The sequence below is a fragment of the Scleropages formosus genome, chromosome 1, assembly GCF_900964775.1.
Source record: "Scleropages formosus chromosome 1, fSclFor1.1, whole genome shotgun sequence".
NCBI lineage: Eukaryota > Metazoa > Chordata > Actinopteri > Osteoglossiformes > Osteoglossidae > Scleropages > Scleropages formosus.
The window spans coordinates 40,485,948-40,770,287 of record NC_041806.1 but is presented as its reverse complement, the minus strand read 5'-3'; the positions used below and the strand labels follow the sequence as shown (position 1 = coordinate 40,770,287).

Sequence of the window (284,340 nt, the reverse complement as noted above, 5' to 3'; positions counted from 1 at the left end):
CTGAAAGAATGACCTTTGGCAGAACCTACCTAGATAGGTTTTGGATGATCACAAACACCTGGAATAAATATATATAGTTAAGCCTCTTTCATGGATCCCTTTGTTAACCAGTGGGGTTGTTAAGGGTTGTTTTAATACATTCTTTTTTTTTTTTTTACCTCAATGAAGATTAAAACTGACTGGCAGTTGTGCCAGAGTCCTCCAAATTCAGCACAACTCCCTGTTTTATCTTCACATCTGTTTTCTTTTGACGGCATCCTATTGACGCGTCAGTAGCTTCATACAAAACACCAGGTGCAATCCCTTTAGGGCAGTGAGGCAAAGAGACCAGTACATGATTTTTTCATTTAGCAGTTGTGTTACATGTTATCATAGTAATACATTACTGCATCTGGAAACTTCTGTCCAGTAAACATAACAACACCTTTCAAACTTTTTTTTTGCATAGATATTTTTGCATTTGAAGTACTTTAATTAATCAACTCATTGTCAGTAACAGTGGTTCGGGGGCTGGGCATGAAGGGCAAGACTTGCCTTGGACAGGACACCAGTCTATAGCAGAGCAATTACACACTCATCCGCTCACACATAATAAGGGCAATTTAGAGTCACCAGTTTGCCCAAAAAGACATCTTTGAACTGTGGGAAGAAACTGGAGCGCACAGAGGAAACCCACTTGTACATAAGGAGAACATACCAACTGAACACGGACTGAGCCAGATTCCAACTAACATCTGACCACACAGCCCAGGAGGCATGAAACCTCAGTGTCACTGTGTCAGATCTGTAATATCTGGAAATCAAACTGATCTCTGCATAAACTAGTTCATAGTTTGTAAGAAATGCGTTTGAGATGCAGGAATTTGACATTGAAGGGAAGGATTTCTGCCGATTCTTATATTTCATTGTAGAAATGTGTTTTTAAGACAAAGAATAATTTGACAGTAAGTGTCATATTCCCACTAATAGTAAGTTTGTTATTTTGTAACAAAGCAGCAGACTTTTAAATCTGTAGATAAAACTTCCGAAATGGCTGCAGTAAAACTGTAAGACAGGTATAATGATTTTGTGTATATAAAACCCTTGTGAGTGTGAGTGGGACTTTTGTGGGGGTGTGGTTGCACTTATTTAATGTATGGGTGTAGACCAACCAAATAAAGCTTTCCAAGGCAACAGCCACCAGTTTGTTTTGGCTCCTCTGCAAGCTGCCCCGGCTTGCACTGGGATGCTGCTCTTCTGGGCCTTGGCTCAGTGTGTTTGTGCAGAAACTCACTGGCCCCTTTATTGCTCGAGGCCCCTTACTCATGGGGAAGGTGTTCTCAGACTGCTCCTTGTCCAGATATGTCAGATTCAGACTGGTAGGTGTGACTCAGACAAAAGTTTTTTCTAACACATTGAGTCACCTTCCGGTTTCGGCTATGTGACACCTCCAGCGTAAAAAAAAAAACAAGATTTGTTTGTTTCTTTCCCAGTTTTTATTGTGTCATCCTTAAGGTGTGACTGTTCCCTGGTGGGTAATTTTTAAAATATATGTATCACTGGCAATTAATAGACTGGTTTTTGATTGTTATGTATATGCTGTCCATTAAATATTATCATATACTATAAAGCCCGAACAGGTATTTCCAGGATAGGTTCTGGACTGCCGCAACCCTGGATAAATGAATGCATGAATGATTACAGCATACATGATTATGGCAATGTTAGTGAAACAATGAAAGCAACCTCCTTCGTGTAGTGAGAAGAATAATGATTTCCTGATTTCCTGTTCAATGAAGCCATAATCATGATCCCACCGCAGTGGAGGAGTTCCTCTCCATGCAGCTGTTGTTTGCTTTAATGGGAGGAGTTGAGCATCATGTTGTCCTTTTGGTCCTCCTTTCAGTGCTTCACCCCACCTTCTTCCATTCTCCTTTCTTTGGAAGCCTTCCATGTCCTGGAGATCGCCCATGGTTTTATTAGGGCTGGACCTCTTTCATCTGAATGGATGGATCCATCAGGGCTGAAAATAGATCCGTAGTCATAAGAACACCCATTTTAACATCAAATACTGCAGTTTTTTTTGTTATTACCGAGTGAATTCGTTTATTGAGAGACAACAAAAGTGCACATTCAGAGACTTGTCTCGGCTATTTAAAAAAGAGGGGCGTCGCTACACAGAACCATTGTGGAATCTCTGAATTCCTTCAATAGAGCGCTGAGAGGAGTGAACATTCCACATTTCCCACAGGTTGGTGAGTATAAAGGCCAGAGAGGTACAGTGCCACCGCTTTTGTACGCGGCGCCTTTCCCACTGTCCATCAGCCGGGTGGGGGGTGGGCGGATCCAGGGGTCAGGCTCAGAATAGCAGGCCTCCGCTGGGAGTAGGAAGGGAAGCTTTCTGCTGAAAGGAAATGAGGAACAAGATTCTCTCATTTGTAACGATACCCTGAGACCTAAGCCCTCGTGATACTTTACATTATGCTTGTTAGCAGCTCTGGACTTTAGAGGAAATGGTAGGGTACAGAATGGAGCGGGGGTGGGGAGGGCTTTCCATATGGAATTAGCTTTTAAAGGTTGTTTCCAGCTATGCTTTCATGTATCAAGAAGTGGCGTTGAGCAGATGTGCAGCTGAGACCGCTTATGCAACGCCACAAATGCGGTTCAGGTTTCCATTGATTACATTAAGGGCCACTTAGGGAGACTGACACAAGATGCGTTCCACCTTGCTGTGCATTTACCCCATATCTGTCAGTCACAGCTTTTGACCCAGAAGCTAAAGGTCACAGTTTGTATTTTAAAAGAAAAGAAGTGATACTTGTTCAATTTGTAATGATTGTCAGACAGTTTCTGGATGTCTTTGATGACTTTAGCCAGCGTCACAGAATCTCTTTATGTACATATAACATTTAAAGCATTTTTAGCATTAGCCAGTAGGTAGTACAGTTCTATGTTATCTTCCACTTAAAGCACCCATGTTTGAATACCAAATCCCACTGTGGAACCCCCTGAGTGAGGTACTCGCAATGAATTTCTCCAGTAAAAATTACCCAACTGTATAAATACGTAAATTATTAAGTAGCTTAAAATTGTTGGTTTGGAAAAACCTCCGCTAAATGAATTAATAATTATAATAGGTATAAAAGGTATAATTGTTCTTTACAAGGTTAGAAAACATTTACTTGATACTAATCAACCTCACTGATATTTTCTCCTGTGCAAAGAGGGATTTTTTTCCCTTACGTGGACTATGTTGACGTGTCTATATGCCATGTGGAAATGAACAAATTCCATAGTATTGATGAAAAACAACTCTAAACTGTGTAACGTCCTTGGGGGCTTGAGATAAGACACGGGGGTGTCCCTGCAGAGTTGCCTTGGGGGTGACAAGGTGTGTTTCAAGTTTCTGGGAATGTGTGTGCTCAGCAGGTGCTTCCACCGGTTTCACTGTCCACGTGGAGTCACACCCCGACAGACTGCACGTGTGGCTCTGCAGCTGTCTGCTCAGAACATTTCCATGAGTTCCCCATCTCTTCTTGAGTTTGCTTACTGGATAAGGCCCTGGCGCTGTTCCCATGTCTGATCCAGATCTGTCAGAGTACGGCCGCTGGTACCTCAAACGGGGGGTCAGTAGACGCCCTTACTATGTTAGCCTGTGACATCCCTGTGATTCGTGGTTTGGGGAGACTAGGAACTGATCATTCGCAAAAAATCCCCTGAGCCCAGGAATGTTACAGTCTCCTAGAATTGCTGCAGAATTGCAGCTTAGACACCACGCACGTAGCCCAACCCTATGTGTAACCTTTTAGCCTTGTTTTCAACGTGCTTGTGCACAATGACCTCTGTAAGGCAAATGTGACTTGATTAGGAAGGCTGACCCAAACCGTAGAAGCAAGGGCAAATAGCGCTCTCTTTCGTATCAAATGCCTTTATTTGGTTTTTTTGGGGTAATGTGTTTGTAGTATGTTAGTGATCTCTAAAAGACACTTGTAGTTGTTAAGATGAGCTTTGCATGTGAATACAAAGGCAACAGCAACAGTTCATGAAGCTGCTTCTTGATCGAGGTCAATAGGAGCTCTTTAGACATCATAGGTCACCTCCTTAGTGGACAGTGTGACAGATTAGGATGTAATTCCGGCACCATTTTCACAGGTGCAATAAAAATGCTCTATGATATGTGAATTGGTGTCACTTTTTGAGGACTTCAAAAGAACCCAACGCTCCCTCAAGATTTGAAGCAGTGGCCTTCTCTTTTATTTAATTTGCTGTGGCATTTTACAGTCTGTCAGCTGTACATTTATGATAGCACTGTTTTAAAATTGACTTTTTTCTTTGGATTGAAATTGAATTGGATGTTCTACTATGGGCATCTATAGAGCTGGAAATTGTAGAAGAGTCAGCGAAGTGGTGTCTCTGAATCAGTATCAAAAGTAAAGGGGAGTTATTTCTCTTGAGGAAAGATGAATCAGTAGCAGTTTTGTACATTTTCTGGATTATTTTTCCTTACTGATGCAGCAGCTGTTTCAAGTTATTGTCTCTCAGATTAAAAAGGAACATTGGTAGCTAGATTGTATGGTTGTGATTTTATGTTTATGTGTGTGTAAATGTGGGCACGCGCCTGCACGATGGGAACATGTGTTAGCTCAATGTCTGTCTGTTTTTGTGGGAGGGTTTTTCGGGGAGGGGAGGTTGGCAGCCCTTTTCCCCCCATTGCTGAGGGATTAACGCTCTTCTCAAGCGTCTGAAAGGTGATCCTTGGCCCTTTGCAACCTTGAGCACTTGCAGCTCAGATGGGTTGCAAAGTGACACATTTCCCCAAGCATAACTTGGTGGATCTCATAGCACTTCCAGGATGAGTCTTGCTGTGGGCCAAGCCCTTCAGTGCTTATAGGTGTCTGTGTCAGCCTATTCCAGCCCTGTTGAGATGACTTTTAAAGTGAAAAGACCAGTTTCAATTCAATTCAGTTTATTTTTAAAGAGTGTTGTTCTCACACAGTGACACATAACATCATTTTCTTGAGATCCTGAGGTCATGTCAAGCTTTGTCAATAAACTTTAACGCTGAAGGAAAGAAAATAATTGTCACACATCTTGCTGTTGTTCTAATACAGTTTGTGCATTTTGCCCTGCAAAACAGGCACAGCGGTGTGTAAACTGGGGGTAATTACCCCCTGCGGGGTGCTTCAGGGACATACTGCTGTGTCTTGGCTGACTGAAGGAACAGCGCCGAAAGGGTTAAACACCAGATCTGTGGAGCAGTGCAATATGAAAGGACACCTTCCCACAGCTTACCCTGACACTTCTAAAAGTGCTGTCTTGCTGAATGTAAATTCCTGTCCCAAATACATCCCCTCTCTCAAGTTTGGTTCTTTCATGCAGTCTATTAACACCAGAACAAAAAGCTTACTGTTAGGCGTTCTAAGCATTTCACACATACGGATAGTGAGCTGGGCACCTCGTTCAGCAGAGCTTCTGCTCCACACAGCACAGGTTCTGGTCTGTTTCCAGAAAAGCACCAACTGGGGGCAGTACATTATGGTATTTTTAAAACCGTTTACGCAGTGTGGTGTTGCGTCCAGCTGCAGACTTTTCTTCAGTGAGGTGAACTTTTAGTCTTTGGGCGATACCTGGATTGATACGAGCTCTGGGACATGGACTTGTGGCCAGAGAAGTTGAAGCAGTTGTTCTGGCAGGGACTCTGCAGCCCAGGGAGTTACTTGCATGTCTGGAGAGCACTGGGCAGTTGGCGTTGAGTAAATAGCCTGTATTGACATGTTGACTCCGTCTCTTCTGTTTGGTCTGATGATGGGGCCAAGTCTGTTTCTCTGAAAAGAGCTTTTGTCTGACCCCTCTCTCTCTCTCTCTCTCTCTCTCAGGACTGGATGACAGCCTCCAGCAATACGTCCAAAACTTTGAGCGTGAGAAGATAAACGGCGAGCAACTGCTGAAGATCTCTCACCAGGACTTGGAGGAGCTGGGTGTGACACGGATCGGGCACCAGGAGCTCATCCTGGAAGCTGTGGACCTGCTGTGCGCTCTGGTCAGTATCCCCACCCTTACTCCCAACAGCTCGACCCCCAGTCAGATGGTCCTACTCTGTACATGAAACCATTCCATAGCATTTGTTGGGTAGGGTTGCTTACAAGTCATTCCAGAGCACTGTGGGATGGCAAAACAATGGGTGGAACACATTCCAATCTTATTGCACTTATGCAATGTGATTGAGCATTAAAAGCTTGCTTTTTTAGTCTCTGCTAAGAAAGGTTTGCCAGACCAAAGAAGCAGTCATGTTGAATGCCATTTCCAGAAAACAAGAACATTTGTGGTGCGGGGACATTTTTGGAGGTTATCGAAAGGCGAGACCAAAGTACAGGGCATTTTGAAAAGAATTTAACATGGGAAGACAGGAGACAGGAATGTGTTTTAAGATTGTCTCTACATTCCTTTTGTTGCATGATGGGTATTCACAGTTTTGCTGTCCCCCACCTTCACCCCCTTCTCAGATGCTGGCCAAATAGTACCGTAATAAAATCTTTCACTGTGGTTTCGGGGCTGGTGGGTACAGAAATCAGTCACATGTTTCTGAGTGGTATGCGAAGCACGGAAATTATGAAACCTCCCCCAAAACAGCATGGCGCTCAGGAGTGGGGTAATGCCTACTGCCACATCGATCATACAATTCACCCAATTTGGAGCACAGCTTCCATCAGTCAAAATTGCTGAGACGGGGGTGTTGTTAGCAAATACTAATGTGGTTATGTGTGTGGAAGATCAGATCAGGTTTTCCCTGCGGGTTGGGCATGTTCATCTGAGAGACCCCCGAGGACAGAGGCCCAGGGGTGTTAAGTGCAACCGTTCTGATGGTGGAATATGTGCTGTATGTGGGGAATGATTAGATTTTATCTCTCCGTCTCTCTTTGTTTGTCTCTGTCTGAGCAAAGAGTGCCATCATGTCAGCTGTCACACAGCTCATACCCCTCTGGCTCTCCTCTCCTCCCCGGAAAACCTCTCTGGTTAATGACAAGCAACAACCCAGAGGGATGACTGAACCAACAATCTGCTGTTGGGATCTGTACAAACAAAAGAACAAGGCAACGTGCCACACCAACTTGGAAAAAGCTATTTAATTTGGACTTTGTCTTTTTTCCTTTGGTGAACCAATGTTAAGAAGCTAAAACATGCTTAAGAATGCATAAGCACAAGGCCATTTTTAAAATTAAATATCCGTGATAAAAAAACACAAACAAGGATATTTACAAAAGATTGTTCTTGAAAATGTTTTTTTTTCAGTTTGATATATGCATATTAATTTCTAGAGTGAGTGATTTTAAGTCAAGTTTTTGTATACCAAGAACAATCAGACATGGAAATATGCACTGAAAATGTTTCTCCAAGGACGGTAAAAACAGTGTCACACCTAGCACCCCTAGGTTGCGGATAGGTGAAATGGCAAAAGGGCAAAGCACTGCACACACCAGAAGAACAGAGTGTATCCAGGTTCAGCCCTCTCCATTTCCAGCCTGATGACCGTCTTAGATCTTGTGAGCTACAGGCAAAGTGCCAGACTGGACCGCTCTTGGAGTGTTAGAAATAACTGCATTCAACCCTTTGCCCAGACATGCTCCTACTGTAATCTGTTGCACGTGTGTGTTTGTGTAGGTTCATACACACCTTAACATGCAAAAAAAGAGGGCAGCTGGAGAGGAATGATTGTAAAAGATGGATGGTTGAGTTTCTGTGTGCAGTAATTCTTGTTTCTTTGAAACTGACTGGGCCTCATGTCAAGCACATGAAAACAGCTCCACAAAGACTACATGCATGGACATATGTGTAAGCAGTATATGGGAAAAGTAAAAAACCAGGCTGCATCCCCTTTACCTCCTGAACTAGAAAAGACACCCTAGGGGTTCCAGCATGACTCACCATATGGATGTTCAAAACAAAGTGCAGATTATGTACAATCATGATTTTGATCCAGTCCATAAATTTGGTCCATATCCATCCCATGTGTGGGTTGGCAGGCATCAGTATATGAACACATAAAATCTGAATTATCATATGTTTCCAGACAAGACCAGAATACAGGGTTATTTATGTAGTCTAGATCATCTAAAGGAACCATGCCTGGAAAATACCTGTCAGGAGCCTGATTTCAACTCATTGACTCTTCCTTGACAAACTATCTGTAAGGTACTTCATCACTGACATTTAACATCAGTATACCCTAAGAACAACATAAGTCTTACAGCTAATCTAGAAACAATGAAAAATCGGGGGGTTTACCTTCGGAAAATGCTGGTATTTTGCAATTAAAAAGCTGAGTTTCAGAAATTTCAGAAAAGTATCTGAAGCTAAGTAGATTGACCAGGTGTAAAACACTCTTTTTTGCGACGCCACCTGGATGCAGAAGCCAAGAGGATGGGCTACACCTGGGGAAAACTGGAAAAACTGTCCCAGGACAGAGATGCCTGGAGAGCCCTTGTTGACGGCCTATGCCCCAAGAGGGGTAGTAGGCATTAGTAGTAGCAGTAAAACACTCTTTTAATCTTTTGAAATCAGTGCAGATGCAGAAGAAGTTTGAGGTTTATTGAATTTTTTAGATTCCACCACCCTAGCTGAAGAGAGCACCATGCCATCTGGCCAACATGTGGTGCAGTGATAGCAGCAATGAACAGGCTCACATTGGACAGGCTATGGGTGCAGTCAGGCTGAGCCTGAATTCTGATGCCACTCAAAGAAAGTGCAAAGGACAGCTGAAGTTTACATTTAGTTCGGAAAGGCGACAGGTTCTTTCCTTGAGCACCTTGAGAAGAAACGGATCAATTCACTGATAGACAAAATGAGCTATGCAACGAGTTAATTGATCCCAATGGGCAGAGCACACCAGAACTGTGTTTCATATACAAGGATGCTTCTCCCACCTGCATCTTGGTCTGGCTGAGGAATCACATCACAACTTTTTGTGGCCTGTGCGTTTTCCATTCCCAATTATTTTTGCTGCTCTGCCCTGTGGAGTTGGTGCCTATTGGAAATTCTTTCCACACCAAAACTCTGGGGAGTATTTACAGTATTGCAGCTGATTTTCAAATGTCCTGTAAAAACTGTTTTGAAGGGGAAATCTGGCTGCTAGATAGGGAATCTCCCTCCTTTATTCCGTGATATCCCAGTGTGTTCTCTTTGTGTTGCATGATACCCAGCAGTAGATGGGATTCTTGGCTGAATCACAGGGTTTCCTGACAGGAGGTAGGCCAGAGATCTTACTTTTGGGCTGTTCTGCCAAGCACTTGGCATAGGCATAAATAAAAGCTCTCTTTCCATGACATTGCAGCTGACACAGCAAGGCATTTGGGACATGGCTCATGTTGAATTCAGCTCACGGAATTACACTTAAGACTAGGTTTGCATCTGCTGAAAACCACGTACTGATACATAGCTGCAGCTTTGGCACTGGCTTACCAAAGGATTCTCATCTACTGCACTGATCCCTGTTTTGTGCAAACTGAAAACCCCTTTTTTTATCACCCCTTGATACCAGTTAGCAGCCTATTTATTTATTTAAAAACAGACTGAAGTCTGTCTGAACATCAGTTGAAGCACAAATGTGAATTCCCATCCTCTGCTGGTGTTCAGTGGCCCTTGCAGCACTCAGTGAAAGTACTTTCCAGTAAAAAAAAACAGTGGAATGTGCGCTCACTGTCAAGATGGGGCACGTTATTAGTGGGGGCTTACTTAGCAGATAGTCACTTTGATCTACTGGAGAACATGGATATCTTCAGCTGGGCAGATGGAGAAGCTGTCATCAGTGTTACAGTGTTATTTGCACTTGCTGTGTGAGTATGAGATGGATGCACCAACATTGTTGCAGCATGTGTGATATCTCAACAGAAGTGAAGGATCGTTTTGGAAGTAATTTAATAATTAATGACGGTTAGACTGTCCGTTGGTGTGTTTCAGAACTATGGCGTGGAGACAGACACCCTGAGGAACCTTGTGGCTCAGATGAGAGCGGCATCCAACAACTTGCACAACCACGCATCAGAGCACAGGAAAAGCCCCGCCTATGATGGAGGCACCACACGCAAACCTCCCAACGAATTCCTGACCTCCATGGTGGAGCTTATCGGAGCAGCTAAGAGCCTGCTAGCCTGGCTGGACAGGTATGGCGCACCTGGGGAACAGCTGGAGGCACATTACGAGGGGACTTATTATTCCTTATTTGTGTTGATATACTGGTTGGTGCCAAATGTTTTGTTATGAATGACTCATTCCTCAATGTTCTTTTCTAAGATTGCACTGCAGTGCTTTAGTCAGAAAATCAGTCTTTGCAGACAATTTAATGTGCCTCATAAGAATTCTGGAGGAGACCGAAATTGCTTAGCTGGCTGTGCCACGCAACTGTACCAGATGTGGATGTTTCTCTCTAGTATTTGGTTGGGTTAGTCTTTTTGTTGTTGTTGTTGTTTTAACAAAGCACACTCATCCCATGACTTGCCATGAGCACCAGTCAGCATTTCCTTACAAAGCAGACCCCAGAACGTTGTGCCTGGGGCCTTTCGGGCCTCTGTGGTCACAGACCGGCCCGACCGTGTACTGCTCTCCCTCAGCTTTTCAGCAAAAGTAGTTTTTCAGGGGCAGCTAAATGAAACCATAGACTGTCTGGTTTATTTCCTGAATGTCCTGAATTTCCTGAAGTTTTGCTGTCTGGGCATACATTTTCCAAAAAACTGTAGCTGTCTTCCAGTTGTAAAGGACTGACTGTATTTCACAACGTACACGATGGCCTTGATTTAACACTTGTTACAGGTTATGAAAAATCTCTCCCTCATAGGATTTCATTAACTGGTAACATTGCATTAAGTCCAGGATGGTTTTTTTCCTATTTTGAATGGTATCTAAAGTATGAGTGAAGTTAAGGAATGCCTAAATGAATAATTCTGATAACAAAGCATCTTGTCATTCATAGAGATAGATATTCTGAGGAAATGTAGGTTAGGTAACTTTCTCAAGAATATAATAGCAGGGCCACTCCTGGAATTTAATCCACCAACACTCAGGTTGCAGGGCCGTGCCCATCCGCACCTGCGTGTAGCAGTGGCTCAGTGTGGGAGGTCTGAAGAGTGCCATTGGCGATCGCAGCCTGCCTCTTCGATCCTTCTCCCAGGTCCAGCACTCCACCAGCCCCTTTTGTATTTAATGGTTTCCAGAGCACGTGCTCCTGGACATGTCTTCTTGCCAGCTCACCCACAATGCACCTCTTTCTTCGCACATGGCTCACTCTGCATCCTCTTGTAGGCGATGCGCTCAAAGGTCCCCTTTCTCACCATCTGTGTTGTTGCAGGACGCCACTGGCAGGGATCAGTGACTTCAGTGCCACCAAGAACAAGATTATACAGCTGTGCCTGGATCTGACCACCACAGTGCAGCAGGTCTGTGTCTCTGTGTGTAAAAAAATCTGTTCCTCTTTTGTGGCCCTGCATGTTCTGGTTAAACCTGACTCCTCTCTTCTGCTCTGCTCTGCATTAGTGTTTACAGTAATGACGAGCTGGTGTGATGTCATGCGATCACCTGGCTAAGTATTTGTGCTATACAGCTTTTTATAGGCCCAGCCTTTTTTATACAGTCTATACTTTGCCATCTACGTTTATACCTTGAGTGTTGCTCTTTTTTGCCCGTTCTGAGACTTAAATCCACATCAGCTCCATTCTGTGTTTACTAGTGCACATACCTGGGGCGCACCCCTGTATGCATTTGTGTAAGTACAGCTACTTCACTGGAAGAGGAAACGATCAGAAAACACATTTTATATATAATTATGGAACAAAGTTGAGTAAGATGCACTGCGCTGTTCAGAAATTGTCACACTGTGGTCTTTGTTTTGACTATGGCTTTCCTCCTTGAACCTGGGGTGAAAGCTGCTCCTTGGTCTCCTGTACTGTTAAGCATTTAATCCAGAATAACCAAAACAATGGATTTCTTGGAGAAACAGCTGTGTGCTGTAATTTACGGATTTATGTGATGGGAGATTTGAGTGAAGGCAGTGAAATGTGGCCAGATTAACCCAGTTTGATCGGAGGAATTGTTACGGTGTAAAACAGAGAGTGCAGCAATTCTGTCAATTGTACTCCTCTTAATGTATCACATGTATCACGCATGGCAGAACATATAATCTGAATTTCTTTGGTTTCCTCTTTGATGCCTGCTGATCCACATTTTGTTAGACATCATAGGTGATTGTCTCCAGACCTGAAGTTGCTTCACCATTGTTTTTCCACTGTTACAAGTTCCAGTTGTCGTTACATGTTACATTGATCACTCAGGTACTTAGGAAATCCAACTCAGGTGTTGTGTTGGAGGCTCCGGTTCCCCGTGACCCCGTAAGGGACAAGCGGTTCTGAAAATGTGTGTGTGTGTGTGTGTGTTGTGTTGGATTATTATACACCCATTTGTTCTTAGCCTGTTAAAACGATGGGGGCTTATTTAAGACACCAAATAGTTTTTTTCCCACCATCCTTGATGTAGGAGCCTGGTGCATTTTGTTGTCATTTTGAGATTAAATAAAATCCCATTTAAATCCTTAGCCATACAGAAACACCCCTCATTATGAAGAATTGCGTTTTTCTGTGTGTTTATGGAAAGCACAGACTGGTTACCAGTGTATAAATCATGTTTTTTTCCTATATTTTTTGTTTGCAGTACATATAATCCCAACAGAGTAACCAGTTTAAGGTGACTTTTGTGGCAGGCGCATAGCAATGAGTGAGAACTTCAGCAGTGCTAGGGTCCCGACACATTTGTTGCATCTTTTAAGAAGGTGCTGGATTTCATAACCCAGAGGGGGTGAAAATGAATGATCCTTTTTAAAACTGTGGACTGTTTGTAATTCATGTGAAGTGAAAACTAGTTACACTTCAGATCTGCAGCCCTAAACAGCACTCTGGATTGTGTTGCACTGACAGCTTTTGCTTCCAACTGTCTGACACCAATAAATTGCCATTTGTGTCGTGTTCATTTTCAACAATTCCTGTTTGGGACTCTTAAGCCTTACATTAACCTGATGGGATGCCGCTGATATTAAAGAGTCCCTACTGGACTTTGAATGGATCCTTTTAATGGCTGCAGGCTCCCAGGTTGGCATGGCAGTGAGGCTGTGCCATGGAAAGACACAGTGCTTCCTCGAGTGGGAGGTGGCAAACAAGGCGCCTTTGCAGGCCTGATGGATGGCACAGCTGTGGGCACTGTTAGTGCTGGCAGTCCCGCTCGAAGGATGGCAGGACGGAAAGAGAAAACGAGGGGGGAATAGGGAAAAGGAGACTGGGCGAGAGACACAAAGTTTCAGTTATAGAATGAAAGGGGAGAGTAAAAGAACCTGGTAAACAGTGGAAAAAAGATGATGAGGGTCTAGCAGTGTTTCCCTGTCCCGAGGTCTGCGATTCCAGGCCACTGAGATATGACCACATCTACTTACCACCTTCACAAGTCGCGCAGGTATCAACATGTTGAAGACAAGATCACGTGGATTCCAGTAACTGCCAAGTAATCCAAATTGTTGCTTTGTTTTTTATAAATGTCAATCAGTTTCTCAAATTGGACTAAGAATCCTGAGGTCTTCATAAAGAGTAGTAAAAAAATGGAAAACCATATTAATTATTTTTTAGACTTTAAGTGGAGATCAACTCCGTTTATACAGTGTCAGTCAGTGACTTAACCCGTAAAACCTGTTGACCACACAAGCTATTTGTGACTTCAAAGGGTAACGACTGCATTTTGACATACAGCAGGATCCCTGTAAAGCGGGTTAAAGTAAGATAAAGTAAATTGCAGAGAAATGATTTCACAAAGGTCCAACAGAATTCTTCATGTGTAGTAATGCAATTTTGCTGGAGCAGTGAAGGTCGAGAACTGGGCACCCAATTACTAAATCGTGGAAGTGATTGACTGACTATAACTCACACAAATTATGCGTGAGGTTCCACTATGCCTTTCTGGGCACATGGATCCAACGCTGGAGGCAACATGTTGTAGGGCAAGTAAACACATGCTGGAGTGTTTCCTTCAACTCCTTCACTGTAACTCCAGATCCAGGAATTTAATTTTACCCCGTATGGGACAAGCGGTTCAGATGATGTGTGTGTGTGTTCTCCATTAGGGGGGTGCAGCGGGTTTGGCCTGGGCCTGCTCTTTGGTGGGTCTGGGGTTCAAGTCCTGCTCGGGGTGCCTTGCGATGGACTGGTATCCCATCCTGCGTGTTTCCCCTCCCCCTCCAGCCTTGCATCCTCTGTTTCTGGGTTAGGCTGTGGTTCGCCGCAACCCCGCTTGGGATAAGCGCTTTCAGACAGTGTGTGTGTGTGTTCTCCATTAGAAAAATCAGTAATGAGGATGTCCATGTGAGTTTCTGTACAATTTGTTTGGGAGCCCTTGTCTTTCCACATATCCCATTTCCAGACACTGACTCTCACTGTTGATAGGACAATGGAATTTGTCATTTGTTTGCAGTGTGGTGAAATGGAGTCATTTCAAGGTATTCTTAAGGGTTTTGTCTTTCCTTTATTATAGGATTGCACTGTTTATGAGATGGAAGAAAAGATTTTGAAAGTGGTAAGAATCTCCCTCAATTGTGAGTCTGCAGAACCAGAGCGCTTAGTTAATTTTGGGTGATCCCAAACACGTAGACAATAGCATGTTGTTGGAAAGTGTAGGGAATTAGTCATCCTGTAAACCTTACGGGATGGCTTGATGGTAAACTCCATTTCTGGGATAAAAGCACTCTGAGTCCAATTGGCCTTTATAGGAAATGCCTTCCCCACATTGTTAGAAACAACCATATTTAAGAAACGGATTATAATGCCAAATGTGATGAGATATACAGAATGATACAAAAAGCTGAAAAAGGAACTTCGTTCATAGCTGTAACACTTACCTGCTATCAGTGCTGTGTAATACAGCCTTTGTAGAAACTCTTCTGCCTAGCAACAAATGTAAATAATAAATCTCTATGCATTTTTGGGCACTCCATGGAAACCTGACTGTCTTCTTGCCATTGGATTCCAGTCCAAGGTTTTGAATGCCATCTGCGACCAAACTGTGAGAACAACCTCAGACCCTCTCATGAGTCAGGCAATCAGCTTGGAAGAGGTCCAGCTCTCCAACATTCGACCTGGTGAAGGACTGGTAAGATGTGTGGCTTTACACTGGCAATAAGCAATGAAACTTGGTAGAGTGCAGAGACATTTAATCAGAAGGTTACTCAAAGGTATTCCAGATGGCCTTGAGCTGGCAGCCTTTAAGTTAGAACTCCAGATCATCACCTACTGGGTTACCTGCTGTCCTAATATCCAGCTGTTAGTATTGTGAAATGGTAAGCAAAATAAATAATATAATCATGTAACACCAACATTGTGCCTGTTGTTCTCTAGGGTATGTACATCAAATCTACATATGATGGGTTACACATCATTACTGGGACCACAGAAAATGTGAGTATGACTCTTCATCCTGACCACCGGGTCAAACGAACTGTAGTACCCTTAAAAGAAATAACTGCTATGAGTGTGGTGGGTAGTGGTCACTTTACACTGAACACACTGTTAGGTCCCTAATTAGCACAGACATGTATTTCCATAGAAATCTTGAGGATGAGAAAAAAGCATTTCAGTTCCTCGTTCTTCCACCCTCTTCTCCACACCCCTACCATGATGACAAGAGTCTAACATAAACTCAGACAATATTGAAACAAAAAAACATTCACATCAAAACCACATAATTGCTCCTTTCTACATCTCTTGTGCACAGAACCATAAATCAGCCTGGACCTCTTCAACCAATGACTCTAAACAGTAAACAACAGCTTGCTTGATAGTAATGGACTCTTGAAAAAGAAACTCTTCCCAGAAGTACTTATTCACTGGTTTTCATCTTCAGGGTGATTCATCTTTATTCATTTAGCTGATGCTTTTCTCCAAAGCAACTTACAATGTTAAGCTACTTATAGCCATTTACCCATTTATACAGCTGGGTAATTTTACTGAAGCAATTCAGCTTAGGTTCCTTGCTCAAGGGCGCTACAACCACAGGTGAAATTTGAACCTTCAAATCGAAAGGCAGCAGCTCTAACCACTATGGTATCAGCTTCCACGCTTTTTCCAACATTTTATTATCCTTATATAACACATAGAGGAACTAGTATTACACATGTTATAACAAGCAGCCTCTACAAGGACTTTTATTTACCAAAATGGTTAGTACTAGAATGCTGTGGGTTCCTCAAGAAAAATATGTTCTGCACAAAGACGTTTTGTTCCCTGACTGAGCGACACCTTGGTCAAGAGAAGAATTAAGTCCACAGTATAAAATGTATAGAAATGTATAACTCAGTGTCACATGACCAAGAATAAAACAGAAGACTCATGTGATTGTGTTTCAGATGGTCATAAGTCGAAATTTCTGATGGGATACTGCTGTTCTCCTGGTAATCATGTTTTATCTGTTCTTCTGCTTTCCAGTCTCCCGCAGACCGAACGGGAAAGATCCATGCTGGAGATGAAGTCATCCAGGTCAACCAGCAGACGGTGGTGAGCGCAGACCCTTCAGATACACCCTTCCATCTCTCAGTGTTCCTCTTGTCTTCTCCCTTTCCTTGCTTATTAAAGCTTGGTGCAGCCACTGTGAAGATGATGAGGGACCAAGGAATTGACACAGATGTGTCAGTTCAGCACAGTTGCGGAACTTCTATCCCATGCAAGTCAGGTATAGCAGGAAGCACCATTGTTCCAGAGCAGTACTTGTGAAAGGTCAGTGGGGAAATCTCTGTAGAAGGGGTCATCGCAGTCACAGTGCCAGTGATGCGAATCAGCCGTGATTCTAACTGAAGTTACACTGCTCTGCGGTAGATGGGACCTGAAGGGAGTGTTTAGTACACACACACACACACACACACACACATTTTCAGAACCGCTTGTCCCTTACGGGGTCACGGGGAACCGGAGCCTACCCGGCAACACAGGGCGTAAGGCCAGAGGGGGAAGGGGACACACCCAGGACGGGACGCCAGTCCGTCGCAAGGTACCCCAAGCGGGACTTGAACCCCAGACCCACTGGACAGCAGGACTGCGGTCCAACCCACTGCGCCACCGCACCCCCGTGTTTAGTACACCAAGTTCATAATTCTCATTGAGAGACGGAGAGGATAGTCATGAACATGAAGTGCTCAGGTATAACGCACTGTCAGAGGTAAAGAAGGAGTGAGATTTCATTTCTGTCCTGAGCCCAGGCTATGTGAAGTGACAGATTGAAAGGGCTACAATGACAAGTTTTTTCCACTGAGATTATGAATGCATTTTGATAGATGAGTAGCTGTGTCATAAATATTTTGGGCTAATTCACTGTGACAAGCAGGTGGGTGGAGGATTATGTTTTTGTGTTTGATTACTGATAGAAGTATAGGCTGAGCACAAGCATCCTTTGCTGTCAGACTATTAATGCACTGACATGATTGGGTAGGAGAATAATCTGTGTATTTTTCTATTGGACCAGGTTGGCTGGCAGCTGAAGAACCTGGTGGCTAAACTGAGGGAAGATCCAGCAGGTGTGGTGTTGGTGGTGAAGAAGAGACCTACCAGCTCCTCGGGTTTTGCCCCTGCTCCCTTGAAAAACATGCGATGGAAGCCCCCCCTTGTGCAGGTGAAATATTGGCATAAAGTGTCCCATGCTTTTGCCAGGATGGAACAGGTCCACCATACAGATATCTATTGTCCAACATGTTGTATAATGCACTGCTTTCTGTGCTGGTGGTCCAACAAGCTGGAACAGGTACTCGAGTCTCCCAGACGGCACGATAAGGGTGGAGTACAAGGAGCAGAACAATGGCATTCTGTTCTGTGCCCCAAAAGAACGTTTAAATTCACCGCAAAAGGCAGCTTTTACATGATAGAAGCCGGACTCCTTTTCAAGAAAGTAATAAACGAGTTCCACAGTTCCCTACAATCCTGGCTAATGCATTTGTCTTCGTCCACTTTATGAAGGTAATTCATTCTTGGAAAAACCCTTTGTGAGGTAAATTCTCATGAATGGAAGATGTTATTACCATTTGTTTCAATGGTAAAAATTCTGAAAAATTAAAAAAAATTTTTTTTTCTTTTCTGAACCCTGAAATTGACTCCCATATATGCTAAAATATCACCAAATGCCATTAAAGTGGAAACAATTACGTCAGTAATTGAACTAACATTAATTATAACACAATAAAAAAGCAGTTTCCCTTCATTAATTACACCATAGCACTGTATGGATGTTTGCCTGCGTTTGTTCAGCTCTTTTGTAGCCATTACATTCTGTTCCCTTAATGTTCAGAAATTAAAATATACACACACACACACACACACACACACACACACACACACACACACACATTTTCAGAACCGCTTGTCCCATACGGGGTCACGGGGAACCGGAGCCTACCCAGCAACACAGGGCGTAAGGCCGGAGGGGGAGGAGACACCCCCAGGACGGGACGCCAGTCCGCCGCAAGGCACCCCAAGCGGGACTCGAACCCCAGACCCACGGAAGAGCAGGACTGTGGTCCAACCCACTGCGCCACCGCACCCCAATTAAAATACATATGATCCCCAATCCAATTTATTAATTCAATGGCATTAATTCTCTAATGCAAAAAAACAGACTGGTGAAGTGAACAGTTGTAGCCTACATTATAATTTCATATACATTTATCTGATGTTTTTCTCCAAAACAACTTACAATGTTAAGATACTTACAATTATTAGACTAAGAAGCGTTGACGGCAGCAGTCCTCATCTCACTTTCCTCATCTCCAGCCAATGAAGTGCTCCACAGAGCACCAAACATGACAAATTACACCTGTCTGCAAACCTGCACCTCTCAAGTACCTGACACACCCATATGGTGGATTGATTGGGGTGTTAGCTAAGGTAGCTTCATGAGTAACAATTCCAAGAATCAAGGCCAGTTAAATCCCACCGCTGCTTAACTTCCTTCATACTCAGCTACTGACATGTCCCGGTGAAGTCTGGGCTTCAGGACCTAACCGTCCTGTTTAGAATAAGTACTTGTACTGTCTGAGTCACTCCAAAGCACCTGATGTTCCCAGACAGGGCCAAGTCTGGTTGAGCAAGTTGATGAACCTGAGGGGCTTTCTACATTCCTGTCTGTTGTGTTGTTTACTGCAGAGCATCTCCAGTCCACCCAAGACACAGTGCCCCAGCATAGCTGACTCTGTGAAGAAGGAGAAACCAGCCATTCTGGACCTGTACATCCCTCCTCCTCCAGCTGTTCCGTACACCCCTAGGTACACCTTGGGTCCACAGAAACATCTCAGACATTTCTCACAACTGTGGCTAAAACAGTATACAGAACAGTGTTGTGGTTTTCTCTTTTTTAATCCAATTTTAAGATATAGAACTAGGACCACTTTTCAGGTTTGAGGAAATTAAGGTTTTGCTGTTGTGTAAGATGTAGAAGAATGAATTTCTTGCTGTAGGTTATTCAATCACTCCTAGATGTTTTTTATTCAGTTTTAAGATGTACAATTAAACTCTCCTGAATCCCCCCGGCCCTTCTTTGTCGTTAAAGAGAGGGGAGGACAAGCGTATACACGGGTGAGAGCGACAAGCCCAAGGGCTCAGAGTCGCCCAATTCCTGTCTGGACAAGGAGGGGAGGAGGCGTTTCCCTGAGGCGGACTACGAGAGTAGGCTGCCATCATACCCCGTAGAGGTCAATGTGCTGCAGGAACGGAGGAGAGAGCGGACTTCCTCGCATGGTCTGGATCACATGCAGCCTGAGTGGTGTAAAATACACAAATGTACAGTATGTGGTGATGAGTAACTCTGGTACATTCACTAATTGTAGTAGCAACTTGAGACCTTGGCCCTTTGTCCATGCAGTAGCAGCACTTTTTGTTCAGATTTTTAGTTCTGTCAAACTTATTTAGGTCTAACTGGACTAACCATGTACAAAACCACTCACAAAAAGATTAAATCTATAATTACAATGCATTTCTCTCATACCTGTTTCATCTGTCCAGGTAAGCCACGCCCCCTATCCATGCCTGTGGACACCTGTGTGGGTACAAGTGACCCTTACCCCAGGCCATGGGTGCAAGGAGGAAAAGGTACGAAGTATGCTGTCCCGAGGTCAAGGCAACATATCCGCTTTACCAAGAAAATGTAATCTGTCCCAATCGCATTAGTTGCACAAGCTCAGTTTCAGATGTGAGGGAATGAACAAATGCTGTCTTTGATCTCTTTTCTTCTTTGTTTCACCCTTATTTTTTGTGCTACAGTCTCAATTTACTGAAGCAAATTATTAACACAGTTAATTTTCCGAGGCTCTTTATTTAATGACATTCTGCATTCCACCTACAGGGGGTGCGATCATGCACAGGTACCTGAGCAATGAAAAAATCCCCACCATTTCCGGAGAAAGCCCGCCATTCCATCTCCCCAACAGGCCGGCTGGCGACAGGCCACTGTTCCGCAGGGTGGACCACATCCGGAGCAGCCACTACCTTGTTAACGCTGATCTGCACAACAGCTCCACCATGCCCTACCAGGAGGACCTGCCTAAAAAGCCTGCTGTCAGCGCAGCTCCCAAATCACCCCCCCCAGAGACCTCGCTGCTAGGCAGCTGGATTGCCCGGCTCAAGTTACTGACCCACTGATGGTCGTGCGTTCCACTAACCTTCGGGGCTCTCTGACTGTCCACAGTGCCTTTAGTCTGCTGCCATGCAGTATTAGCTGAAAGAAGCACCGCCATGTTCCAGTAGGACTCTATACAGTGTCTCAGTGATCCAATAACACCCACTGTGTAGAGGATGCAGCAGAAAGCGACAGTGAACAAAAAGCAGGTAGTACAGTGGTTAACCACAGGCCTTGCAACCTCGAGGTGAAAAGTTCGAGAAAGGGCCCGGTTGTTATTCCCTTCAGCAGGGTGTAAAATCTAAAACGGTACAGTAAAAGAGCCAGATGTATATAAATAGGTAAAGACTATGAGATGATTTGCTTTGATTGAAGGGGGTGTGGTGGATTCAGCTGGTGTCTGCTGTGTGGTAGGTCTGGGGTTCAAGCCCTGCGTCCTGGCCTGGGTGTGTCCTGTCCCCTCGTGGCCTTGCGCCCTGTGTTACCGGGCAAGGCTCCGGCTCGCCACGACCCTGCTCGGGACAAGCAGTTGTTGACAATGGATAGATGATTTCATTAAAAGTATGAGCTAGTAGTAACAAATGTGTTCTGGTCCTTCCAGCTCAGAAAGTGGCAGCCTTATCCGTCACTGTTTTCTCCTTCTAATTCAAGAAGAATTTTAATTCATGTTTACAAAATGCTTATTTTTCTTCAATCAATGAACTCTCTATCGGTTTTGATTAAGTTATTTGACTGTTTACGGGAGTCCTTCCTGTTTTATGGCCTGTCCCGGTGTCCAGCGTTTGTTTCTTCGTTTCCTTTCTCACGCCTTCCTCTGCACACTTTGGCAGATAACTTGAAAAAGGAAGATTCTGCTCCAGCATGTTGTGCCTGTTGCCTCCGAAGGCTACTTCAGATGGAAAACATATACACTGCCAACAGTGGCTTTATTTAAGCTATGCAGCCCGGGGTCTTTAGTGCAGCAGTGTTAAAGCTGCTGCAGTCACTACAAGAGGCCAAGACTTTCCCACGGGACCCCCAGCCGTTCCACAGTTGGGTTATGTGTCACTAGCAGCATACCCAACTGTTGAAGAACTCAATGAGCAGTTGGTTTGTTGAATCAAACTGATGGTGGACCAGAACGAATGTGATCACTGGGGGTCCCTCAAGAACTGTCTTGGGGGCCACTTTTGTGAACAGAACCCTTTCACGGGGTTGGTCACCCTGTCACCGGCCCTATGGCACTGTGCCTTTTTTGATGACCACGTTCTTCCAGCATAGACTTTGACTATTCGATGGGCCTGGTCCTATTTGACCTGTTCCTTAATAGAAAGACCGCTGTCTGCTGTTGGTGGTCCTTTCTCCATCCGTGGTCCTTGATAGCGCCACGTGCTTCTGCTGTTTCCCATAACATTCGCAGAAGGTTGCAGAAATGTTGTGAGAATGTTGTCCATTAACTCAAGATGCCTTGTCACTAAGTAGCCTTGTAAACCTCAGGACTTACTTTGCCGCCCTAGGAACCTCCCTAGGAAACTTTTCTTCTGTTGCTCGTTGGGATTGAGTGTGCACGTAGAGGATTTAATTTATGTCAGTATTAAGTCAAGAAATGAAATAAAACATTTTAAAGTCTGTTACAACATTGTTGAAGTGGCCTACCACTGAAAGTGGAGTTTAGTCAGTATCGGGGATTTACATGTCAAAATATGTCAAAACTGTCATGTTGCTCTCATGTTTCAGTAGTCTGATAAGCTCAATGATCCAGTCATTGCCTTCTTTTATTCGACCATATATGGTACTGTCAAATTTGATTAGTCTTTGGAAATGGCATCTCCTAACAGTATTTCACAGAATTAAAACAAGACACTTTCCTTTTGCTGTTACGTGTGGATGTATTGCTTTACTGCTGTCAGATTTGATTTTGCAAAAGAAAATGAATAATGGGCCTAAACATGTAAAGAGAAGATTGTCATTTTCATTGAAGTGAATTTGAGTGGCCGAGTAAAGTAAATGCAGACACATCACAGGCATAATTTCTTGAGTGCTTTACTCTGTTTATAGTACAGATACTGTGTTTTTTGGTCTTACATTTTTCATCCTGAAAACTGTCATTACTAGAAATATCTGGAGTTGACAGAACAGCATTGTGAAACATACTTATTTTCTAAAACGTTAATTTAGCCTTAGAATCAGATGGCCTGGAGGTCTAACTTAATAAACTAATGGATTGTTTGATTTTGCTATGTCAATCTCTGAAATAAAAAGCACACGAAGAAAGCTACCTATAACTAAGTTATTACTACAGCGTCCTCCCATCCAGGGTGTACCCCCTCAACCCTGCGCCCAGTGCTTCCAGGGTAGGCTCTGGATCACCGTGACCCTGCTCAGGACAAAGCGGTTACTGAAATTGGATGAATGGATGGATGGATGGATTACTAAAGCTTACATTACCAACATTTGTAAGGATGTCATTGGAGGATTTGAAGCTATTGTAAGTGCTGAGTACTGATTTGTTTGAGGTTTCTCAACGCTTTTGTGGGCAGGTGACATAATTTGTTGTACTCTATTACTTTTGGGTTATGGCCCCTGTATATACACCAATCAGAGGGCATTTGACACTTCTGCCCTTCACGGCCCAGTACAGAAAATCATTTTCAGCAAACGGTTACCATAAAGCTATGTTTAAAGTAATCTTAAACAGAGAGGTGTGTCTTCGGAGTTCTATTAATATCCCTCTCTTGGCACGGAGGATTTCGCCCTGCGCTGCTCGCTTGCCCCCATCCGCCCCAACTCTTACTTATCCGCCCCAGCCTCTGATGTCAATCACACCCATCTATGCGTCAGCTATGGTGCCATGGTGAGAAAGGAAACCTGAGGTCTGGAGCTTTCTCTGTAGGAGTTGATACCCTTACTTATGATTTTTATCATTGGTAAGTGTGATTTGTATATGTGCAAAATATAGAAAATGCACGCATTTAGAGGTTTCTAAAATGTGATCCAACTTGATTTCTCAAACATGCATTTGAATGTTCTGCTGCTGCTCTACTTCCGGTATCGGATAAAACTAATTCTTGCTGTCAGAGTTTTAAAAGGAGAGCAGTTCCACTGGCGCTGAGAGCTCTGCCGATAACTGGAGGTGTTTACAGCTCTTAGAGGAAATTACTCTTGCTCCGTCAGCGGCCTGCCACTTGGTGAAGGGGAATAAATGGCTCCTCTGACCAGCTCTTTTCCCACAGAGTTTAAACGTAGTTAACGTTCAACTCAAGCAGATTAAAAGCACATTCCTGCGCGTAATTAAGAAGGATCAGCATCAGCGCTGGAGAGCGCTGTGGGTTTTTTGCTCAGAGCAGCACTAATTATGAGCTCTAGCAATGAATCTCACTTCTGTGTCACAGGGGGGCAAGTGACCCTGAGGCTGAGTAAAATGTCCAACCTCCTAGCTAAATGTGGCAATCAAATTACGTTCAAATGATATTCGAGCTCTCAGTTTCCAGATATGGCGTGCTAATGTCGGCAGTGATATCAATCTTTATATATAGACCTTTACATAGTTCAAGTATTTGTGAAAACTCTTCATGTGAAGATTATGCTGTTGTTATTTTAAGATATGATTAATGCCTTAGCCAAATTTTTCTAGCCACCCTTCATAAAGTTGTGTAAAGAAACTGTCTGCATCATGAGTTGTAAATGTTATTGAAACTCTTCGCACAAGGAGGAAAAATAAGTTTCTCACTTATTTAAAAACTGAAATTCTAACAAAACTGAGTTACTAAGCCACAATAATTAAGCTATGTAACTGCTACAAAAAGTCAGAAGTCACCTTTAGCGAAATTGTCTATTTTTTTCTTTTTCTTAAAATTCGCTGAGAATCCTTTTATCAGGCATGGTAATATAGTTATTATTATGACTTTATTAGCTGATACTTTTTCCAAACTTAGAATAATAGATACACACACACACTTTCTGAACCGCTTGTCCCATACGGGGTTGCAGGGAGCCAGAGCCTAACCCCGCAACTCAGGGCGTAAGGCTGGAGGGGGAGGGGACACACCCAGGATGGGACGCCAGTCCTTCGCAAGGCACCCCAAGGAGGACTCGAACCCCAGACCCACCGGAGAGCAGGACCTGGTCCAACCCCGAATAATAGATACACTTCACTAAACTCCCACCCATCCACACAACACTAGTTTTTCCCACACACTCAAACACCAAGAGCAATTTAGTCACTAATTCACCTTAAACAGTTCTTCAAACTGTGGGAGGAAACCAGAGCACTGAGAAAACAAATATGGGGAGAACATGTAAATTCTACACAGACTGAACCAGAGTCTGACCCATGTTAAAGCCCACAGCCAAGCACTTCCTAGAGTAGCACTATGCTGCGCAGCATTAAATAAAAGAAGGGGAAGAGAGCTGTGCCTCTTACCAATAATGCCTGGGGTCTTTCAGCAGTCAGCTTTATAATATCTCACTCTTTTGTTTCCATTCTGCTGTGGAACCACCCCTTCTGCAGCCACCTGTCTATGAGCTCTTTCCTCTTTGTTTTGCTCCTTTTAGAACGATAAAGGAGAGAAGACAGGTGAATCTACACAGGTATGTGCTGAAAGAAGGATCTTGGGTCATTGCTGTACGCCGCCAGTGCGCAATAAGTCTCCTGTACACACAGTGTAAAAAAACAACGGTTTGTCAACCGTCTTCACAGCTGCAAGGGCTTTTGACGAAGCCTCACAACCAGTAATCAAAGTCATTAAATGTCAGTAATCACAGTCATTAACGGAACCGGTCCCTTCTGTTTTTACTCCACAACTACACCCCCCCGCCCACCGAACCCTGCCTTACCCATACTCCTTTCCCCCACTGCTGTTTAACATTAAAGTTGAACATTATGCCACTTTGTTTCCTGCCTGTATAAATAAGACGACGAGACCACACGTAGATCTTCCGGCACCGGATATGTACTCTCTTGAAATGATACAGTACAAATCCAAAATACACTACGGATATTATCCAGTATGTCAATATAGACTCACCCACTTTGACAGATGTGGGAAGGAGGTGGTTATTATTAGCCTGCTGTTTTTGCAAATGAAGACAAAAGACCTCTTCCTACTTGGCTGACTTCTATCAAATACGGGTTTGTGGAAGAATGTCCTGCGATGTCTGACAGGCCTCTCTTACTTTGCTGCGTGGTCGCTGGCGAGAAGTGAGCGAAGCATTCGGTATGGCAGCACTCAGACGTGCGATTCCACAACGGATCGTCAGCCCGTAGCTCAACATCTGCAATACAGCTATGTGAAGTTGTACTGAACCGAAAAGAGACCGAGGACCATTAAAAATGACCAGGAAGTTAAAATCCTGGTTGCAAGGTTTTCTTCATCTCCTGTGCGGCTAGCTGAGATATGTCAAGATTCAAGAGTCAAGATTCGAGAGTTTATTGTCATGTGTACAGTAAACAGTTTGTTACCCCGTACAATGAAATTCTTACTCTGTGAATCCTCAACAGCCTATGACATAAACTGTAAGGGCATAAAAGAAAAAAACACAAGGAAAGAAAAACACGAGGCTTAAATCACAAATTGACAAAAATTACTGTTAGTGCAAAATCACAAATTTACAAAAACTACTATTAGTGCAAAATCACGTTTGCAAAAACTACTATTAGTGCAAAAATCCAACAAATGAAGTTATATACGTATATAAAGTGTGCAGTGCGCAATGTAAACATGGAAGTCGTACATGTGCAAAGTCCTGCAGAGGTAGGTCAATAAGGTCGATAACCTTCCCCGGCAGTGACAGACTGTTCGCCGTCCATCTCCGAAGTGTGAAAGCTCATAAAATGTAATGAATATCTCTAAAGCCAGTTTCAGAGCCCCCAAGAATCAAGGACCACATGGGTACTGCTGAATGGCAGCCCTGAGCTCTGGGGTTGAAGGCCACCCCATCTGTACAGGTGAGATTCTACACAGACAGGCAGAATTCCACCTACAACTCTATGACCAAGAAGCAGGACTATCAGCCTTTATGCCAACGTGCAGCCGCATTGTGATGTTCTGCTTTCATGAGACATATACTGTAGGTTTATGGATATCAAAGGCTCCTTAAATGAGCATTCTGGCTTTTCAGTGAGTGCAATTTGTCAAAGAAAAATCACATCAGCTTTCACAAGTAACACAAGAGCAGGTATTTCAATTTAAAAAACATGCTTTGGTGATTTTGCACCAGACAGGGTGAGCAGAGTTTATTCCCCCATGATGTGTGGCTTCTGTGCATGTCACATTGCAAAGAAAACCTCACTTTTGTTAGAATGGGTAGCGATAAAATAAATAGAATTCTCTTGAAAGGCGACGTCATTACAAATGACTTTCTGTGCTTTGATTTATTTATTTAGCAGACACTTTTCTTCGAAACGGGCACAGTGGGTTGAACCGGGTCCTGCTCTCCAGCGGGTCTGGGGTTCAAGTCCCGCTTGGGGTGCCTTGTGACGGACTGGCATCCCGTCCGGGGTGTGTCCCCTCCCCCTACAGCCTTTCGCCCTGTGTTGCCGGGTAGGCTCCGGCTCCCCGCAACCCCGTATGGGACAAGCGATTCAGACAGTGTGTGTTTTCTGTAAAACTTTGTATAACTGACTGTTGACTTGTCTTGAACTAGCAGCACTGTTCACTGTGACTTGGAATTCCAGATAGACAACGATAAACTAACCGCATATGACCATTGACCCATACAGCGAAGTAACACACATTCACTACACTACATTACATTCCTCAGTTTACCTGAAACACGTGTCTCTTGACGTGGGAGGAAACTGAAGCAGACGGATGCGAACACAGAAAGAATATGCAAACTCCACACGGACTTAGTTGGATTCAAGTCCAGATTTAATTCCCAGCCTAAGACCGGTAAGGTACCTGCTGCACCACCGTGCTTCCAAAGAACAACGGCATAAAAAAATTTGAAAAAAAACACGAACAAATGTATTTGTCTTACGATTTGCTACAATCTACCTCAAATTTCTGGAAATGTATAATGCTAAGCTCTTTTAAATCGTAATCTTATGAGCAATGACTTAAGTAGTTTGATATTTTTACTTGTTCGTTTACGCAAACGTTTTGGATAATACCTTTCATATTATTTTCCCAGAAATACAGCTGCACTTCCTTTCCTTATATTTCAATCTGGTGCCTTTTGCTATAAACAATGTGGACAAAAATGTTTCCAGAGCCCTATACTGCACTAAATGTTGTCTTGTTAGGATTTTAAATGTTTTGTGCTGCATAGAATTTACTGCCCAAAATAGGGAAATATAGACATAGAATATTTTTCATCATCTGTGACATCATTTCCTTCCGTTATTGACCAAATCTTGATGCACAACTTGATTTTTTTAGTGTTTATATTCTTGAATAGAAAAACACCTATTTTGTTTGTCAACTTTGCATTAAACACTTGGAAAGATTGATGAGGTCACTGAACTGATGTTTGTCAGAACTCTGTGAAGTGGTTCCTTAGAGCTTCTCAGGCCCTTTTCCTCTCGCAACTGCTGCTCCCCCTGGTGGCAGGTGGCGTAACACTTCAAGAACTATAATTCTGCAGCAGAATGTGAGAACCTATTCCAAAATAAAAGAATTCCACCTGTGTCACAACACATGTGGAGCTGTGTCATCCACAGACAGTGACCAGCTGTTGAGAGGCAATAACAGACGTTTCTCTTCGGCGAATAGCAGGCGAAAGGTAAAGCACCGAGGTTCTCAGTTCTGGCTCCGTTGTGGAGGAACGACCTCCCCCTTTCACTCAGAACTGCTGAATCTTTGTCCGCATTTAAAAAGGGTCTTAAAACTCATCTCTTCCGAACTCACTTCGCCCATGATCTCTTAATTTCATATAAGGTATAAATGTTCATGATCATGCTCGGATCAATCCTTTACAGAGCCACTCCTGCAATGCAACGAAAATGTTTACATGTATCTCAAAAAAAAAAAAAAAAAACTACTAGGAAGTTGATTAGGAATCGGCGATATTCTGGTAAAGTTTTATGCAGCTACTTGTGTGATGAACGTCAGTGCATTAAGATATCATGTGAAGGAAACTAACTGTACTGAAGATTCACACATCTGCAGCTATGTCTCTTTCTCCTAATGCACTAATTGTATTTTCTATGAGATGTACGTTGCTTTGGAGAAAAGCGTCTGCTAAATTAATAAATATAAATGTAAATGTAAATGCGTTCAGAAGCCCGCACTCGGTCCAGGTGTCGCTGAACCAAAGTGACTTGTTCATTACCTGCACAGAGCAATGCAGTGGCAGCACGATTGCTCTTCTTATGCTATATGTGGAACATCATCGCAGGCTGATAGGCTCATGCGAGTCTCTGCTTTCTTTCACTGACTCATAATTATTGACATTTCTTTAGATTTGTTCAAGGCTCCTTACCTCTTTACACAGCAGAGAACTCTTATGGCAGCAATTCAGATTAAGTACCTTGTGCAAAGGTACAGAAACTAGGAGAGGGATTTGTACCTGTGGCCTTCAGATTACAAAGGTGACACCCATAGCCCCTACACTGCCTGCTGGATTTAGAGGCTGAAATGCAAGAGACTAATGTTGTCCTAAAAATGAATGCGATACTGCATGGTACCAGAATCACGCTGCATGCTGCAGAAAGAACATTAAAATGTTTATTACTCTGTATCTGAAAACCATGTAGTAGTTGATTTATTGCCGTATTTTATATAGTGGGCAATTTTTTGTATTGTAAGGCACTGCCCTCTGGGTTTGGATGGGGCGAAGAAGGACATAAAGACAGCATTCATCACGAACATTTACTGAAACGCTGACATAGCGAGAAATATAAGTGCACTTTTTTTTTTTTCCTTTTTTCTAAGAACCAGAATGGATTACCAGCCTACCAGTTACAGGAGCACATACTGCTTTCAATCCAAGGACCCCTTTTCCTCAAGACCATGCACTTCCAGCCTGCCTCATATTCCCCATGAGTCCCCACAGCGGTGGCACACAATTCACATTCTACCCACAATGCAGCTCTTTACAAAAAACCCATTTTCTCACTCAAACATAACACTCGCCAGTAATGCGGTTCGTTACAGTATTTTATACAGCTACTTTCGTTATTTTTATTGCTACAGCTGATACCACCTGAAGCCAGATGCATGTTGCTTGCATAAATCTGCTGAAAGACAGTATAATTTTTTCCCTCATTTTCAACCAACTGCTCGTCAAGTGCATGGGGCTGTCATGGGTTCCAGACCTTATTTCAGAACCAGAGAGTGTGAAACCAGTTCAAAACGACCTCAGGTGATTTCAGATATATATTAATCATACATATGATTACTGTGCTTTGACATTCTATCTCAAATCTAACTTGTCTTTTGTTATTTTGTAGTTTAAATGAAAGTGGGAATCAAAACTGAACTCACAGGAGGGAAAAGGGAACTACGCACTTTCCTCCTTACTGCGCATGACAACACACTCAAATAACTCATTGTGTGCAGGGTGCAGTTCGTTGCTTAACCACATTTTTTTCCATTTCAGCGCCACTAATCGTCTGTCCAGTGCTGGGTCTCAATGCTCCAGATCCTATCCCAGAAGCACAGGGCCTGAAGCGTGTAAACCCTGGACAGGAGGATCGCATCCAGTCACAAGTGTAGAGTCTCCAATTGACCTGGAGCTGTAAGGTAACAGCACTACCCATCACGCCACCGTGCATTGCACGGTGTGAAATTTTATGGAAATACTTTTTTTTGAGTAAAACAGAAGTGCAAATAAAGTGAGTCTAATGCATAAGGCATGTTTAATGTTTCCAAAAATGTACTATTATTTATTGTAGTAAAAGTATTTACTTACACACAAACCGCTTGTCCCAAGGGGGGTAGGGGGGGTCATGGCAAATCTGAGCCTAACCCAGCAACAAGGGCGCAAGGCTGGAGGGGGAGGGGACACACCCTGGACGGGACGCCAGTCCATCACAAGAGACCCCAAGCAGGACTCGAACCCCAGACCCCCCAGACAGCACGACCCAGCCAAGCCCACTGCGCCACCGTGTCCCCCTGTAAAAGTATTATCTGTCATCTTTCCCTAACTGACTTTCAATGTTACGTTTGTGCAATATATAAATGCTTAAGATCCGAACATGTATGTTTTTTTTAAGTAACTATGGCCCACAGTGGAAGTACACGTTTTACACAAATGAGCACACTTTCAAAGTTTATCAGGCTCAAAGCAGAAGTACTGGCCTTGTCTAAGTGACTCTGCCTTCGAAGGCAGAGAGAGAGAGAGAGAGTCAGCGCAGGGGTGCTGGGAGGGGCCAGTGCGGAACAAATACAACAAGAAACAGAAAGCACCGGTCATCAGTGCTAGATGGTGTGTTCTGCTAAAGGGGAGGGGAGATGCCTTCGATCTAGAGCGGAAGGGTTGATGGCGGTACAGCAGTGTTGTGTTTCCACCGCCATCCCCTCTATCACTCCCATCAAAGGTGCCCTTTTCAACAAACTCGGCGAAGAAGGGTGAAGGTAAGATACATGCTCAGGCTAGACGGCCTTCCTCGCTCTCATTCTCTTGCGCACACGTCTTTGGCTGGACTGCGACATCCACGAAACTTTCCAAGCGTAGAAATAAGCAACGTGCAGAGGCAAATAAGGAGCACAAGTTCGTTGAGGATGTTTTGAGGAATCATCTCCGCTTGCTTTTCTTTCTCTATGCAACATCAATTCAAAACAGGTCGTACCCCGTGATTTCATATTTATTGTACTCATGTAAGGGGGTGCGGTGGCGCAGTGGGTTGGACCACGGTCCTGCTGTCCGGTGGGTCTGGGGTTCGAGTCCCGCTTGGGGTGCCTTGTGACGGACTGGCGTCCCGTCCTGGGTGTGTCCCCTCCCCCTCCGGCCCTACGCCCTGTGTTACCGGGTAGGCTCCGGTTCCCCGTGACCCCGTCTGGGACAAGCGGTTCTGAAAATGTGTGTGTGTGTGTGTACTCATGTATATGATTACCGCATGCAGTTGTGTACTCTAATTTTTCAGATCACCCTTCTAATGCAGACATGTGAAGCTATGTACACTGATAACAGGGGGGTCCTCTGATCTATGCATGGCAGGATCTGCAGTGCTGTTCAGGGGCTTTGGCAGGTTGAATGACAGCTCTCTGTCATCCTCCAGTTCTGCCTCTCAACTTATGCCCTCTAGAGAAATATGTATTTTTTTCAATGCTGATAAACACACACACATAGAGGGAGGGTCTGAAACCGCTTCTCCCAGGGGGGGGTTAGCGTGGCAAACCGGACCCTAACCCGGCAACACAGGGCACAAGGCTGGATGGGGAGGGGACACACCCAGGACGGGATGCCAGTCCATTGCAAGGCACCCCAAGCAGGACTCGAACCCCAGACCCACCGGAGAGCAGGACCCAGTCGAACCCGCTGCGCCACCGCTGATAAACATCTACCAATTTTTACCGTCTTTAAATCATCCATTATCATCAGCATCTTCGGACATTAAACATCGTTCTTGGTCTCTGGCTAACATTAGCTCATTTCCGAAACGGATATCCCAACGGCCTTACGGGTTCAGAATAGAACCAGCTACCTGTCAGTCACTATTTCCAGCTTCGTTATGACTACATTCCTCGGCTGCCAGAAAAGGAAGCCCTTCCATCCGCAGGTGATGCTTCCATGAGCCGAAGGAGGATCTCCGTCAAAGAGCTGGGAAATGTGGACTGCCAAGGATGGCTGTATAGGAAGAAGGAGGCCCGGGGCTTCCTGGGGTCCAAGTGGAAGAAGTACTGGTTCGTGCTGAAGAAAGCCTCCCTCTACTGGTATACGGAGCCGACGGTGAGTCCACGGGGGCCGAGTCGGAACGACGGGTCACAGCGGGAGGGATGTTGTTCCCAAAGATGCTTTCGTAGAGCCACGGAGGTGCTCAGATTATGTAAGGAATGTATGGATTACAGAGATTTATTGTTGCTCGACAGGGAGAACAGAATAAGAAGCGATCTGTCGGTAGCTCCTGAACTTACATGGTTCACCTTTGACCCTGGAGTGCAACATTCTTGCACACAGAGTAGGCTTCAAATATATAAGGAATATGTGCTATGTTTTGTTCAGATAAGTGGCAAAGAGGTCCTTAAATGCTGGGATGACACCGAATCCACAGATGTGTCACTTCGGTGTCTGGCGGTCCTAATGAAAAAATGCCCTGACCTGCATTCAAAGAATTTAGACATAAATGCACGCACAAAGCCTTCGGGATTTGCCTCACGGAGAAATTTTGTCTCATTTTTGCAGGCTGGAAAGGCTGAGGGTTATATAAATCTTGCAGACTTCACAACTGAACAAGCCACAGAGTGCAAGAGAAAGCAGTAAGTGATGCGCGCCTCGCCTTCTGTTCTGCGGTTTAAAGAAACGCTTCTCTGTGGGGGTGGGGAACGCAGGATGGGTGGGAGGGCAATATTAACTGCTTAATACGATCTGTTTTGGCTCTTGCTCGCCGTTCGTCGCGACGGTCGTTTTCGCGCGAGCGCCGGCCGACAGTCGCGAAACGTAGGCTTTGTTCGGCAGCGACGGCGGTGCCTGGGGTCCATTTCCAAATTTAAGTCTGCGTTGCTCTCATCGCTCGCAGTAGCTCCGTCCTTAACGTCACCAAAAACAGAAACCAGTTCAGAAAACCTTCGGCGCATTCGGACAGGCGGCTACTTTCTCTATTTAAAAGAATCTCAACTGCAGCCCTCGTTCACAGGAAATGGCTGGGTTTAAAAGAAACTAGGGCACCGCCAATGACAGTTTTTTTTTAAAAAAAAATACAAAACACTAATGTACTAATGTATTTAAACAGTCATCCTGTTAGTTACATCATTATTGTCTGTTGTTGTGTATGTGATACTTATTAGTCTGGAGCTGTATTTCCTGCAATTTTTCTGCAGCCTCTCTTAGCTCTGTTCCGTTTTTGTCTCACGGGAGCTGTGTCTCGTTGCAGCGCGATGAAGGCCAGCAACCCACATGTCGTGACCTTCTACTTCGCGGCGGACGGCATGAAGGAGATGAACAAGTGAGAGGGGGACATAACGCGTATTTCCAGGAAATCACTGTATTCGCTACGAGGCCCAGAAAAAAAAAAACACACCATCGTTGAAAGTGGACCGTCCGCTATAACATCATTTTGATTTGGGCAGCGTCGAACTGCCGTCATAACAGGAAAATTAGAGAAAAAAAAATTCAGTTAATCACACGACTGAAATTTCGAGAGTTAAGGCTCGCTTTTGTTTCTTAAAGCTGTCTTCCCGAGGACAGCATTCGGTGCCCTTCACGAACAGTACTGTGCGAAAGCCTTAGACACGTAGATGTTTCACGAAAATATTTGTTTTAGACGGTTATTTAATGTCTTCTGCATTAGTGTCAATGGGAAAGAGCATATTTTGCGTTTCCAAGCATTCCTTTTGCAAAAAGTCACAGTATGGGTTTACACACACAGTCTGAGACCGCTTGTCCTAAGCAGGGTCGCGGTGAACCGAAGCCTAACCCGGCAACACAGGGCGCAAGGCTGGAGGGGGAGGGGACACACCCAGGACGGGACGCCAGTCCATCGCAAGGCACCCCAAGCGGGACTCGAACCCTAGACCCGCCAGAGGGTAGGACCCGACCAAACCCGCTCTGCCGCCACTCGGCACGAGCAGTTGTTGACGATGGATGGTTACTAAGCTTCCTAGGAAGTTTATTTATTAATTAAGAGCATTATTTCTGGAATCATTCTCACTTTATAGCTTTTTTCCCCCCAACCAAGTTCTTAAAACTTTTACGCAGCACTGTAGACTACTTAATGCCGTTTATTTTAACTGTATGAGTCAGTGTTTCGATGCAGTGCGACAAGTGTTGCTTTGCTCTCCTGCAGGTGGTTAAACAAGCTTAACCTGGTGGCCAAACTGAAAAACCGCTCAGAGGCCGACACCGGAGAAATATCCGGAGATGGTTTGTCTGACATCATTCGGCGATTTTTTTTTGTAGAAAAAAAATGTAATATCTGCCAGCTGGTTTCCAGTTTCTAACAGCGTTGCGACTGGTGTGTCTTCCCGGTGATTCTGTGTGGTTTGTGTGTCTGTTTCCCTCTCCAGGATGTTACAGTGAGGAGAGTGATAGTGAGGAGACGGCAGACTCACCAGATGCGGAGCAGATGGCGCTGGATGATGACAGTCCGACCGCCCGTTCGCCTTCCGGACCCCAGTGTGATTCCACGGTGGAGACGCGTCGCAGCCTGCGCGTTAAAAAATACTTTTCGTCATTTAAACACAAAATTCCGCTTTATTTATACCATTACGTCATTAATTTATCCTTAAGTCATACCTTCCAAAGTGATTTCCAAGGCAACCTGTCTTTAGGTGTCCGATTTGCTTCAATATCTGCTGATATCATAATTATGTTATTATACACACAGCAGTAATGGCCACAGGAGCTCAAAATTAGGAACGGCGAAGATGAAGACGGCCCGTCACTCTCCAGCAAACGACAGAGAATCGCTGCTTATAATGACACGTTAATACAACTTGCTCTGTACCTCTACAGACCTGCATCTCTTGGGTAATTTTACATACAGGAGGACTGTGTCTCACCGGCCGACTCCACGGTAACATCCGGTGAGCCTGCCCGTTCCGTCCCTTCTCCCACTGTGCCAGCGACACCGCAGAGCTCCACCCCCCCTCCCATCGAGCTCCCCCAGTCCTGGCTGCACAAGGTCTCTCAAGCCAACCAGAAGCTCGCAGAAGGTACCGAATGCCCTCCGCTGCTGCTGCTGCAGGGTGATCTGCGGAGCGGTCTTCGTGGTGACCCTGACAAAGGTCCCGAGCGCTGCTCTCTCTCTCGGGTGCCTGCAATAGTCGTGCGGAGTGCAGACCACAGCCAGGCCGTATCTTCCACTTTGCTACTGCCAGGGACATGCGCAGAGGGTGAGTATGCAAGTGGGGCAACTACGCCAGCCCACAAGCACCATCTGGTTCGTTGAGGCTCCGTCGATGTCAGAATGCTTTCTTGTGCCGGCAGACTCGACGCAAACGCAAATCAGTTGCACTACAACCTGATTTCTGTTTCGCACCATCATTTTAGAAGTTGACCCCATTGAAAAGCCTGCAAACCGCTGCAATCTAATTGTTGTTCCAAGTCTTGATGAGTACAATTACGATATGTTTGGCACTTAGTCAAAATGCATCTATGCTCCACTTCAAGATGATCCAGATTACCCACGTCACAAATGGCATCTGACTGTTTACCTTAAATGTGTCCGTGGGTCTCTGCGTTCGTCTTCCGTGCGCCACCGTGGTGACGCTGCTTTTGTGTCTTCCAGACCCTCAGAATGTGTTGTGTGATGAGATGGAAAGGCTGTACAATAACCTGAAACGGTCAAACTTGTATCCGACTGGAGCGTACAAACCGTCCACCGAACGAGATTTCAAAACATCGTTCATCAAGCGCTGCAAAAATGAAGCCATGAATGAGAAGCTGCACTTGATAAGGACGCTGAGAAGCACTCTGAAGGTAAGTTAACGAGAAACGTACCAGAAACGTACTGCAAATACGGGAGATCTGAACCCGGACGGCAGTGGCTCGGCACGGTTGAAGGACATAGCAAACACGTTATGTTCCTATGCTGTGCGGTTGCTGTCCTGTAGATGTGAGATTTTTAGTAACAGATGTGCATGGCCCAAATGTTGGGTAGCAATTGTATGCTCTACAATGCAAAAAACGTTACATAAGGTCTCCTGTCTGAGAGATGCTTCACGTCAGAAGGCGAGGCAGATGCAATATTGTCTCTTTACTTACAAAACAGGCAAAAGAGGCGGACCTCATGATCATCGAGCAGGTTTTAGGTGACGCCTGTCTGAGCTCAAAGCACTACAGGGAGTGGAAAGAAGCCAACATGTTGCTTCTGCAAGAGATCTCCCTCCAGCGCAGACGAGTGGGGGGCAGCGACGAGCAGATAGCCTCGGCTACAAGTAGCGCGACATCCTGTTCAGAGAACAACGTCTGAGCAACACTGCATTAATTTGCATGTGTTTCTGTGTGTATGTGTGCGTGTATGCAGATGGGCTGGTGTGGTTGTTAATGAAGAACGGGGGTCTCCATATATCTCTTAACCCAGAAAAAGCACAGCCGAGGTTGTGGAAAGCACGTGTGGGACTGCTAATTCTTCGATCCAGCATCAGTGCCTCTTGCCCCCAGAGACCTCTTGTATTTAAAGGCCCCCAAGGACCACACAATACGAAGCCTTCGGCCTCCTGAGTGCCTGGACATTCAGTCAAAGTAAACTCATTAAAGCACCGTGTTTTCCCAGACAGTCACACGTCATCGGTATATTTATTACTTTACATGCTGCTTAACTTCCTCTGTGCAGTTCATCTTGCATGTTCATCTTTACTTGTTTAAAAATGTGCTTTCTGTAATCTATATAGCTTGAGAACAATAGAAATATTGTTCATTCAAATGTACAATATTAAACATGGTGTCAATGTTACCCTGCATTGGACTATTGGATGGATGGATGGATGGATGGATGGATGGATTAATGCGGTCTGCACCCCTATATTATTGCAAAGAACAGGAAGGACATAAAACTTTGTAATTTTGTTTAACGATCGCACGAATTGAAGTCTATAAGCCCAACTTGAAATATTACCTAATTGAACCATGGTACACTACTGCTTGGATCTTTGAAAACATGTCAGCTGGTACAGTGGGAATGAGCTGTCATGGTAAACTGCTGGCACACACTAGTATTGGTAATCCCCCAGTTACACTTACTAGACTCATTTCAGAGGTGAAAAGGACCGCACCCTACCTTTCTAAACTGACAAAAAAGGTCAAAAATGCAACATTTACTGTGCTTTTAAGGAGTAAATAAGATTGTCATATTTTTAGCAACAGTCTAGTGTCAGGGAATGAAAAAAAAAACCCAACTGCACAGCCACGAATCCCGACACGAGCGGCTGACCTGCACAACCATGTCTGGGCGCAGAGGGGGCGTTGTCTGTTTCCTACTCTCCGCGCTGACTGCAGGCCTGCTGGACCGGTTCCTCCACAGCTGGGATCAGGAATCATTCGATTAGTTCATAACTCCTTGGTGACTTTTACTACGAAGCCTCTGATCCATCAGTCAGTTCATTGTCATCAAGCTCAGGGCGTGAGGCTGGGCTCAGCCTGGAGGGGACGCCAGCCCATCCCAGGGGACTAACGTGTACAATGTATGTCAGTCATCTGCAAATTCATACACACATTATGGGCAATTTGGAGTCACCAGTTCACCTACAAAACATGTCTTTGTAGGAAAACATGCAGACTCTCCACAAACTCAGCCAAATTTGAACCCATGTCACATTACACAGCCCAGGAGATGAGGATCACCATCACTCCTTGTCACACCACAGCGCCACTCGATGAAAGTTTAATGATGTACTTTGATTTATTTATGGTTTAGGATAAAATAAAAGCAAAACAACAATTAATTAAAAATTTCTGAAAAGAAAAATGTCTTCTTCTCAAACTCATATTTAATCCACTACAGAAAGAAACTCGGCACACAAACATGTGCACCATTTGTCACCCTGCTGTTGATCATTCACACTCACAGTCATCAGATGGGAGTTGTGGACAACCTGAACTGAGCTGAATTTTTTGGAGTATTTTATTAACCTATTGGCTCAACAGCTAAGCACATTTATATTTATTTAGCACACACTTTTTGTCCAAAGTGACTTCCACACCTTATTCACCGCGGTGACTTACACTGCTAGATACACTACTTACACTGGGTCACTCATCCGTACATCAGTGGAACACACTCTTTCTCTGTCACTCACACACTATGGGGGAACCTGAAAAGCATGTTTTTAGACTGTGGGAGGAAACCAGAGCACCTGGAGGAAACCCACACAGACACGGGGAAAACATGAAAACTCCACACAGACTGAGTGGGGACCAAACCCATGTCCTGTCACCCGGCCGCTGTGAGACAGCAGCGCTACTCGCTGTGCTACCATGTCGCCCACACATGAGTGGAATCAGAGCAACAGCCTGTGGAAACAATAAAACCATCTAAACAAGAAAAATGGTCAAAAACGTGCTTGTGTCCACAGGATGCATTACACAAATTTTGGACCAAGCCAACAGAAATCTGTTGACAGTGCAGGTGGAGAGTGGACACACAACAGTCCCTCCCTCCAAAGCTATACCTCTAAAAACTGACAGTTTATCTATACCATCTATATCATATGTTCAAATGCAGCTTGGAATACTTGTGTCTATTTTTTTATTCTTTTTCCCTTTCTGCTCTACATTTTTCCAAAGAGAGAAACTTATTTAGAAGGAGACATTTCAGTGTTTCTTTTAGCTCACCACATCTTCACTTCTTTTGCTTTTTTCAGTCTCTCAGCTGTACGTCATTGTGCAGCAGTCCCAGCACCAGGGCAGCAGCATTAAAGACGTGTTAATAACATGTTTCAATAGTAACTTCACCAGCACCATGTTTAATTATACAAAACACAGCCCATAATTTGGTAAAATTACTAAAAATGTCACCTTTACAAGAAAAAAACGTTCTGGTTAACAATCAGGAGAATAGGAGCGTTCTGAGCAATGGATGGACTGAAGTTCAGTAGATGTCCCCTAGAGGACAGTGTACAGCTGCACTGAGATGTCCATGTTTGACCTTGTAGGAATAAGTTCATCACTGCCAGAGATCTGCAGACCTCACTTACTAATGGCCACAGTTGTAAGTCATTTTAAAAGAGACCGAAACAAAGTGCTAGAAAAACAACAGCCAAGTTCTTCTCTCGATGTTGTACAGTCTGACGTACTGACATTAAAAAAACAGCTGAACCGACGTCAGATAGGATTTCGGGGAAAGTGAAAACTAACAGTATTATGGGAAGACCGCTGCAGTGAGATGTTAGATACTGTAGGTCTAACCTTATTGGGGCAGATTGCATGTTGGTATTAATGGCCAATGATTTTGATCTGACAGTCCTGGAAGTGATAAGGAATTTACAGGTGGTCCCCGACTTACGATGGTTTGACTTAAGTTTTTTTTTGACTTTACGATGGTGAGCTGGCGATAGACATTCAGTAGAAACTGTATTTCAGATTTTTTCCCGGGCAAGCAATATGCGGTGCCATACTCTCTTGCGATGCTGGGCAGCTACAGCGATCAGCATCTCCCAGTCTGTCACACAGAGGTGTGTATTAGGTGTATTAAATGCATTTTCGACTTACGATATTTTCGATTTACGATGGATTTCGCGGAACGTAATCCCATCGTAAATTGGGGACCACCTGTACTAAAAGCATAATCAACCTCTCGTCGAGTAATAATAAGTACCTTCTGTACAAGACATACTTCTCAAGTAGGACCTAATTAAGCAAAGACAAAAAATGACACATACTGTTCTTACAGATGTGTTTGTATAGTTGATAGTTTCAGGATATAGTTTCAGGATATTAACAGAGGTATTCCGTTCCCCGGATGTTGTCTGAATCCAAAATTACAGGGGATCTGTCTGGGATGTAATGAAAACAGACCAGAGTCAAGTGGTAGTTGATTATCTGGAGAGGGATTTCTGAAATCATGATCACCCTTTGAGGCTTGTGTAGAGCTTCATTTAAACGAATTTCAACAATTTTTATATACACATTGTCTAAAGCAGAATTTTCCTTTCGTGGAAAAAAACAAAGGTTCTGGACTTATCAAACTGTGTTGCATTTCTTTTGTTGCTTTGCAGAATTGTCAGCGTTAATGCGAACCAGGAATCAAGATGCTTTCCTTCTTGTTGTTTTAAAGATATACACAGACATCACCCTCTGTTCTGTTCCCACCCATTCCCCAAAACCGACCAATTTAGGGTTGGCTTGTTCAGATGATCATGGTGACACATTCCAGGGCAAGCTTGTGGTTCAGAAAAGCACAGGACAACAAGGACAACAAGGTCCATTAAAACCAGAGCCTGAACAAAAATTAGATTTTAGTTTACAAAAACAATTTGGATTTGAAGTTGTTTATGAATAAACCCAGTTGAGGATCAAAGACACTAAATGTTTATTTTAACCCTGCGCCATGTACTGTAGTGTTTTCCCCATGTTTACCTTTAGACATGTACATGATATCTATGTACATCAGCACTGTACATCATCACACATAAAACTCATTGTGATTCTGATTCTGTAGGATGCACTGGAAGATGACCTCGGTCACCAAAGAGTGTGGAATCTTGAACATTATGCTGCCTGTGGCACTGCCATCACTTTATTGTAAAAAGGTAGTCAGGATCAGTGTCCGATCAGTGGAAGTGGGTGCCAGGTGACCACATACCTATAAAACAATCAACGATTTTTTTTTTTTTAGGAACTCTCTATTTCACCTGCTGAGACAATACATTAAATAAAACAACCTGATAAACTGTTTTGATTTCCCAGCGTTACTAGATTTACAGATGACAAATCCTGGCATTTAAGTTTGTCAGGTTGGTCTTTTAAATTACAGCTAAACTTGTTGCCATGGTTGCCCATCATCAGCATCCATCCAGTGACACAAGGTGTATACCAGGTTGGACATTAGAATACATTAAGCTGAACCAGGATTGGGCTGTTCCCACTGTATTGTTTTAACAAGGGATGCTAGTAAAGATATAATTCAGAAACAAAAATGCAGTATTATGCATTTATTTGCCCTCAATATGAATGCTTCTGTGTCTCAAGGAAGAGCAGAGCTAGTAGGTTCATGCTTAAAATGACAACTGTGGGAATCTGTGGCGATAGCACAGTGTATGACGTATGTGATGAAAACAGTGTAGAGAAAAAGTTGTGAAACTAGGGCAGCAAGTTTTGTTTTGACAGGTAATGCAATTGTACCCTTGAATACCATATAGAAGGCTGTATACAGGACTGCTGAACATATAATGCACAAAACTAAAGTTATCTTGGTTTGACTTCATTTGCACAGTCTATATAGACAAGCAAAATCTGCCTTCTTTTGTTCTGTTATGCTGCATTCAGATATCAACAGTTGGCATAAAAAATAATTCAGATCAGTTGTCTTTGTTTACAGCATAACAAAAGTGTTGTTTGGGTGCCCTCTGTGGGATTAACCTGTAGAAGGAATGAAGTCACAATATTATTTTCTTTACATGTTCTGGGCCTGGAACTGTTACAAATTCTCATTTAAGAATCTATGAAGCTTGAGGTTGATTTACTTAAAACACTGCACAGTCTCAAAACATTAAGCCTCAGATGTTTAAATTCATGCAACAAAGCTATTTCAGAGCTCCTCCTACTGGTACCTAACTTAACACTTTTAAAGTTAAAATAATCAAGTAAACATAAAATAAAAAAATACTTGGCTAAATCTTGTCCTGTAAATTAAGTTTATATTCAATGAAACATGACCTTAGAGCTTTAATGACTCTCCGTATTTAAATCTTGTTGTTTTAATAGGAGCAGCAAACCTCCAAAATTATTCATTTTAGAGACTCTGCCCATTTCCTGGACAGACTAATAGACCTATGCCATGTATTTTGTACTTTTCCCCAAGTGTTCAGCCTTGGTGCCTCTGGAGGTCTTACTGCTACTATGTTTGGTGAGCCGGTACAGGTGTGGACAGTCTTGAGGCCTAGCTGTTTTCCTTTCCAGTCAAGATCTGCATTCAACCTTCACTGGAGGTTTGAGCTCATTCACTAGCTGTTGATAACCGCTTGCCAGAGTCAGGGTCACAGTGGTCCAGAGCCTATCCCAGAAGGACATGAACAATGCTTGTGAAAACACCGATGGGACACTGAGCCAGTGATCGCACATCAAGCCTCTCCCAGGAGATTCCGGCTTCCCCTGACTGCTCATAACTTTTTTTACTGTTGCAAGCATAAACACATTTTTTGTAATATGTACTATTTGTGTACCATACCACATCCTGTAATGTTTGTATGATGAAGCAGTTACATGGGAGTTTTTGCCTGTCAATCCTTCAGTTACCACTCCAGAGAACTATAATGTAGTAAATGCAGGTTTGGGCTCTAATGGTGCAAGTCTGTTGTGGAATATTTATTGGGACATCAATACACAGCAAGAGGATCGAATAAGTACAGCAAAAAAGACTGGTCTCAGTCTAAGGACCCCACCGCTCCTGCTTCCAGTTAACTTTTCATATGCTCCAACAACTGCTTACCCCTTCCAGGCCTTGACTGTCCCCTCCATGGTTGCACAACTATGTACACTTCCCAGCAACCTTTGCTCATATCAACTATTTACACTACGATCAATGTTTTCCCGCTCGAAGAGAGCGCCCTTCGCCACCGCGGGTCGTTACAATATTTATGGAAGAGTAGGTCGAAATGAGGAAGTTAAATCAATAGACTGCATAACTGGGCCTGCTGGTTAGTCATTAATTTTACCATTTAGAAAAAAAAGTAGCAGGATATTACCAGGAATACGGTCTATGTTTGTTACACGTAAACAGACCGCCTCAGGTGAGAATGTCCCCTTCTTTGTTAAACGTGCACACGCTTCCCTCGTGTCCATGAGGTTGGCGCTGTCCTTGTCCTGCAGCCTGGTCGTCGTACCCTGCTGCTGTACCCTGCTGTACCCTGTCCTACCCGGGTGGGGCGGCGGACGGGAAGAGAGGGGCGGCCCGCGTAAGCAAGAGGTGTGGTTTGCAGCGAGGAGCTCGTGGGCTTCCATCATCGGGAGCAACAGCGCGTGGAAGTGGGAGCGCGAGCGCAGCGCCGAGGGATGCCGAGTTACGGCAGCGTTTCTCCGTAAACTAAGAGTTCAGGCAGAGATGTGAGGCAGTTCAATTTAGCTCGAAACTGCATGGAACCGTACAAAAGAAGAGGATACTTCCGCGGACACCTGATAGCCGGGCTGGCGCCGGTAAAAGTAAGTGCGATTGCGAGGAAAACAAGTCATGAATTCGAAAAGAACTAAGTAAAACTTCTCTGAGGTAAAAGTGTAGGAGTTCTGATAATGCTGGGCTATTTTCTCAAAGTGCATGGATGGAAAGGGTAAATTTTGTTTAAAAAAAAGAATTATCAAGCGCTCCCTTACTGAATTTATCACCTAAGTTCAGGTCTTACTTTATTAGTGGTCGTGTTGATTGTTGTGGCGCTTTGTGAGCGCGCACAGTTCGCGCTCCCAGCTGTTGCGTCTCTACCAAACAATGATATTATCATATCAATAGATGAAATAATGGTGCCTTCTGTCTGTGGAACAAAGTTCTACGTTTTCGCGATCGGGGAGACATCCTGGCGTCTGTCTAGTGGTATTTTTTACAACCACGCCTGCGTGCAAATTATGCATAAATGATGCATGATAAGGAGTTGAAATGTTTTTTTTTTTTTTTTTTGGTTTCACTTCACACTTGTTCACTTGAAGTCAGACAAAGAAACCTGCGTGCGTGCGTGCCGTAAAGTTTGTTTACAGAGAGTGGCGAAAGAATGAATGAAAGAAAGAAACACCAGTCACTGAGCCCACTGTTTAACGAGTCCCGCACATTCGAAAGCGATTACATCGTAATTTGGAGGATAAAATCATGACCTCACTGCCAGGCTTCAGACGTCCATCCAGATTACCAGCCTTTCTTCTTATTTGTGTTTTTTCCTTCAGCGCTGACTCGCATCCAAATACCAGGGACGAGTGTTTTCCATTGATCTCTTAGTTTACATTCGTCTCGTTCCCGTAATAGACACACAATCATGCTCTTCGACTTGGGTCGTCATCGCACTGATTCTGAATAGTACTTTTTTTGCCAGCTCTCCCGAGGATATTTGTCTTTACCACAATTACTGGAATTGAACTTTTCCAGAGTGACTCGCCTATGTATTAATAATTAGCTACACTTGAAAATAGCGTTTTTAGTAGCGACCAGTGACCATTCCGATTGTGTTCGCGTCGAACGCGTAGTGTGTGTGTGTGTGTGTGTTCGTGTGTTCACTGCGATGGATTGGTGTCCCATCCTGTGTGTACTCTGTCTCACCCCTGTGCTTTGGGGGATAGGGTCCAGACCATTGCGACCCTGCGTTAAGGCAAGGGATTGCAAATTGCAGTTATTTGCCTGTCACTTTTCCCCCTTCAAACCGACTTAAAATGTTAAACCATTATTTATATGTATACAACACTAATTTTCACTCTAATTTAGAGTATGGTGTTCAAGCGCAGTTCAGCAGGAGATGGGTTTGAACCCAGTGTCCCTCCACAGTGCAAGGTGGCAGCTCAACCCACTGTGATAGTTGATGTGCTGTTCATGTTTCGTGTGTGGATGAATACGGGCAAGGGCTATCTTAAACTCTTCTGAATATAAAGTAAAATGCTAGCTTGGGCTTCTGGAGAAGGGTTATGTAGTGTAAACATTGTATAGTGGCTAGTGCCACTTAGTGACTAGAGTTTTCTGTGGTCCAGGCAACACAGAGTGTTTGGCTCTCGGTGTCTTAATTTGCAAAATACAAATTTCATCTATTTTGTTATGCAAATTTTAAGATGCTGTACCAACTGACACCAAAAAGGCAGATAATTGGATCCTTAGGAACGTAAGTGTGTCACGGCAGCTTAGTGACTAACCTGTGGTCCATAAATCCTTTGGAATTGTATTGTTTCTGTTTCAGTTGAAGAATGCACTGTTTGGTCTTATACCGTACCATTTTAAACCACTGCCTCTCCAGTGCTTATGGTCATAAACGTCTTTGTGTTTTATTGTAACTCTTGCACAATATGTTTTTCTCAGTTGTGAGTTGAGTCCAAACCTTGTACATTCAGCTAAGTAGGAGTCAAAAATAAGAATTCAGGCAGCCAACAGTGAAAATATTTGGATGAGCTAAAGGAGTTTGGGGAGAATATATGGAACTAGAACTAACAGCTGTTATGTATACATTGAGCACGGACAGCCCAGAATTATCAGGGGAATGGTTTTTCTTATTTTCCGCACACATCCTAACGTATCTTTTTTAAACAACAATGAACCTTTATATAATGCTTAATTGCAGTCTATTATAATTTATTTGTAATATTAAGTGTTTCTGTATCTTGGGTTTGAGCATATTTCTGGTGCTGTCTTATCAGCTGACTACACACACACACACACACACACACACATTTTCTGAACCGCTTGCCCCACACGGGGTCGCAGGGAACCGGAGCCTACCCGGCAACACAGGGCGGAAGGCCAAAGGGGGAGGGAACACACCCAGGACGGGACTCCAGTCCGTCGCAAGGCACCCCAAGCGGGACTCGAACCCCAGACCCACTGGAGAGCTGGAGCCAGTCCAACCCACTGCGCCACCGCGCCCTCCTTTATCAGCTGACTAATTATAACAATTTAAGAAGAAGCAAACGATACATTTCCATTTATTTTGATGAGTTTTGCATCTGCGGAAACGTTGCCATTTTGGTGTGAACACCATGGTTGTTTATTTCAGTCAATAATCTGCCTTCTGGTTTACAAGGTGGCAAATCCATCATGTACTTTCAGTGAGTGTTTGCTGTTTTTGTCTGTCTGTGTTAAGTGATTTAACAGCCCCACTCCCAGAGAGGAGGCAGTATGCAGGTCATGGATGAGTGCATGACAGTGGCAGTAATGACAGGCATACAAAGGACCTCTGGAGCCCTGAAGTGTGGAAGTAGCCAGAGCGAGTCGCTGTGAAGGAGGAAGGCCTGTGATGTTCTAAGTGTGCCATGTAGCATGGTGACCAGGCCCCATGGAATTGCCCCCAAGTTGTCTTCAGTCCTCAGAAATACCTCGATTGTTCACCCCATACTTATAATTGTTCTGCAGACAAAGATACTGGTACAGCAAGCCTTTTGAGATCAGGGACTTATCACTTAGGTGCCATCATGTGTAAATTAAATATTGTTTGCTTGACAAACCTTTACCTGGTGAATCAGTTTGCTGCGTCTTGTCCACAAGATGTGCACTTCAGCTGATGCTCGGTACAGCACATGCAGTTGTAGGTTTTTCGAGTCTGAATTTCATTCATCCAGATATGCAAAACATTGCCACTGATGTGAAGTAGAAATGTAAGCATATGTTGCTCAAAAGTAGCTTGCTAAATGATATTCATAGACTGGTCCCTAAGCGTAAAACATTATTTGAGGCTATTTTAGATTTTTTTGTTTTGTTTTGACATTTCACACAGATTTGTACTTCTTCTCTACGAGCTTAACATGTCACTTCCTCTTGGTAGATATGCAAAAGAAAGTGGAAATAATAAAACTAAAAAATTAAGTAAGATTAAGAGTAAGATTTTTCTTACTCTGCATGGCAAAAGTTGGTGCCTGCTGGAGGGAGTACAGTAATCCTTTCCTGACTGGGAGGTGCTAGAATTAAAATCAGCACTTAGTAAAGGGCCTGTTTGTCTTCGTATCATACTGGGCAATCTTTTGTCACTTTCATGTAGTCTCTGGAGTAGGGTTTTTCTTTGTTTTGCTTAGCAACAAATGAACTGACAAGAACTTTTTTTAAAATTGGACTGTTGAAAGGTTTTTCCTGGGCCGTTAATTTCTGAGTTAACTGGACTACACTTTCTATTACGACATTTTACTGTTTCAAACTCTGCCTTCTAAAGGAAATTTAATCATTTAAATTAGGGCTCAAAGCAGATGAAACTTGCTAATATTGGAAGGAAAGTATGCCTTGTTCATTAGTGAAATTACTCTTTTTTTTGGGGGGGGGGGGGGGGGGGGGGGGCTTAACAGATGTGGGCTCAATTCAAATGGGCCAAATAAATGAAAACAAATTGACTTCTCACAAAAAGATTGATACGATGGTTTGGAATTCAAATTCAATTTTGGTATGCGCTAGCACCAGTGTGGGGGGGGGGAATTAAAATTGCAAACCAGGTTTGTCAGTGGACCAGTTATTAGATTAGATTTGGGGTTCTCTTGATGATTGTCCAGGACGTGTGTGAGGTTGGATAAAGGAGAAGAGGTGACGGGTTTCCTCCTGGCCCCATACCGTTGTGTAAATAAGGGATGGAGATACTGAATCTCCTCCCTGCTGAGTGGGATTGTCACCATGGATACATCTGTCTGGCAGTGAAAGGCTGTCTGCCACTGTTTGTCTTGTGTGTATGAAAAATCCTGTGGAACGGGATACCAGATTGACAGACAGTAGGACCTGCTTTGCCAGCAAGAAATATACAGAATCTGTGTGAAACTGTCAAGAACCATGTGAAAAGTGTCCAGGACCTTGTTGCTGAATTCATGCTGTTCTGGAGGCAAAAGTGGGTGCCACTTATTACTAGCAAGGTGTTTCTAATAAAGTGAGTCAAGGTAACTGGCTTATACGTGTGTGTGTTCTGTAAGTTATGTTAATTATTATAGTTGTTTTGATTCTGGTGTAATGTTTTTAGTCGTGTGGTGTGTTTTCATGCATTGTGTGTTCTGTACTTCAGGCTCACAGTGGTAGAAAATGTTGACATTTTTGCCATATCGCTGATTGTTCAACCAACCTCTCTTACCAAGTATGTATTTTGTCCATGTGTTAAAACTTGCATATGAAACTGATAAAACAGACTGTACATCCCTGTGTGGGCGGGTGTGGAAAAGTGCACATCACTGTCACGTGTCACTGCGATACTGAGGACTATTTAGTAGGTGACACCTGTTTCATGCTATAATGCAGGTATATTAAGTTGAATTTATCTGCTAAGAAGGTCTGAAGTTGCACTCTTCATACACAAGCGGTCAGTGAGTGCTAAATTGTGGGAAAAGCCAGAGAAAGTATATGGTCTAAAGGTTAAGTTTCTGTTTTGGTGATTTATAGGGCAGAAATGAATGCAAGCAGCTCTATTTTAAAGTCTCCTGAAGTTGTTCTTTGGGCCACTGCAGAAGAATTGGTCCTCTGTTATCCAGAGTCTGAGCCGCAGCCCGGTGGAATGTTGGGTTGATTTTCTACCTAATTAAGCTTAATTTTTTTTGCTGCTCATGTGCAAGCAGGCACTTTCTTCGTGTTCTTTGATACAGGAATGTCATAGGCCCAGCATTCCTGCCTTTTGTTAGATTTGGATTAACAAAGCTGGCCTGCTCCTGGCATTAGCAGTTACATTGTTTGAGGTCAGAGTGAACCTGTAATCCAGCAATTTAAACACGCTTGATTAGGTCCATTGAAGAGAAAAGAGCTCCCAAAAGGACGACATAATCTCGCTGATAAGGTCTTCATGGCCCACTTCTGTTGGAAAATCCTCAGCTGTGCCTTGAGATTTCACTACAGTTAGAGAGAACTTCTACCCCCTTTTGATTCAATGTTTTTTTTTCATTAAAAAAAAATGAATATTTCAATAGTTGTGCAGTAAATTTTCTACAGTTTAGACATATCTCTCTTACAGGGGAAAGCTTTAAATTCAGGTGAAATTCTGACCCAGGGAATGAAATTAAAATTGAGGAAAGGTGCAATTCATAGACAGAGTGAAACAGCAGAACAGCAACGCTTCTGTCAAGATAAGAGAATTTTACAGTACAAAGGGTGAGGTGTCATTCCATATGTTGTCAGACAGGATGCAAGAATAAGTTTCAGGTTGTCACATTCCTGACATGTTGCACTTTGCAGCCTTATCCTAATTTAGTTTATAAATTTCCTTACTTCAGCCTCAAAAGTCTGAGACCTTTACATTCTTTTAAATGACCTAAAACTATACTGACTATGCAGACAGTTGTCTGCATGCAATGTGGATCACTTTAAATCTTTCTTAGGCTTTGAGCCTTTCAAACTAAGCTTTAGCCTAACTAAGTGATGTGATTAAATGGCAAATGATCAAGTGACCAAAGGAAACAGATTGTTTTACTGTACTCTCAGCATGCTCCCACTCAAAAAAGCCATCCAAAACTCCCCATGCAAGAGGAAGGGTAGGGCCATGCTAAGGATCATACCTCAAATCAAATTAAACTGGGCAAATATTGCCTTTGGCAGTTCTCATCAGAACTCGTTTTTCACTTTTTGCCATGTGGTCTCAGTTGACGCCAGAGGGTTTTAGACCATAACTGAACTTTCATGGTCTGTGCATTACCCATGTTTTTATTAACAACCTTTATTTGGCTGACACGTTTGCCGAAAGCAACCAATAGTATTAAATAATCAACTTTACAATAATTTATACAGCAGGGTATTCTTAATATAGCAATTCTTCATTGATGAGAGGTAAGAGCAGGAATGGGTTTGAACTGGGAAGCCTCAGTTTATCAGATGAGTTATAACCCCTATCATACCTGCTGCTCCTTGCTTTAATCTGATGGCCAGAAAAGCAAACTAGAACAGCAAAGGCACAAGTGCCAGTTGTGATGTGTTGGATTATTCCTGCTTGTTTTGCATTACTGTGTTGAAACAGCCATGCTACCATACAAATATGAACTATAGTACCACATACTATACAAATAATGATTCCAAGGCACAGATGTATTTCAAATGCTATCAATGCTGCAAGTCACTCCTGATGGTTCTGTGATCACATTCTCAGGAACTTTGGACTTGGGAAAAGGTGAGAATGGGTCATTGCCACCAAAGATTTACAATGCAGCATGAATGAAATTGGAAAGCTTAGGTTTTAATGGTGCTTAAAAGCCTTATTTTGCTTTCCAAAACAAAGCAGCCATTCTAGCTTCAGGAGTGCATATTAGTGAGGATCTGTAAGGAATGTTCACTATGCTTGCAGGTTTAACTGATGCTCTTCACTCAATATATCTGTGATTTATTCATTATGAAAGAGATGACTGTTGGAGCCTATGCTATATGCCTTACTCTAAAGTATGTATGTCTGTACAAGATTTGGTATATCTAATTTTGGTTGTAAATGTTGAAGAACAGGTATTCTGGCTGACCCTGCATCTTCTGGTCCACACTCATCCGTTTGTTAAGCTGGGTGTGACCCTTGCCGTCACAGAGGCGCAGAAGTGCTCGCCCCATAACACTGCAACATCTATTCCCACAGTGCTAGTTCTGAGTATCTAAGCTAACAGGATGACATACAACCAGTTGTCTTTTGTTCTTAGGACTGACAAATGCATTTGGTCAAATTATATTTGTGTTTAATAGCTTTTCTGAAAAATGTCTCCATTTCTCCGGTTTAGAACACTTTCATATGTACGTTACTCAAAGTCAGAAAATATTTACCACACAGTTGATAATAATATAACTTTTCTGACCCATGGCTATAATTTATGAAGTCCTCTCTGAGTGGATAGAGTGGCTTTGCTTGTGGATGTGGGGGACTTATAGTGTGAAGAGTGACTGGGGGGGGACTGGCAACTCTGCTTATCGCACTAATAAGGAGGTTTCTTGAGCTGCATATTCCATTCCGGGATAATGATGGCTTGCTGTAAAACCCACGCACCAGTGTGTTCCTCCCTTTGATTGCAGTTATTTAGAGGATATGATCTCTTCCAGTCAGGGCAGATGCTCGCTGGAGACCAGACACTAGTCCTGTATTTCTATATTCAGTTTCAGATAATTATATTTGTTAGCTTCCAAAGCACAAAAAGAAATTTCATTTTCTCTGTTGTATTCCCTGAATCAGTCTGGGTAAACTTGCCGATAAGAGCACAATTCAAAGTTGATCGTTCACATTGTGGGGAATGAGCCTGCTTTTGTAATATAGTTGTGCGTAGTCTTCAACCACCACTCCCCACTACGATCACTGTACTAATTCCAACAGGCATTCAGACTTCTCATGGACCTCTTGACTTGGCTGGAGAGGTCGATCAAAGAGGCTTTGAGTCATCCTCAAAGTGGCAAAGTCTGGATTGCCTGCCTGTCATGTGGCGCGCTGCGTGGGCCTTGGTTTTTAATCACAGAAGATCCTCTTATACACTCTACAAACACTACACAAACGCTTTCGGCATGCTTCCCGCACTGGACTGCTCACAGAGCTCAGTGTGACTTTAGGTGAGGAATGTCCACAGGGGGTGAATAACGAGCTACAGCCCTGTAAATCCTCACAAAGGTGCTGAGAAAGGTCCTCTCACGGAGGATCAGGGCACCCTCTCCTGACATCTCAGTCATCTCAACTCTGTTCATGAGATGAAAAAGATTAAGAAAAGGAGTGGTATAAATTTTTACAGACCCTGCATGTTTGAACAATAAGAGGAAAGTTTGTGTGTGTGTGTGTGTGTGCGTGTGTGCGCGCAAAATAAGTATATTAGAATCAAGGCTCATCTGGAGGTAGAAAACACTTCTATCCTTAGATTCTCCTTCTTACTCCCGTCTTTTTCCATTTCCTCTCTGCTCCTTTCCCCCATTCTCCCCTTCCCCCCACCTACACAATTACCAACAATAGTAAATCTTGGCTCTATTTATACATCTGGAATTGGACTAATTCACATTGCTTTTTCAGTTGTTTTAATCATGCTTCCCTTCACATAAATGGCTAGACTGAACATTATCCTGGGTCTGTGTTTGTTTATGATGCACTTGTGCACAGTGGGTAACATTTCTGTCTGGATTTCATGTAAATACTGTAAGACTTTGTACTGGATTTTCTTTTTAAGCCAAATAGTTCCTTTTTAAGAGTGGGCGTGTGACACAGACATCAGGGCTTTGACCTGTGGGTTTTGGCCTTCTCTGCAAAAGTGGGGGCCCAGGTCCTGGGCTGCTTCTTCTGTATCCTCTCTATCCTTGTCTGCTGTAGATCATGTGGAGCAGCTGTTTTGTTTTATGATTCACTGTAAGGGCTCGAGTAACGCTGGAAACATTGTGTATGACAAACAGGCAGTTTCAGTCTCCTTTTTCATATACTGTGTGTGTGTGTGTGTGTGTGTGTGTGTCTGTGTGTATGTATTTCCTTTCCTTGGCAGTTGTGACTATTCTAGGGCTCAATGAGCGACTGACTCACCCATCTTTTAGCTGGAAAATGTAACATTTATTCAGTTTTTCAGCTTCTATTAACTTCAACTTAAATGGGCAACCACAAACTAGATTGTTTTAGGTATTTTTGTTAAAACACTATACTAGGCTATTGAGAGAAGGTACTGCCAGTAAACTGTTAGCTAATCAGCGCACTTTTCAAGGAAAAAGTTCTGTTGTATGTTGCAGGATGAGGGTGATATTTGGGAGTGTGTGTGTGCTTGCACATGTGCTCGCAAGAGCCGTGTATGGAGTATAAGGAACATTTTAGGGCAAACATGCAGCACAAAATGGAATCTGGCCATAAAAATGGATATGTGCTAACAAAATCATGGCTCATGGAAAGAAGTCTTCCTTTTCTCTCACTGAACATCAGTTTGGTTCTGTTTCTATGTTTAGGAATGGCAAGAATACTGTTTGTACTGTTTATGGCAATAAATCAACAGTGAAACAATTAGTGGATGTATTCTTCGTGACAGCTTTCATTCTGTGCATAATGTAAACATACATTCTTTACAACCAAACCCATCATTTCCAGTGAAACACTAGGTTACGTCTTAACGCTGTTCCGATCTTATCTAGATTCCATTGAACAGCTACAAAAGAGTGTATTCAATCTCTGTCTCATGTTCTAAGCAGCATGTAAGGTTGCTTCTTTACATCACTTGATCTCTGGCATTGTCCAGAACTCATTTTGACCTATCATGGCATTCAGAATGGTCATAAAACGGCAGCATGATTCTGTCACATGATACAACAAATTTGCCAAGAGTCTGTCTTGCCTTGTGTTGACGGGGTAGTGATTTGAATACACCAGACCAGTGTTACACCTAAGCATCCTTTCCCAGGGGTATCAGTTCTGTGCTAATTACATCTTGTTCTGAAGGTACAGGAAATTTGGGGTGGAAATTAAAACTCAAATGATGTGGTCTTAGTCTTTGTACAGTTGTAATTTAAATTATTTTAAAGTACAGATATTTCCATTCAGTCTTGTTGTTGAATTCCTTGTCTGTTGTTATGCCGTGTTTATAAAAAGCACAGCTACATAGTTTGATGCCAGTTGATGGCAAAATGCATTGTCCACATACGGTTCTCTTTCTGCAAAGTACAAGTTGCAACATCATTAATGTTGAATGTGCAAAAAAATGAGACACACATAAAATGGCACAACTGTAGAGCTCTGTCTTTCCTGCCCCCTCTCACTCACACCCCTCAGACACTAGTCTCAGGCTGTGCTAGCAGGTCCGTGCCTTGCAATCTGCTCCAATCACATCCCTAGGAATGTTGTAGGCTGTAAATTTTGTTGAGGGCTTGGGGAGGGGGGGTCAGTGATGGATAGCACTAAGGCTGAGGGTACAGCAGTGCAGCATCTGGCCTAGTATGCATCGCCTAGCCTTGCTTTGTGCCCTCATGCGCCAGGTGCGGCCCGTTTTCCACTGGGACAATGCCTCCTAATGCACTGCTTTGAGTGACCCATTCTGCTGGAAAACTGTGTGTGTGGTGGGGGGGTCACCTCTTCCAAGAAGACTTGACAAGAGGTCCCCCAGTGAGGCAGTAAATGAAAGAGGTTGGGTGTGATTGAAAGGAGCACAGCTTAGCTCATTTGCAGAGTCCAGCTTCAAATAGCCTCACTATGGGCCAGCAGTGCCCAGCTCCCCAGGCGTCTGCAAGATGTACCCCTTTACACTTCAGTAAATCCAGCTGAATTTCATTTGAATTTTATTCAAACCTTTTTTCCTGTCCTGTTCCTTTGTGCCAGTCAAGTCCCCCCCCACTTGTTTGACCACCAGTTAGCATCACTGATGGATTGCAAAGTGACTCCATAATTTGCCTCTTGAAAATTATGTCCATATGGTAACAACTGGGCCAAAAGCGTAATTTTATTAACCATTACACTCATGGGACTGGACATGACAGATTGCTGGAGGGCAGGGGGGAGGTGGGGAGGGGGTGCAGGGGGTGCAAGTTAACCTTATTGAATTTAAAAGTACAATAACACATTTTTGGACCTTTTACTACCTTTCAACCTGTCCTTTAGGGCTAACCTGAAACATGACAACACCCAATGGGAGATCTATTTTGAGTCCCCTAGACTAGTTAGCAGGCCAGCTCAGATGTGTTTAAAGAGCTTAACTGCGAGGGGAAGTAGCATCAGCTGGGCTTCTCTGGAGCTCCAGTAACAATGTCCTGAGGAATGGCTGTGAATCCTACTGGAAGCAGAATCCAATCCTGTCTTTTCCACCTTGCCTTCCCCTGCTTGCTGCTCTCCATCCCAGGAGGGAAAGACTGTCTGCAGGTCAGGCAGCTGACTGAGGACTCAGAAGAGCTCAGGGCTGAAGGCCAGGGAGCAGTTAGCCAAAAAACCTTCCTCTAACCTCTCTGTTCTTTCTTCTCTTTCTTATTAGGGACTTTTTATTTATCCTGTTCCATAGTCAGCATGTGAAGCCTTGGCTGTTGGAAGGTAAAGCTCCCCTGATGACCACTAGGACTTCTTGGAGAAAAACCTAAATGCAGTTCAACAGAGTGGTCTCAGATTATTGAATATAATATTACAGTAGTTTGTAACAGAGCAAGGATTTTGGAAGCTAATCCACACTGAATCAGAGACGTGAACCTGGGATGAGCTTGAACCACAGACTCTGGCAGCACCAGCCCTCAGCATTTCCCCCGGAATCATAGAGAGAGGATATCGCTGAAATAAATGTATGTGTGCCTTTCATCCACTCTGTATGGAAATGCATACAAAGAGCCTTCCATAAGTTGGCTTCAAAGTAGTAGCATATGGACTCAGACTCTTAGGACAGACTGTTGAGCTACTATGAAGTCAGATTTTGACCACTGCTGGGAGGTGACTTGGCTGACAGATGGAACAGTGGGGAGGTTCTGGCCTTTTTGGGTTCTGACTGCGATGCTGAGAGAGATCAGTCCCTGTGGGCTTCACTTGTCTTCCTTGTTCCGCTGTAGGGCTTTGACCCTGATGGCTCCAGATTCTGTTGATCAGCCATGTAATTTAAGATGAAAACAGGGTTCTCAGAACTGTGTCTAGCAGGGATAAGATGTATTTGAAGAGCAACTGTAGGTGTATAGATATGCAGATGTGCTATGGTAAAATCTGCTGAAACTGATTGTGCTTGTGTTAAAAATTAGTGCTTTTGGAGATGTTTTAAAAAGTGGAAGTTCTTGGGTTTTATCTGTTTAGCAGCACTGCCTTCAGCTGCAGGGTTGTGTGCAGGGTAACAGACTCCTAGTGAATCTGACAGGGACCATCTTTCAATCCCATTCCCCCCCTTACGCTTTCTCTTTTTTAGCTATAACACAAAAGTAAAATCCTTTCAGTTAGCTACAAATTCCCCATATTAGCCATATAATCCATGCCAAAAAGCAAACTGTGGAGCTACAATAGCATATCCAGGGATCAGTGCTGTGAGGAGAGGGACTGCCTTATAAGAAAGTGTGGCTTGATGGCTAATGGTTGTCTGCCACCCCACTCCACCCCCCATCCCCACTCCACCCAGTTCCCCCTCCCTTCACTTTGGCTGCTAGGCTTGCAGGATTTCTGGAGTCAGAGCCCAGCTTTCTGAAAGCTATGTAGTCATTATGGGTGGACGGCTGCGATTTGGGGGAGCTGTATGCCATGTGAAGAGGCTGCCTGTGCTGGCCAAATGGTACCACAGCTCCCCCACCAAATGTTTTGTGTTTCCATTGGCTGTTGTGTATCTGTGCTAGATCAAAGCTGATGCATTGTTGCTCTCTCTCCTTCTGTATTTCAGCATGAAGGGAGTTTGGGGAACAAGGGCTCCAGTTATTTCTTGCTTTTTATTTGTGTAATGGTTTTAAAAGGTTTGCCCCCAGTTGTTGCTCTGTTATTATATCAGTCTAATGGGGCCACTGAGTGGCTGGAGCTAATTGCTGCGGTGAAACTAGTACGTTAGCCGCAGTGCAAGACTGCTTTTGGGTGCCCTGCCTAGCAAACTGAGTTTTCCAAGCCTGGTGGTGTACTGCCATTAGTTCCTCTGTTGTGTAGCTGAGAAGTGTTTTAAGTCAGACTCAGACAGATGAAAACTGGAGGTTTGGATGGTGAATTGATTTAATTCTGTCCCTGGAGTACCTGTTGAGGCTGCTAATTGGGTCTCTTGCTGGCTAAAAGGGGGTTTGAGCGCATTATTCTCTATGGGGTTCCAGGACCCTTGGTCCTCATTAATATGAATGACCTCAGCCTGTGTCAGTAACTAAAGCTCATCTGTATTAATTAGCCCTTTCTCAGTAAACACCCTTTACTAAGGAACTATTGTTAGGATTTGAATTTAATGAATTGGGGTTGATTGGAATTGAAGGATGTAACTGGAATTGAAATTGGGTGTCAGGTATTATAAGATGTTTTGATGTCATTCCTTCATTTTTAGCCTTTTTTGAATTCCCGTTTTTGGACAAATGTGTCTTAGAAATACTGACTTGAGGGGTGGCTCCAGAATAACCTCAAATATGTGCTTTGGAGGAGCATATGTGTTTTTGAAAAGGCACATGCCAAGTTGGCTAGCCTGGAAAGCATAATATTTGGATTGTGTGCATACGTGTGTGTGTGTGTGTGTGTGTGTGTGTGTGTGGGTGGGGTGGGGTGGGGTGGGGTGGGGTGTCTGAGTGAGAAACACTAGTTCCATAGAACGAAGCCTTCCTGTTTCCTTCCTCACCATCGTTACTTCTTTAACAGGTAAACACTCTGGTAGCCGTGTGGCCAGAGACTGCAATTCTCTCCTTTCTCTCCCTCTTTTTTACACTGCTTCACTGAGGTTCTTTTTCTTACCCACACCATTATCACTCATTATAATCCCCCTTCACGCTCACTTTTTCCCTTCCTCAATCTGAGACTCACCTACTTGCAGTCCCCCCCTAATCTTTTCCCGTTCAGTCCCGTCCCTTCCCTTCCCTTCCCCATTGGGTTCAAGGAACGACAGTGCTCCTTAGAGGCTCTGCTGTGGTAAATGTGGTGCTTCGATCAGACAGAAGGGCCCCAGTTATGGCTCAGCCCCCGGCAGACCACACGGAGTCAGGTCTGGTTTAATCACTCGGTGATTTAAACCTGCAGAAAAACAAGTTCAATAATGCCTAGATCCCATTGTCGCACTGAGGAAGGACCCCGGCATCACCTTGCATGTTACATACTGCAGCATGCAGCTCACAGATGGAAGCACTCCAGGCAGACTTCTTTTGTTTCGTTCTTTCTGTGCAGCACTGGTTCTAGGGCTAAGCAACTGGCACAAGACATTTCCCTCTGTAATTGTGTGTGCCTGTGTGTGTTTTCTGGTTAAGTGAGTAGAGGCAGCTTTGTGGTAAGAGCATGAGGCACTGGCTGTGTGTATGCATTTGGTTTTTGTAGTAAGACAGCTTTTGGGGTTGCAAGAAACACAGGCTGGGCTGCTGAGCAGCTCCTCTTGCTGCCATTTGGTGCTGTGAGTGTCTGCTTCATTCTGAAACACAGGTGGAGGAACCATGCGTACCTTTCATCACTTCTCTCCTTTTTGTGTGGAGCTTGCCTGTTTTGTTTCCCATACCAGGAGTAAATCTGTTTTCAGATCTTGTCATAAGAAATTTCTGTTGGTGGTGAGCTACAGTTGGAGTGTGTGCAGTCATGGAGATCTGTCTGAATGTTTTAAAGTTGAAAACTTGGAGTTTGTGTGTTGCCCTTTAGATTTTTAGTCCCTTAATTTGGGCATTGGTTGCTGTGGAAGTCTTGGAGCATCTGACAAGTCACAATCTGCTCTGTTGTTTATTTACCTTATTATTAGGGCTCAGTATGCATTGTTCATGCTGAACTGATGTGAACCGTCACAATTTTTTAAACACGTTTATAATGGTTTGACTGATTCCATTTTAATTGGATGTCAGCTTGTTTGGTTTTCAAATTCTGTAATGCAGAGCAACACACCAGAGAAGTGAAACACTATAATCAGAGGATTATTTTATTGTCTTAGACCTGAGTGTGAAGTTCAATACCCCATGACAAATACAGAATTCAGATGTTGCCCTATTCCCGGTACAGAGGTTCTCAATCTTTTCAGGACCATGGCCCCCTTTAATAATCTGATGGAAGCTAAAGACCACCAAAAAATGTCCATGATTCCTCTCAGTTCGACACTAGTAGAGAAATAGTTTTATTTGGATATTTTTCTTTTTGTTATTTTGAACACAAGCTTGAGCTTCTCAGATACACTGAACCCCATTCACAGACTCTGCCCTACATGAGATGTATTTTCTTGTACCTCTACTGGAGAAGCAGAACATGCAGTGTGGTGTGGGGCTGTGGCTGATTTCTTGCTGTTCAGCAGCAGCTGTCCTTTACTCAGGGGGACAGGGGTGGGTGGGGTGGGTGTGGCGGGCGTGGTTGATGGGCAACAGGAAACTGATGCGGAAACAGATCCAAATACCGGAATTTGAAAAGAGGCGGTAAAACAAAGAAAAGACTCTTTGGCCATGTCACTGGATAACAGCAGTCTGTTTCAAATTACACAGAATGTGTAATTGTTCTCTAAATTGAAGGCAAACAAAACTGCTGCACATGGGAACTGGAACTAGTGGCTGTGTACTTCTTATATGCAGACTGAAGTCCACAGTTACAGGAATAAAAAATAAAGCTTACATTTTCTAGTAATTTTTGACATTACAAAATTCCTTTTAAAAACTGACATTAAAAAATACATTTCAAAACAAATTTGAAAAAAATGTTTATCATATTTGTCACTGTCTTGTGGTTAGCTTCTTTCTTCCTCCACTCGTTCATTACAAAGCGTTGATTAGCGTTGATTATGGTTAGTTGCCGTTTACTGATTACAAAAATACCACTACTTCTTCTAGAGTTTCAGTTTGGTACTTTACAGCCCTTGGAAGATTCTAAAAGGAGCAGAATATTCTAAAAGCATCAGATCAAAGGTAGGCTATTGGAATATTCGATGCTTGGAACTCCATGGTCATGCCATATTTGCCAGAACTTGCTCATTTTGAGAATGTGTAATATTTTTTAAAAATTGACATAAAAGTAACGCGAAAAGTATGCTTAATGTAACGGAATAGAAAATGGGGGAAAAAAAATCGACATAAAATTTTTGTTCCAGTGTAATCGGCAACTTCAGCATGGTAAAGATGATCCAGGCCTTATAGTGACAGCATGGGCAACCAGGCAGGACACACTCTAGACAGAACGTTAGTCTATATGAATTTTTTTTTTTTTTTTTTGGTTTTGATTTTCTCAAATTTTACAGGTTTAACTTCATATTTAAATAAAGACGTTAATTTACGAAAAGCCAATATCAACACCTCAAGACTGTCAGCTGGTTTCTTCTGTAGATTTCATTGGTCGGGCAAGGCTGTCAGTCACAGTTTTCTCTAGACTTGACCAATCAGAATCTTGTCTTTACTGTCGTTCTGTTTCGTCTTGATTGACAACATAATTCATTCAGGGACTGGAGGACAGCGAAGCTCTGAGGAAAAACGTGAGTTTTAATTACAAAAATAGTAAGTGTATAACTAATAGGAAGAATATCGTTACTTATTCGTAGAGCCGAATTCTGTGAGTTTGTCTAAATAATTATAAGGGTAATCAGATTAAGTGTATTTTTTTTTGCCACGTCACGTGTACTAACTGTACACGCGGCTTCTGGCCCGTTAATGATGTAAACTATAAGTTAATGTTTGAAAGTAACTGTATCGGTTAGAACAAGTACTAATTTTATCTCAGTATCTTAAATATTTAAGTATCTTAGTATGCTCATTGCACGTGACTCCAGTGGTAAGCATTTGATTTACACATACACACACATTTCAGACCCGCGCTTGTCCCATGCGGGTCGCGGGGAACCGGAGCCTAGCCCGGCAACACAGGGCGTAGGGCTGAGGGGGGGAGGGGACACACCCAGGACGGGACGCCAGTCCGTCGCAAGGCACCCGAAGCGCAGGACTCGAACCCCAGACCCACCAGAGAGACCAACCCACTGCGCCCCCCCGCATTTGATTTATGTTTTGATAAATTACCTCTTCTTTACGATCTCTGTCTGTTATAACAAATCGAAATGTAACGTTCGCTTACGTTACAGCAATGCTATATGAAATGTTTTGAGTACTAATTGTCCTCTGTCATTGACATTGGCCATTTTACTGTAATTTAATGTTGAACGCAGGTTCTGAATACCAGCACATCCAACCGTATAGTAAAGTTGGTGTGGTCGGTCCGCCTCCTTTACGCTAAACCGGCTGAGCTGCGACTTGCTTCTGCATTACGTGGTGGAGCAGCACAATTTATTGACCTCTCCGCAAAGAATGCGCGGTGTGCTCAAAAACCAGAATTCTTCCCTTCAATAATGAAAATAAGCAAAACAATCAATTAGCAAATTACTTAGAACTTGGCTATCCACTCTCGCTAAAATAATAAAGTAAAAAAAGATTAAGAAATTAAGACACTTGCGTTCAAATAACGTTGCATTTACACGGAATAAATTGATTCTCTGGAGGGAATGCGCGCGAACACCATAAAAAACGGCGTGCGGGCGACGCATGCGTAGAAATAATGTTAAAAAATCACATTCAAACCTAACAGGATAAATAAATAAAGAGGGGAATATATTGCGTGAAATAAAAAAATAAAACCCGTCACACTGGCCAGGTTTTTCCCACTTCATTCCTGTTTTTCATGGCCCATGAAAAATCCAGAACAAACAGTGTTTTTATGTGAGGCGTTCGGTTGCTTCAGTAAACTATGTACATAGCTTGTATTCCAGTCAATATTTGGCACTATTTAATTTTGATCTCTTAATTGCCCAACTTAATAACTATCAAGAAATGTAAGGTGAAGGAAAGCAAGATATTAAAGTGACTAACGCATCAGTAAGTTGAGGCTTTGGTATTTCTTTTACTTTTGTATTTGATTAGTTTATCTAATTTTATGAAATACTTGCTGAAAATATTTATCCGTATACAAATACTTTTCGACAATTGTGTTTTAAAAATAACAGTATTGTCCAGCTTTACCATTTGTTTTTAAACAGGGTGCTCCTTCTTACATTAGTGTTTTGCTTTGACTAAAGTGAAAGGTTGACTAAGGTGAATGATGTGCAGAGACCTTGTTTTTCTGGTTGAAGTTCAAGGACCACAAAACGTGTTTGACGTAATGACACAGTGTGTTCAGACACTGCTCTTGGCGAATCTACCGTGACTGCTGAAAAGAGAACAAAGAGCAATCTATTCTAGTGAACAAGTGTATTTATGCTTCCTTAAAAGTGTGCCCCTAGTCCAGCCCTGCGGCATTCTGGGAAGTGAAAGCCAGGGGTCACTGCGGATGGCTGACGTTGTGTAGTGTGGTGGTGGCTGAGGAGTGCTACTGCCAGGGTTGAAAGGCTCTATGCAGGGGGAGCAGATGGTCCACACGAAAGGCACACAAAGGCAGCCCCCCAACTTGCGCCTGCGATCTTTTCAAAGCCCCGAGTTCTAGTGTGAAGTTGCGAGTGTGCCACAACGCGGCTGTCGCGCTTAGAACAAAAAAGCTCACAGTCCAGAGCCCAGGAGGCAGCCTGTGGCTGCATGTCACCCCTCTCATGCTGACAGCAAGTAGGACTCCTGCCACCAGAATTCCACACACTGGAACAGCCCACTTGCAGTACTCGTATGGCTCTTCTGTCATCCCTTTTTGTGGGTGGGTGTTCATGTGCATGTGTAGGGTCTGTGGATAAATGAACCAGCCTCTCATCAATGCTGCTAGCTTTAATCAGAAGGGTTACAGGGTCACAAGTGGGAGCTTTCTCAGCGGATAGTCTAGTATAATCACAGGGGAGAAAGCAAGTAGTTCTATGTTATTCATGTCAGAAAAGTTTCCAGCGATATAAGGTTTGGATATCATACACCCTTAGCGGTGGTATGTTCATAGAGGGTCACCTTACATGGGGTATTAAAACGAAAAAGTTTATTTAATGGTATTTGTCAGCTCTGAGAACATTCTTCACAAGATTTCCACTCAATCTTCCTAGCTACTGATTGATTTGGAACATGGAATGTTTATCAGAATATGTTTAACTTTCCCAATAAAGTCAAGCTCAAGGTGATGTCCAACAGGTTGGATTTTTCCAGATGTCAGAGTGCTAAGCATGTAATGTTAGCACAGGCATCATTCTGAAATACTTCCTGAAGATGAAATTTTGAGCTTTGAGTTTTAATTGATATCTTAATTGAATAATTATTAAAAAAAGAGATGTATTTTTCAATATATTATTCTCAGCAGTCATAATGGGCAATTTTTCAAAGTAGAGGAGTTTATAGTTTCTGTTCCAAGGCCTTGTCTGGTCCAGTCCACACTTACAACCGTTTGTCAATAAGAGAAGTGCGTGGTTATACTCAGAGGGGGAGGGGGGACACCCAGGACGGGATGAAAGAATGTAATTTTAGAGGGCAGCTGTGCCATCTGCATGCATTTTGTTAAATGAACTTTTTCAGGAGTTTGTATTTTTTGTCCTTTGTTTTGGATTTTGTGCTTCATAATATCACTCCACCTTAAGTCTGGAGGCAGAGGTTGTAAAATGCTACAAAAAACTATACTGGCCAGCGTGTGCTTTGAGAATGACATGTCTATCTGTAACTGTGAATGAAACTCTTTGCTGTTGTAAGATATGCTGTTGTTTTCTTGAAGTTGCAGGTTGCTTTCAGGGGGAAAAAAACATCTGCTAAATGGATAATGTAAATGAGTTAATACTTACATATGATTCACTGTGTGTAGCTGACACATGCCCCCACCCCTTTCTCTTTGTCTCCCCAGGTAAGCCTAGGAGAGGAGGAGAGTCACTAAGGAGGAGAGCTATTGACACTGCAGGCTTGTACGGTTTGGTGGGCTTATTCCTGAAGTTGGACTATAAGAGCTGGTATTGAGGCTAGAGCTGCTCTGTTCCGTGTTGTGGCAAGTGCATCATGTTTTAATATGCAGACTTTGTACATAAAGTTTGAATTTGAAACATTTTTCACTTTTACCAAAGGCTAATGAATCACATCCTTGTTCACCATAATGTTACACCACCCATAATCATGTGAATATAGGCTTGTCACGGTTCATTCTTTTCTCTGCTAAGAAAGGACCAAAGCTTATCTCTGGGGACCTTGGTGATTTTCTACTTATTCTTTGCTCGGCTGATGCATCTGGATGGGAAATGTTTTCTACTCCTGAGGGATATCACACTGTGTATATTTGCATAGATTCAGGAGTACATCTGCATATGTATGTCACTGAGAATTTGTGCCTTGTTCCCCACAGATCAGAATGGGAAATGCTGATAGCCAGGCCAGCATTCCAGGCCCCAGGGGCACCAGCTTCATGTTACCTAGGAAACCAAAACCCTATTCCCTGAGGTTCCGACCAGCCAAGCAGAAAGTCCTGTCACCTCACAGCTGGTGGAGGGGCAGGGAGGGGGGCTCCGGTTACAAGTCCCGGGCCTTAGGGAGGAGCAGTGTATTCCAGCAGAAGAATGGCCAAAATTACTCCTTGCGGCAATATGAGTGCTTCACCCTTGGGAGTAATGACAATGGAAAGCTTCCAGCAGAGACCTTCCACTCACATCCGTACTGTGAACTTGGAGAACAAAACAGTTATATCAGAGAATGCAGTAGTCACCCCCTGGTCAGGAATGGGATGCCTGGGGTGGCATCACCATGGGAACTTGTACAAGAGAGTTGCAGTCCTAGGGTGCTAGTCCGGGAGGATGGAAGCCTGCAGGTAGATTTTCCCAGTACTGGTGGATCGGCCCCAGACAGATCAGCCAGGCCTGTGCACCTGCTCAAGTTTTCCCCATACAGGACTGCACCTGACCACGTCATGACATCCACAGACCCCACACTCAGAACTAGCAAGGGTAGCTCACTCAGCTCAGATGGCTCATGGTATGACTCACCTTGGGGCATGGTGGGCGAGCTCAGTGATGCAGAGAAATCCTGCTCGTCAGGTCAGACTTATGACAATGTCAACAGGGTCAGCACTAACTCCTTTAATCTCACAGAGGAGAAGTCTACTCTGGTCAGTGCCAACTCCTCAGACCTCACAGAAGAGAACCCCACCAGGATTTACACAAACTCCTACAACCGCTCAGGAGAGAATCACATTGTGGACAACATGAAGTTAATCACCCCCATAGAACAGGACTGCACTGGGAACAATAATAATTACGGCAGTGTCAAAGAGAACTTCAAGAGGGTCCATGCAAACTCCTCCAGCCTGCCAGAGGAGAACTGTATCAGGAACAACACTTCCTGTAGTGTTACGCAGGACTGCTGCCTCAGGGACAGCACTAGTTCCTCTGGCCATTCTGAGGATTACAACATCAAGGACTCTGTGGCCTTACAAGGCAGTCGGAGGGCCCTTGACCAGGGTTCATCTCCTGTGTTCTTTGCAGATCTCTATAGGGACCGTAGGATGGCAGTCACTTTTCCCACAGCCAGAGATTTTACTCCCTCTTTCCTGGATGTCAGCTCAACTGATAGACATGCCTCCTGTGCCTCCATTATGGATGAGGCAGCTGAGGAGAAGTGTTCAGGGGTCAAGGAGTACACTTCCTACACGCTTCCCTGCCGCAAGGCCGTGCCGGTCACTGACAGCAATGCCAGGAAGAGCTCACTCAAGAGCCGCTTACGACGCATCAGTGATTGGACAGGAAGCCTGAGCAGGAAGAAGAGGAAACTCCAGGTAAAGGGAACTTATGTGGGTTGGGATAGGTCTCATTGTTTGCTTTTTGTCTTTGAGTGTCTATCTTGTCCATTTGTGCTCTACTCATTTCCAGGTTTAACTTCCATGTCCAAGGTTGAAATTGAACCATGTAGTTGTGTGTCTGTGTTTGCAGTTTCTGTTTCTGTCCTGTTTAGATGGTGTAGTCATTGCCATCCAGCCTGCAAAGTGTACCTGAGAAGCTAAAAAGTTATGCATTTAGATGTTAAGCATGCATTCTAAGTAAAAATCAGCATCCGCTTTAGTATCAGTAGTTTGAAAGTACAGTCAGTTCTGCTATAGTGCAGTAGCTGTGTTCCGATGAAACATTGTGTTATTGCAGTTTGCCTAATACACATTGAAGTTGCATTGGTGAAAGTGAGTTGAGGGGCAGAGCATATTAAATACAGTAAACATCGCTCACAAAGAAAATGAGAAGTGTTCAAAACCTACCAAAACAAGCTGTTGCAGATTAATAAAGTATATGAGAATAATGAAATAATATGCAGTTTGAAACTTTGCTTTATAATTTTTATTTTTAAGTGTTTTATAACATCCAACTTATATTTGTGTGGGTTTCCTCCAGGTGCTCTGGTTTCTTCTCAGTCCAAAGAGATGTAGTTTAGGTTAGCTGGTCATGCAATTTCCCATAGTATCTTTCATTGTGAGTAATTGTGTGCATGTGTGACTACCCAGTGATGGACAAGTGTCTGATCCAGGGTGTATTCTTTGCCTCTCACCCAGTGATTCTGGGATAGGCTGTACACCACCGCAGTGCAAGTGCAAGCAATTAAGGGTGACTGAGAGTGTGCCCTTTCAAATGTGTTCACAAATTAGTTTATGACCTAAAAATGTGAATTTGCCACTTGTAGGAGGTAGATATAATACTTTTTTCCCCAGTTCTTTCTATTCTAAGGGTTAGCTAGCTAAGTATATTTGTAAATCCTGGTCAACAGAAGTAAATTGATCATTTCCTTGATCCCCCGTGATCACTGTCTGTGTGGCCTAGCTGGTGTGAACAGATGGATGCAGCTGAACAAAATGCTAGCCTTTGCCCACCTCTGGCCAGGCCATGTGGAGGTGGAGATGAGGTGTCCATCATGCTGTTTGGCTTAAGCTGGCTCATCTTCCCCTGCAGTCAGAGTGGTCTGACCATGGAACTGTTCACTCGGTGCCTTTGTCACATCTGGCACTGACTCCGCCTTGAAATAACACTTCTGCTCAGGATGTTATTTTTGGGAAAAGTAAATAGGAATTGAATTTAGTCTCCTAAGTTGGGAAACGGTACTGAGGAGTAAAATGATATTTCTGCTTGTGATACGGCTCAGCATGTCTTGCAACTTTATGTAGCAGTGATGATATCATAACATGATGGAGGAAGGCACTGACAAAAGGACAGTCAGTCCAGTAGTGGTGTGTTCTTCGTAGCCCATCTCCCTATAACAGGGCCATCAGTTTTTCTCTCACATTTACTATAGCCAGAGTATTATACTCTGTGTTTAAATAACATTAAATCACACTATGCCCTAAATCCCACAAATACGTCGAGACCACAGTGACAGATGGATGCACATGGATATGGCAACAATTTTTAGAAGATTATACATAGAAGGTAGAAGTTTCATGCAGAAAATGCAGGATTGTTTAGAATTTGAGACCTGAACAACTGAAAATTAAAATGCCTTTTTTTTTTTCTTTTTTTCTTTTTAAACCATTGTGAGACTATAAGCTGGCCAGCTTCCGTAACAAGATCTGTTTTTCTTTCTTCTTTTTCATCAGACTTGGAAATCATAGGTTGCTGGAAACAGGGCATTGTTGAAATTTTGCACTTGCTGACTTTTTTTTTTTTTTTTTTTTTTTTTAATGACTAGAAAGCTGTGTATATGCTTTTAGGAGAAATTTTATCTTGGTCTAGGTTTTTCTGAGCTTTTGGGTATAGTTGAAAACGTTTTGACGGCTAAAGAATGAGAGATGTCCTGAGAGCAAGTATCATCTGCATCAGTTTACCCCAGAGTTTCACCCCTCTGCTGCCCCTTAGGGTGAAAGTGTGCAGCTGGCAGGTGTCTCTTTATTGGGGCCTGATGAGACAAAAGCAGACAGGCATCTCAGGGAGTCAGCAGAGGCTGCAATGGCAACTTAAGCCTCCTATTCTTTAGTCAAAATAGGAGCGGCGCATGCTTTGGCATAGTTACCATGGTGACTACGGGAGCTGCTGACTGAGCCCTTCTCCCCTTGTCAAGTTATTCTAGACAGACTTGGTCCATGTTTCAGCAGTCTCCTTGCCTGTGGTTTTTATTTATTTATTTTTTTATTTCTTTATTTATTTTTGTCCCCCCGCCATTCTTTTTTTTTTTTTTTTTTTTTTTTTCCCCCCCCCTCTCCTCCAAGGCCCGGTCCTGTCCTCCACCTTGCACCAACTCACCAAGCTCTTTATGAGCAATGTATAACTACTTATAGTCTTCTAATCCTCTTCTAGGCTGGTGACTTTGCAACTGCTGGCACCACTCTTATTTTATAATTTTAACCTAGCTTCCTGCACAAAAAAATGTAATTTTTCAGTGTTGTTAAACCCATATATTTATTCCCAAACAGCATATTTTAGTATTGCCACACCTTATTAATGGTCCTAAGGATTGTGTTAATGTTACATTTTAAAGTTATCCATGTAGGTCTGGTTTTTCTTGGATCCTGGCTCTTTTTATGACCATTTTTGTCTTTTACTGCTAAAGCATCTGGTTGTATCTAAAGCAGTTTTGGTTAGGATAAGCAAGACTGGCAGAATAGTGTAATGATTAGGTGCAGGATGGCATGGTGGCACAGCGAGTATTGCTGCTATGTCACAGCACCTCGGTGGTGCAAGAGGACGGGGATTCGATTCATAATCAGTCCATGTGGAGTTTGCATGCTCTTTGCATGGGTTTCCTCCAGGTGCTTCAGTTTCTTCCCACAGTCCAAAGACATGCTCTTCAGGTTCACCCACAGTGTGTGAGTGACATGGAGAGTGTGTGTTCCACTGATGTATGGATAAGTGATCCATTATAAGTAGTGTATCTAGCAGTGTATGTCACCTTGGGTGAATAAGGTGTGGGCTGATTACATAGTATTCAGTGGAAGTTGTTTTGGGGAAAAGCATCTGCTAAATGAAGTAACGTAAACATAATCACTTTCACAAGTTCAGCTTCTTTTTGTGTTTTACACACACTTTCCTGTGTGTTCTATGCTTCTGAAACGATGGTTTCCAGATCATGATTTTGTCATAAATGCTGGAATGTATCTACCAAGTTGATGATGGTAGTATTCTGGGGCTGTGGCAGTAACTAAAAGTGGTCATGATAGTAAGCTTATTTCTCTGTTTCCCTTTTCCTTGTTTCATCCTGACACTATTCTCTAGGAGCCCAGGAGTAATGACAACGAAGGTTTGGACAGTGGTGTGGACATGCAGACTGTTGAAGGTGGCTCCACATCTCAGACCTCAAACCCTGCGTGGCACCCTGACATCCCCCAAGTCCCATCCCTTCCCTATTCTGTCACCATGCCTGCTCTCAGTGGCAGTGCCGATAATGACTGCGCTGCCTTCCGGCAGAATGTTTATGAGACCTTCATGCGGGAGCTGGAGACAGTTCATGGCAGCGCTGAGCCAGAGCTCTTTGAAGAGACAGCTGAGACCAGCAGTGACTCTGGGGGCTCCTTGGAGCAGTTGGACATGCTTCTGGAGAAGGAGCAAGGTGTGGTACGTAAGGCTGGGTTCCTCTCCTTCAAGCCCCTCATCACCCTCAACAAAGACCACAAACTGGAGCTGGTGGCCAGGCGCAAGTGGAAGCGGTACTGGGTCACGCTCAAAGGTAAGACAGGGTCTTCAAAACAAACCAGCTGATGACTAATGCTTAAGACAAGTAGTCTATCAGAATTTCTCTGCTGAAAGGCTGTGACTACAGTTTTCAGTGTTTTCTCACCAGACTGGTCTTCTGGACTCTGGGTAGAGCGACTCTTAGTTTTAGTTTGAACATTTAACTGTTATGTAGCTATTCCATGACCTGTGGCCAGTGTTATTACATGTGTTTGACTTTTTAAAGTTCATTTACAATACCTGAAGCAGTAAAGATGTGAGGTTCTTGCCGCACTGATCAATATTCCCACTGGTGCGAATGTCTGGGTTTTTCCAAACATTACCCCGTGGTACTGTAAACTCATAGATTCTCTTTTCCACATATTTTTTACAATTCATAACTGCTAGGATATCAAGTCATGTAGTCAGCCATAATTTAATATATTTATGAAGGTTTAGATAGCAACATAAGTACACCAAAAAATGTCTTTACCCTAATGTTTTGTGTATCTGAGTAAGGTAAAATGACCTTTCTGCTCCAGAGGAGCTGTATCCTAGTCCACCCTCACAATGTGTGTTTCTGAAACATGCTCCTCTCAATCTGCATCAGGCTGCATGCTCCTGTTTTATGAAACCCATGGAAAGAGCCCTCCGGAGCAGGACCCTCCCCCTCGTTATGCCCTCTTTGCAGAGGAGAGCATTGTGCAGGCAGTGCCTGAACACCCAAAGAAGGAGAACGTCTTCTGTCTGAGCAATGTCTATGGGGACGTCTACCTGTTCCAGGTGAGCTCCATGTGTGTAATGATGACAGCACCTTGTTACTTTCACGTTTATCACACCTGAACATTGTATCCCTTGTTTTTGCTTCTGTTTGCAAAGATCGGAGATGAAGTTCTATTGTCATGTTCAGCCCTTTTAACTCGGGTCTTTTTACATCTTATGTTTTTTTGTACCAGCTGCTTTACACATCTTGGCACAAATTTCTCTTTGCGTCTGTTGGGAGACAGACAACCCTGTCTTCAGTGTTTACTGATTTCACCCTCTCCACATTATACAAACTTAGCATTGTATAAGGAGGGAAATCTTGCAGTCCACAATTGTTGCCTTGATCAGACTATGAGGAGAGCAGTTGTTTACCTTGAGCACATATTGTGCTGCTGGCTTCTAAAGAACATAGCAGTGTGGAAATTGTGGAAGAGGTTCTCCATCCTCATGCTGCATCCAATGTGTCCCCCAAGGCTGCCAGCCAGACAGACTTGGAGAACTGGGCTACTGCGGTCCATTCAGCAAGCGCCTCTCTCCTTGCTAAGCGACACGGCAAAGAAGACACAGTGCGCCTGCTGTGTAGCCAAACACGCAGCCTGCTGCAAAAGATTGACATGGACAGCAAGTTGAAGAAGATGGCCGACCTACAGCTGTCTGTCGTCTGTGATTACAAGAACAGGAGAGCCATTGGGAGCCAGGTGATGGGATGCGTGGGAGGAGGGAGGGACCTCAGCAGAGGTATTACAGATCTCTGTATAACCTGAGCTTCTCCTGAGAGCGGTCAAGGGCTTTCCTTACTTGAGTTTCATGCACCCTGTCAGACAATTAAGGGCTCAAGTAGAATGGAAACCAGGAGATGTTCCTGGCATACTGCCAAACAAGCACACCACTGATTTACACGATTTACATTTTCCTGTTGGATGGATCTGTTCTGTTAACAGGTAACTTGGTGGCTTTGTCGGTGCACAGTCAAAGTGGATCTAACAAAGAAAGGCTATTGAAAGCACTCCTTAAAGTCTATCTTTTCATTGAGGAGTTTGTCTTTTTTCTTTGATCTCTATTTGGGGATATATCTATTTATTTTTTAAGGAGACTTGTAGACAGAATTCAAGCAAACAGAAAACCAGGATGCACTTTACATGTTTTTTTTTTTTAAGGAAGGGAAATGATGAACCTAAATTTAAATTATGACTCTGCTTGTGCTTGTCCCATACATGTGAGCACTTACATGTGCACACATACTCAATTCCCAGGCATGCTGCCATTGTACATTGCATTCAATTTATATTCCAGATGTTTTGTGGCTGTGGGTTTTTACTCTGTATTATCCACTTTCGTAATGTTCCTGTCTAACGAGAAAACCAGATGAAATCATGGATTTGCCGAGAGGAAAGAATGCTCTTTTATTTACTGGCCACGTCAGTGACATTCTTCCAAAACAGAGAGCTGCTCCCTAAGCCTACCATACTCACCAGCTCCTCCTTCTTTGGGAGAAGATTAAAGAAAGGACTTTCAGGATGGTGCTTTTTTTCCCCCCTTTTCTTCCAAGTGGAGGGCCAGTGTACCGTATTGTAAGGAGGAGATGATGAACACCCAGCAGTCTGAAACCACAAGCCCCAAAGCTGCTCATGAAACTCCATGGCGGTGTTCCTTGCGGCGGTAGCTGGACATCAAGTAGCAAATTGGATTAAGCTTTACAGTAGTTGAACGCACAAAGTTTTACTTATTTTGCTTTGTGTACTGATATTTGTTTTTTGTTTGTAATTTTTCAGTTTCAAATTTTGGATGAAGACTTCATTTCGAATCACTTGCTAGCCACAGCCAAGAAAATCTGACTAGCATTACCCGCACTAAAATTCCTGTGCATGACTGCTTTATTGGAGCAGACTCAGGAAGGCTCTTGGAGGAGTTGAGGGGAGAGGTTTGGAAAGACTGAGCCACCGTGTTTGTGCCTGCTTTAACTGGCATTACATAAGAGCCTTTGTTTGTCCTTGGTCGTTTGTCAACAACCCTTGTTGGCATGGAGAAAGCTAATTGGCCTGCATGCTCATCCTGATCTCCACCATAATGCTAAATGTTTGTGCAGCTTTATCCTATCTTGTCTGTTGGAATGCCTGAAGCTAATTGTCTTATGGCACCAGGAGTTAATGAACATTGATTTGGATGCAGTGTTTCCAGACTGACTGCACAGCCCCCACCTTACCTGTGTGTCCAGAAAAAGCAGACTAGTGTCCTGGAGGAGATCTCTTGCGCAGGGGACAGTTTGTACCCACCTGTTACGCAGTTGGATGTTGTCCTCAGTGTGGCTCATTGACAAAGCCGTTGAGTGCTAAGTGTTGCCACAGGCCAGGTAATTTCTTTAAATGCAAAATAACCAAGTGGGTACAAGAGAGAATTTTTTTAAAATAATGATAAAGTATCTGGGGGGCGCAGTGGGTTGGACCAGGTCCTTCTCTCCGGTGGGTCTGGAGTTTGAGTCCCGCTTGGGGTGCCTTGCAATGGACTGGTGTCCCGTCCTGGGTGCGTCCCCTCCCCCTCCAGCCTTATGCCCTGTGTTGCCAGGTTAGGCTCCGGTTCCCTGCGACCCCCGTATGGGACAGGCGGGTCAGAAAGTGTGTGTGTGTGTGTGTGTGTGTGTGTGTGTGTGTGTGTGTGTGTTTATCTGTACTTTTTTTTTTTTTTTTCTCCTCTACAGTCAAACTATTATCTCATGCAGATGTATTTTAAGAGCTGGATTCTAGCATAAACACACACGTATGCCCAGATTAGCACCTTCTAAATAAGATTGTGAGAGATGACAGCTCCGCGTATAGGTTTCTCCAGAGCGTACGTAATATTTTTGGTGATGATGGTGCTCTACTCTTTATCGTGCGCTGCTGCTTATTATTAATACACTGACAAACTGAGAAGCCTCAGGAAGAGATCAGTGATGTTTCCCTTACATCACCTGCACATGATCTCACACCCAGTTTTTATAACCCCCTCCAAGAATGTCCTGACCCCATGTCAACCTCTCACTTGTGCAGATCCAGCAGTGGGAGCAGAACCTGGAGAAGTTCAACATGGACCTGTTCCGCATGCGCTGTTACCTGGCCAGCCTTCAGGGTGATGAGCTGCCCAACCCCAAGATCCTCTTAGCAGCCGCTAGCCGGCCTTCCAAAATGGCACTGAGCCGTCTGGGTATCTTCTCGGTGTCCTCTTTCCACGCCCTGGTGAGTCTTGCTGTTTATTATTGATCAGATAAATGTGTAGTTTTTTGTTATGTTTTTTACACATTGTAATTATTATACCCTTTGCTCATATTTTTGTGAAATGTATGTTACATGTAAAACATGCTTTGTGAAAATCATGTGGTTAAGTCTGAACATGGGAAATGTGCCACACATAGTCTGAGTAATAGGATCTGCAGTATTTCTTGACAGCTGTGTGGGTCAGATCCATCCACCCTGTATATCCCCTTGTCCTGGCCTACCACAGGTGTGCTCTCGCGATGAAGCCACTCTTCGCAGACGGTCCTGCTCTGTCTCACAGGGGGTGCCTAGCAGACGAGGTCTCTTCTCTTCTCTCAAGGGCCTGGATACCCTGGCCAAGCGTGGACGGGACAAGAGGCAGTCTGTGTCCCAGGTATCATTGCCAGAGGCCATGTCTCCACGACCACGTTTCCTTTGATGCTTTGTCCACAGTTTCACCCACATTGTCTGGCATACTTCATCTTGCTCTTTGACTCGGTGTATGATCATGGATTCATATATTTCTGCATATTTACATTATTCCAAAACAGTGACATTTAAATTCACTCTTCGACCTAAATCCTATTCCCAAAGTGCCTGGTGCCAGGCTGGGAATGTCACAAAATGATGTGCGGACATCACATTACAAACACCTTTACTTCCCCACCACATAAACTGCATGAGATGGTAGAGTATGGTAAGAAGTCCGCATGAAACTGGTACAGACACGTCTATGGAGAAACTCATCCAGTGAAGAATTGGTTTCTGGGATGTGTTCAAGCATTCCAGTGAGTCGTGACCCACAAATTACCTGTGCCATGGCTTTCCTCATGCAAAAGCTACATTTTTGTCTTGAAGGGGTAATTACAAAATCATTGGTTCTGTAAATTAAGGCAAATTTCAGGCAGTTTTTTTTGGGGGGGGAGCTAGATTCTTCTCCGTACAGTAACTGCTAAGTAGAGGTATTGTTTTATTTATGCATTTTTTTTATTCTACCACCACCCCCTTACCCCATGATAAGTGCACATAAGGGAAAATTGGTCTATTTTTGTTATGAAGAGCATCTGGTAACCCTCTCCATGGCCTGGTGTTACAGCCCCATTGAGATAACAATCCTGTGCCATCTATTATGACAGAGCATTTGTTCTTGAGTGTGTGCCTCCTGCTCTCCAACAGCTAGCAGTCCTGGAAGAGATTTGTCCCAGAGCCTCTTGTGATCCCCTGGTTCATTTAGAGACATTTTGAATCAAGCTGCTTTTTAGTATTTTCATATCACCAGAGGACAAAATAACAAATTTACCAGTCTTGTATTATTCGTTGCTTTCCCATGCCATCTAACTTTGCATTGAAAGCATCTTAAACTCCTCCTTGACAGACCATTCCTCCCTGGAGCAGGTTTATAGACTTCTCAAAGGCCAACACCAGCATAATGAGACCCAGTTAGACTCAGTGCAATTTCACGCCTCTGGAGTGAGATAATTAAAAAATGAGGGGCTGAAATGCATGAATTATTGAAAGCCTTATGTGGTCAACTGTGGTGGGCCGTGACCAGGGACAAGCAGATGATTTGTTCTAACCTTTCTATTCATTAAACAGCTCTTCACTGGTGCCCCTCTGTTCCTCCAGCTGTTTTTCGCTAGATAAATCAAATGCTAAAAGGTTAATAGCCAAGAAGCATCAATCCCACAATTTGTCTGTGAGGCTGCAACTGAAATTAAACTCTCTTTCTCTTATTGATGTCTTGCCTCTTAGCTCAAAGATAGCATCTCACATAGCGCTTCCTTTAGAACCAGACAGCTATGTAACCTTGTGCTGCTGAACTAGGTGCCACTTCTTTAGTTCTTCCCTCGGGCAAGGTTCTGAAATATATGGACGTGTTTTAGCATTTTTTCACGTTTTGTATTTCACAAAAATATCAGATTTCAGAAATACTGAAGATTTATTAAAGATGTATCTTTCTTTTTCACTAAGCAGTGGTTTTTTCCAGTCAGTCCTCTTATTTTACCCAGAATATTGTTCTAAGCTGTTCTTGGTTATTTTATGTTGCTTGTAGATTTGTTGAAAGATCAAACTGATTATTTGCTAGACTACTTTTAAATTACTGTATGTTTTGATTACAACTGTGGATCAACTGCATTGTGGTACATACATTGTAATGACAATGTTGTATTGCTTTATATCATCAGAGTTCAAGTGTGGTGTGTAGTATAGAATATATTTTTTATGGCTAAGAGTTAGAATTTTTTTTATTAAAGTATTCACGATTGTGTAAAATTTATCGGTGACCTTTTACAATTTATCAAAGTCACTTAACATAGCTTAGGGTACATTATGATTATAGCTACCTTATTGCTATTAGGATCAACTTGGAGTAGGTTTTTTAACCACACTTGGACCGCAGGAGGTTGAGCTAGCTCAACCCCTGCTATGTTACCTCCTCCATCTTCCACTGTGGGTCATTGAGGACCATAGGGCAAGTTAGAGTTCCTTGTTCCGACTAAATCATTTGTTGCAGAGTATCCATGGTAACAGGACAGACAGCTGTCTGAACCCCTGGGTGACAGGACCACCAGTTCTGCCACACTGGCCTCTGCTGCCAGACTCCCAGCTGGCTCCCAGGAAGCCTCATGCTGTACTTTTGTTCAAATGTAGACATAAATAGTATCAAAGCTCCTTGGCAGCTGAGTAATTTTTGGTAAAATATAGAAAGAAGTGGGTGTTTATATATACTTAGTATGTGTTGCCCGGGGCTGTATTTCTTAAAAGATCACTTGTGGTGATTTTTTTTTTTTTATAAAGGATGGTTGAGGTGGTTTTCAGGGTTTTCTGTTTGTTTTTCCTGTGTAGATTTTGGAGAGCAACACTGGAGGACATCTTGGCCATTTTCCACCTAGCAGCTTTGAGGTGACTTCTGCTCTGTGGATAGAATTACTGCCTTCATGTGCAATATATTTTACTTTATTGTATTTATTTTTGCTGCTGTTGCTGTGATTCCAGAAAAGACATTGCGGGTTGGGGAGCAGGTATAATATTAAACCAAAATAAAAAATCAATTTGAAAATTTTGAAGTATGCTGAGCTTGGTGAGTCAAAGTTGCGGTGATGTGTAATTTACCGTACTAAATGGTATAGATTCCATTTTTCTACTTACTTTCTAACACGTTCCATTGTTATTCTGGCTGCCTTTACTAAACTAAGCCCCTAGTTCATTCTCTTGCATTTCCGCTCGTGCCAGTGGGTAACGTGCATCAAGTATTACAACAACAAAATAAAGCTGAAGTGTTCTTTACCAGGGGGGCTCGGTGGCACAGTGGCGCAGTGGGTTGGACCGGGTCCTGCTCTCCAGTGGGTCTGGGGCTCGAGTCCCACTTGGGGTGCCTTGTGATGGACTGGTGTCCTGTCCTGGGTGTGTCCCCTCCCCCTCCAGCCTTACACCCTGTGTTGCTGGGTTAGGCTCTGGCTCCCCACAGCCCTGAATGGGACAAGCAGTTCAGAGAGTGTGTGTGTGTGTGTGTGTGTGTGTGTGTGTGTGTGTGTGTGTGTGTGTGTGTGTGTGTGTGGTGTGTTCTTTACCTTAGCTAAGCAGTGAGAACATTTTATCTAAGAGCTCTGTAAGTCAAGTCATCAGGCTTGATTCACTAACAAGTTTGTTCTGCCTCTGTCAACAGGGGGTAAACTGGCCCTGGGTGTAAAACACCCTTAAATGTTGCCCAGCCAAGGGGGGGTCTTAGGGTCACAGCGCTTTCTGTGTGGCCCTTTGTTTTTCAGTCTGCTGTTACATATTAACCAGCTGTTTGTGGACTGCACAAGGAATGTTTTGTGATTCTGTTGATCAGGAAATCAGTTATGTGATCATTAACTTATACATAATATTGTCGCCTGTTATTTTTCGAACACCTCCCCCCCTTTTTTTTTCTTCTTTTTTTTTTTTATACAGAAAGTGGATGGCTTGGCTAATCTTTACTCTGTAGCACCACCTGAAGGCAGTCAGTGGAACAGCAGCGGGGAAAGACAGACCTGCGTGCACTTCGCTGATGGACAAGCCATTAATGTATCCCTTAAACCCGATCACACAGTAGCAGATGTGCTCTCACTGACCTGCAGGGTGAGTAGTACCGCTCTTCCTTTGGCAGGTGATAATGTACAAATGTACAATGTGAAGTTCAGTTGTAGGGAGTAGCAGGTACTTTAGTGTTAGTGTTAATCTTCATCTTACAATCAGAAGGCACCTGGAACAAATCCCTTACCTTCTGCTGTACCCATGATATGTCAAACAGTGACTACAGCAATATTTTCCAGCAATGAGCAGTATCTAAATCTTAACACACATTTAATAAGAACTGGAAAACATGAGTGTGGTATTAAAAATTATGGGCTTTTGTAACAAGATTTTATCCAAGGTAATCTAGCATTAGCTAATCAATTTTGATGATGATTTACCCATTTATACAGCAAGGTAGTCTGTCTGTATCAGTTTAGGGTAAGTATAATGATCAAAGATATTACCCTCAAGATTTTTTTTTTCCTGTTCTAGGCGTAGAAGTTTTCCTTCCTCTGTTCTGTTGTTTTCTGGTAGTTTTCCTGTATTTAATTTTAAACTGTCTATCATTGATGTGTCTGTACAAACTGACAGTGAATTGAATTAAAGTTGACAATTTCCACACAGAGGACAACATAAAAGTTTGAGTGCACATGCTGGAAACTATTTTTTAAGACATTTAATTAAGAAATTAGCCCACACATTTCCCCAATTATACCACATTTCTCAAAGATTTAAGACCTTGTGGGTTGTGTGTGTGTGTGTGTGTGTGTGTGTGTGTGTGTGTGGTTTTTTGTTGGTGACTTTCCTTCTCTCATTCATTGTATACAAATATTTAGCTATGTTGCCAAGGTGTCCTGAAACTTGTCACTGGTAGTGTATAATATGTATATAGGCTTGGACTATCATATATACAACTTAAAATTGTGGCTGCTCTGGATAATCAGCTTTGAAATTCGATCAGCCTTCCAGTCATTGTGGTTAAATATTGTGTGCCATTTCAGGCAGCTTGAGAAAGTTGCTCCTATAACACGACCCTTTACGTTTAACATAAAGAAACTGGCTGATTTTTCCAGCCATTTAGTTTGTATAGTAGAAAGGATGATTCAGACCCAAAACCCATACCTTATCAGTCATAGACTGGACATTGAAGCATGTGACAGCTGTGTGGTGTGTGGTCTGTGGAACAGCTCGCTGTCTCCTGTTTGTCTTCACTCTAAGGCAGTGTGGAAAAGAAGTGGAGCTCAGTGTGAACATTAGAGTTCTACTGTTGAACAGAGGACTCTTAGTGTATTGTTACTATGATTTTAAATGATGCTGCTACTGTACAGTATTTGACTGCTTTGAATTTGAATTTTGTCCTTTGTGCTCTACTGCTGACTGAAACTGTGCCTGATTGAACGATAAATGAACAGATGATAGCAGTGTTAACGATTATTATTGTGATGGTGAGAACAGTAATTGCTTTGTGCATGGTTATTTGAAACGTTAATATAATTAGATCCGTGGACTACATAAGCTTCCACTGAATCGTGCAATTTTGTCAGCAAACACACCAGACCTGATGAACCCACCTGATTGGTCTCTTGGCAGTTGAAGCAGCTGGACCCACAGAAGCACTGCCTGCGTGTGTGGGTCAGGATGGGTCAGGACACCCAGCTCAGCACTCCTGCACCCACTGACGTAGTCCAGGATCTGGTAAGGCCCGTTTAGCTGCGTTGGCTGCTGCAGTTTGCAAAACTGATCTTGCTCTCAACACACTGGGATGTTTTGGTTCCTTTAACTCCTCCATTTGTCCCCATAACAAAAAGTTATACTAAAAGTGCGACCAGTGTAAAATGCAGTGCATAAAAGAGGGAAGCAGACCTTTTTCCTTCATCTGGTTTTCTTCCATGGCCAGCAGTATGCAGGGATAAATATTAATGAAATGAATTTATGTAGTTATGTCCCCTCACTGGTGCACCATGTCTGTACAGCTGTGTGACAAGCTGGAGGTCTTTCCCCTGAATATCTTCATCTTGTCCATGACGCGGCCTATCAGCACCATGGACTTTGGTGAGTATCGTGAATTTCTAATGTGTGTGGTTTTTTTTTTTTCTTTTTTTTTTTTTTGTGCATTTAGAGTTTGGAGGACTGAAGGTATCACACAAGTAGCAAAGCAGCATTATAAAACTGTAATGGGCTTTTAGCATTTCATTCAGTCCTTGAATGATGGTCATGTCGTTGATATCTAGTACAATCAATTTTTGGTATCTTTTACTACAGTTGATTTGAGTGAAAGCTTATTACAATATTTACATTTATTTGGCAGATGCTTTTCTCCAAAGCAACTTCCAATGAACTCTATGTAGTGTTATCAGTCCACACCTTATTCACCAAGGTGACTCACACTGCTAGATGCACTACTTACAAAGGGTCACTCATCCATACATTAGTGAACACAGTCTCTCTGTTACTCACACATTATGGGTGAACCTGAACAACATGTCTTTGGACTCTGGGAGGAAACTGGAGTACCCAGAGGAAACCTACGCAGACATGGGGAGAACATACGAACCCCACACAGACTGATCAGGGATTTTACCCACGTCCTCTCGCACCACCCAGGTGCTGTGAGACAGCAGCACTACTCGCTGTGCCACCATACCGCCCATAATATAAATTATCACATTAGAAACAAAATAATATGAAAGTTGTCTTCTAGGCAAAAAGGAAATTCTTGTAAAATGAGTCTGACCTCTTGTCTCCTGCGGCATGCGTCAGGCTTTGCTGTAACAGGCCATGTGGACGGATCTGGGAACAGCCACATGTTTGTGAGTGAGGTTCTACAGCATGGACTAGCTTTTACTGAAGGTATGCCTGTGTGCTTATTTTTAGTTCAGACAGCATGTTACTGCTTTAAAGCTTTTTAAACATTTCTGAAACTTAAGGAATGAGATTGTGTTGTTTTTCTAAAACAATAGAATCTTTTAAAAACAGGTTATGTACCATTTTTTATTGGGCACAAAAGGTTGCTGTTTAAAAGGCACAGTCTAATGGTGTCAGATACGAACCAGCTGTTTTCAGCCAACTGGAAACAAGTGTGCATTCATGCCTTGCAAACAGGAGGAGGCAATGAACTTGCAGTGTTCGCCAAGTAACGCTAAGAGACTGGTGAGTGATGGTGTCATTTCCTGATTGTTGCTTGGGCTTGTGCTTCTTGCAGGGCTCAGATCAGGAGATGAGATCCTGGTTCTGAATGGGACGAGTGTTTCCACACTGGACCTGGGTCAAATGCAGACACTGTTCGGTCAGCAGAAGCTGAACCTGGTGATCAAACGAGAGGACACCGTTACTCAAGAGCAGGCCCCCACTTGGCCAGACTCACACCCAATGGAGCCGTGTTCTTCCGTTCTACCCCTTAGCCAGTCCAGAACCCTGGGCAAGTCACAGCAAGAGCAACATTGCATGCAGCCCTTCGCAGGTGAGACTACACTAGCCAGGTCAGAACCTGTGCTTCTCCATAGCGCTTGCCAATTGTGTCCTTAGCCTGCTTGTTGTAAACAGCCACTGCTTTGAGAGACCATGTGGAATGCTGTGTGTGTGGGTGTGTAGCTATACCAAGAACACTCCTGTTCTCCCAGCAATCAAAAAGACTAGGGTTTAAATCCAAGTCCTTACTCCCTCTGTAGTACCTTTGAGTAACTAAAAGCATGTACTTTCAGGTACGTACACTAAAGATACTGAGCTGTATGAATGAGTAAATAATTGTAAGTTGCTTGTTGTGAATACCTAACATTGTAAATCACTTTGCAGAAAAGCATCAGATAAAGAATTACAAACTAGCATTGTTGATAATTACTACCAAATGAGGTGGTCTGTTGAGAGAGGGGGAAAAAACAGAACAGGACAGCTTAGTAGGGGTAGCTGTGCACACAGGTCAGGAATTTTAACTCCTCTCATGTTTGCCTTTTTTTTTCTTTTTTGGGGGGGGGGGGGGGCTTTTGCACAAGTTGGGTTCCCCCCCCCCCCCCATTATGGTGGCATATAGGTGGTTTTAAAATAAAAGAAAAATTGTCCGCTGTTAATTAAAGACAGCCAATGAATGCTGAGGAGTAAAAATTGCTTTATCATTTTCAGTCTTAAAAGCATTCATACTGATGTAGTTACAACAGTGGCTGGACTGTCTTCATCCTGTGAGATGAAAAGTATAATACTGAGCATTGTATGCCACCTCAGTGGCGTGGTCAGACGCAGTGGTCAATGTAGGCATTGTGAGTTCTATAAAGCAGAGTCGTTTCAGGACTCTGTATGATGCCAGGCTAATGGATAACTACAACTGTCAACTGAAGATGTAAGTATACTTCATAAAAGTGCTGTTTTGTCAGTGTAAGTCATAAAATACATTGATGTAAGTGAATGTGCTGCTTTTCAGCTCAAGAGAAAACTTGGTATCTAACTTAAGTTTTATTTAGTTAGGTACTGGATATTCTGTATGAGACAATGCTTAAGGAGTCAATTATTATATATTTGTTTATATGATGCTTTTGTTCAATGTCACTTGAGGTTTGTACACTAAGCTGCTTACATTTATATATGGCTGGGTCATTTTTCCTGGAGCAGTTCAGTGTACTGCAACAGGAGTTGGGACTTGAACCAAAGTCTTTTGATTGCAAGGCAATGTTTCTAACCACAGAGAAGGAAAAAAAATTAAAGACTGAGAACTCTCCTCCTAAACAGTGGATAGTTGCTTTTTATATTAGATTATTGTTGGACTTTCTGCTGTGGCTCAGCATTGGGAAATGAGTGTTAGTGCTGTAGAAACATCCAGGAAAGACAAATGAATTTATAAATCACAGTGAATGAATAAACTGATTACTGGTGTGTATTTAATCTTCTGTTCAAAATGAGTCTTTGATAATTTCTCTGTCGTGATTATTCTGTGTTCCCAGTTTAATATATTTAAACAGACATTGTTCACCTTGGAGGGTGGGCTTTATTATATGGGACTTTACTACCCCATTACTTACACACTCTAATAACAAAATGCTTTTATTTCCTCTGCTGTTAATTACTATGATAATTAATTCTTTTGTTTGTATAAGACTAGGACTCAAGTTTACTTGATACTCAAATAATACTAACATTATTGACAAAACTCTTGGTGCTGCTTGAGTTCTCGGTTTTATTTAACACTTTGCATGGGACTATTGAGCCATCATGCTGTATTTACAGCATTCAGTTTGGAGTTGGGCTTTTTTTTTTTTTTTTTTTTTAAAAAAATCTTTTACACTATCTGCAATACAGTATATCTGCTTTATACCATACATTTTCCAGGTTTGGTGGTTAGAGTAGATCTTCTAAGTACCATGAGTCTATTTGTTCTAGTTATTTTTGGGCGCTAGGGGGCACCACAGCTCCAGCACGGCAGGCGTGTGACAGGAGGCAAGTTCATCAGAGTGTAGTGCGTTGGAAGAGAGTGACAGGCTGGTGAAAGGCAGGGGCCTCAGTGGAGGTAACCGAAGGACTCACACTGTTTTCGTTATGAAACAGAGGCAGTCTCTGCTGTGAAAGCATCTCTCAGAGGGGTGAAGCCATTTATAGATTGGTGGGAAGAGTAGCAGTCCTGTTATATTTAGAAGTACCATATCATTATGGGATTGTTACAGTAACTTGTTAAACATCGTCTTTGTTCCAAATACACAACTTAATGTTGCCTGGGTTCCCTATTTTGAGAACCACTGTATTCCCTTTGGCAAATCCTGATCAATGACAAGAGCGTGATTCAGGATATGTACAAGTCCTAATGAGGAACTGATGCAGGACTGAGGTTATCATGCCAGCCTGCAGTGTGGTTTGGTATGCAAGATTAGTATGTAGGCTGGACTTCATTATATCAGATTGCTTTAATTCCCATTCTCCTCCTCATTTTGAATGCTGTGTTGTGATTGGATTTGACATTTTGTAACATAGACTTGAATTTGACTCATGGAAAACAAGAACTAAAAGTAGAAGCACTGATACAATTGGAGCATTTTTTTTTTTCTAGTGTATTTTTCTTGTTTGCTTTGTATATACCTCTCTTTGTGTTCCAGGAATGTTTGTCATACTGCTTTGTGCATGAGAATGTTTTTGTTTGGATCTCAAATGGTTCTGGCTGTTTTTCCCAGTGGGGGTTCTATGTAAGAAATGCAGTATCTTTCCTTGGGCAGTGTCTTTGGACTGCTTATATCAACTGGGGATGGGTGGCCAATCTCGGAAGCTCTAATGTATGTGAATGTGTATTTAATGTGCTCCTCATGAATCTGTATCTTTGTAGCTGTGATAATCATCAATAGTTAGCCCCAAACATTTGTGAAATGTTCAAAATCAGAATGGTGCAAGGAGTCTTTGTTCTTATGAATTTTTCCCCATTTTATTCAATTGCCTGTATAAGGCAAGGTTAGGGTTAGGAAAGGCTGGGTACACCCTGGATAAAGCGCCAGTCCATTGCAGGACAATCTCTCTCACACACACACACACACACACACACACACACACAAAATCTCTCTCTCTCAGCAATATAGACCCACTAATTCACCCAAAACACATCTGTGGACCACTGAAGGACCAGAGCACCGGAAGGAAAAACACATTCTCTTAAACAAGAAAGGGAGAATACTTTGTCCAGTTATTGTATTTGGACTATGAATGAGTTGCTAAGTCTTGCTGCATGATGCATTTCAGAATAGAAATGGGTGATTAGCTCCAGCTGGTGTTTATTTGGTTACCAAACATTGCTTTTATTTTCCAAATGATAACACATTCGTCCTTGCTGGTATGAAGTCCTTTGTCTTTTGGTAGCTCTATAAAAGGAAATAAATTCAGAAGGTTGAGGGGGAAAAAAAAAATGGTGACAATTGACATGGCCTCTCACTGCTGTCTCCAGATGTATCCAGTGTCCCAGACATTCCCTGCAGTTCCATAGGCCATGAGTTTGAGGAAGAGCCATTGCAGTCCAACCCAGTTGATGCAGCACACACTGTTAAGGTAAGCAAGTGGTTTTTGTTGGAACCTTACAGTTACAGAGGATTGCTGAAGGAAAGGCAGGGGTGGTAGTCAGGCTTCAGCAAGTCCACCAGTGACTGCATGTCAGTAGTGCAACTGTACAGTGGTTAAGCATCATTCGCTGTAGGAACCAGTACCTTCCCAAGTGGCGGGAGCATATGTCCCCCTCCCACCCCATTGAGCTTTCTCCTCTAAACTGGGACAACTGCCATCCCCCAGGAGCAGCTTTTGTCTCTGACAGAAATCAATAGAGCAAGTAATGGAGAATAAGCTATATGGGCTGTGACTGCAGAAGGTCCTGATATGGGGGTTAGTGTGGTGTGACGAGGGATAACCTTCACTCAGGAATATACAACATGTATGGTGAAAGTGAAATTTTTATAAAAGCCTTATGTGGTGCTGAGAGGTTGTTGTACAACGAAATAAGTTTTTCTCTCTTAAAATGAAACTGTTCTTTCTCAGCTGCAATAATGAGCCGAACATGGTCTCATGTCAGTGTCTGTGCAGTGTTACATAGTGGACATAAGACAAAATATGAATTGGCTGGATAATGAGTAAAATCCCACCAGCTGTCATTTTAATGAACATACACCTGCTGTTACTCAGTGTGTATTTAAAAAGGGAGTGCGACCCATCTTAGGTATATGAAGGACTCTTGGCTGAGTCTGTGCATTATTGGAGCTCAACGGGAAATTTCTAGGCAACAGGAAATGCTCCTGCAGAGAATTTTCTGGGAATTTCTGTCCCACTGCACATTTTTTCTGTTTTTTTTTTTTTTTTTTTTTGTAGTGCTGCCAGTTGCTTACATTTTCCTCCTTATTTGTAATAGGGTACTGTTTCCTAAGCTGGTGGCCTGGTGACAAGTGTGTTTTGTACTTGACTTTTTTCATTTGTTGCAATATTGATTTAGATGTCTCATATGTAATTGACTGCCACAGAATTAGTGAGTAAGAACTCCCTAGTGTCTAATTCTTCACATCAGTAGCAGACAGTTATACTGACCAGCTTTAGAGTGAATCTAGCTAATTTAAGGGAAATAAATCCTGACCCTGGACAGAGTGATCATTTATTTGTTTTGTGCCATAAAGTTCAGTGATTGCAAACTGGTTATTTGTTTTTCGTGTTCTCTGGATTTTTCCTCCACATTGATTATATTACATTAGAATTCTGAGTAGCTTATTTTTTCCATTGACCCCTTTCCCACAGAGCATGGAAACTGTGACTACCCCATTCTCAGAGGTTCAGGAGAACACCAGGGTCATGATGGAATACCCAGGGGACTCCCAGCCTAGCCTCTTGCACCCCCCTTGCCTGCGGCATATGTCAGATACAGAAAGGCTCCGAAAGGTGGTTCAGGAGCTTGTGGACACAGAGAAGTCGTATGTCAAGGTACAGTCTGTGGCATGTGCACCTGACTCACCTGGTCTTGCTCTTACAGCCTGACTATGTATCAAGGCTGACACACCACATAATTCACGCATTAGCACTGAATTAACCTGCCATGTGTAAATAAGCTCCAGACCATTCTGCTGTATTCTGGCAAAACAAATATGAGCTGGATTAAAATTCTGCTACAATCGATGAACTCACTGACAGCAATGATCCCTTGTCTTATGCTTTCCTGTTGTTTTAAACACCTGAGGTGTTTAAAGACATGATGCATATATTTGGTGCGTTATATATTGAAATAATGTTTCTGTGTACTGTAGCATTACTGAAACAAAGTTGATAATTGACATCATGCACTCCGCTGGTGCTGATGACTGTTTATGGTACCACAGGATCTGAGCTGCCTGTTTGAGATCTACCTGAAACCCCTGCAGAGTCAGACATTCCTCAGCCTGGAAGAGGTATGCACTAGGTTATGGAGCTTGTGATGGGAGGTGGTTAATCTGTGCTGTTATCCCTGTTACTGTTGTGACAGCTGGTCTCCTGTTGTGACTTGTGCTGCTGCTGTATCCTGATCCTCTAGATGGAGTCTCTATTTGGTAGTCTGCCTGAGATGCTGGATTTCCAGAGGGTCTTCCTGCAAACCTTGGAGGAGCACATTGCTTCCTCCCCAGACTTCAACACCCTGGAAACTCCTGGGCAGTTCCAGGTACTATCCAACAAAGTCCTGAAGTGTGGGCGTGGCCATGCAACATTTATGTAAAGTAGTAGTGGCTGCCTTAGGGTGTCATATTCAAATGAGTCTAACTCTTCATCTCTTGCATTCCTCCTTTTATAGAAACTTCTCTTTTCTTTGGGTGGCTCCTTCCTCTACTATGCAGATCACTTCAAACTCTACAGTGGATTCTGTGCCAACCACATCAAGGTCCAGAAAGTTCTGGAGAGAGGTAGATACTCCACAATAAGGTTTGACAGTTCAGCAAAGCTGTCATGTTTATAATTCAGCTACTTAGTACTTTTTCCAGAAAGTCTACGTGGTGGATGTTTGCTTCTCATCAGCCTTCGACTTTTTCAGTCTGTAAGATTTATTGTGTTAGAAGACATAACTTGTTCAGTGTCCAGCCTGACATTTGAGCTTTCAGGCTTCAGAGTGGCTAAATATGTGAGATGTTGACCCCATAATAGCATCCATGTGTGATCAAGGGTCTGTGAAGGCCTCCTCTTCCAGCACAACAGATTGCTGTTTCTTTAATGAGTGCAATTAAACTGCACACAGTAAAAGGAAAATGGTCTGCACACCCAGTATACGATGATGAGATATAAATGTTCGCCATAATTTATATTGCTCCTTTTCACTATTGTTGGGCAAGCTGCCTGGCCCAGATGGTAATTTACCACTTGGACACTCTGCCTGTAAGTCCTGCAGTTCAGCACCATGGTACCTGCTGAAAACCCGGGTGACAATGTGCATTCTCAGGCAGCCATTGAAGAAACACTTATTAAGGGTGTTTCCGTGTGGACTGGTTCCAACATGGCTCCTGTGCACATCTCTGCTGGTTCCAGCATGGTTACCTCTGGGTTAAAGTTTGGTTCTGGTCTAGTTCCTGCCTTTGCAAACATGTAGAAACTGGTTAAGAAATGGTGGGCAGGAGTCATCCTTTATTCCACACAGCCTTTTTTCTGGCATTTCCATTCACCCCCTTGTTAATTGTCCCCCCACAAGGTGCTGAGGTTAAAATGCACTCTTCATAAAGCTTGACCTGAATGATGGATTTCTTATCTACTCTGGTTCACACTGTTACACCCTTTCTTTTTAATCATGCAGCCAAGACAGACTGGGCTTTCAAGGACTTCCTGGAGGCAAGGAACCCAACCAAGCAGCACTCGTCTACACTGGAGTCATACCTGATCAAACCGGTGCAAAGGGTTCTCAAGTACCCACTGCTGTTGCGTGAGCTGGTGTCCCTGACAGATGCAGACAGTGAAGAGCACTCCCACCTGACTGGTAATGACACAGACACACATGCGTGCACGAACACATACATGCAGTTGGACCACAGACTGTTTCATGTAGAAGAGCACTCCTATCTCACAGGAAGGCTAAGAGTCTGTCTTTCACACAAAAACAAACTCGCAAACACTTTTATTTCAGTGGCCATTGACTGACAGAAGTGCTGTCCTTCATACTGTCAGAGGCAGCACTGGTTGGTGCCACCATCACAATCATACACTTACAAAACCACAGTGCCACTGATGGCTGTCCCGTCTTGTCCTGTCCCACCTGCAGAGGGCCTGAAGGCCATGGAGAAGGTAGCCAGTCACATCAATGAGATGCAGAAGATCTACGAGGAGTACGGTACTGTCTTTGACCAGCTGGTGGCTGAGCAGAGTGGCTCAGAGAAACAGGTACAGCTTTTCACACCTGCAGGTCACAAAGTCATACAATAGACCCTTTGTGGACAAAATGTGTCTCTGTGTGAACTGATCTAAGTAGTGATGATAAAAAATAATTTAATGTCCTCATAGGCTATTTACAGTTTCACTTTGACAGCACTGACCGCTGTCCTCCTTGCTGCCCCGGGAAAGTAATGACAGTGCAAGCAAAATGTGTATGGTGAAAACCCATAAAGAAGAGCTTTGAGCTGAACTCGGGGTCTCTTTCTGCCTGCAGATCACTGAAATCTCCATGGGCGAGTTCCTCATGCATTCTTCTGCGGTGTGGTTGAACCCATTCCCCTCGCTGGGCCGCATGCGGAAGGACCCAAAGTTGACCGTATTTGGTGAGTGTGTGCAACATGGGCACCATGGGAGAGGAATCAGTGCCAAAATGGCTGCTAGGAGGGCATGTGGCCCAGTAACACAAGACTGCACAGAGTGTTTGGATTCAGGACTGTTGAGGCCTGTGCTGGAGAATACGCTGAGATAAGACTTTTCTGAAAGATGTGTTTTCCCCTTGAGCACTGCACCTAAAGGTAGTCTGAAATCCATTATTTGTGTAATATATGAAGTACTGGCATCATAATTAATAATCTGAGTAGTGGCATACCAACGATAGCTTCAGTAGCTGCGTTCTTTTTAATGTATCGTACAAACTTTTTGAGAAAATATAAGCATATTGTTATCGTTCTGCTTTGCGAGGGCTTTCTATGAACCAGAACCAGTTTTCCGAGAGAAGTCCAGGGAATTAATTTTTATGTCTGTCTACCTGCCTCAGTTTTCAAGAAAGCAGTGATACTGGTGTGCCGGGAGAGCAGCAAAGTGAAGAAGAAGATGGTGAGTGGGTCCCTCATATGTACAAGTTATGCTCTTGAACAAGCCATTGTCCATGTGCGTTCTCATGTTTAAATGCCACTTTCCGTCTGGCCACCAGGGCACGGCACGCTCAGCCTATTCTCATGGGGACCTGGACCCCTTCAAGTTCCGCTGGCTCATTCCTCTTTCAGCTCTGCAGGTTCGACAGGGCAGTGCTGCAGGTAAGTAGCTATTCACGGGAAATGTGCTTGTATTTCATTTGCAAAGAGGTGGGACCTGTACATGCGATTTAAAATGAGCCTTCTCCTGAGAGATGACAAGTTCACTCGAAGCAACAGGTTTTGTCTTTTGAACTGGACCCGACCTTTCCGCTGTCACAGCATCAGAGGCAAACTGTGTCTGGGAACTGGTCCATACCAAGTCAGAACTTGAGGGAAGACCAGAGACCACATTCCAGCTCTGGAGCAGGTAAGATGGAGGGCAGGGCTGCCAGCTGGCTGTTACTTGGGTGTTAAATTGGGTTGACTATTAGAACGAGACAAGGAAAAGCGATTCAGCATTTAAACCTGATTGATGTAAAATGTCCTTTATAATTCTTTTACTCAATCTGAAAACTCATCTTGAAGTGAAATCAGGGTGAGTCTCATAATTTTCTATCCAAAGCAAGCTCACACGAAGCGACCTTAGACGGTTCACTGTCTCTGTCCCCACAGTGTGCAAGAGAGCAAGGCCAGTGCTGTGAAGGTGATCCGCTCCCTGCTGAGGGAGAACGTGAGGAGGACGGCACTTGTGGACAGGGCCAGCGGGTTGCGCTTGGGCTCAGCGAGCAGCGCCAGGCCTCCAACCAGCAGGACAGGTCAGTGAGGTGTTAATTTTATTTTTTACTTTACTATATTAGTAAATGCCCAGGCTTTCACTTTACGCTTACTTCACACTCTACACCACACTACACTACACTCACTCTAATGTGCAGATTTATTGTTTCATTTAACATGCATACCTCAACTGTGAGTTGTATGAGTACACCTGGTCAACCCAGGCAGTACCTGAATAGCACAAACGTGACAGGAGAGTGAAAATAAAGCAACCCACAAGTGTTCTACACCTTTTCGAATTGCTGCAGATGAGCTGGGAAGACAGGGCTGCTTCAGCCATGCAGAAGAGATTTCCAGCAAAAATTGTCAAACTTTTGAGTGATGCTGTATAAGCCTTCTCAAGCAACTTTGTATCTACAGGTTCCATCCAGGTGTCCTGGATGTCCAAGGAGCCTTGTCCCAGCACATCAGTTCTTGCCAACATGCTGAAAGGGGGGCAGGTGGATCCTGACAAGGGCGGCCTTAGCAGCTCTACATATAACAGGGGCTGCGATGTTGGGGAGAGTCTCCTGGCCTCCCAGGAGCTGCCACCAGTCTCACAGCAGCATTTTCTCAGCTCTGATGGTGGGTCTCAGGAGTCAGGTGTCCAGGGTGAAAACAACAGTCTCGGTGGGGCAGTACATTGCGACTCCCTGACCAGTGCCATCGAGGCCCACTTACAGAGGCTGTGGATCACAGAGGCGACGCCCCTTTCAAAGGCAGCTCCCTGTGTGGAGCCAGAGGGTGCAGAGCTGGACACTCCGGTGAAGCAGCCCAACCCCTTGACACGGACAGCCGAAATTCATGACGAGAACCACGGCCCATCGCTGGACGATACGCCCGCCGTCGACCTTAACTCTCTGTTGGAGAGGGATTTCAGTGTGCAAAGCCTGACCTCAGTCCTCAATGAAGACTGTTTCTTTGACAAGGAGGAGGGCAAGACCCCCACCGCTACTGTATAATAGGTCTCTAGTGAGGGGTCCTGATCTATCCTCAGACAGAAGTGTGAGGTTGCTGCACCAGTGTGTGCCACCTTCAGAGAACGTTGCAGCACATGACAGCATCCCAGGAGCACCTTTCCATCCTTTGGGCAGGACCAGGAAGTGTCAGCATCCTCCTAGCTACAGGACCCCTCGCTTTAACAGCTTGCACTATACTGTTACATTTTTTTTTTTCTGTACGACCCCAATTTTTTCCTACTTTTTAATTTATTGATAGTTTTTTATTTTTGTATTTCTTAGTAAGAAAGCGGGATGTCTTTCGAAGTTTCCTAATATTTGTGTGAGAAAGATGACTCAAGTAAATTTTATACTGCGGTCTTTTTGTATCTGCCAGATCTCTCCAGATTCTCGCTCACAAGGACATGTGGTCCATAGTTAGACCCAAGTTTTACTTCACACCAAAATGCAGTGTTTTATGGGCAAAATTATTTCCTGGAATGAAGTTAGTGGTTCTCCTTCTCTACCTGTTATCCTCCTGACTACAAGCTTCTCCAAGACCGTGGCAACTTTATGCCAGATATTTGATGCTACTCAGCTTTCATAAATGACCAGTTTCTATTAAGACCACACAGTTGAACTCAGCTGGGAAGTATAAGACATTTCAGACCAAAAACAGATATTAACACAGCTCCTTGGGAAAACACATCCTTTATGAATTATTAATGTTAAACCCAATATTGTAAATGTCTACCCTGTAATTTAATTTTAATATATTTCATATTCCTTATGCATACTTGACATTGTATATTGACATTGTAAAGATTTGTAAAACACTGTTACATGTAATAAATAGTGTTTGGTCTTATAAAATGTTTTGGATTTTATTCCTAATAGATGAAGTGCAGTGTATTGTTACTTAATACCTTAGCAAGGATTTCTCACTTCTGCAGTGATGTAACTTTCTTATTCACAGAAAATATGTCTTCCACTTCTGGTAGATACTACATATCGGCTTAAGATTAATCAAAGAGAAAAGTAATTTGTGGTACATGCAACAGACCTCTGAAACGTTGGCACTATACTGGTTCACAGATGCAGTCTTGTTTTGGGCATCAGAAAAGAAGGTTTTCAAGAATGCAAGGTTAATTTTCTACACCAGGGCACCCATGCTGTAAATACACTGTATTCATGTTCATTTGAATCTGTATGTGTTAAATGAAAGCTTAGAAATTTTCAGTCAAGTTTCAAACTATAGGAAACTCATGGATGGATGTACCAGCAGGAATAAGAATGTAGTCACACCATTGACTCTGGATTTCCACGAGTACTTTTTTTTGTGTTTTTTTTTTTTTTTTTTTTTTTTTTTTTTTTGCACACTCGATTTCTAATAAATCGTGCATGTGCTGTTTTATCTTGGTGTTTGGGCCTTTGGAAAGTTCATTGTTCTTTGTCTGACAGATGTCCAGTGTTAAGTGTACACCACCATTGACCTGTGGAATGAGGTTGAAGCAGGGTCACATTGCTGGCAGTGATTGTGTCATTTATGTTTTTTCAAACTAAATATAAAAGCAGAAATTAACCTTATTCCAGATAACCTTCCTCTCATCTCCTCACATCCCAAAAGTGATTGAAATGGAGGGAATGCTGGGATGTGAGCAGGGGGTGAGTAGTGTGTGAATGTGCACCCCAGCACTGCTCAAGCTCCATAGAATGCATGTGCTCATACAACAGGCACAAACCCAAACAGGTGGTCGTTGCGGCTTGCGATTCAGACCAAAGTGGATTTCTAACTCGGGTCGGGGAGATTTACACATTTTAAAGAACTGCACATGTCAAGCGGATTCTGGTTGCCACGGCAACACCTCGGTGAAGGACCGTTGACACTACTTTTCACACAGAAATAATGTAACGGCCCCCTCCTCCCACACTCGGCGTTTTCGGTTTCAAGGTTGCGCGCTGTCGGCAGCCCGTACACGTTGCGTACAGACTGCATTCAGACGTTCTGTGTGAAACGGGAATGCCAGCTTGTAGCGAGAGGCTTTGGGGGGGAGGGGGCTCACCATTGGCACTGGGCTACACCCTTGTGGCCTACAGTATTCTTGGGGGGACTGGGTCCCTTCATGTCAGCCCAGCATCTGTCTTCAGCTCATCTGACAATATTCAGAGGTAACCACCGGCTCCCAGCTCCTCCTCCTCCTCCTCCTGCTATCACACCCCTTCCTCTATTCTAGCTAAGAGGCTCCCTTTGCCCACATCTCCACCTCCTCCTTCCCGTCCTCATCCTCTTCAGCAGTTTGAGCAACAAAGGGACCACACTGACAACAAAGATCTCCACCCACGGACAGTCCAGGCTGCGCGCCCTGGCTTTCCTGCAGTGAAGAACACGCCACCCTCGGCCTGCCTGCCCGCCTTCACCTGGAAACAATCATCCTGGTGCGTGCCCGAACCGGCTGCCTGCGCGCGTGTGGGGCCGTTTCTGTACAAGGCGAGCGCGCCTGGGCCTACGCGGGGGCGGGGGAGTGGAGAGAGCGGGAGCGAGAGAGCATCCGTCCCAGCCGTCGCGCCTCCGTACGGTTGGCCGCCGCACGGACGCCGGCTGCACCGCGCACAGGTACGTTTGTGGGAACTTCTCCCTTTTCCTCACGTGGGACACAGCTTGTACGGAACGGTCTTCCTCTGTGTGAGTTTACAACGAAAATGTTGATCTGGTGTTTCTCTTTGAATCTAGAAAGTTTGCCAAGACATCATGTGCTGTGCTATAGTGCTATAGTGCTATACACACTGCAGGCTCTGCTTTTGGTGGCACAGGAGGGGAAGGCGCTTACCTGAGTGCAGCGGGCTGGTTGACACCGCACTGCACTGACTTTGCCATTAGTAATGTAATAGTAACCTCCCAGTAGTGGGAGTTCTCATTAAATATATCCAACTTTACTGCAGTTATGCTGGTGTACCAGTGGATATTCACACGTACATATATCCCTTGAGAAGATGCCTCTTTTCAAAGCAATTTACGAGTTGAAAGTATATAGAAACGCTTCCGAGTCTAAAAGTTGGACCTCTGCAAAGTGCTGTCAGAGCAAATTTTTTAACCCTTCGTGGACAGCATGTTGCAGGCACCCAGCAATGTAATGAAACTGTCTGGCCGTTTATTAAATACACCTGTGGATGCTGGGCTGTACAAATGGGAGCATGGTAACACACCTGGAATGTGGATGGGTGAGGCTTCTGTCCTTGAACACACTGTAGGGCATCCAGTCGCTGAGCAGTGACAGCAGCGATGTTCTCCAGAACATGCCAGACTGATTAATGAACGGCTGCCCACCGCGACAGGCCTTGCGTAACGTACTCTCTATTCCGCGTAACGAGGCAACTCGTCATGTTGATTAGCGTGAGCACTCTTCATCGTTCTCGCAGCGTTTTGGGGGGACGTTTTCACGCAGCTTCAGGAAAACCGCAAACGTGGAATAAGTGCGATAGCGTGCGACAAACCCGCGGACCGTTTGTATCGAACATCAGAGCTGTAAGTGATGGCAAGAAAGAGCACTGTACACTGAGAAAACAATCACACCGTTGCTCACTGCGCTTACGTGCACGCATCATTAACGTTTTTTTTCAGCATTGCTGGTACGTGACTGACAGGAAACAGCCTTTGTGTGTGGCAACTATGTTCTTTAAAAACAAGAGCTTACACATGGGACCCCCACAGGTACATAACACTAATTACATAGTTTTACAGCACTGTCAGAGTAATCCCATTATGCACAGAATACAAGTTTAACATGTATTTATTTAGCAGATGCTTTTTTTTAAAGCATCTTCCAGTGAACTCTATGTAGTGTTATCAGCCCACACGCCTTATTCACTGTGGTGACTTACACTGCTAGATACACTCCTTACAAGGGGTCACTCATCCATACATAAGTGGAACACACTCTCTCTGTTACTCACACACTATGGGGGAACCTAAACAGCATGTCTTTGGACTGCAGGAGGAAACCAGAACACCCGGAGGGGATCCACACAGACACGGGGAGAACATGCAAACTCCACACAGACTGAGCAGGTATCGAACCCACGTCCTCTCGCACCACCCCCACACTGTGAGACAGCGGCACTACTTGCTGTGCCACCGTGCTGCCCGTAACATAATCCCTAATGATTTTCAGATGAACCCGTCTGTGGTTATGTAACCATTCTTACTCATACTAATAAAAATTCCTCATCTCTCTAGCTAATTTGTAACCCCCTTTTTGAAAGAGACTTCAAACAGTTAGCAAACGCACCAGAGCCATACTTGCCTGTAAACCGGCTGCTCGATTACTTGCTCGGGGTCCGAAAGCCTCTCACGCTTGGGTCGGTGCCACGCGGCCACAGCTACCTTCATCTTAATTTCTCTGGGGAGGAAAGGAAACAATAGAACGCAGAATCTTGAACTTTGAACGCTCCAGAACACTACAGGATTCTGTTGAGCCAATCTCTTTATATGCTCGGTGCATATAAGCCAAATGAAAGCTATAGGGGCTAATGCTCCCTGACCAAGGGACCGTGCTCACAGAGCAAAGGATTCAGGACCCGGCCAATAAGTCGTAGGTTTAAGGTGATCTGTTTTGTCAAAGAGCCCTTACAAAATTCCTGGTGACTGAACAGTCATGCAAAAGAAAAACTTATGTAACCACCTGCATTACTGTTTTGGGGGGGAAACTTGTTAAACATAAATAGTTGCATTGTGGGAAAAATGTGAAATGTGGGTGTGGTGGCACTTCTGGGGGAAATGATGAGGTTACCGGTTTGCCAGGGGGTTTGGGAAGAGTCTAGGGATGTTAAGTAGGCTAGAAAGGCTGGTAGGCAAGCAGCACGGGTCCTAGTGGAAACGGGGCTCTTGGCCCGAGAGCATTATTTTCCTGGTGCTGGTGTTTGAATAAAGGTTTGAGATGAACGCTGCTTCTACATCCTTCTTCTCTCCATCCAAACCCACAGTGCCGCGTGCCACGATATTTTAAAATGCACCAGTCGATACCTGTAGACAGACACCACTGCAATGCTCTTATAACATTGGAACAGTTTTGTTTAGAAAGCATTTCTGGATGCTACGCCTTCACCGATTGTCTTTTATTTGAGAGGAAACAGTTGCGGGGAAATGATGCCGCCAAGGAAGGCGTGAACAAACAAGCTGGCAAGTCATTCTGCAGTGTTTCAGCGATACATCTTTCGTACTAAAGGTTTACTCATATGACACATTTATACTTCTACTGTAATGGTGCGGTTATGTCAACATATCTTTCATAACACTATTTAGAAAATGTTCTGTGCTGAGCGGGAACTGCTAAAATCACAGTCTCGTTTTGCCATTCTCTGCGAGATTGCCAGTAAAAAGGCTTTAATGGTTTTTTGGGACATTAAATGAACATTTGCCGGAAACAAACACCTTTCCAAACGTAATTATGTGCCTTCGGATGCCAAGTGGAATCCCTCCAGAAGATGCTCACAACAGCCAGATAAAAAATACATTAAAAGCAACAAATCAAAGCAAGTGCAGACAAAAAAAAAAAGAAGAAATTCAGTCCGGTGCTGAAGGACTACGTAAGCGACCCAGTCCTGAGAAAGGGTGGGTGGAGTAAAGGAAATAGCAGCAGCAGCCTCATAAACATCTGCCATGTCTTTTCATATTACGTCTGAACAGATCGACACACCTAAAACACACAGTGAACGAATGTACAACACTGAAATCTGTGTCCCTCGCACACACTCGCATCTACACAGTAGATACAATCTGGTTTGTGGCAGTTGAAGTGTGATCCTCCATAGAAGGGGCCTCCCTTCCAGAAACCTTCCGTGTGTTGCATGCTGTCCCCCCCGGCTGTTTGCCACAAGGCCTAATTATAACCGGGACAAGTTCATTAATGGGGAGGGCTTATGGCCCTGCTAATGAACACAGTGATCTTCATAATCGTATGTGTATAAATCAGTATGGCATTTGTGTTCACACTCAGAGGGTGGTGGGTCCAGCCCGGGGGAGACCTCTCAGCAGGATCAGACAGGGCCAGGGCATGGCGAGACCCCTCAGGAAGACTGGGCGGGGTTAGGGAATGAGGAGACCGATCGGGAGTAGCAGGTGGGGCTACAGAGTAAGGAGACTGTGTCTCACCGCAGAGCTGCCCATCTGCCCGCTGTCGTCATTAATGTTTCCACGCTCCCGCCCACCCTGTCCTCGGCCACCGCATCGGGAAGAGGGAGAGCAGGAAGGTTTGTGTTCGTGAGGAGCTGGACATGGAGATCGCTGTGAATTTAGTTTCGCTGTGATGAGCCTTGGAGTTACTTGGGATACCACTGATATTACCACAGCCTATGTGGAGTCCATATTACTGTTGATTACTTTCAGCGCAGGTTATATACTTTGTGTTTCTCCCTTCTGAAAGTCACATTCCCACGAAGGCGACTTCCTTTGTCCTGCCCATGTCACCGTGCAAAAAAGCAGGTTTGCCATCGCCGTGCTCAACCTTTTAGCGGTTGCAGCAAAATGGGAGGGGAAAGGCAACTCGCTCGGGTCTGGGGGCCTTTCTGAATCTCCACAGCTGGTGGAGGAGGAAAGTCTCTCTCTGTGAACCTCAGCAATTTCTCTGAAAAGGGGAACTGGGTGGACTAACAGCGATAATCTTTCATTTCTATGGAATGCCCTCCAAAAGACGGCCAAGTGCTGGATACTCCAGACAACAGGCACTCAGGATGACCAACCAGGACATGTGGAACTCCCCTTCACCGGCTCTGATGGGGGAATAATAGCTTTCCCGCAGTACCCGGCGACCGTCCCGACCGTGACCGTAATGCCTTCTACCCAGCTGCGGCAGAGGAGTTGATAACATCACCAGATCGGTGAGGCTAAATCCTTCACCTCCATCACAGTGCTTTTGTTCTAGTGTGTGTGTGTGTGTGTGTGCGCGACTGTGTACGTGCAGGTTTTTCAAATACAAAATGACTCCAAACGACCCAACGCGCCATAGCACATGCTCTGCACCAGCCTGGAGGTAGGCAAGGTACCGTTCTTCTCGCTTCACAGGAACTAACTGTCTCCTTCTCTCATCTTATGCGGGACACTGCCGGCAGCTGAGAATTTCACACAGCGAGTGTAACAAGGCATCAGGGTGAAGAAATAGTTAAAATGCCCCGTGCCATGCCTGTTTAAACTGTGGTTACGCGAACGGTATCCCGCTGTACAGTTTTACCTGATGGCTGATGGAGAGACAGTTCGGCAGAGCCGGGCGGATGCATTTTTCTAGCAGAGAGCGCTGCAGCTTTAAGTTTTATGTAGCGAGCCTTGAAAGCTCCATAATTCCATTTGTCGTCTTCAGTCGCACTTTCAGAAAGCTCGGGCTCGGAGAGGAGGTGCAGGCAAACTCTAAAAAAGCACAGCCTGCCTTTCCCAGTGACCAGCTCCCACGCCTCCCCCTCCCCCGCCGGTGTATCGTCACGCTTGCTCGCTCAGTTCAATTCTCATTTAGATCTCTCTCGCAGGCCAGTGGAGCCGTTGGTGAGGAGTTTTCGGCTGCCGGGCTCCACACCTGGAGGACAGAGGAGACGCGGCACGAACTCGGGCGCGTGAGTCGAGGACGGCGGCGGGGAGGGGGTAGAGGGAGGACGCAGTGGGACCGGGCGGGATGGCGTCCACCAGCATGCAGATCCTGGCCTTCATTCTGGCACTGCTGGGTGTCTTGGGGGCCACGGTAGCCACACTGCTGCCCAACTGGAAGGTGAGTGCTGATGTGGGCTCCAACATCATTACAGCCATCTCCCAGATGCAGGGACTGTGGATGGACTGCACCTGGTACAGCACCGGCATGTTCAGCTGCACCCTCAAGTATTCGGTACTGTCGCTGCCCGCCTACCTGCAGACAGCCCGCAGTGCCATGGTGCTCTCTTGCGTGCTGGCTACCCTAGGCCTCTGCCTTGCCACTCTGGGACTCAAGTGTGCCCGCTGGGGAGGTGGTCAGAGGGCCAAGGGTCGTGCCGCTTTGGCCAGCGGCTCCTGCTTCGTGCTGGCAGGAGTGCTCTGCCTGGTGCCAGCATCTTGGTTCACCAACGAGGTCATCACCAGCTTCTTAGACTCTAATGTACCTGAGAGCAGCAAATTTGAGCCAGGTGGCGCAGTGTACGTGGCCTTCGTATCCGCAGGGTTGCTCCTGGCTGCAGGGCTGATCTTCTGTGCATCTTGCCCAGGGAAGAGGGATGGTGCCCAGGAACTCACCATCTCCCCTGCTGACAAACTACTGCAGCAGCAGATACACCAGCAACAGCTGATCCAGCAGCATCTACATCAACAGCAACTACAACAGGAGCATCTTCACCAGGAACCACCTCACCAAATGCGCCAGGAGCAGCAGCAGTGCTGCCCACCCACTCCAACGCACCCTCAGGAGGGCAGAGCTGAATACAGTCTGCAGGACTACGTGTGACCTTCTCTTCATCACTTCATCTAGAGGACGCAGAGAGCGGGGATTTCATAGCTCATTGGCTCGTCATTCATGAGGAGGAGCTGTGGGGGAGGCGGAGGCAGGAAACATCGACTGGTACCTTTTCTGACTCCCCGCTCTTCATTCTGTAGGGAGTGCAGAGGAGGCATGGGTGCTTGCAAAGTTCTGGGGCAGTTTGCAAATATTCGAGCCACCCCACCCTTATCTCTACCCAGCAAAAGCTACTGTGACTCTAGGCGGAAGAGCATCGTCATCAACGTACCATCCAGCACCAGTAAACTGTGTGTAAAGGTCCTTAGAGAGAAGAAAGCATTTGTGTAAATGTGCAATGGAGAGCATTTTGTTTTTCTGTAGCTCACCAAAGGCTCAAGAAATGACGGCTTGGTTGCTGCAGGGGAAAAGACTCGGAGGGGGGAGCCTGCTGTGAGCTGTGTAGCAGCATTTGGAGTTCAGCTTTCTGCTGAGAACAAGCTAGCACGCTGCTCACCGGCGAGTTTATGTAGTCAGCAGGTTACTATCATGCCTGTGTTGTAACCTTGACTAGACAACTTGCCTTCTTGTTTTAGAGGTGCATGCTATGCAATTTAACTTTCAAAGCAGGTTAAATCATAGTTATCCTATATGCTTTTTGTTGTAAATCTGGTACTTTTAGTATACGTAGAGCTCGACTCGATCCATGTCACCATCCGGAGTACTTTAGTCACCACAGTGACCTTTTAATCCCCACCACATAAGAAGAAGGGAGGAGGTCTTGAGTATTGGGGGTCAGTATGATGCCAAAAACTGTAATATGTGACTCACGGAAATAGGAGGCTGCAGGCTTGTGACAGAGGGAGACCTCTCTCTGTGTGCTCAGCTGTTTCTCCGAATGATTTATCTGCTCTATTAGAGGCATTCAAGCAAGAAATCATTTAATAATCTCCTGTTCGGTTGAGTCGGCAAGACATCTAGAAAGGGAATGCGTGTAGGGCACTCTCAGTGGGATTTTGCAGTTCTCTACCACGCGCTTACATGAAATGTTCATATCATCATCTCAATGCCATTATGTTGCGTGAAGAAAATGAAAGGCGTGTGCCACTTATGTGTGCTAGATGAATCTTAGTCTTATGCTGGAAAAGAAGATTCTGGTGGAAAAGAGAGCAGTTACCACATACCTCTACCTCAAGTGTCACCGCTAACACTGTCTGTAAAAGAATAACTAGGACAAACATGCAAATGGCAGGAAGCACACCGACACCCACACCAAACACACACATTCAGGCATGCAGTATCAAACATCCAGCTCCTTTCTCTGTGGGCTGTGGCAAACAGTAGGAGACACTTGGCAGAGTGCAGTCTGAGATAATGATGTTCTTTGCTTTCCCCATTAACTTCCCTTCAGCTGGGTGCACACCGCTTGTAAATTCTAAACCCTCCACACACACACACACACACACACACACACACATTCTCGCTCTCCTTATCTGTTAAACACACATTCTCTCTGTGCATTATTTCTTGTTTCCATAGTCTCACACACAAACATTCCCTCTCATCCGCGAAACGTACGTACATTTCAAACAGAGTCACAAAAAGACACTCTCATCATTATCGCTGTCATAGTATTCGAGGTAAGTCGAGCAGAGTACCTCACATAATCTGTGCCGACCCATGTGTCATGAATGCATGAAGGACAGTAATTGCCTTCCCTGGCAGAGCTGCAGGAGAGCAGCGGTCAACACTGAATCCACCCACTACGGGAAACTGTGTGCTGCTTACCAGTCCTGCAAAGCCGCCATTCAATGTCACGAATGCAGGAAGATCTCTAATCGCTAAAAAAAAGACCAGATAACATTAATTTAGAAGGTCTGGAAAAAAATAGCTTTATTACCTTTAATATTCTGTGAGAGACTTTGAAAGGTGAGTTGAAGCATGACTTCAACGACACAGCATGGTACTTGTTTCCATTTGTGGAGCATGCCAGCACCTTGTGCAATGATTGCGATTCTGTCATCTACATGCCAGCTCGTTCCGCTTGAGCCAACCGTGCTCGGGCAGCAGACCAACCATCTGTACACAACGCAGCCCAAGGGAGCTCCTGCATGAATGTGTATGTCAAACATGAGCTTGGAGGGGAAGTTTCCTTTGTTTATGCCTGCTAAAATTGCTAGCCGTCCACAAATACTACATTTCCTTTATCTATTTATTGTAACACTGTCTAGTCTGGGGGGGGCGCGGTGGTGCAGTGGGTTGGACCGGGTCCTGCTCTCCGGTAGGTCTGGGTTTCAAGTCCTGCTTGGGGTGCCTTGCGACGGACTGGCGTCCCGTCCTGGGTGTGTCCCCTCCCCCTCCGGCCTTACGCCCTGCGTTACCGGGTAGGCTCCGGTTCCCCGCGACCCCATATGGGAGAAGCGGTTCCTAAAACGTGTGTGCGTGTGTGTCTAGTCTATACAGACAGCCGGTTTTATCCGGGCTGTGTTAGAAACCTACGATTAAAAGAAAATTCCCTTTCAACTGCACAGACAGTGGAGAATCCTGACACCAGGCAGGTTCACGCAAGCACTGACAACAGCAGCGTGGCTTTTTGAGGATAGTCTCAAATTAAGCTTAAACTTAAATGCATGTTTATGTAGCAGACTGTACCTTTTCCTCTGACATTACGACAGTCCCGGGTGCCCTCGGTACTTCAGCGCACGGTGAAAATAGCTTGTCTCTCGCACTTAGCCGTCACCGTGATATGGCCCGAAACTTCATTCATTCAAGACTTGGTCCTCCGGCAGTCGGTCGCTTGCGTCACTCGGGAAGAGCACACGACGACGACGAAGACTGCAGGAGAAGCGCTTGAAATCGCACGCTCGCCCACACCAAGTTGTTCTCGCACTGCAATACATGCACAAGTACAGTTAATCGCACTAAATGAAATCACTGGCACTTTAGAGCATGTACACAAACACAAAACAGGCCACACACACAGAGGGAGACAGGTGTCAGCCGGCCTGTGCCGCGAATTTTGCGGGCACTCTTAGTTTGGCAGGCAGGGCGGCGTCGGCCTGTGAGGCGGGGGTCCGAAGCAATGCGGCATCGCATGGCGGAGACCACAAGAGTCCGGGCGAGGTCCAGCTGAGGCAAAACACAGGATGATGTCAGTTAACATCACACTTCAACAGCACCAGTTCATGAGCTGCATCTTCCACAGCCTTTAACAGCCACAAATAGGAGTTTCATAAAAAAGAAAAAATAATTTTTAAAAAAAAAAAAAGAATCGTCGAACAATTCTAACGTATGCTCTAACTGCGAGCGATTTGGAACTGCATCCTAACTGCAAGCCTAGTAGAAGACAAAGAAAAACTTTGAAAGAGTAGAACTACGCTAGCCTAATGTTTGCCCTGCCGTTCTGCATACAGAAAATAATGCACGTGCTTGAGTGACGTTTTCTCTTCAGGTGAAACCTCATCACGACTCAGGACTACGTGTCGCGGAGCGGTTCCCCTCTTTACGAAGGTTTTTCTGTGTTTTTTTTTTTTCTTTTTTTTTGGGTGGGGGTCACGGGTCGAAAAATTCGCGGAGATGCACGCGCCCCGGCCGAATCGCGGCTAACGAAGCGTCGTCAGTCGCACACGGCGCGGCCACGAGCGGGGTCATTTTTGCGCGGCAACGCCGTCTGCCGGCGAAGTCCCGTTGTGACGCGCGCGCGACCCGCTCGTGCCCCATTAACCGTGGCCGCCGTCGGGGCGCGAGCACGGCGAGCTTTCGGTCTGCTTATCGTGAGCGGTTTCGCTCAGTTTGCATAGCCGCCTTTGTGCTTGCAGGGCTGGAACGCGTTGTTTCAATAAAAGCACCGTGTAAAAGAACGAACCTTGTTGTCTACGTAACTCTTTGCACGCACACACGCAGTCCGGAGCGCGTGGACACTCACTCACACACTTGAAGAAGGGTGAAGGAGGAACCACTGACTGAGGTGTCAACGCCAACAGAGGAAGTGTTAATTTAGTAACTCTTGTTCATCATCCGTGCTTGTTTGTGGAAGGGAGGGTTTGTTTGGCGGCTAGTAATCATGGCGGTCGGTCGGGTACCGACTGTCTCTGAAGAGCCCTGTTTCCTTCCCCGCTCCCAAAGGTGCCCGAGCTCCGTACAACCCTGATAAGTGCTGGCAGGCAGCTGTCTTTCATATACACTTTTTCTAAATACCCATGTATGTTGTTCCCAGCGTTTACTTTCTAAAAAATGGGGCCTTCCACTTCCAGTAGTCCCCAGCTGGGCTGCTGTGCTGGTCTCCATGATTAACTGTCACACTGTCACCCCTTTGCTTCATGACATTTTTCCGCGGTAAGAAGACGCGCGGGGGGGTCTCGTGCTGCGAAACAGGGCCGGAGGTGCTGTTTCACTGTCCCGCTACAGCTGGGCTGCTCTGCGTTGATACGACCTGTCAGTCGTCTTCATCCGCGAGTCGGCGAGGGCCTCGCGCCTGAGGTGGCGCGTGCCCCAGTCGAGCTCACGCGCGCACCGTTCCCTCCAGCACAAGAACAGCATCAGGCTATTATTATTATTATTATTTTTTGCTATGCTATTGACTGGCATCCCTTCCATGGTGCACGCTGCCTCACACCCGGTGCTTCTGGGATATATAGGCTCCAGACCATCGCAACCTGAACCGAACATGCAGTTATTGATTGATAATGGATGGAATTATTTTAACCTACGCTTTTAACTTATTTAGATATTTACCTCTTTATATGCTCGTGTCTTACTGTCGGATGTTGGGTCTCTCAGTCACAGGTAGCTTCCAAAGTGGATTGCCACGTGGGAGTCAAACCTGCAACCTTCGTGATAGTGTCCGTAGCCATAGTGCTGTGTGCTGCCTGGAATTTACTCATGGGCAAAACCGTATTGCTTGTGCGGTTTCGTACAATAATCCACAAAGCTTTTTCCTGGGATTTCTCTGAAAGCAGTGTAGCTCGGCCTCACTCTGGGAAATTGTATCTTCTCCACTTCCTAGGTACCAGACCTTCTGTCAAAAGGCCGACGATTGCTCGATTCCTCAGCAAGAAATGGAACGTTTTCTTGTCTTCACGTGGCCTTGGGTGTTTAGTGCCGTCGCCGGTCCAGCGTAGCGCATGGTCTGCAGGCGAACACGACATACAATGAACGTTAGACTTGTGCGAAGAGGAAACTGAGATTCAACTGCAATGAGAGAGAAACGGCACTGACCTTGGCTCTCCATCTCAAACCAAAGGATATATTTTTAGGTCTCAACTTGGGAGTATGATGAATGGAGGTGGCGGGTGCCTTTAGGCGTTTACTGACTTACGCAAAGTCAGTGTAATATTTTCCTCTGCGTTTGATCTCTTAATTGACCCCATTTGCAGCTCAGGATTGATGGCGATGGAAGAACTAGGCCATTCTGGCACACAAGTTAAGGTGTGCCTTAAAAAAAAAATTAAAATGTAATATTATGCTTTTTGATTCAGCAGCAGTCATGCTCTTGTGTTTTTGAGGCAAGGAATTTCTACTTTGCTTATTGTTAGAAAAAATATCATTTCTAGCCCTTTCCATACTGAGTTTTACAGAACGCAGCCGGACAAAAATCGTGTAACTAATAAGATGAAAAATCAGAACCAGGAAACCAACAGCCCCGAAAGCAGTGATACAACAAATCAGTGCATGTGCTGCATGAAGGTGTGTCCTAAACGTGAGTCAAAGGTTCTCCCTGACCCCGGTACACACAACTACTACTTCTTTTCAGGTCCGCCTGTTCTCGTACTATGGTTGTCCTTCTGAGATATTTCTCCAGATACTGTTGTTCATGATTTTAGGTAAGAGGATCTCTTCTGGGAAGCATCAACTGTTTGCTGCTGCTCTGTTCTTTTCTCTGTTTCATATGCATTAGGTTTTCCCACCTTTTTTCTATTGTTTTCACAGAAGGGTGTTAAATTCCATGTCTTTTTTTGTTCCAGTTTGGTGGTGACCTGCGAGAGACAGGCTCTCAATTGGTCCTCAGTGCACGGAACCCTTAAAGTTGATCACTGAAACCCAAAATAACAAAGTGCTACACACTTTAAAAGGGCAGCTTGACATCAAAATGTCTACCAACAATTATAAGTATGTAAATCTATAATCAGCGTTTCATAATGGACTTTAAACAAAGTTTAATTGCAGATAACTTTGATGTAGACAACACAGAAGGGGTTATTAATGCAGCTGTGGTGAAAGAGAAATATTATAGTGTCTGAGCTTTTTAGAAGATTTTTTCCTTTGCCTTTATCCTGGCTTTCTTCTCATTGTAATTAACATGAGCTATCCAATAATTACTATGTAATCTCAACTTGTTATTTGCAGAGATTTTTCATGTGCCACAGTAGATCCTGAAAAAAACAAACATGAGAAACGGATACCCCACAGAGACTGTGTGTGGGCCTCATTAGCTGTAGGAACAGACACTGTGGCTGTCCTACGGTAATCTTTACCGGATTCTGGCCATTTGTCAAGTGAAGTCTTAACATGTTCTGGTTCTTTCCTGCCCTTCCCGTGTTTAATTATGCAGGTATATTCTCCTCATTCCACATCAAAGAACACTTTGGTGCTACAAGAGAAAGAAAGCTGTATCTTAGTGAGGTGCAGGAATTGACTGATTCATTTAAGGTCTGTATTGCTGAAGGTGAATAAAACCTGCACGTGTACTGATTCATCAGCTAACCAGTGTTACACTCCTTCAGCTAAAGGTACCAGTATCACACTAATATTTTGATTAACTTAATTATTAAGCTGGCTCTGGATCCCTATCGTACCTTTGCTGTGCACCGGTAGAAATCCTATAGGACGAAGACTCTGCGCTGTTATTAGAGCAGTCAACTTATATTTCAGTGCCAGTAGTTGCCAGGTGTCACTATGTGTTTGTATGCAGTCCAATTATTTATTTTCTTTAAAAACACCAGTGGGAATATTATATGTGCCAAACACTTATTGAAGTCTGAATGACATTTGACCAGGCACAGGGAAGCTTTCTCCTGGTGTTCAGGCCACCAGGAAGGCCGCTTGCCCACATCGCCGTTGAGCTACAACGGAGCAGCCTGTGGACTCGTGTCTTCAAAGTGACTTTCTGATCAAGCTGACAGGTGACTCAGCCTCCCTCTCGACTGGATTAAACAGCTGCAGACAGGAAGCCCATTTCAACAAGTATCTCACGTAGAACTCTCCTAGAAGCAGTGTTTGTATTTTCCAATGAATGCACCCTTCCTCCCCAACACATCCATGGTCTCTGAAGCTGGACATTTTAAAATGAACTCTGCCACGTTCATGTGCTATCTTGGAAAATGGTAGCATGGTGACTGAAGACATGGTCTTGTTACCAGAAGGTTGCTGGCTTGAACTCTTGAACAAGTTTCTTCCTCCAAGTTGGTCAAGTGTTTTAAATCCTGGTCTTTTAAACAGCAGATTCTCATCACAGACTCTGAGTTCCTGTTAATCAATGTATTGCCTAGTTTAGAACAAGGAACTTTATATAATTCAGAAGTTACTTTCAGCTCCAGGCAAATTGTACTGAGATCTATGAGATGAGCTGTAAAAGCCAAGGATGGGCTGACTGCATTAAAACAGATTGACTTTAGTGTACACATGTAAGCACACTTTGTCTTTGGCCATCTGTTCTGTAAGGAATGTCTGCTCATTTAAATCATGTCCCTCTCCCAGTAGGCCTCACAAGAGAATCATCACATATTTCTAGTGTAATAGTATAGTCTATTTTTAGCTTCTAACAGTAAGCTAAATTGGGGATAAAAACATAGGAAAGTAGCATTATGCCAGACAGAAAGGTTTTATGAAGCGTATGAAGGTTTTATTATGAAATGGTTAAAACTATTTTCAACACTAGTGTTATGTCGCCACCTAGTGGCAGATACCGTCACTACAGGATGCATCTGGCCATTGAGCAGCTCCATTCCGACTGAGTAAAACTCCCTTTCAGTCCATTTCCCTGCTCCACTTAGTTTTTCTTTTTAAGAGACATAATAAATGGATGAGTGAATATTGTATTGTCCTGCAGGAACACTGGTGAAACTCAGAATGAAAGCGGAAGGTCTAAGAATGGGGAGCTACAATCCACACAAGGTATGGGTTCTGACGTTGCAGTCGAAGGAACCAGGTTCGAATTTCACTGAGCAATCCACTAACCCTAAATTGCTCCATTAAAATGACCCAGCTGTATAAAGAGGCCATTCTAAGTAGGCTACCATAGGTAGTCATTCATTTTGCACTTTGTTGTCTGCTAAATGAATTCATACTAAAGATATTTTTATTCACTTTGATTCAACATTAAAATTAAAATGAATTGAAAATGACTTGAAAATATCTTGTGTCCATAAACGCCTATTCTAACTGATTCATCCCATAAACATATGCAACATTCGTCATCTTATTAATCACCAATATTTAGCATCATCAGATGAGCTGTAAACACTGTGGAAGGGAGTTGAATGACGGTGGTCCCAGATTCAATTTTGTTTTGGGGAACTCTTCTGACACCTATCGGTTAGTCGCGGAAATACAGGTCAAGTGTGCTCTATTTTTTTTTTTTTTTTTAAATATAAAATAGACCAATGACAAACATGCAATTAAACATAGCAAAATTAAAAAAATACTTATTTCTGGCGGTGGAGTTAAAGACACCCTCTGCAGATAATAGATGAATGCTAAATATGCATTTTACACTGTCTTATTTTCAAGTGGAGATACCAAATACAGCTGGGCAAAGGTTCACTGGTAACCACACTTGGGCACTATGGTGTGCACAGTATGAGAGGTCAAAGAGGGCACTGTGGAAACGGTAAGAATGTAGAGAGCCTCATACCATGAATGGTCACATGTACACAGAGTACATTTATTCATTTAGCTGATGCTTTTCTCCAAAGCAATTTATGATGTTAGTGTACCTACAATTATTTATCCATTTGTTACAGCTGGGCAGTTTTTTTTTTTACCAGAACGATTTAGGGTAAGTACCTTGTTCAAGAGTACTACAGCCAGAGTAGTGAGATGGGAACATGCAAAGTGCTCCCAGGTTAGAAAAGGGCCGCAGTGTTTAGTAACTGCTTGTAAACCACTGCTATAATTTCTAGAAAGAGTCTCAACCTTTCCTATGAAAAAAATGTTTGCTTTCAGGTAGAGTTTTCTCTGCAGGACTTGTCACAGGAACGTCAATGTTATTACACAGCATGTCCTTCAGGGGGGAGTATTTCCCTAACAATCTCTCACTTGCATTGACTCTATTTTAGTGCTTCTGATAGTGTTTACTGTATTAATTTTATTCTGTAGTTGTGCAATGATTGACATCAGTGAACATAAAAGACGATGCTTCAATTATTATTTTACTTTCATTAACATTCACGTAAATCTTTGGCTGGACCTCAAACTCCAGCATCGTAGTCACACACGCACCCTCCGAAACCACCTGTCCCGAGCGGCGGCGCAGGCGGGAGGGGACACACCCAGGGCGGGATGCCAGTCCATCGCAAGGCACCCCAAGCAGGGCTCGAACCACAGACCCACCAGAGCAGGACCCGGCCAAACCCGCTGCGCCACCGCCCCCAGCATGGTAATTTAATGTTAAATTTTAACCTCACGACTTCTTGTTTGAGAACAGAATTTTCATTTAAAACCAATTTCACCGTGTGTCAAACACGTGCCACAGGTAACATCGCAGCAGCTAGAAGCGTTTTCCCCACCTTTTGATGGGAGATGTTCAAGACGAGGGGGGCGCAGTGGTGCGGTAGGTTGGACCGGGTCCTGCTCTCCAATGGGTCTGGGGCTCGAGTCCTGCTTGGGGTGCCTTGCGACAGACTGGTGTCCCGTCCTGTGTGTCCCCCTCCCCCTCCAGCCTTACGCCCTGTGTTGTCAGGTTAGGCTCCGGCTCCCCGCAACCCCGAATGGGACAAGTGGTTCAGACAATGTGTGTGTGCAAATGTTCAAGATGGGCAAGTTGATTTTGTATGAGGTGGGGTCTTGCTTATATCCTCCACTTAGAATGAAGTATGGTGATGATGGACAGAGCTGTTGAAACATGTGAGCGCAGGCTTGCGAAGCCACTGCAACATATAAGCCTTTTATAGCCATTTATAATAATGCTTATAAATAAAACCGTCTCATACAGCTAAGAAAGTCAGTGTGGAAGGTTCACTTCAGTAACTTCAGTTTTGTGCTTTTGTCACAAAAGCTATTGTACATTGCATTGTATTTTTCTTGAAGAAAAAAAACAATCTGAATCTGAAATTGCTGGCATTTGCATTGCTGAAAAATCATCTTTCCTGATTCTACGGGAACAAAGCACATCACTACAGGCAAGATGTAAACAGGCCCAATTTACACGACATTATAACATGCAGATTCTAAGTCATTATTTTAATTGGAATAATACTTTTAGTGATAAAAGGGAAAAAATGCAACAGCCCCTTGCCCCCCAATTTCCATTTGAGCTACAATACTGTTCATTTGATATTTGGCATTTGATAACCACTTGTTCCACGACTGCAGGATAAAGACCGCAATTTAAAATCAGCCCAGATTAAGTTGTAATTTACAGTTTGTTTGCTCTGGCACCGTGCCGGCGGAGGACAGCCGCGCAGGTAACAGGTGACAAGAAAAACGCCTTGGCAGTGTCTTAGGTGCTGAATTTGGCAGCATCTGTGAGAATTTTTGCAGGGGAGGTATTAAGTGTTAATGCGGTTTTGGCAAGTTCACACTGGCCCCTGCCATTTTCCCAGGGCACATTTGCATTTTCACACCTCCGCTGCTCTCCTGATTGAAGCGTACATTGGTCAATTAGCCAATTATTGCAGCGCTGATTTCTGCGATATTCCCATTTGTTGTGGGCCGCTTTGCGCCGTCTCCCTTTGCCTCTCTTCGCGTTCCCAAACTGACAGTGACAAATTGCTGCGCCGCTCGCCGGCCTTCAAAATTAAAAGCATTTAGAGTCGCTTGCGCTAATGAGAAGCTCTGATGACTTGCATGCCAAGGAGAGCCCCGGCAAAAAGCGCCTTTCCCCAGAATGTATATTTGTCCCTTTCGGTGTTTTCGGGGAGGGAATTGCACACACCTTTGTGTTGCATTGTCTTTCCACCTCACTGCAGGTGCATCGGCTGACTCCACTCGGCACAAATTACATTAAGAAACAGACCGATGAATCATGGCTGCCAATTTTAACAATATGCCATGCAACATATAAAACTGCACGTCCTCTTTGGTGCTTTTTAAAATAATAACCGGGCTCCCAGAACGGCGTTTAAGCAGCGGAAGGTCAGAGACAGACAGGGTGTCGCTATGCAATAGAGGTCCAGCAGTGTCTTAGTCACACTCCCCCTGCCTTCTGGACCACGGCAACAAAAGCACATCAATGCATGCAAAATAACACAGAACAGCCACCAGAACAGAGAAGAACGTTTACCATCGTGTCTATACAGTACTTTTAAAATGTTTAATTATGCATTTGTAGGGCAAGCCTCCTTTTGTGGGGAGTGTGGTGGTGCAGTAGGTTTGACCAGGTCCTGCTCTCCAGTGGGTCTGGGGTTCAAGTCCCACTTGGGGTGCCTTGTGATGGACTGCTGTCCGGGGTGTGTTCCTTGCGCCCAGTGTTGCCAGGCTAGGCTCCAGTTCACTGCAACCCTGCTTGGGACAGACAGCTTCAGTATGTGTATAGGGGCTCCTTTTGCCTTCACACACACACACACACACATTTTCAGAACCGCTTGTCCCGTACGGGGTCACGGGGAACCGGAGCCTACCCGGCAACACAGGGCGTAAGGCCTGAGGGGGAAGGGGACACACCCAGGACGGGACGCCAGTCCGTTGCAAGGTACCCCAAGCGGGACTCGAACCCCAGACCCACCGGACAGCAGGACTGCGGTCCAACCCACTGCGCCACCGCGCCCCCCTTTTGCCTTCAATAAGGTTAAATTTGACACGACACAGAGGTCAGCATTACATCACCTGAGGTCAAGGGTTAGAGTGCAAAGGCAGGAGAGAAAATAATCAGACAGACTTGCAGGCCAGTATGTTGTTTAGTAGACACGTGTGACTATTCATGGTAATTGCTTCCTTCCATTACCGTTGACTGAGCGTCCATTGTAGCTCATGGGCACTGGAGCCCAGGTACAGTCACTCCGGAAAACTGCTTCCTGTACAATAATTACAGGCTGTAGAGGTTGTCTTGCAGTTTTTACGAAAACACCTCCTTTCTGTTCCTTCTCTAAATCATCAGCGATTAACCCCGGTCCTGGCAGGTCACAGTGTGCACAGCTTCTCCAGCTCTCCTGAAACTGCTGAGAGAGCAGCCTAAATGAGAGCATTTATCATATAATGATTAGTTCAACAAAACGCTTAAGTGCCCAGGTGGACTGAAAAGGTGAGCACAGTGTGGCCTGGCAGGACCAGGGTTGAGAACCACAACTCTAAACAGAGTCATCCAATTAAGGCGAGAAGGAGCACTACTTTACGACTCTCTTTAAAAAAGAAAACTTAGAAAGGCTTCGTTCGGGTCACGTGGAGTCGCTTGTATATCTTATATCATTATTTACTTTACAGATTTGTCCAAGGCAACTTACTATGTTAGGGTTGTAAAATAAACAACTTTTTTTTTTTTTTTTTTTTTTTTTTACCCTTTTGTACAGTTGAGTGATTTTTTACTGGGATAATTCAGGGTAAAGGCCTTGATCAGCATTAGTGCAGTAGGAGCATCTGTTCTTACCAGGGACCCTCTGGTTATTAGGCAGCACTGATAACTCCTGCGCTTCCAGCTAATGCAATATATATTATCATTTAACGTGCTGTTTGATTCATAGGAGCGTTGCATAGTAAACCGGAGACGGTTTTATAGCATTTTCATTCTTGTCTGCAATTTCAAAAGACTCTCTGGCGCATCCTGGAGTCGGACATCAAGATATCCTCGGTGGGCACGTGAACAGCCGGAAAAGCTCTCAGTCCGGCGGGAGCTGCAGTGCAGGTTGGAATAACGCAGCGACGCAACAACGTGGCAGGTCTTGGCAGTTGCTGTTCGCAGTAGTGCTCAAAGCAGTTATACTGTAATACTGGGGGGCAGCGCTGGGATGGGGGGTGCCGTGGCATAGCGGGTTTGGGGTTCGAGTCCTGCCCGGGGCGCCTTGTGATGGACTGGCGTCCCGTCCCGGGTGTGTCCCCCGCGCCCGGCATTGCTGGGGTCGACTCTGGTTTGCCGCGACCCCCCTCGGGACGAGCGGTTATAGACTGCGCGTAGCCCTGGGAAGTGCGTCCCTCTTGTTCTGCATTTGTCGTCGTTCGTATTGAAAAAATACCTCCTTTCGTGCTTCCTGTGTGCAGTACAGTAGAGTTTCACTGCAAACTTGTTGGATTTTATCCGTATGTACAAATTGACAAAGGGATTTACATGATCAGGAAACATGTTTGCTCTATTTATTCCAGGCTCTTCATAATTCGCAAATGTACATTTTAAATGTTGTATGGCACCGTGTTTTTAATATTAACATCTGCTAAACTGAGAGAGTATTGCTAATTTGTCAAGACCAGCTTGTTAAATTCGCGTCACAATCGGGTAGCGTGGAAAATGCATTACGGTTTGGTTCTATCGGGACCTAAAGGCCGTGAGATTAGCACAAAATTGTTGTTATTTTGCTCTCTATTTTTTCATTTGCAGCAATTTGTTCTGTTCGTTCTTCAGTTTTTCATTAGGCTCCGCTACTTACCCGTTCGCTTCTTTGTTGTAATTTTTGAAGCTTTTTTGCTGCATATATTGATCATCTTGTTTTTTGTATTTTGTCTCAGCTCCTCTGGCATGGAGCGCTCTGGGGACAGTGAGAGCGAAATGAGTTTGTCTGAGATTAGAAAAACCCAATTTCTGTCTGACATGGCATTCTGTCCTTAGGATTCATAACGATATCTTTCGGACTACACAGTATGTCTTCTAATCAAATATTTTTTTTTTTCCCCATTATCACCGGTCCGGCAATGTGAGAATGTCACATAACCCTTATTCGGGCTTTTTGATGGGTGCTATTTTTATTTTTTTTTAAAACATTTATCTGACACTTTTCTCCAAAGCAACTTACAATGTTAAGGTTACAAATATTTACTCATTCATACATCTGGGTAATTTTACTGGAGAAATTCAGGGTAAGTACCTTGCTCAAGGGTACAACAGCCAGAGGTGAGGCTCAACCCTGCACCCTTTGGGTCCAAAGGTAGTCGCTCTAACCACTATGCTACCAGCTGTCCTACGCGAGGGGCTCACCTTTTCTGCCTTTTAATTCTTCTAAGAGCGCACAGTTGTGGACTAATTCTCCTTACTGTGGTAAATCCATGAGAGGACACTGCAGAAGGGCCCAAAGTGCTCTTTAATAATGCTATAATTACACAGTCTTATTAAGCTGGTGCCGCATTATAACGCTCTGTGTCCCTGGGACCTGCGTCCTCCCTGCCGGCAAGAGCTGCAGTCTCATCCACGGTCACTTCACCTGCCGTACAAGGTGATCGCAAGGTGTGCATTAATACACACACACACACACACACACACACACACACTTGGACTGTTTCCACGGACAAAGACACAACAGCAAGACAAGGACACCCAGCACGGAGATGGGCGAAGCTTTAACGGCACAACGAAGGAGACGTTCAGTTCTTGTTCTCCTTCCCTCCTTTCAGACCGGACACCAGAACCACAGCTCAGCGCGCGAGGGATTCTCGTAACCTGTGCGTTTGCATGTCCCACAGCGGTCCGCGGTGAAGACTTTAGTTTTGTCACCTGGTTTTTCTTGATTCTGTCTTGCTTTGCGTCGGTGGTCGGAGAGACATGGCCTGAGAAACCGTGCAAAGAGAGAAGACATCGGGACACAAAAGCCACAGTCAGTGTCTCTCACACACACACACACACACACACACACACACACACACACACACACACACACACACACACACACACACACACACACACGGAGCTCAGCTGAAAGCACAGTGAGTGCATAGAAAAGTTGAATGTAGCCTGAGCAGGAGCAGCACAATGAACGCAGCAAAGCGCGGGAGGCGCACGGCGCTGCTGCTGCTGGTTTTGCCGACTTCTTTGTTTCGCCGTGTGGCGGCGATGCTAAGCGGAGGCCGAGGAAATGAAAAGCTCACGTTTTCGGTCACCGAACGCAATCCACCTGCTGGCGCCGCAGCTCGAGACGCGCTCGTTTTCGATGCGGCCCTTAACGATCTGTTAAAAATAAAGAGCACGTTTTGCTCGGCGCCGCCGCGGCGGAATGCAAAGCAGTGCGGCGGCAGCCGCTTCAATGGGAAGCTTCTCTTTGAGGATGCGATCAGTAGAGCGTTGGCCACTTTTCTTTATTTATTTTTACTTTGTGCTCGTGTGCCGGCATTCTAATTAGACTGCGCGCGAAGGATGCCGTAACGTCCCGCGTTAACACGAAGGAAGCGCGCTGCTCGGTGGCTCCCTAACCGGCGTTGTGCGTAACGTGGGATAAAATGAAACGTTTTTGGTTTCTCCGCACCGGAACCCGTGTTCACATCGCAGCTTGCGCACGACGGCGCCTTTCGCTCATCGGAGAACGAACGGGATGCTTCGGAACGCTCTCCTTTGCGGAGACGGCTTTTAAAAGAATACGCGTTGTGCTTTTGTCTCAGAGCAATGATGTCTGCAGCGGTGGGTGACGTTACCAGAGGAACGGGGTGATTCATTAAATCGTTTTGTGCACAAATGCTTCTCTGAGTAAGTCATTGCCCGCTGCTGTACTGTGATCGTCTTTGCGGGAGACCCGTTATTCGGAGAGCTCGCGCACGTCGGGGCACGAATTCGAGATCCTCCGAGGAGAGCGTGCGTGACGTAACTGGGGTGGGCCCGCTTGCTGTGACGTACGGTGGACACGCGCGCGGGACTCGTGCAGCTAACAGAAATGCACGCTGAAGTCCATCTCTCTGTCTGAATCCGCTTGTCCCGAGTGGGGTCGCCGTGAGCCGTAGCCTAACCCGGCAACCCGGGGCACGAGGCCGGAGGGGGAGGGGACGCACCCAGGATGGGACGCCAGTCCATCGCGAGGCACTCCTCCACGGGGGACTCGAACCCTAGGCCCACCACCAGAGAGCGGGCAAAGGCCAAACCCGCCGCACCATCCGTGCAGTAAATAAGCGTAAGAGGAAAACGGCGGTGGTGGTCTAGCTTTGGTTTACCGTGTCGGACATACACGCAGCAGCAGGAGAATCTTCACGCGGTGTCCGATAGCGTCGGAGCGCTAACTGTTTGAATTTGACCGGTTCACCCCCGTCTCCCAGCATGCGTTTCTCACACGGGCGTAGCCAACAGAAGTTCGGTCCGGCGTTAGGGCGATGGGTAACGGAGGCCGTTCTTCCCGGTGCGACTGCAGGGGCGACCGTGACATTGACAAAGATGAGACGGCATGGGCGAGAACAAGAGGAAGCCGATGGTCCTTTTGCGCACTGCTCGGAGCGGAGACTCACTCACCGGTGGGGTCTCCATGATGGTGGAAAGACCTCGGAGGGTCGGTGCACTTGGTGTTTCTACCATCTAGGACACAGTCATCTCGAAACAGCATTGAACAGAAGTACAAATACAAGGGGCTCTACATTAATCTGATGCTTTTCTCTAAAGCAGCTCATAATGTTAAGCTGCTTACAATTATTTTACCCATTTAGACCGCTGGGTAATTTTAATGGAGTAATTTAGGGTAAGTACCTTGCTCAATGATACTGTAGCCAGAGGTGAGATTCAAACCGACGACCTTGGGTCCAAAGGTAGCAGCTGTAACCACTACCAGCTGTCCCGTAGCTGACTCTACAGAGAGTAGCGCTGCCATCTCACAGGGCCTGAGTGATGCAAGATAACGTGGGTTCGATCCCCATTCAGTCTCTGTGGAGTTTCTGTGTGCGGCTGCTCTGGTTTCCTCCCAAAGTCTAAAGACATGCAGTTTGGATTGACTGATACTAAGTTGCACTTAGTGTGTGAATGGGTGAGTGAGTGTGTGTGGCTACTCTGTGATGGACTGGTGTCCCGTCCAGGGTTTATCCCCCTCAGTCTTGTGCCCAGTGTTTCTGCAATAGGCTCCAGTCCACTGCGACCCTGTTCAGGATGAGCTCTTATTGAAATTGTATGAGTGTCACAGATACCTGCCCGGTGTTCCGCTAGTGACCCAATTCACTCCCGGTTTACTCTTTCAGCAATTAACACCCATCAGATTGCGATGTGCTGTTTGTTGCCACTGGGCTCTGTGGAAGGAATTTTCTGTAAGTCTGTCTTCTGCGCTGAAGGACACACAGTGTGCACGCGGAGAGCAGAAACAGGACTCATTTTTTGTATTTCATTCTATAGCTAGGGGTGCGGTGGCGCAGTGGGTTGGACCGCAGTCCTGCCGTCCGGTGGGTCTGGGGTTCGAGTCCCACTTGGGGTGCCTTGCGACGGACTGGCGTCCCGTCCTGGGTGTGTCCCCTTCCCCCTCCGGCCTTACGCCCTGTGTTGCCGGGTAGGCTCCGGTTCCCCGTGACCCCGTATGGGACAAGCGGTTCTGAAAAAAAAAAAAAAAAAAAAATTCTATAGCTAGAGAGAAGATTGGGTCAAATTGAGAGGTCGCACATTCACCAGTTGGGCAAAACTGCCTCCGTGCAGAAGAATCCGGCGACCTTCGCCCTATGCGGTTGCACATAATTTCTCAGTGTCTCATTCTAGGGGCCACATGAAGTTCAAATCCATTCTCCCTCCTTTGTGCGCCCGGAAAGCTGAAAGACAGACGAGGACGAAGGGAGAAAAGGACCTTGGGGGTGTTTGAAAAGAAGGTTTGCTTTGAATGGGGTTTCGGACGATTCTCCTTCTGCGGTTTGGCCCCAGTCAGGCTGCCTTGGCTCACGCACCGAAACGACGCAGCAGTGTAAATACTTACCGATGAGGGTGGGAAATCATGCCCTATGAGGGCCACAGGGTCTGCTGGTGTTCATTGTGTCCCGGTCCTCCATTCACTGGGTGCAGTTATTATAATAAGTAGCGTAACTCGATCCTTGCAGATAAAAATTAAAAAAAAAAAAAAAAAAAACTCACAGCAGAAAATGTTATTTCCATGTAAGCAATAACTCTTTGTATTAAAATAAATTATTTATGTTAAATACTTTCATAAAACAAGAATCCCCCCCTCCCCTTGTCCCTTTTAACGCCTTTCCGAAGATGCTGCGAGGATGCATGAACCAAAAGTATGCGATCCAACTTCAATTTTTTTTTTTAAAAAAAATAAATCACTTGTACTGTATCAAGATGGCATCATTAACGATTTTGTGGTTGCAAATTATCCACCTACCGCCCACGCTGTCTGGTTTATTTCCACAGTTGTTGGCTGCCAGAAATACCCAAATGTTTTTTTTCTTCTTCTTTTTTTTATAGAATTGATTTCCACAGACTACACGGCCCTTCGATGGGGGACCGGCAGCTCAATACACATAATTATCCCTTAACAACCGTGGCCTTACCTTATTATCGTTGTCACTGTGGTGCAAGCAGCGTGCACCGTGTTAGTGGGGGTGGAGGACGTGCTGCTCATAATGAGGTAAAGTCTTTCTGCCCTGTAAAAAGTCGTCTTCTGCTGTTGTGGCACTCATATTCGGTGCGACCTATTCCACTCAAGGTTCAATAGGTGCGTGATTTCACGTAAAGCTTTCACCGCTGCGAACGACGCCCCGCGGCGTCTGCCTTTCCGCTACATCGTCCTCATTCCAAGTGTCGCGAGGTGCAGATCCCGCCCAGGAAGGGAATGTATTTAGTCTCCGTGGCAAATGGTTTCCTTCGCTTACGGGGCACGGAAGACGTGGAGCGCGGAAGCGTGGCCTGCGACGACGCCGCCCGGCGTTCCCGTCCCTTTCGGAGCCCTCATCCTACACCAGCCGGTCACCTCGAGTCGCGTCCCGACGTCTCGCGGCCAAGTCGCAGACATGACGGGAGTCACCTTGGCCCCGACTTTTCTGACTTTGCCTGTTTTTCTTTTTTTGGCGGCGCTGCCGAGAAACATCTAAATGCAAATTGGGGACCAGCGGAATATAATTGCTGGCATGCAATGATTACAGCTTGAAAGTAATGACTTCCCTACGCCAAGGTCAGGAGGGGTTTAATTAGGAGAACCGCAATCAGTGTCACTGCGCACACAGGCTCATGCCTGGACTGCAGCCAGCTCATTCGGTGAGTTTCCCAGGTGGAGGTTCCCCTCGTAAAAGCGGCCACCGCCTGCCGCCCTTAGGCGGATGAGGTGGAGCGGACGCTCACGGCGTTTTCCGGCTCTTTCCATTAGGTGTCCGAGGGAAGACCTTTCTCTCTGCCGGAACGGCCGAAGTTCGGCGCGCCATTGACCGCTCCGATGACACCGAGCCGTCTTTGCGAATTTGCTCCGGGAGGCGGTGCGCGGGTGACCTCTTACAAAGTGCGGAGCTATGCGTGGTGAGGTGTGCGGCTCTTGTAGAATGATGGTTAGAGAATGTGAAGACTGTCTGCTCAACTACAGGAAGGAGCTCTGAGATGTACACACACTCTCACACACACACAGTCTGAAACCACTTGTCCCAAGCGAGGTCGCGGTGAACCGGAGTCTAACCCGGCAACACGGGGCGCAAGGCCGGAGGGGGAGGGGACGCACCCAGGACGGGACGCCAGTCCATCGCAAGGCACCCCAAGCGGGACTCGAACCCCAGACCCACCGGAGAGCAGGACCCGGCCAAACCCGCTGCTATTCCGCTCAGGACAAGCGGTTGTGGACGATGGATGGTTACTAAGCTTTCTAGGAAGTTTATTTATTAATTAAGAGCATTATTTCTAGAATCATTCTCACTTGACAGCTTTTTTCCCCCCAACCCAGTGCCTACAACTTCTGGATAGCGCCGTCTGTGAATAAATGGAATGCCGCTACACCCTTTTACCTTTTCCGACGTCTTCACGTTCCTCCGTGATTATTAGGTTAACATTTATGTAGTGCTCTGATACGACTGCACGTTTTACTTCCCACGTGAGCTCAGAGGTGAGGCTGGATCTCACATGCGTGTGAGGTGGCCGCAGCTATCGATCAACGCTGGTGCGTAATGAAGCGAAAGGGCTGGAGATAGTACTCCCCGCGTGCGGAGGCGGCCCTTGCTCTCGACCGCTCCTCGGTGGCGTCTTGACCCCGGGGCCCCGCCTGTCCGCCGCGGAGTCGGACCGAGAGGACAGGCTAGTAACGCAAAGATCGGCGCGATAATGGCCCTCTCCCGGTGGAATCCGGTCCAATCTAGGAGCTGTCTGCAGTAGGGAGTGGCGCTCGGGTTCTGAATTTAGCGGAGAGATTGGGCTGTAATTCCCTTTCAGCTCCCGACCGATCGGAGCGTGACGTATTTCAGGCCTTTCGGTAATTCGCACGCCGAAGAAACGTGTTTATATAAAGCAGGTGGCGGGCGCCGGTGTCCTCCGTTCTAAGAAGATTAAAATAACAATATAGTGGTGTTATGGGTTGTAATAATTTTAATTTTACATTAAACCTGTACATGTCTCACTCTTACCCTGGTGTTGTATTGCCAGAGGTTTATTAAGACACTTGATAAGTCAGATTCAGTCTCAAAGGTGTGATGAAGGCCTACAAATGATACACAAGATTTTATTCCCGGGGAAGTGCCGAGAACCGTCATACCGCGGTTCGGGTACCTCGCTAAATCTACGTCAAGCCCGAGGAAACTGGGCCGGGTTTTACCTCGGTTTGTCCCTCCACGGACTCTGAGCCACCGCTTGTCCTCTGACGCAAATGCAAGACGTTTAGGACGCACGCCGCAGCCGGAGTCAGCGGGCTCTTTCGCTGGGAAGGACCGGGCTGCTCGAACCGGGTGGCTTGCAAGTTTGAGCCTCACCCTCCTGTCACAATTCCAGCGTTAAGGACGATACACACTTCCCTCAGCCTTCGTTGCCACCAGCTGTACACCTCCTTCGTAAGGGCGTTTTCGTTGTCTCAGACTGTATACCCTCTCCCTTCTCTATTTGTCATTTTCATTGTCACCGACCGAGCGCTTTGACTCTCACTAAGGTGGAGTTTTCTGTTCTCACGGACTGGATACCTCCACCCTGCTTTATAAAGGGCGGCACGGTGGCACAGCGAGTAGTGCTGCTGTCTCACAGCGCCTGGGTGGTGCGAGAGGACGTGGATTCGATCCCTGCTCAGTCTGTGTGGAGTTTGCATGTTCGCCCCAGGTCTGTGTGGGTTTCCTCCAGGTGCTCTGGTTTCCTCCCACAGTCTGAAGACATGCTGTTCAGGTTCCTCTATAGTGAGTGAGTTCCACTGATGTATGGATGAGTGACCCACTGTAAGTAGTGTATCTAGCAGTGTAAGTCACCGCGGTGAATAAGGTGTGTGAGTTTGTTGGAAGTCGCTTTGGAGAAAAGCATCTGCTAAGTAAATAAATGTAAATGAAGAATCTTTCATTGTCAGTAAGTGTTGTACTGCCAACCTCATTTATATGGGACTTTTAATTTTCATTAATTCTTTAGATCCACCCTCGCTTATGTGGAATGTTTCATCGGCATGCTGTTCATGGTGTGTGTGTGTGTGTGTGAGTGAGGGAAGGAGAGATACAGTCTGTGACTGGCTGTGTGTGGGTGATGCAGAGCGTAGAACGGTAACAGCAGAGCCAAGACAGTGAGCTTTTGCTTCGTAGCGCGAGTCTACGTATGTGTGACCATCTGAGAAACGGAAGAAGGTGCGTGACATGCACGTGTACACATGTGAAGGTGCAGGTGTGTGCACGAGAGTTTGGCTGAACGGGTGGGTGAGCGGGGCGCACGAGAAGCACGCGCTCGGCAGCCTATGCGTCCGCCTTGGGCAGGACTCCTGTCCCCGTCCCCTCCGGGGCCTCGCTGCCGCCTTTCTGCTCCGTCATCCCGCGCCACCTGCATCCCGCTCGCGGGCGGCGCGGGCCTCGCGCACCCATCGATCGTCGCAGGGCCCCGTCTTCACGCGCATTCGGACCGGCGCTTCTTTTCCGCTCGGCCACGCCGTCCGCGCCTCCTCCTTTACCCCGTTCTGCGTTGCGACGTCGACCCCTTCGGTGCGAGTCCACTCAAAAACACGTTTTCGCCCAGGACCCGACGGCGCGTGGACATTTTAACGCTGCAAACTTTCTCACTTGTGCGGAGTTCACTGCCACGCAAGTTGTGGCTCGCTGGGCTCTCTTACGTTCTCTCGGCGCGGCGTGTCCGACGCACACCGACACTTTTTCCATTTCTTCACGCATTTCCGCTCTCGGACGAATCGTAGCGCGGCGCGTGCGCCGTAAAGGCCGAGGTCGAATTACGTCCTCGGCCTCCTTCGTGAGCGAGAAAGGACTTGTTTCGCACGAATGCGATAAAATTATTTGCTCTGTATGTTTTAATTTCAACGAAGATGATCAGTTTCATAAGATAAAAGGATGGGATTGCCTCCCCCATACGTTGTCTTGTAATAAGCTGAAACGACGTCTCGCTGCAGAACACTTCGTGCTTTTAAGAGGACGCGAATGGACGTATTAACCGTGAACTGGCGTGCGTTTGTGTGCACGAGCGATATAGTTGGGTATTAAATCCTGCCTGGTCCGGCCTCCCCTGTCCACCGCCGCGCGGGGCAACGCTTGCGGAGAGAGAGGACAGATAAACCAGCGCAGCGCGCCCAAAACCTGGTGAAAAATTCATGAGCCGCGTCTCCCTCGGATTATGGCAGCTTGGAAGTGACACCGTATCTCCGTCCTTTATGAAACGCGGCGATGGGCCCTCCCCGTTCCGGAGGGATAATCTCATTACTTGGTCCTCCTTTGTTTTCGGCACTCTTCCCCTTTATTCTTTATTGAAATTTTTTTTTCCTTGACGTTTCGATATGCTAATTCCTGGCTGTAGGTAATTAAGGTTCTCTTTGAAAGAGGTGGCTCTCCTCATTCGCCGGGAGATTATGCGTTTCATTCTGCGGATTATCGGGCTGCGGAGGCCCCAGAAACGACAGCCGCTCCAGCTCATTAAAGGAAAAAGGAGATTTAATATTTTAATTTGATTTATTAATAACGGTATCTTTTAAGAGCAAGCCTTCTCCTTGAGTTTCGGAAAATCGTTCACGTTATCAAAACAGAATGTTGTGTTTTTTTTTTTTTTTTTTATTGCGTTTTCCATAAAATATCCGTCCGTCCGTCGTAATTAAAGCGGAACCTCGTTTTGATCCGGGGCGAAAGGGTATCTCAGGAGTTGGAGATGTGGCGTCGCCGCAGAAATATCCGTGGCTCCGAAAGGACGTTCTGAAAATGTCGAACGACTTTTCGGGATCTTTCCGAACGCTATAAATACTACCCCCGGAAACCTCCCTCTCGTACGGCGTCGCAAGAGACGGACAACGCGGCACTTGAAAATACAAGATCTCTCTTCTCCCGGAATGGCAAAACAGTCTTTAAAAAGCCTCTCATCACTTTGTAGCTGCGCTGCCAGGATGTGCCCAGTGCGCCAGAGGTACTTGAGCTCTCGTCGTGCCTCTCATATGAGAAATGAAATATTTCAGCCCTTTGCCCTAAACGGAGTGTTTATTTAAAGAGGGATTACACGTCTCCAGCGAACAAATATATAAATGCTGCTTGCGGTCTCGTCGTCATTCTGCCTTGTTCCTTTCTCGCCGCGAAAGGCAGGAGGACAGCGTGTAATCTGTGCACCCATTATAAGGTATTCGTTGAAATACGCAGAGGGTGGCTCGGTGGGTTTGGCCCGGGCCTGTTTTCCGGTGGGTCTGGGGTTCGAGTCCCGCTTGGGGCGCCTTGTGATGGACTGGCCTCCGGTCCTGGGCGCGTTCCCTTCCGCCTGCGTTGCCGGGTTAGGCTCCGGCTCCCCGCGACCCCATACGGGGCAAGCGGTTTCAGAGGGTGCGTGTGAGAAATACACAGCAGAGTTATGCCTTCGCCTTTAGTTGACGTTAACGCTGCAAGCGGAAATTGCGCATTCAAAATCTTGCACGGATTACAAGCCACCTTAGATTGTACTTATCTGGCAGAGCGCAGCCCACTTTTACCGGTTATACGACGACCAATTTGCCTTGGAACCGAAGCGAAAGCACCGTTTCCACAGGAATTCGGTTTTTCGGTGTGAAAAGTGGCCATCGACCAGCTTGAGTAATAGTAGCGGCACACGGCGCGCAGATATGTAAATATTTCGCTAAGCGCGTGTGCCGTGTGCGGGAGCGAAGCGCCGCTTTACGGGGAGACGGAGCGGTCGAGGAGCCCGGGGGCTGGCCCGCGGGCTGCCGAAGGGGGGCACGGCGATCCCTGCTCTGCCTTGCAGCCGCGGCGCCGAGGAGCCGTTGCCGCGCAGACAGCGGGCGGACGTGGCACGGGGGCGCGAAAAGCCTTCGGATGCAACGGCGCTAAATTATGTACTCCGCCGCTTCTCTTATCTGGCGGACGGAAAGCGCCGGCGCAATTACGGTATCCCTTGCTCCTCGGCCCGCCGTTCGAAACGAAGGCGGCGCTCGGCCCTGGAGACCGGGAGAGCTCGACCTTTGCGGAAGGAGCTGCGCAGATGCGGCCGAATGCGCGAGCAGGCTGCCGCGAGTACGACATTGTGGCGAAGAGCGCCGTACGCGGAAAAGCATTGGTCGAGTGGTGTAAAGGGAGACGTTTCCCCTCACGCTGGAAGTTCCCAGGGGAGCGCGGCGCCTGCTCCGTGGCGGGTCTGGAGTTCGAGCCCTACTTGGGGTGCCTTGCGACGGACCGGCGTCCCGCCCGGGGTGCGTCCCTTCGGCCTCGTGCCCCGCGTTGCCGGCTTAGGTTCCGGCTTGCCGCGACCCCGCTCGGGACGAGCACTTCTTGACGTTGGTTGGTTGAAAGTTGTCAAAATGGGCTCATCTACATTGAGTTGCGGTGAAAAACGAGCTCTTTGCAACACAAAGGAAGAGCATAAACCACGTAACGCTTTATCGCTAATTGCTTTTCAGAACACCTTTGAACACTAACAGAAGAACGTTTTCAAAAACTATTTCATCAAGCACAAAAAAAAAAAAAATGCCAAGGAAAAATATAATAAAATAGGAGCCCAATAAGAGGTCCGGACAACTTTTTCATACTCGGGTTTCCACCTGCTCCGGCTCTTGTCGTCGCGGGGCACAGCTGCCTTCCGCAGGGCCTTCGGATTTTGCCGGCGTTCGCCTCCGCCGCGCGTGACGCGTGAAATGTTTCGCCGCTGTTCGCGCGGGGTTTGCGGCCGGGGACTCCGAGGACGGGCGACGAACGACGCGCGGGTAAAGCTGTGCCCAGGAGCGGCCTCCCGGCACAAGACAAGGAGGCTCTGCCAGGCGAGAGTTACTCACCCTCCCGAGCGGCGTGTGAAAAATCGTTTGGATGAGGCGAAGAGAATGAGTAAGAATCGTGACTCACCGGTATTTGAACGCCGGCTCTCCTCCCTTTCCGGGGGAACATGTTGAGATGAGAGAGCCGTCGGACTCCGCAGCCCATCTACGCGGCCCTTCTTACCACGTATCGCGGAAATGCACGTGTCTATCAAAAGCCCGGCTCCTGGGCTCACCGGATAAAATGCACTTTAGGAATACGAAGCGATTTTCCCCGTGCTTGTTAGAGCGAAATGAGCGCGGAACTCCGTTCGCGCCTCCCTTTCATACACGGATCGGCATCCTTCCTTTGCGCAACTCGAGAAAACCCGATTTAAAGCTGTTTCCTCGCTCAGGGTGAATAATCTATATAAACAAAGCTGTGAATTCCGCTCCTTTTCATGATACGGGGCCCTCGTGTAACATGCGGCGTGGATTTACCGGTGATGACGGCAAAATTTCCTTCCAGTGTCTATGGCTTGTCCGTGGGCCAAATACCGCTGGGGAAGAGGAGACACGAGAGGTGATCTTCGGACGCCTTGGATTTAAGAGTGAGCTGCGAGCGTCGGTTTCGCACCTTGCGGACGTTATTTCGCCTCCGCTCAGGGCTACAGGGGCGTTTTGCCTCACTGTAATGATTTTAAAGTGTTTCGGCGAATATATTGAATAAAAGAATGAAAAGCAGCGGACGTGTAGGATCTGTGCGCGTGTGTTGTTTTCGCTGTTCGTTGCTGCTGCGCTGTTATATGTGTGCGTTTCTGACGTGAGATTCTAAATGTTTCTGTGAGCCTGGGTGGTGCGAGAGAACGTGGGTTCGATCCCTGCTCGGCCTGCGTGGAGTTTGCATGTCCTCCCCGCGTCTGCGTGCGTTTCCGCCACGCGCTCTGGTTTCCTCCCACACTCCAAAGACATGCCGTTCAGGTTAATAAATGTAATGTACAATGTAATGTCCGTGTAGGATGTGTGTGTGTATTGTTGTCGCTGTTCATCACTGCTGTGCTGTGTTGTGTGTGTGTGTGTGTGTGTTTCTGACGTGACATCCCAAACGTTTCTGCGCGCCTGTATTCCAGGAGGGCTGGGCTCAGCAGTGCGCTTCGCAGACGGCCATGCTGAATTTCAGCTCGTCCCCGTTCTTCCGCGGTAAACCCGTTATTTACCCAGCCTTGAAATTAAAGCGCCATCGACCAGTGTGATGAACGTGTAGCCCGGCGCGTTCGCAACATATACGTTTCATTTTGCGGAGGGGGGGGAGGGGAGAGCGGGTTTTTCCCCCCCGTGTGTGAAAATGCAACGTCCCCCCTATCGGCGCTCCGCTGCTCAACGGAGCTGCGCCGAGATGTTTTTCGTTCTGACCCACTTTCCGAGCTCGGCTCGGCCGGGCCGCCGCTGGGGAAGCCCCGACACATTCCCCCCCCCCGAAGAGGCCGCAGATAGACAGCTGTGGCTGGATGTTTTCTCCTCTGTCGTCGACTCCCCCTCTTCACACACAGATGCACAGGCCCAAAAAAACACACACACAGACAAAACGCGCACACGGCTCTCGGAGCGAAATGCACGCAGACGTTCGGAAAACTCCCTCCCTGCTTTAAGCGCAATTGGCGCAAAGGGGTTTTTAAGGCCTTTTCGCTCGCACCCGCGCAAGTGCCTTTGCTCACGCACCGAAACACGTGCTCACGTACGGCCGCCCGCACACATCCTTTCGCACGGGCGAGGGCCATAAATTTGAAGCGGCTCCATAAATACGGCCCCTGAAGTCAGCGTAGAAGCAAACGTACGATGGGATGTTTGCGGGTCCGGCTGCGAACGATGCGAAGCCGCAGCGACGAACGGTGGTTTTAGGTGGAGTGCTGGCGCAGCGTCAGCTCTTGGGTAGCGGCGTGGGGCCAATTTTTACCTCCGCTGCGGCTTCCTCATCCCAAAGAGCCGCTGCCGTGTACCTCGCCCGCTAAACGCCGGCGTATCTGCGGTCGTGTTAGCGGCGCTCCGACCAGAGAGCCCATTCAGCTTTTTTTCAAGCGGCGGTTCGCTCACGTGCACAACGTGGCGACTTCCTGGATTGTGGCGAGGGACGTCAGAGTTTCCGATGCAAGTTGACCAGCGTCGAACGTACAAAGTAATAGAACGCCGTTTATTGCAGAAACTCAGTGGCATTTACGTTCATTCGTTCGACATACGCAGGACAAGATGTTACGCCCCATGCGTACATTACTTAGGGTGCACCCTGACCGCTGTACACAAGGACCCGGTCCAGCTGACCTCATCGTGAAGCCACGGAGAAAAACATCCAGCATTGCCATCGTACGTCTCCATGACTCGAGACCAAGCGGCTTAACTTCCTTCCCCAACCACCACATCAGCCACAGGATGCCAGCTTGAGTACCTTTGTCGGCGTCTTGTTGAATTAGGCCTACGGCACCGGTAGGTATATAAGTTGTGGTTCATAAAGACATGGATGGAGATAAATGAGGACAGAATATTTGCAGCTGATGAGGGGAACAGATCTTTGAGGTCCAGATAGGTGACAATCCATATATCAAGCGTTGGTATAATGGGGGAAGTGTGTGTGTGTGTGTGTGTGTGTGTGTGTGTGTGTGTGTGTGCGCGATGCTCCCGGAACAGTGAAAACACCCCTCCTGCACTTCACTCATACGCCACCAGGGGGCCACCATCTTTCCCATCCTAGTACTGCAGATGATCTGTTCTACTGTATATTTTAACAGATCTGCCGTTTTATATTAATATACATAATATAATATGTTGATATATTGTTATTATTGTAAAATTGGGAAAGTTTATACTTTTCCTTCCAACCTGGTATCAGATGGTATATCTCTCTCTCTCTCTCTCTCTCTCTCTCTCTCTCTCTCTCTCTCTACGGGGAATTTAGAATCACTTGAAACATTTTATTCTTTGGAATAAAAGGAAAGCACTTTTTTTTTTTTTAAAAACGAAAGTTGGTTTAAATGGGGAGCACGGTGGTGCAGCGGGTTTGGCGAGGGCCTGCTCTCCGGTCGGTCTAGGGTTCGAGTCCTGCTTTAGGGTCCTTGTGATGGACTGGCATCCCATCCAGGGTGTGTCCCCTTCCCCTCCAGCCTTGCGCCCTGTGTTGCCGGGTTTGGCGCCGGCTCCCCGCGACCCCATATGGGACAAGCGGTTCAGACAATGTGTGTAGTTCAAATGGATGTCGGTATAAGATGCCCTAAATAATAAAGAGCGACCAAGCAGTAAGCAGACAGATATTGTCCAAATATGAATACTGTGTGTTATGAAACACACAAGGAGGAGTCTACGCCACATTTATGATGGTTCTGTCACAAATGGTCAAATAGTTTTAATCGCATTCCACTTGTAAGCCGCGGTGCGACGCAAAGCGTGAGGTTGCTCGTCACCGAGAGCGAGTTAGTGAATATTCGTACATTGGTCCAGGAGCGAAGACACTGTGCGCTGTGTGGCCCGCAGAGCTGCGGCGGAAGTGAAAGCCGGAACAGCCTCTGTTAGAGGAGACAATGAAGCGTTGAGGGGACGGAGGAATGCAGTTCTAGAGGAAATGCAAGCGCGCTAAATATCTTCCAACTGCAACATGACAGGAGCGAAAGAAGCCAATGTATTAGAACACACGCTCCTAGGGTCGGGCACCATTGTTTAACTCTGCTTCGCCATGGTAACAAGTTGGGATTTATTGCTACATAACAATTATTTGTCATTCATGGCTGGATATAACTTGGTAAGTATCCAAATTACACAATCTTATCATAGACGAATTACAACACTATCAGATTGTGTTAAATAAATTATTTTATTAAAAGTGGTTTCTGAATTTTTAATTTTTCACAAGACCCCAAGAGCTTGTATTTTTTAGTGTTATTTCGGGATTTGACATAGAAACGTAATAGAATGACGACTGACTGTGATGAACACATTTTTAAAAACTCAGAGTATTTAATGAAACTGACAGAGGAACCACTAGTTGTCAGGTATATCACATTATTACTAAATCCAGTGGTACCGACATTTTTCTATGTGAAAATCATATATCATTGCAATCATTCTGGAGCCAACTTCAACTTGTTTTGCTGCAATATTGCAAATATCAGCTAAAATATTAAAATATGTGAGAAATGTGAGTAGATTTTACTTTTAAATTTAAACTTATTGATTATACACCCCATACATCACTGAAGTTTTCCTATTTTATATTACCATTTATTTCTTTGCCTGAAGCCACAAATTATATGCTCTCTGGAAGCAGCATGGCACAGTGAGGAGCGCTGCTGTTTCATGGTGCTAGAGAACGTGGGTTCAATACCCACTCAGTCTGTGTGGAGTTTGCATGTTCTTCCTGTGTCTATGTGGGTTTCCCCTGGGTGCTCTGGTTTCCTCCCACACTCCAAAGACATGCTGTTCAGGTTCACCCATAGTGTGTGAGTGACAGAGAGAGGGAGTGTGTTCCACTGATGTTGGGATGAGTGACCCATTTTAAGTAGTGTATCTAGCAGTGTAAGTCACCACAGTGAATAAGGTGTGTGGGCTGATTAACACTACATAGAGTTCATTGGAGGTCGCTTTGGAGAAGAGTGTCTGCTAAATATCATGTAATTCAGCTGCATTAAAGTTATTTTCTACAAAAACATCTACATTTCCTATAATTGTTTTGTTGTTTCATCGTTAATTAATACGATTACTGAAGAGTGTTAGTTACTACCTTTCTGGCATCAGAACCTTAATGCAATAAAATGTGAAGCATTTCTGGACCTTCAGAGGAACACCTTTCCACACTTAGCGGCCGTGTGTCCGGCCTCTAACAGTACTGAGAATTACCAGTGGGCTACATCACACGGTAAAACGTGTAAAGTAGCTTAAAAGAGAGGTACAGTACTCTACTGTGGCACCTGAACGAGGGAAATCACTTGGGCCACATTCAATTCATTGTGCTGCCGAACTGGGTTTGTGCCTCACGTTCACTTCACTGTCACACATTGAATCATTGTACTTGTGGGAGGAATGAATATGATCTTTAAGATGATCTTAAACTCCTCTAAAGCACTTTCTGAGAGTTCTGAAACCGGCCCCTGGGCATTATTGGTCATTACTATTGTTTTTAATTACTTATGTTAGGTCTCGGTCCCGCGTGAAACAAGACAGAGAGTGTATCCTGGTGATTTTTACATCATGACATGGCTGCTTTGCTACAATTATCCTTATGCACTTTATGTCTTAAAGAACAAATGTGAAATAAGTGTTATGGGAGGTTATTTCACTTCGCCCGACATTGCGTGTCGATCTCGGCGGGGGACGAAAACGAAAATGAGGTTATTCTGTGACTCCGCTCCGTGTCCGGGGAGGGGCCCCAGTCCGGGTTTTCCGCGGGAAAGGATATAGAGGCTGGATGGCGGGTGTGCGTCGCGCGCTAGGCCACGCACGCGGCCGGAGCTCGTACCCGAGTTCGCGAGCTTCATTCAAACCACGAGCGCCTCAACTTCAAACTCCCAACATGAAAGTACTGCAGAGCAGCAGGCGCGGCCACTGAGGCGCGCTCACGTCCACTCACATTCATTGGCAAGGGGCACGCTTTACCTGTTACTAAACACGTTATTTTTTTTCCTCTTTTTTAATCAAATCTTCCTTGTTCGTTTTTTTTTTTTATACCCCTTTTTGTTAGCTGCTAACTAGCTAGCTGGGACGGATCCCCGCCTGCAATGTTGACGTGTGACCATGGCCGCGCGAGTGGCTCATGCCCCAGGGGCCAGCAAAAATAAGAAGCCGGGTCTGTCGGGCGGTCCGATTCAGGAGCCGAGCCCCGGGGCGCCGCTGAAGGGGGTCGCACACGCACACGCAGCGCTGCTCGGGACGGGCGATGGCGCGAACGCTGACACCATGAATAATGTAGATCTCCAGCACCGACCGAACGCGGCCGGCGTCGCTCGTGGTTCTTCGGCTGGAGGCTCGAGTCCGCGCGAGAGGGAGCAGGAGGAGAGCGAGAGGCAGAGCGCGAGCGAGTCCGCCGCGTGTCTGTCCGCGTCCCTCTCAGGTGGCGCGTCCTCGAGCATGGACACGGGTTCGATCACGAGCCATAAACGGAAGAACGTCGGCGGAGCGGATCCCCCTCCCGCGTGCCACCGCCACGCGCCGCCGCCGCCGCAACAGCAACAACAACAGCAGCAGCAGCAACAACAACAACAACAGCAGCAGCAGCAGCCGTTCAATCAGTTTCAGCCGCATCACCCGCGTCAGATCCAGAACAACAACGTCAACATCAGCAGCCCGCAATCGGCGCAGGGAGACGCCGGCGCTCGGCAACATGGGGGCAAGGAGAACATGGTCGGAAATCGGGCTGATAGGAGTCAGCAGCCGATGAACAAGAGCGAGGAGGAGAACAATCAGCCGTGCAAATCGGGGGAGCGGATGGGCGGCAGGTACGAGCACGGCGGCCTGGGACCGGCGAACAACAACAACAACAGCAGCAGCAGCAGCAGTAGTAGCAGCAGCAGCAGCAGCAACAACTTCATCGGAAACAACCAGCCTCCAGGTGCGGGGGGCAGCAGCGGCGCCGCTCCGGACTTCAATCATTATTATGGCAACGCCAGGGGAGGGCCTGTGCTCGAGCAACATGGCGGACAACAAAGCCCTGGGATCGGGCTGATGCATTCTTCGGCGCCCAGCACCATGGATCAAGTACAAAACTCGCATGAGGGCTACAACAGCCAGTACAACCACTACCAGAACTACCGCCCCGGCTACGGAGGAGCCGGATACGGCATGATGAGCCCCTCGCGGCAGGGAAACAGCATGATGGGCCCGGCTGGCAGCGGCGGCGGCGGCAGCGGCGCAGGTCACGGCAAGACCGCGATGGCCGCTGCCCCTGGCTCAGGCTCCGGTGCCGGTGGCTTTCAGAGATTCCCGGGGCAGAGTCAGCAGCACGGGTCCGGGGCCACGCCGACCCTGAACGAGCTGCTGACCTCCCCCAGCCCCGTCATTCGAGGCTACAGCGGCGGGTACCCGGACTACAGCGGCGGCCCCTCGGCTCAGCAGCAGCAGCAGCAGGCGGGCATGGCGCTGGGCAAAGACATGGGCGCCCAGTACGGATCCCCCAGCCACGGCTGGGGAGGACAACAAAGAACTCACCCCGCCATGAACCCGGGGAACAACGGACAGGGTCTAGGTAGATCCCAGGTAAATGAAAGGAATTTTATTCCATTTTCTAAACGGGGGGGGGAAGAAGGGAAACTGAACTCGTCTGGGGGATTTCAGCGCTGCTGTCTGGTGGTGGCAGCCCAGCCTGTCCTTAGGTCCGTATGTTGCTAGTCTGTTCGCCAAAAAGCATTCATTGTTGTGTGCATTCACTGTTAAATGTAACTTCAGTATCTAATTTCCTGACACGAATTTGTGTGTTTGTTCCTAATTCGGTGTCTTGGCCATGGTGCGCGCGTCGATACTTGTGTCCAAGGTGACTGGATGGTGGATGAACAAAACAAAAAAGGCACTGACTCGCTGAAGCCGTCAAAATAATGCTGCTGCAATACAGCTAAATATAATATTCTTCTTATTGGGAGTATCGAGACACGTTCGAGTTTCTTGGGCCGTTCGGCGAATACCGTTTGGTGAAATACGTAAAAAAAAAAAAATCGGTTTTATAAACCGTGGAACATTCTCGTACATGTACGAGTGCAGTAAATGGCAACTGAATAAAAATGGACGTGATGAATATTCATAGATAAGCACTCTCCAGCAGTAGGCCTGATGCTTTTTTTTATTTTTTAAAACGCATGCATATTTGCCTGTGAATTAACACGCTAGGTCGATGTATTTTGAAGCAGGCTAATAATGAATATTCAGCTGCTTTTGAAAATTAAAAGCTAGTCAGTGGTTAGCCGAGTCACCCTCACTGGCTCATTTTGGTGGGAAGTAAGCCTATATTTCATTCCTCTCAAGTTTAATGGCTTGTGAAATGTTGTCGTAATTTTAGTTTTTTTTTTTTTTTAAAAAAAAAAACTGATGTTTGTGGCTGTGTTAGTTTATGCGTGGCTATTATGAGATCACAGGTGACATTTATTGCCGAAAACACATTTGTTGTTATCAAGTTGACGACAGAGCGCCTCTGACTGCTTCTGCTCCCTCTGAGCTTTTCTAATTTGAATTGTGGAGGTAAAAGTGACTGCGTCTGAACTCCCCGGACGGCCGCCTCGAGCTGCCATCTCATCCGCCGTGCGATTGGCTCACCTGCCACATCTCATCCGCCGTGCGATTGGCTTACCTGCCACATCTCATCTAAAATCCGATTGGCTCGTATCCCACGTTTCATCTGCCATCTGATTGGTTCGTCTTCCATCCTGCTCATGTAAACACAGAAGAAAAACCGCGCTTCGGTTTTCAAAACCGTTGTGTTTCTGCTGAAAAAAGGAATCGGCGACATACATTTACAGTGGAAACAGTTTTTCAGTTGGAGAGCTGCGTGTGTCCCCCTTTAAAGCAATTGTCCCCTTTACATTTTACATGTTTACATTTGTGGGACAGCTGGTAGCATAGTGGTTAAGGCTACTGCCTTTGGCCTGGAGGTCGCAGGTTCGATCCCTGGCTCTAGTATTCTTGAGCGAGGTACTTGCCCTGAATTGCTCCAGTAAAATTACCCAGCTGTATAAATGGGCATGTAATAATTCTGACTGTCACTTTGGAGAAAAGCGTCAGCGAAATGAATAAATGTGAAGGTACGTATGAACATATTTAAATTTAAATGTGGGCTGGTGGTGCAAGAGGACATGGGTTCAATCCCTGCTCAGTCTGTGTGGATTTCCTCTGGGTGCTCTGGTTTCCTCCCACAATCCAAACACATGCTGTTCAGGTTCCGTCATAGTGTGTGACTGACAAAGTATGTTCTACTGATGTATGAATAAGTGACCCACTGTAAAGTAGTGTATCTGGCAATGTAAGTCACCTTGGTGAATAAGGTGTGTGGGCTGATGACACTACATAGTATCTGTTGTAAGTTGCTGTGGAGAAAAGCATCTGCTAAATAAATAAATGTAAATTAATGGTCAATTTCTCTTTGGATTACCCAGCTTTACACCTTGTGCTTCACAGGCAAGATCTACAGACAGCTGGAAGCCCAACTTGACTAGCAGTTATCAAATATGGATGTAATGATGTTCTTTTGTAGTTTTTGGCCTCCTCTTCTGATGAGCAGAAATTAGGAGTGTAGAGTGGGTGGGTTGCCATTCACATTGAATGGCTGGCAATGATGACTACTGGAGTGCAGATGGAAAGACACACGCGCACACACACACACACTTTCTGAACCGCTTGTCCCGTATGGGGTCGTGGGGAGTCGGAGCCTACCCGGCAACACAGGGCAGAAGGCCGGAGGGGGAGGGGACACACCCAGGACAGGATGCCAGTCTGTCACAAGGCACCCCAAGCAGGACTTGAACCCCAGACCCACTGGAGAGGAGGACCCGGTCCAACCCACTGCCCCACCGCACTCCCCGTATGGAAAGACACCTCTGGTGAAAAGTCTTCAAATGGAGGTTGTACTGGATGTGCTGGAGTTTGTGAAGCAATACTTTCTGTACCTCCACAAGGTTTGCAGGTGCCTAAGAAAAGGCTTGAAAAAGCTTTCATTTTTATGCATTAGATGGCTGTCAGATAAGCCACTATGAAATTAAATCATGTGTATCTGGGGTGGGGAAAGGCAGAATGGGTGGTGTAGGTATTTGGTTTTCAGTTTGTTCACACAAATAGGAATGTGTTTGTGCATTAATGCTATGTAAATATGGTCCCCCTCAACCACAGTTCCTCTCAGCAATGATTTGAATTTCTCCTTGTCTAATCTTCTATAGTTTTCACTAAACCCCCCCCGTTTCTCTTTACACCCCCTCACAGCCTGCGTGAGGAATAAGGGGGCATGAGTTATGATTCTTGGTGTGTAGTGTCAAGGTCCTAGGGTCTTTTTGTGATATCAGCTTTTATGCCCTTCCATGTTTTTTAAGGAGAAACAAAGAGCTTTGCGGCTTTGATCACATACTGCATTATTCCCTTATGAAATAAGAAGGGCAAATGTTGATAGTACAGCTTTTCACTTGTGGATATTAATGCTATCTTTAACATTTAAATAAATGTTTGGAAGCATCCTCCTAAAGTTTGTTACAAAACCTTTTATTAAGGATCTGATATGGCTGTCCAGTTTGCCCTGCATTTGAGTTTGAAAACCTCTCAAACTCCTCGCTTTTAGATTTTGTAGTTGATAAGGAAGGGCAAAGTGTGCTCTTGGGTTCAACCCCTGCCACCTTTTTTTTTTTAAAAAAAAAAAATAAAATAAATAAATAAATAAATCTTGCATTTGGTTTAAAGCTTCCATTAACCACCCTGATCAGGTGAATTATGTATTGTGCAGGTATTTAAACTGTTAATTTAATCGTTGTCTTCACTACAGCATTCTGATAACTATGGGGAGAACTGAAGTTAAATCTTGTTCTGCTTTTGTCAAACCCACTTGTCAACCGATTGTCAGCTGTGTAGACAATTTTCTTTACAAAACCAAAGTTTACTGCACTGTAAAATTTCAGTGTATGTGAAACATTACGTCACATGCTTGGGATTAACATGGGGCATTTTTGAAGCCAGCAGCATTCTTCAGGTTATTTCTCAGCATCATGCTGTTACTGAAGCCCTGTCATATGTGTTCTGGATGTGATTGAGGCTATGCAATCTAACACCATTCATAATTCTGCTGGAGAGCTATTTGTTTCAGAGGAGGCTGTGATTAAGAAAAGTGTTTAGTCTGATCAGTGCAGCAGAGGGGTCAGGGGCAAGTGATTAAACCTCAGCCTTGTGCTTTCCTGAGGGTTGCTTCATTCCCAGGCTTGCTGCTGTTCGGTTGATGTGTGTCCACTTGCAGCAAGGAACCTCTGACTCCACGAATCGCACATTAGCATCAGCATATAACTTCTAGTTGTCACTGCTGGTGTCATGTTGGTTTTCTTCGTCAGGGTCTGCTTCACCGTGTCAGAGGTGTGTCCAGTCAACAGGAGGTGCCTGAGGATGCAAAATGAAGTGTAGCCACTTTGCTGGTCTTGTCACAGAAGTGAAGCAATCTCATGGTGCCTGTGTTCTGATGCTGTGCTCTTTAAGGCCTGTGCAGTATGGAGGAAGTGTGATGCCTCAATGCACTGGATCAAAGATTGTAAGTGATACAACAGATTTCACTTAAAGGCTGTTTATGTTTTTTCTTGTATTTCAAAAACCAAAATTACTCCTTATCAGACATCGTAGCTCAGTAGGTAGCTCTGGTGCCTCATAGCTGCAGGGATTGGGGATTTAAATCCTGCTCGGGCTGTGTAGAGTTGGCATGTTCTTCTGTGCTCACATGGGTTTCCTCCCATGGTCCACATACATACATTCAGGGGAACTGGGGATTCTGAGTTGCCGTGTGTGTGTGTGTGTGTGTGTGTGTGTGTGTGTGTGTGTGTGTGTGTGTGTGTGTGTGTGTGTGTGTGTGTGTGTGTGTGTGTGAGAGAGAGAGATAGTGAGTAATCTCGATCTATTCTCTTGACGCTTGAATGATTGTAGGTGTTTACCATATCTAGCATTGTAATTCACCTTGGATAAAAGTCTAGCTAAATCTACTCAGGAATCACTGTGCTGCTTTGGAGAAAAGTTTTTGCAAAATGAGTAAATATAAATTATCTGAGTCATTCTGTGGCTAGTTTCCCCTCATGCACCTGAGGATACTGTATTTACTTCAGTGCTGTGCTTTGGCTGCATGCCAGTGGCTTAACCTCTGTGACCTTCCCATATGTAGATTAGCCATGTGGTGCCGCGTGAATGGGTGCACACTACTCTGGTCCCACTCCCCTCCCCACTGGATTCCTAGAACCCACTCAGCTGTGATCACAGCGCATATGGAGCTCTTGCATCCTCAAAGTGCTCCGTGGTCGAATTATTCCTCCTTTATTCCGGGTCGGTCAGATTATGATAGGAGCAGAGTAGTAGAATTTTACTTTGATATTCAGTTTTTGTTCTCATAATCTTAATTTCTGATGAAGTATTTCACAATGCTGTGACCTGTATCCAGAGAATGCATGTAACAGCTGGCTGTTGTGGGTTATTTTGCATGTTCATCACAGGAATAAGTAACACTTCTCTCTGCCCTCCTTACCCTCGCTGACCCCTCATTATGGGTTTAATGGCCATGTGTTGAGTTTGTGTAGACCCCTTTTGAGAACATTGCAGTGTGCTCAGTGAATCAGTGTGTAGGCAGACAGTGTTCTCCAGGAGTTGTTTTCATTTTTTTTGTTTTGTTATTTTGATCATTTCACTTTTCTTGAGCAGACAACAAATCAACAAACATGTCGTGTACTCCTCAGTACGTGTAGAGAACACAAAGCCTAAATGCTTGGTTACGTTTGTGAAGGATTAACTGCACTTGAGGAGCCAGCTTCACGGTGACGAGAGGGAGATGTGCAGTAGCCCTGCTGGGGTGTTTTACCAGCAGCTGGATGAGCGCGGCCTAGTGGTCCTCTCATCTTTGGGAGGAGGTTTCACGCCAGATTGGAGAGCTGCAGGAACTCAGAGTGCATTGGGTCCTGTTCTGACTTCACTTTTGATGAACCCATGTTGCTGGTATAACAATAAACCTATAAAGGTTACTATAATGTCAGCTGTATGTCAGATTGGTTCTTGTTTGCTGTTCTGTAGATCACATTATCATAATCGATGCCTTCCCAGTTTTCGGTTGTCTTACACAAAGGTTTGAGAAAAGCTTTGATGTTAAAGAGGCATTAAAGTCTATAGAAATCAGCTTGTATGGAGACCTCCTGCTCAAATAAATATTTGAGGGCTGAACTATATTAATCTGATTTTTGTCAGGAATAAATTCAGAATATTGACCTGGTGACCTGCTTGCAAAGGGCAGATTGTGTTATGAAGACTAAGTTATGGAAGGTACCAGAAGGATTAATTAGCCTTTTAGGATTTGTGAATCGTGATAAAGAACGATAAGTCATTCAGGCAGCCAAGTGAAGGTTTGCTTTAGTCGAAGCAGTGGCTCAGTGTGTCAGAATGATTTTGGCTTGATTAACCAGCATTCCATCCAGTATGCATCTTTCCTCATGTCCTGCAGGACCGGCTCTGGACTGTGGCAGCCCTGCAGTGGACAAGCGGTTTCTGAGAATGGAGGATGGATGCATCTCCTTGTGCTGCTTAATCTTGAGAGTTCTTAAGAACATCAGTGATGACACCTTCAGGGTTAGATGGTGTGGCAGTGCTGCCAAAACTCTCCCAGTACAATGTCTACACTAGTGAAGTGTAAAGCTAGAAAAATCCTTGTGGCAACCATGCACCCTTTGACATGGACCCAAGGAAATTGATCCTCAAATTCCAGACCATAAAATTCATGTTCTGCCTCTTACCGACACAGTAGTCGGTATCATTTTTCCTCAACTTTGTGCTGGGGGTGTGGAATATCCATTGCGAGGAGCTAGCGTGATTACGCTGGACTTAATGAGAAATTAGACCCGGTTGTGTAATAAAAATGATAGCGGAAGGAGGGAAGTGATCTTGGTGTTTCCAATGAGGTCCCTGCCTCATTCAGAATGCCTTGGCGGAATGACAGTCGCTGTCAAGCTAATCTAGATATAATTAATTTGGAAGTTGATGGTTTTAAAGAGCGTCGTAATTGAATCCTTAATGAGGTCTGTGAAGGAGGCCGCGTCCAGCTGTATTATTAGGTCGGTCTCATTCTGACGGCACAAAAACGTGCATGGTGGGGCATTAAAGATAAGGGTGTAAAATTGGCCATTGTTTGTTGCACTTTCTATATAAATATTTGAATTGGTAGTGTAGGTGATGGCTTGATCATTGAGTGCAGTGAAGTTGAGCAATATAACCGCAGCAGACTGTTTTGGAGTATAGACCAACTGAGGGTTGTGTATGTTCCATTAGACTGTGATTTCATGTTTTCTGCAGTCTTGGACCTGCAGTAGAACTTAAGTTCTGGGTTCGTGGTTGGTCCATAGGCCTGAATGTGGATCGGTGTGATATGAGTCATCGGGTTTCCGAAGGAGAAGAAAAAGAATAACATGTAACGTGTCTTAATGATCTGGGCTAGATTGTAGGTGGGGAAAGTTACATGAGTGTGTAGAGGGTGTGTTACAACTTCATGAAGTGAAGAAATATGACCAATCACTCCATTAACTGTGTTTCTGCGCACTGAGGTCTGGCTGCTGACTTTACACTGAAGGGTGTCCAGCTCCCGGTTATTGTAGGGTACTTGCCGAACTGGATCTTCATCTTGTCATTGTGGGATGTCATAAATCTGAAAAGGCCAACTGGTCTCAAAACATTCAAGGGTCATGGGGAACAAGAGTGGCCATCAGACCAGGTCAGTGAAGAGGGTTAGACAACTGTGTTTGCATTAAGGATCAAGGTTGACTCTTCCAGTTGTGCCCTTGTCTTTCTCCTTCTCTCAGGGTTAAAAGCCTGCCTTGGCCTTAATGGAGGTCTAGTCTCATCCTTCTATGCTGAAGTATACCCGCTGTTGTGCCTATTAAGGAGCCAGTTGATGCACAGCAGCCTTCCGCAGCACTTTACGCACAGACGAGATGTCTGCTGAGGAGCTTTGATTAGGCACCGTTATTGTATTTGGCACAGAGGAGCTCGAGCCAAACTACTGCTGTCTGCGAATGCAATCTAAATAATGGTGTCCGTCCTGATAGGAAATTAATGGTACAGCTGCAGCTTGACATTACTCTTGAATTAATTTGTGTTTTGCCTTTTAGAACAGAGTTGTTACGGATGAAGGATGGAAGTGTCCATAAGAAAGTGAAGACGCTGCTACTCAACTCGGAATGCGTATGGACTGTGACGAAACAAAGTAAACAGTAATCCAGTGGGTTCTCTGTTTAAATGCAATACTCGTGAAATGGTAGACAAATGATAGAGTAAGGGTTTCCATTGGAGAAATTGTGTTGGAGACCAGTGATCATTTTTAATTTGGAACAAACACTAATAAAATGCCAATCACAGAGTACCCAAGATATTTTATACTTATGCCTTCTGGAGAGATGTAGTCACTTTTTACCCCCCAAAGGCATCCAGAGGGACACATCATAACTCAGTTAAAAGCTGTGAAAAAGAAATGAAATTTTTTCAACTTAAAGTTGTATTGCATAATTATAAAAGCTGTTTTCAAACACAGTTCTGTCTTGGTATATATCTTTAACAGCACAGTGCTCACTGTTTTCTACAGTTACGAGATGATGTCTTTAGTGCCTTATGCTTTACTGGGCTCGTCGACTAGTATGCTACCATAATGTTGTACGTACAGTACCCTAAAAATATTTTCTGTGTAAAAAATAAAGTTTAACTTTGATATTTTGTTTAAAAAAATTGTCTTTGGGTACCAATTATCCACATTTAGCTCCAGCCTGGAAAATTAACAATGCTTGGTCCACATTAATGACATTATTTCTAGTAGAGGAAAGTAGTCCTGTTTGTTTTGCTATAATGTGCATTTTTTTGGTCCATCTTAGTATCATGTAGTAGGGATGCGGTGCTGCTCTTTGCTAGGTTTTGGCCCTTTCTGGGAAAGTTCTTTAGCAGATGCAGCCTAATACTACAAATGTGTAGCAGCGCAAGTGGCCTCGCTGGTCCTACTCTCAGCGTACAGCCTGATCGTGCAGAAGGGAGCAGGCCTCTGCCGGGCATTTCCCCCTCCAAGCCTTCCCCACGTTCACATACAGCAGTTCCAGAGTTAGGTCATTCAGACAAATATGAACTATCCAACAATAAAATGTGCTTATGTTCTTTGTAATGACTTTGTGGATCTCTGTACCTACCTTCTTTGTTTTTGAGCTTTTTGTCTCTTTGCCCCTTGTAACTTCAGGTATTAATGATTTTTTTTTTTAATATGAAATATTTCCAGAATATTGCCTTTTTGTGTTATGACATGTTTTGCTTTGTCTTTTTTTTTTTTTTAAATGTAAAGTTCCTCAAAGTTGCTATGTATCTTTCTGTCCTGGCCAGCCGCTCTGTCCAGACAGGGAATTATGCAAATATGAAGGGAAGCAATGGCTGAATGTCTTGTATTGCATTACAGGAAAGGCTGATGGGTGTGAGAGACACCAGTGTCTCCCCAGAGGAGCATTAAGGATTTAATGCTTTGTTCCTGTTATTAATACATAGGTTCTCTTTTCTGCCTTGTCAAATTCATTACCGCCAATGGCTGTTTTCATGTCTATGTGCATTAGCAGTAAGGCTTCATTTGTGAATATGGCCATCGTGCGGAGAAATGACTGCGTTTTACTAACGGCTCTCGTACTCCTATATATGCACTAATTTTCCACTTCCGAATATCAGCCCACTCGTTTGCTGTTCTGCATCTTTCTCTGTCGCGTGCACACGTAGACACACGCAAGTCATATGACATGGCTCGTGATGTGGTTGAAGGGGGGAATAGGACTGTTTTCAGAGTGTCTAAGATATATTAGCACAGTTTATTTCAATTAAACTGAAATTCACTCTTTGTCGTGGTTTATTGCTTCAACCAATGAGTTTTAACATGTAAAGTGATTAGTTGCCTGACTGAAGTGTAACAGCTGCAACTGCTCTGAAGTTGTTAAAGTTGTCGGCACAACTGAAAACGAGTTCCACCATTTTTACTCGGAACAAATGATAAAACGTGTCTTCTTTAACCGGTAATGGTATTGTCTGGTGTGAAGAGTGGAGCGGCGCGCTAGCCTGCTGGCAGATGGACAGCGACCACACAGGGGTTGCTCATCTGACAGGAGAGTGTGCAGTAACGTGTCAGAATGACAGGTAAACGGGCTCAGCCGCCGCACGCTGACCTGCCATCTTCACCTCTTCTTCGTCGTGGAATTTACTTCTACATTTACATTTATTCATTTAGCAGACGCTTTTGTCCAAAGTGACGTACATCTCCGCAAAAGTACAATTTATGCATTAATTCTGCTTGGTGTGGAGTCCTCAGCTGTGACAGTTTGTCTTCTGACCACAGCATGGTCTCTTCAGCTGCACGTCACTAAATATAAACTGACACCTTTGACCCATGCGTTCTCGATGAGTTGACTCCGTGCGCAGGCAGTCCGAGACTTAAAACATGCGCGACTTGGACAACCTGGACTTACAGTTGCTATACCATAAACTTTATATGATCAAGTCCTGATGTTCGGTCATAATGCCTAACAATGACCGCTCCATCTGCTGCACGATAACGGCAGCTGCTCGCTCTGCTGCGCGGCGCACGCATTTATTGACTCGGTGTGTCTGTCTATATGTCTGTTTTCAAACACGGTTTATTTACAAAATGCTTTGTTTGTGATTCCATTCAGGTTACTGGTTTTTTCTTTTTTTTTTTAAATTATTTTTTTAATACAATCACTACTAAATGAAATTGAGGGTCTGGTGATACAGAAAAGACAAAGCAAAATAAAGCATTTGGACAGTAAAAAGTGCAGCATGAAAATTATAATACTCTATTGCATCTTTTCTATGAGTATTTTGCATTTATTCATTTAACAGGCGTGTTTCTCCAAAGTGACTTCCAGTGAATACTATGTAGTAATATTAGGCCACACCTTATTCACCAAAGATGAAGTATTTTAATATGGATGTGTGAGTTTAGTGAAAACGTAACAAAGACCTATTGTACAATGTTGCATTCATGTTTAATTGTGCATATTTTTATGACTTGGATAATATAGCATAAGATTTTCAATTTACGACAAGGTTTTTAGAAGAGAACCCGGTCATAAGTCAAGGACTACTTGCTTCCATATACATCACGATACATCACGTGACCGATGACATTAGTTCTGGTGTGAGTACACGGCCAAAGGTTACCCATGTTTTCTTGGAGATGAGTGAGAAAAGCTGTGCCTGTCTTACAGCCTCTCTTCATCAGCTAGCAAGCTTATGGTGACTGAACATCCTTTGCAGGAAACGTCTCTGTCTGCATATATAAGTATGTACTCTAAGGTGGGAATGAGGGAAGGCTGTGTTAACGCTGAGTGTAATTTCCTTTCTTTTACAAGTACCCAAGTTTACAGCTTTTTTCGTTGTTACTGATTTCCATAAATGTTTAATAGGTAGTACTTAATAGCGCAAGCACCATTTATTTCATAGTATTGCAAAAATAATTTTCAACCTTCCTGTCCTTTTTGTCTGACACTGACCTCTGGTCACCCTGGCCTGCGTATGGAGGGAAACTGTGGAATGAACACCAGCAGCCTGCTTTGTCGGTTCGAGAACGGTTAGTGCACATGGCACCCACGCAGTAGGGGCCTTTGTCCCTGCAGCATGAAGCATTAGGTGCTCCTGGCCCACAATGCTGAGCCTCTCCAAGGGGCTGCGATGTGGAGCGACGCTGCCACCGTTTCTCAGAGATTTTTACTGCTTCCTCCGTGGACTCCTGTTTGGTTAAAAATAGTGCAGAAGCCGAGAGGAGTCTGTGCCGTGTGACGACAGGTGGTTCAGAGCCACTGATGTAACCTGATTCATCACTCTTTCCAGAACTGCACTTTTCCCCCCTTTTTAATAGAAAGATGTGCTTTCAAATGTGGCTTAATATTAACTGTTATTAGTGGTGTAAATTATGCTTTGCTTAGCTGATATATATGTCCACAGTGACTGAGTATTTAACCCAGTTATTCAGCAGGGAATTTTAGCATGGAAGTTCAGAGAAAGTACTTTGATGAAGGGTACTATAGCATTAGGGCATGTGGCACATACTGGCAACTTTTGGGTACAGGCTGATGTCCTTAAGCTCCATTAATATCTCTCTTCAAGCCAAATTTTAAAAAAAAAAAAAAAAAACTCTTTTGCCCTTCCGGAGCGTGACGATTCCTGTTTTGTAGTGGTATGTCGGAGACAGACTGCTCAGCGCACGCAGAGCGTTTGGGCTCCGTGTCCCAGTAGAGGATTGCTGAGCTGCTGGGTGCCCACCCCGCCTCATGGCAATCTGCCTGTCTGTTGCTGCGAGCTGAAAGCTTGTGTTAAAACTGGGGGGTGCCATGTGAGTTTGTGAAAACAGGTGCGTGGAATGATGGCGCCCAACCGTGCGGCTGCCCCAATCCCCCCTGAGGCTCGACAGTAACAGCCCGTTGTCTTAACTGTCAGTCACTCCGCTTCCGTGCGGAATAATGATTCATATGGAAGCAAATAAGAGTCCGCAAGTATTCCAGATTGCCCCGGTGTCGAGATAGCCCTCAGGCCTTCTCAGACCTATCCTCAGCCCAGCATGCCTCCACCGAGGGAGCATGCGGGCTGGAGACCGGCCTTGTTCGGGAAGGGTGTCATCGCTGCCTACTCTGAGATTGTGTTTCCAGCGTTTGTCGTTTGATGAGAAACATCACACGCATTTGCCGTGAGGCTGAACATCTCTTCATTTTCTTCATCTTAGTTCCAGACAGGGCAGCTCGCTATCAGTTCCTAAGGCATGCTGAAGTCTGACTTTTGCTGCAGGTAATCCAGCAGGGTAGTAGGTGATGAGAATAAATGAAACTAGTCATACCCCTCTTAAACTGGATACCATTAAATATAAATAAAAGATTTGCATGGTCTGTTGGCGAAATGGAAGCTTCGAAGGTAGCAGATGGTGGGATTTTGGAGAGCATCACAAAAATGACTGTTTTGGTTTTCATGCGGTTTATTTCCATCTGTTTCTTACAGTCTCTGTGTGACCAATACTGACCCTGCCTCTTCTCACCCTCAGATGGCTCCCATGGACCCAATGGCAATCAAGCGCTCTCACCTCTACCCAATGGGCAGCACCCCATACACACAGCATCAGCAGGGTGGGGCTTACCACAGCCAACCGTACGGCTCACCCACCCCTCATCAGTACCCAATGGGAGTGCAGGGGAGGGGTCAGGTGGGCATGGGAGGAATGCAGTACCCTCAGCATCAGGTACGTTTCCCCCATTGGTGTCCTTTTCTCCCGTTTCTGTGTATAGCTTCTTTAAATCTGTGCTGTGGCCGGGAGTGAATGTTACCCAAGTTTTGCACAACTAATGGTAACACATGCCACCGTTAGATTGATGTGCTTTGTTCGTTTGTGTTTGTTGATGTTTGTTTCTGTTTGTTGACTAATTATTATGTCAAATCAAGTAACACAATCGGTGTTTGTTGGAATTGTTAAAAATCAAACTAGTGTGCTTTGAATACCAACAAACTCTTGACATATCTGAATTACTGTAACCTGTTTCCATAGCAACTTGCTGTGTCCTTCTGAAACTCCATAGAAATGTTGCACAAAGCATGCAATAATTTGATTTTTGAATTAATGTTTAGTCAGACTTATCTAAGCACAAATGCCCAAGTGTCATTTTATAAAAAGTGACAATTGGAGAAATAATTGCTTTGTGCTCAATCACACATGCAAATACCAAAGATGTTAAGTGAATAATGTAATGTGTGCAGCTTCTGTATTCATCCAAGACCTAGAAAGATTATAGTTTCCTAATGTTTCTCTTTAACCAAAGTGTCCAGCATTCCTCAGTGAGTGGAAGTATGTCCCACTTTACCAGAGGTTGGGCAGGGTGGTCTGCTGTATGGAATCATATTAGAAAGAAGAGGTGTAGGTGGGCCGGGTCTTTGGAACAGAGCTGCTTGATGGTCTCGTGCAGCTGAGCCAGGGGATGGGCTATTCTGAGCACTCTCCGCCCTTATGCCACAGGGCGCTATATTTAGCGGGGGTGTTGGCTGCCAGTTGAGTGCAACTCCTGCAATCTGCTCACACACACACACACACACGGGCAAACACATCAACACAGGCTCAAAGACTCATGTAATGGAAATAAGCTAAAAACATTTCCATTATGAAAACTGAAAAGGTGCATGTGCATGCATTTATGCATATAAATGCCTACACTTCAAAACATGCTGAATCGGTCAGACGTCTGAACCACCTTCATATGTAAAACGAGACCAAGACATGCCGTTATGAGCAATGTTTGCAAGAGAACTAAATTCTTATAGACTCAGTGCCTTCCATCCTTGACAGGCTGCATTTTTGATAAACTTTGTTTCCAGGTATGTTATATGGTTACTTGGTGGCACAGCAGGTAACACTGAGTGGATTTGAATCTGCATGTTCTTCCTGTACTCACACAAGTTTCCTTTAGGTGCTTAGGTTTCCCTCCACGATCCAAAGACATGTTTCATGTGATACAGTGACAGCCTGTAGTGTTTGGAGTGAGTGGGTGTGAGAGTGAGTTGGTGAGATTGCCCAGCAATGGGCTTGCAGCCTATCCAAGTTGTACCCTGCTTTGCACCTCATATTTCCTACATAGGTTCTGCACCAACATGACCCTGCATAGGATGAGGGGAATTCTTCAGTAATTGTATATCCATAGGAACTGAGCTGTCAGACTTGAGACCTGCTGTTATTGCCCAACAAACATGGCTGTTGTCCGGACAACCATGAAGAAAAGCTCCCAGAGTTGTTCCTTGTCTCTGTTACTTCTCCAGGCTACTAGAGGCATATTGGGCACATGTTGGAAACTGTTATGGCTTTAGCATGTTCTATATACCAACACTGAAGATGTAAAGGGATTAATAAACAAAATTCCTTCAGCTTACGCAAAATCACACACATTACGCAGACCTGGCTGCAACAGCACATCATTTGCAGAATCATTTGCTAGTCCTCTATTTGGCCCAAGGAGATAATTATAACTTCAGAAGTTATCTGCCAGATACATTAAAGGGGGGAAACTACAGTGTAATGGAGAGATGGAATAAACTGAAAGTAATTAGTTCATAACGTGAAAGACCAAATGTTGTATATAATTTATGTGCTTGGTTTTTATGTGCCAGTCTCATCTTGGTGATGTTACTTTGCGTTCTGTGGAGGAAGTTTAAAGAGGAGGAAAAGAATTAATGTTTTATGGGTTTACTCACATGATGACACACTCGTCTTCCTTGCTCCCACTCCCTCGATGCGTTGTGTTTGTCTTGCCACAGTGCCAGAAGCACCGCTGTAGCTTTATTTCATGGGATCGGTCACACGGGTCCGTTGTCTGGATCTAGACTGTACGTGAGCTGAAGACCGGTGAATTTGTTCTGTAACAATCCTCTTGAATATTACCACCAACCTTTCCTTTTATTGACTACAGGACCTTGCAAAATAACCTGCTATTAATTGGGAAAAACAAGATTTAGTCCTCAGTGATATATTATTTTGGATCATTACGTTTATTCATTTAGCTGACACTTTTTTCCGAAGCGACTTAGAATGTTAAGGTTTTTATAGTTATTTACCCATTTATAGAGCTGGGTAACTTTTTATTGCAGCAATTTTTGGGGTACCTTGGTCATGGGTACTACAGCCAGAGGTGGGACTCAAACCTGTGACCTTTGAGTCCAAAGACAGTAGCTCTAACCACTACGCTACCAGCTGTAGTATTGAAGTGCAACTGTTCTGATTTTGTTTTGTCACACATTTGATGACATTAACTGAATCATTTTAGATTGGCTTTTATTGAATACTACAGAGATGGGTGGGTGGGAATTGTCTGTCTATGATTTTAGACAGACCCTGGTGAGTGACAGAATGACTCAGTCATGAAGAGTGCAAGGTGGGCTGGAGCTGTTTGGCTTACCTGACCTTTTATGGCACGTGCACCTGCCACCTATGGCTATCTCCAGAGTCGTCTGATTTCCGGCAGACTATTTTTACACATAATAAAGATTTTAAAGTTAAATATTGGCTTGAATTTTCCTTTTGGTATTGATCTCTGTTTGGACCGTTGAAAACATCCTCTGCAAAATGGCGCACTTGGTGATGCAGAGAGCAACCTTCCATTCTCTAAGAGGACTTGATGGGAGGGGGGCTGCTGAGTATTACAGGGAACCGAAATGATGACGACCCCCCTTCCAACTTCCACGTACTGCCACATGACCCCGAGGCATTACCAACTGGCAATTAAGAAATGGAGGAAAAAGGAGCCGCGATGTCGCGGGTGACTAATTAAGGTTTGTCCTGCTGTAGAATAGATTAAGCTCCAGGATCAATTAATTAGTAAGAAATGGATTGAGCAGCGACAGGTCTAACGGCCCTGTCTCATTTGTAATTTTAATTACTCCTCTTCTTTTCGGGCAGTGGAAATGGTAGGTGGGCACAGTGTGCTCGTTTACATCCAAACGGTCAGCTCCGGTTTGGTGGGGCAGAGAGACAATGTGGAACCCCCGACAAACCATCACTCCAAGTATAGCCTGGTTGACTGCAGTACCTAAACAGTGTTTTGGGAATTATTCCTCCTTGTATGTAGTATTTCTATAAATCTTTTTTTTTTTTTTTTCCTCTACACAGCCTCCTCAGTAATGATGATATTAATTTGTGTCTCTGTCTTACTAACACAGAGCCTATGCCGGCATCTCTTGCTTAGCGGAAAAGAATAAATCCATGAAAAGCTAATTTTACATGAATATAAAGCAGCTCCATCGCTAAATTATTAGTTGACAGGTTGGTGTATTCCAGAAAACTGTTTCACTTGTCTTGCTTTCCTGTATAGCAATTCTCTCTCTCTCTCTCTCTCTCTCTCTCTCTCTCTCTCTCTCTCTCTCTCTCTCTCAAACTGCTTGTCCCAAGCCGAGTCACGGCAAACCGGAGCCTCACCCAGCAACACAAGGCGCATATATAGTATTAGTTAATTGAATGGATATTTGGATTCGATTTGATTTTGATTTGGGGCCAGGTGAATTTCAGACAAAGCCAAACTACTTGTAGCGTTGCGGTAGAGCGTGTGTCTCGACCATAAACATACATCTTTCCACTGGAGAAGACTGGTGACACAGAGCAGGTCTTAAGGGGAGGTGAAATTGAATCTTTTTCAGCAGAGGTCATTGCCTGTATTTTATGCTGTTGACTGAAATGCACGCTTTAGTGTCGTTTAAGTGGCTTATTGGTAGTCCTCTTGATAAGGCTCAAGTGCATTGGGCAGTCAGCACTGGTTACCTCGTTGGGCTTTGTTTGGTGGTGTTCCCCAAGGCCACCCCATTAGATGGCCATTAAAAGTTCATAATTTTTATTTGTGACTGAAAGGATCCATCACAAGGTTATGTTTATTCATTCTGCATGAAAGGCTGTTTTTGCCCTTCTGGTGTTTACTGGTAATTCGGTCCTTCACTGTGAATTCTGTTTGTGGAGTGTTGTTTGTAATGTTTTGTGTGCCATGTTAATATAAGCACATCTGTGTAAATTAAGAGTGACTTGTAGCAGTGTCAGTCTTAAAAATAAAGACATTAAGATTGCCCAATGAAATACTGGATTCAGTTTGTTCCAGAAGGTTTTAACAACTTCTTTGTATGTGTAGTTCTGCAAGGTCAACGTATGGTTTTTAAAGTTTGTATCACCTAGGAACTGTGCACAGATGCACATTATCCTGCTATAAAGAAGTTACAGGATATTGAAGTTTAAATACAAAGTAATTACATAGCTCATAATTTACCCATTGGGATAATTGGACATTGATGTTCAATGGTACTAAACTGCTTAAGTACATACTTCAGCTATGCTACATTGGTTTTAAACCAGCTCCATTTTTTCTTTACTTTTTACCATATACAAGACAATGCTATTCCAGTTTTTTATGGTGGTGGTAAAAATAATTTATTCTCACTTGTGTCCATAGTAAACACCGTAGCGTTACCTGAGCAAGCTCACTGGTATACCGGCTTCTGACAGGCGCCTGAGGAGAAGTTGGTTGCACACCACCTATACAGCTGCTCTAGAAGCATTGTCTTATCGACTGAGAGGTCAATGGTCCATACCCTGGATTGCTGTTCTGCTGAGCACCTTCACGTATCCATGTGTCTTCTGATCACTGCCTTGGGTCGAGTAGATGTGGAGTTTGCAGGGTGGTGGGGGCTATGTAGGTGGGACTGTCATCATAAGCATCTTGGCTTTTTTTCTTAGGGGCTGGCAGAGTGGCCAACACCAGACCTTTTCTAAAACTCTGAGCTGGTCATCTTGTGGGGCAAAATGAGTTTTGAGGGTAGTGATGCACAGTATTTATTTAGTCAAGCAGGTGATGCATATCTCCAAAGTGACTTAAACTTTTAAGTTTCTATGTTACACTTTTTACAATGATCTGTTTATTGAGCTAGGTAATTGTTCCTGTATCCGTTCAGGGTTAAGTGCCTCAATCGGAGGTGCTGCAGCAGGAATGGGGTTCAAGCCTTGGTCTTTTTAGGTGGTAGGTCTAGCCATTATACTGTCTGCTGTTTATAGGTGTTTATAGTATTGAGTGAGTGAACTTTGTTAATTGCCTGTGCTGTTCTGACATATCTCTGCTCTGATTTGGCTCCTCCAGCAGATGCCAGCACAGTACGGCCAGCAAGCCATGAGTGGGTACTGCCAACAGGGCCAGCCACCATACTTCAGCCAGCCACCGCAGCCTACAGCACCCACACAGCCAATGTACATGCAACCCCGTGCTCCACCACAACAGGTAAGCCTCCCGTAATCATGAGCCAAAGGGAAGCACCGTTCTTGAACATTAAAATGCTAATTTTCAACTGCCTTCTATTTTCCACACGAGGCGTGTAGGTCGAATCATGTGCAGGCAGATCTTTCAGTAAGAGGTGGTGGAAACACTAGACCTTCAAGTCCTGCCCTTTAGACAACCTACATTTGGTTTCTCAATAGGCTGAGGAGTGTCATGCTGAGCTTCTCAGATGGAGAGGATCAGGGAGGAGGGTACAAAATGAAATTAACTGTAATAGGCATCCTTTGTGTTCTGGACCATTAGCAGGTGTTCCAGGACTTTTACTTCTAAAGACTCATTGGCAAAAAAGGTGAAAATGTCACGTCACTGCTGAATTGTAAGAAAAGTAAATCTGCGGGACCATTACGGGTGATCTCTACCATTGTAAACCTCCGTCCTCTTTTCTCCTCCACTGAGGAGGTAATGGGTCCCATAAACACAACAGGAGGTCGCTCCAGACAGGCTCCTCACGTGGACTGTCCTGCTAGAGAAAGGTTCCCTGCTCCACTCTGTTTTCCATCTCCAGCATGCAGGTCATTGCACCTTCTGGAATATACTAGGGCAGTTTGGGGGTTCAGCTTGTTGCCTCTTTAGTTCAATGTACACCAAGCAGTACACTTCATGGCTCAGTTTGTTCTATAATGTGCATCTGACTAAGTGGCCAGGAAGAATGCACAATCATGTATGTAAGGTACTGGTGAAAAGTTTCAGTATTTGCTGGAAATGGTTTTTTTTTTTTTTTTCTTCCCCCTCCCGTGCAGTTACCACGTCTGAGCAACAGTTGGCTGCCACGTCTTTACAGAGTTGTAGGGCACTTGTGGATTGCTTTGCTTTTATTCTTGCGTCTAGCTTATCCTATGCAAGTATTACAGTTGTTGATGTTGTCAGTAGAGTTTGATGACTTCTGGACAGGGCACTCAAGCTGGATCCTAAATGTAAAGTGAGCTGTGATCAATGATGGGAGCATTTAAATGCCTCCTCTGTAAGAGGATGACCTGCAGTCAAGTAGCTGTGCATATGAGATTCTGGATGGAGTGTGGTGCACTCAAGACTGTAGAAATCCAGGAGAGGGATGATGAATGTCACCTATTTGGTTGTTTCTGGGCTGCCAGTCTGTGAACTGTAGTTCCCTTACAGATTTGCTGCCACAGCTCTCCTCAGAGTACAACAAAAAATTAAATAAATGGTCTAATTGCATTTTGTGTGTAATACCATATAAGCTGAGCAATGATTTTGGTTTTTGCAGAAGTTTTTATTGGACCCAATCAGATTCGGCTTGGTCGTGGAGACCCGAATTTAATCCAGTTGTCATATTTTTGATAAGCCGTTCTTCAAAGAAATGTCCGGAGCGGGATTCAGATATTGCCATTTAGACACACACTGAATCCCTGTGACTCTCGTGGGGCTTGCTTGGTTATAAAGCGTGAGCAGGGCAAAACAAACAGAATAAACTGCAATGCAGTAGAACTACACAGCACTGTAAAATGTTCATTACATTGTGTGTCCTTATTGTTAAATTTACATAACCACACAGTAGTTTTCAGCTGTAAAGCTAAAAACAGATGGCCATATATGCATTCCATAAAATGCAAGGCTTGTAAGTCGAATAAAGATTATAGAAAAAGCAGTGAAAGGTGTGCATTCTTGAGTGGTCAGCATTTGAGCAACATGCAGGAGCTGGGGGTAGTAAACTGATAATAAAAGGCTGCGGGTGGGAATGAGACCGAAGGTAGTCGTGGAGAGTGAGGATCAAGTGACCGCTGCCCTCTGCATGAGGATTTCAAACAGTGGGATTGGTGGCAGTGTGACCTTAACCACGTCTGGGCTGCGGAGTGTCCCAAGCTGCTTCTGGCTGTGCTGAGCCTTTTGAGGCTGACTGTAGTGCACGCCGAACCCTGGTCCTCAAGGGCTGCAGGCAGTGGTGGATTTCTCTCAACCTTAACTCTTAATTGTTTTATTGAAGTAATGAATTAGATAGCAAGCAAGGTCGGCTATGGCGCCAGGTGTCAGTGCAACGCTAATTAAAATGTACAATTGACCTATCGGATTCTCAACGTTGAGTAGGGATAGATACTCTTTCTCAACTTTTTTTTTTTTTTTTTTTTTTCTTGAGCTGCAGCATCCCCATACAGTTGTCACCAGTGTATACAGGGTCCCAAATAATGAAAATTCTGCATTAGTGACATATAGAAATATCTACCATTTTGCTCACATAATGTATCAAACGTATACTCTTCCTTAGCTGTACTCTTGTGAAATGTAAATAAGTGGGTACTCTGCAATAATGACTAATTTAAACCAATGCGTACCACTTAAGAAGGGGTATGTAATGTGCAGGGTTTAAAGCTTTGTAGCACTAAACATGCTAATTGATTTCTGTGTAAATTTTCTTACATATTTTATATTTTTCTAATGTGAAAATATTTCTCATTTGGCTAAAAATTTTTGGTTTTGACAGTCTGGCCTGTGGACACATTGCAATTAATTTTTTTGACAAATATGGCCAGATAACTGGTGCACACAATTTGCTAGACTTGTCTATATTTTGGCATTTTAGTGATTTTTAGGTGTGGCTTTTTGGTCTGTCAGCATTTCCCCCATAAGAAATAATGGTAATTTGACTCCTTGTATAACGGTAAGGATTTCACAGATCACATTAGGACCACTTTGTGAGAGAAACCTGTTTGAGCATTGTGTAGTCTGTACAAGAATTCAGTTTTGCTGTTCTACTTTGTATAGGTGGCGCAGTGGGTTGGACTGGGTCCTGCTCTCCGGTGGGTCTGGGGTTCGAGTCCCACTTGGGGTGCCCTGCGACAGACTGGCGTCCTGTCCTGGGTGTGTCCCCTCCCTCTCCAGCCTTACGCCCTGTGTTGCCGGGTTAGGCTCCGGTTCGCCGCGATAACCCCCCCGGGACAAGCGGTTTCAGACTCTGTGTGTGTGTGTGTGTGTGTGTGTGTGTGTGTGTGTGTGTGTGTGTGTGTGTGTGTGTGTGTGTGTGTGTGTGTTGTACTTAGTATTTGTGTGTGGTTTTCTCCCCCCCCCTCCCCGAGTAACCCAAAACTTCTCCGTTTGAAAACAGGCATTGAGCTTTCGCCAACACTCAGTCTGCCCTCAGCCATTTAAAGGAAGTCTGCTTTTAAAACTCAAGGGGCTTTGAAATGTAAAATGCCATTGTCAGGGACATGTCAAGTATAATTTGATATTTTAAGCTTCTCAGTGTTTTTTGCTAGCTTAAATAACACCACAGCTTGTTATTAAGTGGTGACAGCAATGGGTCTTTGTGACGCGCCCATTCTTTTCACAACACAAGAGTCTGTGGAAATAATGCTGTCTGCTCCACCGGTGGATACGAGAGCATCAAAGAGGAAATGTGTGTAAATATTTCGGGCTTGTCAGACACCACATTCGTCCACGAAGGCGGACGTGGCTTACTGTAGCACAGGTAAATCTGAATTGGGAATGCCTGTTTTCGCGTAGCGGATGTTGTGCTAAGATGTCGAGTCGCCCCGGCAACAAGATTTGATGCAGAGCCACATTATGAAACTTTGGAAACCTTGATGTTTGGGGTTTCTGATGGATACAAGTGTCATTTATTTAACGACAGATCTTTGTGTGTCTTTGAATTCTGCCTGAGTGGAACACTGTGCTTGTTGTGGTGTAAAAATGACAGCTTTTAGGGATTCATCACATTTCCCTCACATTCATTAGCTGCTTTTTATCTCTGAATGGAATGGAGAACAGACCCCCCTCCCCCAATTCTCTAATGTGCGTCTGCATGAACATATACACACACACGCATTGAGAGCTCGCAGTGGGCGTGTTGTACATGACAAAGTTAGCAGCACATTTAAATCGACAGTAAATGGGTGTGCGTGATGCTTCTGTCTGCATTGACAAACATGTGCGAGCCGATTTGTATATCAAAATAAAAATGAACTGCTTCCTTCCACTAACATAGGCACCAGAAGCAAGGTGAGGTGGATGGAGATGGAGATCCACACTTTCTCCGTCTGCTGATACGGTCCATTGTGGGGCTGCGGCGACATTGCATTGGCAGTCCTTTCTTCAGCAGAGCAGTTGAAAGATCATTATGTGTATTTTTGCCAAAGGCTTTGCATTGCCCGGTGCTCATGCGGGCCCACGTTGATGAATGGATTGATGACTTGTGTCCTTGGGCTGAGAAGGAGCCCCGAACTCCAGTTATTGGCCCATGTGCACTTGATGCTGTTAATTGCTCAGTATTATGCCATGTGAACCACTCTGTTATTTAATTCCTTTAGATTATGGCTCTCCCTTGTACTCCAAAAGGCCCTCTGTTCAGAGCTGCTTCATTTCAGAAACGGGGAAACTCCAACTGTAAACGTCTACATTCGCTGGAATGGTCAGCTCGAGCATCGCAGGGGGCTTTCGTACTGTTCCACTCACGTTTCTCTTTGGGTTTCTGTCCAAACAAAAACACGTTGAAATAAAGATTTAATTGTATTCCCAACGGTGTCTTTTTCAGGCAAAGATGTTCAGATGCTGTCTTTTACACCCGTGCGGTATTTTTGGTGAATTCACACATGCTTGTCTTGAAAATAGGAACTGAAAACACCATACTGGTGTGTCTGTTTCATTTGTTTTGTAATGTTGGCATAAACACACTTGTTTCTGCTGCTGTTTCTGTTTGACACAAAATCTTCCTTCATCCCAGCAGAACTTAAAAAAAAAAAAATTACATTTGATAACAAAAAACTCAGCTGACATTATGCCAGTATTTACGTATTTTTAATTGTTTTGCTCCCTGTTTACCCTTACGGGGACAGTCCCCCCCGCCTTCAAATTTCCCAGAAGGTCAAAGAAATGTTCACACTCATTCGTAAACATACACGTGTTTCGCTTTCATTCCCTTTGCCGAGTGGACTTCCCTGTCGCACGAGGGCAGGAATGTTGCAGTTGCCAGTGTGAAAGTGAAAGCATGCGATCACGTCATGGCCTGACTGTAAACACCGAGCGTGGCCTCACATGACCCATTTATCACCACTTTCCGCTGAAGTGTGTGCATGCACATGCAGGGGTAAATATTTAACGTCACTGGCAGACGTGTGATTACCCCACACAACACACACACAGACGCACTCCTTTTGTTGTGGGGTGAAGCCTGTGTGCATTAATCGTGGGTGTCGGTGTACTTGAGTGTTTGTTGTGTTTAGCAAATTGAAGGGACGGCCTTATTAAACAGCACAGGGCAGCTCGTTGCTTTTTATTTTTTCCCCCCCCTCCTTTTCCCTTGCTATTATTTGTTTACTGTATAATTTAACATGTTCTTTTTTTGAAGTGTTCCAAGTGGATTACTTCTGAACTGCAAAAAGAAATAGTGTTTACCTGACACTCTTGCTGATTGTTTGCTTATTTTTAATCCATCCATTGGCAAAACTGTGCAATAAGGCACATTCTTTTTGTTTTGTTAAAAAAAAAAAAAAAAAAAAATAGAACATGGTATAACCGGCCTGCTGGAAGCCACAGCCCTCGTGGCTCGGTTACCCAGTCTGAGCCCTTAAATGGTCACATAGGCTAATCAGAATGTGAAGTAAATTATAAAAAGGATAAAAAAAAAAAAAATACTGATTTGTCTATTTTTATACTATTTGGTATATGCAAACATTTCCAAATGTAAATGTTGTGGATCTCCACACTGTTGCAGAAGAATCACATCTCCAGTCATCTTGCATCCAGAGCAGCTCTGTTGCCAAACAGACCTAATAGGGAGTTTAATGTCTTCCCTCTTGCTCCCTCTCGTAATGCCACCGGTCCCCTTTGCTGTTCAAAACCTTGGCCCGTCGCATTTTATCTGCGCAAATTGGGGCAATTGGCTTCAACAAAAACAAAAGCAAAGTTTTTGACACTGAAACATACATACCCTACACTAAGACTGTGGCTTGACCTCCAGATCAGCAGTATAGTCTTATTTTTCATCCTGAACATTTATATACTTGGATGTAACCCCCCCCCCCCCCCCCAAAAAAAAAAAAAAAAAAACATGCAATGAGTCCCAAAAGTTACCAAACTCAGGTTTGGTGGAAGTCACAGATTGACAATGGTCTTTTCCCCCTCTTTCTTTCCCTGTCCAGGAGATTCCTTCGGACAGCTTCGGCAGCAGGAGTCAACCGCCCGTCACCGCCGGAAAGCCGAGCCACGAGGACATGGGTCTGATTCAGCAGGACAGACCGTCCAGTCTTCCTGTGAGCACACTCTCTCTCCATCCTCTGATTACACTCTCCATCCTGAGTACACTCTGTCTGCACCGTTTGGGTACGCGCTGCCTCTCCGTCCTCTGGGTATGCGCTCTGTCACATGTTACTCCGTTCATTTCCTTCCCTGTGCTGCTTCAGCACCTGCTCACCTGGTGCTCTTCTCAGAAGTGTTTGCCACACGGCCAGTTACATTAAGGTTCGAGTCAAGTGATTTGTAAGTATCTATTTGGTCGTGGGCCAGGGGATTTTGAGGGGGTGTGTGGAGCATATGTCAATAAATCTTGTCTACAATTGTTCAACACAGAACCCCATCCATGGTAGCATTTCTTTCTTTCACGGACTGTCATTTTCCATCCTAGCCGTGTGCCTAACGTTGTCCTTGCCATGTGGCGAAAAGAGCTGCGTGGTGTAGTGAATGAGTAAGCAGTATGGAGAGCAGCGTGTGCTCTGCTGCTGCAGCCTCCTCTCCTGCTCCTCTTGAGTTCCTTGAGCTGTCAGTACATGATTGGATGAGAGTCACATCACTCAGGGCGGTACCAGGTTTCTTGAGGACCAATCAGGGTGCCGCTCCTCTCTGTGCCCCATACCGTTTCAGAGAGGCATCCATTTTAGGGGTTCTGCCTGTTCCTGAGCTACTGGCCATGTTTAAACATTTCAGCCTTATCTCTGCTCCTTATTTAGAAGAAAATTGCCTGCTGAATACAGTACTGCTGCTCCAAGCATTGCTAGGGTACGATTCCTTTCGCCGTCTCTCCTGCCGTGAAAGACAGGAACCATAATGTAGCTGTGTCTCTCGGAAACAAAGCAACACGCTGAGCTCATGTCTACAGACAGCCAATGCACACCAAGCGTCGGACCCCGGGACTGTTCCCGTGCATCACCCGGTCCTCTCACCTTGGGGAGTTCTTTCCACGTAGGACTTGATTTCCACCGTGTGAGGTCAGGCGTGTGACGTGTGCGCAGCCTTCAGCGGCCGCTAGCGCTGCAGTGCCGACGGTAAACCCAGTCCCCTGGCTTGCCCCGGTTTAGAGAAGTCGACCGGTGCATAGTCTGTGCTGGTCTATAGGGTGCGTACGTGCCTGTGGAGGGTGGGGTGGACGGCCTCTCGGAGCCTCGCTGTGTGCTAGAGCTCCTCGACAGCCATTTTAAATATTTCACTAGATCAAGATGAGAGAGACCCAGTCTGTGGGAGTAAATTGATGCTTGGATGTCTAATATTAAAGTGCTGAATTGTGAGTAGGGCATGCTGGGAAAGAAAAAGACTGGGTAGGATTCTCCCGAGGCAAGATTCTGCACATTCATTACTATGTTCATTTGTTTGATTTCTTCTGGTGCCTTTGGTGAAATGGAACGTATTCGATGGGCTCTTTGCGGTAGCATTGTGCCTCAGATCCGACTGCAGTGGGCCGCCCAAATCGGCGCTCCGCCACATCTTCAGCTGGGCACGTTCTCCGCCGACAAAAGTGTGCCATCTGCTCAAATCTGTCCTGGTACTTCTTCCCGATAAAAATGAAGAAGTCAGAGGAAGATTGGTCCTGAAGGTAGGGCAAACTGGCGCCAGGTTCGTTCATACCCATGGAGAGGGTTTACAAATGGAATTTGTTTTCTGCTCTCTGGGAGCAGAGCGCTGACTCCTCCACATGAATATTTCATTTGCAAGTGGGGCTCTGGCGAGACTCCTCAACATGGAGCTTGTTTACATGGAAAGGCTGCGCCCCGGAGCACGTCGTGGGCCCCGTCGTAGCTGCGGCTCAGCAGACAGGACCACCCCACTTAACGAAGCACGTGCAGGAACGCAGGCCGTCGCAATGGAGATACTCGTCTTGTTTCTACAAGTTCCAGTTTGGACAGACCCAGACGGGGAATGGCATGCTGCTTTCTGTACTCCTGCCCCAGCTGGTTCGTGTTAATACGCTAGGCCTCCGCAGATTTATATCTCCTCCTCTCTTCTGCTCACCCTCAGGAGGGTCCTGTTCTTCTGTAAATCCTAGACCTTTCTTGGGTATTGTCTTCAGTACAGTCATTCGCTGGAGACCACGGTCTCCTGTATGAATCATGGCACGTAGTCATCCGAACTCACACCGTGTTTTCGAGTTGTGCACATTGTTAGCATTATCTTTGTGACAGAGAAGATGGGCTAGAATCTGAGAAGTGATCTGATCACAAAATAATATTGCTCATAATGTGGTCATGGTAGTCAGTGTTGGTGTCATAGTGGCAGTTGTAATCTGTTTTCACATGTTGTAAATCGGTGGTTATTAAAATCGTCTTCTAAATGGGTTTCGGTTATGGCACCAGTGATAAAACTGAAATCTGTATGTTGTGGTGGTGTGCTGTTTATTTTTATGTTCCAATTAATATTTAAACACAAAGCCCTTAGCTATAGACACTTATTTCGAGGAAGCTCATAATTTGGGAAAGCCACATTGCAATGTTGAGAACCCCTCAAATGAAGGTAACATTTAGCAGAGCATAGTGAGGACATCTGTATGCGTGCTAGTACCAGCTGAGTTGTACATCTCATCCACCTGCCCAAGGCATGAAAGATGGATGGTCTTATGTAGCTTTGTACAAAGTTGAGTACCGCAGAGGAGTATGGGAAGGCCCGTTTTGACATGTCTGTGTGTCTCTAAACATCTAAGATTAAACAAATTTCTGTGTTTCTTTAATATTAGACCTTTCAAGTACAGAAGCACAAGATCCCCCAAAGCCGTGTGCTTACGTGGGCGTGTATCGGTACGATCAGCAGGATTTATTGTTCGTAGTGCTGTATTTTGCTTTTAATTGTGCAGAGGCACTACGGGGGGGGAATGGTTTCATTTGAGCTTCGATGTTTGGTCTTAATGTCACTGGTATTTTAGAGATTTGAAGTGCGGTGGAGGATATTAACCTTAATGGGTGCATGCTGTTTGGGAATTGTTCTCTCAGTGACCTTACCCTTCTCAACGCAGGTGTCCCAACTACAAAGTCTGCCAATAGAGATGTTATGTTTCAACCGAAAGGAATTGGCTGCTAACACAAACGCCGGCAACGTGTGGGAACGCATCAGAGATCGTTTTAAGCCATAGCCTGGATTTCTTTTAAGGCTTTTCTCAAGGGGTGCGTCAAGTCATGGTGTGTCCAGATGCCTTTTTCAGTGCAAGGTTTCAGCTGCTTCCGGCAAGCTTGCTTCTGCAGGCTTCACGTTGAGTTTGGGCTTCTCCAGGGGCATGGTGTTGAGCTCTGCCCATAGGCTCTGCACAGAAAATCTCGTAGTTCTGCCAGCAGCAACAGCTTATTGCGCTGACGAGGCATAGTTATGAGCCGGGGAGGGAACGTTTCTAGCGGCATATTACTTTTAAAATGATAATTATAACCGTGATTTCGGATTCCACCAGCTTCACCTGAAGTGCCATTTGTTTTTCAAATTTGCATGTTTAAGCAGGGTATTTTCCAGCACTGTTCCACTGAGCGTGGCAGCACACGCACTTTCCATTCTGTTTTCAGAAAAAGGTGAATCATCTGTCTCTTCTTGGTGGTCTCACTAGACAGATATCCTCGCAGACTTCACAGATGTGTCTCGGAAGTGTGACTAGACTTACAAAGCATGTCTTCCAGCCGTGTGCCGTTGAGTGAGTTCGCCTGTTATACAGGTATATGTAGCGGTAAGTGTCATGCTTGAGGCTGAGCCAGCAAATCTTGTTGTGGAATGGAAAGCCCAACTTATATTTTTTTTATTCCTGGTTCCTTCACTGCCGTGCACAGACTCCTCACTTTACAAACCCAATTGGGAAAGGAAGTGTGCCTTCAACTCAATTTGTAAATCCAACTGCTACATCATAATCTATAAAAGCTGCACAATAGATGTCCCTCCATTTTTTTAAACCTCATATAATCATAATTAAGAATAATTATTGCGTAATAATGTATGCAATATAGGTATAAACTACAATAAAATTCGCACTTAATTTTTGAAAATGTCATCTCCCTCTTTTCAGTCCTGGTCGCTGAGCAATTTATCTCATAAACTTGCAGCTCTTATCATATTATTAATCGGACACTCTGTAAACACTTGGGAAGTGAGTAGAATCAAGATGGTCTCACCCTACTGGTGCAGTGCCTTTTACTGTCAACAGTTGGGTGCAGAAATGCAAGTCACAACCTCTGCTGACATACAGAAATTTTAGAATATTGATAAGGAAAATTCAAGTAAAAATAAAAAGAAAAAACTGGAAAATGTTTGAATCTTAAATTCAGAACTCATAGGTTAATAACATGGGGAGCTGGTGTACAGATAACATGACGAACTGAGAACAGCAGTGACTTAACATTGTATGAGTCCGACACATCACGGTGATGCTTAAACACGGAAAAGGGCTGTTTTCATTACAGTTCTTGATTGTTGCATGTGACCAAGAAGCAAGTTCATTTATAGTGAGGGGGAGTTAAAAGCAACTGGAATACATGTCCAAAGAGCAGACTAGCCAGATTGCACCCATAATAGTTGCATTTTGATTTCCCGTAAAATGTTCATAAAACGAGTGAATTGCATTGCTGATATTTTTAGGCTGTTGAGGTTTTGAAACATACTCTGTTGGGAGCGACGTAGTGATTTCTGTTGGTAAGTGTATTTACTACTGAGCAGAAGCCCCTCAGCATGTCTGTGGCATCTCCCATGAAGAACGGGTGTGGCTTCGGGTTCCGAAATGTTTTCTTCCACGCCACCACCACGTAGCTGTTCATCGCTTTATTGAAGCAGTTGTTTGTGTTGTTGGCAATTAAGATTGCTCCGATATGATGCCTCCCCGAGTCTGTGGTTTTTCACACTGTGCTCAGCGAGCTGAATGACTCGGGCGCTCCTGTTCATTTTCTTAACTTACCTGGTGGGAAGCACCTGGCGACTTCTTAGTTCTGTCGCTCCGGAAGCAGGATGCTGGATGATGCTGTCAGGTTCTTGATGATCGTTTGTACTTCTTCCACTGCCTCAGGTTGAGTTTGCTGGAGGCCTAAGAAGAACCTGAAGGCCTCAAGGTTCTAGAAAGCTTTGTTTGTTAATCTGCAAATGTAAGTGGTAAAATACCCTTAACGGCTTGGCTTCAAATGACATGTAATGAATTTCCGTGGCATCCATGGGTAGACAGGTTTCCCCTCTGCAAAGGAAGTTCACCTTGTTTAGCATATGATGTTCATCCTTATGGGACACTGCTCATAGTAAAACAAGCCTTCTCAAATGATTCAAATGACAATGTTGCTAAAACGTGATTTACGTTTATTTATTTAGCAGACGCTTTTTTCCAAAGCGACTTCAAATGAATTCTAGTGTTGAGCCCACACACCTTATTCACCGTGGTGACTTACACTGCTAGATGCACTACTTACAATGGGTCACCCATCCATACATTAGTGAACGCACTCTCTCTGTCACTCACACACTATGGGGGAACCTGAACAGCATGTCTTTGGACAGTGGGAGGAAACCAGAGCACCCGGAGGAAACCCACACAGACATGGGAGAACATGCAAACTCCACACAGACTGAGCAGGGATTGAACCCACGTCCTTTTGCACTACCCAGGTACTGTGAGACAGCAGCACTACTCGCTGTGCCACCATGCCACCCCACAGTGGATTTATGTCTTATGATTTGCTCATGTTGTCAGATGGTTCAGTTCTCTTCAGTTCCAGCGTAGTGTATGACAGGATTTTAGTTTATTACTGATAGTTTTATAGCCTCCTTTGTTCTGGTGGTTTCCAGAAATCATTTTGAGTTCAGAGGACGGTTAAAGGGAAAACAATTATTTTATTAACAGAAGAGAGACGGAGAACGTAACCTCTCCCGTTTCCAGTATGGCGCATTTCTTTTTGGCTTACCTGTGCCCTCTCTAGTGCGGGCACTTATTCTGCTCTCTTCGTCCATGTTGTTTCTCTCCGGAGCTCCCGAACCTTTCCAGGCCTGCGTTTCTCCACCCGGGAGACCATCAGCAAAGGTCAGCCCTGCCTGACATTTTGCATTCTCATCGATTTCCCTCACCCCACACCACTCTCCCTTGTCCTTTACCCTGTGTAGCAGACCTCTCGTTGGACTGTATTATCCCTTCGCACATATGACGGCTGCCTTGAAACAAGGCGAGTCTCATTTTAGCGCTGACCACCTTGTTTTACATGAACAAGACATGCAGTAAGCTCCTATTTAGTCCTTCCGCTGTCTCTCAAAGCCTGCTGTCAGACTCTAGCGAACGCTGCCAGTCCTGGTGCCGTCTGTTGCGCACGTCTCCTGTGCCAGGACTTTGCACAGTGTGTATGTTGCGGATTTAAGATGGAGGGGACAGAGCAGTGCTGCTAGTCGTTTTCTTGCTCCTTTATCTTGTGCAGGTTCTGCTTCAGCTGTAGCTTAAGGAAGATGTGTGGCCTGTTGCAATAGAGCAAATCCAGAAACAAGTCAGTTATTTTTTTCTTGCAGGAATGTTTTATTTTTGTAGCATCCTGCTGACGCTTGTGGTGTAAGGGGAAAATGGTAGCGTGTTTGATTGACACGCTGCGGCAGCGGGGGGCGCTGGTGGGACCGCGCGTGGATGCGTTGCGTTCGTGTCAAACCCGCTGAGCCGTGGCGTCGAGCTGAAGGGAGCCTTCATCCCCGGTCGTGTCTGTTTCCCAAAGCACCGTGGGTGTCTGACACGCGCCAGAATCCCCGGCGCCCTTTTCGGATAAGTCGTCAGTGGTGCCGTGGCAACTGTCACATGACCACCTAGTGAATGGCAGCTGAGCATCGCCAAAGCGAATGGCAACAGGGAAGGTGGGAATTGTGTTCCTGTTGTAGTTTCCCTGCATAAAATGAATGGCGGAGGAGTTTCTCATATACGGTATAAATAATTCTCTGACGTCTTTTCCTCCAGGTGCTGTTGGTCAACGAGGAAAAGCTTCATGACTCTCGTATACAGTATAAGATCTTTCTTGATTTTTCTCACACTTGCATCATCAACTTCTTATCTTGGGGTAAAATGGAGTACAGTGTGTGTGTTGGTTGCTCTGGGTTATATGATGATCATTAAATTCTTTCATTTGAGTGGAACACTTGAATATTTCTCTGGGTTCATATTTTTGTGCATTTGTCGTGGTCACACTCAAAGCTGTTTGATTGCCCACGATGCTTTTACCTTCTGGGTGCTTTTCACATTCAGGTTCCACAACAAAATGGTTATTTATTTATTTTTAAGCGCTCGAGAGGGATTTATTATTGCTTACCTATTACGTTTCATTGCTCATCAAAAGAAAATATATTTGTCATAATACACCTTATTGAAAAGAGAGCTTGGAATGCCCTGTTTGCCTTTTATTTATTTAATCTCAAAATCAATTTAAAAGAGAATAATATAAACTTGGGGCTGAATTCATGAAGGTAATTGGGATGCCTTTGTGCAGGGAATAATGAGATTTGAGCAGGGAGAATCTGTTAGGCTTTTAATGAAGAAAATTCCTCTGCATGTTTCCCCCCCCCCCAACCCCCTTCCCTTCCCCTCACAAAATTGACTTCAGCCTCACTCCTGCAGAGCAAATTGTGCCCTCAGACTCGTAATCATTTCTGCAGACTCCTTTATAAGAGAGTAGCCTTTTTTTTTTTTCTTCCTCTTCTCCTGGCATTCATTATTTATTTGATAATTTGCCGCGATGGATGTGTGCTCAGTGGCTTGCGCCTCGTGGCACGCTAATGGGACCCTGCGAGGCCCGGACTCCGGGTCCACGGTGTCATTAAGGTAAGTAAATGCTTGCTCCTGCGCTGGGGGCCCGATTGGGGTGCAGTAGGGCAGTGAGGGGCTTCACTGCTTTTACACCTCTTGCCCCCCGCCGCTCAGAGAGGCTTTCAGCCGAATATCCACATGCAGTGCATAACCGTCCTTTCGGATTCGCAAGCTGAAGTGGATTGGACCTGGTGCAGTGCCGGGACACCAGTTATTTCTTCTGCCGCACAGTTTGACTTCATATGTAAATCGTTTGTTTGGAAGGCCAGTTTGCTAGCTAACAGGCATCAAGACGAAGGTGGAGTACAATACTGCCAACATACCGATTTGTCTGGGTGGTGTAGAATAATTGGGGTTTTTCCATGTTTGCATATTCGTATCTACAAAAAGAACGGAAAATCCAGGTGCATCGGACCAACATCTTATCTAGCCTTTCCATATCTTACCTCCTCCCACTCTAAGACGCTTTCTCAGCAGTTGTCTCATTTTTCAGCGGGGCCTTTGGTTGAGGTACTGCGACGGTTGTGAAAGGCGCACACGTTAAAACTGTCGTGTTGCTTCCAGGCTGGGGTGAGATGTAAACAGAAGCGTACACAGTACCTGTTCGGCATACAGTACAAAACATTTTAACTAAAAGTAGTGAGTATGTTGCAAAATTCCTCCAGTATGCAAACCCTCTACAAAAGTCCCCTCCTTCAACCCGTCCTCCTCCAGCATACATCTTGAATCAATATTCTCACTGTAGGAGAATAACAAACCAAGGAGTATTTACAAATTGTGTTTATTTTAAATGAGCAGGGCAGACACTGACACCAAGTTGACCGGATGACATGAAGCCTGAGGCTGATGAAATGAGGCCAGGAGGAGCGGTCCTTCGATTCTCCTCTTTTTTACCCTCATACAGGATCTCACCTCCCCAAGAAGTGATAACATTGTTGCCTGTTCCCCTGTCCAAAAGGGGACCACCACTGAATGAAAATGACATTCAATTCGAAGTTGTCTGTGCACTCAGTCTCAGCCATCGGGGTTTATATGAATACCCTTATGCAGTTATATGCAGTTATCAGCTTTATAATTCTTTCTTATAGTTTCACAGTCAGATGGGGTGAAATTGATAGCAGGTTTTCCCATTTGGTCTCTGTCTTGTCTGCTATTGTAGCGCACACAACAAAGACTTCTTGTTGTTTACATGGGCAGACATTTAAAAATGAGGGGAATGTTAAAGCCGCCCATCAGAATAACACCATTTTTACACAAAACAGGAAATCACCCAATTCAGTCATTTGCCAACCGTTTTTCTCGACACTGTTTACTGTGTTGTTTACGTCAGAAGATGGGGAGATTTTTCTTTTTCTTCCAAATATGGAAGAAGATTCAGAAAAACAAATAGGAAATAAGAAAAATAAGTAATTTTTTTTTCCTCCCTGACTTTTCCCTTGTTCTGCTTGAATCGGAGGAAGACTTGGTTCTTTTGTACTTACGGCTGCGGCGTCTCCGTTTATGCTTGGTTCTAGCAGTACAAAGGGGTGGGATGGGCGGGTGGGCAGGCTGTGTAATTAAAAGCGAGACCTCACTATCAGCCAAACACACCTGCTCCCCCCGGGAGCTTGTGAGGATCAGTGTCTCCTCCTTCTGTCTGTCTCTCCTTCGCGGTATGTCTCCGCCTCGTCTCTCAAGGCCGTGAGGTGAACCAGGCCCAGCGTTAGTCGCTCATCGACACAACGGGCCATGTGTTTTCTGTAAGGGCACATCTCTCCCACCGTGCTGCAGGATCAAGACAGAAACGCACACCCTGGGATACCCTGGTATCTCCCGCTGGGTTTTGATGGGTTAAAGAGACGGACACGAAAATGACAAACAGAAGGGACGGGCTCGGAAAGGAAGGTGGCGCGGAGGCGCGGGAGTGACAGGAGCGAGGAGACGAGGGACGCGCAGAGGGAGATGCTGATTAAAAGGCCTGACGGAGCCTAGCGCCACTTTCAGAAGTGGAGCTTTTTCTCTCCCCCCCCACTATGATAAATACGCCATCGCTGCAAAGGGGGAGGGTTCTGAATTTTAAAGAAGGGAGAGATAGGAGAGGCAAGAGAGAAGGGAGCGAAGCATTCGGCTCACAAGATCTCAGCTGCCTTTATCTTTTCCTTTCTCCCCCCATCCTTGTGTTCTGAGCTCTGGTGGTTTTCATTAGGTCTCCCTAAGCAGAAAGGCCCTCCTCTTTCTACCCCCACCCCCATGTGGATGTTTGCAGAGCGAAAGGGGTGTTGGCTGGCTCCTCCAGCCTGGTTTCCCCAGAAACTGCTGCTGCAGCGAGACACGGACACGTTGGGCCGCAGCGGCTGACAATCGAGGTTACCGCCTCATATGTATTCGCCCCACGTCCCCTCTGAGAGTCCTGTCCACACTGAAGGAGGAGGAATGCTGCTGGTGGCACAGTTTGAGGCACAACTTCCATCCATGGTTGCTTCGCCTCCTTGCCTTCCTTTTATTTATCTCTGCTGCAGGATGCGTTACTGCTCCTCTGGGGTGGAGGATTGGGGAGTAGAAGTGGAGGAAAGACGGTGAGAGAGGGTGGCAGTGGAGAAGGCTGAGAAGGCCTGAGCGCTCTTGCTGATGCCAACAGAAATGGGACTGCTTGAGCGCGTGTGCGTGTGTGTGCGCGCGCGCGCGCGTGTGTGTGTGTGAGTGAGAGAGAGATGGAGAGGGGCGGAGCAGTGGCTTGCTGCAACACCATTGGCTAAAGTGCAGGTCCAGGGTCTAGGGAAAACCAGGGGCTGGGAGGCAGATTCGATGGAGTCTCCAGTGCAGGGCAGTGCCTTTCTCCCAGTTCCATTTATTTAATAGCTGCTGCTGGGAGCCAGACACAGATTATCCACCGCGGTGCGGCACTGGCAGCAGACACAAGGGCAGCCCTTTCTGCTTGCTGAGCGCTTATTCTGTTTGTGCGATTGTGTGAGACTGGTGCGTGTGCCTTTTTATTTATTTTTTTTTCATTCTGTACATGCAATAGATGTGAATCTGTTCCACATTCACTCTCTTCATTTCCTAAAAGATGATGTTGGTCTGTTTTTAGGTCAACAAGACAGCAGAGAAACATGAGCTGTAAAATCATGATGTTGGTACAGAATATGGATGTCTAATGAAGGACAGCTTTTCCAAGGCCTTTCGAAGCACTAATGGGCTCGTGCAAGATTCGAGTCGACACCGGCCTGTTCCTTTTCACGCTGGATTCTCTTCTTAGTTTAGTCGTGCGGGTTGCTGGCTTAGCTTCGTCATGCTGCTATGCCGGTTGGGTTGTATTGTCTCATTGCAACCATCAACCATCATGTTCAGTATAATAATAGAAAGTATAGTTCTGGCAGGTGGCACTAGTGGTTAGACATTGCCTTGCCGTTCAAGGACCCTAGTTTGAATCTGACCTCCTGTGGAAGTACTTTTAAACAATAGTCCTAGTGTATCGCTCCTGTTTAAAAAAAAAAAAAAAAAAAAGCCAAGCTGTATAAATGGGTAGATGATAGTAAGTATCCTAGTATACATTCCTAATGTCGTAAGTGGACTTGGATAAATGCATTAGATAAATTTGTATAATTTATTTATTTATTTATTTTTCTGCTATGGTAATCTTTTTTAGAAGCTCCACAGTAATACTGTAAGGGCTCATCTTTTCTGTCTGCTTCACTACTAATCTGTGAAGGGTAATAAGATTTGGATGTTCACATTCTAGTTTTTTGTTCATCTGCTCTCTTCTGTCAACATTATATTCCGTCACCAAGGTGCGGACCCAGCTAACGTAACCAGCAAGCAATTTGATTCTTTTAACTGGAAGCAGGGTTGCGTCCCTCATCCCATCACGTTTTTCTTTCACTTTTTTTAGCTTTTCATATTTTATGAAAGATACTGTATCTTTGTTTTTTCTGATGTGCAGGCCAGCCAATGGCAGCGCTTGGCTCCGCCCTCTCAGCTACTTAGCGGGAAATGAAAAATGGTTGTCGGCCTCTGACCAAGATTCGATCAGCGGGCTACAGATGGATCAGTTTCTGAGCTCTGCCGAGAATGACACAGTTCGTCCAGCTATGACTTGAAGTAAGGAAAGATGCGCAGGCTATAATTACGGCCCCGTTTTAATCTGTATCCCAAAGGGCTTCGGCTGATTCACAGCTCGGGTTCGTAGCTCTGTGGAGGAAATGTCTCTGATGTGGTGTTTATTCAGTCCCTTGTGTAGTCTGTGAGCTTGTCCCCTGGGATTCGTTCTCTCTACAATTAACCAGACACAGTTTCCATTTCAAAGGCGGCCCTGTGAAACTGGCAGGAACCCAAGCTGAGCCTGTGCTCTGCCGACCCCCCCCACCACCACCACCACACACACACGTTCTACTGTCACATCACATGTTCAGTTTTTGGGGAGTGGGTACAGTCCCAGGGTGCTGTGGAAGAGACAGTCTGACTCAAGGAAGCAAGGTGAAGGACGTCTCCCGCTGGAACGTTGGTGTCACAGGGGAGGAAGTTGCATAATGTGTTGCGGCTGCATTCGTTGGAAAAATTTTGCCAAATGTCAAGGAAGGAAATGGTCTCTTTCCATCACCCCCCTCACAATGAGCAGGCAAAGAAGGCAGAACCCGGTGATTGCAGAGGCTGCGAGGTCTCGAAATGAGCCTCCGACGTAGGACTCCATCCCAATGATAGCAGTAGTACGGTTGGTTTGCGAATGATTTTTAAACAATTTTTCTTTCCTCTGCTCTGATACTTTTGCCTGTTTTTTTTTTTTTTTTCCTCTGAAGATGTTTTGGAAAATTACTCTGTGATTACATCCCTTTGTTGACAATTTCTCACTTTGTCGGAAATATTCTGCGGATTATTTTCAGCAAGGTTTTCTGCTAAAGAAAAGAAGTGTTTCAGGGCACTTTTAAAAATGTTTATTTTCCTCCCGGTGGGGAAATGTGACAGTAATGTGTCTGAGGACAAAAGTCGTCTAGACGCCCGTTGCCTTATTACGCAGAGGAGCGCAGCGCAGGGAGGGCTGCCAGCGAGCGTGATGAACGCGTGGATGATTGGCGCTCTGGTAGCTGCCGTTACCAAGACTGCGGCGCCTGGCCCTGCGCCAGGCCTGCGGTTCGAGGGTAGGGAAATCATCTGGCCAAGTCAGAGATGGCATCTCATTGATTAGCTAGGAGAGAAGGAGCGAGTGAAGGAGCGAGAATAATTATGGGCTTAATTATGCTTTTTGATCATCTACATCAAAGATAATGAAAGTGTTGGACGGCTCCCAAAAAGGATCTTCTGCTCGCTTCTTCCCCTTGCTTTTTCGGCAGTAAACAACAAATACTGTGCTTGCGTGTGTGTGGGGGGTAGGGGAGGCTCTAGTGTTTCATCTATTCATTCACGTCTTTTCAATTTCAAGAATATTAAATGTAGCATGCAAGCGCACGCACACACACACCATTGCTTACACCTTATTAGTCTTTGCATTCTTACTCCCATTTTTATTTTGACTCAGAAGTTCTCATAGCTTCTAGATGTTTCATAGGTGTGTGTGTGTCTGTTAGTGTCAAAGCCCCCCCAAGTCCTCCTGAACTACATCCCACACCTTGCAGTGATACCCAGTTTCCACCCACTTCCTTCATTCTCCTAGAATCACGCGTCTGTATCCAAGTCTGTCTCTCTGATGTAATGCACTTGTTGTATTTTTCTTTGAGATGTACGTTGCTTTGGAGAAAAGCATCTGCTAAATGAATAAATGTACATGTGAAATGTAGGCAGAGCTTCACAGCAGGCTGTCCAGATGGGCTGCCCTGCACAGTGGATGTTTGATAGGATGTGAGATCTACGAGTTGTCGCATAGTGTCAGTTTGGCTTTGGTCTCCCAGCATCCTCCGAGGTCCCTCCTGTCTGACGTGTGCATCTTGTCTCTTCATCGCACACACCCAGTGCCACTCCGCTGCATTACAGCCAAGTTGATCTCTTTATGACCGCGTGGCTCTCGCATGACTTGTTTGGCCCCCTCACAGTGGGCTGAAGTTTGTGGGATGGCTATATCATTTCAGCTCTGCTCCTCTACGTGCTGGACTGTCCTTCCAGAGAATCCACCTTTCTTTCCCTCTGCTGTGTGTGTTCTTCTCGCTTCCTCTGATTAGCATTTTGCTTTAGCATTCATGCGGTGCACATGCCAGTCTGCAGAACTCCCTGCGGAAGCCATAGGGTCTCTGTTTCTGAGCATTGTGGGAGGAGGGTGGCTCTGCTTTTCAGACACCTTTTTTGGCCTGTTTCTGTGCACTCTGGAGGACAAACACATCAGCCATCCAGCCTCCCTCCATCCCTCGTCCCTCATTCGCTTCTGAAAACCCATGCATTTGAACCTGCTGTCACCATTGTTAGTGGAGTGCTGTTTTTTCCTGTTTATCATCTATTCCTCCACAAACACATGCCTACACACAATTGTATGTATGCACCTCAGGTAGGTTGGTGTATCCAGCACAGGTGGCCCAAATAAAAATAAAAAACAGCAGGATTTGAGAGAGTATTCTGTTGGTACAAGCTGGTTGTGCTGCCATGTCATCTTTTGGTTTGTTTCTCTGCATTTTCCACATGGCTTTCCACATGGCTTTCCCCACACCTCGTTCTCCCACCGCCCCCGTAATGTCCATAGAGCAAACAAGAGTTCCCATTTGAAGGCAAAGAGCAATTTGTTTCCTTTTAGGAACAGCTGTTTAATTTTTCTTCTTGAATTGATGCTTGCAGATGAACGTTGAGAAGTCCCTCCCGGTAATCAATGCGGAAAAGCCAGGCAGCTGCTCTGCACGTCAACGTCCCGTTCCTGGCCCAAGGAGCGCGAGACAGGCCGCGGGCCGCTGTTCCCAGAGGTGTAATAAGAGTTCCGAACGCACCGGGCCTGCGGACGTTGACTCTAACCGGCCCTGGCGCTCCGTAATGAAACTAAATCCATTCAGAGCCAGAAGAAATGCAATTTTTAATTTCCTATTCCAGGCTTAACCTTTTTGGCTGTGCAGCATTTCACATCCACTTAATAGCTTTTTCTCTCCCCCATGCAGCCCCTCCTCCTTTTTGCATTTCACCGATCGTTTTGCCCTCATTGCGCTGCGAGTGAAATGGAAGAGCTAGCCGGCTTCACGGCGCTGCTGTTCCGGCTGTTGAACAAGAGAGGCTGAATTAAGATTCAGGCAGTGAGCAGGCCCGCTCTCCTTTAATCTGAGCTCTGTCCTTCCCACGGAGTCGAAAGAGCATCGTTCTGCATCGCACGCGCGTCACGCGCTTGTAAAGGCAAGGATGAGTGCGCTGCATGTGGGAGGCGTGTAGAACTTCTGAAGTCAAAAATGAAAAATAAAAGTGTTGCGGAAGGAAGGGGGAAGCCAGATCTTCCCGCCACCGCCAAGCCATGGGCTGATAAATGCCGTCTCGAATCACTGCGTCGAGTCGCTGCTCATTTTCTCTGAGTTTTGCAGGAGCGGACGAACGCGCTTCTCGAGGAAACGGTTACACCGGCACCTGGCCTACTGCGACTCTGGCGGGTCCTGTCTCAGAGGTAGAATCTATTTTTGGCCCTCGGAGCCAGGAGAGGGTCCAAGAGATGGGTTTTTATCAGGCTCTGTGTGTGCGGACCGATTACGTTTAATCTGTGAAATCTGCTCTGGCAGTCTGGCCAAGGTTCCAGCTTGTAGACTGACATCTACTGTTGTAGCCCGGTACTGCAGCTGGCGAACAATGGCGAACAATGGCCCCAGAGCAGCAGGATTCAAGATTCAAGAGTTTATTGTCATGTGTACAGTAAACAGTTTGTTACACCGTACAATGAAATTCTCACTCTGTGAATCCTCTCAGCAGCCTATGACATAAATTATAAGGACATAAGGAAAGAAAAACACAAGGAGAACAGAGGGCATAAGTCACAAATTTACAAAAATGACTATTAGTGCAAGGTCACAAATTACTAAAATTACTATTAGGGCAAAAATCCAAGCAACGAGGATGTACACATTACTACAAAGAGCTCTGTTCCCCCCCAAATGTACAGAATGTGCAGTATTTTTCACTAAATAAATTTTTCACTTAACTGTTTTTCACTTTAGCAGGCTCATTGCCTTTCATTTGCCTTTGTGGATCTTACTAACTGGGAAATAAGTCAAAACTTTAAGAACACTGACATATGTTCATTATAGTTAAAGATATAGCTCAACTGCATGGTTTTTTTTTTTGTTTGTTTTTTTTAAAGGTCTTTTTTGAACCATAAGGCTGTTAAAGTAGGCTATTCTTTAAAAATTTTCATGTTGTGGTATAATCACCATAATAACTTCATGCTCTGGTTGTAGCTGTTTCTCAATGCTCTGATATTGTAAGGTTCTTTTGTGTAAAGTAGGCTCTTGCTTGTATTCATAAAGAAGATGGTGCTTTGTCCTCTTGTGCACATAAAGTCTGGGGGACCACCTTTGCACGGCTCTTTTCGTTAGCTGCTGGTATGTGTTTGAAACATGTCGGAAGTTCTTGGGTTTTTCGGGAGACCAGACATTAACTGGTGCATCTTGCTACTTTGCACTGCATACAAAAATGGGTCCTTTGGAACCAAACCATTTGGTGATCTTTTCAGTTGGGAGATGTAAGGTGAATTCTCATAACAGAGGTAATTTCCATTAGTTTCAATAAAATTTCAGTTTGTGTGCCTCAAAACTGATAGCCATTTATGATAAAATATTGCTAAATCCCATTCAAATGGATAAAATTACTTTGTTAGTTAACATTTATCTTTTTTAAATTTTTTTTTGAAAGACACAAAACAAAGCAGTTTCCCTTCATGACTTGCTTTAACAGTGGGTCACTGTTTTACCCGTATTCATTTAGTTCTTTTGCCGCTATTACATTTGCATTTATTTACATAATTTTATTTCATATTGCAAACTATACACAAACACTTGTAAAACATAGGTACAGATCATACCTTTAATCCTTAAAATAAAAAAGGAAAGACAAAAGAAATAAATGAGAAATAAAGGCAGATAAATTCATCGTCACTAATCAAACTGACACGGTGTCTCTCAGTGCCTGGGCTGTGCAGTCTGATGTGGGTCTTGGCTATAAACTCCCGCAGTGCATGTGTGGGTTTACAGTAATTTATTTCTCCAAAGCAACTTCCAATGATCTCGATGTAGTGTTATCAGCCCACACACCTTATTCACCAAGGTAACTTACACTGCTAGATACACTATTTATACTGGGTCACTCATCCATACATCAGTGGAACACACTATGGAGGAACCTGACCAATATGCCTTTGAACTGTGGGAGGAAACCAGAGCACCCAGAGGAAACCCACGCAGACACGGGGAGAACAAAGAAACTCCACACAGACTGAGCAGGGATCAAACCCATGTTCTCTCACACCACCCAGGTACTGCGAGACAGCAGCACTACTGGCTGTGCCACCTCGTGTTACATTGCTCTAGTGTATAGAATGACTCTAGGGAGTTCAGCGTAGTGTCTTACGCTGTTGGTCACGTTAAGACACCATGCTAAAGTGTCAGTTAAATACCAGTTAATCACTGTACCTTGCTTTGGAGAAAAGTGTCTGCTAAATGAATAACTGTAAATGTATCGTGCTGCACAGCTATCAGGAGGTGTGTCGGATCCAAATTTTGTCCTTTAAAGCAGAGCTAGGGGTGTTAATTGAAACTCTTAAAGTAGAATTGTTGTCATTTGAATGGGCGTATCTCTGGGTATGACTGTTGGCAACACAGTGGTTATGATGAAATTGTTATTTTTACATGGGCCAAGAAAGCATGTGAAATATTTCCTCTTTGTATTCACAGTGAAGAAGGTCTGATGTCTCAGAGAGATGAGCTGTGGTTTGATGACATCATGCTGGTCACTTCTGGGTGTCTTTGGCCACTTTGGACCTGTGTACATCTGCCTGCTGGATTGCTGCAGTGGATTTGGTGCCTCGGACAAGGTTAGAACGGAGCTTAGGTTGCTCCGGTGAAATGTTGCTCAGCTGTGCCAGTCGCAGCGTCTTAATCGCAACTGTGGTGTGATCGCACAGCTGCGTTTTCACTCGGGCCCTTTTGCGTACCCCTCTCAAGAGCACAGCGGTAATGACCAGAACTATTCAAACCCGCAGGCCTGCAAGGCCAGCTTTCGGAGCCATAACCGCAGGACTTCACACGCTGCCCACGTCCATGTAGTGATGTCACTTTTGCAGCATTTCGGCCCCGGTGGATCGGCTCCGTCTGCAGACCGTATCGAGTGGTGTATCGGTGTGGGTCTGGGCAGGGGAGGGGAGGGGAGGAGAGGAGCGGCCTAGACCCAAGCGTAGGAGTATGTCCATCGCACGTCACCCAAGGTTGGCAACATCTGCAGACCTTCGTCCTTCCGCACACCGTTGAGGTCTTAGACTGTTGTGTGCCGTGTGACGCGATGAGACACATTTGTGAATCGTGGCGTTTTCGTCCAGTGTGAATAAGCAAGACAAATGAGTTTTTGAGTAAGGTGAAATCAGTGTTTTTAATGTATCCAGCTTTTGTGAGTCAGACGGAGTGGGTGGGATTCGGTGCAAAAGCAGCACGTTGTAAGCGAGGGTGAGCAAATATAGTTATAAATGAAGTGATCAGAGGTCTGGAATTCACGGAAGGTTTAAGTGGTTCTTTACTGCTTTGAAAGGGGTTGAAACACCTTTGTTGGTGAATGAAATTGCGATGCTTTGTAAAATGTATTAAAGCAGCTAAGCTGTGGAGTTTACTGCCTTGTGACACTTTTAACTGCTCCTTTGTAACAAAAAATGTAAATGTACTGGAATATTTATTTATTAAAGCAACGCTGCATAATGGGATTTCAAACATCACGTAGATGCCAAGAGTCCTTTTGTTTAAGAGGAAATGCTGTTAAATCCAGCTATTTGATTGTCGTAAAGAAACTGAATTTGTGTGATGGAATGGCTGTTTTCTGAGCTCCGTTAATGCTGGTGGAGCGGAGGTTCCTAGATGTATTGTGGCAGGTCGTGTAGTGGTTCACCTTGTAGTCAAAGGGCTTGGGTTCAAATCCCACCTCCTGCTGTTTTATGCCACCTCACAATACTTGATATAGTAAAAATTACCCAGTTGTATACTGTAAATGGGTAAATTAAAGTATCATATAGTACACAAATGTAACATTGTAGAGATGTATCAGATATTTCGATAACAGCAATAATAGAGAGTACAGTGACATACTTTGTCAGTGTTTTGTGCCAGCGTGTTGCAGGCATCAGATGCTCAAAACCATAATGTAACTGATGTTGCACTGAAGACCTGCTGTTTACCAGTTGACTTCTTCCAGCAGTGCTGATTCAGTCTTGTGTACCCAGCAAAGGTTACAGGTTAGTTTACATCACGCCCAAGCGCAGCGACAATGAGGGAATAGAGGTCATTTGCCAGAAGTTTAGCAAAGCAAGTGGTATAATGAGATGTGGGAGGGCAGGAAAGATGAAGATTCGTGAGGCCAGCTGAAATCGGAGCGATCTACGAGATTAGCGACGTTCCGCTGAGTCAGGCCCATGACGTCCCTGGGTCCCGCGCCAGCACCCAGCCTGGTCCGACTTGGCAGGTGTCCACTTCCCCTTGGCCGTGCCAGCAGTCTTATTGGCAGGCGCCGGCGCTGCTTTAGTGCGGGCCTGACGCTGGCTGCCTGGTGGGTAACAGTGTTTTGTTGGTTCATGCAGGAAGGTGAGAGCGAAGTACCTTGACAGCACTCACATCTATATTTGCTCTTTTCCAGAGTGGTGTATGTAGCCAAAGGGCCCTCAGCACTAAGTCAGCATGCTCCGATATTCACTTCTGTCCCTTCTCGGGCGGTTTTCCGAGGAGGCTGGGCAGCCTGTTAGTAATTCCCTTTCTTTTGATACCTGCGAGGTGGATTTTTTTGAAAGTTTTCCAGAGCTTAGTGTTGAAAGTGCCAGTTTTGTGTCCAAGGGCGAAAAGCAGAGAAACTGTTCCGTTGAGTAAATGGAAGAAAAACGGGGAAGAATACATCAGCCTCCCAGCTCATTCTCCCTTAAGGTGTGCAACAAACGAAATGTTCTTAAGCTGTTTCTGCTCACGTTTTATTTACCGGAGGACTTGCATAATTTATTTGTCTCTGTTACGACTTTGTTCATCACCATCGAAAAGGAGGGGCAATGGTGAGAGACCAAGCTAACAGAGGGCGTTGAAGCAGAGAACGCAGAATCGGCAGCAGGTGGCATCATGGTAAGAGTCATTGCATTGCAATCAGATGGTCCCACACTGGAATCCCTGGTTTAGTGGTTTTGCTCTAGGTTCATACCCTGAGTTGTTTCAGTAAAAGTTAGCTAACTGTATAAACCGGTAAGTGATTGTAAGAAGCTTAGTGTACAAAGGTCAGAGGGTAAGTTGCCATGAAGAAACGAGTCAGATCAATGGAAAAAAGTGGAAGCAGAAGGAAAATCCTTCCCCCCCCCCCCCCCTCCCATCCACGGTGTTTCCCAGTGTCCTGGCAGAGGTGCCAGGACGGTTTAAGAATGCAAGAAGAGTTTCTCCTCCACATCCAAGTGGACGTGTTTGTATCTGGAGGAGCGGGGACTCGGAAACAGATGTCGCTTCACTCATTTGATTTATGTTTTAAGATCCCCGTTGCGCCGATGCCCGGAAGCCAAGACAGTGGCAGGTGGATGTTATGAGATGGTCTGCTGGGGAAGGACCGAGTTCTGAGCTGTAGTTCTCTGGGGTCTGTTGAAGAAATTACCTTGTTGCATTGGAAAACCACACAAGTGATTTCTGTCTCAATTACCGTGCTGGGTGGAGTTGCTGCCATGAACAGTGCTAGTGGCACATACCCTCTCACACTGCTCTCGCTGCGATTACTGATTGACGGCAAAATGTACTTATTCATTACCATTCTTTCCTGTTTACGAAGCACCAGGCTGTGAAAGGTGGTTCGCTGTAACTGTTAACCTGTCGCATGCTGCAGCTGCTGTATGATGCCTGGGTAACACGCCGTGCTCCCCAAGTGCACACCCAAGTCCTGCTTCTGGGAAGAGCTGTGTGAGTTCAGGCCAAGTTGTCGTTTACAGGACCAATGTATGTCTCTGATGTTCAGTCCTACCTTGGACAGAGTGGGCGAAGCCCATTTCTTAGGTGTAGGTCCTTTCCTTCCACATAGCCACATGCAGCGATGTGTGTTCTGTATGTGGCAGTGAATGTGTACTGTTACATCTTGATTTTTATGAATAGTATTCATGTTCAGTGCAAGTGTGGGTGTTTTGTTCACTTACGGTGGGTGGTTTGTCATCTTTGCACGTGTGATGCTTTGTTCATTGATGTTCAATGGTGCATGTGTGGATGTGAAATAGTTTTTTTTTTTTTTTTTATTGGTGATGACTGCATCTCAGAGAGCGCTGTGGTGCCTCTGTGTGTCCATCTGTGGACAGTACTCGGGGGTGGGTTGGGGGGGGTCGCGGCGCTGTTGTTCCCTATTGTTTGTGCTGTTGGGCTAAAACGGGCCCTCCCTCCGTTTCTGAGGAAATGGAATGGATGGGATTTAGTTGGGGGGGGGATTAACAGTCGCTCACTAATCCCATCCTTCTCCGCAGTAATCTCCCGTCTGTTTAGCTGGCCGGGAGCTGGCAATTACATCATCGCAACCATGTTGGGAAAAACGGAACGGTGTAATTAATACACATGTTAAGGGCACTGCTCCTTATTAAGCCTGACTTGTTCTACAGAGGTGTGAATTTGGGTTTTTTTCCGCCTCTTTTGGGGGTTTATTAAATGAAGGCATTTATTACCCTGCACAGACAGCTGCTGCGTGAGGAGTAAAGACCACTCCACATTGCGGTGTCAGATTGCGCGTGACATCTCGCACCCCTGATCGAGTTTAATAATCTCTGATTTTTTTGTTATTTTTGCTCATTATCTGTCTTCTGTCTGCAGCTCTCCCCGCGTCTCCTCCTATACGGGTTTTGCCATAAGGTTCTCGGATCACTGGCTAGTTAATGGTACCAACGCAGCCTGTTCTCTGCCCTCCCCTCCTTCAGGACCTGTCAGGCTCCATCGATGACCTGCCCACAGGGACGGAGGCAGGCCTCAGCTCAGCAGTCAGTGCTTCAGGCTCCTCCAGCAGCCACGGCGAGCAGAGTAACCCAGCGCCATCGCCTTTCTCGCCCCGCGCCTCTCCAGTGGGCTCTCCGGTGGGTTCGGCCCAGTCGCGCTCTGGCCCCATCTCTCCTGCCAGCGTCCCAGGTACTCTTATCTGTGTGTCACCATGAAAAATACACGCCACAGCAGGGCACTTTTTTCCCCCCTTCTCTTACACCTTTTGTCTCATCAGTAAAGTGCTAGAAATTCCCAAAATGAAGAAAGGATTTCATGGACAAAGAAGCTAAAATATTTAATAAACTTTTTAATAAACTTTTTTGAGTCAGGCAGCACAGAAAATAGTGCAGTATGTGACACAGAAGATGTAGAGCAGGCCAGGCCACCGTTCGGTAGGATCGGGAGCTTTTTACGAAGGAGTGCCAGCTCACCTCATTTGAAGCCCTCAAGGCGAATTTTGCAAGGGATCGAACAGCAGTGCTTTTTGTCTGTGGGCGCTTTGTGGCAGGAGACACGGGTGTCAGCTTTGGAGGTGTGCGGGTGGAAGGTGTCTCGCGGTACACCGGTTCTCACCACGACTTGCTGTCTGTCATCTGCTCTGTCGCATAGACTGGATGAAAGACGCGAGACATTGTGAAAGTGACTCGACAAGCTTTGGCTTTTTCGGTTTTGCTTTACGGATTTGCTTAAGTCAACGGTGTATGGGGACGCTGCAGTTAGCTGAGGTGAAAGGAGAGCTACTTGATAGCAACCGCTGTTACAGTTCTTAATAAAAATACAAGTTTTTATCATTTATCATATCATTCATCATCCTTTTTCAAAGCGAGTTACATATGTTACATGAACTTTACAATGTTTTACCAGTTTATACAGCTGGTAATTCTTTCTACATCAATTCACGCTAAGTACTTTGGTCAAGGGTCCTAAGCAGGAGTGGGATTTGAACCCTCGACCTTCCAGCTGCATGGCAACAGCTTTAACCACCATATACACCCTCAGCCATGTATATTTTAAATTGGCGTCTGAAATTACCTCATGTTCCGATCATTGTGACATTTTCAGCAGCAGATGAGGTCTTTCTTTTCTTGCACTTACATATACCGCTACCTTAAATATACCAACAGAGCCCTCACATATCATACACGGCTAAGGTGCAAAAGCCCAGCTTACCTCGATTCCGCCCGGATCGGTGGAGCAGAGCTCGTCTGAACAGACGCCTTTCACACCACCCGCTGTTCCAGATCCCGGCTCCTGAGACGGTGCCAGTTCCCAGCCTCCCGTGAAGCAGGTGGCCTGTGCAGTAAACGTTACTTCATTTCCCCCCTTGTTTTGATAACTTTTGATTCCCACGTTGCAGTTGGGTGATGTCTGCAAGCTGATTCTTGAAACATTTCTGAGCATTTTGCCACAGCGTCACAGTTGAAATCTGATGTTCCGTTTTGCAGTTGTTGCAGGGTTTGGCTCGCAGCCACCTCTCATAGGAAGCCTCTTGGTAATCAGCAGACTTTTGTGATCCAGCGCTCCTCCAGGGCGAAGAAAGAAGACTAGTTTAGCTCTGCTATTTCAGTCACTGTCCGTGGGCAAACGCAGCCACATTCATCGCTGATTTTGATGCCAGACGCAGCACAGGAGGCAAATATAAATTGTTTATAAGTTTGCTCCAGGGAAGAAACAAAAGAGCTGGTGGGGACAGTGAAAATGGAAGCAAACTGGGAGTCAGAATGAAAAGGCCAGATGTAAATCACATTTGATGAGGTTTCTTTTTCTCAATGGACTCCGAGCTGCGATATGCCGCAGCGCTGTACCATAAAACGGGCTTTTCCCTCAAATCGGCGCCCACAGCTCTTGCCTTCCTGAGCACGGACACGCCGCCTTAAATCTCAAAATCTTTTTCTTTGCAGCAGATTTCAGACCTTGTTAGCTTGTTAGAGGTGCTGCGGAAAAGTGGGCGATTTGCGTCCTTTTTTTTGCGGCGCGGCTGGATTAATGATGCGTCCTCATTCCAACACAAACAGTGGATCTGGTCCGTTTTGGTCATTAAGAAAGAAATGGGACCGGTCTCTAAAACGGTTGAAGTGACTCCAAAGCACCGGCGCAATTATTTCCCTCCCGCCTGGGTATGTTGTGAGCTCCTCTGCCTTTTGATGACTGCGATTGTTTGGTGGGTTTTTTGTTGTTTTTCATCTGAGCTTCAGTGCCAGTTTTCCCATTTCCCACCTTCCGCTGTTCTGCTGAACTCTAATGAGGTCCATGGGAGACTATTTACTTGCCTGCACACACACTTTTCTCTCTTCTTCCTTTTTTATTGCTCCCCCCCCCAACAACCTCCCGTCGCACCAGCTCTCCTCCCCTCCACTAACAGCTGTGTTTTGCCCCCCCCCATTGGGAAAATGGTTGACATGACACCATTATGGCAGTGGGACACAGTGTATGCCCGCAAAGAGAAACACACACAAGTACGCACCATGGTGTTCTGTTCCCTTTGAACCTTGTGCAGAATATGTCCCGCAGAGCAGTCTGTTCTCACAGCATTGCTGCAGTGGTCTTTGGCTCGGGGTGTAGCTGCAGCTGTGTGGTGGGGGAACCCCTAAGGTTTCCTGTCATTTTCACCAGTAGCCTGTCGCTTTAAAAAAATTCATAATTTTCTTTGTAAAAAGGCCGTGCAGTCGTTTAAATTGTTGAAGGACTTAGTTCCTGCTTGTTCCATTAGTTCCTTAAATGTTTTCTATGCTTTCTGTTTACAGAAGCAGATCCTGAAATTTATTTGGGTTATTTTTTGTTGTATTCTGCGTGTGTGTGTGTGTGTGTGTGTGTGCGCGCGCGCGCATGAGCTTATTTTAAGTGTTTATTATTAATTATAAGTCTTTAAAACCCCTTTCAGGACAACAGGAGTTTTTTGCAGTATTGTTTGCGTAATGCATTCGCAGGGGAGGGGAGATTTCCTCATTAATTAATTTAATCAAATTTCCTGAAATTCGAGGCAACGTTTGCTTTAGTCGGCCCCATGGGCCCCTACGTTTCACTTAAGCTTCAGCTGAACTTTGTTCAAACGGCACAGTTTGAATGTAATTTTGTTGATCGCATCGCACCCTCGCTCCGTACCACAGAAAGTAAGAGAGGGAAGAGGAAAATGACGGAGAATGCGAAGGTGGGGACGCCCTCCTTCCTCCGACCACACGGTGTTTTGCTGCGGTCGCGTGACCGCTACAGGAGCAGCAGCCCTTTACAGTCACGCTGCTAAGGAGGGGTACAGGCCTTGTAGTTCTGCCGCTCCGCTCAGGGTTGACAGCCATTAGAAATACCACCATTTTCCCCGGTGTGTGAGTACAGCAGAGTATTCATTACTTTAGTGTGGAAATTAATAGATTGAAAACAACTTTTGTGAGAAAATGCCAAGTTTGAAAACTCTTAAGTTCTCTCTGTTGGTTATGTTTTGGCAGCATCGCCGCAAATGTAATTTTTGGGAAAAACATGTATGCTACACTGTTTAGGGAAAATAAAGCATTGCCGTAAACAGATTTTCCCTCACGTTTGCCTGAGAGGACTGCGCGGCGCTCCGAGTAGCACTTTCTCTGTAGGGTCTTCAGCTGCGCTACTGGAAGCTCTTGCACAAATCCTTCGTGTTCCTCTGTAGTTGGAGGGTGTCTCATGTGGCCGACGTTCTCCCGGGCTCTTCTCTTTTCATTCCTTTCCCACCTCCCTTTCAACTCTCTGATTCTGCTCATGAAAGTCTGCGCAACTTTCTTTTCTTTTTTCCTTCTTTTCTTCTTTTTTTACTCATGAATGTTCACTAGCAGCAAAATGTAGACAAAATTAAACCCCTATTTTATGGAATTTTTTTTTTATATTTTCTTCGGTTTCGTACCACTGACACACTGCACAAGGCAGCAGGTGAATTTTTGTCGTGCCAGGCTCTCAATTTGATGTTAATGGAGCTGCCCGGTATCACATTGTTAACTGTCCATGGCTCGTTGAAATGTGTGTCATGTTGATTGCTGTCCCCCTTGCCCATAGGAAACCAGATGGTCCAGCAGACGGCAGGAAGCGTGTCTGACGTGGGCTCCCACTCCAGCATGAACCAGTCACCTATGTCCCAAGAGAGGGGTAAGCGTGCGTCACTGTCAACTTGCTCATCACGCATCCCACCGGTCCGAAACCTTTCCTCTAGCGCAACTCAAACTACCTCTGACTCTGTATAATGTGAGACTAAACACATCTGCCTTATACTATTGGGGGTTGGCAGCACACAAGCTTTCATTAGGATGTCATCTGGATTGTAGTGCTCTGCCTTCGCTTTGCACTCTCCGCCCTGTAGAAATATACCACGTTGTGTACTCGGTGTTCTCCAACTCATGGAGGGAGAAATTCAGCAGAGGCTAAGTGCATAATTTTTAATGGGACAATAATGTGGCAGATAAAGAGCATGCAGAAGAATAGTGTTTGACTGGTTTATGGATAGTTCATTGTTTCTTTGCCAGGGAAATCCTTCCCTGCCTGGTTACCAGGACTGGTCATACAAATGTAGGTGAATAGAAAATGCGATCTTTCAGACCTAGTAATAGTAACTCCAGACAGACCACCTACTCGGTGTGTTAATGTCCTGAATGAAATAAATAATAAACAGCTTTTTTAAGTGACCACAATGGTGCTGCAACGAGTCGTTCACCTGCTTTGTGGAAGTGGCTCTCGAAGGAGATCTAAACGTCGAAGAGAGCAAAGATGCGAGTCACGCCTTGCTCGTCTGACCCATCATCAATCTTGACAGTTTCTCTTGAGCTTTGTGGCTGTTCTAATGGCTCCTCAGGGAAATTGTTGTTTTAATTTCAACATTGATTGTGCTGTTTTTTGTTCTTTTTCTTTCTCCATCCTTGCCCAAGACAGACCTGCACCTGACGTAATGCTGTTTGAATGGCATGATTTTATTAAATTGTTGGAGTGCACATGGCCTGAAGAGTTGTTGCCCATTTTCATTGATTCAGCAGAATGTCCAATTTTTTTTTTTTTTCCCCCTCCTCTTTTTTTTTTTTTTCTTTTGCCTTTGCCACCAGCCCTTGAAATCACTGAATGGGCTGTTTGCTTTCGGCACTGTCTGCTCAATGTTCCTCTTTGCGTCCATTTTCCGGGTAATTTAAATTGTGGGATTACACTTAGGTTCCACAGGCCCTCGGTTAATGGAAGGGTAATGGAAGTAGAACCCCCTTCTAAATGTGTGTTCTCTTGCTGGCTGAGTACTCTCATCTCTCGCTTCGTCACCCCATACGCAGTATTTGTGGTGTAGTAATGCTCGGCAGTAAGTGATGTATGGGGAAATGGCTTGTGTGAGCCTAGCTTGACAGAAACTTAGAGGCATGAGAAGAATCTGTGTGAAATCAGTGAGGAGTCAAGCAACAACATTAAAGTACTGCTAGGTGGTCTGCTGTTGTATGTGTGAGAAACGCATCAGATGTCACTTCTTACAAAAGATTGTGTGAAACAGTGTAACGTTACATTTCAGTAAGTTGCCGAAGCTACATTTTTACAGTGCAGGAGAAATGTTTTTTAAATGCGAGATATTCTCTATCACGTGAGGGCGCGGTGGCGGAGCGGGTTTGACCTGTGCCTGCTCTCCGGTGGGTCTGGGGTTCGAGTCCCACTTGGGGTGCCTTGTGATGGACTGGCGTCCCGTCCTGGGTGTGTCCCCTCCCCCTTTGGCCTTGCGCCCTGTGTTGCCGGGTTAGGCTCCGGCTCTCCGCAACCCCGTATGGGACAAGCAGTTTCAGTCCCTGTCACTTGTGGAAAGCTTAAGTTTATATTTACTATTTTAAAATAACTTAGACATGACTCAAGTTTTAACTCCTTCTTGTCGGGGGCTTACACGCAGACTTTTTTAGATGTGGGCCGTTTAATATAAACTTTTAATTTTACCCTCTGTGCACTGGTTTGTGTTTTCTGGAAAATCATGCAGTGAATAAATGCAGCAAAACACCTCTGCTACACATCTGTTGTTGTACAGGTATATGGAATCTGAAGCTTGTGTTTCTTCCTGCACTCAGAGTAACTAACCAGGATGCAGTATCACAGTGTACAAACCTTTGTTTTTTTTTTTTTTTTTTTTGCTTCAAAAGTAGTGGACGCAGTCCCAGAGGAGGATGCTTTTGACATCATCACCACCAACCCAGTACTTGTGGTTTTGGACCTTGCTAGGGGAACTGAGCTGCACCAGGTCCTGCAGAACTAGAGCTGCAGCCTCCAGGTTACTTTTTTCTTTTTATTAAACTTATTAAACTTATCAAACTTGTCCTTTGTTTGTGCTTCACAGGATTTGCACCTGGCATATCGCGGAATGCCCCACCTCCCCAGTGCGGCCCTCAACAACCGGGGCCTTCTATGTCGCCTCACCCCTCTCCAGGCGTGCCCATCCACCAGGGTGGGGGTCCCTACCAGCAAGGAGGCTCAAGTGGGCCCCCATACTCATCCCAGGGTGGACAGTATGGACCCCAGGGTAATGGATCCTTGCTGAACATTTCTGTGCTAGTAAAGGCAGCAGATGCAAGGTGCAAAGTGAAATGTTGAGTACATGTTCCAAACTCTTTCTCTCAGGTGAAATAATTGATTGGGAAATGTACATCTAGATGTGGTGATTTTTTAATGAATGTATAAGTTTTTATTTAGTAAGGTTTTACATGAAAGGGTGAAATCGAATTAACTTAGATGATTGCCGGGTGTTCATAAGTTAAGTATTATGTATGTTTTGTTTATCCTCGTTCAGTTCCCAACAGCACACTGCTGAAATGTTGAACCTGCCCCCTACTGGCCACATGCCTGCTTCCTCCTATGTCTTGTTCATCTTTTGATGAGTGATTCTCGCACAACCCTCGAAGGCGCAGTCTGAAGGTCTTACGAGGCTTAGGCACCACCATACATTTCTGTAAAAAAGAAAAATAAAATAGTAAAGATGGACAGTCGTCGCTTAGTCTGAATGTCTGAGCTTCCAGTAAACAAGCAGCTGAGGCATGAGGTGTTAATTTTCTGCGAAGTTTTATCTGTCTCATGTGCAGACAAGACCTCAGGACTTTAACATTTATGTGTTATTTCCTCAACGTGTATGGGAGCAAAGTAAAATGTGCCAGTCCTGAATGTTTAAATGTTCACTAGGTAGTGTGGTACCAAGATGAAAAAGGTGTGTATTTGTAGTTGGCCTTTGAGTGGTTCCTTGCAGAACACCTGGGATTCCAGAATGTCTGCTTGCATTTTTTGCTTGAAAAGCCTATAGATTTTACATGAAGCCAAGGTGAGTGCAACATTTGCTGAGGGTCAAGTCCTCTGGGAACAAACAGATGAGGGCAGCTGCTAGTGTAGTGGTTAGAGCTGCTGCCTTTGGACCCAAAGGTTGCAAGTTCAAATCCCACCTCCTGGTACCCTTGGGCAAGGTACTTACACTAATTTGCTCCAGTAAAATTGCACAGCTGTATAAGTGGGTAAATAACTGTAAGTAGTTTAGCACTGTCAGTTGATTTGGAGAAAAGAATAAGCTTAAATGAAAATGTAATGAGAGTCCTTATTGACTGTGGACCGCCGTACGTGCCAGTAATGTTCTTAGTACTGCAGGCAAGGGGGAAACAAGGACTGGGAGGCTGTCCCTGAAAACCTTCTTGGCCGCAATGAAGGACAGCTGAGATTAAGAGAGAGTGTGATTTGCCAGTGGCCGCAGTTTGTATGTCTCTGTCCCTTTTCGCTTTGGGACATGCCGGGCTTCAAAAGATCTCCTCTGTGACCCTGATAGCACCTGATGTTCTTCCAGTTGTGTCTTTGTGGTTTGCTTTAGTAGCCAGCGTTTTTGAAGTAGATTGGATTGCTGTTTCAGAGCCCAACTTTTTCTTTGAGTATTTGATATAAATTCCCTCTTGCAGGGGTTTTTGTGTCATGCGGAATGTCTTTTTGCTGATGCAACACGTTGAAAAAGGGAACCAGATCCATTTCTGAGTCACATTCCCTCTTGTTTGGTATTCAGTGATTCATCTCTGTTGCCCCGAGCTGGAAAAGACTTCATGCTCTAAAGGGAGTTGATCCCCCTTTTCAGACATACAGTATTCTCAAGGGATTAAATGGCGGGCTCTGCTACAGGGCCCTTAATCGAATCAAATCAACTTTTCCTCAGTGACGTTGGCCTTTTGGTGCCTCATTTTCCGCTGGATTCTGGAATATTTGTTTGGATGGATTTGTGTGCGTTCAGAAAGATCTTCAGCCGTCATGGCTCCTTGGGATTTTCGAGGGTTGGGGGAGTTTATCGTGTACCACTGATTAAAACTGAAAACCGAGACATGTCTATATATACGTACGCCCCTTTGGCAGCTAAACCTCAATCCTCACCCGAGAATCTCTTGCTGCCCTCAAGGATAAATATACCGATTTCACACGAATATACATGTGTGTTTATTGTGCACAATACGGCTACCTGATTCACCATGTGTAACATTTGGGATATTAAATGTAGTACTTGATGCATGAGGATTTATGTAATTTCCCGTAAATATGGCAGCTAGAATGCACTGAGGATGAGGGCGGTTCTATGCCTATGTCGTGTGTGTGTATATTATAATACCTGGAGTGATCTGGAATGTTCTGCCTCTCCTCTTCAGGAAACTACCCTAGACTGCCCAGCTATGGAGGGGCCCCTGGGGTCAACTACAATGTCCCAGGAACAAGCATGAGCAACAACCTGGGTCTGAATGCCAGCGGCCCCATGCATGGCCAGGGCCCTGGGCAGCCCTGCAGCTCCATGCCCATGGGGCGTGGCCCTGGGACGGGGGTGGTGGGTCGACCCTACCCTGCCAGCACCAGCGGCATGGCCCCCAATTCACCCAGCATGCCCCAGCCTGCTGGCCCAGGGATGGGGCCACCTCCGCCTAGCATTAGCCGCAAACCCCAGGAGGTCACAGCATCCAGCATGCAGGCTGTACCCAGCTCCACGTCAGCCAGGTGTGTGTGTGTGTGTGTGTGTGTGTGTGTGTGTGTGTGTGTGTGTGTGTGTGTGTGTGTGTGTGTTTGGAAGTGCCAGTAGCAGAACCGTAGCAACATCTTGATTTTCTTCCCTGTGTATGAGAAATTTGGAAAACAAGGTGCACTATGGATGTGGAAAATGATCAGGAGTGAGCATCAGGGTTCAGAACAGAGCAACCAGTCAGATCTCGCCACATCAGAATCACTGTGGGGCTGCTGTGGGATTCTCAGAGTAAAGTCATCTCCACTGGGACATGAGTAAGAACATCGCTGTAATGGAGTGCTTTCATGTATTCCTTGGAGACACCCCAGTGGATGTCACACCAGCTGAATGATGCAGTACTATAAACGGAAACCTGCATGCTCTGTTCTTTCTAGTGTGCTTGTGTCATTAAATCCTTCTAAAATAATGGTAATTAGGAAGACTGATTGCTGTCCTTTTGGAAAAATATCAATAAATACAATGCTTAAAAATTGTTCCCATGAAAAGAAGGCATTACAACACCTTGGGCTGCTTTGGTTTGATGCATTTTTTTGTTCAACACGTTGGAGAACAATGACAGAAACAATGTTGGGTTTGCCAGTAGCTTTGAAAATATCTGAAGTGTGATATTTATGGAATCGTATTTCATTGCATGCCAAGTAAAATGCGGTCTTTTCGCAGTGCCTTTCTTTTTGTGCATTTCTCTGATATCTGACATCTCGTCAGCCTGATGGAAATTTAGCGCTCTAACTTGGCAACGGTTTGGTATGGCTTTTGCTGTGGTATCATCAGACAGCGAAAATACTAAATCTGTCTCCAAAGCGGGCCCTTTCTGGGATGTTCTGGCCCGCAGTATCCATGTTTTCTGCATGCTTCAGTAGTGTGGGTTTCTGTGACAGTGTGCATGTTTTAATGTGACACGGGGTAGTTTGCCTTATGTTTTGCTGTCTCATAACCCTTTTGTGAAGGTTTTTTATTTTTTTTTTTTTTTTTTTACGACCACCCCAAACCTTTTAGTGGTAGCTGGTATCTATGCTTTCGGCACTGATTGTTCACATAGATGTTTTGCAAGGGGCAAAGGTATAGATCTCTCTCATGCACAAACGCACACACATACACAGAGCCGTGGAGCCCAGCTCTCCTGGTCAGTTGCCATGGGGAACAGTGTGTGTCTGATTCAAGTAACTCGAGTGGTCCAGATGGTTAAGAACAGAATCAGACCAGCCACATAGAGCCCCAAGGTGTGAAGGTCTTACATTCTGGGAAGGGGTGGGAGCAGAGTGGGTGTTGCGGTTGAAGCTCTGTGTTGAGGAACACTATAGTCTACTTAAGGAACTTTGTGTTCTGATGTGCTTTTGTAGTTTTGTCTTTGGCAGATGCGAATATGAGTGTGGTATGTCTTACCAAGACCACCATGTAGTATATTAATGTGACAAGGGCAGGTTACTTCTTAAAAGCTACTCAAGTGTTTCATGGGAGCACAATGTTAGACACTGTAAGCTTTATGACATCTGAGGGAATGTTTTTCTTGCTACACTCATTTTCCACATCATGCACTCGGAGTGACTATGACACCAAGCCAAGAAAAACTCCTCTGTCACCCTCCCTCCAGGCCCCTGTACGAAAAGCCCACTGCTCCCCCCGGCCAAGCTGGGCCAGGTGCGATACCCTCGCCAGCTCACGCACCTCCGCCTCAACACCCCAGCTTCGGCAGTGCTCAGGCACCTCCCATGATGCCCCAGCCTGAGCAGTACGGGTAGGTAATAGGTGCAGCTATCTTTGCTCTGAACATCCGGGGTACTCCTTCAGTACTGTCTGAAAAAGGAGGCTCAAGATAGAGGAACACATTTTATTGCTGCTGTAGGGGTCACATACCTCATCTTTATGAGCTTTTTAGCTGTGTGAAGGAATATGTGTTATTTGTTCATTTTTTTTGGGGGGGGGGGGGGAGATATTTCCCAAACAGAAGTTTGGACAGACAGTTTAGGCTTTCACTGGCTCTTGTGATTTAGATTTATTCATTAGGCTGACACTTTTCTCCAACCTGACTTGCAGTGTTAGTCTATTTACAATTATTTGTCAATTTATAAAGCTGGTTAATTGTACTGAAGCAATTTAGTGTAAGTACTTTGCTCCAGGGAACTACAGCTGGAGGTGGGATTTGAACCTGTGACCTAGGTCACAAGGTAGCAGCTCTAACCGTTATGCTACCAGCTGCCATGAAGGGTCCATAAAGGATCCCATCAAGACAACCTGCTCTTGTACCTTTTATAAAGATGATAAAAGTGAACTCCACCAATAGAATATCCAACTGTATAAATGGATAACTTTTTGCTTTGGATACAAGCATCTGCTGAACAACAAAAATCGAAGAAGAACAGATTCACATACAGGATAAAGGTAAAACTGCAAACAAAGGCTTTACTGTTCAGTGACTAGCAAGTACATAGCCATCAGAGATCCACAACAATCCTGCCTCTTTGCCTACACTGGGATGTCTGGATCCATTCATCAGCGTTTGAAGTTGTCTTCGGCACGTGCCGATCAACGGTGTGTCTTTGTGTGGGACCCAAGGTAAATGTTGAAAGGGCCATTAAGAGACACCCTCGCTGTCAGAACAAAATGTCAGTGCCGCACTGTAGAGCGCAACGACCGATAAGGAGAGCTCTTAGCCCTCCATTGAGATCTCCATGCTCGGAGCCTTTGTGCTTCAAGCAAAAGGAGAAACAATTGGTATTTCCACGGTTCTTAATCTCTCTTATTCAAGTGCCTGAACGTCTCTTGCCATTTTTTGATATTCTTTTATGGTGAGTGTTAAAAAGAAGACATTCTGTTATGTTGCAATTTGCTGCTCAGTAAATGTGTGAGTAAAGTTTGTGTTGCAGCTTCCTGTACGTCTTGCCATCCACCACATTTTAGTTCTGACCACAGGTCACAAGTCACAGCCCTGTTTATTGTCGTGCACATGTGATTGATCCTTTTATGGTTAATTGCATGGGTCCTTCCAGGGACTTAATTGAGTATCAGGTGGCATAGTGGTTAGAGTTGTCACCTTGCAGTCAGAGGACCTGGGCTTAAATCCCACTTCCTGCTGTTGTACACTTGATACTTAGACCTGTAAAATTTACCCAGCTGAATAAATAGGTGAATTTAAGTAGCTTACAATGCAAACCTAACCCTAAGTCACCTTGTGGAAAGGCATCAGCTAATTGAATGAATGTAAATGAATGTACACTGTATCTTGAACTGTAGTCTTACTGTCTTCCCATAGCCTTAGAATGTTTCAATGAGAATGGTGAACTTGGTGCTCACGCAGAAGATGATTCCAGAGGGAGATGTTTGGTGTATCCAGACTTTGTTCTGGACAGAGAGCATTGATGCCCTGGAGCAAACAGGCACATCGGCGAGTGTTTTCTCTCATCAACTAGGTTGTGCCTGAGTGCTGAGTCTACTGGGAATCTTCCAGATCTTGGGGTGTCTCCAGGTTCTCAGCCTTACAACCAAGGGCGATTCCTGTTTGGTACTGGTCCAAATATGGACTGCAAAAGAAAACAGCAGCTTGAACATAATGATTATCCAGATATTTTTATCCCACTTTTGTTACCTACAAATTAATTTTAATGCAGTACTTTGTCTCTGCTGCTGTTGTGCTGGTGTGGCATCCTGTTGCCATGCCAACATTGCGCTCAATGGAGGTGACAGGACCAGCAGTGCTGACGGTCATTGAAAGTGGCCCTTTCTGGTGGAATTGGGGGGGGTTTGATTTACTACCTTTTTATTTGCTTTGTATACTGAAGCCGCTTGTGTTTTGGAATTGTTTGCCCGACTGCTGGGTTGAACATCTGAGAGATATTAAGGGAAGATGTGCCCCACGTGTTTTCTCTTGGAGGCTGAAGAACACAATCTTTGTTTAAGGGCCATTTTGAAACATTTAAGTGAATGGTCAAATGGCCTTTTAATGTGTCTGACAGTAACACCTCCCCACTATTCAAGGTGGCACCAAATTAATTTGTTGGATTTCACACTAACTCATAAATCAGGATTGAGGGAAATCTCATCTAAAGGAAGGTTTCTTTAATGCCTTTTGTTGAAGGCTATAGGGAGAAATACTATTAAAATCTTGATGAATCTGAAGCTCATGTTTTCGAAAAACATGGACTAAATCCTTTGGAATTGCTCTGACATTTGGAGGACTTCATTCATTATTTTTTTTTAAATCCTGGTTTACTATAAGGACTGCTGGCGTTTTCAGAAATCGTGAGTAGCAAAAGAAAAAAGAGCTTAAAGCTGTTGAGGTGACAGCAGATACACTGAAGTAGAATGAAGGAGCTGGAAAAATGCTGTGGGGAAAATCCTCACCAAACAAGTTTATTTTCAGCATCTGTAGTATGTGGATTTGGTGAGGAGTAGAGCCGGGATTCTTTGCAAACATCAGTGGTATAGTTTAGTCTGCCAGGCAGAAAGGAGCCACTTCTTCAGCTGTGGACCGTCAAATCTTTTTAGTGTTAAGTATGTTGAGATGTATTTGTTTGTCCTCTTTACTTTATTTGGCCCAAGGTCTTGTTGGTCCAGCCAGCGGTTTGGCAAGATGAATTCTCTGCTTTGTAAATTCTGCAGCCTCCCAACACTCGCACACATCTCGGTTAGCAGCTTCTTCTGGATTTAGAGCAGGGAACAATTGGAGCCAACAAGGGAAGTTACTCACATGTAGACCTTTAGAACAGGGGTCCTTAATCTGGGGTCCATTGACAGGCTTCGATGGGACCATGAACTGCAGACTTGCTTTAGGAAAAAAACTGTCTAAAGTTAAAAATATTCACTTGATACTGTCTGAGACACATTTTTGTATGAGTGTAATAGAGTTTGAGTATGGGCATCATTCTGGGAGGTGGTCCTTAGATTCTTGAAAGGGTCAAAAAGTATAAGAACATTTGCTTTAGGGTGACCAGGAGGAGGACCTGCAACTTAAATGTCGACCTCGAACCTTCCGTACCACTCATAAGGCATCCAGTGTACAAAAAAAACGGTGTTCCTGAACTGTTGGACCAGGTAAAAACATTTACCTGTTGTCTGTAACTGATATTCCTGCTGATCCGCACAATACTGTGCTTGTCCTCCATGCCTTGAGTTCTTTTACAAGTCTGATGTGTGGACAAACTATTGCTGCTGTGCATTGGACTGTTATGTGCACTAGTCTGTAAACCTTTTGATGCCTTTGAGTTTTTTTTTTTTTTTTAAGCTTATACTCAGTGTTTCGACCAGTGTGTCTACAATCATCTGTCGTGAGCAGGGTTTCTATGTTAATCGCCCCGTGGCCTTCCAGTTCCCTAGGCTTTGGTCAAGCTCTGTCACTTTGAGTACCAGCTCATCATCTTCTGTTCTCTGGGTTACAGGCAGGGCACCTACCCCCTGGGCAACCAGATGGGCATGATGGGTACCACTGCCTCTTACAACCAGCCAACTGGGAATAGCTCCGGAAGGATGACACCGCAAGGGCCACCCTACAGTGCTCCACCCTCAGGTAAAAAGGACCACATTGGACAGTTTCATTATATTTCAGCTCAAGTATTTCCATGACAGTGCAGTTAATTGTACTTTTCTGTGGCACTTGCAGAGGGTAGCATTCTGGGTTTCAAAGTTTTAGTTGGAGTCCCTTGTCAGTCCTTCATTCCATAGGCATTTCCTCACATGTACTCTGGCTTTGTATGGATGATTGTGGAAATGGTTCCCTGAGTAATACAATAACAGTGCAATGACATGGTTCCTACCGGTGTCTGAACATTGTGGATCCCTAACTGCTCCCACCTGTTTCCACCTGTCTCCACCTTTTCTCCTGGCCACAGGACCCCTGGCGATGTCAGGGGATGGAATTATGACCAGTGACCCAAAGCAGAAAGCAGACAACAAGGAGGAGGGCAGTGTTCCTGGTTCAGAGCCCCCGAAGGCCAAGGTATCAACGTGGTCCTGAAGTTGAGGCTGTGTGCATATAACACTCCGCAGTGTATGTCCATTAAACAGCCATGAAAAATCAACAATCAGGCATTTAAAAATCATGAGTAAGTGTGAAGGAAAGACTCGCCATGGGTACACGGAATGGGCATTTTAGATCCAAATGAAAGTGTTATAACAAAGGGACCAATTTCCATATGATGTCTTCTCTTCATGTTCATTAAAGATGGAGTAGCTCTCACTGAAGGGGAAAGGAAGTGCCATTTAGGGGAAAAACTTTCCCTGCTGAAGAAAAAAATGTGTTCAAAGATGAGAAGTGCAGACTTCCGCAGTTAATATACACCGATCAGCCAAAACATTAAAACCACTGATGGGTGAAATGAATAACATTGATTATCTCGTTCCAATGGCACCTGTCAGGGGGTAGGATATATTAGGCAGCAAGTGAACAGTCAGTTCTTGAATTTGATGTGTTGGAAGCAGGAAAAATGGGTAAGCGTAAGGATCTGAGCAACTTTGACAGGGGCCAAATTGTGATGACTAGACAACTGGGTCAGAGCATCTCCAAAATGGCAGGTCTTGTGGAGTATTCCCAGGATGCAGTGGTCAGTACCTACCAAAAGTGGTCCAACGAAGGACAACCGGTGAACCAGAGACAGGCTCATGGGTGCCCAAGGCTCCTTGATGTGCGTAGGGAGCGAAGGCTACCCTGTCTGATCCGATCCCACAGAAGAGCTCTTGTAGCACAAATTACTGAAAACCTTAATGCTGGCCATGATAGAAAGGTGTCAGAACACACAGTGCATCGCAGCTTGCTGCATGTGGGGCTGCATAGCCGCAGACTGGTCAGAATGCCCATGCTGACCGCTGTCCGCTGCTGAAAGCACCTAAAATGGGCACGTGAGCGTCAGAACTGCACCATGCAGCAATAGAAGAAGATGGCCTAGTCTGATGATTCCCGTTTTCGTTTAGATCATGTGTATGGCCGGGTGCGTGTGTGTCGTTTAACTGGGGAAGAGATGGCAATAGGATGCACTGTGGGAAGAAGGCAAGACAGTGCAGGCAATGTGATGCTCTGGCCAATGTTGTGCTGGGAAACCTTGGGCCCTGTCATTCATGTGGCTGTTACTTTGACACGTACCACCTACTTAAAGATTGTTGCAGACCACATACACCCCTTCATGGTAACTGTATTCCCTGATGGCAGTGGCCTCTTTCAGCAGGATAATGCACCCTGCTACACTGCAAAAAATTGTTAAAAAGTTCAAGGTGCTGACTTGGTCTCCAAATTCCCCAGATCTCAGTCCGATCAAGCATCTGTGGGATGTGCTGGAAAAACAAGTTCGATCCATGGAGGCCCCACCTTGCAACTTACAGGACTTAAATGATCTGCTGCTAACGTCTTGGTGCGAGATACCACAGGACACTTTTAGAGGTTGTGTGGAGTCCGTGCCTCGACAGGTCAGAGCTGTTTTGGCTATATGAGGGGGACCTACACAACATTAGGCAGGTGGTTTTAATGTTGTGGCTGATCAGTGTACATTCATTGGGTTCTACATATAATTGAAATTGTAACTCATAATAGGGAAAATTAAGAAAAAAATTACCAAAACGCAGCTGGTTACTTTGTAACATAAATCGTCTTTGTTGGTGTCCTCTCTGTTTCACAGAATTACAGGGAAGTTTTCCAGGTCTTGACATGTTTGGCCTGCAACTTGTTTCCCCTTTGCCAAGTGGCCTTGAATGATGGCAACCGTCAAACTAACCTTTCAGATATAATTTCTCATACTGGAATGTTGTAGTTTTCAATAATTGATATTGTTCTTTCTTAGCTGTAGCTTTCTCCATATTCATGTTGTGGCAATGAAAGTGGTGGAAACGTGTGGGAACGTTCTTGCAGAAAAGGTGTGTTTGGTCAGCAGTGAGACAGGGCCGGGGCCCCTATTCAGCCCTAATAGATCTGTTGATTACTGCTGAACTTGTTTGCAGTAAATTAGTCCAGATGATTTTCCTCGTTGTTCTCCTGATAAGGGAAAAAATGAAAAGGAGTATGATAGAGTAAAGCTTCCAGCTGGTGTCTGCAAGCCTGTGAAAGCCTCAAGTGTGCATGGTCCTGGAGGGCAGGTTCTAAAAATCCTGCATCTCTGTCTCTCTCTCTCTCTACCCCCCTTTGTCTTTCTGTCTGTGTCCCTCCTCCTCCGATATGCTGCTGACACCCCGGCCCCTCATGTGTTTGTCGTTCTCCTTTTCTACCACAGGACAGCTACAGCTCTCAGTGTGTGTCCCAGCCCCCGACCCCCTCCCCCCTGTCCCCCAGCCCTGCTAGCCTTTCCTCGTATCACGGGGACGACAGTGATAGCATTAGCAGCCCCGCCTGGCCAAAGACTCCATCGAGCCCTGTAAGTCGAGCTTTTCTCCTCACATTTCCCCCCTCTGCTGCATGCCCTCCGGCCTTTGCTGTGAGTGACTGTGATTCTAATTGCTGTTGGAGTAACTGGATGTTCTGCATCTGTGAGATCTGTGCCCCGATATTTGAGATTTCGTTGCGACAGTCCACGCATTGGAAGAGTTTCTGTGCTGTCCCTTCGCATTGGACAAATAATAGCACCGAACACACATTCACAGCACACAATAACGGCACGGAAAACCTACAGGCTCCCTGCACCCGTACCTTGAAAGAGAAAGACGGTACGACGTACGTTTTGAAATAAATAAAAGCATAGTCATATTTGTGTATTTGCAGTGTGATGTCACAGGGTACTGCAGGAATGGTATTGTTTCCTGACTTCTCATTTACTAACTTTGTTTTAACTCAGACCATTTTGGTTTATTCTGTTTTTTTGGCAATTAATTGGTTTTGCTCCAAGTTTCTTTATCTTAAGTTAAGTTTACACTCTGTCGATGTCTGAATACTCTATATGTCATGTATGTATAGCATGGGTATGGGTTGTATCTAGTATCTCACACTTGTGCAAGGGCATCATTAAAAATCCAGTGACGTGTGTGCGCAGTTTTTGCATGTGCATAACGTAGCTCTGCATTTGCGTGTCAGTAAGAGTGCCTCCATTTGTTAGGTGAGGTAAGACTGACCATCGTGGATGCAGGGGAGAAAGGCCAGCAGAAGCTTTACAACTGAGCCCACCTGAGACACCACACGGTCCACTCAGACACACCCTACTGACCTTCTTACTCCTCTGCCCTCCTAGAAGCACAATTCCTCCACCATGACCGGTGAAAAGATCACCAGGCTGTACCAGATGGGCACGGAGCCGGAGCGGAGGGCTTGGGTGGACCGCTACCTGACCTTCATGGAGGAGCGCGGCACACCCGTTCCCACCCTGCCCGCTGTGGGAAAGAAGCCGCTGGACCTGTGGCGCCTCTACATGTGTGTGAAGGAGATAGGCGGTCTGGCCATGGTGGGTGCTGGGAGGGACCTCTCTTCAACTTTGTATTTCACTAAAAGAAGGTTAAAGAGATGGAAAGAAGAAGGTGCAGTGGTTTCAGCAGCTTATTGAGCTGTCCTCTGAAAGTGTGCAGCATAGTTGCTTTTTTTCCAGACTGCGGTTGAGGGAAGAGGATGCTGTAAAAATGTGGGTTGAACTATGCAGAGCACCTGCGATTGAGGTGACTCCTAATTTATGCTTACAGTGGCCATCAGAAGTTTGAGTACGTGTGCTGGAAATTATTTTTGAGTAGTACTGTAGACTGGGGCACAAGGTACTGCCCCTTTGGCAGGACAGCTTGGTTGGTTTGCCTGTTCTGCAGCCGGCTTTTCTGTACGTGGTCTTAGCACAGCGCACCCATGGCCGCTGTCGCCTGCCCCCTGTGTAGGTCAATAAGAATAAGAAGTGGAGGGAACTTTCCACACACCTGAAGGTGGGCACGTCCAGCAGCTCAGCCAGCTCGCTCAAGAAGCAGTATATCCAGTACCTGTTTGCCTTCGAGTGCAAGGTGGAGCGTGGAGAAGAGCCGCCACCTGATGCTTTCGCCACGGGGGACGCCAAAAAGCAGTTGCAGGCTAACATCCAGCCGCCGTCACCCGGTGAGAAGCCGTACTTCCCCCTTTAGGGCTTGTATGCACATCTAACTGTACTATCTGTCGCTGTCTCGCTATGTGATGTCATTTCTGGGCTGCTTTTGGGTTCTCCTGGTTTCCACTGCAGGCATTGGCTGTGTCCCCTGTATCCCACAATCCCCTTGTTGATACGCGCAGGCGACAGACAGCTTGCTGTGCCTGAGGCTATAAATAGCTCTCAGTGGATGATGTCATGTAATGAGTGAGAAGGCCAGGGACCTCTGTCTGAACCCCATTCACAAAGCAGAACTGTGAGACAGCTCTTTTTTTGCTTTTGGATGTCGAGCAGAGGGTGTGAGTTTGCACGGCATGAGCCTGGCATACCGCCGGTATTCGCAGTACGTGGAGATACTTAACCTCCCGTAACCTTCCATAACCTCCGCTTTGTTTACATTTTGAGTTGGAGAACGCAGTGGCTGCTGGCAGAGGATCAACGGGATATCCTTGAAAGAGGATCCCCTGGATGGTGCTGCTCTCGCTCGCCGTCTCTCTCACTTTTACTCGCTTACACGGTCCCTCTGGCATGAGTACAATGCCATGTGACCAAGCTCCTTCTTCTCACAACTGTACTTAAGACGCTTGGAGGTTCCAGCTGCTCACGCTTAATTTTTTTTTTTTTTTTTTGCCTATAATGAATTTTATTCATGAAGCACAGCTTCAATTAGTAAACTGGGCCCTTAAGAGCACAATTGGTACCAAAAGTATGTTTGTAGCTCAGTTTTTATGTAACTCCAAAATCACTTTTGGATGGAGGGGGAGGGGACACACGCAGGATGGGACGCCAGTCCATCGCAGGGCACCCCAAGTGGGACTCGAACCCCAGACCCACCTGAGAGCAGGCCCAGGCCCAACCCGCTGTGCCACCACGCCCCCCCCCCTTAAATCAAACACACTCGTTTAAAGTTACCAATAATATAAAATGTGCAATGGCCACAACCTCCCACTCAGTGCCTTTGATCGATTCATCGCATAAAGCATGTCCAGTTTTCGTCAGCAACTTCATTAATACAAACAAAAGCACTTGATCCCATAAATGTGTGCCAAGCTCTTCATCTTGTTATTAATCAGTGATGCTCAGAAAAACCCAATTTTAAACACTGTCGAGGGAAAAAGTGAAATGAAGGCAGTCGAGCACTCCTGTTTTTTTTTTTTTTTTTTCCTTCTTAAATTCCGTATGAGGGCATTCTACTGCCAGTTAACAGCTGGACACAGAAATGTAGGTGGCTTTTGCTCAGCAACAGCTGCATATGTTAGAAAGAACTGTGAAGAAAACATAATTTCAACTAAATGTTTGTATCTTATGAACATTCAAGTCATGAATTTTCGAACACAAGGGGCCAGTGCACAGAATTATACCCGTCACTAGTTTTAGATTTATAGAATAACACGCGCAGTGTCGATACAACTTGTTGTCAGGTACATTCCTTGACCTGCTCACTTTGCCCTGCCAAAGAGATGATGGGGGGGGCTCCATTATCTGCTGAGCACGTTAGCAGGTGTCTGCAATGCAGGAAAACCTCTAAAGCTCTCAGCAGCTCACAGGAGCGTTATGTTGTGAGCACGCACCACGCACCCCGCAGTCAGGCCATCATGAGAGTGGCCCGAACCCAGTGTTCCTTGTATCCCGGTACTGCCCCTGGACTCCCTCTCCAACACCCCAGCTGTCTGCAGTTTCCAGATTTTGACGAGAGGCGATGGGGTTCATTGAGGACTCCCAAGTCCGCCACCCCCGATGTGGACTAGCTCTGGCCCGGTGTGCCCATGTGACTGCTCAGGTTTCAGGAATCTGTTGATTAAAAAGCACAGTTGCTTGATGAGCGTGTGAAGGGATCGGTCCTTTTACCTTTTCTCTCTCTGTCTCTTTCTCTCTAGCCAATTCAGGCTCCCTGCAGGGTCCTCACACCCCCCAGTCCACAGGCAGCAGCTCCATGACCGATATGCCTGGCATGCCTAGCGACGGCAAGCCGCCAACCCCGGCCTCTGCCCCTCACACTCAGACAAGCACGCTGCAGAGTGGCAGGTAGGGGCTGCAATGGCACACAACCCTTTTCCTCCTTGATGGGTTGCATGAGACACAGGGATGTTGCCGACACGCTGCTCTTGTGGCCGAGATGGACGGACAGAGGAGTGCAGACTTCAACCTGTTTGAGGTGAAGGGTCTGGATGAATCCGCCTTTGCTATTAACCTTTTTAGCGGACTAGCAGTGCCCTCTAAAGAGGTATGAAAAACAAGCAGGAATTCAGAGATCATTAGATTTTTTTTCCCCCCCAAGTTTTACAGGTAAATGGTTAGGGTTAGGCTGTAGCTTTTAGCACTGACAGAGTTTGCTTTAGGTTGTCAGTAATGTCGTCCTGTTGCCCCGTTTGAATGCATTAACACAAAAATAGCTTTTTTTCCCCCATAGTTAATTCACCAAAGTGACTGGTAACAAAGACCACCTGGAATGCGGCTAGTTTCATGTATTTGTGTTCAGAAATAATGTGACCATTTAGTTGGGTCACCATCTCTCATGGTGTTAGCGGGTACAGCACAAAACAGACACGAATGAATTGTGAAACCGTTAAAGCAGGGGCCTGTGATGGTCCTCTCATCAGGTTCGTGTGCTCAGGGTGTCGGTTGTCCCATCCTCAGTCCATCACTGTGGGTCCCCTGCTGTGTGTGTATCTCAGTCTATTATGTCACAAGATTTTGATCAGGGACCTCACTTTTCAACTCTCTCTGTGTGTCTGTGTGCGCGCACGCGTCCACAAACGTCCATCAGGAACAGCACCGTCAGCGTGCAGGACCCCTTCTCGGAGGCCAGTGACCCCGTCTTCCAGAAACGTGCCCCTTTGACCTCTGGGACACCCTACCCGCAGGGCAGTAACATGCCGGACGCCATGACCAGAATGCAGTATGAGGCCAGCAAAGACCCCTTTGGCCCGGCAAGGAAGGGTGGGTCTTGTCTCTGTGTGTGAACTGGGCACTCGCTGTACCAGAGACCACAACTGTACATGGAAATTAAGCATGTTGTACTTGCGTAGAGTAAATAAAAACAAATGTAAACCATCTGTTTAAAGAACAATAGTGTAATGTGGAAAACAAGTGCGCAAGTGTGGAATAAGAGCACAGCGAGTCCTTTCCAGGCCAGTGTGTTGTTGACTTGCTGGACAATACTGCCCCCATGTGGGAAAACAGGCACTACTCTTCATGGAAGGTGCTGCTCTCAGTGTAGCACTTTGGAGGAGTGAATACATGGGACTGCAGGAGCTGAAGAAACAACACTCTTTGTTTCTTTGTCATTCTGTTTTGAGACTGTACAGGGGTGAAACACAGTAACTGATGGAGAGAAAAGTTACAACACATAACTGCATTTTGTACAAAAAAAAACTGCTCCCAACCACCCTAAGAGGAGGAAAGAATGTCAATAAAAACATTGAGAAGGAATAGTGAATTCCAGGTTCTTGTAGTAAGCATATCTAAACATCTCCAGAGCCTGGTAAAGTCATGTGGCGCTCTTTGTCTCACGGTAAAAGGCATTTGTTTGAGGAAAAAGTCTAAAACTACAGATGTCCGCAGTCTTATTTTGGATCGTAAAACAGGGTCGATTACCATATTTCCCAAACAGCTGGATAAAGCAAAAGAACCATACTGTGTGCTGTGCAAAATGTAAAGATGATGATGATGTTAATGAACCACAGTAAATGTAGCAGTTGTTTATACAGCCTCGCCTCTGTCTCAGGTGCGATTGGGAATGAGACCTACCTGCCAGGCCAGATGGCCAGCAGCGGCATGCAGGAAGCGTACGGCCGTGGCCCCCCTTCGGGTACCATGTCCAGCCTGGGAATGGGCCAGCGCCCGCAGTACCCCTTTGGTTCCGGGTATGACAGGAGGTGAGTAGGCACTGCTCAGGTCACAACAGCAAGCAGGAGACACTAGCAGGGGACAGGAGTCACTGTGAGGACTTGATTGCAAATTGTAAAGTGTCGCTGGTGTGTTTTTAGTGGGCAGTCACTGGTTGACAGAGACTTACGAATGACTGCTTGTTACACAGTTGCTTAAAAAGGAGCTCATCTCTCTCTTGTGTTTTGCAGACCTGATCATGTGATGGGTCCAGAGGGGGGCTTGGCTCCCCACGGGGGTCAGAACAATGAGCCTGGCTTGTACTCCCCTAACCGATACCCCTCCCAACAGCGGTGAGTACTCGCCATTCTTCAGAGTTTCATTTTGCCCAGTTCTTTTAAGTTTGCAAAGACCTGCACTTCACCAGTATTCTAGACCTGTTACTATTTGTGTGGTGTGTCTTTCCTGTAGCACTTTGTGTCTTTTTATAGTGATATGCCCATCATTGAGACTTTGGCTGATAGACAACAAGGTCTCTTTGCATAACACACTCAGCATAACACAGATGTTATGGATCATCTATTGGCACTCTAATGATACAGGTACATGATACAGGTACATGACCAGGACCTGACCCCAACATAGTTGGATCGCAGTAGGGTGCTCCCATGTGTTTGAGTTCCACGTAAAATGGACAGATATAGTATACTCTGTGCTGGTAGTGAGTCTCTGATGTAATATGACCACCTCTTCAGACACGAGGGCTACGGGCAGCCATACCCTCACAGCATACCATATGGAGTGCATCAGCCCGGGATGTTCCCCCAGCAGCAGGTGAGGGATTGGCATCCACTAGGGGGTGCTGCATTCACACCGTCTCATCCACATGATTCTGTGTGTCACATTAATGACTCTTGCTCAAATGACACCAGCTTGTTTCCCACAGGGTTACAAAAGGCCCCTGGATGGAATGTATGGCCCCCCACCCAAGCGCCACGAGGGAGAGGCCTATAACATGCCATATGGAGGCCAGCAGCCGGACATGTACGGCCAGTATGGGGGCTATTCGGGCCCTGACCGGCGGCCTATGCAGGGTCAATTCCCTTACAGCTATGGACGAGACCGCATGCCACCCTCAGGCCAGATGCCGCCCCAGATGATGGGTGGTGGTCCCATGCAGCCGCCCCCATGTTCTGGCTCCAGCGAGGGGCATCAGCCTAACATGTGGCCCCCCAGGACAGACATGCCCTATCCCTACGCAAGCCGGCAAGGTCAAGGGCCCTCTTACTCAATGGGCCGGGCTGAGGACATGGAGGGCCGGTCCAACCAGGATGGTCCCTGGCCTGGTCAAACGGGTCAGCGCCAGTCATCCTTTCTCCCCTCAACCACTTCTTCCCCCTCCTCTTCCTCAAGCCCCATGCCCTCCATGACCACCCGACCCCCACCTTCATCATATCAGACACCCCCAAGCATCGCCAATCACACCTCTCGGGATGCCAGCCCTGCCCCTTTCCAGCGCTCAATGGAGACTCACATGTCACCCAGTAAAGCTCACTTCATGGCCTCTGTGAAGACCCCCAAGCCAGGCGTGTCCATGCCAAGCTTGCCTGGCCAGGCTCCGCCCCCAATTTGGCGGGAGGCCAGCTACCCCTCAGGTTCAGTGGAGGCCACCCAGCCAATGCTGAAACCACGAAGGAAACTGACCTCCAAGGACACGGGTGGGTCTTCACAGCGGTGTCTCTTTTGAAATGTAACTATGGAACATTCAAGATAGTGTATTATTGGTAGTGGTGCTTTCCCAGAGGGGGTAGTAAAGAGCACAGTGCCATTTTGAACATGACTTTATCTATTTATTTCAAATTAATGTATTGCACTGTTTATAGTGTGCTGAAAACTGAAGTTCATGGGGGAACTGCATACGTATGTGGTTAATGTTTGTTCTTCTACACCAGAGAACACTCTTGACTGCTTTGCCTTGTAACCTGTTGCCTGCTTTTTACAGGAACTCCAGAGGCCTGGCGTGTGATGATGTCCCTCAAGTCAGGCCTGCTGGCTGAGAGTACCTGGGCCTTGGACACCATCAATGTCCTCCTGTATGATGACAGCACAGTGGGATCTTTCACACTATCCCAGGTATGAATTGAATGGCCAGACAGCGGGCACAGGATGGGGAAGCTATATATCATTTTGATAGTTTGTAGGACACCACACGGCCAGTCATTGACATCCTGGTAAAACAGGATGTGTCAATGTTAAGGTCTAACATCTGTTTTGTGGAGTAAGGAAATGAATAGCCTGTTGAGTTGGTGTTTTCTACCTATAATTTACCTTGTCTTGTAGCTGCCTGGATTTCTGGAACTCATTGTGGAATACTTCCGGAGGTGCTTGATAGAGATGTTTGGGATCCTGGAGGAGTATGAGGTGGGCACGGCGGGGCAGAAAACCCTTCTGGGTCCTGGTGTCAGTGAGAAGGAGGAGTACCACACCAGTCCACTGAGTAAGCACGAGTCAGAAACAGAGGTGGAGCACGGTAAGGAGAAGCAGGAAGTGGAATCAAAGGAGGTTTTGCCTGGCCCCAGCCAGGAGCGTGCCGCGGAGGGGGAGGCTCGGTCTGAGCCGCCGATAAAAGAGGAGGAGAAAGAGGAGGCCAGCGTGCAGCAGGCTGCAGAGAGGAAGGACAACTCGGAGGAAAAGTGCGCTCAAGTCATGGAGCCCCGGCCAAAACAGGCCAGCAAATTTGACCGCTTCCCGCTGAAACTGGAGGAGAAGGAGTGGGATGGCCCGGAGACGGAGCCATCAGCTGGGGAAGGCTTCGCCAGTGGGCTGCTTCACTGGCAAGCTGGCGGGGGAGACTCCACTGTTCACATTCAGACCCATTTTGAGAGCAAGCTCAGCGGTGAGGGCGACAGTTGGCGGGCAGGAGCGGAGAGCGGTGTGAGAGCTGATGTTAAAGAGGTGCCAAGGTCACAGGTTGAGGGGGATTCTGTCCTGTCTCTAGTACCCTTGGCCAGGAACCCACAGCAGTCAGACGACCTGGAGGACGAGCCTCGGTGCCGAGATGACGCCCCGCTCTCCGTTGCTGCCGATTGGCAGGATTCGCTTGCCCGCCGCTGTGTCTGCGTCTCCAACATTGTACGCGGTCTCTCTTTCGTGCCAGGCAACGATGCTGAGATGTCCCGGCACCCGGGCCTGGTACTGATCCTAGGAAAACTGGTGCTGCTGCACCACGAGCATGCTGAGCGGAAGCGGCTGCCACGGGTGCGCCGCGATGAGGGAGAGGAGGAGGAGCCTGGCCTGGCCTGCATCAGGGATGAGTGGCGCTGGGACTGCCTGGCCCAGCTCCGCGAGAACACCATGGTGACGCTGGCCAACATTGCCGGTCAGCTGGACCTGTCGCTCTACCCAGAGAGCATCTGCCTGCCCGTGTTGGACGGCCTGCTGCACTGGACGGTGTGCCCCTCGGCTCAGGCCCGGGACCCTTTCCCTGCGGCGGGGCCCTACTCTGCCCTGACCCCGCAGAGGCTGGTGCTGGAGTGCCTGTGTAAACTAAGTGTGCAAGATGGCAATGTGGACCTGCTGCTGGCCACGCCTCCGGCGGCCCGCCGGGAGCGGCTGTTTGCCGCGCTGGTGCGCCACGTGGCCGAGCGCCGTAGCCAGGTGTGCCGGGAGATGGCCGTGGCTGTCCTGTCTAACCTGGCCCGCGGAGATGCCCTGGCAGCCCGTGCCATTGCTGTCCAGAGGGGTAGCGTGGGCAGCCTGGCCAGTTTCCTGGAGGACGGCGTAGCCATGGCGCAGTACCAGCACGGCCCGCACGGTCCACCGCACCCCGAGCCGCCCAGCGTCAGCATGATGTGCCGTGCTGCCAAGGCCCTGCTGGCCATGGCCGAGGTGGAGGAGAATCGCTCCGAGTTTGTGTTGCACGAGGGCCGGCTGCTCGACATCGCCATGTCCTCCGTGCTGAACTCGGCTGTGGCCAGTATCGTGTGCCAAGTGCTCTTCAAGATCAGCCGCTCGTGACAGGCCTTCCCTGAGGGCCAGGGGCCTGTGGGAGCACAGAAGCACGAGACACATGCAAACGGTGGTATTATATTTTTATTTAAGCAAAAGAACATAAAAATGTTTTTATATATAAATATATAAATAAATATTATTATATATATACATATATATATATAGCTCCCCTGCCCCATTCAGTTTAATTTTGGGATTTTTTAAGATGATTTTAATACAAATATTTAATACTTGCTGATTTCTGTGTTTGTAAGTTTACCTTCACTTATGTTGTTTTTATTTTTTTGAACCAAAGTTGATACCTAATTTGGGAGATGGTTCTTTAGTTGGTCTCTTCCTGCTCCTCTTAAATGTTTTGAGTTTTATATTGGTTGGACCGATTTGTCTTTTTTCCTTTCTTTGTTTTTTGGGGGGAAGCAGATTTTATTTAAATTGTAAGAAATATTGTAGATAGTTCTCTTGCCACAGGTCGGGATGGAAAAAAAAGATTTTACGCAAATATTAATATACGCATCTCATAAGGATGAGTTGTGCAATTGTATTCACAGCAGGTTGGCATGTCAGGTGCCCAGCGCTCAGACGTCTTGTTTTCCCAGATCATGCAATACATAAATCTGACTGACAGTGTTGCATCTGCTTGGCTGAGAGAAGAGGTCGAGTCTTCAGGTCTTCAGTTAAACTGACTCATTTCCCTGTTTGTATGCTTATGGTTACAACGTGAATAAAACTTCCACAAGCAGAACTGTTTCTTTAATGTTTTATTTTTGTTTTGTATTTTGCCCATGGGCCGCAATGTAAATAGCAGTTGTACATTAAACAAATGTTTTTCTTTGTATTTAGTTGATTTTAGTTCATTGCTCATTTTTCAAATATGGTAAAACTACACAGTGGTAGTACTTATTTCTAAATATTACCGTTAATGTTAATTTTTTTAATGAATTTTGTTATTTGGGTCATATATTGACAGTTGTGTTAAGGTTTCCTTCCATTTGTGAGAAACTTGCAGTCTGTCTGGGAGTAGACAGATGTGTTCACCAGATGTGGGAGTTGTTCCAATCAGGGAATTCCAAGTGATGGATACTAAAGGCAAAAGTACATTAGTCTTTTGCTCCTTTCCCTCTAAAGATGCAAAAAGGGCATGACTGTGTCCTGGAACAGCAGGAGTATTAAAAAATAAATAAAACAGCACCAACAGTATGTAAGGGAGAAGTCCTCTTTTCCTCTCCTGACTCAATGAGCATCATCTACTCAGTACGAAGTCTTTATACTATATGTTCCACATGTTAAAAATAAATGTACATTAAACCTTGTTAAGCACTGTGAAGGAAGTTTTTATTGCTGTTTTTATTCAACTGTGGTTGCATGACTGAGAAGGCAGAAGTTTGTCTGATGAATACAAGTCTTCTTACTTGAAGGGCCACCCACTTTGCGTGACCAATTCCTAATTCTTAGGAGCATCTCATCTGGTGACATGGAACTCCGAACAAGTCAGTTTTACCTCACGTTATTCATGTTAGAAAAAAACTTGAACATCCATCCATAACCAATTCTCCAGAGCCCATGCTAAATGCATAGGTCTTGAGACAAAACACCATAATTTCAGTCCCTCCTTCACCTGAAATGTGTCTTTCTGCCCATGCAAACATCTGTGTCTGAGCTCCAATCAAACCCACAGCCCAGGAATTGAGGTACCAGCAGTACCCCCTGCACCACTCTGGTTGCAGGACTGGACGGCAGTATTCGCGTCAAGACATTTCTTTAACCAAGGTTCGGCTTCTGTGGGAGCACAGCCTGCTGAACACAATCACATCATCCTAAACCACCTCAGCACATGTGTAGAGAGTGCTTTTTAGCAGTAGAAAAGGCTTTTCTCACTTGTCTGGACTTATAGCCTCTGTTTATCCATACACATTGCTCATACATTTTATGGCAGTTTCTATGCTGTGTACTGCAGCTTGTGAAGGTAGAAGACCCAGATTTAATTACTCACCTCTTTATAAAATGCATTCAGTAACATTTTACAATGTGAGCAAAATGGAGAAGCTTTGTGAACATTTGCTGAGACACATACAGCACTATGTCCCAAAATGCCTTTAGTACTTTGCTGACAAGGAGGAAAAGATCCCTTTTGTTGTGGAAAGGTTGGCCCCCTTAAGTATTCATCCTCACAATTCACTGCAAACAAAGTTAACAGCTTTCAATCCTGAACTCACTCTTACAGTAACAGGTGACCAAAGACCAATGGGACACATTGTTTACTTCTATATAAAGCAGCATCCAGTCCGTGCTGGAAGGATCATTCAGCTCTTCATCCTTTTCATTTACACTGAAAGACTGAGTCCCAGCTTATGGGCTCTGGGTTGGCTTGCTCCTCACACTTTGGGATAGTGGGAAAGATGGACTGCATCTTCTGCCTGAACTCCTTAAGCTGCAGAGAGCAAAGAGGGGGTATTAGTTAAGGCAACAGGATGCAGTCAAACGTACAGCTGTTGTACACTGAACTTGTCACTGGGCTGCAAAATTACTCATATAACAGGGTCTTATGAGAAGATAAACTTAATACAGGGTTATGAGTCAGTACAAGAGCATTCTTCCCCCACTACTACACATTGTGGAATTTTACTTCCGCAATGGGTGGGGGAAAAAGGTCTCCTTGACATAAAAACCTATCACCTTTGCTGTTGTGTTACATCAGGTCAACAAAGCAATTCTCCCAGCGCAACACAGTTGCTGCAGAACTTTAAAGCTACCTTAGACGCTGGAAAAGTAGTCGAGGGAAACAACCTTACAGGCTGACTCAAAATTATTTATATATTTATAAAAAAAAGACATCCAGTTGCCTGTATTGCCATATTTCAACCATTAGTTTTTAGAGAAAAGCCATTTCTCAGGTAGCACGGCATTCAGGCTGTCTGGAAGCTCGTATAATCACAGCCCAATAAAAAAAATAAAGTTTTAAAGTGCAGTCTTTAAGACAGGTAAGTACTTGCATGTGCTTCCTATTGTGAGTGTGTTAGCAGTACTGTTTAGTTAAACACCACATTCACCTTGGATTGCTGCCATTACAACATCCCAAAAAACTGATTTAAAATTAGTAAAAGAAAGAATTTAGATATAAGAAAGCACACACTATGCTCCCCATCTGCTGCAGAAAATGAGCCTTTTAATAACATTTTATTCATAAAAAAACTGGTATATAAAAAAAAAAAATCATCTTCAAAATGAGAACCACAGTTTAAAACTCCAGCTGTGCAGAAATGTTAAAACAGTAGCCCTCTTCAAAACACAACATCGAAATCAGATTGAAAGGCAAAAGACATCACTTTCCTCTTTTCAGTACAGGGTCCCCCCCCCCCCACCTCCAACAAAGAGAAGCTCTATTGATTCAACTGGCAGCAAAATATTAAACAGCAGCAATATATTTTTAAACATAAATCATAATTGTGTTGCATAATACGTTTTTATTTATACATTTTAATTTAGGATCAGATTTTCTTGCATAAGACGGTAATAATTGTAAATTGCCGCCATGATCATGTAAAGAATTAAGGCCACTCTTAGTTCCGAGTACACAGAAACACATGCATCCCCTAGTGGCATTACCAATGTCACCAAAAGATATTGACTGAATTTACTTTCACTGGAGTCAAGATAGGTAAAGAATTGCCAGAATCTATTCGTTCACCTACTTTTAAAAACCACTTAACCAGTACATTCACAATGGTCTGGAATAAACCTTGAGAGTCGCAGGGTGCACCCTCAAAGCGTCACATTCTCACAAATACTAAGTTATCAAATATTCAAATACACAAGGTGGCTGAATGACTTCCTCTAACTGTTCTTGTGTTCGGGATACGTGGGAGGTACGGTGGCGTAGTGGGTTTGGCCCGGACCTGCTCTTGGACGGGTCTGGGGTTCGAGTCCTGCTTGGGGTGCCCTGCGATGGACTGGCGTCCCATCCCGGATGCGTCCCCTCTCCCTCCAGCCCTGTGCCTCGTGTTGCCGGGTTAGGCTTCGGCTTGCTGTGTGTGTGTGTGTGTGTGTGTGTGTGTGTTCTGGATACTCACATTGTGGACCCCTAGGGCCTTCCAGACAGCGAAGCTGAGGACGCCCACCCCACAGCAGGCATACAGGGATCCCCAGCCAAGTGCACGCAGAGCCAGGGACACGCCACTTTCAGGCACTGTTGCTGTGCCCACCAGGCCCTAGGAAAAGAGACAGGTATCAGACAAATGGGAATACACCTGGAAAGAACCATTCTGTGTTCATTTCTAAAACACAGTTAAGAATCTTTCAGAAAGTCAATTTTCACTTCTGGTGGAGTAACAAACTTAACAGCCATTGTCATTAGAGAATGACTTCATTTTGGAAAAAATGTTAAACTGGCTCTGTTTAATTGGACACAAATCCTTGCACATTTTCAACTGCACATTTCCTAGACAGTAAACTATGTTGAAACAAAAGAGAACTTATGGGCTTCGACACACAACACCTATTCTGATCACTGACCACATAAGTGAGGAATGCAAAAAATCCAGTCAGTGAATCCAGTGGCCCAAATTCATCCTGACTGACCAAGATTAAATAGGGAAAACAACCCCAAAACATTCCCAAAAAAACAGACGAAGCTCTAGGAAAACACAGACATAACCTTGGTAACATAATTATGCAATTAACGTGACTAACGATTCTGCCGCGTTTATTTAATTTGCTGCCATTAGGCTTGGAAAACTGTTACAAGGAAGACAGCCAGCGCCAGAGAGTTGAAAACATTTCACTGGATAAAGTGGTTATTTCAACAACAATAAATAAAACAGCATTTCAGAATGTGATGCAATATCTTACGCACTTTAAATAGATAGATGTGATAACGAACAACATTCATACTAAAGCATTTTTCCTTTCATTGTCCCCTTAAGTATTCTCAGTTTTAAGTACTCCGGCTGTCTATTGTTATTTATTGTTACTGTTATTGGCATTATTTATCGTTTTGTTTTTGTGCAGTATCATCTATTGTTTTTGTTCATAGTCTGCGGAGAAGCACTCAAACAAGAATTTCATGGTACTTGTACTTATGTCAATAAGCCTTGAACATGAACTTTTTCCATTAACCATAACCATTTCCATTAACTACTTGCCCAGTCCAGAATTGCAGTGGTACAGGGCCTATGATAGAAGCAAATGGTGTAAAGCAGGGTACACTGCAAACTGCACATCAGTGCATCTCACTCACTCACTCACACACACACACAATTTGCAATTTAAAGTCACAAATCCAGCTGAAATTCATTATCTTTGGAATGTGTGATTCTATTTACACGCTTTCTCATGCATTGAAACAAACAACTTCCCTATAAAAACATATTTGAAGTATTAGATGCAGGCTGACTGAAAAGCATTATTTACTAGTGTTACACATTCTTAAACATGACAGTCAAACACCGTCTCAGGCAAAGTAACCTTCCCACTCCACAGTGCCTTCATGGAATCCAGTCTGACCACATTAGAGGCATATTTGCCTGAAGTGAACATTTATAAAGTGTAAAAATAGACCACAAAGAAAACAAAGAATGTACTGTGCAGATCCAATAATTCTGTATTCAAAACAAAAATAACCCAGGGATCTACGCAATACTTGCTCAATGGTTGTTTTCTAATTGGGCCTCGTGGCCGACTTGCAGACGTAAACATGTCATGCCGAAGGGTAATTTAATGAGTGAAAATTAAAATAAAATACAACCCAAATTTATCCAGACTTAGTAAAATCTGAAACCTGACCCCATTATCTCAGTTCAACAAGTTTGAAAAAAAAAAAAAAATACGCACAATCATTATACATTTATGTACTCAGAGGTACAAAATGGGTGTAAGAAAACAAACCAAGTAAAATCTGAAGCACCGCACATAAATACATTAAGATGTGTATACTTGCATCTACACATGCAAGGCAATTCAAAAAAAGAATTAAGTATAAAATCTAACTTTGAATACTTGTTATAAGTCTTTCGGACTCAAAATCCAGGGCAACGTGTGCAGCCCTGATCTAGAGAAGGTACAACCTAAGTAAAACCTGACAACAGGTCAGGCAAGCTGTTTATTATGACTAGTACAAGTAGCATTGAACTGAAGACTGTCATTGTACTGCTGTGCAATACAACAAAATTATAGTGGTATTTCCTGAATTGTTTAGAGAATATAAGACAAGTATAAAAATGGAGAATGAAAGAGATTAAACACAATACAGTAAATAGATAATACAGTGTAATACAATAAGAATCAGGCAGTGTTCAACAGTTTCGCAGCTGTGGGGAAGAAGCCGTTTTTCATTCTTGAGGTGTGTGAGTGAATTGTCCTGCGTTGCTTTGCAGAAGGGAGCAGTTTAAAGAACTTGGTACTCCCGTAGAAAGTGTAGCACTATCAGCATCAAGAACAATAATATTCCAAGCCCTTGGGATTTAAAGAGGATAATTTCACCAACTGACTTCAAGTTTTATATACAAACACTTTTTAAAAAATAAAAAAAAAAAAAAAAACTTCTTACACCACATGACCTGAACTCAGATGGTGTAAGCTATACTTAATTTTGTAGACACATCACACCTTATTTGTACCCATGCATTACTTGCAGTGTCTGTAGGTGGCTCTACATGGCTTCTTTGTTTATTTAGAGCTGTGTGTGGCTTTGGAGAAAAGCCTCTCCAAAAATGCATAAATGTAAATGTATGAAAGACTTTCACCCTGCAGATATGTTTGTTTACATTAGTTCATTTAGCAGATGCTTTTCTCCAAAGCAACATACATCTCATAGAAAATACAATGTGTGCATTACATTAGCAGAGACACTTAGATGCAGACGCTTAATTCTAGAGGACAGCTTGTTATTTTCCACCATATGAACCAACGTTCATTACACGAATAGCTGCATTAAAGTTTTTTTTTTTTTTTTTAAATTAAACATTTACCCAAGGTAACTTATACTGCTAGATACACTACTTACAATGGGTCACTCATCCATCACACTCCATACATCAGTGGGACACACTGTCACACACTACAGGTGAACCTGAAAAGCATGTCTGTGGACTGTGGGAGGAAACCAGAGCTCCTGGAGGAAACCCACGAGGGGTCCACAGCGAACACGACGTATTGCTATACAAATCTGAAGGGGGATCGAACCCACGTCCTCTCGCACCACCCAGGTGCTGTGACGGCAGCGCTGCTCGCCGTTCCGCCATAGCAGATACGTTGTTAGAACCACAGAAGGGTGCATTCAAGTTAAAGCTGAAAGATTAAACGAAAAGACACCGATTTCATTTTTTAAACTGCTGTTTTGTTTAGGATTATTTGTGCAGCAATAAGGCGTGGTCACTGTTGACCCCACTCGCTCTGCTACCACAAGATACACACAGCATCTAAATGGAGGCATTAGATTTTGCTTCAAATATTTCCATATTCCCATTACTTGGCCTGGCCACATGGATGGAGCAGAACATGGAAAATTAACGACTTTTTCCATCACTTCTCAGTCCCTCTACCCGCTGGCCTCAAGACCACGATTCCGACTATATCTGGCTGCATATTGATCATCATATTTATAACTATTTATCACATCTCTTACTCACACTCCCTTGCATTTGTATAGAACATACCTGTACATACATATAATGTTTAGTGATTTTTCCTTTTGTATATTGTGTACTTTATATATTTTTTTTTTATTCTTCATTCACATATTCTATCTCCTCATCTGTCTTGTCACTGTCATCCTGTCTGTGCTGTGGAAGTTTCTGTCACCAAGACAAATTCCTTGTATGTGTGAACATACTTGGCAATAAAGCTCGTCGTTCTGATTCTGATTCTGATCCTGATCCTGATCCTGATCTGTAAATGTACGACACGCAGCATGACGTGATCTACGTCGTTAAGCCTTGTTCTGTTCACTCTGTTTTCACGAGAATTATTATTTCTTATTGTTCTTGTTTGCATTACCTTGGTGAACCACTGCGGGCTTCTTTTCTTGGCCACGGCCAGAGTGGTTCCGAAGCCAGCGGCCAGGCCAGCCGTCGCCACGGCTGCGAGAAAAGCACCACCTGCAACACGGCAACGAGCAAAACACTCGAAATTTAATCCCCCAATTCGCCAGGAAAGACACTGTCATCGTGAATGTGCAAATTACCGAGACTAGTACCACTAGCAAACGGTTACAAAGCGACAAGAAGATCAGATGATGTCATGTTGACAACATTGTTGTTAACTACACGGCTAACTAGGAACATGGTAACCAAAGAAGACGGACTGCAGGAGGGCACGGACAAAGTTTTATCATTTATTTAAAAATATACAACCCAAAAAAAAAAAGTACACTACCTTTTAGCAAGAGTAACTTGTCGTTCTCCTTGTTTTCTGTCTCGTCCATAACTGCAACGCTCAGGTAAATGACATTTAGGTTTTTTCCTCTCGGAGTTTCGCCACCTGTCCGTCGCTTAAAAGCTTCCGACTTCCAAAAGGACCGTGTAGGAACCTTTAGCGGATGTGTTGACGGTTGCCGTAGACCGTTACAAAATGAACAGCTGAAATACGCCAATGGCGAAATAATCATGCTTCGTGTTAGGAAATTGAGTTTCTTTTTTTATTGTAATGATAGTGCAATGATATAAATCATATAGGTGTCGAAACAACTTTTCAGGTATTGTGTGAACCCAGTAATATTAGCAAGGGAATTATACACAAATTTTACAGGAGCACAGTGAGGATTGCTTCAACCAGTATACGTCTGTGTGTTGCACTTTCAATTATATAATTACCATAGTACAAATGAACACTTTTGTAAAGAGAATGCATATATTCTTCGACGCGAGAAATCTGCAAGTAAACTTACTAACGAGCAAAATTACAAGATCGCACATCCCAAAAGTTTCAGATTTTCATAAAATTATTCCTATTTCGTCAATAAACCGCCGTCCGCCAGACAGCACGTGCGTTTAAAGGCTAGTTTAAAATGTAACCATGACGTTCGGCACAGATGTGGGATTTGTAGTTCTACTGTGTGCTTGGCGTTCGATATTGCCAAAGTCGTAACGCATAGAGGACTCAATTCCCCATAGCTCTACGCGCGACCCGGAGCGCAGCAATGAGCTGTAACGACTCGAAGGTTGCAAGGTGTCGTCGCGGCACTGTTGGCATTTCGCCCCCAGAGCGATAAGGACAAAGACGCGCTCGCTCCGTTGTCTTTAGGTGGTGTCGGCGGGACCTGCAAACTTTTCCGTCTTCGGCACAATAAAACGTGTCATTCAGATAGACCACCGACTGCCTTCCAGCACTGGGTGTTTCGCTTTACTGTGGATTGATTCTGTCTACTTTGTGGGAAAGAGCTTAATGAGCAGCGCATCCGTCGTTTTGACTGACTGGTCGGGGGATGTCGATGTGAATCAATCAATGATGTCGAGCTACTCGTACTCCGTCGTCAACACATGATAAGTGAAGCTCTGTTTTTCCTCCTCACAGCGATGCGCACATGATTTTCCCCCCGTTTCCCTGCGATGTGAAAATGATGTGCTTGTTTTTAAGCCCTGCCCGTAACACGCCGGGGTAACGGAGGTGCGGGGGAGACGCCGGCGGGGCTAAATCCGCCAAGCCCAGCCAAGGAAGGAAGGGGTCCTGCGGAGGGAAGCGCGAAGGACGAAGCTCATGTCGGGGAGCGCTCGGGGTCCGTGTGGAACATGACGAACTTCTCCTCTCCCGTCCGTAGTCTCCGGATCCCCTCTCTCAGTCACTGACTGTCAGTTAGATGCGCCGGCAGTTTGCGTGTCTTGCTCCTAACGACTTTCATCGCGCTGATTTTTTGGAAACCCCGTGCAGCCGCGCGCGACACCCACAGTAGCACCCCGGCGTTTTCAGTCCTCGTTTCTTTCGGCGCAGCCGAACCCGTCCATCTCTCTGCACGGGCAGCTCCCTTCTCTCCAGACCAGTCTTTACACACACACACACTTCTCGAGCAGCTTCTGTAGTCTGTTCGCTTCGTGCTTCATCACCTGCAAGAGGAACGAACAAACAGATCTGCTGCTTTTCTGTGACTTGTCAAGGGGTGACTGACTGACTGACTGACTGTGATTGACTGACTGATGGACTGACTGATACATTGGTGGACTGGATGGCTCAATGGGTGGGTGCCTCAGTGATTGATTGATTGTTTGGTTTGTTGACTGACTGACTGACTGAGGAATGCTGGGCCTGGGGGTCACCGAGCCCATGAGAGAGTGCCAGTACAGTGAGATCAGCGTTGTCGCCTCCTCGCCCATGGACGCCGAACATACCAAGAGGGTCCCCCGGCGGAGAAAGTGGGAGACCTTTCCGGGCCGGAACAAGTTTTACTGCAACGGGAGAATCATGATGGCCAAACAGACCGGTGTCTTCTACCTTACCATGGTCCTCATTGTAGTCACCAGCGGACTCTTTTTTGCTTTTGAGTAAGTGCCTATTTAAAACAGTTGTATTTATTTTCCTTCAGTGAACCTAGTGAAGTTAATACTCAATGTCGTCCTTTATGTGTTGTTTCTAAGGGTGGCTCTCTAGAAACGGGAATAAAGGTATATTTCAGGAGTTACCCGAATCTGATTTGCTTTGTTAGATCAATGTTAGTATTTTTGTCAACTGAAGTTTGACCCATGTGGCCACATGGGGTTGAATGGTGAACATCTGTCCTTTGCAACTGGTCAGTTTTCGTCGTTTGAATTTCTTCTTCCCGCTCCTTGCGGCCGCGTTTAGGGCAAAGATCTGATGGTCATGAAGTGTTTGGTTCTTTAACTTGCCGTTTGAGTTGCCATCCATAAGATTTATGTAGAATTTTTTGTACTGTAATCTAAAATTGTTGCAATATCTAACATAAGTGAAGAAGAAATTCAGTTGAACAGAGGAGCGAATGTTGCAGGAGATACTTCACCTGAAATTGAATGAGATTTATAACTATTTTATTCAATGACCATGTTTTTTTCCAAATGAAACATTGAGTAAAAAAGGGCATTTTTTGATACCCATGGGATGCATGTGCTGCTCAGAGCAGTTTTCCTTGTTTTCTTTATTACCTGTAACTTTAGTCCTAAATTATAAATTCCGTCTATGCATGAGTTGAATATTAAGGTTAAATACTTAATATTCCCAGGGGGGCAGTGGCGCAACGAGTTTGGCCTGGGCCTGCTGTGTGGTGGGTCTGGGGTTCGGGTCCTGCTTGGGGTGCCTTGCGACAGAGTGGCATCCCGTCCGGGGTGTGTCCCCTCCAGCCTATGTGGGTTAAATACTTTTATGATGGGTATAATATCAAAGCCTTTTCCAGGATTTGAACTTCTGGTGGAAATAGATTCCAAAGAATCACTTAGTAGTACCCTTGCTGGGACTCACACTAACAGACATCTCAACCTTCATGGACTGGAGATGCTACACCCCAGTGGAGACACAGACAGGTTTGCTAAATAGGGCAGCATGTTGAGAGGAAGTGCTAAATATCAGTCGTGCACATGACATACGGGGGCGAGGAGGAGCGCGCGGTCCACATAGACCTGCGTTTCTCGTTTGGGTCAAATGCTGCTGGTCTCTCTTTATTTAGAAAGGAGCTTGCGAGTGAAGCCGCAGCCCACAGGTGAGCACAGGAGCACGAATCTCAAGTTGCTTCTTGCCCAAACCCTCCCCTTATCCTCTGTTAGTGATTATGGACGTGCCAAGCACCAGCGGTTAAAGGTTCGTGTCTTAATGTGTTTGTGACTGACAGTGTAAAGGTGCCGAGAAGAAACCTCTAGCCTTTTTTACCACGTGCAAGTTATGAAGTCGCTTCAGATATCTCAGCCCAGTTGTTTTTGTTTGCTTAAACAGTGTGACATCACAACATGGGTAATGTCAAATACTGCAGTAAAAATATCTCACTAGAAGTTTTTTTTTTTTTTAATTAAATAGTTTTGAATGTGAACTACATTTTAATTATGCACAAAAATAACTACTTATGCAATTGCTGCTTATTTTCTTTTCTGTTTCCGGTTGGAAAAGCATTGGTTTGTTCAAGTGAAGTTAATTTATTTCAGTTTAAGATACAAAAATACTCTGACACAGGCAAGTGTGTTTACATGGAAACTTGATTTCCCAGCTCTCTTGCTACATCTTCAGGGATTACTGTGTTTTGGAGATTTCTGACATGGAACTGAAGATATTCAGTAATGCTCTTTGGGGTCAGCAGGCCAAAAAACTTGATTTTCCTTCCGTCATTTCCCTCCATTTGAGTTGCTCGGCTTTCGTGCCTGGGGGGTGAAGGAGATCGGTTCTGAAAGTTATTGGCTGCCTGGATATTTCATTACATGCACAATAAGTTAAAGTGCTGCTTTTATTAAACCAAGTGTAGCCTGTACAGCATCCATTGACTGATGTAGTAATTAATTGGTGGCGTAGTTGCTGTTTGTTGCGCTCATTAGTTGCCATGGTGATACAGATGAATGCTGGATGACCTGATAGTTTAAAGGAAGACATACTATGTAGTCAAGCTGAATGATATACCAGGTATTCTCACATCGTTGCATATATGCCTTCATCAGACCATGGAAAACGGGTGTTTGGTGGGTTACGATGCTTTTCGAAAATAGACTGCGTTGCATTAAGAACCAGGACTTGATCACTCTTGTGATAAATCAGCCATAAAAGTCTCGACATAGAACCTCATACTGCCGCAGGCTTTTTGTTGAACGAATTCTAGTTTGTTTAAGTGGGACAGCGCTTCTGATGTGTGCGGTGTTTTGGTCTCATCTCAGTGGATTACAGTATGAGGTCACATGCTGTGTACTAGATGTATGCTTTCATGTCGAAGGTGCGCGTCTTTCGAGATCGCGGTGGAAACTGAGCTCATGACGTTCCACGCAGACTGTTGTGTGAGATGCAGTGGCCCATTCTTATCTGCTATAACAATGAGCAGATTGCTTGTCAATGCATATGACCAAGAACATTTCATGTTTTTCCTCCCACTCAGTCAAAGAAGTCTTTCCTTGGCGTGTCATATTGATTGCTCTTTTTTTTTTTTTTTTTTCTGTGCTACCTTACTGCAAGGGGGAGGCAAAGAAGTAGGATTGTCTTTTTTTTTTTTTTTTTTTTAAAACTGTGTGAGGACAGTTTTACAATGGATATTAAAATTTGTCGTGCCAGTCTTGCAATTCACATGTCAGTTTTATATTGTGTTAAAATGAGAGATCTTAACAAACGTTCAAAGTCTGCCTCTTTTTGTTGCAGAGCTGAGAAACAGCACCTTGGGTCTCACCAGCAAGCGTGATGCTTATTTTAGTCCTCGCCTTCTGTATTTACCTCGTGTGGCTCTTCGATGCTTCCTCCTCTGCTGAACTCGGGCTTCCTGCGCTCCTTGTGTCAGTATAAGGGAAATCGAAGGCGCTGCGTCTCGCCCGATGAGCAGCGTGAGGAGGGGGATTGCGGTGAAGTTGTTTCCTTTGACACGCTGAAGAAGTGCGTTTCGCACAGAGCTGCGCACGGCAATGGTTGATATTGGGGACGCGGGGAGGGAACGGGAGCCCCCGGCGTTTACGTGCCCGGCAGCTGCTGAGCGTTCGTGCACCTGGGTGTCGGGGAATAGCTGGTCGTCGGGGTTGCCGGGCATCCGACCTCGCGCACGGATGCGTTGGATGTGTTTGAGCGCTGATTCGCGGAGCAGGTAGTTCAGACTTCTTCCGTTTTGGCTTTCCGGTAGTGATCTTAAGTAACGCGAATTCAAATGCAAAGTATAAAGAGTTGCAAGGCGAAGACCCGTCCTCTACGCGATGTCCGGATGCAAGAGGCCTGTCCTTCGGGCTCTCCGCATTTAGTTCAGGTGATCTGTGCCCTCGGAGCCCTTCGCCGGCCGTCACGCCGCCGGCGTGGAAGGCACGGTGGTGATGAGTCCCTCCGCTGGGCGTGGGCTGCGTTCTTTCTGTGGATCTCTGCCTCGCAGCTACTTATCCCTGGTCTTTGTCTCTCACACTTATCAAGATGGAAATTTGCTGCAAGGAGTTTGCGGTTTCTAATGAGTTTCATTTTGCCACACTTTGGATTGCAGCTGTAATTCTGCAGCTCGTGTTTTGCGCGCATTAAATGCAACGGCGGGTGTCTCGGCACATTAGATTTCAGGTGCTGCTGACTCTCGTGGGCCTTCGGGTGCTCCCGTTTTTTTTACCGCTTGAATTTCTCCATCAGTTTCCAGCTGCGGGGGTGAAAATATTAGAAGAGACCATTAAAAATTCTCACTTCGAAGGTTGTTTCACAATAGCGGAGTCGCCCACGATGCCGTTCTGGCTAGACGCCCTTTTTCCCGAGATGACCGCGCCCGAGGCTGGGGAACCGCGGCTGGGGGACCGCAGCTGGTCCTTGCGGGCTGTGCGGCGTGCGCCTGAGTGAGGACTCATCGACGGAGAGCGCTGTCTTTCGGCCTCTCTGCGGGTTTGCGTTCCCTAACGCTTTTTGGTAGGTTTGAGGTGCTGTTTTCCTGTTCCTCTGGAAAGGTCTGAGCCAGAGAAGTGGGAACGGCGCTGAACGAGTGGCTTCGGGTCTCACCGCAGCTAGAACTTTGCAGCTCTTTTTAGGTACTTCTGATTGGGGAGAAAATTGTGCGAGTGCAGAATGACAGGCAGTGTCCATTAAGGGACGCCACTTATCATTTAACGGTCCAGAAACCCTCTAAGAGCTGAGATCTGCTGCGTACTTGACGGATAAAGGCTTCTGAGGACACCGTCATGTCTGTGGGGAGGAGGCTTGAGGTCTTTCCCCGGTCTCAGGGATGCGTCCTGGGAGACGTCGCCATGTCGTCGTCCGCATCTTCTCTCGAGGCGGCAGCGGTCGGACAAGTAGCACGCACCGGAGCCTCGTTCGGCCGTGTGGGGCGGCTAAGATGCGCGGGGTCTCCGAGGCAGCGCGCGCGAGTTGTGACGTGCCGTGAGACAGGACGGCCGCGGGAAAGAGGCGCCTTTCTGTTCTTGTTTATTTTCTCAGATGGGATATATTTACCTCCAGAATTACATAAGACCGTTTTTCACATTCTGCTTTCATCTCACGCAGCTCAAGTTCTGCTGAGTCGGGGCCGTGACGTGTTACCGTGACGACGTTTCGGAGTTCCGTGGAGGACGCTCTGTTTGCGGACTTGTGGTGGTGCGGTAAATATCTTTCCGCACTCCTCCTTTGTGCACAACAGCGTTCGGGAGGAGCCTTTCCGCTCCCTCGTTCCCGCTGCCCGTCCGTCCCCTTCCGTAGGCTGAGCGGGGACGGATGGGATAGAGCCCGTCGCCACCGTGCTCTTGTTCCTGACCTAGAGGCAGTCAGGTGGAGAATTAGCCTGCGGAACAACGCACCATCCGCTGTCATAAATCTCCTGGATCAGCTTTGAGATTCTGAGAGGTGTCCGGAAGCAGCCGAGTTCTCGAGGTGTGTTTAAGCGTTCCGTATTTTTAGCCTCAAAAGAGCTTGGGCTTCTTTGACGTGCTTCTCTGCCTCTTCGTTGAGAGAGTCTTCAGCAACCGCGGGATCTCTACGCTTTGCTTCGTGTCTGTTGGCAACTGTCAGTGTCAAGCCAGAACTTGTACGCGCTCTTCCATTTTAATAACGTTTTGACTTTCATTGTCCAAAGTAGGTGGGACTTGCGGCCTCTGTGCAGTTCTCTGGGACGGGGCCATTTTTGAGGTTTATGTTTGTTATTTTGCAGATTCTCCCCACAAGTTCCAGCAAATCTCAGATTATCGTAAAGCTTCATACGCGAGACCTACGACAGTATGAGCTACAACCCTTATGGAGGGTTACGTTGGCACTGCTGGGGATTATATTTCGCTTAAGCCATCTCTACTCCCTTATGCGACGCGAAAGAAATAATCTGCGGTTCCGATTCCTACGTCTTTTAAAAGTTTCATGCGCTACGTAGAACTTCTAAATAAAACCTCGCCTTTTGAAAGATGCATGATCCCAGAGCCTCCCGGATTCGGCCACGATTGGCGACCCTTTGGATCCCGCTCTAAATGCGCAGTTCGCCGCTGCTGTTGCTAGGAGTAGAGGTTCACCCGGCTGTTGTCCCGCAGTGACCCTCGTGACAGACGAGCGTTTGTGTGATGCAGAACCGAAGCTGCGCGCTAAACATTGTTTGCGCTACAGCTGCAGTTCGTCATTTTTGCATTCGGCCCCGATGGGAATTATTGCCACGCAAATACTTCCAGCGTGCGAAACTGTCACGGCCGTTCGTCACGCCACCCATCCATCCATCGTCAAGAACCGCTTTTCTCGAGCGAGGTCGCGGCGAGCTGCAGCCTTACCCGGCAACACGGCGCGCAAAGCCGATGGCCGATCGCGCTTTTATCGAATGTTTCTGTTGTTCTGCTTTGTCTGCGATCGACCGCAACATGCACACATGTCCCGGAGAAGGCAGTTTTATTAAGTGGTGATGCAATAGTGCTCTGTCAGCATCTCCATTGTCCTTTGGTCTCATTGACAGGTTGGTTCCTCAGCACTGCTGAAGGCTGGATCCTGCAGAAGCACGAGAGCTCACTTGATTCAGCTTTTGAAGTTGTGTGGGACCGGTCAAGCGTGCAGACTTTCCACGGACAAATAGACATGCACGCAGACGCACGCAGGGTTTTGCAGAACTCGCTGTCCTAGAACTTCAAGATGTGTTTACCTGGTGCTGCAGAGCTGAAGCACGGTCATCGCTTAGTCCGAACGACGGAGAACTTTCTTCTCGCTGCTCTTGAGTTTTTGCGATGTCCCAAAGAGTTGGCTCTTTTGAGCCCGTGACATGGCTAAGAGTGGACCCCCACAGCTCAGAGCCCAGAGTGACCCATACTTGGCTCAGGACAACATTTGGCAGCTGAGCTAAGTTTCTCAGGACCCCGGCGTCCTCCCGCCCCCACCCCATTCCCTGTCTCCCTTTTCCCAGCCTTGGCACACAAGATACCAACATTCCTATCATTTGCCTCTTTCCCACAGACATTCAGAAAACAGGAGGTGTCTAGTGAAGCGAGGTGGCAACCTAAATTTAAAAAAAAAAAAAAAAAAAAAACAGAATAAGTGGGTGATAATATACCATGCTTTTTTTATACAAAGGACATTGTTTTAACGGAATGCATTGACTCATGTTTTGACATTTTGTTCAAATTCCAAGAGGCTCAAGATGAATATGGAGAAGCACATGAACTAGGGATCTTATGGCATCTATTAAGGATGAGAACAAGCAGCTCTTCCAAGTGAACCACATGGCAGGGATGGGATCTGTGGCAGGTTCCTGGAATAAGGACGCATGCAAATTTTCCAGCCGGTAATTTGTTTAGCCCAAGACTTGTATAGATTCATTTATAATTTAATTGGATTTGTTTATCTTGATGTTCACAGAATCTCAACTGGGCCAGCACAAGCGTTGATTTGTGTGTGTAAGGGGGCACATAACCAGGTGATGATTTGTGGAGAGATTTAAATGCCTCTGTGATGAGGTGGAACCTCCATTTCTGCATCTCTTACTGTTTGTACGGTTGTTGTGGTCACACTGGCTACAATACCGTAGAATAAAACTAAAAAAAATTTTGCTACTGGCTGATTTAAAAAGCCCAGTTTACGGTCAGCGGGGCCATATGTGGTGATCAAACTTGCTGCCGACCTTGAATTTACACACGCTTCCCCGTTTCCATCTATCTGTTTACCTTCCTTTATTGCTCTGCAGGTCATGTTTCCGAATAAGTATTTTATGGCAGCTGTCTAGGTAAGGCGGTACAGTCCTGTAGGTCGAGAGCCGGTGATGGAGCTGCTGCACGATGTTGTGCTGCAGTACATTTAGGTGGGGGTCCTCTTTGTCTCAAAGCATGGAAAGCATTGCTTGTGACTGAGCTTTACGGCAGAGCTCTTGCGGGGTACGATCTAGCCTGCCGTTCGCCTGAATTAGCGTGGCTCCAGGACGAGCGGCGGCAGACTACGCTGTCCAAACACTGCTATTTGTGTTTCCAAAGCATTCCTCAGTAGGTCTCAGGACCACAGAAAGCAAGTACTGCTCATGATATTCCCTGCTCCGAAGTTCAAAACTTGTTACACGCGTACACCCTGTTGCCTTGGCAACCATTTCCTCAGTCTCCACGCATACCGTGTTCACATCTCCATGGCAACAAGGGGAGACTTCACAGCTGTCCCACTTCTGGGCTTTTGTGTGCCTGCGTGTGTCACTACAGGAGGAGGTGGAAAGCAGGGCAGTAATGACGACGTGTGCGAGGCCCCCGACTCGCGCCGGAACCCTGCCTTGCTCTGGATGGGCCGGAGCAGTTAGGTTACGCTCGGAGGGTCCACAAAACAGGTGTCATCCATCCATCCGCCAGCGAAACCACTGATCAGTGTTGTGTCCCATTAAAGTATTATAGAAAATGAATGATCGCACCAAGAGGGTTTAGGGTTCCAAAGGCCCAAAGCCCACATGGCAAATGGACACATTGATATTAGCGGTGATTAGAGGATGTTAGAAAAAGACTGTGATCCCAGATACCATCGTACATGGGTGATGTCTCACGGCAAAGCTTCTGTATCATAAATTTACATGACCGGTTAACAAGAGCTGTGCTCAGCAACATCTATACCATCAAAGGAGGAGAACTATTGTGGTGCACAGTGCCCTGGGTTTGTCTGGGGCGAAGAAGGATACACAGGCAGCGTTCATAACGAACATTTTATTAGAACACAGGGAAATAACATTCTCAGTCCAAGGACCCCCTTTCCTCAAGGACCTGTGCCTCAATCCAACTTCCCCAGCCTCCTTAGCATCCCCTGGCTTTTTCCCCATTTCCAAACACAGACACTCCTTTATTTTGCCTTTAAGTCCCCCCAGTGGTTGCACGCTTTATTCACATTTCCCATAATGCAACTATTTACAATAAATGAGTTTCCCACTCAAAGTCGCGGTAACGCAGGTCGTTACACTATGGTGCACGCTAATTGTGTGTTTAGCTGTTTGATCTGTGGCTGAATAGATGGGTATTCGGGGAGTACTGCAGGAGGTGTACTGCTGGTGTTTTCTCCTTGGTCGCTTCAAGAGGGGTCTTGTACAGCATGCCCTTTCAGGACTGACTGAGATCAGCAGCCGGTGCAGCACTGAACACAGGGGCTGCCTTGCATTTATTTTATTTATTTAATTTTTTTAGGTTCATATCTCTCCTCTTCTCCGGCACCGATTTGTGTCTCAGGCCTCCTGCTGGAGGGTGATCTTTTCATCAGTCCTGCAGAGCTTTGCACCATTTGGAGATGTTAGTGTCACAGGGCTGGATTTTCCTATCCACTCTGCTCATGCAGTGGCCCATTTAGACGTTACCGGGGGTCAGTGTGTATGCAATGAAGTCAGCAGTGAAATGTGCAATGTGTCATTTTACACTACTGTTATGGTCTTTGTATGAACTTTGACAATCCTTCACCTGAAGGGAAGATGAGCATCGCTCAAGTCTTTGTGATACCTGGCCCCAGACACACACACACACACACACACCATGTCTCATAATTACATGTAAGCTGTAAAAACTGCAAAGTCCCACACAGCCCAAAACTCAGTTCACAGTGGAGCTCTCTCTGGGACGGCTCTTCGGGAAGAGCTACAGGACATCGGTATATGATCACAGGCGTCTCTTGCCCTGTGCAGTTTGAACATCATGCAGTATATAGAAGGTCTGTCATGTTTCCTCTAAGTTCTGTGTTTTGAATGGCGAGCAGACGCCATGTCACATGTGCCACCACGCTCCTCTCCCTCTTCCCACAGCTGCCCGTTCCTGGCCACCAATCTGACTCCAGCCATCCCAGCTATCGGAGGGGTCCTCTTCGTCTTTGTGATGGGCATGCTGTTCAGGGCGAGCTTCAGCGATCCCGGCGTACTGCCCCGTGCCACACCCGATGAGGCGGCCCACCTGGAGAGGCAGATCGGTGAAGGTACGTCTTCTCCCATCACCCGCTGCTATTTGTTGTTGGGGTTCCTCTGTATGTGGAGCTGGACGTTCAACTGAAATGGTCCGGATTAAGTTGATGAAAGAGCTTTCCTTCCCGTGACCCTTTGCTCTCAAATGAGATCGAATGTGTGGAAATGCATGCTTCTCATGGCTTGGGAGGCAGCTGGAAAAATTAGTCAAGGTTTGCAATCCCAGGTAGCATCCATTGGTTGTACATGATTATCACTTGTGTGCAGACATGATGCTGTGTAACGTGTTGGGTTGCGCAGTTTCTAAAGCAAATTGTTTCACTCTGAGTTGGTTATAGGGGGTGTGGTGGCACAGTGGGTTTGACTGGGTCCTGCTCTCCGGTGAGTCCCGCTTGGGGTGCCTTGTGACGGACTGCCGTCCCATCCTGGGTGTGTCCCTTCCAGCCTTATGCCCTGTGTTCCCGGGTTAGGCTCTGGCTCCCCTCAACGACCCTACATGGGCTAAGCGGTTTCAGATGGTGTGTGTGTTAGTTATAAAATGACATGACATGATATGATATAGAAGGTCTGGACAGCTGGTAATGTAGTCCTTAGAGCCGCTCCCTTCCCTACCTTACCTAGTGAGTAAAAAGTACTTAACCCTGATTTGCTCCAGTAAAATTACCCAGCTGTATAAATGGGCATTAAAAGACATGGTCAAAAATTGTAAAGCATGGAGAACGATGATCCATAAAGCGACCGAAAGTCGGCCTCGGCTGAACGGTTAAGTCATCGTCATCACGAATGGGTAAATAGTTTTAAGTAGCTTAACGCTGCAAGTGGCTTTGGAGAACGGCATCAACTAAATGAATAAACGTACCTTTAGATCTTGCAAAGAAGGCGGCAAAATTTCTTTAAGCAACAGCACATATTTAAAAGCACGCAGACTGGATGACGTGCGTAGATGCTTCAGTTTATATGTAGCTTGCTGAGGTATATTACATTGTTTAAACACCTGCAAGCTCTTTCCTCCCGGGGTACTCTCACTCTGCGTGTGTGTGTTTACTTTGTTTTTACAGTCCGAGAGTTTGAAGACCCATGAGCCGTGTTTGTTTAGAGACGCGGCCTCCGAAACACGTCATGCAGAGCGGTTAATCACATAATGACGACGACTTCTCAGAAAGTCACACTAAATATGGCCATATGCTTCCAGGAGTCAGACTGGAAGGGAGATTTTTAATGGGCGGCAGCTCGGTGATTTCCCAGCTACGCTCCGCGGGACAGATGGGGTCTGTTCTTACCTTTAGCGTTTAATAGCCGTGTTCTGAGGTCGGTCCGCATCTGGAACGTGAATGTGGAAACAGAACTGTCCCTCCCTGCTCTCCTTGCTCTCCTTGCACCGCTTCAGTGCTTTTGCTGGTCGTTTCCTCACGTGGGTCCGGCTGATACAGGGAGAAAATCGGCGACGCTGATGGAGTCCTGGAACCTCCCGTATCGCCGGCTCGGTCTTTCCGTTGTCAGCCATGCGGTTTTGCTTCGTTGGCACCAGTTGGCATCGTTTTTTTTTTTTTTTTTTTTTGTTTTGTTACATGAGTATTTAGATGCTCGCAGAAAAGAATTTAGGGGATGTCCTATGAGCTCCAGTAGTGTTCCTCCATGTCAGTGTGGTAAAATTTCCAGCACCACTTTCCTGACCTTGCTGTACCGGTGCAGGATGGCGAGGCAGCAATCGAAGGTTTCGTGTTTCCCGATGGTGGCGTTTGAGGAAGAGCGTGCTGTTTTTTGGGGGGGGTTTTTTTTGTATGTGTAATATGCGCACTTTTTTTTTTTTTTTTTTTTTTTTTTTTTTTTTTTTTAAAAAAATCCTACTTTGTGTTGATCTCAATTCAACTTGTGGGTGTGAGTTTGTCCAATAAATTGAATTTACCATTGGACATGATTTGGAAAGGCACACACCTGTCTATACAAGGTCCCACAGCTGATGATGTGTATCAGCAAAATCCATGGCATTAGGTCAAAACAATTGCCTGCAGATATTAGAAACATGATTGTGTCAAGGCACATATCTGGGGAAGGCTACAAAAAATTTCAGCAACATTGAAGATTCCCAGGGGGTGCGGTGGTGCAGTGGGTTGGGCCACGGTCCTGCTCTCGGGTGGGTCTGGGGTTCGAGTCCCGCTTGGGGTGCCTTGCGGCGGACTGGCGTCCCGTCCTGGGTGTGTCCCCTCCCCCTCCGCCCTTACGCCCTCTGTTACCGGGTAGGCTCTGGTTCCCCGCGACCCCGGATGGGACAAGCGGTTCTGAAAATGAAAATGTGGTGTGAGGTTTTTTTTTTTTTTTTTTTTTTTTTTTTTTTTTTTTTTTTTTTTCTTTTTTTTAAATTATACCTTGGTTCCCTGATGAATTCCACTTGATAAGCTACTACTCCATAGCATAAATTTTACAAAAGAATGATAAATGAATTAAAAAACTTTGTTCAGTCGACAGCAGCGCTAAATGTTCACCGTCAAACAGGTGAATTATTATCATTTTATTCATTTGTTTATTTTAAAGGTTTGGATTCTGCTTACAACTTAAGTTTGCTCTTTGACTTGTTGGCCATTTAGGAGACAAGGCAGCGCAATGAGTCTCTTCAATGAAGGACAAACCAAAATGTTTTCACTCACGCACAAATCTCTCCTTAACCTCCCCTCCTCCGTGCCCTCTACTGCGGCCTCCTGTCTTTCACGGAGGGCGATTCATTCGCGGTGCCCTATTCGAACGTTATGAAAGAATTGTCCCTGGGGGTCGCGCGCGCTTCTCGGACCTTTGCTCTTGTGGTGACGTCGCTGGTCTTGCCAGCCTCTTCGGACCGCGTTGGTGCGCGCCCGCGCTGCGGCTTCCCGGAAGACGTGTATCCTGCTTCAAGAGGCGATCTGGATCACAGGGGAGCATTATTGGAATTTTTTTAAAAATTAAATACACGAGTTTATTTGGACTTCGGGGGAAGAGCCTGCGGGGGGGGTGGGGCTGCTGCATCTCGCCGAGTCTTGAACAGGGTCACGTTGGCAGTGTACCGTGAGGAGTGAAAGCTCTATGCAAACTAATGGCAACTGCAGGGAGAACTGGAATGTAATTGCTGTCCATGCCTGATCACAGTGGTGTGTGTGTGTGTGTGTGTGTGTGTGTGTGTGTGTGTGTGTGTGTGTGAGAGAGAGAGAGAGATGCTCTGCTCCGTGGAGCAACTGCCCACATTACTGAAGGCAGTGAGGTGAAGTCCCTCGCTGTCTGCTCCCCATGACCTTCTAGTCCAGATCTTTGTAGACAGCAGTCCCAGGGACAGGTCAGGCCCTCAAGCTCCAGGCTGCGTCGAGGTTGTAGCCCCGCGATTATCGGCACCGGGGCGACGCTCGGCGCTTGTTAACTTAACCCCCAGTGCAACAGCCATCCAGTCGTTCTGATTAAACGAGTTCGTTTCGGAGAGCGCCCTGCTTGGCGTGGTCTGGAATACTTGCACACTCCATCGGTGACGTTTCGTAGTCTTATGCCGTGTTGTGCAGGGACCGGGGGGGGGGGTGCATGCTGGGATATGCTTGTGAGGAGGAGTGAAGGATTACGGCAGATAAATAGAGGAGAGTCAATAAGTGCTCTCGTTTAATACTGCGCTGAAATGTGTGGGCTTAGTTACCATGGATACCCATGTACCTGACATCAGCTTTGTTACAAGTACTGTTTCTTTGTGTGAACAAATTTGTGCGTACACACACACACACACCGAGCATAAACACACACCCATGAGCCCTCAGAATTACAATATTTTTGGAGCAATCTTGTTTGATGGCTCACACACACACACACACACACACACACACACACACAGTGTTGATTGCCCCACACATGTGACAGCTGTAGGGATGGCGAAACATCATCTGGTTTGGACATCTCTCTGACTACAGCATGGTTCCAAACAGCAAATGTGCTTCTTTTAGTTGATGACTCAAAGCATCTAGGTCGAGCTCTGCTGGTCCCTGGTGTCTTGGAAACGCTGCAGTTCTCTTTTCCCTGGTTTTACTCACCATCCTGCACTGTGTGAAATATATGGACTTGGACGCGTACCTCGAGCGATCTCGAGAAATGTGAAATTTATAAGCCGAAGGCGAAGCGATCATCGTCCGTTGTTTCCGTAGACGTTGCCAACGGACCGGGTCAGGGGGGCTACCGCCCTCCCCCGCGCACCAGAGAGGTGATCATCAACGGGCAGACGGTGAAGCTCAAGTACTGCTTCACTTGCAAGATCTTCCGACCGCCGCGTGCCTCTCACTGCAGCCTTTGCGACAACTGTGTGGGTGAGTGGTGCGCCGAGCCCCCGGCGAGCTGCGCGTGCGCGGTCATACGGTACGCACGCGTGCGCTTCAGGTGGGTCCGCTTTAGGGTGCGTGCTCTACCTGCGTCAGGCGTGTCGTGTCCTTACTCGCGCGCGCCGGGAGCTGCTCTTCGAGAGGGTGTGTCCTCCACAGCGGGAGGAGCAGCTGGATTTGCGAGCCGTTCGGCCTCGCACCCCCAGATGTTCCTCCCTGTTCCTGTGTCGGGAGCTCTTTCCTTCACTCGTCCACCACGCTCGTTTTCACCTCCGTTTCGCCGCTCTTACTCACGCTGCTCGTTCCGCTCCTCTTGAGAGCTAGGAATCGGCACGCTGGGGAAGAGAGGGCCCGAACTCGGTCGCGCGGCCGCTGGACCTCGGTTGCGGCCCCTCACAGCCGCGTCCCCTTTCTCTCCCCTTCGCAGAGAGGTTTGACCACCATTGCCCCTGGGTGGGCAACTGTGTGGGCAGGAGGAACTACCGCTTCTTCTACCTGTTCATCCTCTCGCTGTCCCTCCTCACGGTCTTCATTTTCGCCTTTGTCGTCACGCACGTCATCCTCAGTGAGTAAATGTGAAACGGGGCACCGGGCTGCATTTTTGTTTTCCCACCTAGTGGTTGACGGTAGAGGCTTTTGTTCCAAAGGGTTATGTTTTATTGACTTGCACTTTGGTGACTCCTTTATGCCATGTGAATTTCAGTGCTAGGTACACTGCAATAGAACACACACACACACACACACACACACACACACACACATGCACGCAACTGGGATTTGCACCCGAAACCTGTGCCTTTGGAGTGTGGGAGGAAACGGGAGCGTCGGGAGGTGACCCGCGCAAACGCAGAAAGACCTTGCAAATTGCACGCAGACTGAGCGGGATACGAACCCCGCTGTGCCACCGTGCCGCCGTACCGCTCATTAGCCGTAGCAGAAGGCAACGAGACCACTGCTCCTCCTCGAAGGACGGCGATACGTGCGTTTCCTGGACACACGGGCCGCTAATGGCTGCAGTGGCACTTTTCCCCCAACGGCAGATCTTCGCCAGCAGTCGGTTCTGAGCTCCTGCCGAAGGACTCCTTTCCCAGTTGCCCTGGGTTCGAGTGGCAACGAATGAGTCCCAGGAGCAGATGAGAGGGTCTCTACCGGGCCTAAGTTTTCCTGCGTGTCTCCTTTTAATCGACGTGCGACTGGGAGACGATCTGAGGAAGTGTCGGCAGCGGCGCGCTCGTTTTCGGTCTCTCTGCGTGTTTCCTTAGAGGCGAATACCACGGTAATAAAACCACACGACTGTTATTCTGTGAACTAAAGACCCTGAAGCTCACTGCTGGCTGAGGACATCTTTTTATCAGCTCCCCCAGCTCTCTGCACTGGGCACCACCGTCCCCCACAGCAGAGCGCTGCCACTAGCACTCTGACACCTACAGAGAGAATGACTCGCCCGTCCAGGCAGAACTCCGGCAGAACGCGGACGCGTCTCCGGCGTCGCTCCAATCGGCGCTTCTCCCCACGTCGCTGTCGTAGATGGAGCTTTGTTGCAATGTTATGTAAAGACGAGCATCCGAAAGGATCTGTGGGTCGGGAGGCTAGCCGTCGGGGGCCAGACATTAAGTGCTTTCTCTTGTATCCGCTCCTGTTTCTGGGAAGAGATTCTGCATATTAACGCGATGTATGATTTTGCAGTCGTCCTCGCTGTCACGTCCTTGATAACCTGTGTGTGTTTCCCGCAGGGTCCAGCCAGACGGGCTTCCTCAGCGCGCTCAAAGACAGCCCTGCCAGATATCTTTTCATCGCAAGCGTGTGTAAATGTGTACATTAATGTGCGTGTGAGCGAATGAGTGAACGCAAGGCACGTACGCTGCTGCGTTTCTGCACGCAACGAGCAGCCGGACCCCCTGTGTGGGAGGGCACCGGGCCCAAATAACACCTTGCTTCGCAGCGGGTTTCCTTGCTTATGTTTCATTTAGTATTTTAAAATATTAATATAATTTCAGTTTGTTCAGCAGAAATCCTCTCCGACGGCGACGCGGTCGAGGCAGTTTGTTCGCTCTATATAAAAGCTTTTCTTTTTCAGCCGTGCCACCCACGGACACTCTGGCTGGGTTTTCCGTGTTCTTTTACGGAAGTATACCCACAAGGCGGATACATTCAAGCGTACATACTTACAAATTCATACTGCGTGAGTTTAGGGAAACGACGTGATTTAATTTTCGTGCGTCGCGAACGGCTGCGGGATGGCGTACGCATTAACTGCGCCCTGCTGTTCGTCACCGCCGGCCACGCGTCCGTCAGGCATAGTTTACAGCCCCGTCACACGTGAAGCCGCATCCGTTCTCTGGGACGACGGGAGGAAATGGGGCTGAAAGTCATCGAGACCGTAGTGCGAATGGTTTTTCTTCGAGAAGGAGGAGGTAAAGGGGAGAGGACTGTGTCACAGAGATGAGAGTGGGACTGTGTGTGTGTGTGTGTGTGTGTGTGTGTGTGTGTGTGTGTGTGTGTGTGTGTGTGTGAGTGAGTGAGAGAGAGACACACACACACACACATCACCTTTAGCTCTTCGGACCTGCTCTTCCACTCCACCAGCTGATCCCAGCTGGATGGTGTGGCCAGGAGAGGGGCTACCTGGAAATCATCACCCTGTCACAAGACCCAGCCTGTCAACACCGCATCACCTTTTACCACAGTTCGGTTCAGTCGCTGAACATCATTTGCGTATATCGGCAGGCTGACTCGCCGCTCAAAGCGGAACGTTGCTGGTAGTCGTACGGCGTGGGCTCCTCCTCGAGAGGAAACGATCCGCGCCGTGCGGATCGTTGAGGTCGGCCCGTGCCGTAGTGACCGGGGGCGGTTTGTGTGTCTCTGCCATCGTTGGCCTCCACAGCCTTCTGCAGTACCTTAACTGACTGGATACCGTCCTGGAGGTGGTTGTGTGCTTCTTCTCTGTGTGGTCCATAGTGGGTCTCTCCGGCTTCCATACGTACTTAATCGGCTCCAATCAGACCACGAACGAAGACGTGAGTACCGGCCCCCCCAAATTTCTATACGGGTAGTGTTTTTAATTTAAAAAAAGAAAAAAGGGCAGAGTACTCCTTCAAAGCACTGTAACCCCGATGCAGATTAAGGGATCCTGGTCATCGAAGAGGGGCAAGGAGAACTACAACCCTTACAGCTACGGCAGCATCGTCGCCAACTGTTGCGCCGCTCTGTGCGGGCCGCTTCCGCCCAGGTCAGTCGCCGTGGCGCGGGGCCGGCGGAAATGGCGCAGGCACGAACGCGGCGCTGCAGAACCCTGACGGCAGCCTCTGCGTCTTCCCCGCAGCCTCATCGACAGACGGGGCTTCGTCCGGCCGGACGCCGCCCGGCCCAGCCCTCGCTCCAACGGGACTTCGGCGTACGTGTCTTCCCAGCCGCGAACCCGCATGGTAGGATTTCCGGCCACCCGCGTCGCTCTCCGAGGCATCGCGCGCCGGAACGGAGCTGTTGGAGGGGTCGGTCCGGTGGACACGCACACGCATGCACGCACACACACACGCACGCACGCGCGCGCGCGCGCACACACAGCAGCTTGCGGTAAGGCGCGCCCGTGTCTGTAAATGCTCTCCTCCTTTAAAACCCCCCACATGTAGTCAAAGCGGCTTCTGACGCGGAAGTGCAGTCGTGAGCACTGTGACCGTCGAGCTCCCGCGGAGCGTGACTCTCGCCGCATTAGAGCAAAAGGCTCCCGTCTCCGCTATCCCAGCATGCACCGCGGCCACTTGGTCTTCACGGCGCTCGCTCTCAGACACCGTGGTTTTCATTCAGGTCTTCGCTCTGTCTTCATGTGCCGTGACGCTGAGCCCATCTGCTTTCTTGTTTAATCGCTCTGCGTACAAAAATAAAAAGTTCTTTTAGAGAAATGCAGAACAAAAAAAAAAAAAAAAATGCTTAATGGCCCGAAGCCAAATGGCGTCTAATACAGCTGGATAAATGTAGTGGAGATGAAATTGCCGACTCATTACGTCTGTACAAAAAGGTCTCTCCGTGAAAGCGAATCACATTAACAGGTGTATTTACCGCGGTGCAGCACGCAGAGCAATAGGCGTTGTGACGGAACGTGAACCATAAATCGGGAACGTGCAAGCAGACCAAGAACGAGGAACTCCTTCAGCCGTCGGCATGACGTGCAGCTGTTTTTCGCTGTCGTCTTTATTTCATTTTACTTTGATATTACCGCTTTTTTATTGTCGACGGTACATGCAGTTAGATTGATAGAGGTTCCCTTCATAGTGCTACTTGACATTTCCAGTCCAACTGTGAAGATACCTGACACGGTACAGTTTTTTCCTTATTCGGCATATCATTTCTGACTTTGTTCTTGTATACATGTGGAAACGCTCACATTGGCTGAAACCCCTTTGCATCCCTCCTGCTCATGCTGTAGCGCATCTCCTTACTGAGCCTAGCTGCTGGCATGGTAAAAAAAAAAAAAAAAAAAAAAACAGGTCAAACATCACAGCACCCTAATCAAGCTGGAAACAAACAGTGGTTTAGTTTGTCAACTGCAAGAGCAGAATATTCTGCATTTGAACGATCATCTTCTGTAAAAGATTTATTTTTCTGCGGTGCCCTGCTGCCAATCTTCCAACACGCAGTTAAAGTGTCACTTAATTTTAGGCTGAATGGGTCCAGCTTTTTCATGCCGTACAACTTTAATATGTGACACATTAGGAAACATTTGGTTTAAAAGTGGATTTATGACTTTAAGCTCCTTCCCCCTTAGATGCTTGTGCGGTGTGTTGTGATTGTGTACTGTGATGTGGTAACATCTCTTCTTCCTCTTTCTCTTCCTCCACTCCACCAACCCTCTTTTTTGTCCCTTATTCTTTTTTTATTTTTTGCTTCTTTCTTTGACCTGGACTAATGACTGGTGTTGCGTACACACACCCACCTGTCCGTACCAACGCTCACGTCCGTCCTCCGTGTTTGTGTCCGTCCGCCTGCCTCCGATGCCCATGCCCCGCCTCACCCTTCCCGTGTCTGTCTTCCCGCTTTAGTGTGACCAAGACCAGTGCATTCAGAGCACCAAATTCGTTTTGCAGGCCGCCGCCACCCCCCTCCTCCACAACGAGCTCATTACTGTGAGCGGCGGGCACTCCCTGTCGGGCAAGCCCTCGCTGGGGGGTCCCTGCGCCTCCCTGCCGGCAGCCCAGCATACTCCGCCCGGCCCCGTGCCAAACGCAACCTGGGAAGCGGAGGCGCTGGTCCGGCGGGATCAGGAGAAGAGCCTCTTCCGGTGGCGGGCCTCCGACGAGGTGTCGTCGCCCCCAAGCCTTGGGCATGGAAACCCGCTGTATGACCCTGCCAGCCAGGACTCCCTGCACCAGGACTCGGTGAGAGGTCTTGTTAAGCTCAGCTCTGTGTGACCACCCATGGTCTCACCTTTTCTCCATCATCTCAGACTTCCAGTGTTCCTCTTAAGGGTGCTGCTCCACAAGCAGCCAGAACTGGATCCAGTTCTTGTTCCCTTTTCCTGGGGCACCGCGTGGAACTGCCGCTAGGCTTTTAGCCTTTAACAGCTGCATAAATACAATGCAGCCCCCGCACCTCATCTTGGAAAGCAATGAAGGGGGAAGAAACAACTGAAGCCATGCAGAGAAACACCAAACTTTGTACTGGTGGCAGCCAAAGACACTAAGGCCTGACCAGTAGGCACCATTTTTTCAGTTTTTTTTTTTTTTTGGTCTGACTTTTATTTTTCTATTAATGGACCTTGATTGCCAGCTGACATGGCAACTGACTTTTTTTTTTTTTTTTTTTGGATTCCCCCCCAAAAAAGGGGGGGGGGAAAAAAAAAACAGTAGCATGTGTAAGTTACTGTGTGGTGTTTGCATATAATTCAGAGGATGTTTTGTTTAAAATACAATATTGTGGTGTGCCATTTCTTTTTTACTTTTTGTGTACATTAATAAAATTACAACTTTGTATGTGCCACTCTATCTTTCTACCTTCCACTGGTTGCTGTGAACTAAGGAAAGGATCCCACGGTATATTAGTATGGCTGGAAAAATATTTCCTCTATGATCTGGATGCTTCCTTCAGCTCATGTTAAACACAGAGTTCTCCTGCTGTGATGTACCTGCAGGCACCTTCCATTGGTCACACGTTAAGCTGATTTGTGTTTGCAAACAACCAACCAAACCATTCCTTCCAGCTCCCCATAAGGAAACATCTTGAAGCAGAATGAACACACTTCAAAAAGACTGCATCCTCCAAGCCATGTTGGCTCAGTTTTCTGCGTGTGGTCAATGTACTTCAAATGCCTGCAAATAACTTCTGGGTATAAGTTTTTGATGGAAACTTCTCTCTGGACTGGTAGATGGAGATGTGTCTTAATGAGCATTTTGGTTTATAGCAGAGTATTCAGCACCCTCTGCTGTTTGGAGAGCAGACAATCCAGGCCTGGGAAATAAACATTAATCCAGCAAAACCCAGTATTGTGTATGTTAATTAGCAACACAGTAAAATCTTTCATTTAAAAATCACCCTTTCCTTAAATAACCCCTACTCCTAACATTAGATGATGCACTTGTCCAAAACTCAGTGAACATTGCCTGTGCTCTTGTAGTACACATTTCAAAAAGTATGTTTTCAGAAGAACCAGGGACTTACAGCCACTTACCATATTTTCAGAATAGACACTTTAGTCCAACAACAAAACAATCCAATACTTAAGGACAAAGGACATCTATCTTTTCATTTTATTCAGGGGATCAGAGAAACATTAGTGTGCACCTATCTATACATACATACACATATTAATACCTATTAATGCATGATACAATATAGACTATTGCTTCATCACACAGGTTAGAGATCTGGTTAATTTTAACTTGGTAAATTTAAAGTATATTTTAAAATCAGTCTGTGGAGTGAAGGCAAAGTTTAACAGATGACCACATGTATCCCACCCACAAGGAAACATCACAGCATTCTGGGCTGTAAGTAACAGTGAGAAAAGACAACTTGCATAGAGGTGGTTACAGTTACCCCCTGTGGTTCCCTCAGTCTCCCTGATTGATTCATTGGTTCCTATGGCTTTACTGTGGTGCAGATTGCTCTGGTAAGCATAGTGAAAATGGATGAAGAATGAATTCCAGACTGCCAGTGCCTTCAGCTCTTTCATTGGGTCATTTACCTACCTGTCCGAAGCACTCGCAAAGCTGCATACAAATCCAATCTCTAATACACTGTGTTTTAACAAGGAAACTATCCGTTCAAGGTCCCAACTAGACTCCCAAGTATAACATGTATAGAGTGCAGAGCCAAAGTCCAGTCCGGTACCCCCCAAAGAACATGAACTTTAATATACACTTATCACCACATTTTTACTGTGCTTTTTATAATTTTGATGTACATCTGTATCTCATAATGGTGTCAAAAGTGCTGTATTAAACTATGAGTTACAATGTAATTTTCATTCATTCTATATTAACAGAAGAGTAAAAAATATGATAAATGATTAAACCCTCAGACTTCCTCAGTTTTATCTGGGTAAAAAGCACAATAAATCCTTCAAAAACCTGATACATCAATCATGCTTAAAACTGCCTGTTCAACCTGGTTTCCCCATCTCCAATATATACCAGAAATATCTATAATCTTGCTACGGCAATAGATTATATACTGCACTTGATCATTTAAGCATTTTTTCTGATATCTTAAAAACAGATGCAGTCGACTGACAGTTTTCATAATACATTCAGTCAGTCTATTACATAAAACAAGGTTAAAAATCTAATGCTGAAGAAAATGAGTGTAATCAGACTGGCATAACTAAAAAGATGTGAGAGGAGGGGGACAGAGTTCCATGAGACCCAACAGTCATTCACAAGTTGATAAGAACTGTACATGTTCAAGGTGGCAGGGGTCCAGAGCTGAGGGGATGTGGGCGGGGCCAGGCCTGATGAACAGGGTTACCACAGCTTAATGTCCAGGAGCTGCAGATCACCCAGGATCTCCAGCTCATCAATGCAACTCACATCCTGCACCCGATGCTTGTAGTCCAACAGGTGAACCCCATTTACAGCCACCTTGAACAGGTGGGCATCACATCGGATGATCATCTGCAGAAGTGAAAGATGTTAAAGAGTGGTAGTGAGGAGGCGGTCTGGCAAAGGTGCTGGGTGCAAAGTTCAGACACTCAGCAGAGGACGTTACCTCAAAGTATTCCCCAGGCAGGAAGGGGAAGGCACCGGACAGGGCATTCTCCTCAGGGCCCCAGGAATCGTCCAGGAAGGAGTTGCGGATGAAGACACTTGCCTTGAGACGGGGATTCAGGTGTAGAGCGATGTCCTCAGTGTTGCTAATGCGCAGGTTCACCGTGAAGCTACAGGACAGTGATGGGGAACCCTCACACTCATTATGTTTTAATCTAAAAGTTGGTAACATTATGAACTGACATTTCCTCATGAAATTCTGAATTAAACTGACGTGCAATGAATTCGATCAGTTGTCAGAGACAAAAGTTCAATTCTTTGCTACATTATTAATCAGTGAACAAAGAATGCAGTATACAGCAGTGATGTCAAGTTACTGAGGATGTGCAAACACACAGAATTAAAAAAAATTTTAAAAAAAGCTGAATTCCAAGTTTCTTTTTTTTTTAAGCTATCAACTTTTTTTTTTGTTAAAAAAAAAAAAAAAAAAAAAAAAAAAAAAACAAACACTTTTCTCCAGAGCAATGTACAACGTTAGGTTTGCACACCAAGCTACTTGCACATTCAAACCCATTTATAGAGCTGGTCTTGCTTACCTGTGTGGGTAGAGGCTAATATGGCCTTTTATTGTGATGGTGTTTCCAGCACTCAGACCCCTCAGCAATCTCCCCTTGTAGGGAAGACTCTGCAATCCACACATAAGGATCAGCATTCAAGGGTCACAGAAATGGAAAGAACTTCATCATACTTCACAAACCACCAGGTGTAGAGCATCCACAAAGTTCTCCTCACACATTCAGAAAACATACAACTTATAATGATATAATTTACAAGGTTCCACTCAAAATTCTAAATGCGATCAACATTTTGTTTTATGCAAGTACTTTTTTCAATGTTCAATACAATTCTAAAGTGTAATTTGCCTCAAGTTTAAATCTGTGCCATTAATGGTTTCTAATTAAAAACCAAAAACAAACCGAACACAAAAAGTCAAGAAACTAAAACAAGAAAGTCACCAGTCCATGTCTGTCTGTGTAATGACCCATATTATTTCCCACCAACACTGATAGACATTGTTGATTAAAGAGCGATCATCTTTCAATTTCAAAACCCAAAGCTCCGATCATCCTTTAAAAACAGTAAAAAGAAAAAAACTTAAGTTTTGCCAAGATGAAATGTATAAACCATTTTTCTCTACTGAATTTCCTAACGTGAGAAATGAGTATGTCTCTTAGTTTTATACAAAAGTGTGAGAAGAAACTCACCAAGTCACCAGACTCTGAAAATACTGCCTGAGGGGAAAAAGAGGTGTCACTATAATCGGACTTCAGTGGAGAAACACATTTTACAAGTAAAAAAAATAAGTGTGAAGACAGACAGACAAGAGTTCAGTAACAATATCTGAAGAAAGCTATTATCCAGCATACACTGCTGACTTAGACCCCACCACAACAAAAGGCACGTGAAGTTTTTACAGACTACGCAACAGTGTGCAAATACATGATTAACCCATTGATTAAAAGTTCATAGCTAAAGGCAGTTTACAAAGCACATTCATAGATGCTCAGTGAGGTCTTACACTGAGTAGACTGCACAAAAATAACCCTCAAATACTGTTAAAAAAAAATCAAATGATAAATGAGATGGACTCCCAGTAATCCTGAGCTAATGAAATATGAATATCATCAAGCAACAACAGGCACATAACACACGGAACTGAACCAAGGACTGAATGACTATGAAGAAAGAGAGGGGGGGAGGAAAAAACTGCGATTGGAAGGGATCGCCTTACATTAGACTCTGAGCCCTTGGTCACCACACTAGATGGAGGAGTTTGGACTGAGGTCTGAAAATGGAAGCAAGACACTCCACACCATGATCAACAGCACCACAACACACACTACAAAGCACTGCGAAGATATGACTCATGCTTGCAAAATCTCCACTTTTAATGCACCCTTATGAAGTCTGACACATGCTAACAGTCCCAAACTCATGAAGCAAAATTTCCAAAATCAATAGGACATGTAACTTACATATGACAAATGGTAGGTTTAATTTATGCATCATGACCCCAAACATTAACAGAAATGTTTTAATGGTTCATTGGATGGGCGTTACATGCAAAAGTATGAATCTGTAGAAAACTGGCTGGGTTACTCACTGAGCCTGGGATAAAGCCAATAGCCTGTACTTTGACCTTCCCAGATACCCCTATCGTGTCCACCCGGCGCAGGTCCAGCCTATATTTGTACTCCAGCAGATGAGCACCATTCACTGCCACCTAGAAGAAAACCATTAAGAACATCAGTAAATGTGTATGCACTTAAAATGACTAACAAGTCATTTATACTCTGTGTTTTGTTTGCCACCAGTAAACACTAGATCCTTGTGGGTCTGCGACTTGATCAAATGGTAAATAACTAAGTCACTGCAGTCCAGAAGCTGGTAACTGCACCACACAAAAATAGATTCATCATAAATGCAGCTGATATCCAAAAGCATAAGATGGAAATAGTGGAGAAACATTTTTGCTGCTATTACAGAAGCAAACACGAAAACGTCAAATTTAGCTCATGTTAGAAGGGATCATTTAACTAGAGATCTTTAGGAACAGAGCAGCTGTAAACCCAATGTGGGAATGCGAAAATAAAATTAACTCTGCCATTCTCCACAAATGGCTCTGATGGATCCACTGCACTGCCCATTTTAGAGAAGTTATACTAACAGCAAAGCAGAGAAGTGTCAGTTTATCACAGAGACAGGAGGGCATCAGGTTAAGCTATCTGGCTGTTTTGAGTAGGCAAATCAATTTCTTTGACTTCCAATACACTTCATTTAATATTAACAATGTTAGTGCTTGTGGGGGGAAAAAATGTATTGAGCACTAAGCTTGCATCCTGAGCATTTCTAGCAATTGACAGCAAAGACATTAGATTATAAGGTACATGACTCAGCAGTGCTCCCCTTTTTCATATTTTTGGTAACAGTCACACCGGGCAGCACAGCAGCATAGCGAGTCGCGCTGCTGTCTCACAGTGCCTGGGTGGTGAATGTGGGTTTGCATGTTCTCCCCATGTCCGCGTGGGTTTCCTCTGGGTGCTCTGGTTTCCTCCCACAGTCCAAAGACATGCTGTTCAGGTTTCCCCAGAGTGTGTGAGTGACACAGAGAGAGCGCGTTTTACTGATGTATGGATGAGTGACCCATTGTAAGAAGTGTATCTAGCAGTGTAAGTCACCACAGTGAATAAGGTGTGTGGGCTAGTAACACTACATAGAATCCATTGTAAGTTGCTTTGGAGAAAAGCATCTGCTAAGCGAATAAATGTAAATAATGTTAGATTTGATTTTCTAGAAATATGCTTTTCTCCATCCATGCAGTTTCAATATGATCTATTAAGACAATTATAGTTTTACCAGGGACAATTAAGTAACAGTGTCAGAAGCTCTAGCGTGCCTCGTTTCATATCACCAGACCTCAAGGTCTGTCACATATTGAAAAAGCATCTTGGACAGTGCAAAAAAAAAAAAAAGCCCTGGGTGATACACACCTTGAACATGTCCTTCTGAACCAATATGATGATCTCAAAGGCAGCCCCCTGCTGGAGGGGCATCTGGTAGTGGATCTCCTCCTTGCCCCAGCGCTCCTGCTGCAGGGAATTGCAGACAATGCACGGAGACTTCCTGAAGCGGGGATTGAAGTGGAAGGCTATATCTGCCCGGGGTTTGGTGCTGCTTCCACAGGTAAGGTCCACCTGAAACCTGTCAATAGCACATAGTAGCTGATCAGGTCCAGAAGTAAAATAACAACCAACTAACTGCTACATCATTACAACTTGTAGGATTTTGACATGCAACAAGTACTACAATATGTAACAGCTACATATTAAGTTTGAAAACATCTGACAATTAAGGCAGCATCTTGGTTATAGTTCCTATTAAGTGATAAAGAATTACTTCAACAGCATAAAGACATTTTCCCTTTTGTTGTCAATTAAACTGAGGGACAGCTGGTAGTGCAGTGGTTAGAGCTGCTGCCTTTGGACCCAAAGGTTGCAGGTCTGAATCCCCTTCCAGCTGTAGTACCCTTGAGAAGAGTACTTACCCTAAAATTTGACCAGAAAAATTACCCAGTTGTATCAATGGGTAAATAATTGTAAGTCGCTTTGGAGAAAAACATCAGTGGAATAAATGAATGTAAACTGCACACTTATGGAAATGCTTACTTAATGGCTTCAGTCCCACCCCAGCGGACAACATTAAAGGTTTTTGTAAAAATTTTTTTTTTTTTTTTTTTTTAATATGATGAATGGCTATAAACTTGCTAGTCCTGGAATTTAAGTAGCAATACGCACCGGTGTTGTATAAATTAGCAGGTGGGAAATTATGACACACCAACTCCTGACTGACTGTAAACCATCAACCGGATGATCTCTCACTCCTTTCATATACAACTCAACAAGTGGAAACTGGCCTCTTCACAGTCAACCAATATGGAGCTCAAAATGTATTTAAAAGCGAGAATCGAGATCACTACATGGCACGAAATCTCAAAAACCTGTTAGTTCAGATTTCCAGTGAAGAACCAAACCTGTCAACACACACCTGTCAGCATCGCTGAGGACAGCACCTTGGATGAGCACCATTTCTCCTGGCTGCAGTCCTCCCAGGATTGTTCCGGCGAAGGGAATCGTCTGAAAGGCCCGTTCAATGAAAGTGAGGAAATTATACAGTCCAGCATTACATTTAAATGGGACTCGTATTCAAACCCCGGGATTAACTTGTCTAAAGATTCATTAAAGCCCCACATCACACCCTCAGGTTTAACCTGAAGCAGCTGTGGAAGAACTCAAGAAAAATAACCACATGACACCTGAGCTGTGGTACTTGAACAAATACTTACCATTCACTGACACATTAACTTAAGCATAAATACATTAAATACAATTAAGGCCCTGTGAACATGCACAGCCTGTTGTTTTCCAGCAATATAATACACACACATACACACACACACACACACACACACACACAATAAGTAATTTAATAGACAACATACATACACATACATACATACATACATACATACATACATACATAATATACACACACACACACACACAGACATATTACATAGAACATACATACATACATACACACACAAACACACGTGTGTGTGGTTATATATCACTTATTACAATTCCCAACCAAAGGATGCAACAAATAATTTGTGAGAATATTTACATTAGATTAGAATCACGAAACTCGCCTTCCCTGCTTGCTGGCTAACGCGGAGCGCTGAATATTATTATTATGTTGTAGAATCGTGACCGAATAGATATATAAAAGAACTTTGTTGTAACCGAGATAAATCATAAGAGAAGTTAGTTTTAACGGATATATGACATCACATTATGAGCTATAGATTGAGCTAGCTGCTAGCAGCTAGCTAAACAAGCTACCAATGAATGAAATACTCGACTCTCACCGGGTTTAAAAAGCTTTGCCTCGGGTTTGCAACGGACATCGTCGCGATTGTTTCCAGCCCTTCAATGAATAAATCTGAGCAGAATGCGATGTTTGAATACTAAGAAGCGGATAATACCCAGTCCCGTGCTTTTTATTAGCTGCCTGTCCCCGCAATATTTGCACTTCCGCGTTTGTGAGTTGTGGGCGGAGCTTGGATAGTGCCAACCAATTGGAGGAGAGACACGTGACCTCACAGCCCAAGGTACAACAATAAACCGAACCACGCTAAAAGTTAGGGATCAGAAAAAGTTTGAGGATTTCTTGCTCAGCCTCTGGTAATTTCTGAGAGTGGCTACCGAATTGCCTTTGTAATTTGCCGACTCTCCAGTTCAGCACATGACATTACCTACAAAAGACAGTGTAAAACAGGCATATCTTCTGAAATCTGCAATACTCCAACAGTTCTCTGCAGGGTCTCATGTCACTGAGCAATGTTCACCCTGCCCACATATTCCCCTATCACCACTTGTTAATGCTTTCCATTGCCTCCCCATAGATCAACTTCAGCACTCTGGTTAAGAACCTTCAAAATGTTTAAGAATCAATCCTGATCACCTCCCTACTCGTGAGTAATGAGTGTATTCATTCATTTATTCCAATAATCCCTTAGGGGTCCCACCTGTAAGGCATCCAAGAAAATAAAAAAAAAAGACCCACCCCTCACCCCCACACTAAAAGTTTTCATTTTGGCCCCCGTGTGGAATGAACTGCAGCACCCCACAGAACTGCTTAAGACGGTCTCATACATTACATCTCTTTTGGACACTTTTATAATCCCTATATGAATTAATCACCATGTGCTGTTATCTATATACTTCCTATTCCAATTTCACTTCTATAGACTGGTACATGATACATACCACAAGTTATTATGGGAAGATATGCTATGAAAGTTTGTCCATAAAGCTCTTCCTGCACTTCTGTATTCTTGACTTGTACGATACAGGGTAGCTGAAACTACTCAAGTAAGTGTTGCACAATTAAGCAATTTACACTTTATTAAAACACTATTAACTTACATACAATGACATGACAGCTTGTCAATTCAGTTACATTATATACACAATTACTGCATGACATTAGTTATTACAAAATTCAGGTTTTTATAAAAAACTGAACTAAGGGAAAATTGGGATACATGGATCTAAAGAACAATGCAGTAAAGTGGACTGTGTGCAAACAGTCCAGTCCTGCAACCTCATCCAGCAGCACATGGTGCAGGCAACTTTGGATACAGGTCTATGGCAGTGTGGTGGGAATAGAAAGTATTTTGTCCAAACAGGCAGTTCCATCTTGCTCCCTTCAAGTACTTTAATGCAGTTAAGTCTAAAAGAGGCAGTGAGGGCTCAGAAATCAGCATCTAGGCGGAAGGTGTTGTCTGTGGGCCCTGACATAACCCCCATCCGCTGGTACTCCCCAACCCTTTTCTCAAAGAAGTTAGTCTTTCCCTCCAGTGAAATGTTCTCCATGAAGTCAAAGGGATTTTCCACTTGGTAGATCTGAAGAAAGAAGAGAATTTAATTGGCAAAAGCAGCAACTTCACAGGGAAAGTCCAGTAAATCAACACATCAACCTAGAAATCTGCTGGCTCATAAATTTATCATAAGCACAGCATCATGTTTCTGAACATTATCAGTGCAATGTGTAATTGCAGAGAATAGTTACCTTCTTGAAACCCAACTCCAGCATCAGCCTGTCAGCAACAAACTCAATGTACTGCTTCATCAGCATACAATTCATGCCAATGAGCTTTACTGGGAGAGCTTGTGTGAGGAACTCCTGAAAAGTTAGATGTATGTTAGCAAGGAGTTTATATTCTATAATGCCGACACCCCCCCCCCCCCCCCACACACACACACACACACACTTACCTGCTCAATTTCAACAGCATTCATTATGATCTGCTTAACAGTTTCTTCTGAGGGTTTGTGTATCAAGTGCTTGAACATGAGACAGGCAAAGTCACAATGAAGACCCTAAGGAAACATAAGACATGCATATTATTGTCAAAGAACAAGAATCTAGCTTCATAAACAACTGGTTAGGCATCATATCAGCTTAATTTTTTCATACCAAAAAGGTGAAAATGTGAAAAGCAAGTTGTCCTGTTGAAAAGATCAGATTGTTCACTTAAATACAGCACCCAAATATTTTATTAAGCCATTGTCAGTAGGTCGACTACAGCTGTGCTTGTTCAGTTTGCCCCTTCCAGCTGAGCTGTTGAGAGAAACATGCAATTCAGGGCAATGTTGAATGAAAGGGTCTCACCTCATCCCTGCTAATGAGCTCATTGGAGAATGTGAGACCAGGCATCAGGCCCCTCTTTTTCAACCAGAAAATTGCAGCAAATGACCCAGAGAAGAAAATTCCTTCCACTGCAGCAAAGGCCACTACACGTTCACCTGGAGTTCAGACACAAAAACCCTGTGTTAGGCAGCAATCATTAGTTAGTCACAATATGAAAACCGCTTTAAAGCCAACATACCATATTGAGCATTCCGGTTTCCAATCCAGTTCAGTGCCCAGTCAGCCTTCTTCTTCACGCAAGGCAGCGTCTCAATTGCATTGAAGAGGTATTCCCTACATAAGGCAAAGTCAACACTTAAAAAGGTGATCATACCATCACATAACCAAAATACACAAGGTAAGAAACTGCCAAGGCTCAGACTATGGCGTCTGTCTCGTGTCAGTGCTCCTGTCCAGCAGGGCACATGCCCGCCTGTACGGGAAACACCAACACTCAGCCCCCATCACTGGCTGAGGTACGTACCCCTGCGCCAATCATCATTGCAAGTCAACAATGCTTCAAAACACTTGTGCATACAAGAATTTATTCAAGCTTTTCCCCATCATAACTTCTAGGTACATATAACTGGGGCAGAACTCACCTTTCTTTGGGATCTTTGATGTAGGTGTCAATAAGGAGGCTGTACATTTCTGAGTGGATGTTCTCCATGGCAATTTGAAAACCATAGAAACAGCGGGCTTCTGTCACCTGTACCTCCTGGCTGAAACGCTCCACCTGAAAGCAAGGCAACCCCAGTCAAAGAAACTTGTAAGTTTGCTAGGCTGTCAAGCCTTCAACGCAATACTGCACGAAAATTTCAGAAAAAAAAAAAAGCCAGAACATTTAAAACTGCATTTTATTGTACATGTTCTCATGAACTTCACTATTCAAAGTGCAGGTGACAACTGGTGATTTGTGTTGGAAAACTCATGACAAATGAATGCATGTCTCATGCTCAGGTATGAGCTAGTGTGACTTACCAAGTTCTCATTCACAATGCCATCGCTGGCTGCAAAGAAAGCCAGAACATGGGAGATGAAGTATCTCTCTTCATCCTTTAGTGACTCCCAGTGCTGTAAATCCTTGGACAGGTCCACCTGCAAAAACAGAACATAAGATTAAGCCATCCTGGCAACATCAGAACTCCAACAGCAATCTAGTTGCTGCCTAGGGGTGCAGCAGGAAGCATAGTGGTTATCATTGTAAAGCTCACATTCCAAGTGAGCTTAGTCAGGGGTGTCAAATAAATAGCAATATGAAAAACGCCAAGCCCAGGCGGTGTACCTCCTCTGCCGTCCAGAAGGAGGCCTCTGCCTTCTTGTACATTTGCCAGATGTCGTGGTACTGGATGGGGAAGATGACAAAGCGCTGCGGGTTGTCCCTCAGGAGCGGCTCGTCCTGCACGGATGCCTTTGCGGGCTTCTCCTGTAAAGAGAAAGAGCTAAACATCAACACTCACCACCTGTAACTGCTGATCCGAAAGGAGGGTCACAGCAGTCTGGAGCCTATACCTGTACCATAGTGCATGAGGGAAAACACCCTGTACAGGACACTAAGCCTTCACTAAATTGTCTCTCTCTCACACACAAAGGCAATTGGGAATGACCAATTTTGCTGAAACATATTAGACTGTGGACTCACTTGTCCCCTGATCTTCTAAGTGCAGGACAAACATGCAAGTGCCTAAAGAAATCATTTGTTTAATAATCGGAAAACCCATCTGTAGCTACTTTTGTGATGTTCATGGATGGTGATGCTGCTTGTGACGCTGCACGTCTACAGCCACGTGTCTGCAGCCAGATCTCGCCTCCTTCCGTTTGTAACACATTCATTGTATTTTTTTGTGGAAAAAAGCATGTGCTAAAAGAATGAAATAAGGAAGAACCGAACATTAAATGTAAAAACTGCCATATATTTTATAGAACCCAGGCGCAGATGAGATACGGCGCCACCGTCCGATCTGATTCAATTATATAGCAATAAAACAATAGGGCAGAAAAAAAAAAATACATAAACTAGCCATAAAGTTACAACAAAGTTTATAGAGGAGCTTCTACTTCTTATCTCCCCCCCCCCCCCCCGATTGCACAACAGGAAGGGCTAAGAAACAGGCCATTGTGAAACACCCCTCCCCATGATTAGGCGCCAAAAACTGGTCCCAGTGACCGACAATTACATTTTTCGAGGCATAATTATTAATACGTCTAAAATACACCTTCATTGGGACACAAACAAGATGAGCTCTTTACCTCAGTTTCGTCGAATATTTTTCGCGCCGTTTTGGATGCGAGGATTCGGGTAGAGTTCACACTCGGGGGCTGAAAGAAACGAAAGGACAGCGACCTTCACGTTTAGTCTCACAGTTGAATTACACATTTTTCTTTCCCAGCTGAACGCAAACCTATATTATGAGAACATGATGATAGTGATAAAACAAGCCCAAGGTATGAAGAGTTTCATTTTATACCGGAAAAGGAGGCGGTGAGTAAGTGAAAACTGAGCATAACCATTAATAAATGTGTAGAAAACTAAGCATCTTAAATCATCTTACCGTGTTCTCCTTGTCCGCGAAAGAAGCGCGCTCCATTTTAGACACAACCATAGAGCCTTCATTCTTGGTGGAGAGAGGACTGCGAGCGCTCATCATCTTTAATTCAGGGAAATTGTACCGCGCCAAAAGGGGGGGAAAAAAAAAAAAAAAAAAAAACTAAAGAAAATACAACTAAACTATTGTGTAAAAGGCTCTGCAAATAAAACTACTAAATAAAAATTAACTTTTTAAAAAAAGGGGGCAGCAATTTGCAACTAAAACTATATACACATACTACCTAGAAGCAGCAGGCAAGCGCAAAATGAAACAGCTGAACTCTTTGCTCTATTTATTTCACTCTTGGCGCTCGATTTGGCCGACCAATAAGAAGCTGTTACGTCATCGCAAAGTTAAAGACCCAAAGAGCTACAGCCAATAAGATTTTACTGGGGTTTGCAAGATCGCGGGAATTTCAAACGAGTCAAAAGCCGGGAAACATGCACCTAAGAAGAAAAGGCGCGTTTAGAAATCTATTGTTAAAACGCTGAGATATCGAGGTAAAATATAAAAATGTATACGTTTGAAGCAACATTTTAAATGATTTGAAAAATATTCTCATAGCCAGTATTTTTGAAAGATGTTAAATGAATACCACGATGGAAACTGGATTTTTGCAGCTTACTTTTTCAAATTGCGTAACATTCAGCATGTGCTTAAAATGGTATGGTAGTTCTATCAATGCTACTACAGCAGCTATTCTTGCTTAATTTCTCCTACATTTACCTGGTCCAGCTCTTTGAATACAAAGAGAACCAAACTGAATTAAAACAATTTTAATTAAAATGGAGAGGATCGGTAATAAATAGGTCGTCTACTTTTATATCGATTAATATCCATATTTCGCTTTGGGAAAAATGCCTGTAAATGTAAAATAGGTCGTGTTATGTTCCAATTGTATTTTGCTTTTTTATTAAATTGAGCGATCCCTGTCTCCCTGAAACTGAAGAATATTCATGATGACAAAATAGGTTCGATCGTGTTTAAAGACTAACTAGATTAAATTTATTTTTAAATTTTTTTTAGCTCGATATGGTGAAATGAGTATTTTCTGTGTGTGGTATTTGCGAAGTCATAAGTTAAAAACAGGCTGCCAACAGATCACGCAGTGCTCTTCCAAAAAGAATCATGCAGACAATGATACTGCTGTCAGATATGTCGTACTATTTAATTTTTTAGCACAGAAAAAAGGCTGCTAGTAAAAAAAGAAAAAGTAATCAAAAAGACAATTCCTTTGTTTTCTCTGCTTACAGTTAAAATTCCATGACATTTAGACCCGCCATATTCCACAAAAGCGGTGTAAAGAGTGTATGAGTAAACGATATTGCGCAAAGTAACTCTCTTTATACAATTATATCGCCACCTTTAGGTCAGAAGACTGAAATGCAGCTTTTGTTTTTAATTGTAAACGTCACCTTTAGGCCTCACTCTTGTTTCTCTCTCACACACACACACACACACACACTTTCTGAACCGCTTGTCCCATACAGGGTCGCAGAGAGCCAGAGCCTAACCCGGCAACTCAGGGCATAGGGCTGGAGGGGACACACCCACACCCAGGACGGGACGCCAATCCGTCGCAAGGCACCCCAAGCGGGACTCGAACCCCAGACCCACCGGAGAGCAGGACCCGGTCCAACCCACTGCGCCCCCCCACTCGTTTCATTAGATGAAATTTTTCCCTTTAGTGTGGATTTGTAACCCATCTTCAGAACGATTAATTTAAAGGATGAAAGTCATTACAGCCATTAGGTACTGGCATACTGGAGACCTTTTCCATGCAGTACTGCACACTAGAAGGAAGATCATTCTCTTGACCTCTTGGGGTGCATTTCACCACCTTATTCTGAGCTTGGATTTGTTCTGCACATACATTTACCATTGCAGAAATTCTTTTTTTAATTCCTCGAGTAACTATACTTTATTCTGTGGAGAGCTCTGGCCTTTTGTTATACAACAAAGCTATGGAACACATCAGCTTTTTTTTATCTATTAAGGATGTGGTGGCACATTGGGCTAAACTGGTGCCTCACAGTTCAAATTTTAATTTTTAAAATTAAATTTCATGACCGAATTAAACATTTTAATTCAGTTTAATTAATTTTTAATTATTTACATTTTAATTCATGCAGGAGCAGAAATTAAACTTTAAATTAGCTTTTTTGTTTATGGGCATAGAAACAAAGACGCATCAATCTTGCAGAGTGGATTTTCCACCCCTGGAGCTGTGTTAAATATTGACAGTGTGTAAGGGTGTTTGTTGAAGGTGAACTTCCTGCTCAAAATCACCAAGTGAACTCCCTTCCTGTGAAGCATTTCGCTCAGGAAAGGTGGGTACCACACACAAACCCACTGCTGCTCTAAAAACAAAGCAACCGCAAGTTACAAAACGAATTTCATTTTGTAACGGGTAGCCTATTAAACAGATCTTGTAATGTTAACTGTAAGATTCGTTGTTTTTTTTAGCGATTAGGGAAGGTCCACCAGCGAAAAAAAAAAAAAACAAACAGATTCCTGTGCAAAAATGTACATAGATGTGAATGATTCCTTCTGGAAACGCCCTTTCGTCTTATATAATATTCAGGCCACTGCTGACGAAGGCAGTGCACTCGTGGTGAGTTTATGTAATGTGTGCGGATGTTTCAGCCCAAGAGCTCTCTGTCGACAGCTAAGCGGGCAGGAACTTAACATGATGTCTTTAAACCTATGTACATATGACAAATTCACGTCCATCCTTTGTGCTACTTTTGCGGGGGGAGCGACACGACGATCGCTTTGCTCGCAACCGTCTTGCGCAGCCGCATCACTTCTCCCTCAGAATGTCGGTCAGTAAGGCATTGGGGCGGGTAGGGAGCCAGCCAATTAAATCCATTCCAGGTCACCGCGTCTTCTTTGATTGGTCGCGCCCCTTTGGGACTCCTCCTTCCTCATGTGTGATTTGATAGTCGCTGTTACTAAGTGTACAAGGGAAGAAAGGACAACACTTGCTGTTTACCTTTTCATGTTAATCCGAGAAAACACAACGGCGCCTCTGATCTATTTGCGCTCTATGTTGTAAGCACGGACAGCTGCAACAATTTAACACCGTAAATAAGAAACAAACGAGTATGCTTGAAGAAACAGGTGTCACGGTATCTTAACACAGGGGGGGTCCGATGCGAGTTATTATATAATAATTTGTTCTTTTAAATTCTGTACTGCAGTCCAATTATGAGCAGATGCTTTTCACTCACGTGCACGGAGGATGCAGTCACCACTGTAGGTAATCTTCAGCCTCCACCCCAGTACTGACGTTTTTTTCCAAGACATCTGATGAAATAAGTACCACTCGAACTGAAATCCCAGGGTATTTAAATCTCGTGATATTGTGAAACAGCCGCGTGATTTAACTCATGTTCCCTCGTTTCCAATTATGCGTTCATCTGAACGATTTACTCTACTGTGTACTGTTACTATCATTGCTTCATAATCTTTCATAATATACAAACAGTTCTCTGTTACAGCAAACGTCTCATCGTGTCAGACAGGGTTTCAGAATTTTACATATATAGAAACTGAAAGTACATATGATATTAAGAAAATAGACACAGCACATCCTTTATTATAAAATTTATTAAATAATATGTAAAATGAAATAGTAGGTAGTAATCACAGTGTGGAATACTGTCCACTTAAGAGGTTTTTTAACATAGCAATAACATAGCAGTTCATATTCTGTAAATAAATGCAAGTTTGAGATACACAATACATTCATATATAGATATGCATATGTACAAATATACAGATAGACAAACAGTTTACAGAAAGACTTTGGCAAAAGAATGCATAAAACTAGTAAAACATTACTTATATAAACAAGAGTTCCTTTTTAATCAAAGTACACAGATGCAAAAAGAAATGTGAATTCCAGTGCAAAATCAGTTTGGGATTTTACATTGAACTACTAGTAGCAGCCATGTTCTTGTTGCCATCCCGTTGTGGTTCTTCAGAGGTCAGTCTTAAAGAGGCTCCGTGGCCTGGCAGGGCGAGGAACTAGTTTGGTGCCGGTACCAGAACGCCGAGGGAGGCAGTCGGACTGGGAGCTGCTGGTGCCCGGACCTTGCCCGCCAATGTCGTGGTTTTGCCGAGGTTACGCACCTCTGACTGCCACGCGTTGGTTTTCTTTGCGGTCATGTGTCGCCGCGCGTGCTTGGTCAGGTGGTCACTGCGCATGAAGCGCCGGTCACACACGGGGCACGCAAACTTCTTCTCGCCCGTGTGTGTCCGCCGGTGGCGCGAGAGTTCATCGGAGCGGGCAAACTTCTTCTCGCAGCCATCCCAGCTACAACTAAAGGGTTTTTCACCTGGACGAGGAGACAGGAAGATAAGTATTACTATACACGTGGTGTTGTAAAAGCCCACGGTAAAGTACTGCAGAGAATTGCCGTACAAGTAACGCAGGTGCACTTATTTCTCTACTTAATTTGCTTTATATTTTCAAAGCATTCAGAATGCAAATGACTCTTTATCCAGCTGATTACAGTAGCTCTATTACCTGTGTGGGTTCTGAGATGGGCCTTCAGATGGGAGCTCTTGAAGTATGTCTTCCTGCAGCCGGGGAAGTTGCAGATGTAGTTGCGCCTGCGAGAGAAGTCAGTGTGCGGAACAGCGCTGGGGCTTTGCCCAGAAGGAACGTACACCGGAGCGGGGGCCAGAGGGAGGAGCTTGGTGTTTCCAAGGGTTACAACGGTCTGGGGTGGCTGTGACACTGGGGACTGGGGTACCACAAACATCACTGTTCCCTGTGGCACGGGTGACCCCACCAAAATCTGCTGCGAGAAAGACGGTACCTGGGGCAAGATGGGCTTAGCCCCTTTCTGCGTCTGCACTGGGGTCTGGATGAAAGTGGAGATCATTCCCGGCTGTCCGCTCACTGGGACCATTTGGCAGAGGACTGGAGGGCTGGAGACAGAGACAGGCGGTGGGGACATGGACGTGGCACCTGGGCTTTCTGGCAAGGCTGTGGCTGTGCTGCCCTCCGTCCCCTTTGCAGCCTGTGTGTTGCTGTAACTGCTGCTGATGCTCTGAGAGAAAGACCGTGTTGGTAGGGAGATGCTGACACTGGTGTACAGCTGCTGGCCCTCACGAGGCTGTTGTTTGTGATGCTGCGTGGCCTTGGCCTGTGGCTCAAGGGCTGCTGGCGGAATTTGCTGCACAGGTGACCTATCAGCTGTGTGGCGAATTACACTGGTCACCATGGCTCTGCAGGGTGGAGCAGAAGCAGGATCTGTGGGGGGCAACTGACTGGGGGCTTCCTCAGCCGGGGACATAAACTGTTGCAGAGTAGCTCGGCTGGTGCTCCTGGAAGGAAGACCAGAGCAGATCCTTGCTCTTGATGAGGCAGGCCTCAGCCCTCCGCTCGCCACAGGGGACACAGCAGTATGGACACCAGTGCTGGAAGCTTCAGCAAAATTGGGACTGTGAGGTGGGGTCATGCACTGTAACAAAGCAGCAGAGAATGAAGAAAATATACATATATAGAGAGAGGGAGAGAGCACACACATTTATTCTACATGACAGATAAGCAAGGATACTTAATGAGATGTTTTAAAAAGTACATTTGCAGTTTTGTTCCACGCAGCTTCTGTGCGTTTTCATATTCTTTCACCCACCAGCGAGGAGAGGGAGATGAAGTCCTTGACGTGCTCACTGGTTTCAGGGTGCAGGAGGAGGGAGTCGCAAGAGTCAGAGGTGGGTGTGAGAGGCCGGGGCTTCTGCGACCTCTGACCCAGCGAGCTCATGCTCACCAGGGCCTCAGCGGCCTCCAGGTCATGGTACCCAAGGGTGCTGCTGCAGGATTGCTCGCTGTCATGTCTCTGTCTCTCCAAGACGGACACACAGATGTCCATGAAATCCATCTGAGGCACACACACACACACGCACACACAGAGTAAGAACCATGGTGATGACCTCGGACAAGAAGTCTTACTACAATGTCATCAGTTCCAAACCTCATTGCTCTATGACCTCTTCTGCCCTTAAGATAAAGCGAAAGCAACACGGTGTAAGGGGAAGAGAGTGGATGCGTACGGTGGCGCTCATGTGAACGGGCAGATGTGGCTGGAGATGAAGATGAACAGATGTTGGCGGCAATCGTGTGTGTGTGTGTGTGTGTGTGTGTGTGTGTGTGTGTGTGTGTGTGTGTGTGTGAGAGAGAGAGAGTGAGAGTGAGTGATGCTCGGCTGCACGCAGCACCACGGCCACTAGAGGACAGCATCGAGGTGCTCCAAGCTACACCCAGCAGCAACGCAGAGGCACAGCAGAGAGAGCTGCGGAGCCAGAAAGCCTCCCATTACAACAATCCTCCCACGGACCTCCCGTGGCCGCGCACAGGGCGAGCGGTGACGTCACTCGGCAGCCATGTGAGAGCGCGGAGTGAGAGACCCGCGGGAGACCATCAGGAAGTGACAAGTGACCCGTTCGCTGGCCTAGAACCCGCTCCTGGAACCCACGGCACTGACTGGTCGTCGGGAAGTAGAGAAGCACCTCCGTATGTTGCGTGTAAGAGTGTGTGTGTGTGTGTGAGAGAGACTGCGCTCACAGTGGTTGTACTCCAGCGGACGGACGCATCACCATTGTCTGTCTCCCCAGACACATCAACTGAGCAGATCTGAAGGACAATGTGTCAGAAATAACCGACCGTGTGCGCAGATCAGATGGCGAGATCCAGAAACGAGGAGTGTGTGAGAGAGAGAGAACAGCACTGACTGGTTCACTTTGTGTGGTTTCCAGTTATTAAACACAAGTAGGGAACTGTCACTGTGTGTGACTAAGCGACATGATGATTAAAAACAAGGACACCTCAAATATTTGAAGGTGAAGGATTTATTATCATGATAGATAGAACACGTTTATTATTTTCTTCTTGTATACAATGAATGTTAACTGATCGATACACACCTCATGATTTCCCACATACACACTGATCCAACTGGGAAAAATCAAATGGCATTTGCATCCTGCATTGCCATCCTCATTTTACACCATTGATTGAAAGTGAAATAAACACAGCAGTTTCCAGGTACAACTGACCTGGCTGTCCAACATGCAGATGCCATGGAAAAAAAATAAAACAAAAGTCACAAAATTTAGAACTCACCCTGCTCGTGTCTTCGGTGTCTAAGTTCTGCTGTGAGGTGTAAGTCAGCATTTCGCACAAGTTCTGCTTCTCAGCGTCGGGAAACAATGAAGCGGAGGGGACAGCGGTGAGGAGACCGCCAGTAGAACAGCTCGGCTGTTGGGCATAAAAATAAAACCGCTCGGCTGCGGGTCCAGCCTCCTCAGCTGGCTGGATAAAAAAAAAAAAAACGGAGCAGCAGAGGAAGGGGGGGGGAACAAAAAAAAGGAAAAAAAAAAAAAAAAAAAAAAAAAACAAATTTCAGAACAGACTCGCGGGTGGCAACATACAGCCAATAAAAAACTTAGGTGTATGCGACGCCGCCCAATAGGAGCGGGGAGGGCGCGTGGTCCGTGCGTGACCGCAGCGCGATTGGAGGAATCGGGGGGTGCGTGGCTGTTGGGGGGCGTGTCCAGGAGTCAGCGGTGTCAGAATGAACCCGTTGAACTGCAAGCCTGAAAACTGGGGGAAAGGTCGAGCAGCCGAGCGAGTGGAATCGTGGGATACCGTGCGCGCGTCTGGCTCGCGGCGAGCGGCGAGCGGGTCTGCTGCTGCCGCGAGGAACTAATAATGCTTCACGCTGCGGCATGGCAACTTATAAACACAGATATGCGTGTATTTTTCTGTTAATATTTTAAAGAGATTATGCATTTTACAGGCTCATTTTTTTGAACGCGATTCTTCCCTCAGAAAAACTGACTGTGCGAATAAAATTTGAACTTCGTATCAGCACCTTTGCTGTGTTCATGACCTAATTAGTTTTTCACGTAATCCAGGATACAGTTTATAATACTATATCTTGCAGTGTGCCATTGCCTTATCTTATTCCAGGAAGTCCCTTTTACACAACTCAACTGTACTGCCATATATAAAGCTAAGTAAATAGATTACCGTTTTTGATTTTCAAACGGCGTTTATTTTGATGGAAATCCCCAAGAAATATGCACCATTTTTTTTGCATTTGCAGTAACGCAAATATTGCTAACGATATAGCAGCGCATTGCCTCATTTGTGCTGTCATACCAAGGGTACAGTGCAGTAAGTCTTATATAAGAGGAGTGCGCTGAATAAACAGGGTGAAGAACGTGAGGGAGATGTGAGGGAGAGGCATACCATGGATGTGACCTCACTAAATCATGTAATGTTTGTGTTCTGACATATGCGGTTACTGGCCGGCCACCCCACACCCAGCGCATATGTACTGCATGTTTGCGCCACCCTGTCCCTCGGCAGCGTTCGCTCTCGACCTGGTGACTCCTCCTGTAAACAGCTGCCCTCCTCATCATCATCATCATCATCATCATCATCCTCTTCCGGGCCGGACCTGAGAGCAGGAGGCTGGGATCAAGCCCTTCGTCGCGGTCATCCATGAACCCCTTCGGCGGCCCTTTGCGTCCCACACACCTAAAATGTTTTTAACGTTAAGATCTGCGCCGGCTGACGTGTCCGAGCAGAAGAGCGTAAGCGACATTAACAGGTCGGAGGAAGTTCTTTCAACTGGTGTTTTTTCTCATCCTCTCTGAGGAGGGGGAGGAAGGTGGCAAGGCAAACAAACGTCTCTACACTTCCTTCTTTCTGTGGACACGTTATTTTTAAGGATGGGGTGCGAGCGCTGATAAACAATATTCTAAATAAAACGTTTAAATAAAAAGACTTGTTTTCTATCATGCTCGGAGCAGCTCGTGAAAGTACACTTTTTTAACTTAAAAGAGAAAACGTGACCTCCTCCAAAAAAAAAAAAAAAACACAGCAGGCCTTATATATTACAACAACATACTTTTAATAATCAATGTCAAGATCATTTACCTGACGCTTTTCTCCAAAGCGTCGTACAATGTTAAGGTTACAGTTATTTACCCATTTGTACAGCTGGGTAATTTTACTGGAGCAATTTAGGGTAAGTACCTTGCTCAAGGGTACTACAGCCAGAGGTGAGGCTCAAACCTGCAACCTTTGGGTCCAAAGGCAGTCACCCTAACTACTACATTGCCAGCTGTCCCACAGATCATAGTGTACAGAAAATAAAATAATAGCAGTAATTTCCATAATATAGAATTAATGTTGAAAAAGCCACAGTCTGTCCTCTTATATTCTCTATCTACCCTATGGCTTAATAAGAAAGAAATGAGAAACGTCTTTGCCATTTATGACTCCCTTTTGTAAACCACACGCTTTCAGGTAAAATACTTTAAACAATCTGTCAGAAGGTAGTATTTCATTACAAATGAAATTATAAACATTATACAAAATACACAGAGTACTTTGCCATGCTCTGTATTTCATGTTTCTCACTTCCTCATGCGCCATAGAATCAAGTCATGTTACATTTTCGAACACCGTTTATGGTGACTCTCAGTATTACACAAACCCCCCACGCAAAAAACAACTAATTCAGCAGATTTTATTTCCCTAGCCGAGCGAATGTGTTCCATCCAAGGTCCTTCCCACGGAGCAGCGCCGTAACCTCAGACACACACTGGTTCCTCGCTGCAAAGTGCACTCGCCAGCAGTTGCCGGTTGTATTTTGATTGCATGATATGTTGAAGTAAATCATAGATGGAAAAACCATGACTGGCGGGACGTGTTTGCTGGCTTTTTGATCCTCCTGAACATGCCAAAATAGCACTCTGCAGCCCTGATGTTGACCGTAACAGTTTTGTGGGTTTTTCTCAACAGCCTTCGGGAAGGTTGCTCTTTAAATTCCCAACCTGTGTCCCAGCTACCTGTCACTTAATGTCCTTCTTTTTCCTTATTCCGGAATCGGCGCATCTCATTTCAGACCCTTGAAAGTGTGTTAATGATGTTGTCACTTTGCTAAACCAGCATTATGACAATATTAGTGCTGAAATGGTTGCTTTTGGGAAGCCAAGCTAAAGCACCTCCTACACCCTCATGTGATGTTGTACATGGGCTTGAGTTCGCAGCGAAGGCATGACTGGGCTGATAAATTATCTTTTTCCCCACACACAAAACATCAAAAAACTGTTGTTTACTAGGACTACCAGGAGGGGGGTGCGGTGGCGCAGTGGGTTTGACCGAGTCCTGCTCGGGGTGCCTTGCGACGGACTGGCGTCCCTTCCTGGGTGCGTCCCCTTCCCCTCCAGCCCTGTGCCCTGTGTTGCCGGGTTAGGCTCCAGCTCGCCATGACCCCGCTTGGGACAAGCGGTTTCAGACAACGTGTGTGTGTAGAGTTACCACGTCACCGGTCTCTTCAAGCTTTCAGGCTGAATTCCATGGCACCTGGCTGGCTCAAGGCCCCCTGCGAAAAGAGCCCAGTGGCGTAAGCCAGGACACCAGAGCACGAGGATGACAGTCGTCCCCAAAACGTTTTTCAAATTGACTTTCTTATCATCTTTGCTCAAACAGAGCCGTCTGACACGAGAGAACAAAAGAAAGGTTTACCGTGCATGAGGATGTTTGCAGTCAGTGAGTTTACAGCACTCGTACAGTCTGCCAAAAAGTTCATTGCTTCAGAGCTGTGTGTGGGATGGCATGTCCTCTAGAAATCCTAGATAGGGAGTTCTATTTGTGCGTATGTGCAAGATGTACGCTATCGGCAGGATGTGAGCCGAGCAACAACGTTTGCGACTCCGCTTATAATTCGGAGGCTGAATAAGAGTGCAGATGGTCGCTTCAGCAAGAGACTGACCTATATTCCTTTTTTAACTAGTTCAGTCATGCTTCTGCCACGTATAGGTTCGTGGCCAACCCACGACTGAGGGCACCGAGGAGGAGTTTTGGGGAAGGAACGGACGACTTACAAAGATTATTCTGGCTAGAGTAGCGTTAATTGTCTGGATACTGTTAACCTCACCAGCTTCCCTCTTTCTTGTAAACATTTATTAGAGTGAGGAGTAGAGACGGAGAGAACCGTGCTTTAGGAAGCACTGACCCGGACAAAACCGTTGAACTGCCGGGGAAAAGAGCCAGACGGAACATTGCTGCGGGAGACCACCCTGAAAGAAGGGGGCACATCTTAAGCGCAGCTCTCAAATGATTGTGACCTTTCTTTTTCTTCCCGTTTCACAGCAGCAGGACTTGATCCTAACGACATCCGCATCCGTCCCGGAATACGCTTTGCACTCAACCCCGTTAGTGTTTCTCGAACCTTTGAAATGTTCACCCCTGGTAATGTCTGGCACTTCTTTCAGTTTCAAAACTGTTTGCTTCTTACCATGAGGAAAGGCTGCATCTTTTGAGTATGCAAAGTACTCCAGCATCCACCGTTTACCCTTAGATAAGAAACCAGGGGCAGCTCCTATGGACCACTTTCTAGAGTTCCCACTATCGCAGCACAGTTTTATCCTGGAACCTCTGGGTTTGTGTTGCGTGGTCTCGGCTGCCTGGGACCAAAGGGTGATTTTACCTGGCGTGACAGCAGCAACAGGTCATTTCTCTTCCGCCAGAAACACTCGCTGTTAAGGCCCAGTCCACATGACTTCTGTCTCTTTAGAAAACCTTCCGATCCACACGTCACAAAAAACCTCTCGCTGTATCGGAGGGTCACAGTGGTCCAGAGCCTATCCTGGAAGGTTAGTGCAGGAGGCATGGTACACTCTGGAGAGGGATACCAGTCCATTGCAGGGAAAACATTTCCTTACTGTCATTTTCAGCAAGTTACATTCAGGGCAGGGGGTGCGGTGGTGCGATGAGTTGGACTAGGTCCTGCTCTCCGGTGGGTCTGGGGTTCGAGTCCCGCTTGGGGTGCCTTGCGACAGACTGGCGTCCCGTCCTGGGTGTGTCCCCTCTTCCTCCAGCCCCTCGCCCTGCGTTGCCGGGTTAGGCTCTGGCTCTCCGCGACCCTGTATGCGACAAGCACTTCCAGACGGTGTGTGTGTGTACATTTAGGGCCTCACAAACAATCATGTGAATTACCAAAAAACCTGACAGTTTCTTTATTGACTTTTCCATGGCACAGCAAAGAATCTGGATCAGGGTGCAAGGAGGCCTAAGAAAGACCCACAGCTTCATATATACATGCACAACGAGCGGCTTGTGCTGCTTTAACACAGCAGACAGGATTGTGTGTATAGGTGGGTGGGCTGCGAAATGTAGGTCATGTAAAAAAAAAAAAAGGAGTTTGTGTAAGTGCTGAGACTTTAAGCGCAATAAGTTGTACATAAATTCCAGGCTCGTAGCCAGGGATACGAAGAGAACCTGCCCACCCCGCTGACCCAGACGAGAGAGCAGCGTTTGTCCAAGCCAAGGAGATCCTAACCATCAGAAGGCAGGATCCACACAAAATAGCTTCACCATACTGAGCTGCATGTTCTTCTCCTGAAAATTCCTTGACGTTTCTTTAAAATGTTCTGACCCGTCATGTGGAGGTGGCTGTAACGTGAGCACCTATGGGTAGACGTGGTAAAAACGCAAAGGCCAGGAAAAGCCAGTACCAAACAAAAACTAGATGCTCCCATAAAGAAACACACCATGGCTACTTACCATCTCTCAAGTCTTTATTATTTCCTAAGAGGCTGAAGGTCACTTATCTATATGTGATATCATCTGCAATTTTCTGTGTAGCCTTATCGCCAGTACCCCACCCCGGTCCAGAGTCCAGCGCACTTGACTCTGGGTCATCACGCATCGTTCCAGTCCTTAGTCTGTAGAACTTTCCATCATGCCGCCTCCGGCCCTTTCCTTGATCGCTGACCATGTAGGTGTGCTACACAAGCGCCAGGCTACGGCGAACCTCCCTAATCCGCATGATGCTAAGACCACGACCTTTCTCAAAACACGCGGTCCTGTCGTTTCATTCAACCACATTCCTGGCAAAAAAAAAAAAAAAAAAAAACGATTTCAACGAGTGGATAACTTGCTTTCTTCTTTGGAAACGAAACTGAAACAGAGTAGCGCTCTTATGTTAACACAATATGTCCTGAACATGTGGCAATCGGAGCGTTTTCAATCCGTGGCTCCACGTCGTTGACCTAAAGCTGCTGGGCCTGCCGTTGTGTACCAAGCTTTGGGAAGCGGTGTGAAAACACTCTGCTGAGCGCTAGGGAAGCTTCACTCAGTATCATCTTCGTGACAGCACAGCAGGTGTAGCGTATATCCAGCAACCTGCTGCGCTGCACTTTTCGGGTAGCGCCACGAGAGCCCACCCGGCCGGCGTAATTTACGGCGTACGCGCCACGCTCCCGGGGAGTGCCCGCACCGCTGCTTTCATTGGACGTCAGCAGCGGTACATATGAGGACAGGAGCTGCGGTTTGGCCCGGGGACCGTGCCCAGGCCGAGGGCGGTGGCTGCCGCCGTTTGGAACTTTGGCAGGCTTTCCGCCCGCTGTCCCCTCCAACCCCGCGCCCCCGTCTTTGGTTTCACCGAGAAAACGCGTCGCTTCTTCTTCTGTTCGACGGAACACGCTTGCTGTGCAAATGTGGTGCGTGTAGAAATGTCTGCGAAACAAGTAATGCGCTCCACAAATCTTTGAGCTCTTTAGTGTCGAGTATTAAGCGAAATTTAGCACACACACACACACTGTCTGAACCACTTGTCCCATACGGGGTTGCAGGGAACCGGAGCCTAACCCGGCAACACAGGGCGTAGGGCCAGAGGGGGAAGGGACACACCCAGGACGGGACGCCAGTCCGCCGCAAGGCACCCCAAGCAGAACTCGAACCCCAGACCCACTGGAGAGCAGGACCCGGTCCAACCCACTGCACCACCGCACCCCCCCCCCCCCCGCAAAATTTAACATAAAAGTAAAAAATACTGAACAGTATTAAATGGGGGGGACCGGGTCCTGCTCTCCAGTGGGTCTGGGGTTCGAATCCCGCTTGGGGTGCCTTGCGACAGACTGGCGTCCCGTCCTGGGTGTGTCCCCTCCCTCTCCAGCCTTACGCCCTGTGCTGCCGGGTTAGGCTCCAGCTTCCCGTGACCCCAAATGGGACAAGCAGTTTCAGATGATGTGTGTGTGTGAGTGTGTGTGAGTATTAAACAGAATTCCAATGCTCAGTGAGGACATTCATCTACGTATTAATATATACACATACAATATGTCATAAAACCTAATTTGTGCCACCTTGCAGGGCAGGCAGGACTATGAAGGAACCCTTTATACAATGAATACTATATTAAGGATAAAAGGCCCTAACAAGAGTAGTGCTGCTGTGTTACTGTGAGTTCAGCAGCAGGACTCAACTGGTGCGTCTGGTGCTGACTCTGCAGTGGGCACTTCCTGGCGGCGCCTGCCCGCTTCCTCTCCGCTGTCACCTTGGCAACGGCGTCCGGGCTGCCATTTCTGTCCCAGGGTGACACCCTTCCACAGCAGTCATAGCCTGTGTTGAGGGAATATGGAAAGACACACACACACACACACACAGAATGGATACGCAGCATGAAAAACAACAGAATCGAGCCAGTCAGAGAAGGACTCGACCATCTCGAACTGGGAAGAAAAGGTCTTGTTTTGAAATGCCAGCTGTCACCTCCTTCTCCAAAGTGTCCCCTGCTGACCCGCACCTTGTCCTCTGTCCAGACAGGGAGCTGCATGGGACTTGCTCCCGGGATTAGGTGGAAGGCTCCGGATTGTCCTCCTTAACAAGCTCTGCGATGCCTGGTTGAGTGGGATGAGCTCAGAGGCTACTGTCTTTAAATCCTGACTTTCCAGGCCACAGGTTTCAGGGCACAGCACCTGCCGAAACTCTATTTTTCTTTTTTTTTTGCAATTGCTACAGCCGGGGTCACGGTGAGCCGGAGCCTACAAGGCAGAGCAGGGCACGGGGCTGGGGGGGGGACGCCGGTCCGCCGCAGGGCACCCCCAGCGGGGCTCGAACCCCAGATGCACCATACAGCAGGCACAGGCCAAACCCGCCACGCCACCACACAGCCAAAATGGATAAATCAAAATAAAAGAGAAGAAATGGATAATTAATGAGAGAATAAATAATGCACCAACACATTATTAACACAATGCATTCTGATGGAAAGTTATCTCATTTAATGCCCTGATCTCCCTTCGCACAAAATCTGACAGACCTCAGAGGACCCGTCGTTGGCCGAATGTTGCCGCGCATAAATAATACACAAGTCAGATGGATTGCCACCCCCCCCACCCCCCCCCTTCAGGCTTGTGAGCACCCAGTCTCTAGCATCAGGGTGTCAAGCTCCTCCGTGTTTCACCGCACGTACAGTGGGACTGCGATGGTAGGGAGGGAGAGGACTGTCAAACACTGCACGCATGCACACACACACACACACACACACACACACACACACACACACACACGCACGCACGCATGATGGCAGCTGTTATTCGAGACTTAAACGAGCAATCCAGTGATTAACAGAGCCTGCTCACTGTAAAATAAACTAAGACAGAGGGTAAACTGAGTAATGCAGAAATGTTCCTAAAACGGCAAGGTTTCATTTGTCGGACACCTCGGCATCAGGTTGCATTGCTGGATCTGCAGTCGGTAAAGACGGTGTTTTCACAAAGTACTGTAGGGATTAATGGAATATGAATAACAAATACACTGAAATAGACGCCAGCCATCAAGAACAACCATTCAGACAAACGTCAAACGCTGTGCTCCTTGTGTGAACAAACTCATAAGCACTTGTCCAGGGTGCTGACACCAGACAAAGTCTTGGAGGACAGCACCACTCGGTGCGCTCAACCTTTCTACTGCTAAGGGTGCAACGCAGCGTGGCACAGGTCCAGCACGGGGGGGTCCAAACACAGGCACTGGGGCAGAGCGAACCTTGGCCGCACACTCTCGCAAAGGTGGCCGTTTGTTTGCTCACTCTTCTCTGGTGGAAGGCCAGAATCACGGGCGCTGGACATGAGCCCGGTCAAACACAAACCAGCGCGTGGGGCTGCGCCAAGCGGCAAGCATCCCTGAACGGTGCCAGGGCATTTTTGTGGGTGTATGGAACATTTCTAACAAGCAAAGTTGAAAAACATCCTGTTTCCTCTAACGAGAGAAATAATACAGAACACTTGATACAGAACATAAAACTACTCCAGCACACATGTGAATATGCCGGCGTGCACTGACTAGGTTGTTTCAGTAGTTCTTTTGCCCGTGTCACAGATGGGGGGGTGGCCAGCCTGTGACTTCAGGATGCACGTGGCTCTGTTTACTTTTAGGCAGTCAGCTGACCGCCATGGAAGTGCGCCACGGCAACCGCCACAGACACATCCACGCCCATCTGGCATAATCAATCTCTGCCTGCCTATTGCCCCATCTCCTCCTTAGGTCACGTTTTTGCTAGTTACCACATTTAACGCACTCTCAAGCACCATTTACACAGAACATTACGTTGTTTACTTTGACCGTTAGCGTTGCTGAGCACCAGATCACCCTCCCTCAACCCTACAAACTACCCTTTGTACTCCATGTGCAAGTGGATGTATTCTTAAAACACCGAAATTTCCTGGCGGTGTCGGAGTGATGACTCGCTCCAGCGAGAGTTTGTCTTCAGTCTGAGCATATCTACATCCCCGGCTCCGCACTCGAGTTCAACGGCACCGGATCTTGGCTGAGTCAGAGCAGAATCAGCAATCGCTGAGCAATGCTCACGTGATCCCAGAATTCTTTGGTGGTCCTCCGCATAAAATATCATCTTTGTTTCATATGTTTTGAAGAACACCACATATAGTTGCAAAGAAAGTGGTATTTTTATATTGGATGTATAGATGAGTGACCCATTGTAAGTTGTGTATCTAGCAGTGTAAGTCACCTTGATAAATAAGGTGTGTGGGCTCATAACACCACATAGAGTTCATTTGAAGTCGCTTTGGAGAAAAGCATCTGCTAAATAAATAAATGTAAATAACTGGTGGTCACTTTGTGCCTCGCATCTTTTGTGGCCTGATGACATAATCAACGATGACTAATAAAGTGGCGTCTCAACTGTTACTTCCATTCTCTTGGTGGGGTGGGGGCACAGCACTTCTCATTGGAAGATATTTTAAGGAGTATCTAACGGCACAATGTAGAATGCCAAGGAGGCACACTGAACAACAGGAAGGCACCCAAGAACACTCTTACACTGTGCACTGAACCCCTCCGTCAGGAAAAAACACCTTGGATATGAGATATTCCTCCCGATTCTAGGTGTCCAGGCAATGCAAGCAAAGCCTTTTCAAATAGTGGTCACCTAACAATGCAGTTTCAGGCAGCAGGGTAAAAGGAAAGGTCCACAATGAAAGGATAACAGTTGTGTGAGATGGCTACAGCCTGTTGAGAAGGTGTGCTTCCATTAATCAAATCAAATTGCGATAAATTTTCAGTGAGAACAGTGCTTGCCTGTTGAGGGCCTGTTTGTGAGTGAGTATATTTTGACAGGAAAGCAGGTGTGTTTGTTGAGTATATACAGAAAATTCAGTGTGATTAGACTATGTGTATTTCACTAGAGGCAGGAGTGCTTGCTGCCAGCCACACTGGTCTGTGCCTATGTTCCCCTGCACTTCTGGTGCTCGTGCTGTCAAACACACAGCCCAGGCAGCGGGTGTGGCGAATGGATGTTGACGTGAGAGAGAACTTCACTTCCTCCCTGAGAGGACTGTGCTGAGACAGCTACCTAGCACAAACACCCGAAGGATGCGGAGAGATAACAGCAAGAGGAGAAATATGGAGAGACAGGATGCAACTGTTCTCACCCCTGATAGGAGGATAAAAGCTTTCTTATTTTGACCAAGCTTTTGTTTTACTCATTGTCTCCCTCTACTGGATGCTTGGGGTAATTGCAGAGTTCACAATTTGATTAAATCAATGCATTGATCCGCTAAATGTTCACATTCTTTGTTATTATGTGCACAGGTTTCAAACTTTAGTTGCCTGTTTATTTCCAAACCCTTGTAACTTCAGATCTCAACTTGACAGACCACCTGCTACATGACTGCACGGTTCAACTGCAGCAAACTTCCTCATTTTCCAATACAAAGACACATACATAGCTGAACACTGTAGCAAAAGTTTTGATGGTTTACTACTTTACAGAAAACAAGTTAGTAATTTCTGGTTTGATATGTCATTACTTTTTGGATGTCAAGCAGGTCTGCGAGATGCAGTATATGGAAGAAAACAAGTACAGACAACAGCTCATTCCTGCAAAGTATGACTCAAACAATGTCATACACATCAAGTATGACAGTTTAAATTTAACCATTTACTGGACTTTATAAGAGCCTTACAAATAAATATATTTACTCAAATTTAAAAAAAATAAAGATAGGAATGAAAAAAAATCATGAAAAATGAACTATTACTATTTTTGGAATGTCAGTTGCTGTGGCATCCTCTTGTCTCAGCCTTTAATTTTTCTGCTTCTGTTGCAGTTTCTGAGCAGAGGGTGTCCTGGGTGCATTTCTGATGAGTAGTCGCTCCACCTGGATGACCTGCGCATGAATGCAAGACTCACCCACACCCAGCAAAAAAGAAAAGAGCTGCAGAAGGAAGATGTAGCTCCTGGGTAGGGTGGGCTCTATCTCCCGGAAATGGTCACGGCACTGCCTGCAGGATGCAAATCAGCACAAATCTATCACTCATCGTCGCACAAGTTGGTCCCCACTTTCCACATACAGGTCCACATCAATGTGCTTCCTCACTACAAGTGTACTTTCAAGCAACACCAGTGCTTTCCTGCTTTGATGGAGATGTAACACTGCTTTAACACAAGAGACAAGAGCAAGACACTGATAGACTATTAATGTCTTGACAGAATCTAAAAGCAAACTGAGCTAACCCCCTTAGACTTAAGAAAAAAAGGTTAGTAAGAAAGCAAAAAGGGAGAAGTGAAAAGAAAAAGGAAATCTCACTTTGGTTGGCAGGGCTTTAGTGCTGTGTGCCAGTACTTCGGGTTCATGAGGTGAAGAGAACCATTCTTTTCCATCACGACAGAGCCCAGGTGCTGATTGTAGTAACTGGGTCCATCTCCATCCACCTCACCCCACCTGAAGCGGAAGCTGCAGGGTGGGCTCTGCTGGGGCTCAGGAGTAGAGTTTGTGAGCTTTTGGAAGGAGGTCTGAAGATGCTCCACCACTCCTGCTCAGAGGTGCAAGGGGAAACAAACAAACAAGTGATGCCAGTCAAAAAACAGCTATCCCATGGAAAATGTTCTCATTCCTAACACTGCTTATATACAGACAACATATAAATTACCGACACCCCCTTCTCTGACATAGTGACTTGTTCCTTTCTATGCTTCCAGACAAAATTATCACTCCAGTCACTCACGTCTCCGCTTCAGGATCACACACTTCTGCTTCCTGGAGGAATACAGTGGTTTTCGGGGCTTCCAGGACTGCCTGCAGATGTATAAGAGTAGCTTTCAAGGCAGGATAAGAATGACTTTACAGATCCAAAGGCTTGGCTTCATTCTTTGCTCATTTCTTTCTCTAAGCTGCTGGCTTCTAGTTCAACTTCTGCTACAACAAAGCTTTGGCAAGTGTCTTCTGCAGACAGCCTTTTTAATTAACTTTTTATGTGAAAAAAATTCAGTATATGGCACTTTGAAGCAAATTGAATAAACTTATCATTTCTGTACTACATGTAATAGTGTATATACACATTAAGAGAAGAAAAAGGGGAAAATAAAGTGATCAGAGCACAAGAAAACCCACAAGGAAAACAAAAAATAGGTAAAGTCTGAATGGCATGGACTCACCTTGCAATCTCTTCAACTTCTTTCTCTTTGGCCAAGTCCAGAGCCCGCTGGACTGTCTTATACCACTTCCGTAAACAGAAGATGCCATTATCTGCCAGACATATAAAGAGGAGAGGCAAAAGAACTATTATTAGTGACACGTAAGCACTATGAAGCATGACGTTATCAGCAGAGTTAATTGTCATAGAAGTCCATAGCAGTTTGAAGAAAATCAACACCAAATCAAATACACAGAAATAAAAAAATAAATATGACTGGATCATTCCTCAGTAACCAACTGGTGATGGGGAAACCCCCTGTACGGAAAACATAACTGGAGGAACCCAAAATTTCACGCGTACCTACTCAAACCCCATACAAGTCCAGAGAATTAGTAAAACTATAAAAACTCAGATTTTCAGAACTAGTAATGGAACACATTACCTTTGTTTTGCTTGTTTTCAGTGTCAGTTTTCTTGGATAATTTCCTGGAGATTCATGAAAATAAACAAGGGAAATGTGGGAGACTATTTCCAGGAATTACATCACTATAACACTTTTTAAATAAATAAATCTACACCTGACCTGCAAAGCTCAGACTTTCAGATTCACTTACCACTCCTTCTGGTCATCCATTTTGAACAGCAGCTTCATTGTTACAATGATGAGTGCAGCAGCCAGGATGTCGTAGCTAAGGAGGCAGGACTTTCTGCCCAGAGGGTCATAGGTCAGATAGGTCCCTTCTCCAACACCAGCCTGTTCCATCACTCTGCAGACCCAGAGATGCAGCTCATCTGAGTGTCAGACCCAGTGTTGGCAAAGAAGAGAAGAAATGGAGACAAAAGCTCGCACAATGTTTCACATTTACAGTGTATGTCTGGAAAAGTGTTCTACATAAATATACAAGACAAACTGATAATAGCTACACCACACAGCAATGACAAAACTACACCAGAATATTTTTTTCTATTAATCATACAAATGACAATTATGGTGTAAACAGACTGAGTGCCTTCAGTGGGCCAAGAAATCTATGCTGTTAAATGTTGTTCATCCATTGGCGTTCTAGATCGCCAATCATCCTTGGATCATTCTGTCAGACACTGCCCGGCTGCTTTGGTGTGATCCACAGAAACACCCTGTGCTGGCATTCTGGCCATCAACATAGTATGGTTTTAAACAACACACCTGGAAGGTTGGCCTCAGTCAGATATTTGAGGGAAAGGAGGGCTGGGTGGAGCATGTACTCCTGAGTCACGGGTGGAAACCGGGGCAGATCCAAAAAGACAGCTAGTTTGTGGGCCTCTTGCTGGACCTTCCTGTGGGATGGAATGGACTGGAGGAAGAAAAACATACAATATGTTGGAGTGACACCAATATTTCATATGGAAACCCACCCCCTTCTTTGCTGATTCCTTAAGGACTTAAAGAAAAGCTGGAGACTAGTCTTTAATGCATTCAGGCTCCAAGAAGTCTCTGGGCAACAAGAGGAATTCATAGCACTCACTGTTCCAACCCCCCAGTCTAGTCCTATCCTCATCCTGTGGAATGATCAGTCCACACCTTGTCCCGAGAACTCTCACCTCCACTCTGAAGATCTGCGAGTCCTTGCCGTAGAGCTTCATCTCTTCTGGGAAGACCTGGTAGGCGTTGATGTAGGGAATATGGCCCTCTGCCACAAACCTGGTAAACACACCCACCAGTACAAAGACCAGTTTGCATTTGAGTAAAAGCCTGCCTCAGGTAGTATCCCAACCACTAACGGATGACACAAAAACCACACAAATAAGCAGCTCTGAGACTCACCACACAAAAATGACATCTACAGAACACCTTCCACCTCCACAAAGGGTAGTGTAAGTGAGCTGTCAGTTCTGTGACTTCCTCAGACAGGATGAAGGCAAAGGATGGGAAGCATACTTTCCCCATTGCCCAGAGTGCCACATGCAAAAGTTGATTAAAACTCTTCAGCTGCCAGCTCTCAGTACAAAGCAATCATCACAGCACCCATTTTACTTATACCAATCCACCTCTGATCTTCCTCTGCCCACAAAGCTCCACTTCACCTTTTCCATACTGCTTTTTTTAAAATTTTATTTTCCAGCCTCATTGCCATTCCCAGCTCTCCAAGTACTTGTCTCTTTACCACACCTAACTTCTGACTACTCCTTCTGCCAACCACACCGTACCGGAGGAGGTCAGACAGGGTGAGCGCCTCACGGAGCCACAGCAGTGACAGGTGACAGAAGGCCAGGGTCATGGGCATGGTCATCAGATTCCACCTCTTCCTCTCCGCTGTGGAATGGTAGGAGTTTGCATCCAGGGACCCGGAGCACACTGAAGAGGCACCCCCATCGCTGGAGAAACCTGGAGATGCCCGCAAAGAATCACACATGTTAAGCTCTGACACTGACAGACTGTCCATTTTCCTGCCTTCTCTCAGCTCTGGAAAAGCAATGAATATCTAATCTACTACAGGAATCTCAGCTGCAATCCTAGCACTACTTCAAGAGAGCTCTTCATTAACTAGGTTTCATTTAGCTCTTGACTTCACTGCAGACCTGGTTTGACATTCCCTGGCATGATTCCTGGTATACAGTGGTATAAGCATAGCATGTAAGATGGTCCCTGTGAACTTAAAGGCCACAGGTTCTAATCACACTTCAACTGCAGTACCATTGAGCACAGTAGTTACCTTAAAATTGCTCCAATAAATATTACTCAGCCAGGGGCAACTGGTAGCATTTGGACCCGAAGATCACAGGTTTGATTCGCACATTCAGCTGTAATCCCCTTGAGCAAGGTACTCACCCTAAATTTCCCCAGTAAAATTACCCAGCTGAATAAATCAGGTAAATAACTAAGTAGCTTAACACTGGAAGTCACTTTGGAGAAATGCATCAGCTAAACAAATAAATGTAAAATGTAGTCAATCCAGTGTAGGTTAACACCAAGTTGCTGGGGGGGGGGGGGGAAAAAAAAAAAAAAAAAAAAAAAAAGCCATCAGCAAAATTAGCAACTAAATCACTAGATATCTGAAATTTGTCATGGAAACCTTTATTAAGAGCTGTCATGGTAGCTTTGCTGCCTGTGCTACGCAGTAAAGGGGGGGGGGGGGTTCATGCCCTGAGTCCACCACCCTCCATACCCGAGATAGAGCTGGGTGCGCTGCTCTCCACATCCGTTTCACTCGCAGATGGACAGAAGTCACTCAAGGACAGGGATTCAGAGGCGCCATCTGTATCAGAACCCTATAACACCACAATAAGGAGATGCCGTCATGTGAATGAGTGTCAGATCACAACAGTCCACACGCATAGTGTTTTAATCCCTTCAGGAAAGACAACACAATATTCCAGCTCCTTGTTGTTCATAACACAATAGTTGTAGCCTTCATTCTAAATTCTGGATTGTAACACAGATTACAAGCATATAATGCACAAACTCACCAGCTGAAACCTCTCTACAGTCACTGGATTTCTGGTGTATGCCTGGTTGCTTTTCTGAAGGTATCGCCTCCAAAAATTACACAACACATCATCCTTGTGGAGAAAAGAAAAAAGATCAACAGCAAATTCCATGCAGTTTAACAACATTCCACATATTCACACACATTTCATTTGTCTTCTCCTTCTCATGTCAGCAACAAAACTTATGGTGTCTCAATTTTCCCCACAAAATAATTTAAATCTTCTCAACAGCTGGATCTCCACTTGTCACATCAGCATCCCCAGCTTCACACACTCACAGACACTTACACACCTTGAACTGAGGGCACACTCCCATCTCCAGGAGAGCCTCAGCCTGGTGTTTGAGAATGAACTGGAAGCCTTCACACACCATCCAGTCATTCCCATGTTCTGCAAGACCACACAGCAGCACCAGTAAGACGCACGTCAACTTGCCCTTTCCTTTCTCTCTGTGCGACACTGAAATTGTGCGAGGAAATGCTGCGAAGAAGTGGTACTGCAGGAGCAGAGCAGGACTTCAGCAGCCACTTAAACTCACCTAATTTTTTGTTCTTTTTTGATTCACGGGAAATTCTGGAGACTCTGTAGTTGCTGTGATATGAATCTAGAACCTCCAAGGTCCTCTGTTGGAATTTACATCTTATTCATTCAGCTGACATGTATGCAGAGTAATACCCATGTGCAAAATGACACAAACATTAAATACTCAGCAAATCAATAACTGGCATCAGTGATACATAACAGAAATAAAACTGAACAGGGTACTTGTGCTACCATAATTTAGCTGACACCTTTGTCCAAGGGAACTTACACTATTACATAAATATCCTCATAATGACTCACTCATTTTTACAGCAAAGTATTGTTACTGTATGAGTTCAGGGTAAGTACCTTAATAAGGGTTCTATGCAGGAGGATTTGAGCTGGGGACCTTCAGATAGCAAGGTGACACCCCTAACCACTACACTGCCTGCAGCACATGAATAAGTACAGGTAAAACCACAAATATTTTGTGTCAGACAAAAGAAAAAAAAAAAAAAGCAAAAAAAAAAATAAACCAAATACTTAAATACAATTAAATGATTACGATTAATCAGACAGCATGAACGTGGAATGTCAGTGAAGCCAAAGTCAACTTTGTCTGTCCACCTATCGGCGAGTTACACATACAGCAGAACTAAATTTTGTTTCTCTTAGACCTCTGTGCCACATACGACATATAATACAAGACATGGCAGTACACAGGTTAGAATCTGGCAGCAATATACATAATATGCACATACAACGTAAATAGCACTAAACTGATTTACAAATAGGGGGTGCGGTGGCACAGCTGGTTTGACCGGGTCCTGCTCTCCAGTGGGTTTGGGGTTCGAGTCCTGCTTGGGGTGCCTTGCAATGGACTGGCGTCCCATCCTGGGTGTGTCCCCTCCCCCTCCGGCCCTGTGCCCTGCGCTGCCGGGTTAGGCTCTGGTTTGCCACGAACAACGTGTGTGTGATTTACATATCTTTTAGTAGTAACATAGTATGGGCACCAGGTCATAGTCACTGAGGACAAAAGTTTTTTTGCATCAAATATTTCATTGTTCCCACATTAGTCCTGATGTCATGCTCTTTTATGAGGTACTCAAGTAGTAACCCTTGTGTAAACTAAGTGTATAGATGTGGCCCTGTGTTACATGACCGCTAGTAGTAGTAGCTAGAGCAGCTGCTGCCTTTGGACCCAAAAGTCACAGGTTCAAATCGCACCTCCAGCTAGTAGAACCCATGAGCAAAGTACTTACCCCAAATATTAGAAAAAAAGGAATAAAAAGCTGTACAAATAAGTAATTGTGTGTGTAGTGGCACAGTGACTGTTGTGTACGACGCTGGACTGGAAAGAAATCAACTAAAATGAATAACTGTAAGTATTATATAGAAAGAAAGAAAAAAAAAACTGAGCTGAGTATTCACCTCGATCACATTGTGGCAGGACCTGCAGAAGTAGCCGCCCTCCTCCGTGACGCCCCAGTCCACGGCAGAGCACTGGGAGCACTGCTCCTGGAAGGAGGAGCCCTGGGCCTGTGCGAGACACACAAAAAAAACAAATGCAAGGAAAAGTGCAACGGAAGCATAGTACGAGACTCGTAGAATGACACTGTCATCACTTCTATTGATTCGTGGACTCTCTGGCTCACCGTCACAAAAACACAGCAGCGCAGCCAGCTCGTGGAAACTTACAATAAGCGGCTCGTCCATGATACCCCACACGGTAGTCCGTACTGCCTGAGCCGAACGTGGTAAATAAGAAAACAGCACTTCCGGTGCGTAACGCTGAATTCGGGACGGCCTGCAACAAACCCTGCACCTTAACTTCGACAGAGGTTCGAGCGGCCGTTGAAAGTGACGTAACGTTTAAAAAAAACAAAAAAAAAAAAACTTACTACGAAATGTTGGAATTTTCACGTAGGGAAGTAATATCAAAAGGACCCTGCGACCGCTGACTGCTACTTCAGCAGGGACACGGACGTGAAGCGTTTGGTTAATTCAACGTTTGGTTAATTCAACGTTTGGTTAATTCAACGTTGTTCCAGGCGGGGGCGCGCGCGCGCGCCAAGCCTCGCCATCACGTGCCGCTGTGTTGAACGGTTATCCGTTCAGATTTGTCGTCTTTGAGCAAACTGAAAATAAGGTGTACACTATGCTTAAACAACCTGAAAAAAACACTAAAAGTATAAAATGGAAAGGTCTGAATGTACTCAAGTGTTTTCCCTCTTTATTCTAGCAAGTGAGAATGAAAGATACTTAATAGTGAGACAGTTGGGAAGGTTGACTTTTACCTCAAGTGGACTTTCTAACTTCTTTTCTCAACAACAATATCGTTCTTAAAGACACAAGGAACCAAAGTAAATGGGAATCTCCGCTTATAAATGCCCCTGGGAAAGAACCTAAGGTTAAGTATCTCTGCTCAGTGGGACTAGGGTAACTTCCCACCAGGAGCTTCTCATCTAGATCTGCTCTCTTGTATTGTGTACAACACTTGCTTCTGAAACGATGAAAATGTCACCACATCCCGCTTTCCCACAGCAACTGCCCTGCTTCAGTGTCAAGGCTCTTGTGAAGTACTGGGACTAAGTACATGTCGAAGAAATGTATGTGATGTGAGGCTCCGATTTGCATCGACGCACGCTTTACGGTGCATCACATCTTAACATAACTTCACATCGTAGCCTTCGCTGCCCTAGCATGCGGTTCACTGTTTCATTTTCTTCCACGGATCTCGAGAGCAGTCCCAATCCACATGCCGATGCTCGGGCCTGTGTAGCACGCTTCCCACGTGAGGTAACGTTAGAACCTTCTTGTCCTGGAGCAGAGGAAATGGGGCCTCCCAGGGGAGACTGTGGCATCCAGGAGAAGAGCTCCAAAGCAGACTCAGACACAAGTGCTCAAAACCAGACCTGCTCTTTACTCTAAACTGTGGATCACTTCCATAAGTCACAGTTCAAACCACAGCTGTACCCACACCCTCGTTTATTCTGGGACGTTTGCGTCACTCTCAGTCGAGACATTAACGGAAGGATAAACAGACCGTGCGCCATAAGTGATCTTGCTGTTTGTATTTTTCAGCTTTTCTCTTGCAGCACCATCTCATGCTCTGCCCATCTCTCCGTGCACTCGTCGTCATGGAAACGACACTTTTGTGCATCGCAGAATGTGTGCGAGCTTATCCAGCCGTTGCAATTTGCAGTGATGCCTTTGATGATCCATTTGAACAACCATACAATTTTACATGTAATATAAAGTAATTTATGAAGCATTCCTTTTCCGAGATCATATGCGAGATCTCTTTCTCCATAGTGTTTAAATAACTCTAAAGCAATTCTGAAATAAATTGTTTATTCATTGTCAGTAACCACTTGTCCAGTTCACTGCCATGATGATCAAGAGCCAACTCTGTAGTAGTGATGCTTTTATAATTATGAATTTATTTCTCTGTAAGAGGATCTACTTGAATGGTCCAGTAATGATCCCATTTGTTTGACTGGTGGGAGGTAAAGTACATAGGATTTACATATTGACATTTTCAGTAATCAACAGTTAGGTGGTTTCCTGATACTTTAGCCCTCAGCTGGTATAACAACAGTCGGTCTTTAACAAAGTACTGTAGTGAAATTTTGTTGTTCTCACAAACACGTGATGTGTGACACTCTTCATTCCCCACGTAAGTCTCAAGAGAGGACACCCTACTTTAAGTGAATCTTACTGTTGCCGTTGCGCATTGCCACATGGTCCAGACCGGTTCAAAAAGTGTTTTTATTTTTCCAGCATCAATCAGTCTCTGTTCCTGTCCAAAGAGGGAGCTCTTTTGCAATGTTTTTAACATCATTTCTCCAGTTATCTCTCCCTCTCCACTTGTTTCTTCATCCACCCTTTTCCCTCCACCATGTACTTGTTTTGAGACAACCAGAGTTACAGAATATTTTCACAATCAGGCCCAAACAAGATTCTACTCTTTTGTCACCGCTGCAGCAGCAGACTAAACCTCCCCCACTTCCTGTTTTTCTCTTTCCTGCCCATTAATTGTATATCCCATTCTCTGCTGGAAGGGTCCTGTGGAACAGGGAGTCCCTACTGTGCAGAAATGGTACACACACACACACACACACACACACACACACACACACACACGTATGTATAGGAAAGCAAAGTACTTTAGACTTCAAGGATATCCTGTTGCAGGTTTGTTGTGTAGTCAGTGTAAATAATTCCCCCACACCGCACTCTCTCAAAAGGACTAAAAAAGAGAATTGCCATCACTGTTATGTTACGGAAACCTTGTTCACTTGCTGACCTAGAGGGCGTGAAGCCGTCAGCTACAGCCGCGCTTCCCATCGCTGCTGACCCATGCTGCACGGAGGTGTGGGGGAGGGCCCCTGGTGGGGTGGCTCTGGATGTAGCTGCATTCCCACACCGCATCGTGGTCCAGGTTGTCTCCTTGCTGCAGGCTGTGTGACAGACTCCGGCATCTGCAGGGGTCAATGGGGAGTGAGGCTGCAGGTGAACAACACCACACGATAAGCTGGAGCTCATGACACCCAGTGGACAGGTTGGAGTAGCTGAGCTGCTGTCCCCTGTTGCAGAACCAGCTTTCCCAGCCTCATCCCTGACCCACCTAACCTCACCCCTTCCTTTGTTTTTCTGCTCCCTTCCTGGAAAGATAATCCAGGAGGTCCATGCATTTTTAGGCAAGCCCTCAGCTGCAGCCTGGCTCCACACAGCCAGTGAACATGGGCCCCCGCCCCCCACTGCCCCTCCTTCTCCACCTCATTCCGGAACAAATGACCTCATCAAATTTATTAGTCACTCAGGCCGCCTGTCACCAGACTTTGGTGTTCTCCCGGACCTTTTAACACCACGGAAATGAGAGCTGCACATTCCTCCTTCTGAGGGCAGAGATCCTAATTTGGATGGCTGAGGAACGGGGAAAATCTATGAGCTGCAGGGAACTTTTGGAAGCATGTGCAATCGCTCTCTTACTCTTTCGCAGTCAGACCATCAGCTGCTAAGTGCAAGTTGAAATAGTACAGTCTTCATATTCCAAGGAGAAACAGTTTGCTCAGATGCCTTGCTGTTATAGCTTCCATTCCTTCATCTGTGGATAGTGGAATTTACAGGAGATCTGCCTTATGGTTTGCCAGATGATCATTTGTTTCAAAGAAGCATCTCTTTCATAACCTTGTTTTATGAAACACCCACATTACGCCATATGCTTCTTGTGAAGACTTCAGGCTTCGGTGACCCTGCACTGGATAAGAAGTTATTTACACACACACACACACACACACACACACACACACACACACACACACACACACACACACACAGAGTCTGAAACCGCTTGTCCCGAGCAGGGTCACGGCAAACCGGAGCCTAACCCGGCAACGCAGGGTGCAAGGCTGGAGGGGGAAGGGACACACCCCAGACAGGGCGCCGGCCAAGCAGGGCTCGAACTCCAGACCTGCCGGAAATAAATATATCATTACAAAAATTATAAAATATGTTGGGGTCGCATAAAAATTGCATGGAAATCCTTGGAGGTTAATGTGGGGTATATTTCATACCCCTAGGTTTTTGCAATATCGGAAACATGTGCTGTGAAGGACCCTTAGGAAGGAACAGTACTAGAGTAAAACTGGAGAAAGTCTTGTCTTATAGCCACAGATACTGAAACATTTGTCCCCCATATATAGCTACAGATAGATAAAAACTTTATTGATCCCAAAGAAAAAAAAATCTTATTATAAACATTGTACAGAAAACAAGAAGCTACAACTCACATTCACTGTGATAAAAAATTATGTTGCTCTGTTCTCACTGCAAAAATTTCTTAAAGCACCATCCTGAGTAGTGTTAAGATTATATGAATTTCCATCACAATCCACTGCTTTTTTTGTTCTGTTGCGGATTTGAGATTAACATTTCCTGGTAATAAATGAGACACTGTCGACTATTGATGTGCATTCATAATTCGTAGCCTGAAAACTTAGAAGGTCTTTGCACTGAAACCAAAACTGAAAGAAGGACTTTTAAATGCCACAGATTACATAAACCAGTTTTAAACATCCAGACATGTCCACTGTCTGAGTTCTCTCCGTAGCATATGCTAAACATTATGACATCTTGCTGGTGTGGACATCAAGAACATCAAGACTGAAAGTCATCTGTGTGTAATTTTCTCACTATAATGGGCTATATTGTTGTTGGCATAATGGCCAGCTTATCTTTTACCTTCAAAAAGTTATACGGTTAAGTGTACCTAAAATGACCCCCTTCTGTGTCTTCACCATGATCTCCAGGCCACCTGGTCTAATCATAACATGACCATCCCCATACACACATGGAAAAAACCCTCCAGACCATAATTTCTCTTCTCTTCGCCACTGCAATGGCTGCCAGCAGACTTCTGTAGATGTTCTGAGGAACACAGCCGACCCAGCACCTCCTCTCAACAATCTCTGCATTTTTTTACATATCCTGTGGAAGACAATTTTCTGAAAAATGTGCAACAGCTCATAGTGAACACACTAAATCTATAGAGGATTCCACTGCTGGTCACTGTACAATCTGGAGATGACAAATATAAGACGACTAAGTGAGATAAGCAGTGGTGTCGAATGATTAAATTTTAGCAGAAGCAGTGTCCCTGTTGAGAACGGAACCTGCAACACTTCAGTCACATGTTTCTTACCCGCTACATCGCCTGTTGCAGATTAGAGGCCGGAAACCTTTCAAATGCCTTCTGTGTGAGGCGGAAGAACTGTCTTCAGAAGCATTTGAGAAATGGTATCTGTAGCATTCGATGGGGATGAGGTCACCGCGACTGGTGGGACCATAGGACCCCAGGCTAGAGAGCAGAAGCGATCCAATGCAGGAAACTGAGCAGCATTCATTCACAGTAAAGACAGCAGTGCTAAATTAACCCTTAAAGAGTTCATATGGTTCCCACATATTGAAACGTGACTACTCACACGAGCTGACTTGATTCTCTCCAACTTGTCTTAGTATTGCTGAGTTCAGTTTCGAGTCCCTTATGAAAAAAAGGACACAAAACTGAAATCACACCGATTGTTACAGGAACATCTTACTTTAAGTGATACCAGACTAGACTTCTTGTTGGTGAGATACTGATCTATTGATGTCAAATTCTCCCACACTGCCATTTCTTACATCTCATCCCAGCAGGTCATCAATCAGTTTGATTAAGTCTGACCAAATAAGCTCCTTTAGTCACTCTATTTTTCACAGTACTAGAGTTAAATGACTGCCACTGATGCACTGCAGTAAACTTACTCCTATATTCTCATTGTACATCATTTTCTCTCTGATCTTCTGTTCAATCTCGCTTTAATCTGAATGTCGCCTTCATGTGCAGATATTGTGAGAACTTCATCATCTCAATGTCCCAGAAACATTTAGTGTGCTACTGACTGAGGAAGAGATCTTCAGAACTTCTCATTCCTTTGGGCTGGTTGTGGGAGTCAATGCAAACCTGTAATGAGGATTTACTTAGCTGCCACTTGTCCCACAGGCAGGTCCACATCCCAGACATCCCCGCAGTGACTCATCCGTTAGAGAAGTAGTACAGAATTTTGGGGACTGTAACCAGCTCCTCCCTTTCAGGGACACCCGTAAGCAATGTTCTTTCACTCCCTTTTCCCCAGAGGCCTAATTAGTGAATTATTTTCTGAATGCACAATACTGACCTTTGTTAAACAGCAACATATCAAGAATAATCCCTCATGAGTGGAATCCCAAATTGCTGACTCATGTTTGAAAACTTGGATGTATGTTGGATTTGTGCTTTCACACTGCATGTATCATGGTATATGATGAGCAACAAAATGGTGACACTTTAGTTCTTTGTTTAAGGAAGGACTTTGGCAGGACATCCAGTCCTGGGCATGTTGACACAAGTTTGCACCGCTCTTCAGAACATACCATATGTCTCTTTTTGAAGCTCAAAAAGAGCCACTGAAGAGATACTGAGATTCAAAGACTTTCATCGAAAGCTCACAATGTCAGCCAACAAGAATGGGTAGGTAGTCAGTCATCTCAGGATCCTTCACCAACACTCTCTCCAGAAAGGACATGTCTAACACTTTTGTCTTACAATCTTAAATACAAACCAAGGAGAGATAGTGAAAAGAACAAGCCTTTTTGCGTACAATAAAACGAAATAGAAAAACAGCACTTAAATAAAGCAACTTGTTTTCCTCTGTTAAGTAAAAACTAGCAAAATTGGTTTAGTTGTGTGTGATCTGGTACAGGGAAGGACTGGGCTTGATGTGTAGCTTCTTGTCAATTTTGACATCTAATGAAGTGAAGTTGGTGATCAGTTAAGACTTGCATATGCGTCAACAGGGCTGAAAATAGAGGACTGGTGAAGAGAAGGAAGTGAACATTTATTTTAATAGAAAATCTTTTGTTCTTACTGAGAAACTTGATGTATGTGGCTGTTTGTTGCTGCGTCCTCTTACTTTTTGTGTTTGTGTTAAATAGGGCCACATCTCTGCTCTCTCTTTGCTTCTTTTTAATTAAATGCCTTGTTTGGTTTGAAATCCCCGCTGTCCTGTGTCTCTCTTTTGCTCATGTGGCCAGCTCCACCCCATAAACATGACAAAGGAATCCTCAGAATTTACTCTTCATCAGGGATAGGGGAGAGTGGAAAAATACTGTGACAAGGGGAAAGCAAGTATCAAAGGAAGCCATTCATGTTAAAAAAGATGAATCTGAAAGGGGGGAAGAAAAAGACATTATGAATAAGAAATGACAGAGCTTCAATTTCCAAAGAACACTAAAGGGGAGATATCTCAGCTCCTTTGAGGAAAGTTTCCCCCTTGTTGCATATCGGAGTTTTTCTTGCTTTTGCTTTTACTTCAAATTCCCCTGACACCGATGGAGTGTACACCTTCTCCCACCTACATGGGTTTGAGTATGACATGGGCCAGCCCCACTCTTCCACCCACCCTTTCACCCCCACACAGTGCAACATGACCATGCCTCACTCTTTTTTCCATAAAGGATGGTTAGCAATGCATGTACACAGCTCCATACAAGGGGCTCTTGCTCCACCACTGCTCTTCTGAGATGGTTTTTTTTGGTGTTGTTTTTCCCCTGTGTTCCCTTGAGGCAACTGTCATCATATCTTTCCACTCATTCTTTTCAAATATCTGTTCTGTCTTTTCATTCACACTGCTTGAGAATGAATAAGAAAATGTAATAAATCGAGCATTCATATTATACGGAACCATAAATACTTTCTTTCATTAATTATTACAATAGTGCTGTTGATGCCTGTGGGCTTCCAAACAAATTAGATAATTTGCTGACTGTGAATTTATTTCCCATGCTAGACTAGCATTAGAGTTACATTTTTTCTCACTCTGTCTTTCTGAACTGGTTGTAATGTATATTCTTATTGTATTAACTATTACTGGATGGGTGGTTTATTTGCTTTACAATGAATAATTGTAGATTTTTAAACTGTAGACTTTAGCTTGAGTGTGCAGTGCACAGTGCAGTGTGTCTTTCTACGGTCTTTGGACAGAGAGGCATTGAAGGATTCATGCTGATCACGTGGGGCTCAGTGATGAGGGATCGTCGGTCTAACCAGTGAAATTGTTGACCGAATGGAAGAGAGTCACAAAGCTCAGTCCACCAAGAACATACCTGTAACATATGCAGTTCTGCAGCGTTATAGTGTTAAATTTGCGTGACTGGAGGTCATGAAGGCAGAGAAGCACCTATTACCCACCCTCATTTCATCTGTATGTTGTAGTCCTGGAAACGTTTTTCCTCTTTTTTCACATTCTGGAACTAAGAGCAACAGAAAGCATGTATTTTTTTACATGTTCCAGCCTGAACAAGTAGACCGAGGAGTGGAGCTGCCAGTTAATTGCTGAATTGGCAGGAAAAGACGGAGAGCAGCAGGTATACTGACAACAGCAGGAAAATGGTTAAGAACAGTTCTCTTCACCATTACAGCACTAAGGATTATTTGCATGAAGCAAGGTCAAATAACAGTGTTTATAGCATACTCAATATGCAAATCTGCTATGCTCCAAATAAAGGAATGGGTGCCAAAAAATCCCTTCCCAGCTTTAAGGAGAGAGCTGTCAGGCATGGAGTACAATGTTCCACAGTTCATCATCAGAATGGAGAGCAGTACTTGCTGCTAACTGGCTGCAGGCCTGCGGGCGTATGTTGTGGGCGACAGGAGAGGGAGAAACCCAGTCGTCTCACTCACCCAAGAGAACATAGGCCAGATTGTGTGCCCTGAGGCTCATTGATGCAGCAAGCTTGTGGGGCACAATGGGTACTTGAACCTGGGTCACCACAATATGGTGCATGAAAGTTTGCTAAAGTACCTCCCAAAAAATGAGCAGCATGGTGGCACAGTGAGTAGCATTGCTGTCTCACAGCACCTGGGTGGTGTGAGAGAACGTGGGTTTGATCCCTGCTCAGTCTGTGTGGAGTTTGCATGTTCTCCCTGCGTCGGTTTTCTCTGGGTGCTCTGGTTTCCTCCCACACTCCAAAGACATGCTCTTCAGGTTCACCCACAGTGTGTGAGTGACACAGAGAGAGTGTTCCACTGATGTATGGATGAGTGACCCAGTGTAAGTAGTGTATCTAGTGGTTTAAGTCACCTTGGTGAAGAAGGTGTGTGGACTGATGACACTACATAGTATCCATTGTAAGTCGCTTTAGAGAAAAGTGTCTACTAAGCAAATAAATGTAAAAAGTCAAGTCACATTTTAATATCAGACTTACATCTCCGATTCTGGAGCTGCTATGATCTGCACAAACAACCACATGATCTCTGTGAACGCACAAATACTTGATTGTCTCAAATAACTTGTAACCAAGGAGAAGAGAATGTGATGTAAACAAGGCTGAAAATGACACATTCTGACGGATAGACAGAGGCAGAATTTACAGCACTACGGTAACATCCCTCAGTAGTACCTCTGTTGTGCTCTAAATTAACACTAAAACTGCATGGTTAGCAGTGAAACTGTGTGGTCGAACCTGATGGTGTGCTTTGAATAAAAGTGATAATACAGCACACATTTGTTTAACAAAATCTGTGAAGAGATCACCGTGACAGCCATAATGACCCCGGCTTGTTTGCTTGGGGGAACAATCAGATAGACATTGTGTAGCTCAGTAGGTCAATGACAGATTTAATTGCATCTGTAGTGCATCCTAGCAACAGTCCTGCAAATGCTGAACTGTATTTGTATTGAAGTGTGTGTGATGCAAATGAAGGCCATTTCTTTTAACACTTTTGCAAGATGATAACAATACCATGGCACAGTGTAGGATGCGCACAGCATGGAAGGCGAGAGGTCCGGCGTAACATAATGAGCAATTCATGCATTTTGCAATGAAAACACCTCATTTCCCCATGGCATCAATAAGTCACCAGCTTCCATACCATCCTCCTTCTACAATACGACCTCTCTCTCTCCTTTGGGTCCTTTTACATTCATTAGCCTTCTTTGGTCTCTTTCACCTTCACAGCCACTCTTCTTCTCCTCGCTACCTCCCATCTGTCTTGCTAACTATTTCCAGCTTGCTTGGAGCTGATTGAGAGTAAAAAGAGATGCAGTTCTGATGGAGTCAGCTATCGCAAACAGCTGAGGGGCTGTTTGGACTTGGGATTGCTTTTTGCAGTGGTGTGGAATAAAGCTTGGCAGCATTAATAGTGATGGAATGAGGGTGTGTGGGTTTGTGTGTGTCCATGCGTGCGCATGCTTGCCTGGGCAATGGCCTAATCTAGTAGGAACACAGAACATCTTCTGTGTCTAAGCTGACAGCTGATTTGACTAACCCAGCAGAAGGCTTGGACTGTGTGATCCTGCTCGCACCAGAGTAGCCCTATGAACATATATTCAAGGAGTGAGAAACACTCCATCAATCTCATATGAACTGATCCTTAAAATTCTCTTTGGTTCTCCCTTTGATAATTAGAGTGATCCAGTCTACCATAGAGAAGATTGCATACCCAGTATACATTGATTCTGACAAGCCCCTCCCTCCCAAAAAGTTTCCATGACGATGCCAGAGTGTGCATTAACTTGCACAATGACAATGATAGCCCCTGAGGAACACAGATGAGCGTGACTCCGGGGAGCACTTCAGTGGCACATCACATGATGGTACTGTCAGCGTAACGTGAGCTGAATGTCAGCCTAACGTCAGCACAACGTCAGCACAACGCAGGCTGCCATCACCACTGAAGCATTCTCCTGTTTAAAAGGGCAAGATACAGATTATGCATAGATAAAACCTGATATTGGAGGCTACATATCTGGTATAGCCCTGGGGTACATTTCAACAGCAGTACAGGACTGGACAAGTAAGCATTGAACCAAAAATGACAAAATTTTAGGAATTGCTCTATGATATGATTCCACTTCTCGCTGCTCTTATTACTGCTGAATATTTCCATTAGGTCCATTTCGAGAACAAAGACAGGATCTCGCTCGGTCCTTGAATGCTCGTCCAAGTGACTGTCTCTCCTTGGTGCTTTCAGAATTCTGCCTTGCAGGGAACAGGTAAAAGCATTGTTAACTGAGATTCTCCAGCTGATACTGACTATGGTTTACACTGCCTATTCAACCCACAGGTAATAACCAAGTTCACAATACATCAGTGAGCCTGATTTAAGTCTACATATTAAAAGAAATTGCACCGAAGAAGATGGTCCATAGTGTGAACACTCTAATTACCACAGCTGCTCATGGTGACAAAATGTCATGACCTCCACGCAACAAGGAACACCTGCGGCGGATCACAGGATGACCACTTAAAAGGGGAGCTCGGAGTAGAGAAAGACGTGGAACCTCCGTTCAGCATTGCTTCTTGCTCCTGTGCATATGGCAGTCCCTTACTTACCCTGGTTTCCTTGTGCGTCGTGTTGCCCGTACCCTTTCCCGTAGCCCTCCTAGTACTCCCTATCGGCTTTTGACCTTCTGCCTGTCTAGTCTGGATTACGTCTCTCGGATTCTCCCTTTGGTTACGTTCGCACCTCGACGTCCCCTGCTTGTTTTTTGGATCACGAGTTTTGGGTTTTCCCTGGAATAAAGCTTCTTGA

General features: G+C 45.4%; 11 protein-coding genes, 2 long non-coding RNA genes and 1 other non-coding gene across 32 annotated transcripts in view; 6 read left to right on the top strand and 8 right to left on the bottom strand.

Annotated features, from left to right (window-relative positions):
• Positions 1–21,083, top strand: part of cnksr3 (cnksr family member 3) — a 24,284-nt gene extending 3,201 nt beyond the window's left edge. For both annotated transcript variants that reach the window (XM_018743699.2, XM_018743698.2), the window contains 12 exons: positions 5,856–6,019; positions 9,934–10,136; positions 11,318–11,405; positions 14,533–14,574; positions 15,028–15,147; positions 15,393–15,452; positions 16,479–16,547; positions 17,509–17,655; positions 19,179–19,297; positions 19,582–19,769; positions 20,034–20,120; positions 20,374–21,083. In XM_018743699.2, coding sequence (XP_018599215.2) covers positions 5,856–6,019; positions 9,934–10,136; positions 11,318–11,405; positions 14,533–14,574; positions 15,028–15,147; positions 15,393–15,452; positions 16,479–16,547; positions 17,509–17,655; positions 19,179–19,297; positions 19,582–19,769; positions 20,034–20,120; positions 20,374–20,669 — 1,583 coding nt within the window. In that variant the 3' untranslated portion in view covers positions 20,670–21,083. The remainder of the gene's footprint in view (positions 1–5,855; positions 6,020–9,933; positions 10,137–11,317; positions 11,406–14,532; positions 14,575–15,027; positions 15,148–15,392; positions 15,453–16,478; positions 16,548–17,508; positions 17,656–19,178; positions 19,298–19,581; positions 19,770–20,033; positions 20,121–20,373) is intronic.
• LOC114910248 (uncharacterized) lies at positions 16,087–35,370 on the bottom strand. Its single transcript, XR_003797566.1, has 3 exons — positions 35,229–35,370; positions 34,779–34,873; positions 16,087–16,638 (listed from the first exon to the last, which is right to left on the bottom strand). It is a non-coding gene; the product is annotated as an uncharacterized LOC114910248 (long non-coding RNA).
• On the top strand, positions 30,910–37,147 carry ipcef1 (interaction protein for cytohesin exchange factors 1). 3 transcript variants are annotated; one of them, XM_018743702.2, is made up of 9 exons: positions 30,910–31,145; positions 32,291–32,460; positions 32,914–32,987; positions 33,602–33,673; positions 34,514–34,590; positions 34,734–34,855; positions 35,213–35,561; positions 35,957–36,147; positions 36,695–37,147. In XM_018743702.2, exons 2-9 carry the CDS (start codon positions 32,302–32,304, stop codon positions 36,713–36,715), a joined length of 1,065 nt encoding a protein of 354 aa, XP_018599218.1. In that variant the 5' UTR covers positions 30,910–31,145; positions 32,291–32,301; the 3' UTR covers positions 36,716–37,147. The 3 variants fall into 3 exon arrangements, with proteins under 3 accessions (XP_018599218.1, XP_018599216.1, XP_018599217.1); XM_018743700.2 differs by having other exon boundaries at positions 36,440–37,145; XM_018743701.2 differs by having other exon boundaries at positions 32,267–32,460; positions 36,440–37,145.
• A 5,959-nt stretch (positions 37,148–43,106) lies between these two features.
• On the top strand, positions 43,107–91,268 carry LOC108929282 (T-lymphoma invasion and metastasis-inducing protein 2-like). Of its 3 annotated transcripts, none has more exons than XM_018743664.2 (27): positions 43,107–43,524; positions 63,258–63,360; positions 63,747–65,168; positions 68,578–69,028; positions 69,623–69,795; positions 70,251–70,475; positions 72,804–72,989; positions 73,255–73,401; positions 75,855–75,911; positions 76,944–77,111; positions 78,639–78,743; positions 79,022–79,100; positions 79,809–79,898; positions 80,251–80,508; positions 83,953–84,053; positions 85,278–85,460; positions 85,853–85,921; positions 86,044–86,169; positions 86,299–86,407; positions 87,286–87,465; positions 87,748–87,866; positions 88,132–88,240; positions 88,675–88,733; positions 88,831–88,933; positions 89,093–89,180; positions 89,426–89,568; positions 89,948–91,268. In XM_018743664.2, exons 3-27 carry the CDS (start codon positions 63,753–63,755, stop codon positions 90,526–90,528), a joined length of 5,325 nt encoding a protein of 1,774 aa, XP_018599180.2. In that variant the 5' UTR covers positions 43,107–43,524; positions 63,258–63,360; positions 63,747–63,752; the 3' UTR covers positions 90,529–91,268. The 3 variants fall into 3 exon arrangements, with proteins under 3 accessions (XP_018599180.2, XP_018599179.2, XP_018599182.2); XM_018743663.2 differs by having other exon boundaries at positions 43,108–43,524; positions 63,258–63,395; XM_018743666.2 differs by lacking the exon at positions 43,107–43,524 and adding an exon at positions 59,887–59,952 and having other exon boundaries at positions 63,258–63,395.
• A 3,268-nt stretch (positions 91,269–94,536) lies between these two features.
• Positions 94,537–100,413, top strand: LOC108929283 (claudin-20). Of its 4 annotated transcripts, none has more exons than XM_018743669.2 (3): positions 94,537–94,570; positions 97,191–97,377; positions 98,017–100,413. In XM_018743669.2, the coding sequence occupies exon 3, from the start codon at positions 98,160–98,162 to the stop codon at positions 98,952–98,954; it is 795 nt and encodes a 264-aa protein (XP_018599185.1). In that variant the 5' UTR covers positions 94,537–94,570; positions 97,191–97,377; positions 98,017–98,159; the 3' UTR covers positions 98,955–100,413. The 4 variants fall into 4 exon arrangements, with proteins under 4 accessions (XP_018599185.1, XP_018599186.1, XP_018599183.1 ...); XM_018743670.2 differs by lacking the exon at positions 94,537–94,570 and adding an exon at positions 96,374–96,982; XM_018743667.2 differs by lacking the exon at positions 94,537–94,570 and having other exon boundaries at positions 96,374–97,377.
• A 29,348-nt stretch (positions 100,414–129,761) lies between these two features.
• On the top strand, positions 129,762–204,782 carry arid1b (AT-rich interactive domain 1B). 4 transcript variants are annotated; one of them, XM_029252935.1, is made up of 22 exons: positions 129,762–131,476; positions 144,027–144,221; positions 149,632–149,766; positions 155,913–156,023; positions 177,771–177,975; positions 181,843–181,932; positions 184,127–184,309; positions 186,447–186,786; positions 188,403–188,546; positions 192,184–192,311; positions 192,634–192,740; positions 194,998–195,138; positions 195,946–196,155; positions 196,571–196,781; positions 198,687–198,834; positions 199,577–199,749; positions 200,537–200,687; positions 200,889–200,990; positions 201,393–201,471; positions 201,584–202,355; positions 202,640–202,770; positions 202,978–204,782. In XM_029252935.1, exons 1-22 carry the CDS (start codon positions 130,019–130,021, stop codon positions 204,652–204,654), a joined length of 6,891 nt encoding a protein of 2,296 aa, XP_029108768.1. In that variant the 5' UTR covers positions 129,762–130,018; the 3' UTR covers positions 204,655–204,782. The 4 variants fall into 4 exon arrangements, with proteins under 4 accessions (XP_029108768.1, XP_029108763.1, XP_029108773.1 ...); XM_029252930.1 differs by having other exon boundaries at positions 149,629–149,766; XM_029252940.1 differs by lacking the exon at positions 194,998–195,138.
• A 141-nt stretch (positions 204,783–204,923) lies between these two features.
• tmem242 (transmembrane protein 242) lies at positions 204,924–213,609 on the bottom strand. Its single transcript, XM_018743472.2, has 5 exons — positions 213,527–213,609; positions 213,016–213,218; positions 212,638–212,738; positions 208,716–208,853; positions 204,924–207,076 (listed from the first exon to the last, which is right to left on the bottom strand). The coding sequence occupies exons 2-5, from the start codon at positions 213,062–213,064 to the stop codon at positions 206,966–206,968; spliced, it is 399 nt and encodes a 132-aa protein (XP_018598988.1). The 5' UTR covers positions 213,065–213,218; positions 213,527–213,609; the 3' UTR covers positions 204,924–206,965.
• Positions 213,610–213,767: 158 nt separating this feature from the next.
• Positions 213,768–234,631, top strand: LOC108929192 (probable palmitoyltransferase ZDHHC14). Of its 6 annotated transcripts, none has more exons than XR_003797779.1 (9): positions 213,768–215,114; positions 224,414–224,580; positions 228,712–228,870; positions 229,310–229,447; positions 230,616–230,664; positions 231,797–231,899; positions 232,002–232,111; positions 232,205–233,195; positions 233,964–234,015. XR_003797779.1 is itself a non-coding variant. In XM_029253229.1 (9 exons), the coding sequence occupies exons 1-9, from the start codon at positions 214,870–214,872 to the stop codon at positions 234,285–234,287; spliced, it is 1,443 nt and encodes a 480-aa protein (XP_029109062.1). In that variant the 5' UTR covers positions 213,768–214,869; the 3' UTR covers positions 234,288–234,631. The 6 variants fall into 6 exon arrangements, 5 of the variants coding, with proteins under 5 accessions (XP_029109062.1, XP_029109066.1, XP_029109074.1 ...); XM_029253229.1 differs by having other exon boundaries at positions 232,205–232,307; positions 233,919–234,631; XM_029253233.1 differs by having other exon boundaries at positions 232,205–232,307; positions 233,964–234,630.
• Positions 234,632–236,230: 1,599 nt separating this feature from the next.
• lgals8a (galectin 8a) lies at positions 236,231–242,739 on the bottom strand. Of its 2 annotated transcripts, XM_018743587.2 has the most exons (9): positions 242,569–242,739; positions 241,686–241,774; positions 240,632–240,842; positions 239,245–239,364; positions 238,873–238,926; positions 238,346–238,372; positions 237,677–237,765; positions 237,082–237,250; positions 236,231–236,987 (listed from the first exon to the last, which is right to left on the bottom strand). In XM_018743587.2, exons 1-9 carry the CDS (start codon positions 242,605–242,607, stop codon positions 236,838–236,840), a joined length of 948 nt encoding a protein of 315 aa, XP_018599103.2. In that variant the 5' UTR covers positions 242,608–242,739; the 3' UTR covers positions 236,231–236,837. The 2 variants fall into 2 exon arrangements, with proteins under 2 accessions (XP_018599103.2, XP_018599104.1); XM_018743588.1 differs by lacking the exon at positions 238,873–238,926.
• A 1,006-nt stretch (positions 242,740–243,745) lies between these two features.
• rrm2 (ribonucleotide reductase M2 polypeptide) lies at positions 243,746–250,799 on the bottom strand. Of its 2 annotated transcripts, none has more exons than XM_029257691.1 (10): positions 250,717–250,799; positions 247,146–247,214; positions 246,181–246,321; positions 245,877–245,993; positions 245,498–245,631; positions 245,095–245,189; positions 244,878–245,011; positions 244,481–244,585; positions 244,275–244,388; positions 243,746–244,108 (listed from the first exon to the last, which is right to left on the bottom strand). In XM_029257691.1, exons 3-10 carry the CDS (start codon positions 246,220–246,222, stop codon positions 243,956–243,958), a joined length of 894 nt encoding a protein of 297 aa, XP_029113524.1. In that variant the 5' UTR covers positions 246,223–246,321; positions 247,146–247,214; positions 250,717–250,799; the 3' UTR covers positions 243,746–243,955. The 2 variants fall into 2 exon arrangements, with proteins under 2 accessions (XP_029113524.1, XP_029113520.1); XM_029257687.1 differs by lacking the exon at positions 250,717–250,799 and adding an exon at positions 247,448–248,063.
• LOC114912394 (small nucleolar RNA SNORD94) lies at positions 245,267–245,403 on the bottom strand. The gene has a single exon (XR_003798251.1). It is a non-coding gene; the product is annotated as a small nucleolar RNA SNORD94 (small nucleolar RNA).
• Positions 250,800–251,416: 617 nt separating the features above from the next.
• klf11a (Kruppel like factor 11a) lies at positions 251,417–254,802 on the bottom strand. Its single transcript, XM_018743941.2, has 4 exons — positions 254,622–254,802; positions 253,135–253,380; positions 252,018–252,960; positions 251,417–251,826 (listed from the first exon to the last, which is right to left on the bottom strand). The coding sequence occupies exons 1-4, from the start codon at positions 254,670–254,672 to the stop codon at positions 251,516–251,518; spliced, it is 1,551 nt and encodes a 516-aa protein (XP_018599457.2). The 5' UTR covers positions 254,673–254,802; the 3' UTR covers positions 251,417–251,515.
• Positions 254,803–265,867: 11,065 nt separating this feature from the next.
• Positions 265,868–272,997, bottom strand: taf1b (TATA box binding protein (Tbp)-associated factor, RNA polymerase I, B). The gene is made up of 15 exons (XM_018743509.2): positions 272,922–272,997; positions 272,655–272,762; positions 271,240–271,324; positions 270,994–271,091; positions 270,681–270,773; positions 270,380–270,482; positions 269,421–269,598; positions 268,815–268,914; positions 268,420–268,567; positions 267,848–268,025; positions 267,676–267,719; positions 267,253–267,343; positions 266,823–266,893; positions 266,405–266,630; positions 265,868–266,099 (listed from the first exon to the last, which is right to left on the bottom strand). Exons 1-15 carry the CDS (start codon positions 272,937–272,939, stop codon positions 265,901–265,903), a joined length of 1,740 nt encoding a protein of 579 aa, XP_018599025.1. The 5' UTR covers positions 272,940–272,997; the 3' UTR covers positions 265,868–265,900.
• Positions 272,998–277,050: 4,053 nt separating this feature from the next.
• On the bottom strand, positions 277,051–278,561 carry LOC108929152 (uncharacterized). The gene is made up of 4 exons (XR_001965730.2): positions 278,532–278,561; positions 278,210–278,268; positions 277,930–278,085; positions 277,051–277,715 (listed from the first exon to the last, which is right to left on the bottom strand). It is a non-coding gene; the product is annotated as an uncharacterized LOC108929152 (long non-coding RNA).
• Between the last annotated feature and the right edge of the window lie 5,779 nt (positions 278,562–284,340).

Excerpts from the sequence above, each read along its gene's own strand:
- ipcef1 (XM_018743700.2), top strand. The coding sequence starts at position 32,302 with ATGAGCCGAAGGAGGATCTCCGTCAAAGAGCTGGGAAATGTGGACTGC. Across the intron at positions 34,856-35,212 it reads GACCCCAGTGTGATTCCACG|GAGGACTGTGTCTCACCGGC; the intron begins GTGGAGACGCGT and ends TTTTACATACAG. Across the intron at positions 35,562-35,956 it reads GCCAGGGACATGCGCAGAGG|ACCCTCAGAATGTGTTGTGT; the intron begins GTGAGTATGCAA and ends TGTGTCTTCCAG.
- lgals8a (XM_018743587.2), bottom strand. The coding sequence starts at position 242,607 with ATGTCCGTTGCAAACCCGAGGCAAAGCTTTTTAAACCCG. Across the intron at positions 239,365-240,631 it reads TTCAGAAGGACATGTTCAAG|GTGGCAGTGAATGGTGCTCA; the intron begins GTGTGTATCACC and ends GTTTTCTTCTAG. Across the intron at positions 237,251-237,676 it reads ATTAGCCTCTACCCACACAG|CTTCACGGTGAACCTGCGCA; the intron begins GTAAGCAAGACC and ends ACTGTCCTGTAG.
- LOC108929282 (XM_018743664.2), top strand. The coding sequence starts at position 63,753 with ATGGGAAATGCTGATAGCCAGGCCAGCATTCCAGGCCCCAGGGGCACC. Across the intron at positions 69,029-69,622 it reads GTACTGGGTCACGCTCAAAG|GCTGCATGCTCCTGTTTTAT; the intron begins GTAAGACAGGGT and ends AATCTGCATCAG. Across the intron at positions 86,170-86,298 it reads AAACTCCTGGGCAGTTCCAG|AAACTTCTCTTTTCTTTGGG; the intron begins GTACTATCCAAC and ends CTCCTTTTATAG.
- LOC108929192 (XM_029253229.1), top strand. The coding sequence starts at position 214,870 with ATGCTGGGCCTGGGGGTCACCGAGCCCATGAGAGAGTGCCAGTACAGT. Across the intron at positions 228,871-229,309 it reads CCTTTGCGACAACTGTGTGG|AGAGGTTTGACCACCATTGC; the intron begins GTGAGTGGTGCG and ends TCCCCTTCGCAG. Across the intron at positions 232,308-233,918 it reads CCCAGCCGCGAACCCGCATG|TGTGACCAAGACCAGTGCAT; the intron begins GTAGGATTTCCG and ends TTCCCGCTTTAG.
- arid1b (XM_029252930.1), top strand. The coding sequence starts at position 130,019 with ATGGCCGCGCGAGTGGCTCATGCCCCAGGGGCCAGCAAAAATAAGAAG. Across the intron at positions 186,787-188,402 it reads CCCAGCTCCACGTCAGCCAG|GCCCCTGTACGAAAAGCCCA; the intron begins GTGTGTGTGTGT and ends CCCTCCCTCCAG. Across the intron at positions 192,741-194,997 it reads CAGAGCCCCCGAAGGCCAAG|GACAGCTACAGCTCTCAGTG; the intron begins GTATCAACGTGG and ends TTTCTACCACAG.
- tmem242 (XM_018743472.2), bottom strand. The coding sequence starts at position 213,064 with ATGGACGAGACAGAAAACAAGGAGAACGACAAGTTACTCTTGCTAAAA. Across the intron at positions 208,854-212,637 it reads GCCCGCAGTGGTTCACCAAG|GGCCTGGTGGGCACAGCAAC; the intron begins GTAATGCAAACA and ends CTCTTTTCCTAG. Across the intron at positions 207,077-208,715 it reads AGGCCCTAGGGGTCCACAAT|CTTAAGGAGTTCAGGCAGAA; the intron begins GTGAGTATCCAG and ends TGCTCTCTGCAG.
- taf1b (XM_018743509.2), bottom strand. Across the intron at positions 267,344-267,675 it reads TGAAAACAAGCAAAACAAAG|ATAATGGCATCTTCTGTTTA; the intron begins GTAATGTGTTCC and ends TATGTCTGGCAG. Across the intron at positions 266,100-266,404 it reads CTAAAGCCCTGCCAACCAAA|GCAGTGCCGTGACCATTTCC; the intron begins GTGAGATTTCCT and ends TGCATCCTGCAG.
- LOC108929283 (XM_018743669.2), top strand. The coding sequence starts at position 98,160 with ATGGCGTCCACCAGCATGCAGATCCTGGCCTTCATTCTGGCACTGCTG.
- klf11a (XM_018743941.2), bottom strand. The coding sequence starts at position 254,672 with ATGCTGACTTACACCTCACAGCAGAACTTAGACACCGAAGACACGAGC. Across the intron at positions 253,381-254,621 it reads ACACCGAAGACACGAGCAGG|ATGGATTTCATGGACATCTG; the intron begins GTGAGTTCTAAA and ends TGTGTGCCTCAG. Across the intron at positions 251,827-252,017 it reads CCATCTCAGAACCCACACAG|GTGAAAAACCCTTTAGTTGT; the intron begins GTAATAGAGCTA and ends CTCCTCGTCCAG.
- rrm2 (XM_029257687.1), bottom strand. The coding sequence starts at position 247,543 with ATGATGAGCGCTCGCAGTCCTCTCTCCACCAAGAATGAAGGCTCTATG. Across the intron at positions 246,322-247,145 it reads AAATATTCGACGAAACTGAG|GAGAAGCCCGCAAAGGCATC; the intron begins GTAAAGAGCTCA and ends TTCTCTTTACAG. Across the intron at positions 245,012-245,094 it reads AAACCGGAATGCTCAATATG|GTGAACGTGTAGTGGCCTTT; the intron begins GTATGTTGGCTT and ends TCTGAACTCCAG.